Raw genomic sequence first — 288,358 nt, 5'->3', positions numbered from 1 at the left:
TCCTAAACCCATATTGATGGTCATTTTAAAGATCAAACTTGTTAACAAATGCTTCAAGTCTTACTACAAAAAAGTTTCTCTAGCATCTTTGAGAACTGTGGTTGTAAAGAAATGGGCCCATAGTTGCAAGCTACTTGTTTATCACCACTTTTATAAATAGGAATAACTCTGGCTACTTTCATTTGTTCAGGAACTGAACCGCTCAAAAAGGATTAGTTGCAAATGTAAGGAACAGGTTCAATGATGCAGTGGATAACCTCCTTGATAAGAGACATGTCTAACCCATGAAAATCCAAGGACTTTTTATTTTTAAAGCTATTTGCAACTTGCAACACATCACATTGGTTTACACCACTCAGAAACATTGTATTATTATTATCAATTATTTCATGGTTAATGTCAACTTTTGGCAACTTAGCCAGTATTGCTCCACTAAAAATGAAGGGATGCAAATATACAGTAGATCCAAGCCTTATGAGACCATTTTCTTGTTAATCTGGTGAACGGTGCTACCATTAAGGCCTCATCGGCAGTGTGTGAAAATCGTTTTTGTGAATAGGATTTCAGACATTAGAGCCCTTATTAGCTCTCCATCTGCTGGTCAGTCAAATGCTGTCACATGCACAACTTTATTTTTCCCATTTGTTTCCTGTGATACTTTCTCGTTTGAAGAAGTGGTTGGTTGGTTCACTGAAACATTCCATCTTTTCAGACCTGTTCAAAGAATCGTTTTCCACCCTAGCCCCCTGCATTTATCATAGTGTAAATGAGAGCTTGGTAAATGGGGTGGTGCAGGCACGTTATAAACATACCGTTTTTCAGCCAGTTATAAAGTCCGGCCTTGATTCAACTCACCTTTCAAACTTCCTCCTGGTTTCTAAGCTTCCCTTGCTGCCTAAAATCCTGGAAAGAACTGTTTTTGTCAACTGAAAGCACTCCTGAATGAGCATAAGATTCCTGAGGTTTTCCAGTCTGGTGTTTAGAATCGTCACGGCACAGAGTCGGAGTTGCTGAGGGTTGGATTTGGATCTTTTCAAAGTGAAGGACAAACTTCCCAAAATCCAAAGGGGTTCAAATGAAGGCAACTGGGCCTCTTTGGTTTCTTGAAGAAGTTTTGCTCCTCACCTGAGGAGCTTTGTCAATTCTGGCTAGAACAGAAATCCCCAAACAGCGCTCTTTCAAACATCTTCTCATGTAAAAGTCCCAAATATTCTCTTTAGGGAACGAAAGGAGGTACATTAGTTTTGTAAGGTTAAATGAAAAAACACAAACTGTTTCAACTTTCAAATGGATTCACATCTTAAGTACTATTCTACTCATGTTATTATTTATAGTGACAATTTAATAATCCTATAGAAGGCAAGGGCGTCAGTTTGTTTTCAGAATTGCTGGGGACAATCACCATACACTTGAGTGGGGTTTAAAAATTGCTGGGGACAATATAGGCTAGCACAGGGGTCGGCGGCTCTGGAGCCGCATGCGGCTCTTCCATCCATCTGATGCGGCTCTCTGTGCTTGTAAAATAATGAATGGATATTTAAATAAAATGCTTTATATTTTACTGCATTAATTTTACATCTGTATGCTAATTCTAAATGTAAAGATTGTCTGCGTAAACCTGAACAGTTCCAACCCGGTCTTACTGTGAGACCGGGTTGACGCGTCACGCTTGTGCGTAATTATAGGCGCTTTCTGAGCTGGAGGATGTGAGATTCTGGGCTTCTCCTCAGACGGCTCCTGGATGCGTCGCCACATTGGAGACAGGAACAAGCGCTATTCAGCCAAAGTTTCATAATCAAGGAACATTTTCTAAGTGACAAGTCTCTGAGAGACAGGGTTTGGAAAACACTCGCTTCAGTGGGAGGAACCTTCCCGCATGCGCTCTGGTTCTGAGAGCCTGGATTTGTATTCTGAACAGTCTAAACATGTTTTTAAAAGAAACGTATGACAAAAGTGGCACCTGCTCAGTAAAACCACCAACAGGGTGAAAAATATCAAAATATTGAAGGCAGAGACGGGCTACAACTTCTGGATCATTTTTATATAAATCGTTTTATTGATTATCGTCTTATGAAAGATAACTTTGACGTACACGAGCGACCAGGCGCGTTGCAAGATTTTCAAAAGTGTGGGAGATGTTGTCTGTGCCTAAAATTATTTGATGTCTTGTTATTTTAATTTCCATAATAGCGCAGCAGGTGCGAATTTTAGACGTGTCACGCATGTCTCCGTTTTAAACATGTTTAAACTGTTCAGAATACAAATCCAGGCTCTGTCTCGTTAGATGGGTGTAACTAAAGTTTGTACTGAATGAAACTTTACATTAAACCATGTTGAAAAGAAAAGGATCCGATTAAATTGTTTCCCCTCATTTTACAGTCAGTACATGGCTCTGGGGTTAATCAAGTTTAGTTGTTTCTCTTTGCAACAATCTTCACAAGAAGGCAAAACAGTTAAATGGCAGGTTACAGATATTTCCATTTGACTGTATTTTGATGGATAAACTCAAGGATGCTGGCTGTTTTGAAAGAATTACCCCGACGCACACTGATGCACATGGATGAGCTTGGAAAAATGTTCTTTTTATGAAATTATTAAACTTTGGCTGAACAGCGCTTTTTCCCGTCTCTAATATGGAGACGCATGACGCATCCAGTCTGAGGCAGAATAGCAGCGCAGAAAGCACCTGTAGAGACATTTGATCACGCACAAAGTTTATGTGGAGCAGAAGCGGTCGGGCCACGGCAGGTGGAACGTTCCTAGCCTACATGAAGTGAAACTGTTTAATTGTAACATTAATATGTTACTGGACACGCTGGTCTGGTTGGTTAGACCAGTGTTGGAAGTGGAAAACACACACACACACACACACACACACACACACACACACACACACACACACACACACACACACACACACACACACACACACACACACACACACACACACACACCCACACACACACACACACCAATTAAAATAATGCTGATAGCATGGACTACAAGACAGGTGATGGTTTATGTATTTAAATGATGATCAGGCTGTTGTAAAATGTAATCTCCATCCACATCCAGACACAATTATCCTCTATTCTAGTTGCTCTGCTCTTGTCTGGGCTGATGTAGCTGATGGTGCACGCGGCGCGCCTAACGGCTGTGGTGCACATTTTACACATTTGGAGAGATGGGCTGGATGCTTTGCTTTCACTGGAAGATGGTCCACTTAACGCACGGGTGTAGACTACATATTAATGACAAATGAATGAAAATTAAATTGGGAGTTTTTACTTCATATTTTATAAATAAAAATGACGGGGTAAAACATTTATGACGTATTTTTAAACGAAATTTTCTAGCGCGACCTGCCTGCTTCACTAAGTCGCTGCTTATTAAGGTCCGTCCAAAATTACCGTGGCTCACCCAAAAATGAAAACCTGGCGCCGCGCCTATTATAAACCTCTGCAAATTGTTGTTCTTCACGTTATCAAACTCAGACTTTGTACAGCTAATGTCAAGATGTAAAATGATGAATTCAGTCGAGCTCTTCCATCCCTCCCTCTCCTGCTCTCCTGGAAACCCGACATTGGCTGCCAGAAGTGGGAAGTGAAGAAGGAGATGAGGCAAACAGAGTGAGTGCGACGTAGAGAAACCAGACTGGTGTGGAGGTGAGCAAAACAGCTGGAAAAGTGTGGGTGTTGAATCCCCCACGGGTGTGATGCCCATGCGAGCGACCGGTACCTGCTGCTGTCACCTGGTTGTGAGCAGCTCTCTGCTATCTGAGGCTAGGCTCCGCCCACAACGCTGCGCTGCTGTGGCTCCCAGTGTTTTCTTTACTGTGGGAAATGGGTAATAATGGCTCTTTGATGGGAACAGGTTGCCGACCCCTGGTAAAAGATCTGAGCTGGTAAAACAAAAATCCTCATCAGCAGGATTTTTTGAAAGTGGGGGGGACACAGCTGCCAATCACAAATTTTGCCGGGGACATGTCCCCGGCGTCCCCGGTTAAAATGACGCCTATGATAGAAGGTAAGGGTTAACACGAGTACAGCTGAACAAAAATCTAGTTTAAACAGCGACTAACTTTAGATTGCTATAAAAGGAAGCAATGGCAAATCTTGTCTGTAACACTCTGCAGCAGCTGAAAACATGAAGCTTGGTAGAGAAAAGACTGTTGAGGTTACACATGTAAAACAAAGAAGATGTACAAAGTTCCATCAGGACAGTTGGGGCTTGACTGATTGGACTCAACTGGTCAACATGAACACCAGCAGGGAGACACATCAGCTTCACGGTCTTTATATATTTATTGCCTTTTAGTCGTCGTGACAGGAGACGTAAGCTGACGCTGTAACTGTATTCCAAATGGAAACTGTGCAGACCACTGTGCTCATCTATCTTGGTACTGACATATGAGTGGAGAGAGAGAGGCAGCATCCAGGGCTTGTCTCCGCTTCGCCAGTCACGTTGACACCTGGAACTACTCAATCTCCTTACCTGGCAGAGGACAGAGCGTGAGGGAGGCTGAATGTGTGTGTGTGTGTGTGTGTGTGTGTGTGTGTGTGTGTGTGTGCGTGCGTGCGTGCGCGTGTGTGTGATTAGAAAGAGAGGAGGATAGGAAGCTTAAGAAATGGATGAGAAGGATGAGTATGAGTGGCAGACAGAGGTAGGAGGAGAGTGAAGGCACCATGGAAGCTGTTTGAGATAACATGAGGATGCAGACATGATATAAATGCACATGAATACATACACGACACATGGATTTTAGGGACTGTAATAATTTTCTCTTTGTTTTATCCCAATCACCCTCCTTCCTGCAGTATAGCCACAGCTTCTTGTACATGAATTAGAGTTTAACTCCAGCAGCTCACAGGCTGTTGGCCGTTGAGTCCACCAGAGCAAGCTCTTCTGAAAAATAAATAGAAATAGGAAAGATTCCATTTAAATCCATAGCAAAGGGTGCAGCACTGAAAGCACTCTCCTAAAAGAAGCCTTCTGTTTCATCCAGGCAGGTCTATTTTTTGCCCAAGTGAAAGCTCACCTGCGATCGAAAGAAAATGCAGCAGACGTGATTTCTCTCTTCATTATTTATTACTAGAATGTCTATTTTTGAAGAAGCAAATACTACTTTATCCACTCTAAGGAAACCTTCCCCTCAAGCGTATGTATTGCCGAGTGTGATGAAATCAAATCAGAAAGTGTGATGACCAAAATGCATTCCTTGAAGAAACGACTGTTACTCATTATCATTGATGCCAGGATCTAACACTGAATTATGATGATCTAGTTGTATCTTTATTAAATATCAACACAATTGACTGAATAGTAAACATGTTTCTGTTTAATTTTTAATCAGCCGTGGCTCGATGGGGTTGACTCCCAAACTCAGTCAGTTGAAGATAACCAGAGAATTTCTGAAAAGTTCATAACAATCTTTTTAGTGGTTTATTAGGTACGTCGCCCAAGAGAAGATTTACTCAAAATGAGAAAAACTGAAGAGGTGTTTCCTTTGCATGGAATGGGACTTCTTTAATGATGGACATATGAGCTACAGACATTTCTTTGTTGACAATAAACAAAAAATGAATAAATTGTTGATTCAATTAATAAAATCATAGACTGCCTTAAAAGGAAACCAGTGCATTATGTAGATTAAATCAGAATAAGAACAATTTAAATCGAGCCACATAGGAACACAATTAAACATTATTCCAGCACAATGAATTCTAAAATCCATATTTTACCTGAGAATCCATAAATTACTGTGCTAATTACCTTGTGTAAGCTGTAATTTGTCATGACGGATGTACTGTAGCGTAGGGTTTGGTCATTTTTAGGGCAAAACAATGTTGAGGGTTGCAAAACATTTTCCATCAAACAGAAGCGCTGTACATCACATCAAACTTTACAACATGGATGAAGCCTGAACGGGCTAACAGAGATCTACATAAAAACCAAGAACAGAAGAAATGGATAAAACTGATAAAAAAAAAGGGGATGAAAGACAGTCAAATACTTAAAATCAAACAAACGTGATGAGGAAACGCCAAAGAATAAAAATGAGTCTTCATCTGACTCTTAACAAAGCTTACAAAGATTACAACAAAGATGCTTGTGTGACCTCCAGCACAAGTTCAGTCCACAGTTTAGGGGTCAGGACCATCGACGTATAAATATTGGACAATGGGTTTCCATAGCCTCCAATAACACGTTTTTGTGCTAAAATGGGAGGTGGCCACCACCGCCATTTTGACCGTGTCACAGGTTCCGTCAAGCCCAGACATTTCCACAAAAGGGAAGAGAGGTGGGACTGAGGGTGGGGCTGTAAGGCTGGGATCAACTGACGACGCCCGGTCGAACTAGCTACAAGCTAACCCAAAGCTAACGCAGAGGTGGGAGCTAAGCTAACGGAGGTAGCAACCTAGCTACAACCGGAGTTCACTGTGCACAATACCAGAGCTTCTGAGTCAGAGATACGCCGGGCTGACCGCTGGGGAGAACCAGGTGGAAAACATCGGTCTCCCGAGAGCTCCACAAGCCGATAGTGGGAACCCAGCTCCACCAACATGTTATATTTCAACCCATTTTCTAAAGTGCAGCATTGTGTTAAATGCACTGGGTTTTACCCTATAACATTTAAATTTCATGGTTAAACAGTACATGTTAAAATCTAAGCTCAGCTCGGCAGTGACCTAAAATACATAAATATAATTTTACTTACCAAACAAAATGAAGTGGAGACTCCTTGGGCGCTCTTTTAGTGCAATTAATGCCACAGCAAGTCATTTTGTCCAACAATTGCACTAAAAATATCCCAAAAAGAATACACAAACACAGAGACTCAAAATCCCGGATCAGTTTCCAGGCCAGACCGAGGCTCTACCGAGGCTTTTCCACGGAGCTAGCTCTGTGGTCACGTGGGTCTGATGCTCATTAATTATACAGAATTTTAGGCTTTTAATACACTTAAATAGAAGAGTGAGAAAAATATCCACCCCCCTCAGAGTTGTCATGAGTGTAAACTAGATCATTTAAACCAAAAACATGTTTTGGTACCAGGCTGTAAACATGTTTATTTCTGCTGTGAAATTGATATTTTTAACATGGGAGTCAATGAGGATTTGCTCGCTTCTGACACCAGCCCCTAGTGGAAGAGAGTGGAGCTGCAATTTTTGGTACTTCCGGGTTGGACTCAATTTTTGAGCCGCATTGTGGGGGCTTGGTCAGGACCAACAAAGCCCTGCCTCTTCTGCATTTCCCATGTGGATACAACTAACTGGTGACTAACCTTCATCACCACCCTCTCCTTATTCTGCCTTCCCCAGAATCCACTGATTTCCCTCTTTCCTATACACTCGCTCTCTCTTTCTTTGCATTTTCTAATCACAATTGCCTATTTTTGCTTATTTTAAACATATTTTAAATCATTTTCTAAATCCCTTTTTATATTTTAAATGTTTTGCTTTTGTAAAGCGCCTCGTGATTTTTATCTTGAGAGGTGCTATTGAAAAGACTGTTTTCTTTCTTTCTTTAAGGTCATGTGAGGAGATTAGGTGAATAGGTCAGAAAACAGGTAGGAGCACTACCACACAGGGAGGTAAAAACGAGCAGCTCAAAATTCACTCTAAAATAAACTCTTAACCAGTGTAAAGACAAAAGTGCCGTGACTTGATCCCAAATTAGGCTGGTGAAGGTTCTCAGTCATCCAGGTCACAGGAATCAAAAAGGGATTGAATGAAGGCAGCTGGACTTATTTGGCCTCATGAAGACGTTTTGCCTCTCATTCGAGGAGCGTTGTCCGTTCTGACTGGATATGGGAGAGTCAAGCTAATAACCTGTAGCTGTCTATTGTTGCTTAACGAGCAGAAACTATAAACCCTGGGAGTCATTGGTCTCGTTATGCCCTAATGAGTTGGAATGGTTGTTTGGATTAGATGCAGGAGAGTGTGCCCTACTGTTCTGGAATTAGACCAAAGGTGAAACCTGAGGCCTGCTCCTTTGTTTAACTCATTTGCTGCCAGCCGTTTCCTGATTAGTAAAGCCCGTCGCTGCCAGTGTTTCTCACCATTTTTACTGTTTTTTTAAGAGTCACAGAACGTTGCGCGCTAGGATGATGTCGACGCCAAAACAACCAAAACAAAGCGGAGACTCACCTCTTACATCAGAAAGAATCTGCACGTTTTGAGGTTTATCCATTCTTTCCTAATCCGTTGTTGAATTGTGATCGGCAAAAGCTTTTCCAGTTTTCGCCTCACTTTTGTTACAGCAGCAGCCCAAAACGATCTCCTAACACATGGATTTTCTGCTTCCTGATCACGTGATGTGTGACGTACGCAGATGAAGATCGGCTGTAGAGCTGAGATGTTTGTTCTCACGGTGCGGGGGCTCGATCCGATGCCCACACAGTAAAAAAAATGTAAATGCAGTGAACGGTTGGATTTAAAATGACGACTTTAGTCGTCAATGGCAGTGAATGAGTTAATGTGATCCCGCATTCTGGTACCGGTCAGGAATCTAGCTTTTATTTTTTGACAAGCTGAAGCCAGGCTAGTGGGGCCTGACTAACTCCTGAATAAAGGGAGCTACAAAAGTCCAAGCGTGAAGCAAATGCATTAAACATCTCCAAGTTTTCTCGCAACACTACACTAGCGGCATGATCCTGGATAGCTCGTGAAGTTGAAAAAACAAGCGCACCCTCCCCATTTTTTTTTACTCTAACTTAAATGTTGAATCTAGCTTCACAACTAGATCGGTAATGAGATCCTTCTGCCAGAGCAGACAGGTTGAACCTTTGGGACTTCGGACTCTGAACTTTGCCCGGCTTTTAAACCGTACTGAGACTTTTCAGCATCCTAACCCAGAGTTCTAGCTTGTTCTCAGCTTGTGTGATGAGAAGGTTCATTAACTGTAAAAGTCCCTGAGTTGTAGCCATTCATGTGTTTGCTGGTGTTGATTAGCTAGTTGAGTTGATTCCAAATGTTGATTACTAAGATGCATACGGTAAATGAGTTAAATGGGTGTAAAACTCCTCTAAACCGTTATAGGACACAGGTGGACTATTGTTGATAGAAAATATTTATTTATTAATTTGTTGATGAGTAGAACTTAAATTTATCGGCAGTTTTGAAGTCATTTTCCATGAAGGCCTTCATATTTTTGAGGTTGCTGAACCCACTGGTGAATTCATTTTCCGTGATAAAAATGTGGTACTTTTGGTGTGTTTTAGTCAGATTTTTAGGACTTTATCGCATTCCTTGCTCTGAAGTTGAAACGGTCTCCTGAAGGTTTCTGGCCATCTGAGAGAAACGTCTGATTACTGGCAGCCTAAATGCTGCCTTACAGATGTGCTGACATGACTCATGTCCCTCTAGTTTTCCAGCTGACAAGTGGGAATTAAAAACTCCTCCAGAGACGTTGTCCGTTAGATCGCGGTGCCGTCAGACAGGTCGTCTCAGAAACTGCTGAAAACCATCTCTTTTTGCTGTCATTAAGTAAGAGTTTTAAAAAGAAAATATGCCAAGCTGGTCTTCATGAAACACACAACAAAAAGCTGCCATACAGAATCAAAAACAAGCACCATTTCACACACAAACAGGCACAGAATGCCTAAAAGGCATCTAAGCTGCATGACTGTCTCATGTTTCTCTGTGTGTGTGTGTGTGTGCAAGTGTGTGTGTGTGTGTGTCACTATTGGCTGCCAACTACCTTATTTTTCACATTTTCCCAGAAAATATTGCTGTAATAAATAATCACTTGACATGATTATTTGTTTCTGTGTTGCACTCTGGTTTTATTAGCTGTGCATTTCCTGGTTTCCACTCTCTGTCAGTGTCTAGACAGACGTGAAAATGTTCATATACCAGGACAGCTAGACAGGTGAACTGGTCCTGCACACAGTTGGTAGCCCAGTGAGGGATCAAACACACAAAAAAGGGTCAGCTTCTTACCACTAACCCAGGCAACCTGGAGAAGAGGTCAGAAGCCGCCACGGATGCAGCAGCAACCTCACTCTGCGTTTTCTCCTCCTTTCTGCAGCGATGAACTCTCTCCAGACTCACCTATGGGGAAGGAAGGGCAGGGAGGTGAGGGGGAGCTGCAGGGTGAGATCCAGTCACAGCTACAACCAGAACCTCAACCACAGGCCCAACAACAGGAGCAGCAAGAAACGCAGCCACATTTTCCACCATCAGAGCCTCAATCTGAACCCGAACCTGAACCACAGATTCTTCCCCAGCAGCAGCCTGAAGTCAAACCCCAGTCAGAGCCGGAACCTCAGCTGGAGCCAGAAGTGGAGCCTGTGAGCGAAGTGCTGCCTCAGGACCCCCCAGAAACCCCTTCGCCGTGCAGTGAGGAGCAGACAGGAGCGGAGAAGGAGAATCAAAAGTCAGAAGAAGTTGTCGAGGCAGAGGCAAAGCAAGAAGAGAGGGGTGAGTTGCAGGGGAAGAGCTGCAAGGGCAAGGCAGCACAGGAGGAAGAGGATGAAGAGGAGGGAGCAGCGAAAGGAGGTGGTGCAGGGAGGAGGGCCAGCCTACATCACACAGCCTCGCCCTTGAGGGTGCAGCGCAACGGCGCCGGCTCGCACTCCGCCTCCTCTGACTATGAGCTCTCGCTTGACCTCAAAAACAAGCAGGTAGGGTTGACTTTGGGATGGGGGAGGGAGGGAGGCAGTTGGTGTGTGGCTTGTGTGAGGGGGAGAGCAGAGAATGTAGAAAGCTGTTCTGTACTGTGTTTCTGATGGTTTGAAATGTCTGTGGCGTGGTTCAGTTGCTGCCCGAGGAGAAGGCATCTGGGTGCACACTGTGGATTTTTTTCTGTTGGTTTGACTTGGTGATCCTGTGGATGATCAAAAGTGTCTGATTACATGTCTTCATTATCACAAACAACCATCATCATGATTGCTTCATCAGCATCCTCATCTAGTCCTTCCACCTTTCAAATCTGTTTCAGAAACTAGTTTGTAAGTTTACGTGTGCATGCTCAGACTCCAGGGGAAAGTTTACAAGTTGTACATCAAACTCTTTCATTTGGACTTTTCCTTAATTGTGTTTCCATGGTAAAGCTGGCAACTGTTATCTAACAAAAACAAGTTAAATCGTCTTTTCTGAGCTGCCTTAAACCTGACAGTGTGTCCATAATGTTTCACGCTCATGTGTCTGTGTTTTATGTCAGGTTTCCCATCAGATTTGCAGAAGTCTTCTGTTTAACATCTTCATTTCAAACATCATCAAGCATTCACAATCTCAATTCATCATCCATCTAAACAGCATTCCTCAGTCCAGGGATCTTCAAGCAGGTAAGGCTGCAGGGATTAGAGTCCAACTCATCTTTAACAGACCGGACTGCTTTCAAACTGATTTATGGGCCATTCCCATCTGTACCGGGTCGGCCCGGGCCGGGTAGCCCCAGTCGGCCCCAGCCTGGCCCGGTTGATTCCACACATCCTTGCCTTAAGCCCATGTGGGCTGATTCTACCCACCAATCAGAGGCTTGCTCTAATGGAAGGTGTGAATTTGCTGTCAGCAGTGGGTGTGTTGGCCCTGGTCGGCCTGAAGCAGACCCCCTCGAGAAGAGGGCTGAGAATGAGCCTTGGTTGGCCCGGAAAAATACCAGGCCACCCAGATATGTAAACAACCTACGCTACCCGGCCCGGGTCGACCCGGTACAGATGGGAATGGCCCATTAGTCTTTCAAGATTTCCTTTCCTGAAGAATATGCCATTTATTGATCTTAATAACTTTCTGAGCAGAGCTACTAGTTTTCTGGACTGCATCTTCTCGAAAGCATCATGTTTTTTTTTATAATTATAGTTGAGGAAAACATCTTAAATAAAACATATGCTTTTTTTTCTCCCCAGAATTTCAAATTTTCACACTTTTCTAACATTTATTATGTCGAAACAATCATCCCAGGAGTTTGCACACCTTTTACCACAATGCAATACTTTTCTCTCAGATGTTTTAGAGCTCAAAAAGTTGCTGAACTCAGTCTCAGGTCTTAATTTTCATTATTGTCTCTGTAGGTGTGGTGCGCCACACTTGGCCACACCTAATCAATAACCGAAAGCAATCAATAAACATTAGCTCTTGGCATTGGGGGTTTTTCAGCCCCGCTGCAATACGCAACCATTTCTTTCTTCCCTATAGGAAGAGAGTGTAATTTAGTTTGCATCCATCTTCTTCTATTGGTAAATTCTACGAATGAAAGTAAAACCTGCAAAAACAACTTGCAGGATAAAATAATACTTATTTTAGCAAGGATACAAAATTAGCTGAAGTCATTTGCCACTAACCACCAGTGTTTTTAGGTGAGATGAGTTTGTTATTTCACCCCTTATCAGCTTCACTTTTGTTCCCGTTTGACTCGATTCGCTCTCATCGCTTCCCTAATCGAGGATCCGAGTTCTTTAACCTCAGGTCCCGACCTCTTTTTCTCTCTTTTCTCCCCTCGCTCTTTAATCTCACATCTAAAGAGTCCCTCTTTTGCACCATCTCCCTGTCAACGATGCTTGAGATAGGCAATCAGCTGGATTAATCTCCTGTCCATCCAGGTGGGGGTTGTAGGGGGCTGATGGATCTCCAGATCAATGTCAATGTAATTGGATCTGCTGAGAGATCCTTTTTTTGCTGAGGAAAGAACTTCCTGATGGATTACTCAACTAACTTAAATTTGAGTTTTTAACCCTGAGAGCCATAGGTCACCCGTGTAAACAGATTTGTTTATACGTTTTGGGAGACCTGCATTCAGCAGTTACCCTTTTAGCTAATTAAATAACATCAGAAGAATTATTGGGGTAAAACTTTAAAAGGTTTCCAGTAAAATAAAAGTGCAAGACCTAAATCAGATACTTTAAGACAATTGCAAAATATATTTAAAAATAATAAGGAATGGCTTGTTACATGAAAACCAATTCTTAGGTTCATGTTTTGATGCTATTTAACAATAAAACAGCAATCAAGGCATTAATATAACTGAAGGTTTGTCAGCACGTTCTCTTTATTTAGGATGATTAAAACTGTCTGCCTCAAGAAAACCGTTTTACCCCTTAATTTATGAAACTCCATCAGAAACTTTCCTGAAACGCATGAAGTCATTAAATGTCCACCAAAAGGAGCAGGAGGTGGTTTTTATTTTTGTTTTTTTGTTTTTTACTTTGGGAGGGAGACTTGGGTCACATGGTGCATTCAGGACATAGACTATCACTGAATAGAAGGTGGGTGAGAAAAGCATCGTTTTATTTTATGCATAAATGTGAGTTATGTAATGTGCTGATTTTCAGTTTCTTCTCTTTTTCTCTACAAACGCTGCTGATCTCTGCTTGAGCAGCTGAAGTTTTCATTTAAAAGCTTTTCATCTCCACACAACAAAAAAACTCCTAGAAGAAAATTAAAAACACTCATAGGGACACATACATCTGCAGGTTTATGTAACTGCTTAAACAGCCTTTTTCTGTTGCTTTTCAGTCTAATCATGACAGAAAAACTAAAAATAGGAAAAGTTCTTCTTTTACATTCATTTGTGGAAATTTTGCATAAAACTCTGCAAAACAAAGTTTGAACTGAATGTGTCTGGTTTAATTTTCCCAGTTCGAACACAGCTTCAGCCTCTGATAACATCTGACCTTTTCCATTGTCATTCTCACTTTGCAACACAGTCAGCATAAAAACATCCCACTTTTGCTGTTATGTAATTATCTCATTAATCATGTAAATGTTTCTGGGCTGTCGGACAGCTTGCATGAGCTTGGAAGCCGACAATCCTGGCTTTGCATCTTGCTCTTTGTTTCTACAGCGTGTGCAGTTCTGATTATCGGCTGTTTCCTCCCACATATTCAGGGTGATGTTTTCTTTGTCAAGTTGAATTTAAATCAGCTCACTCTTTTTCTAAAACACTCATTCCTCATTAAGGGTGTGGGGAGCTGGTGGCTGTCTCCGGCAGTCACTGGTAGAGGCGGCGGACGCCCTGGACAGATGCAGTCCATCACAGAGCCAGATAAAGATAAACAAGAGGACACACTTAGGGACTCACTCACACCCAGGGACAAACTAGGGCCTCTGATGAAAATAAATTGCATATTTTTGACTTGTGTGCTAATATCCTTGGCTAAAATAGTTTCACTAAAGGTGTGTGACACACACAAAACAATTACTTATTGTTTCTGATTATGATCGTTCACTTTGAGTTTTTCATGCAACACCTGTTTCCTGTGTTAGCTTCTGCTCAAAAATAGCTGGTGAAGTACTTGGATTTGAAAATGTCCACACTGTGATGTCACATTGTGTGCTTGCTATCATGGCCTTGCCCATTTCGGCCCGCGTCTGCCTGCCGGAAGGCTTTTTAAAGGGTATTTGCAGCGAGGAGAGAGAGCGGAGAGCGTGTTGGTGATAGTGACTTTGCAACATGGCTGAATGCGTTCTGTTAGCCAGTCAGAAGTGAGGTGTGTGCATATCATTAATAATATTGAGCAACCCTGTTGTTTTCAACTCACCTCTGCACCAGCAAGCTTTTGCATCTCAGAACAGGAGCATCGTAACTTAAAAAATACAAATTATTGATTTACACTAGAGAACATTGCAAATGTATTGAATAGACGAGTAAAGCATGCCTTTAAAACAATCCAAAGCTCTAAATCTGGTTGTGATTCAAATGATCTAATTAGATCTGAATATGCTTCTACATAACTGCCCTCAGCTTTCTAAAATTACGTTTTTAATATGTTCTTTGGTCATTTTATTTATTTTGGCTTTTAATTTCTAGCCAAGACAAATTTATTTACAAAGCACTGTCTCCTCTGCGCTAATTCCTTGGTACATCCAGGACCATTGGGCTTTGTGTTCATGTTTCAGAGCTGATGTTACACCTCATCCGACCATATTTTTTGCACTCTCATGCTCATATCACTTAGCGCTGTGTCGTGCAACACTTTCTCCCTCCCTCCTTCAGAGGGGAGCATGAGGTCAGCTCGGTGCTGATCTGCATGTGAAACTCCACTCAAACACAGCGGTGCAAAACAACACAGGACTTTCTAACCGCTGTGCCTCAGTATATTTTCATCACCAGAACTTAGTGACATAATCAAAAATAAAAGTGACAACGGGATAATTACCAGTCTCCATCTAGGTGTGCTCATCGCTCTCTCAACACCTTATTTTTTCCCTTTTGTGTCCTCTTCCCCTAACGCCCTTGTTTTTGTGTCCTCTTGTGTGCTATTCCTCCATCTCTTTGATGCTTTGACCTTTTCCTTCGCAACATGCTTTATACACGCTACAGCGGACATGCAGTCTGTGATCGCATTTTATACTGGCTGTGGCCATGAATAGTGCAGACATGAGCACATTTTTGATCAAAGTAGCCAGAGACATTTGTGACATTACTAGTGTTAGCTTGCTAATGGTGCCAAAATGCTCCTTGCATTGTCATGCTGCACATATTTAAACCAGAGCATCACATGTTCTCTGAACGCTCCTTCCTTCCATCCGTAGTCTTTGCTTGCCCCGCGGGCTGTAATTCTATCTGAATAGTTAAGTGTATCAGATGCATGAGAAAGCAATGTGACCCAAATACTTTATGTATCTTCCCCCAGTTTGCACAGAAGGCAAAACAAACAAGCTCAACCGCCAAATCTAATCAAACGCAGCTATGCTAATGTCCCGTTCTTGTATTCAAGGGCACCTCTGCAGGATTTGTTTCGACGAGATACACTCGTCTGAATGTTGTCTGTCATATTACCGCTCTGTATTAAAAAAAGACTACAATATCTGTAGAGTAGGGTTATGGTGATGAGGTGCTCTCAGTTCAGATAACAAGAAAAAAAAAGAATAAAAGTGATGAAAATTCAGGCTGAGTTTGAGCCTACAACTTTCTGATTGCTGGACATCGGCTCTACCTCCTGAGCTACCGCTGCCCCATTTTTGTTCTTCTAGATGAAGGCTGCATCTTGTGTAGCTAGCCACTTGACCTGCAAACCCTAAAGTCACTTTAGCAAATGCATGTTTATTTTAACCCGCCCACTGTCCTACTGGGTGTGACCCCGCCAGGAAAGTTAACCATTGAGCAGGATTGATGGTTTATCCCTTGGGTCCATGTGGCAGGGGTGAGGAGTGAGCACCACCTCACCCCTGCCACATGGACCTCAGTCAGTGTCAGTCCACCTGCATTGGTGAATTTTCCTGCGACTGAAGAAAAAATAGATATAAGTCAGAATTTTGTTCCTTTTTGGTTGCAATTCAAATTGGCAGGTGTACATTTAAATGTGAACTAAACTAATCCTCATTAGCACAATACTCTAAAATCTAAAGAGAAAGATGCATTCAAATCCAGGTTATTTAGATTTATCTAAGCTTGGCTCCTGTCAGAGCTGAAATCTCTACATTCTCATCCTCGATTGAAGTTACAACAGAAGAAAATTCATCGATTAGAGTCTGAATAGGACAATGCTCAGAGACGTGGGCAGATAAGCACTCATTCCGGGCACTTCCACAGAGTCCAACGTCATCAGTTGTTTAGGGACATTTAAAGAGGTTTCATCTGGTGACTGAGCTGCCGCCAGATGAGAACGACTATATTACATCTCTATCCGTTTCCCACAGCTTCTCAGCAATATTTCACAGGCGAGATTAATAGCTTGTTCGGCTTCACAAGTTGAGTGAGGCACTTCTCAGTGGGATTCACAGATTGTGAACTGTATTTGTTATGCATGATGTGAACTGTTTGCTCAAATATCAGCTGTTTGTGTTTTTACATGTGTGGCTTTTGTTAAGACAAAACACAGGAGAGTAAGATTGTTGCATGTGCTGAATGTGACCTTCCAAAAAGGTGATTCCATAATGGCCACTGTCTCTTTGTCCCCATCATAATAAGAGAAACTTTCTTTTTTAGTTTATTTTTAATTGTTTTAAAAAGTGTGGTGAACTTGCATGTTTCAACTTCTACATGGGAAGGATTTCTTGTTTGCTGAAAAACAGAAAGAGCAGCAAAAAATCCCAAAACTGTTGGGATCAGCGACTGGGATTTGGCAAACAATTTGTCAGCTGGGTGGACAATGGAAAGTAGTACAAATGTTGGTGTTGTTGTTTCATAAGAATTCAACATTTTCTGTCTGTATCTGTCTTTTATTCTCAGATCGAAATGTTAGAGCACAAATACGGCGGCCACCTCATCTCCCGCCGTGCTGCCTGCAAGATCCAGACTGCCTTCCGCCAGTACCAGCTCAGCAAGAACTTTGAGAAGATCCGCAATTCGCTTCTGGAGAGCCGCCTGCCACGACGAATCTCCCTGCGCAAGGTCCGTGTGCAAAATACCGAGGGTTTCTCTGCTGAACGGGCACTGGCAGAAGGCTGTAACCTGGCAGGAATCCCACTGGTGCGTTCACCATCTCTGCCTGCCACGGTCGGGAGCTCCCTGACCGACCTGGAAGACTCGTTCACCGAACAGGTCCAGTCACTTGCAAAGTCCATAGATGACGCACTCAGCAATTGGAGTTTCAAGACCATGTGTTCGCTGCAAGAAGGCGGCACGTATCAGTTCAGTGCTGACTCGTTCAATGCAGCAGCAACAGCTGGAGTCGGAGTTGGAGGAGGTGGAGAAGGAGGCGGTGTGGGACAGGGGACGATTCAACAAGGCCAGGTGGATCCAAGTGACCTGTCAAGGAGTGCGAGTAAGCTGATGATGGCGTTTCGGGATGTGACGGTGCAGATTGACAGCCAGAACTTCAGAGTTTCATCCTCAGTCATGGAATCATCTTCAGTCACCCTCGGAAGCTGCAGCCAACCAGAAGGGGCCTCTTCTACTGTAACAACCACTTCCACAACATCTAACTCCTCACCAGCCTCTGTCTCACATCAACAACCTCCTCCTCTACCTCCAGAGGCCCTGAGTGAACCCATAGCTTCACTGCCACCACCGCCACAAGCACCTCCACCACAGCCAGAGGGAGAATTATCAGAAGGTGAGCAGGACATTGAATTTCCTGCTCCACCTCCAAGTGAAGAGGAGCTGCTGGATGAGGAACAACCTCCTCTGACACCTCTGGATAAAATGGCCAACTCTCAAAATCTGGAGCGACCTCCTCCTCCTCCTCCTTCAGCAGAACCCATTCACATCCCACCGCCAAAGGAAGCTGTACTGTTGGGGAGCTCACCGGTGGTGGAACCTCTAGATGTGAAGAGATGTGGTTCAGAGACGGTGGACAACAGCTCCGAACAGATGAGCAGCAGCAGTGCATCGACGGAGGCACGCTCGACTTCTGAAGCCTCATCCAAGGAGGCACTGCAGGCCATGATCCTCAGCCTTCCACGCTACCACTGTGAGAACCCAGCCAGCTGTAAGTCACCAACGCTGTCCACGGACGTCATGCGAAAACGCCTTTACCGGATTGGCCTCAACCTCTTCAATCTGTAAGTAACCATCATCCTTTTTTAAATTTGGATGAAGTAAAAATCAAACAAAGCTACATTTCTTTTCTCTCACATTTACAAAAAAGAATTGAACTGAACAAAAACAAGATGGATTTAGTGTTATTCGCGATGGCGTCTAAGTTCAAATTCAGCTTCATATTAATGTACGGTGGGATTTATTGGATAAACTTTTGCTCCTCCATGTGTTTCTGAACTTTGAGTAGAGGTCAGCAGCACACCGTCCCCACTATAGATAGTGTTGGTAGCGCACTGTTTCTCCTCTCTTCACCCGAGTGTCCAAGACATGCGGCCGCAGGTCAGATGAAACAACAACAAAGTCTATCATTGAGCTGCAGCCTAAGGTATCCTGGTGCCAAGAGCACATATAGACACCTTTATGTCTGAACATGGTGTTCATTATGGACAATCCATAACTGGCACAGAAGTCCAATAACAAAACACCACTCAAATTCAGATCGGGGGGCTGTTCCTCCCAACCACACCTCTCCAGGTCTCACTGTCGTTGCCCACGTGAGAGTTGAAGTCCCCCAGGAGAATGAGGGAGTCACCGGAAGGAGCACTTTCCAGCACCCCCTCCAAGGTCTCCAAAACGGGTGGGTAGCCTGAACTGTAGTTTGGTGCATAAGCACAGACCACAGTCAGAACCCGTCCCCCCACACGTAAGCAGAGGGAGGCTACCCTTTCATTTACCGGGGTAAACCCCAACATACAGGCACCAAGATGGGGGGCAACTAGTATGCCCACCCCTGCTCGGCGCCTCTCAGTGGGAGCAACTCCAGAGTGATAGAAAGTCCAACCCCTCTCAAGGAAACTGGTTCCAGAGCCAGAACCATGCGTTGAGGTGAGTCCGACTATATCTAGTTGGAACCTCTCAACCTCACACACCAACTCAGGCTCCTTCCCCACCAGAGAGGTGACATTCCATGTGCCAAGAGCCAGCTTCTGTAGCCAAGGATCAGACCGCCAAGGTCCCCGCCCTCGACTACCACCCATCACACACTGCACCCAACCCCTTTGGACCCTCCCACGAGTGGTGAGCCCATGGGAAGGGGGACCCACGTTTCATCTTCGGGCTGTGCCCGGCCGGGCTCCATGGGTAAAAGCCCGACCACCAGGCGCTCGCCAACGTGCCCCACCTTCAGGCCTGGCTGCAGAGGGGAGCCTCGGTGACCCACGTCCGGGCGAGGGAACATGGTTTCCATTTATATAATTCATCATAAGAGGTCTTCGGGCTGCTCTTTGTCTGATCCCTCACCTAGGACCTGTTTGCCATGGGTGACCCTACCAGAGGCATAAAGCCACAGGTAACTTAGCTCCTAGGATCATTGAGACACTCAAACCCCTCCACCACGGTAAGGTGGCAGCCCAGGGAGAGGGAAGTTAAAGTCCCATTAGTTGTCACACACACTGATGTGTGTGCGAAATTTGTTCTCCACATTTGACCCATCCCCTGGGGGAATGGTGAGCTGCAGACACAGCCGCGCTCAGGAACCATTTGGTGGTTTAACCCCCTAATCTAACCCTTTAATGCTGAGTGTCAAGCAGGAAGGAGTTGGGTCCCATTTTTTCAAAGTCTTTGGTATGACCCGACCAGGAATCGAACCCTCCCATTCTCAGGGCGGACACTCTACCACTAGGTCACTGAGCTGGTCAATTGATTAGTTCAGATCAAATGGCTAATTGCAAGGAAACGCGACATGTTTTAGAAATAATCACATGTGAAGAACAAATTCAGAATACGTTGCAATGGAAGCTCAGAATATTTCATGAAAGCCATCACAGTCCATCAAGTTTTTTGGGCTTAAATAATTATAATAATCATTTTCTGGAAAGTGCCTTTCTTTTTTTGACCCTCTGGAGGCAGGCGTTGCAGATTTGCAACAGTTAAAACTTACCTACCTGGTTACTCCACATATGTATTTCACGAGCATGTTTTCACTCACCCCCGAAGGACTTAGTTGTTCACCCTTTTATCAAAACATATTTTGAGCCTGAGAGGATTAAAAAGCAAGTGACTGCACCATATTTGGTAAAACCACAATTGAATGTCAGCATCATTGCACATAACTGATTCTGGCTACAGTGCCGACCAATATTCTCTCTTTTTTCTTTTATTTTGTGCCTATTTCAACATATAAAATAGACATAAATGATAGCTGCATCAACCATTAGCTTACTAGCTTTTGTTTAAATCTAGGTTGAATCTGATTTTTCACAGATCTGGAGGAGATGACCACACACATCCCGACTTTTAACAAACATTTTCAATTCAGTCCTTTTAAAAATAATATTTTACGAGTATTTTTCCTTTTCTTTCGCCCTTCAATCAAACCTCATCTCATTGCTCTTATCAAATACCAAAGATAAGCTGACTTGTAATAAACTGGCAAAGAGAGCAGAAAGCGATAGAGAAGTGTAAAAAGAGAGAAAGCAATTGAGCTTAAGGCTTATTAGTTCCACCAGCTCAAATCCCCTCACCATACCTGCACAGTGATGTCCTTTGCATCTTAAACAGGGCTGTTTGCTTTGGGCTAAAATGCTACTATTGCTTAATCATGCAGACAAAAATGAATAAAGAAATGTCTCACATGCATAAGTTGGGTCATGCAAACTCCAAATGTGCATGCCCAGTGCATCTACAGTGTTATGACGATTATGGTAGAAAGTCATATTTAGAGATAAACTGGGTGATTTAGTTAAACGTCTGGTGTCTGCATGCCTGAAAAACAGACAGGTGAGAGATGGAAATGAAGTGCTGAAGCAACTGGAGGGCACACATAAGGTTGAGATAAAGTCCACTTGTTAAAGTTTTACTCTGAGTGTGGACAGAATGACAATAACTCTTTTGTATGAGGAGGGTGTGTGTCAAGGACGCAGGAGAGCTGCACTGCTAAAGCAGAGATTAGGCCTAGAGAGAAGGGAGGATGTGTGACATTAACAGCAGGCTCTTATCCAGATTTATCTTTTTGCATGCATGACGTTCTCCATCATTTTGGCATATATGAAATTCCTCCTTTTTTAATGCTAATGTGGCAAACACACTGATTGGCCATTAGAGCCCAGTGTGGCACATCCCGATCAGTTCCCCATCATGCATGGAAATGAAGCATCATCAGAGCTCCCCAAATTAAAGAAATGTCAGTGTGGAGAGAGCGTGCGAAAGAGACATCTAAATACACATGTCAAGCAGGGCTGATTAACACAGCAAAGCATGCCAAACTCCTCTGGAGAAAAGTCGCCCATCAGGAGGCACGAGCTTCATAAAAATCTCACGGTATGTACGTATTTATTTCAAAGTGGTGGGTGTTTGTTTCGGCACACACAATTCAGTCCTATATTAGTATTCTGCTCTCAGTGCTGAACAACCCAGCACTTAATTATAAAGTCTAAAATCCAGATGGCAAGCAGAGGGAGGATTTCTAATACTTTCCCCCAGAATGCAGCACCATTTCATCTTCATTTGATAAGGATTTCTGAAAAAAAAGTTTATTAGTTGTATTTTTGAAATATTTTTAACTCTGGCTTATGTAAAAAAAAATAAAAGCAGGAGATAGATGACTTTTTGTTGTATCTGTGCTGCATTCTCTCTGAATTTGTGCATTTCATAAAATCACACGTTCTAGCGAATCCTTGTATTTACTAGTAAGAAAACACACAGCAGTACTTCCACTCTGAGAAATGCAAGGCACACATCAGTCTGTTGCTGGTTGATAATGAAGCAGAACTTTTGGAGAAACAGGCAACATTTAGTGCTGACAGTCAGGCTCTGGTGAGTCATGAAACACGGTTCAGATGTTCTGCCACGGCACATCTGTTCATTAGTAATAAAACAGAGAAGCAATAAAATGTCATTGGAAAGAAGGTCAGGGAATTACTTATTTACAACACTGCATCTAGATGATGCAAAGTGAAAAAAATGGTGGTAAAAATGTAGGAGATGGGAGATGGTGGGCGTCACTCAACTGATTTAGGAGGTTTTCACTTCAGCATGATGTTGAGGTTCCCGCATGGTGGTGTCAGGCATATCCAGTAACCTCTGTTATCTGATAAAAACACACTTCTTTAGAGCTCCGTCCAGTTTTCTAATTTTCACTCATTTACTCCCCCCTGATTACAAGTAATAATCACCATGTGCGATCCATCTGTTGTTGGGCAAACGTCATATGAGTGATATCTGCCAAAGAGACATCACCTTCAGCTGAGAGAGCGAGCTAACAGCTGAGAGAGCACTGAGGCGTTCATGGTGGGTGCTGTCAGGCCAGCCTGCGTCCCTCACTGTCGTTACCACACATCTGCTTTTGCCCGCTTGTTTTCCGGCCTCCTCCTCCCATCCTGCACCTTACTAAACCCGTCAGCTATGCCACATGCTCACACGTGCCGATTTCTTTTGTGCTAAATCTTGAACTTAAACATGGGATAAAGACTAGAATAGAAAAGCTGTAATAATAAGCATTAGCCTCCCCTGCAGCTAACCTTCTTTGCATTTAATGTGTTTCTAAAAGTCAGGAAAATCACTCCTCTGAGTACATGCATGTGACTTCTACCATGCATTCATCTGACTTGTAATAATTTTAAAGTATCAATGTGTAGATATTTCATTTGTCTGTGTTTCTAACCATGTAGGTCAGTAAACCAAGCATTTTGAACTTCTTACATAGAACTGGTAGCCTAGTGAACTAGACCAAATTCTTTAGTCTGGCTTGCCAGGCTATAGAACTGGTGCTCATGTGGAAAAAGGAAATTGATGCTGCAGACAGACGAACAGATGGACGGACAGATAGAGATCCCTATCACAATCTTCTTTCAATCCCTCTGTTCTTCTTTTGTCTGTTACAGAAACCCAGACAAAGGCCTTCAGTTCCTGATCTCACGTGGCTTCATCCCAGACACGCCCATCGGTGTGGCACACTTCCTGCTTCAGAGGAAGGGCCTGAGCCGACAGATGATTGGAGAATTCCTGGGAAACAGCAAAAAGCCTTTCAACAGAGACGTCCTAGAGTGAGTGACACACGTTATTGACCGGGATCATTTTATGTGAGTTTCACACACAACTGTGGATGCAATAAGAGGTTCTGTAAACACAAAAACAACAAGACAGTTGAAAGTTGACATGCATGATCCTATTTAGCATGAATATTTAGTTTACAGATCCTTTTTTCATTACACAGAATAATGCTGCCACTTGAAACTTTAACTAGTGTTGAACCTCTGCAACGTTGCTGTTTTCTCACAAACCATCTTCCCGATGGTCAGATCTGACCTTTAATGATTCCTGGGGCTTATTCCAACTTTATTTACTCCTCTGAAAAAAAGACATTCTGAATTAGCCTAAAAATACAGTCACACAAATAAATAAATGACACGTGTCAGACCATTTTACCTGTCATTTTGAAAATTCAATGAATATTTGAAACAAAGAAAAGGGAATTACAATAAATCCCTCACCACCTTTAATGCAGGTTGGGGACAACGGTGGCTAAGGGGTTAGGAAATCACCCTGAATTCGGTGGGTTGCCGGTTTGAACACAGGCTGAATCCGTACCGGTCACTGTGTCACTGGGCAAGACACTCCACCATTCTTGACTGCATGTGGTGGTCAGAGCTGTGTAGCCATGCCTCTGCCAGTGTTGACGTAGCTCATCACCACCCGCTTATGGATCATCGACATATAAATATTAGACAATGGGTTTCCATAGGCTCCAATAACACATTTTTGAAGATAAATGGGAGGTGGCCACCACCGCCATTTTGATCGTGTCACAGGTTCCGTCAAGCCCAGACATTTCCACAAAAGGGAAGAGAGGTGGAGCTGAGGGTGGGGCTGTAAGGCTGGGATCAACTGACGACACCCGGTCGAGCTAGCTACAAGCTAACCTGATGCTAACGCGGAGGTGGGAGCTAAGCTAACTGAGGTAGCAACCTAGCTACAACCGGAGTTAACTGTGCACAACACCAGAGCTTCTGAGTCAGAGATATGCCGGGCTGACCGCTGGATAAAACCGGGTGGAACACAGAGGTCTCCCGAAAGCTGCTGAAAGCCGGCAGCCGCGCAGCAGACAGAAGCCGCGACCAGACAGATGCGCCGAGCTGCGGGGAGGGGAGAACGGGTGGAAAACATTGGTCTCCCGAGAGTTCCACAAGCCGATAGTCGGAACCGAGCTCCACCAACATGTTATATTTCAACCCATTTTCTAAAGTGCAGCATTATGTTAAATGCACTGGGTTTTACCCTATTACATTTAAATTTAATGGTTAAACAGTACATGTTAAAATCTAAGCTCAGCTCGGCAGTGACCTAAAATACATAAATATAATTTTACTTACCGAAAAAAATGAAGTGGAGACTCCTCGGACGCTCTATTAGTGCAATTAATGCCCCAGCAAGTCATTTTGTCCAACAATTGCACTAAAAATATCCCAAAAAGAATACACAAACGCAGAGACTCAAAATCCCAGAGCAGTTTCCAAGCCAGACCGAGGCTCTACTGAGGCCTTTCCACGGAGCTAGCTCTGTGGTCACGTGGGTCTGATGCTCATTAATTATACAGAATTTTAGGCTTTTAATACACTTAAACAGAAGAGTGAGAAAAAAATTTACCCCCCTCAGAGTTGTCATGAGTGTAAACTAGATAATTTAGACAAAAAACATGTTTTGGTACCAGGCTTTAAACATGTTTATTTCTGCTGTGAAACTGGTATTTTTAACATGGGAGTCAATGAGGATTTGCTCGCTTCTGACACCAGCCCCCAGTGGATGAGGGTGGAACTGCAATTTTTGGTACTTCCGGGATTGCTTCAATTTTTGAGCCGCATTGTGGGGGCTTGGTATGGATGGATGAATGATTCACTGTGGTGTAAAGCACTTTGGAGTCCTCTGAGTTAGAGAGGTGCTATAATGTAGGTCACCATCACTTATGCATGTGAATCAGAGTCGAAGGGACTCTTTTTTTAAAGACAAGTACGTTTTCTTGCTAATTTGAGGATTCATTACACTGCCACTGCTTTAATTGTATTTATTTTTTTAGCCTTTATTTAACCAGATGAGTGGATTGAGAACTCTCATTTAGGACAAGCTGGCCAAGAGGCAGCAGCAACAGAGACACAAGCAGCTTTGCACCAAAGAACAAACAAATGATAAAAACAAACAATTTTAAAAGATAAAAACAGTTAGACATCCTAGAGGAAAACTTACAGGCTTGGAATCTTTACTCTAGAAATAAAGATGTAGAATAGAGTCCCTTTGGAGTCTGTTTGATTTTCTAATTTAAGATTATTTAATCTTAAGAAATGATGGCTTTTCAGACGGTGTGGTGAATCCTTATGCACTGTTTAATAATGCAACCAGTTAGCACTGAGTTATGAAGTTATCAGTTGTAAATATAGTTTAGATAAATATTGTACAATTGACTGAGTTAAAGCCATTGCTGTGAACCAGCTTCATGGCTGTCTATAGGGTTGACTCCAAGAGCTGCACATCCATCAATTACTTTCTAAGTATTTCAGTAAAATCCTTCCAGCGTCCGTGGGGCAGTTTGATAACAAAAACATAAAAACAATATTCTATTTTGAACAATTAAATATGTACAAAACAAATGCGAAAGTTGGTTTGAAAATAAGTAACAAGCACCCTTTTAGCCTTTCCTAGTCTCCATAATCACTGAGATGACCCGGAGTTTGAGTTAGGCAAGGACAGATGTCTCTCTGTAGTATTAGTCATCAAATAAATGTGAAGATACTGTTAACACACACGCACACGCACACACACACACACACACACACACACACACACACACACACACACACACACACACACACACACACACACACACACACACACACACACACACACACACACACACGCACACATGCACACAGGACTCACAGCATTCCGTGTGTGTGCATGTAATTCCAGGTCATTAACCTGATTGCTTCTGTAACCACCCCAACCACCCACTCACCCTCTTCCTCTCCACAGTTCCTACTCACTGATTGTCCTTTTTGTTCAATAACATTCTCCTTTCCACTAATAGCTTTAAATTCACGCATCAGTTCACTAAGACTGTAACTTTTATTGTTTTATTACTCATTTAGCCACTGAAACAGAACCAGTATTAGCAAGGAAACAAAATATGGCAAAGCACTCCACTGAGTGGTAATTTCCCTCATCTGATATCCATACGTTCTAATAAGGACTCTATTAGAGTTCAAAACAGGCTTGTTAACAAGGTTGTGCTCTTAAAGCTTCATGCATCTATTCATAGTGCTGATATGGTCTCGCGGAGGTAAGGATATATGGACATATGGAGTGTTCTTCCTGTTTCCTTTATGGCCTTCAAACAGCAGCCTGAGGACGGAGAAGTGATGCTGAAGTGGAGTGTGATAGGAGAGTGCAAAATGTGCGTGAGAGCACTTTCCATAAAGTGTTGTCACAGTGATGGATTGCAATCTAATGTGAAAATCCCTCATAGTGATTTGTTGAGCCTGAATGTGTGTGTGTGTGTGTGTGTGTGTGTGTGTGTGTGTGTGTGTGTGTGTGTGTGTGAGTGTGTGTGTGTGTGTCATGTGTGTGTGTTTGTAGCTCTGCGACTGTGTACGTGTTGCTTATCATAGTCTCTTTTCTCCTTACATATCATTCTTTTTATTTCTCTTCCAGACAAACAAAGGTTAAAACATCTAAAGCTGATTAAAGTGCAGATTAACTGGAAAACCATCTTTTATTTATTTATTTATTTAAATAATCACTCAGAGTTTAACACACAGGCTGTACTGAAAACAGTCTTCTAATCTTACTTCCTGCATTGGCTTCAGATGGAAAACGCTGGGATCAGAAAAGCCGGACAGATCTACGTCACTCTGTCACTTAAAGTTCATGGGCTCACCCGTCTTCCGACGAGGAAGGCTGCTGTTGGTTTAGCGTCCAGCAAATAGCAGAGAACATCTTAACTAGCAGAAGCTAACTGTTAGCATTTGCAACTCCCCCACAGAGCGGAACTCCTCCAGCTGACTTCTACATCCTCAAACAGGCGCACCAGAGCTTTTTTTCCACAGAAAAGGACTTACAGAGCATTCAGTCATACCAGAGGCCACTGCAACTGTGTTATAAATATGAGTAAAGTTGATCTTTAACAGTTATTTCCTGGAAATGCGTGACTCCTAGGAAGATTTGCTCCTATGTAGCCACTTGGGTCAGCAAGAAGTAACATCCAAATGTGGTTGTACATATTTCCCATCTTGGCTTTGTGCAGTCTTGCAATATAGATTTTTGTGTCTGTGAGTCTTATTTTTGTTTGCAAATCAGCCAAGCGTGTGATGGTAACAATGTGAGCTCGTCTATGTTCCAACAATAGAGTGCCGAGCTCCGTTCAGCATTGAGCACGCATGGAGGAGAAGGAAAGGCTGGTGCACTTGGGCTGGAGAGCATGCTGTCTGACATCACATAAACAAGGAGTGACAGGCCGGAGAGAAGGGAGAGAGGAAGTGAGTCATGACAAGGCCCACAGGAAAGGCTGAAGAGTTGAGAGTCAATCAAGAGGATGATCAAGTCATGCTAAATGCGCTGCCTAACCTTTGTGAAAGTGGTGGCATGGTCTTTTTCATCCAAAACCACACATGCAGTTTAACTCTCTGTTTCCTGGATTTGCGTTGGTTAAACAGACTGAAATTTGACTTGTCCTGTAAAAGAAACATGCTGATGTCTTTTGGAGCCTGCATTGACTTAAGATGGATGGAAACAAATTTGGAAACTGCCTGATGGGCTCATGTCCTTGTTATCAGCTTGCATGTGAACAGCCAGCATCTATGCTGGCATAAGGGGCACAAATTAGTGCATGTGTCACAGTAACTTGTTCTTCTGAGGAAGGCAACGTTCATTTCAGACAACGGGGATGTAGGCTTTGGGTGCAACATTAGCTGTTGTCAGCCAGACTGTCATTTACTGACAAACACTGTGTGTGTTCTACTGCAAGGATCCACAGTTATTTAAAAAATGTTTATTTTGACTGGTTCAGGTTTTAGACAGTCGGAAAATAGCAGCTGAAATGTTACATAAGTAAAATTAGGAAAATGTCATCCATTAAAGATTAATGTTTAGGTTTGTAAATCTGACTCCATTCTCAGCTTGGTGCTGAGCATTTTGGAAGTTCTTATATAATGCATTGCTCTTTGGACCATAGGGTTTTGTTTCTGCAAAGTAACATAAGATTCATCTCCTGAAGTGTTGATTTTGAAAACTTGTCCAGGGGTTGCAGTATGCCGTGTCTTTCTGTGTACAGCAGTGCTGTAAAATCAGCTGTTTTACTTCTTTCTGCTGGAACAGCACATGCCATACTCAGCTACTCAGCTCATAAACTCTGTTCACACTTTCCTATTATAATTCATTGTGTGCGTGTGAGTGTGTGTGTGTGTGTGTGTGTGTGTGTGTGTGTGTGTGTGTGTGTGTGTGTGTGTGTGTGTGTGTGTGCTGCAGGGTTTTTTTTGTACAACAAGCAGAAAAGATCAGAGACAAAGGCCAAAGTCTTTACGCAGCTTTATGCTGAACCTAACCAGATTTTCAGTTTTACTCCATAACCTCCTTTTGGAAATGCCGTTTGAGGTAAATGACGAAAAATACATTTTTATTTCATGGTTTTATTATCACCACGGATACAATAAAACAAGGGAATCTTTTAGAGCCTCAATCCTTTTTCCAAACTTAGTTTAGAATTAAAACTTTAACCTGCCCAAATGATGTTTGTCCTATCTGACTTCATTATAGCCAACGTTTTGACTTTTAAGTAATTAAAGGACCATTTCAGCTGAGAGGTATTGTGTGTATTTTGCATGCATTAGCAACTGTGGTGCAGAAATGATTGCTGGGGTTGGTCTAATCCCTGGTGTGCATTCGTGGCTATAATACCTGCAGTAAGAGCCTGCCCTGCCCATATGTTGTCTCGTCCTCAGGTTTATGCAGCCCACTAGGGAAGGGGCAGCCGCTGTTCTTCTGCCAGTTTCTCACTCCCCCCATTCTGTGCTCCACAGCTGTGTCGTGGATGAGATGGACTTCTCAGGTATGGAGCTGGATGAAGCACTCAGGAAGTTTCAGGCTCACATACGTGTCCAGGGAGAAGCCCAGAAGGTGGAACGTCTTATTGAGGCCTTCAGGTACTAAAATCAGATTATTAAACGATAGCTGTTAAATCAAATGAAGCTCACACATTTTTTCCAAATTGTTCCTTTTTCTGCAGATTCCCACTAATTTGGTTTCTGCTTCATTTTGACAGAGTGAAAATTGTGTCTCTGCTGCCACAAACTTGTAAAAGAAAAATTCTTATCATGACTTAACAGTGTATTTTTTTGTTTTTTTGTTTAAAGGGGACATTTTATGCAAAACACACGTTTTGCATCATTTTAGCTGGAATGGGTCTTTATAGAAGGTTCTGAAAATATCAGGAATCAATTTGCTGAAATTGCCTAATGTTAGACTGATTTTAAGCAAATAACTTGTTTTGTATATCAGAAAACTATATGTCATAATGTATCCCCTATAAGCATATTTTGATGCAGAACTAATGCTTTTTGTATCAAACCTAAAATATTTTGAAAGCATGAAATATGGTGCACAGAGATATAAATCATATTTTATTTTACATTAAATTCATAGTCTTGTGTTAAACCTACAAAAATTAAATATACGTGTATATTACTATTTAACTAGATTACATCAATATTCACATACACTAAAGAGGATGCATGAACATGAACACAAAAGTCATTCTTATTTTTCTGGTTCTGAAATCTAACCTCCTTCTGAATAACCAAGCAGCAAGAACATCTCTGGTCACAGTTTGCAAAGAGGGACAATCTGCAGTGCAGCGGCGACATGGAGTGCTATTGCTGCATGTTTGCCATAACCCCTCTCTAATAACCGCCACCTGTCAAAGTTGTCAAGGTGCCCAATGAGGAGAAAAGCGGCTGCATTGTGAAAGTGGGGAGAACGCTTGGCAGTGGTGATGTTTACACATCACGCTGGATCTGCGTGCTATTAGGAGCAAGAAGAGGGGGGGGGAGGGGGGGGGGGCTGGGAAGGAAGAAGAGAAGGGGAGAAAAGGGAAAGAGGGAGGATGGTTTATAAATAACCAGCGTTGCATAACAGCTACTGCCTCTGTGTGCCTGCCTCCCCTGCTCCCGGGCTTTGAAATGTCTACACACACACACACACACGCACACACACACACACGCACGCACGCACACACACACACGCACGCACGCACACACACACACACACACACACGCACGCACACACACACACACACACACACACACACACACACATGTGCATGCACACACACTCACACACACACACACACACACACACACACACACACACACACACACACACACACACACACACACACACGTGCATGCACACACACTCACACACACATGTGCATGCACACACACACAGAGAGAGGGAGAGAGAGAGAGAAACCTCCAAAGAGGGTGAAGGGGATTTGAAGAAGCAATGTGCAAGAATCTGAAGGAAACAGGGAAAAGGAAGGCAGCCAGCAGCGTTGGTATCTGCTGCGTCAGAGTACTAATGAGTGAGCAAATATGAACCTGCTCCTAGTGCGGCTGATACATTCAATTCCTTTTTTCCCTTCTGCATTACAGCTAGCAATCCTGTAATCCTGTCATCACCAACTGTCTCTCTGTTTGGCACAGAGATGATAATTATTATAGATAAAGACCACAATTTAGTCCTTGAATCCAACCAAAGGGCACATAACGACTCAACGATCTGGTTTGCTAGTTTGGAGAACAGCAGGAAAAGTTAAATTAGAGGAAGACTTTTCAGTGAAAAACTTGTGTTCAAGGTCAACTTCAGAGACAGCAAGTTGTCCAAGTCATCAGCCCTCCACCTCCGTGCTGACATGAGACATTTGTGTTGTTTGACTCTCACCAAACATGGCACTGTGCATTTTGGCTCTGCATGCCATCTTTGGTGTGATTTATCCAAAGAGCATTTTCCAGAGGATTTGTGCTTCATCTAGATAAACATTTGCAAAGCTCAGTTGAGTTATTTTATAGAGTAAAGGATTTCTTCTGCAACCCTTCCGAACAAGCTAAACTTTTTCAGTTTGTTCTTTTATCTTTCTCGGTCTTTACTTTCAGTTATCACCCACTAAATGAATCCTGTAACATTTGAGAGTCAGCCCATGGCATTTTTGCTAATTCTTTTTAGTGCTCTGACCTCAGAGTGAAATTGGTGTGATGTTTAAGATTGTCAGTATTCACAATTTATTTATTTTTCCTGTAGGGAATAATCTTCCTCTCGGTTGGAACAATTGACTTCTAATTGTTTGGAAATGGCTTTTTAAAGCCCTTCCCAGCTATGCTTCTCTGAGGGTATTGCTAATGTCTTTCCTTCTTGGTATTAATACACACCTGTGACCTATCAACAAAATGCTAAAACTCCTGTTTTATACGGGGTCTCCTTTGGGGATGATTGGATGATCAAATGCATCTGATTAGTAACACCAGGCTCTTGTCATCACTCATAAACCCCAGGAAAGCAGGAATGGTGGACTATGTTTATCCAGGAGCTCATTAGATTACCGTTTTGTTTAAAGATTCAAATAAAATCTTTAGATAAATGCTATAAAAAACGTGTTAAAGGAGTAATTATTTTTTAGAAATCCAAAGGGTTCAAATGAAGGCAACTGGACTTCTTTGGTTTCTTGAAGATGTTTTGCTTCTCCTCTGAGGAGATTTGTCAATTCTGATTGGATTTTGGGAGAGTCAAGCTTATAAACTGTAGTTGTCTATGTTGCTTAATGGGCAGAAACTACCTACCTATTTATTTATTTATTCAACCAGGAAGGTCCCATTGAGATTAAAAACCTAATTTTCAAGGGAGTCCTGGCCATGAGGCAGCAAAAGTTACAGTTACAAATTTTCAGCTCCACAGACATGTTATACAAAATTGCAGAAGGCAGTTACACAGGGATTCCGTCTCAATGGGTCGTAGTCTGGTTTTAAATGTATTCAAGGAGATAAACTCAGTTAATTTCCAGTTTTCCTGCAGCCTGTTTCATGCAGATGGAGCAGGGTGAACAAAAGCCCTTTTGCCCAGTTCGGTACGAGCGAATGGAACACAAAATAACAATTGATCATTTACACACTGACTGTGAGAAGTTACACTTCTCCGTGAGATTAATTTACAGATGTACAGTACACAGTGGCAGCTTCTGCAGGTGCTATGAAGGAGCTAGTCTTTTTATTGAGGGTGCTATGAAGGAAGTGGTTCTGCGTACCTATTGTTCTTTAAAACACCTTCAACACTAGCAGATACACATGCGTGCACAAAACCTCAACAACACCTGAAACAATCATTAATATACATCATAAACATGTGAACAATCACTGACTTTTCCATGAAATCATAAACACATACAGCCACACAGAAAACCATCTATAGAGTTGCAAGGTTAGCTAACGTTAGCGTTAGCATTTCCAGCTGCAAAACCCTCGACTGCTGCGGCGGTTGAGGGTTGACTCTCTTCATCCAGATCCGTAGGTTTTTGTGGGTCTGAGATCACTACCAAAGATTCATTTGTTTCTGACTGAACCTGTGGAAATTTGGGCAACAAAAACCGATCCACTAGCTCTACCTTTCACTCGTTCACAGGTGGAACATGAGGTCAAAGGTTAACATCAATTTCCTGTTTTGGTAAAAGTTTTTACTATCTATATGATAATTTACTGATTGTTTTTGTTTTGTATGTTAAATATTATCACATCCACACGTGAAATTAAAATTCAATCGGAAAAAAAAAATCTAATATTTATATGTTACGATATATAATATTATAATGAATAGTAAGCTGAAATGTTTGCTACACATACTGCATTCTGTCAATCAAACGAACAAATCAAACATTTTTTAACACATCAAATAGAGCTCTTCACCCATTTGGCCAACTGGGTGGGTTCCCATAGGTTAGAAGCCCGCCACTGAGGAGGACGACACTTAATTTTGATGGTTAGCAAACACCAGAGTTAGCTTAGTTCTGCTCTTTTTGCTGATTCTGCTTTTCCCGGGATCCCCTGATTGACTTTTCTTGCCTATTTTCTTTTTCCCTTTCCTCACATCTTTTGCTTTTCTCTTTTTTATGAATTTTTTTATTTCTTTGTTTTTGATTATTTTAGTTTCTGGGTTAAGTTTTTATTTATTGCAAGTAATATCGTCATCACAATATTAATCACTGTTATCGAGTTCTCCTTACATCATGCAGCCCTATATTCCTGAACATATAATTTATCAAGCTTCAATATACAGTAGGTGGGTAGTAATCCAAGCATGGCCTTATACATGAAGGTGGACCAATGACCCAACCTCCTGGTGGATAAAGCAGGCCATCCCACTCAAGAATACAATTCACGTTGATGGGTCAGTGGTCTACAGTTAGTAATAAACCTCAGCGAGGTCTGATAAACCACATCAATCTTACCAAGACACTGTGCTGAGGCATTCATATACAAAAGGTCTCCATAATCCAGATTAGACAGAAATGTTGCAGTAACTAGTAATTTTTTTGACTCAGCTCAACTCAACGCAAGCTTTATTTCTAAAGCGCCTTACAGGCACAAGGGTGACACCAGAGCGCTGTACAGACATGTGTTAGTAATAACAGGACAAGGATTAAAATAAGAATAAAAACACATACTAAAAAACCATTAAAACAGCATACAAATTGCATTATTAAAAGAAAATAAAAATGGCCAAGGGTAAAGGCCAGATCAAATAAAAAAGTCTTTAGCCTGACCTTAAAAACTGTCACTGATGGTGAAGAACTCATTCCAGAGTTTTGGGCCTGCCACGGAAAAAGCCTAAAACATTAATTGATTGTGTCATCAGCATAAAAGTGCATGTACAGGTCTATGAATACCCCTCCTCCCTACCCCAACGAGTCAGTGATGTCATTAGGTCCTGTTGTGTTAGAATGGTTGTTCTGATGCATGTTAGATGCAGGAGGGTGTGACCTAAACTCAAATTGTTTTGTAATTAGGTTTAGAGCATTACTGTAGGTGCTGGGAAGGTGAAACCTGAGGCCGCCTCCTCAGTTTGTTGTGGGTATTTCCCATTTGCTACAGTTTATAAGCTTGACCCGCCCATATTCCAGCTAGAATTGACAAAGCTCTTCACATGAGAAGCAAAACATCTTCAAGAAACTAAAGAAGTCCAGTTTCCGTCATTTGAACCCTTCAGATTGCCATCACCAGGATGACTGAGAATCTTCACCAAAGCGTTTTTTTAATGCATTTTGTAAATGCAAGTATCATCAGGTAGAGAAGACCGAACATCTGGGATTCATTTGAAGAAATGTTGCTTTATTTTCAAAAATTACGTCCCTTCCAGTTTTCTGTGTTGGATCCAGTGGGAATAAATGTGTTCACACATGCACACACACACACACTGATACAGCAGCACATCCTCGACCTCAGCTACTGTGAAAATCATTGCTGCTGCAGATGAAGTCATGGGTCAAATTAAAGCCATAACTCTTGTTTGTGCGTGACACTCTAATGCTCAGCTTGTAATGATTTTCAGGAGCATGTTGTGGGCTGAGACCTGTTTTATGTGTGATATTATATTATCTTCCATTTCTGTCCTTCACATTTATTCATTCATCTGTAAACTTTTCATCCTCGTGTCCTCACATCACTTTCTACCAAAGTAAATGGGATATTTTTCTTGTTGTCTCGCTACAACTAAACTGTCTCTAAATTTCTTTCAAACTCGGTTCCTTTTCTCTACCCACAGCCAGCGCTACTGCATGTGCAACCCCGATGTGGTGCAGCAGTTTCACAATCCAGATACCATCTTCATCCTGGCATTCGCCATCATCCTGCTCAACACCGACATGTACAGCCCCAACATCAAGCCAGACCGCAAGATGATGCTGGAGGACTTCATACGCAACCTGCGAGGTAAGGGGCCTCAGCATTATGCATAAGCTGTTTGTAAAGAAGCACACCGGGGGAGTTCAATGACAGTAATTAATTTGTATAATCCCCTAAAGCAGGTAAGTGTTGGTGTGTGTCACATGAAAAGGGCCAAAATAATTGTATTTGAGCTGAATATTTCATGCTGTGGGTGGAATGAAGCACGTTTTACATCACATTTTGAAGTGTAATTATTTTGTGGTGCAAAGCATGAGACTTTATTTTACAGTTAAGCTTGGATTATGCTTGACGCATTTACTTTCCGCTTGGTGATGCGGCTCGTGGATGGAACGCGCTTCACAACTCACAGCGTTTATGGTTCAAGCGGCTCATCTCTGCGGTGAGCCAATATTCCCCCAAACTGAACGGGGCAGCATGGAGCTCTACGGCATGCATCCAACACTACACCATAGTAGATGTAAAAATTACTGTTTACAACATGGCATTCCAGCATTTTTAACAGCGTTCTTGTCTTTTCCGACAGTGCGAGCTATTTCTCTCCAATAATTATTAACAACATGTTGATCACGGTGATCTCTGAGAGCTGAATCATACAAATGTCTGTAATTACGAACCTCTGCCATATCTAGTTCTTGCCGGTCCGCCATGTTTTTCCGCGTCCGACCGTCCGCGTGGTTAAGAAATTTTCCTAGGTGCACGTGCGGAAATTTTGGGCCGTGCGGAGGCGCGGTGGAGGGCCGTGGTTGTTAAAATGACGCAATTTTGCCGCGCAGAGCCATGCGGACCTCACGGACGCGTCAAGCATAAAACAACCTTAGGATTGCTAAGTGCATAGGAAAGAACACCCGTACTGGTTTTGTCTGGGATTTGAAACTTTTGGGTGATCTATCCACAGACGTCTGTCAAGTTTAGTAGAAATATATATATTTTTTGTTTCGATTTGAACAGAAAAATGGTTCAGAATTAGTTTTTCCCAAATCCTCTCTGGATTCATCTCTTCCTGCACCACCAAGCAGCAAATCTCCAGATAAGCAGAAGCATAAGTCAAAGTCCAACTGGTTTCAAATTTGCAGTCAGTTAAACCTGCCAACATAAATTCTAGAGATAAAGATAAGGTTACATTTTTCTCCCTGTATACAAACATGCTTGAAAAACCCTCTCACTGTGACACAGGCCAAAGACGCTTGTACATTTTCTCTTCAGCATGCAGACCATGGTAATTCACTGTGAGTAGAGGGAGAGACACGAGACCGTAGCTTGTTTTTCCCCATCTGTGTAATCAATCAGAGACTGCTGAGGTCGATGCAGAACAACTTTACTGCATTCATCCAATCTGTTCCTCACAATTAAATTATGTTGGAGAATCAATTTCAGCATCTTATGCAAATGAAGGTATGCTACTCTTGTTTTGCCTATCTATTAATCTCTGTTCATTTTCTTCCTCTCATATCAAACAAATCTATTATTTTGCAGTTAAACTTTTGATCTTTTGCCCATTTATAATTTTTTTGATTGCATCCTGTTTTTTAATATTCTGTCCACAGTTGACTGTCCCACACACTGACAGAAGAACAGTTCACTTGACTAGCTGAGGTTGGGTGCAATTAAGCACCTGAACCCAGCGGTAATGACAAACAGTGGCACATTCATTAACTCGACTGAAACAGACTGACGGTGTCAAAGCCCTCTCTTAATGAGGCGCATTAATTTAATCCAGTTTCTGCGATGAATGATTCTAGTGCACTTATGAGATCGTGTTATTTGCTCATTGTGATATTTTTTAATTCATTGTTTTTGGAGGCTGATTATAGCAGAAATTTTCATTAATATTTCTCCTTTTGTTTGCTAGAAGACATGTTGATTCCCTGATTTATTTACACCGAGATGAGGTGTACTTCTGAAAGCTTCAAATTAGATGGAATAAAACTGTAAATAACGTGCTTCCCACCCTTAAGAGGTCACTTGTTTAATGGTTGCAGGGCATATTTCTGGCAGAAAAAACACTTTTGGTCCCATATGAAATGTGTTTCCATGGAAAAGTTGTGCATGAATTCCAAACGTTGATAAGCATAAACCCAAACTCTGACCAAATCTCTCTTAGGGTCAGCAGTAGCTCAGGGGGTTGTCCAGTAATCTGAAGGTTGCAGGTTCAATCCTGGCTCTGACCAGAGAATTCTGCTGTTGTGTCCTTGGGCAAGACACTCAACCTGCCTTGCCTGCTGGTGGTGGTCAGAGGGACCAGTGGTGTCAGTGCTCAGCAGCCTCGCCTCTGTCAGTGCATCCCAGGGCAGCTGTGGCTACATCGTAGCTCATCCATCTGGTAACGTTGGGATCTCTCAACTCGTGCAACACACCAGCATCGATGTGGAATGCACGGGAAGTTATTGGCAAAGAAACTGAGACTGAACAAACAGAAATCCATCAGGAAAAAAAAGTTCTTATTAAACTCTTGAACACTTTCCTCTGCGGCCATCTCCTCCTGACTCTAATGTGCAGTGATGTCCCAGGGTGCCTCAATGACATCCCATCATTAGTGGCCGCTTCGTTTATTTTATTTTATTTTATTTTTTCACACACATCCTGCCCCATTGAAAAGTCAATGTACCACACAGTGCAGTATAGCTGTGTTGATATAATGGGGAGCAATTTGAGGGCAACCTTTTGGCCTAATGACATGCAGCTTTACCTGCTTCGAAGTGAACTGGCTTTGAGCTGCTTCGTGTTTCTAGACAGAAAATCTTCCATGTGCAAGGTGGGAATGTTAATCTCCTATTTGCCAATTAACCTCCTCTCACTCATCGCCCTTAGTCATTACTTAACAGAGACAGTGAACGACAGAAAATCAAAACAGAGCAAACACAAGGACAGAAAGTCGGAGCTTTCTTTGCACTACTTGCACAGAATATGTTGCATTCATTTTGTCCTTAAAGCAACACAGATCCAGGTGGACTGCTGTAACTCCATAGCCGTTCAGAGTCCAGGTTGTCAAATATAATCAGCTTGTTTCCATCTCAGGTGTGGACGATGGTGCAGACATACCCAAAGACATGGTGGTGGGCATCTACGAAAGAATACAACAGAGAGAGTTGCGCTCCAATGAAGACCATGTCACTTACGTCTCCAAGGTTGAGCAGTCCATCGTCGGCATGAAAACGGTGAGGACACACTCTTGGTTTTTTTACTCTACAGCCACAAATATTTTAAACAAGCTAGCGTTAACAGACAAAAATTCTTTGATTTTATTGAATTGTTTGGCTCCTAGAAAATAATTTTATTCCACAGAATTAAAAACTCAGATGCTATTCCAGCCCTAATCATAATCACCTTGCATACTTATTATTCATTAAACGTCTCATTAACAGCTCAACCATTACCTCAGGTCATTACTCCTAGAGACATCATTAACTACTGACATCATTACACTCATCTCAACATTTTCAAATCAACTTTATGACCTTTTTTGTAGATGAATTGAAACAGCGCCCTCTGTGGCCATCTTCCACATGTTGAATGGGATAGAAATGAACGTATTATTCTGTTAAAGTTAAAGGCGTTTACCACTCATTTAGTCAATGAATTTGTCTCTGGTAGGAATGAATACCTTGTAAGTCGTACTCTGGGGAAATAAAGCCCAGAAGCACCTCCAGCATGGAGAATTCAGCTGGAGAACAAAGTAGCTCCAGACAAGATTTGGAGTCTTACTTCCTGATATTTGGACATATACACCGTAAATCCTCTAATATTAACCTGTATTTAATTAACTGCCGGGTATCATATTTTGGTTGGTGTCTGAGTCGGTGGAGGTGAATAATGGCCGTTTTTTTTTATTGTGGCCGGGTAGAATGTGGTAACAAGCAAGTACGGGGGGCAGTTGTGTCATCCGTCTCACTTTTGATTTGCCAGTGATAGACCGCGAGGGTAACTTTAACCGTGCGGAGATGAAGAAGGGGTGAAAATTTGATATCAAGTTCAAAGAGAACGTGCTGATTATGCTGCAGAACACTCTGGGGAGCAGTAGCAGGGGTTGTATGAACTAGTCACTAGTCGACTTCACTGCTCTATAGTGACTTTGTCATCGACTAGTCGCTGTCACGTGATAATGACCGGCAAGATGCAGTCCTCTTAGGTGTCAGCAGGTGACAAGCTCCTGCACGTTGGGAGGCAACGCGCTGTGCCAGAGCGTCGGTACTGACACCCGCCGTAAAACGGACATTTAACCAAATTGTGACGTTTACCCTCTTGCAATTTAACCTTCCCCTCACTCCCATCCTAACCTTAACCAGCTTGCGCATGCAAAGCTCTGATTGTTGACGCGCTCCAGACATCTGCGTCCTGAACACGGCCACAGTAACATTATCAAATCAGGTGTCGCCGCCTCAAAAACTAATTTAACACGCGATCGTTCATGTCGGCTCATTTCCTTTTATGTTTTCTGTCTTTTATTTGTTCCTGATGCTTTTCGCTGCTGTGGATCGGGGCGCATCACCTGTTTTGTCCTCGGTGACGTACTTAACTGATGTGGCCGGCAAGCACTCCGCTGTTTTTGCGGTCGGTAGATCTTTTAGAAGTGCAGTTCAAAGGTAACTCATGAGGTGAACATATATGAACCCAGGTAGCAGTTTTTCTTTAGGATTGAGAGGAGATGCAGGAAGATAATAAACAGACAGGACAGAAAAATAGTCAAATAAAAACAAGTTAGTTTTTGTACCTGGTGGTTGCAACAAACAGACACCATTGAAGGTAATCAGAAGTGAGGAACAGAAAATGAAATAATTATTTTAATATTTAGAGCAGCAGGAACTCCGAGAGGCTGCAGGCGCATCAGTGAGTTTGCGGCCGCTGCACAGGGGGAGGGGGGAGAGGGCTGAAGCAGAAACTACCGTTGTTAAAAGAAATGTGTTTAACTTTGAAAATGTGGGAGCAATTTTACTTGTCAAAAACTCCAGCGAACCATTAGTTCATTTTGCTCAAATAGAAATTGAGGCCTGCCTCTAATTCTGGTCCTCCTTCCAATAAAGGCCTGGAGCTTGATGAGCTTGAGTCAAAAGCAGACCCGGGCCTGTATTAGAGGATTTACGGTATATATATATATATATATATATATATATATATATATATATATATATATATATGGCTAATAGCAACGCAACTCTATCACTGTCTGTTTACTCTGCAACATTGATGTTTTATCTCCACACAACACAAGCCTGAAGGAGCTTTGCTGTGTGGAGGAGTTTCTAATGCTAACAGTTAGCTTCTACTAGCAGAGACATATGCTGCTGTTTCCTTGACGCTAAACCAACAACAGCCTTCCCCGTCGTGAGTCAAGATGGGTGAGTCCATGACTGTTAGTGACAGTGTGACGTAGAACTGTCAGACTTCAAATCCAAAATTTTCATCGTCTATTTTCTATCAGAAGCGAAAGAAAGAGATAGGTGTAGGAGACTATTTTCATGTTCAGTTTTGTTTTGGTATTCACTCAAACTGTCAGGTCTCCTCACCTTGGCTCGACAAAGACCCAAATGCGGAAGTGATAGCGATGGGTGACGTCTAACACGCAGTTAATGTAGGAAAGCCGACACGAGCCTCGAAGGGAAACGAGGACGTGGCGATGATCCAGACGGTAAAAGGAACAGGCTTACTGAGGTTGAAGATGGTGCTGAGGAGCGTGGGAGCTCTTGAATTGCCCGGCGTGAATGACGGGCCGGGGCAATGCAACGGGTTGAGCTGTGGCTGTCCGACTTGAACTGGAGCGTCGGCTAGGACAAGGGAGCCACTGAGCGATGTGAGCACGGAAGCTCCGGGCGCAACGGCGTGGCGGATTGAGCCAACTCGCTGGAAACAAAGGCGAAATAAGTTGAATACATGCTACCGAGCGAGTCGCCACTACTTCGGTAATGAGCGGCAAGCGCCTATGTCACGGACAGAACTAAGGAGCTTTGATGACTGAGCACAGACTATTGGGAAGAACTTCCTAAAATAGGGTGTGCGTTATGTTTGTTTATGCTTATTTATTTGGCAGATGCTTTCATCCAAAGCAACTTACAATTTATAACCTATAGGGCATGTTGTGATTTGTGGGGGAAACTGGAATACCCAGAGGAAACCCACGCATGCATCGGGAGAACACGCAACTCCACACAGAAAGGCCGCAGCCGAGTTTCGAACCTGCAACCTTCGTGCTGCGAGGCAACAGTGCTAACCACTGCGCCACCATGCAGCCAGTGAAATACAGAAATGCATCTATCGATCTGTGATGTGGAGAGGCTGAAACCGGTGTGGGGAATGTTGGGAAGTGGAGTTCATTTGGTGTCTGGTGTGAAGTGAATGGTTGAAGGGCTGGAGTCATGACAAACTTGTTCTGTGGCCTCCTGATTTTATTCTGTTAGCATTTTATTTTCCAGTCTTATTTAGATGCTTCTTTTACTGTCTGGAACAACTTGCACAAAATTGTCCCTACAAGTATTTCTGACTTGGATTCTGACACCTTTTTTAACCAGTTCAATACTTTTTATTTTGTTCTTTGCACCAAGACCGAGTGATAGATTTCTGTACATTTATGGACACACTAGAAAATCAGTGCATTTGTGTTTAAACAGATTTGTGAGGGGGAAACCTGACAGACCTGCACAGAGAGCTTACCGGAACTCCTGAAAACACAACAGTGAGCCAACATCATGTAGACAAGGAGCGTAACATCAAAACACCTTATTTAGTTACATCATTTTTGCTCATTTTCAGGTATTTCCAAAAGTTAAGTTAGTCAGGAATGCTTAATCTGTAGCTTTTGATTTCACCAATTCTACTGGGAAAGTCCAGCTTGAGCTCACTCTTAAAACTGAGTGACTTTTAAGTTTCAAGAGTTCAGGTGATTTGGTTTGGACATCATTCATGCAGTGGGTCCCTGCAATCTCTGTGAAAGATTTCATAAACACCTAGTTTTCCTCATTTGAACTCTCAGCAGAGTAAAACACATTATTTCAAATGTTAACACCATCGTGTGAAATCTGGTGATATCTTTCCTAGTTGTGATTTTCAAGTCAGTTTAATAATTCTGTACTTCTGGATCAGTCCCTTACCCGCTGTTCAGACGTGATGTCTAGGGGTCGTAGATGAGACATGGTCAGGGGGATACGTCTAACCCAACACATGCAAAATCACAACCAACTCACAGAATGATGGAGAGGTTATATTTTAAAACGGGGATAGAAGGCGCACTGGTCAGTCCAGTGGGGATCGAGAAACGGGAGCGGTGCGTCTGAAGGGGGGGGGGGGGGGGATACAGGCGAGTCCAGGGAGGTAAGTCTTAACTTGGTGGGTGCAGAGAAAAGACTGGGAGTTGGGGAAGCACAGGAATGAGGGAGAGCAGGTTGACAGCCAGGGTGTATCCGAGTAAGGGGGTCCAGGAGAGGGAGCGGGAGGTGAGCAGGAGAGCGGGTCTGTCAGGAGGAATGGAGAACTGTTCAGAGCTGTGTCTAGAAATCCTATGGGGCACGGGTGAGTAATCCTGAGGCGTCGCTGAATCCAGAGACATTCCAAAAACCTGGAGGCATGTGATCACAAAATCCAAAAATTCACAGAAGTCCAAAAACACTAGAGCATCCAAAATCACAAGAACCACTAGGAGGCTGGAAACTACCAAGCTGTAGCTAATCATCCAGCGTCGAGGTGTGTTCATCCTCCTTAAGTAGCCGGGCCCGCTGATTGCAAACCAGGTGCAGCTGGGAACCTCCCTCTCCTGCAACACACCACTCAAAGATGGAATATTGAGAGGAGTACTCACCCCGCTCATGACATTAGAAAGTATTTAAAACTTGCGGAGCAACATTCTATGTCCCCCTTGATGTAATATTCTGTGTGATCAGAAATAAATTAACATAACTATGACTTTACATCTTAATGAACTGAAAAAAATTAATTTCAGTGACATCCTAACTTTCCAAATGACATTGAGGTGCTGACATTAAATGATTGCACTCGTCTTTTTCCTCCTCCTTTTGGCTTGTTCCTCTCTTTGTTTCTCAGTGATAGATGAGTAGCCATAAGATTACAGAGGGAGTGCTGTCACAGCCAAACAATGATGGATTATTATGATACGAAGTGCCTTTTTGTGCTAATGGCAGCTGTCTTTCATTAAAAGGAAAGATAAAGTTTCTACCATCTTCAGCCGGGTTAGAAGGGCCTTTTATCTTTTATAGGAAGTTCTACACTTGAAATTCATTTGTTTTATGTGGCTGCCAGGCAAATACTTGATTTTCATTCTGACTTGGTATAAATATATACCACTATTAAACGTGGATTAGTCGTGTAAATTATAATTGGCAAACATGATCCTTTCAGGACATTTTCCTTTTAATTTGCAGATTAACAGCAAGAGGCATTTCAGGCTAACGACGTCTTCACGTGATTCCAACATTAGTTTAATGAAAGGCTGACATATTGGAGCTACTGTGTGTGTACCCTGCAGGGATAAGATACTGGGGCGATGCAGAGATTGTGAAGAGGGTAAGAACGCGATCAGATCATTCTCCGAAGGCATTTCCTCCAACATAATCTTCATAAACTTGGAAATCCACTCGAGGAGCAGAGGAAGAGCCTAGCCTTGGGGAGGAAACAGCAGGATTTTGGAAGGGAGGGGGGTGTCCTATCAAACCTTCAAGCAAGATGTCTCCCTGCCTGCACCTTCACTAATCTCCTGTCTCCTATAGGAGTCTGAGAAGTTAATGTGATGTGACGACTTACACAAGTTTTGTATTGCTGATCTGTGTGTCTGTTCTTGAAGTCTGCTGCTGCTGGAGGCAATTACAAGATCACAAATTAAAGAGCAGGCCGTGTTATAGTTAAAAAAAGCTAAGTGACATTTTGATCCCAATTCAAAAAAATGTTGCAAATGTAAAAGCTTGTAGTTTTTCACCAAAAACTGTTATTTTGGTTCTCAAAGCCAACAGCAAATTTTATCCTGATGCTCTCTTGCTGCAAGATTGAAAAGGGAAAATGATGCACAAACATGCAAACCTGATCAATATGAGTTAAAATCTTAATGAATCTAAACTCTTCTTCCTTTCTCTGAGAAATCCAATTTAGTTTGTCCTCAGTAAAACCACTTTTGTTCAATGTTCAGTAGATTAAGTGACAGGCTCGGTGCTCAAAGATGCAATGAAATACACACTATTTATTTCTTTATTTATTTATTTACAGGTAGGATCAAACATCTCATTCTCAAGGGGGTCCTCCACTATTTTCAAATCAAGAAGTATCTGGCTTCCTGGTGACTTTACATGTCTGAGCTGCAGTGCCGCTCTCTCTCTACCAGGCTAACAGGAAGTTAAATTGCTTCCTGTTCAGCCTGAAGCAGACCTGGGAGCGGTGGCTGTACAGGTGCAGTTCCTGGATGAACCAAAACTTCAGATTCCTGTTGTGTCCCGTGGATATTATGAACCTTTCCCCTCTTAGCTGCAACTCTTCTCCTGCTCGTCGTTATCAGTGCTGCCAGGGTTTACATCTGTCAGCGCGAAGGGCACAACCTGCATTCACTTCTGCAGCTGGACAGACCAGCTGCACATTTTTGTGGTTGCCAGTCATGACACAGTTAAAGGGCTCTGAAGTCAACCCTTGTGGCATCTGGAGCAACCATCAAATATCTTTTATCCCTTTTATCCCTTTCTCTGTTTGTTGACGATCTAATTTCTTCCCAAAAATGTCAGCCCTACAAAGCGAGACAAGATTGTCTATTTTTTCAATAAAAAGTTTGTAAATGAGTCTCTTTTGTGTCTCCAGGTCCTCTCTGTCCCTCACAGAAGACTGGTGTGCTGCAGTCGACTTTTTGAAGTGACAGATGTCAATAAGGCCCAAAAACAAGCAGCACACCAGAGAGAAGTCTTCCTGTTCAACGATCTACTCGTGGTGAGATTACTAAAAGTCTTACACTTTCAGGATTTCCACAATTATTTGCTGGACTGTTCTTAAACAATGATTTCAAATAATCCATGCGCGCCTTCACAGAGAATTTTCCTTAAAAAAAGGTAAGCAATTGCAAAAGTTGAGAGAAAGCTGTTGAAACAATGTGCTTCTGTCATCTAGAGGCATAGTCCCTCACTGATCTGTGTTTGTTTTAATACATTTTAAAATGTTTTTCATTTTCAAAGGAATACAGATGGCATCAGTTTTAGAATTAGAATGAAATTACTTGTCCTGACAGATGTAAAATTAAACATCTGAAATCATTTCCATTAAACACAGAATCACGATGGAATATTTGGAGCATCAATTCTTGTTTCCTCCCCTGAAAAACTCATGTCTGCGGCACACAGTGAAGCTTTAAAGCACCTTATTTTGTTGTGACAGCTGCAGTGCCTGCTTCCACTGTGAGCCATTTCTGAAAGCTCCTCATCTTTTGTGTTTTATAACTCAGGGCTTTCCAGCCATTTCTTCTAATAATACAAGGTAGTAAAGGCAGTGCAGCAGCCTAGCTTTAGGCAAAGGTCTTTCGCCTATAGAGCTGTTTATTATAAAATTGCATTTCACTTGAGATGAAGTTTTGTAGAATGTTGAGTTATCGAAGGGTTGATGCTGGGCATAATTAAAGTGTTGATTAAGCGCCACGCAGGAGTTGTGTATTCAAAGTACTTGACTTCACTCATAACTAAAGGGTGTCAGTAGTTGGCATCGGTCCAGGAGAAAAAAGCATTTTTGTTCACCTTGTAGCATAAAAGTAATTGGGAGCTGCAGGGAGGATGGTTAAAAGGCCAGTATGGAATAAAGGTGAGACAAGTTAACCTGCAACAACAAAGGTCATGCATCTGAGTCGTTTTTCCCAGAGTCATTTTCTGGTGCTAGTGGAAGGAATTTTACAAAACTGGGGGAAATGTTGAGACTTAACTTTGAATTTGGCCCATGTTCCTGCAGCTTAAGGGGATACTATCCAACTTTTCATACTTTTGAGCCAGAATGTGCTAAAATTACCCTTTACAGGCTAATGAAAAGTCACTCGAAGCCCTACCGTCCTCTGTGGACAGCAGTGGCTCAGGAGGTTGAGCATCGAAGGCTGCAGGTTTGATCCCGGCTCTGGACAGATAATTCTGCTGTTGTGTCCTTGGGCAAGACATTTAACTCGCCTTGCCTGCTGGTGGTGTTCGGAGGGACCGGTGACGCCTGTGCTCGGCAGCCTCACCTCTGTCAATGTGCCCCAGGGCAGCTGTGGCTACATGGTAGCTCATTACCACCAGTTTGAGAATGTGAGTGTGAATGGGTGAATTGCACTGTAGTGTAAAGCACTTTTGAGACTCTGAAAGGCGCTATACAAGTGCGGGTCATTTATCATTTATCAATATCATTGTCATTACATTGTAACTGTTTGTATTTTTTGCTGTCTCTTGGCCAGGACACCCTTGTAAAAGAGGTTCTTAACCTCAATGGGTCTCTATCCTGGTTAAATAAAGGTTAAAAGAAAAAAAAATATCACACTTGTAACTTCAGTGTGCCGGGCCGTTACCTGTTGGACTTAGAACAATGTAGCTGACCTACCAGGCACTGCAATCTGCGTCCTGCACGTTTCATGCATGTTTTAGATCATGAACACGGCTTTTAATTTTTTTATTTAGTGATGAATCACTCCTGCAGTAACTAATAAAGGCTGAGGAGACATTTCATTTTCATTAAGGTGTTTAAAAGAGGAACGCAAAGCACGAAGATAAGTTGAATTTTCATTTCAACCACAGATAATTAATAACGGAAACTAAGGGGTGCTAAAAATAGTAAGCAAAACAGCCGTTTCCTGCTCCTCCGCCCTACGTGTTTAAAGTGGAATAACTGTCGTAAACAATCCTAGTGCAGCCAGCTGTACGCTAATGCTAACATTAAGCTAACACTAACATTAGCCAACTAATACTAAAATAAACCACAAAGTAAAAAGATCCACAATGTTGGATCAAAAATATTATTATGTACAAGTCCAGGAGCAACAAAGCCAGGTCACAATCGGTCCGTGATTTTTTGTCAAACTTGTGTGGGCAATGCCAATGAACATTCTGGTTTTAGCTCTTTGTTTCACCTTCAAATACATCACTCTCTTACTTTTATTTCCAGGCTCCACCTAGCCTGACCACCCAGCCCCATGCTTCTTTATGGGATGCATTGGGTCTGGGAACTTTCCTATTCAAATAATCCCAACCCCCGAGAATTCTCACTGAGCCAATCAGCACTGTGCAGCGTACATCACACACCGCAACACTCAGTTTTTAATAAACAACAAAGATGGCACCTGAAGCAGAATTTGCTGCGGCTCTTTCCTTTGTTCTAAATGACTTGGACATGGCTTTAAAACAACAACAAGAAGAAGCACTAAAAGCCTTTGCCACATGCCATTTTTGATTACAATTAAAAAACTACAGCATGGTGCAGTACAGTCTGCATTTTTGCCTTATTTTTTTTGATTGGTTATTTTTTATCTGGCTAGTACCACCCCTCATGTGCCTCTCTGCCTGTGAGTAACCAGACTAGTGTACAAATAAACAGCACACGAGTCTGGCAGGCCAGGCTAGGCTCCACCATGAGGCCAACACAAAAGCAAACTTCTTTTTCTTTTTCATGTGCTATCATTGATGACCAGTGAACCAGGGCGGCCAACTTTTGAACATTTAAATGTGTGAGAGGCTTTGTGAACTGTTTCACCCTGTTCACTGACCGTCACAGTGGGGGAGAGGGGTTGGCAACCTGTTCACTGAGGATTGATCAGCGTGAGATATTGGAGGTGTGGCGCGAGAGCATGTGAAGAGGGTCAAATGCGTGTGTCTCCCGCTCAGTGCGTGAGTCGGCAGCCCTGAGTGAACTAGTGATGGGAATTCTAGCTCTTTTTAGAGAGCCGTTTTTTTTGGCTCAGCTCACCAAAAATCAGTCAAATCAATCAAATCAAAGATACTTTATTAATCCCAGAGGGAAATTAGAGTTTCAGTACATACAATTCAGAGATCAGACATACATGGGCAAGACACATGACAAGAATTGGTGACTGTGGTCATTCGCAACCCTGAGTCGCGCTACCTTAATAGAGATAAGAGGGTTACATGAAGGTTGGTTCAGGTGGAGGGAAAAAAGGCACTTCAGAGCTATCCTCCATAGGGAGGGCAGCTTTGCTCTGCAAAAAAAAATAAAATTAAATAAATCTCAGACGGATATGCAACAGACTTCAGACAACACAACATAAGTGTCCACTAGGTGGTGGGTTGGGACTATCCCCACTTCAGTTCCCGCAGCCACGATAAGCGGTGCATGTCACCTCAGTGTGGATAGGGGGAGGAGCATTGAGGGTTGGAGGGTTGCAGTGACCCTGCAACGTTTCAGCGGCCTTCCCGCAGTCCCGCCCAGGCTGGGATAGGAGATAGATTTGAGTTGCCATAGCGACGGCACATTCCACATATCTTCTGAGGGAGGAGTTTTCGTTGGAGCCTTGCAGGCTCAAGGACGCCAGATTCCGATTAGAAATTGTTTTGGGGCCAGACAGAGATAATTTCCTCTCTGTCTTACAGTTTGTTGGTCCTCAACCTCTCAAAATCCCAATAATGGACATTAAACTATCCCAATCCGTGCTGATTCGTCCACTCTCCCCTTGATGGCATCCGTCTTTGTGCCAATAATGAATCTCGGCCAAAGTCCCAAGCTTACGGTTCATCTCGACAATTATGTGAGTCTGTGAATTCACAGCGTGGTGCAATCCATCTCTGAGCTCCGGGATCAGGCCAATATTCCTCGACAGCTCGTTGATTTTCCGGTAAGCCAGGTAGCCTCCAATGCCGATCAGCAGGAAACCCAACACCAACACCACGAATATCCACACATCTTCAGAGTCCTCCACAGACAGCTGGTCTGTCCCGGAGGGGCATCCGGGAGCCCCTTCTCCTGTTTTCATCGTTGAAAAAATGTTATCAACCGCATTGAGTGACCAACTGACGAGATCCATTTTAGTGAATTTCAGTTTCCAGTTTCCAGAAAAAATGCAGAAGCAGCCGTGCACCCAGCACACACAGACTGACAAAAGCCTTGAGGATAAGATATGGAGGAGAGGAGAAGAAAAGCCTCTGCACCCTCCAAGAGCTGGAAGAAAAGAGCTCCCAAGTGGCTCGTCAGATTTTCTGTTGTGTAAAGTATATTTATCACCAAAAAAAATGCAAAACTATTTGTAAAATGATTTACAAATGTAGAAAAAAATGCAATGTATTAAATATTTATCATTTATATGGATTTATTTACTGAACACTAAGAAATTTCAACTTTCCAACTGCTGTCGCTCATATTCTCACCGTCTTCGTCGCACTTTCCTCTCTCTCACTCGCCTTTTTCCTCCTCCTTATTCCCTCTCATCTCCCTCTGCCCGCATGTGCTCTGCTGTGTGTCTGTCTGAGTCTGATCCTCCCTCTTCCCGTGTGTGGATAGTCTGGACACGCAGTTACACATGTTGACCAATCGCCTGTGGCTTTCACCAAAGCAGGAGGGGGAAGGGAGGGAGGGTGACGGCTCCCAATGACGAGCCGGCTCGCGTCGTTCTCTTCATAGAGCCGGCTGTTAGAGCCGGTTCGTTCGCAACCGACACATCACTAGTGAACTGAAAACACTAACTGCTAGCATAACAGCTAACAGCTGTAAAGCAGGTAATGAGCTCCTGCTATAGAGCTCCAATCTGCACCACAAAACTTCTAAGTGCATCATCGCCGAGTAGAGGGCTGCGGATTGGTGCCAAATATGAAACTGGTCTTTTCTAACTGAACTGTCACTGAGATCACTGTTACAGCTCTAGGTTCAAGTTCAAAAATGATTTGGTGTTACTTTAAAGTGCCTGGAATGCATTTGACTCTGACTTCTTTATTGGAATCTTTAACCAAACAGTATCAGTTCAAAGCTGATTTGCCTCAAGTTTCTCTATCAGGAACGTCATTTGATGAAAAAGGTCTGAAATGTATTTAATGCATCTAGGTATGTTTTCTTATTTCACTTCTGTTCATTTCATTTTTTCCAAGGCTAAATAAACAACTGAAGGTCATCCTGCACATTAATACAGATTTATAATAAATGTGGTAGGATTAAATAGTTTGTGTGTGTCTGAGCTGAGTTTCATGTCTGCAGATCTTGAAGCTTTGTCCAAAGAAGAAGAGTTCTGCAGCCTACACTTTCTGCAAAGCCATGGGGTTGCTTGGCATGCAGTTCCACCTTTATGAAAATGAATGTAAGTTGCTGCTGCTACTGCTGTGATAAGTGAAGCGCAAAAAGTCCACAAAAATGACAGACCTTGTGCCATAATTCAACCAAACAGTGTCATTTGGGAAGCTGCAGGTATACACACAGGCCTCGGCAGGAGAGACTCCAGCATTAATCTTCACAATGTGAAGTCAATGTGATACTTAAACAAATAAATCTTTTGTCTAACATTTTTAGTTCAGAAATTAAATCTGGTGTGATTCAGGAGCCTTGAGATGAATTTAGATGAAAGGAACCCTAATGTGGTCATTCGTAAAGGCAGCAACATGCTTGAGATGGAAAAAAAACAAAGTTAAATGGGCTTTAACTTTATTGTGAAGGTCTTTCTGCAGACATATGGTGCGTGAGGGCTGGCTGTTAGGAGGATTCTAGTTCTGCCTGCTCTTTTGAAGGTCATTCATGATAGTCACAGCAGGAAGTGGCACCTGTTGCCAGGTAATTAGCTTTTTCTCCCACCTTTGAGACCACTCAAATCTTCTTTTAACTCCACAGACTACCCTCACGGAATCACAATCCTCTCCCCGTATGGCTCAGAGAAGAAGCAGGTTCTCCACTTCTGTGCCCAAAGTTCTGAGGAACTGCTGAAGTTTGTAGAAGACCTGAAGGAATCCATTGCAGAGGTGTCGGAGATGGAGCAGATACGCATCGAGTGTGAGTGTGTCTGCATTATGAGACGGTTCTTTAGTTTTTACCAAGAGATTCAAGCATTCTCGATAACTATACACTGTTTTAATCCCATCCAGTTTCATTCTACTACCTGTAACAATACACGCTTTCTCATTATAAATTATGCTAACTAAAATGAATAGGAGATGCATTTTAGTCTACGTACATAACTTCATAGGGGGAGTGCACATTGGTGTGCACTTTGCAGCCAAAGCTGGGTCAAGATTGATTTATACATACATAAAGTCAAATATTTTGTTACAGGTTCATGAAACATTTCAGAAAATGCCTCCAAGAAAACCTCTGATTAGACACAAATCATGTGACATCATTGGCCTTCTTGTATTCTCTAGTTGATTCAACAGGCTGCAGGAGGGATTAGCTCAAATTCTCCTGATTATAATGCAATTCACCTTGCATGTACTTTCACACTTTTGGAAAAAAAAACCTGCACAATCAAAGCCTGAGACCCAACAGTTTGCACTGAGAACGGCCCACCTGCTGGGATTTGAAGCAACAGATTTAACTTCCAAAACAGAAAATCAAGGAGGGAGATGGGAGAGACCAAGTACGATGGGAAGACAATAATTGGTGTTTCACTTCTCAAAGCTTGGATTTTTTTTTACACACACAAATGTATGTACACTCGCACAGGCACACACACACTGATCTCATTATTATTTAGTAAAGTTGCAAAATTTCCAAAAAGCACGTTGTTTTTTTTCTTTTGTTGGTTTTCAATAGTAAAATAGGGTAAACATGTGGTTTAGGGATTTGTGTTGCTTTATAATTATAATGCGTTATATTGCAAACCTTGATTTCTATTTATTTTTAAGCTATAATTAAAATAGTGTTTGTCAAACACTTGGTTTATTTCCTATTTTGTACCGGTTGGGATGCATGTGAAATGTTTTTATAACTTCCTACTGCTCTGTGATCATTTAAATTCATAACTTTCTGCAGCTGGCTCCTGTAAAATGTCTGTAAATCCTAGAAAATGACAACAAAATATGTTCAAATGTAACTTAGCTAAGTCCTAACTACCCACATGTTGAGTACTTGATGCAAAATGTGTTTGTCTCAATTAGAACCAGAAGTCTGAAGGTAATTCCAGGACACTGTATGTAAATGAAAGTGATGCTGCTTTTGCGTCTCAATATATTGGCTAAATGCTCCGTACATTTTGCGTAAATGAAAAAGAAATCATTTTATAGGCAGCACCTGTCTGTTTTGTGGTTTAGAATCTGAATTTAGATGCTGCAGGAAACAAAGCATTTATTCACCAAGATGAGAACCAACACGCAAGTCTGACGTTTAATTAAAAAGATGAAGAGCTGTCATTTGAATTTTTAAATGTGTGTGAAAGAGAACCCCACCAATAACATAAACAGATTTGACTTTATGTGCAATCACGTTTTGGTTATAGCTTTTAATGTCTTGTGTTCCCACTACTACATTACTAGTCGGTACATTTATTTATTTATTTATTTTTTTGCTGTGTCATGGTGATTATGAGGATGACCGTCTTTGTTCTTTGCAGGGGAGCTGGAAAAGCAGCAAGGAGCCAAAACGCACTCAGTTAAGAGCAACGGCACACAGCTAGAGCAGCGCAGCAAACAGGGCTCCCTACCAGGTGTGTGAGAGCAAAATGCTGCTTTTTTTAAACAAACATGAAGTTCTGCTGCACCGCCGGTGCTTTTATGATCTGAATAACTAAAGAACAACCATATTTAAGTAGTTACTTGCTGAATTGCATCCTCAGCAACACTGGACTATGTAAGACTGCTGTAGTGGTTGTAATGTTTACTGTAGGGAGACCCCTAAAACATCCCATTCCTGCATGATATAAGATTCATGCAGTTCCTTCTTCCAATTTAAACCTTAAAACACCATTTCTGAATATAATGCCGTTCTATCTAAAATGATGAATAACTACTATTTGACTAGTTGCAGATTGCTTTCTGAATAGCCTCAGTTTGAAAAAACGGCTGTTATCCACGATACTTTGTCATTCTAGACATATGTTATCCATTCAGAATAAAGCAGGTTTCCAAATAAAACTAAAATAAAATAAAATCTCCAGCGGTCAATGGGCAATAAGGCGGGGTACACCCTGGACAGAGAGCCAGTCATCGCAGGGCAACACAGACACACAGGACAAACAATCATTCACACTCACACCTAAGGACAATTTAGACAGACCAATTAACCTAACAGTCATGTTTTTGGACTGTGGGAGGAAGCCGGAGTACCAGGAGAGAACCCACGCATGCACTGGGAGAACATGCAAACTCCATGCAGAAAGATCCCAGGCCGGGAGGCGAACCCAGGACCTTCTTGCTGCAAGGCAACAGCTCTAACCACTGCACAGCCCCAGTTCAATTCAATTCAAGTTTATTTATAAAGCACCAAATCATGACAAGAGTCGTCTTAAGGCACTTCACATAGTAAACATTCCAATACAGGTCAGTTCATTAAGCCAGTCAGTAAAACGTTTCCTATATAAGGAACCCAGCAATCCTCATACTAAGCAATCATTTAGCGACAGTGGAGAGGAAAACTCCCTTTTAACAGGAAGAAACCTCCAGAGGATCCTGGCTCAGTTCCAGTCACCTTTTTGATCCTGTATGTTTTTCACACCTCCAGGAAATCAGGAGGTAAATGACGGAAGTGGACACAATGCAGCAGAGGTGAGTGCACACAGACAGGTCCATGTCCCCAACACCAGGTAAGTCAGAGGGCAGGATGAGACAGGACAAAGGCTCAGGACTAGTCATTTCTCTGGGACTAAAGGCGTCAAGCAGGCATGGGTGAGGAGTGCATGAGTGAATGAATGCTGCTGGGTAAAGTGCTGCGGGCATGTTTATAACTCAATCTAATTAGAAAAAGCCTGTTTTGGGTACGTCATGCAAGGCGTCAGACTCATGAGTTTCTGCCCAAAAAGGAGCAAGTTGTAGTTTCACGAGCTTACGTTCAATCTGGGACTCCTTTTAGAGGTTTTCAAGGAAACAAAAGAACCCAGGATGTGTGCAGAATGTATGCACCAAGCAGTGAGAGTTTATTTAACTCAGTAACATGTAGTCAGAGAAATCTGACACTTATTTGATCTCCAGTTGCTTCCATTCCACCCCAAGCCAGAAGCTCGGGGGGGGGGGGGGGGATCCTCAGGCGAGATTTTTGTGTGAGCAAGAGAGCTGGCCAACTACTCTACTGGCACTTCACAATTACCATTCCCCGTGACCTTCCTGAGTACTCCATGTGGCTGTGGAGTGGCTTGGTGCAAAAAGCCAAATACATAGGCGGCCATCCTGACATTATGTGGCTGTTGAATTCCACACTGCTCTTTGGAGACTGGAAATCTCACTTTAAGCAGAAGTGTGCTTCATGATTTGAGATTTCTTAAACCATTTCTTCAACATGTTGACTCCTGGGGCTTTCTTAACATCCTGTCATTTTTCTAGGGGCTTTTTCGCTTGCAGTCAGCCTTCATGGCATCCTTCCTTCTGCCATGCAGCCAGTAGTAAAAATCAGAGGTAGCCTGTTAACTGTTGAGATATTTTGGAAGCTAGGACTCTTCGCTCCCACAGAGCCTTCTGAAACCACAGGATTACCACATCTCATGGCAAGCTTTTATTTGTGAAGAAATGTTAATGCTGAGATTATGTTACCATCTGCCTTCGGGGTGCTGATAATAAACCAGTCTGTGCCAAGATTATGAAAAGGAGATGATGATTTTACATGATTTCATCTTGATGCAGTAATCTGTTTGTGTCTCCATCTGTTCATCAGCTTAATTACCCACAAGAAGGACCCGTTAGAACCTTAAGGCAGCACCAAATGATCAAACAACTGGATGTTAACTATTTGAAAAAAAATCAATCATTTTTGTGAATTGCTTGTTTATTTTCTATTAATTAGATTATAAAGAAAAGTGGTCCACAGTTTGGATACAGAAATAAAACATGTAGCTTTAATCTGGACTTTTCACGATGAAAAACCACTAGAATACCAGTATGCCATTGTGCACAGCAAAGCCTAGAATGACAATAATCAATTACTGGGTCTTCAGAACCCTTTTTGTTACATTTTTAATGTTCATCCCAGTTTTTTTGTTCACATACAAGAAGAATATTTTTTATTTGGATGCTATCTCCAAAATCACCATTAGATGTCACTAAATTCCACAAAGTCTTAATGGAAATGCACTCATGTGGGGAAAAAGATTTAAGTGTTTTCAACAACTGATGTTTTGACCATGTTCAAGAAAATAATCCAAATGAAATTTGGTACATTCTAATCATGCAGAAGTTCCAGTGAGCTAATTTTGTCTGAGGAGCAAATCTTTTCTGCATACTTCGGACATAAAATTTTAAAGGCAAGCTAAAATATTTGATGGAAAGGAGCTCAATTCTTTATTTAAAAACAGAGATCTGTGAAGACTGAGACAATAACGATGGAGATTCCTCACAGCTGCATCACATCAGATCCTGCACATAGTGCCTGGTCTGCAGAGTTTTAAGGGAAAGTTATATGTAGGCAAGCACACTATTCCGTGGTTGATTAAATGCTGATTGGAAAAATGAAACCTTTAAGGAGCACTTTCAATCAAATCCAATATTTTAGTTGTAGAAGCAGGAATTTGACAACTTTAAGTAGAGTTTGCGCTGTTCGGTGTGATATTTCTAAAATAGGCTCGGTGAGAATAATTCAAGGAGAGGCAAAGAGAAGGAAAATAGACAGAAATGTGACATTTTAAATTAATGTTGCCTGTGGACATCTGTGGTTGTCAGCTCACTTCCTCTCCTCTTCCTCCACCTCCCTCTCTTCTTCGTTTGACCCTTGTCTCACCTCAACCTTGATGTTTCCTCGTTTCCACTGCTACCATAGTGCCACATGGTGGTTTGGAAGGGAGACACAGGGGCCCACAGTGGCCCGCTTGGAACCACGGGCCCCTTCTGTAGCTTTGTTCTTTCCCTCACTGCTCTCCACCCGACCCCCGTCACTCACTGGTGTTCCCAGCATCCGATCTGCACTGTTCCCAGCATCTGTGGGGGTGGAGGGAGGGGTGGTTTGCAGTAGTTCACAACGATTCTACACCTCCACTGATCCTTAACACCTATGCCTCCACGCATGCCCTGTCTGACTGTGTGTGTGTGTGTGTGTGTGTGTGTGTGTGTGTGTGTGTGTGTGTGTGTGTGTGTGTGTGTGTGTGTGTGTGTGTGTGTGTGTGTGTGTGTGTGTGTGTGTGTGTGTGTGTGTGTGTGTGCGTGCTGTGCCTTACCACCCCCACAGGGAAAAAAAAGAGGGCTTGACGGACTGTAGAGGAGGAACCAGTTTTATAACATTTGATGCTGTTCTCTTGGCTGTTTTCTAAACTAGGTGTCAATTCACAACAGGCTTCAGACGTGCCAGCTCAGCAACAGCAACACGGCTCGGAGCGCAAAGAGCGTGGCCCTTCTTAACAACCGTGGGGAGCTGCTGATCCAGCAGGGGCCCCAGGGGTTAGCACAGGGGCCAGCACCTCCTCTTCCTCAGCACCCGCAGCTGCAGTCAGCAGCCAGCACCCCCGCCCACCATGTCCCCCTCCTGCAACCCGCTGCCAGCATGGTCGATCTGCGGCCCGAGACGCTCATCCAGTGTCAGCAGATTGTCAAAGTCTTCATGCTTGACAATGGCAGCCATGGAAGAATGGAGGCCTTCCTCAGCCAAACGCCCACCCACCACCATTACCAGCACCACCACCACCACAGTCTCCAGCAGCTCAGTCAGTCTGCCATGTCCACGCCTGTCCGCTCACCAGACGGCTCCCATGATGGCCACCAGCCCCCGCTGCCTCCCCCACCCCCACCCTACAACCACCCGCACCAGTATATACCTCCGGACCCGCGTCTCGCATTGCACCGGACTGCGAGCGGCTCACGGAGCATGGTGTAAATAAATCACAGCTCAAACTTTCACGTTAGCTTCCCTTCAAAACCTTTTACATCATGTAAATATGATATATAAACACAGATGAAAGAGCTATAATGGAAAAAATCCACTTGTATGCATATATTTAAAGAAAAGATCAACTAAAAGCATAAAGGTTTTAAAAGAAGTTAGAAGAAATAAAGTGCAAATATAAGGTTTTACTTGACTCCTCATGTATTTTGAAATATTATGTAGTTTTAACAAATTTCTATAACTTGTTCTCAGTTTTATCTCTCGCTAGAGAAAAACTACAGATACAGTTTTCAGTTCTTGAACTCCCTGAGACTTTTTAGAAAATTTCCAGTGGTGGATGGATGAATGCGCTCCAACGACCCTTCGCTTCTGTTTGATTTTCTTATCCGAAACCTCTTGCCTCCTGTGCTGTCTGTTCACCTGTGTCTATCCGACACTCAACGGAAAACGTGCCAAAAATACTTATGTCGCCACTGAACAATGACTTATTTGCACTTGACTGAAAGCTAGGGCTGAAAAAAAAACCACAACCATTTGTTTTGAGATAGTCATTCTTTCAGGACTTTCCCTTCAGGGGCTGAAAAAATAAATAGCAAAAGAAAGCTATCTAGCTATTTGCGCAGTTGATGATTTATTTATGTGGTAGAGGGTCTTCTTTCCTCTCCTCTGCTCCTCTAGATGAAAAAATAAATAAAAACAAGGAAAATGGCTTCCTGCAGTCAGCTATGTTTTCTACCCACTCTTCTTTTGTGTTGTGGCTCTGTATCATCTGAGAAAGCACTCACTCAGCTGTCACCCGGGTTTTATTCTACAGGGAAGAACAACAGATGCCAAACTCACTCCAACTCTTCATATAAACGATTAAGGATGTTTTCTACTGACTGAGAGGAATGTGCTTCTTGCATTGAAGTTGCTTGACTGTTGTAACTGTTTGATCCCATTCAGCATTCACGTGTAATAAATGTACAACTCACTGTGCTGACATCTGCACTTTGTCAAATGTGACTTTCAGGAAATCCCAGACGAATTCACTCAAACGCTTCCGCTGCAGCTGCTTAATGTTAAACTCTGTTTGTCTAGATTTTCCTGTGTGTGTGTGTGTGTGTGTGTGTGTGTGTGTGTGTGTGTGTGTGTGTGTGTGTGTGTGTGTGTGTGTTCCTTTGGTGGATTCCTACAAGTCCACTTCAAAACTCCCTTTTTGTTTTGGATCTTTGTGACTGTTTTCTCCGTTCTACCCTTTCACACTGACATTTTCAAAAAGACAAAGTCAAAATAAAAAACCTACACATGGCTTTTATTGCAAATGCTGACATTAATGGTATTCTTTGTGCTGTCGGCTATCCTGCTATTTAAAGAATGGGACAAAAAATGCACTATCTGATCTCTTTCTGTTGCACCTGAGCTGAGATTGTAAATACCAAACGCGAACCGCGTCAGAAAGGACGAGCAAATTGCTACCACCCTGTCAGATGTCCATGCTGAAATAGGTCAGCATCTACCCCACCTGGTACTTTGGAAAAAGTCATCAGTTAACCCCACTTCCTTCTGACCTCCATATATCTGATTTGTTGATTTATTATCACACAGCCAATGAGGGAAGCTCTCTATCTTATCATTCTATTCTTTAAGCTTGGTTTATGCTTGACGCGTCCGCGAGGTTCGCACATCTCCGCACGGCAAAATTGCGTCGTTTTAACAACCACGCCCCTCCACCGTGCCTCCGCACGGCCCAAACTTTCCGCACCGCTCACCTAGGAAATGTTCTAACCACGCGGACGGTCGGACGTGGAAAAGCATGGCGGACTGGCAAGAACTAGTATGGCAGAGGTTCGTAAATACAGACATTTGTATGATTCAGCTCTCAAAGATCACCGTGATCAACATGTAGTTAATAAATCTTGGAGAGAAATAGCTCGCACTGTCGGAAAAGACGAGGACGCTGTTAAAAAAATGCTGGAATGCCATGTTGTAAACAACAGTAATTTTTACTTCTACCATGGTGTAGTGTTGGATGCATGCCATAGAGCTCCATGCTGCCCCCTACAGTTTGGGAGAATATTGGCTCACCGCAGAGAAGAGCCGCATGAACCATAAACGCTGCGAGTTGTGAAGCGCGTTCCATCCGCGAGCCGCATCACCAAGCGGAAAGTAAATGCGTCAAGCATAAACCAAGCTTTACCTGCCACCTGTGAAGAAGCAGGCTTGTGTCATGGTAGGCAGAGATGAACGTATACGACCTGCTCACAAATCAACATCCTCCCAGCCATGTTCATTCCACTGATTACATTTGTTGTTGCGTAACACAATGAAAGGATTTAACGGTTTTAAAAGGGTTAGGGTTAGGGTTAGGGTGATTAGTTTAATATTTATGCTAGCTAGGAACATACTTTTAGGGTTATTTAATCAATTTTAGCAGATGAAATTGAGTTATAATATCATGGATGATGCATTAATTGATGATTGTAATGTTGCTCACTTGTTTTTCTTGTTTTTTAAACAACTTTAAAATATGTTGTGATGAATAATTTTTTTCATGCATGACATCAGTTTGAAAATGTATGGAATGTTTGGGCATGGATGATACGTCTGAGAAAATGAAGATTTGTTTTTCTTTCTTTCTTTTTTTTATTATCTCAAATTTCTGTTTTGCAAGTGTTTCAGTGCCTCGTTTCCACGCACTCACATTATTTTGTCTCTCTGTTTATCGTAGCACAGTTTGAACAATGTGTTTTTAAAGAGGACATATGTGATGCGCGTGCAGGGAACATGAGACACACCAATCGGATGGATTTGGGAGGAAATCGATGTAGCATTTTGGAAGTGTAGCTAAATGTTAAAGAAACTTTCATGAAGAAATGAACAAAAAGGGCTCTGCCGTACCAGCCCCATCATCTCGTTGGGTTTTCCAACACTGTGCTTGCTCATACTCGTACAGAAAGATAATGAAATAGTCGACACGTTTAAGGATAAACAGGTGGAAACTGAGTGTCACCATCTCTTTTCCTCGGTTGGCTTTCAACCCCTCTCTACTTCTCTTTATAGTATATCAACATGCAATTAAAGATGATTTAAGGGAAAACACTGAATTTTCTGCCTGAGTTATTGGACACAACTGTTTTTCAGCTTTTTGACTGGGTCGTACAGAAAGATGTGTCAAAATCATCATAGTGGAATTCAAAGGAATAAAGAGAACAGTTTAAATAAATTATTTATTGGATTATTTTTCTTTCATCCTGACATGAAATCTGAGGTACAGCCAGCATCTATGTGCAATGCATGTCATAACATAAAGCTAAGCAGCAGCTGATGGATTCAAATTGACATCGGAACAGCGCCGGGCCGAGCTGAAGAATTTAAAAGCACTGGTATGACACGACAGTACGCATTTACATTTAATCCCGCCCACTAAGTGAGAGTCCAAACTGCGACTGAAACTCTTTCCTGAAATTGCAGATGCATACCGGTCCATACCAGCTAACAATGACCCACCCTGACCCGTCCCGAGTCCCCGTAATGGAACCGAGTTATAAGATGTCATGTTATGAGCATCACATGTGTCCATCATCTTGTAATAAGTATTTTGCCTGATTAACAGGTGGTAGGTAGTCATGGTGCTGTTTGGTGTCGGGGTGTGTGCAACACTGACCATAGAGAAGTAGAAGTGGATTATTTTTGAGCATGTTAGAGGAAAAGGGCAGAAGACCATGTTACTGTAATTACAGTAGAAGTTTGTGGTCCCCGTGCCTGTAGAAGGCCACCCTGGGTGGAAACACAGAAGGACAATTGATAGCCAACTGGAAGAACATAGAAGTGAACTTCAAGGCCATACTCTAAGGTTGCACCAAACATCTATTTGAACCAAATTAGAATATAATGATCAAGGACATCAATGTAAACAGCAAGTCATGAAAAGGGTAGATTAGGATTTGACTAAATTCATGTCAACCCTCCACAAACCTTCTGGGTGAATGTCCAGAATGGCAGATGGGACAAAACTCAAGGTATTTTTTTCTTTCTTTTTTTTTCAATCTCATCAGCTCTTTGTTAACAGATGCAGCCGAGCTTGGTCTCAGTCACAGGGCACTGGTCCCCCAGCAGTTTAATGAGCCAAAACATACAAGAATGTCTAAGAACAAAGCATTGGACCGTCCTGGTAAGGTTTTCTCTGAGCTTTGAGCATGTTGAACATTGGTGGAAGGAGCTCAAACCCTCACACCTAAGAAGTGGGCCAAAATACTTGTCAAGTAAACAAGTGCAGAAATCTCATTGAGTCACAGAAATCACTTGACTGCCTCAAAACCTTGTGCAGAAAATGGGACAGAAGTTTAAGGTGTGGAACACTGAAAACCCATTTTTTAATGATTATTCCTGATTTTAATTGGTCACTCTGAGTTTTTCATGCAGGCTGAACATGTAAACCGTCTCCTACACCTATCTCCTGCATTAGCTTCTGATAGAAAATAGATGGTGACACTAGGAATAGAAAAGCCTGACAGATCTACGTCACACTGTCATTTGACATTCATGGACTCACCCATTTTGACTCACGACGGGGAAGGCTGTTGTTGGTTTAGTGTCCAGGAAACAGGAGTGGACGTCCTGACTAGTAGAAGCTAACTGTTAGCGTTAGCAAGTTCACCACATAGCAGAAGCTCCTCCAGGCTTGTGTTATTTGTGGAGATAAAAGATCTATATTGCAAGTCAGTGGTGGAGTTGTGTTGTTGACGTCCAATCAGAAGTGAGATGTCTAGATATCAGGAAATGAGACTCCATATCCTGCCGTGTTAAGCTCTCCTCTGATGTGGCATTCCACTTGTTCCTGAAACAGGCATATCTGAGCTTTTCCCCCCCACCGAGTACGGCTTGTGAGGCATTCATTTCTACTAAAGACCATTGCAAATGTAGTGATTAAACAAGTGAACCACACATTTTAGAGTCCAGAGCAGTTTCATATTTTCCTCTTTCAATTATTTTTGTTGAAGAGTGTCTGATTTTTTTTTTTTACTGTTGTTATTTTCAGTCATTTCATCATTGCTTTTGCCAGTTATTTCAATGACCTTTCATTAAAATAGTGACTTTGGAAAAGCATGTTTTCTTCATGTTTAATTTTTTTAACCCACCATCTTTCAGCATCCTTTTTTCTTCGCAGTTTTCTAATGTCCTAGAAAAATATTATTTTACACGATTTAAAGCTAAAATTATGTCTGTAAAAATAAATATAAAAAAATTAAGGTAAATTGCATGTAAAACATTCATTAAGAAACAAATGGTTACCTATTTTTAACTTTTTATAACCAAAACATTAAATGCAACATGAAGCTTAAAATAATCAAAATATTTTATCTTAATCATTCATATTAAGTTTTACCAGAAAAAATCCCTGCAACAACCTTCAGTGAAAGCAAAGAGCAAACATGATAATTGATAGTCCAAATATACAACAATAATGAGAATTTACTTTAATAACAGGCTCATTTTAACTACAATGATGATCTGTTTCTTTACCAATAAAAGGAACATTTTTATACATTTATCAAAAGTTTTTAACCCCACTGTCAGCTGGAATCAAACTAGTAAAGTGATTTTCCTCAAATAATTTCATTCTCCCATTTGTTATATTTTCCACCCACATTAAGTCCAGCCAGTCAGATCATTTAAACCTGAGCAGTCCTGGCTAGACGGGAGCTTCACCCACGCTTCCTGTGTGTGTTAAATCTTCATGCTCTGATGGCTTCTCATCCTCCTGAGTGGATGTCATCCTCTGCCAACGCTAGTCATGTAACAGAGATATTCAGCAGCTTTAGAAAACAAGCAGTTTTGAAGGTCCTTGTAGATCATTTTAAACTTTCAATAAGTCAGATGAAGCAAAACACCTAAAATAAGACTACTATAATAATATGAAAGGACATTTATCACTTGAAGGGCAAACAGAGAATATTTTTTAGTAAAAAACAATTGTTCTATAACAGGATGTACCTGTTTGATGTTGCCCTTTGTGGTGCAGAACATGTAGATGACATATCCTGGGATGAGTATCATTGACGACAATGCCATGCACCATCCAATCACTTGGCCCCACATAGGAAAAACGTACTTTCCCAGGGTCAGAGGGGTCATCTCAATGGCACTAAAAGTAAACACCCCCTACAAATGAAAATTTCAAGTTATTACACACACACACACACACAAAATACTAATAGTTAAAAAATAAAAATAAAAGTAATGCTAAAAACATATATATATATATATATATATATATATATATTAGGGTTGTCACGGTAACCGGTATAGCGGTAAACCCCGGTAAAAAAGTTGACAATAAAAATAACCGTCCAGTTTTTAAAAAACGAAATTATCTCGGTGGGTTTACCGTGGCCGCGGTTTTGGCGCGGTGACCCTTACCAGCCACCGTCGCTTCAGCTGAAGTTCCCGCGGCGCGCACTTTTTAGTTTGCAACGGCACCAAAACTTTGACGCTGAAATAATGGCCGAAGGAGGAGACGGCAGCGCCCAGGACATCCATCAGCCCTCAAAGAAGACTAAATCGGAAGTATGGGCATATTTTGGATTTCTGAAAAATGCTGAGGGACAGTTAATAGAAGACTGCTATCCCGTTTGCAGAACATGCAGGAAACAAGTGTCTGCAAAAGGCAGCAACACTTCGAATCTAATGGCACATCTGCGTGACCATCACCCACGTCTCTACAGCCACTGCAAGGTAAGTTAACATTAGCATTTTAGCTTAAATGCATGACGTGAGGACTTTTGGTTGAGGGAGAATGCAACGAGTCACTATATACTGCAGCCGCAGCGTCCTCTGCCAGCATTTAAACCGTGTCACGGACACCCTGTTGCTGGATGAAGCATCTTATTTGTTGATGATGAAGAGAAATATACAATTAGTTCCTTGTCATTGATTTGTTTACTTATTCATGCCATTTATACTTGAACATTTGGATTTGATTACATAGTGTAGTAGTTATTTTAGTAATTTGTTTAAAGTGGCTATTTATTTTAAATACATATTTTTTAAGGTTGACTTGTACAGTGCTCAAGTCAAGTGTGGACTGGAGTTTTAGATTTTCATTTTGATAATGAAGAAAACAAGTATATGATAAAACAAGTGGTGTTTCTTTGATTTGTTTACATATTGTTTATGTTTTGAATGTTTGGATTTGTATAATTTAAACCTGCACTGACTACTGTAACACGTTCCAGAAAAATAAGCTATTTGTTCCTTTACTTGTGAAAAGCTGCACTTTTGCTAAGGCTTTGTGTTATTTTAGGTTTAATAAACACTGTTAAACCTTTTCAGAACTATTTCAGTTTGTGTAGAACAGGACTATCAATGCTTTCTGAACATATGCAACACCGTTTAAAAAATACCACGATAATACCGAAAACGTGATAATTTTGGTCACAATAACCGTGAGGTTAAATTTTCATACCGTGACAACCCTAATATATATATATATATACATATATATATATATATATATATATATATATATATATATATATATATATCAATGTTTGATTATTTGAGCTCAAAAATCTGGATTTAATTTGTTCAATTCAATTCAAGTTTATTTATATAGCACCACCAAATCATGACAAGAGTCGTCTCAAGGCACTTCACACAGTAACCGCTCCAATGCAGGTCAGTTCATTAAGCCAGTCAGTAAAAAGTTTCCTAAATAAGAAACCCAGCAAATTGCACACAGGCCACACCGGTCTCATTGACCACAGCCATAGGCAGGACGGTGAAGTGCCTTGCCCAACAATTGACATGACCGATGGAGCCAGGGTTCGAACAAGTAACCCACGGGACAAACGCCTCACCCCTGAACCGCCCAAACAGTGACATTGTCACCCTGCAGCCACTGTTTTCTCTCAGTTGTAGCTCCTCTCTTCATGTACTTTCATGCTCTTTCATGTTTTGAGCAGCCTCATCAGCCTTTTGGTTTATTGTTATGTCTTTTTTCATCCAGTCATTCCATGCTTGTGCCTGAACCTTGGTTAGGTCCTCCATAACATGATTTGATAACCCTCTTCAGGGTCTGATGTGCTGTGCTTTCAGAGCATAGAGGCCTACAATTCATTGAGTTGCAGCTATGTGATTGTTTGATGTGCCATTTGTGTCGATAGACAAAGATGTAGCAAAATAAAACTTTTGTAGTGTAATGATCTTCCTGTAAAATGTGCTAGATCTGTGGTCTGGAGCTTGGAGCATCATGTGTTTGGGTGAAATTTCAGTTATTCACTTTTTGCAGTTGATATTTTTGTTACAACAGACAAAAGAAAAGGGAGGCATCAGTATTGTCAGGTCCTGATACTTAAAGGGACTTTACGGAGTTTTGAATTTTTATGCTCGTGATTGCCCCCTCAGGCCAAAAGCGTAACAGCAGCATCAATAGTAGGCTTGTGCATTAAGCGCACATGCTGTACGAGCACACTCCTTAACGAAAATAACAGCTGAGACAGTCCTGTGTGTGTGTGTGTGTGTGTGTGTGTGTGTGTGTGTGTGTGTGTGTGTGTGTGTGTGTGTGTGTGTGTGTGTGTGTGTGTGTGTGTGTGTGTGTGTGTGTGTGTGTGTGGCCCAGAGGACAGAGGACAGGAGAACGCACAGCTAATTAATTAAATAATTTGGTTCTGTACCTTTCTCTTCAGCACAGCCGACAAAGGTTTATGATGGGTCAGTCCTCCTGCATGCTCAAATCATTCCCTTCCCTTGCTTGAAAAATTGTTCCAAAATGAAAGTTGAATCCACATCTTTTAATCTGTGAATTCAATGCCGTTCAGCGAGTCTCAAATAGAAATTTGGGCATCTTACTGTAAAAATAATATACCATTAATGTAAAAAAGAAATTCTAAATGAACTCTGTTCACACCCAGAACTGAACCCAGGTTGTCTGCACGAGAGTCTGACGTCTTACTAGGTGAGCTAAAGCGCCAATGATGTCTTTTGTATCTGTAACATATATATCCTTGATAATAGCTGAAAGAACGGTTCAGAGCGAAAATGGCTATTTTGTTGCTAATTTGCAGGAAATATCTAGAAGAAAGTTCTACAGAAAGTAGCTAAGGGTCCTCAGAAATGTAGCTAGCTTTGAGTGTGTTTACATGCAGCCAGTAACCCTTTTAAAACCCAAATATTCACAATAACCCGGTTCCGCAGGTCCAATGTACACACCGCCAAAAACCCGGACATGCTCACAACCAGGTTTTTTAAAACCCGGTTACTACACCTGGGGTAACCCTTTTCTAACCCGAATGTTTGGTCGTGTAAACGCACACCGGGATATCCCCATCAAAGCGTGTGTTCTGCACATGCTCTGTTCGAAAGGAATCTTGGTCTTTTGAGTAGCGAGACGTCTTGTATGCGCCAGAACACCGGAAGTAAACAACAAGTTGGGAGCAACATGGCGAGTCGCGGCACAGCACCACACTTTTGGAGTGACGAGGTAACGAAAGCACAAACAAACGCGGTCGCTATCTCTTCTGAACTGGGAAACATGTTGTTGTTTTCATGGATACCGGAACAAGAAGAACCGAAAATGACGAATATTGCGTCTGGGCGTAGTCCCTACGTCCTGACGCTACCCCAACGTCCGCATTTAAATCGGGTTATGCAAGTTAGGGGTAACTCTTTCTATTTATGCTTGTAAACGGGTTATTCTGATCAACTAAGAAACCCGAATACCGACCTTAACCCAATCATAACCCGGATATTGGCTGCATGTAAACGTAGTCATTGTCACTAGGCGTTAGGAACAGTGACAAAGTGGAACTGCCTCTCTCTCTCTGCTGCTAAAGCTACTGATAGCAAATGCTACGGGCTACGCCTGAGCGTGAACGTGCATGAAGCAGCCTGCTCGACCCGAGCGTCTCTCTTTTTCTGTGATTTTACAGAAAAACAGTCAATCACAGTAAAAATGCCAGGACTAATTCTACAGGACCAGGGCATTGCAGGAGAATGTATGAAGAAGACATTTATTATTTCTATACATGTTTTGGCTGTCAAACTTCCATAATGTCCCTTTAATAAGATGAGTCAGTAGCAAGAAAAAAATGACCTCATCACAGTAGGAGGAAGTTTTCTAAGAAGAATAACATTAATTTGGCTTTAGAGGTTAATAAACCTCCTACCAGGCAGATCAGCGGCGTGAAGAAAAGCCAACAAAGCTTCCACCAAACACACGGCCGATAGCCAATCATATCCTCGATGTTCTTGTAGAATCTCTCAGCTCCTGTGGACAAAGAGGACTTGTGTAAGTGTGTGAATGCTGGGATAAAAGGAGAGGGGGAGAAGGAATGTGTGATGGTATCTGAGATGTAATTTCCTGTTGGATGGCTGCAACATGCTAAGAGCTTATTCACATGATTTTCTCAAATAGTTTAAGCTGCAGTTACGTTTAATATCTGAAAGCATCTGCACAAAACAAACAAGCCTCCTACCATAAAACCAGGATATGGAAATGGTTTCAAAGAAGACAAGGAAGAGGAGACACATCCCACTGGCAGAATAGTAATCAAACAGCTTGAAGACATAGAGACCACCCTGAGAGGTTTCAACAGACACAGAGATGGAGGCTGAATATTAACTTGCCTTTTTTAAACTAATACACCTTAACAGCAGGACGTTGCTCTAGTTTGTGGAGAGGTGTTATTCTGAAAAAATGTTTCCAAACATCATCGTAAGACAAAACCACCTGTGTAATATTGGAGAAGCCAATGGTGAAGGAGATGAAGCAAATAATGAGGATGAAGACCTTCTTCCTCCTCCTCAGCACCAAAGGATACTCGTCCACCAGAGCTGTGATGAAACCTTCGACTGTGCAAAACTGTAATAATGAAATAAAGAAATGACGGAATGCGACATCACCATTACGTAATCCTTCAATTAAAGAGAGATGAAGTTGGATGATTTCATGGAGCAGATTGCATTATAGTGCGTTCGATTTGTCCTCGGAACTCGGAAATCCCCACCTCCGAGTAGGAAAAATCAATTGAAATGCCCCCCTACGTCGGATCTCCAAGTCGGAAACTCGGAAAATTTTCACAACCCCGACTTCGAGATCCAAAATGGCAGCTCTCCGTATCAACAACAATAGTTTTGATTGAAGTGTTTATTTTACAAGACACACTTATAAGAGTGTGTCTAAAATCAATGTTATATGTAGCGCCTGCAACTCCAAGCTGATCAATTTAAAAGTGTTGTTTTACATCGTCTTTGTCTCTCTTCGAATATTTTTTGAAGATGAGCTTTATGTGTGTTCATGAGTCGTCTGTGTTCGTTGAGAGCTAACAAAACAGCAGTTTTCGAGGGTGTCGCCATATTGGAATCCCGACTCCTCCGTCTCCGGCAAACAGAACGCTATTAACTCGGGTGAGACGTCATTCCTAATTCCGAGTTCTGACTTCCGAAGAAAATCGAACGCACCCTTAGGACCAGTTATCGTGCAGTACTGATCTTTGAGCATTGGGTTGCGTTAGACAGATTTAATACACAATTTGTTTTTCGCACCATAGTCAGTTTTTTTTAACCATGAAGAATGTATTTTAACACCAGAGAAACATGCTGCGTGGGTGTGCAGTCAGACTTGTGTTTTAGTATTGAAATTAAATTTCAGAAAACCTGTTTAAACCAACAATGCATCTTCAGCTGAGACAATGACCTTACTTCATAGTAAAGCTCAGAGTGAAACCACCATGTTAACAACACATCTTTTATCTCGTGTGGTACCTGGCTGTCCAGGCCGAGCATCATGAGCATTGAGAAAAAGAGGATGGCCCATAGAGAGGACATGGGAAGCTGGGTGACAGCCTGAGGATAGGCTAAAAATGCCAAACCTGGACCTGAAAATGAAAGTTAGAGAAGAAATGACTTCCGAGATGCATTGTTAAAGTTATAAACAAAATCACTCAAAAGTTGGGGATTCTTTGTGAATGATGTGAGTTATCTGAAGCATCAGCAATGGTTTGTCCACAAAAAATAATTAAAAACATGTGTTTCATCAATCATCAATCTAATAATGGACACCACATATCTAGCCTAGCCTGCCAGACTCCTCCTCTGTTTGATTCTGCACAGAGAAAGGGTCTGGGAACTCTCCTATTCAAATAACCCCACCCCCTGAGAATTCTAATCGAGTCAATCAGCGCTGAGTAGCGTGCGTCACACACCATAACGCTGAGGTTGTCATAAACATGGCGACTGAAGCAGAGTTCGCTGCGGCTCTTTCCTCTGTTCTAAAGGACTTTTGACTAAACAACTACAGTGTCGTGCGGTGTCGGTACAAGATCTGCTCGGGTGCAAGATCGGCTCGGGGTCCGTCGACTGCCGATGACGTCTAAGTAGTTGATTGGCTGAACATGAACCTTACGGGAGTTACGTAATCACGTTACTTTGTTATCACGTTAAGTTGGTCCAGGCAAATTTTTCTGTTGGAAAGATGGACAACTTTTACAAAGAAATCCATCATTACCTCTTTGAAAATACACTTTTAGCATAGAGCTGCATGTATATTAGGGCTGAACGATTAACTGCATGTGCAATGAAATTGCGAGGTGACAAAATGAGATTTTCTAATCGCAAAGGCTGCAATTTGGCAGCGAGTGGTTAGCTCAACGCTAATATACATGGAAAAACCCATAGGAATGCTAATGCTAATATCACCAATCACATTCTTACAAATTATGAATTAGAAACGTGCCAAATGATTACATTTGGAGTCTAATAGAAAGTAAAACTAACATCAATCAAATAAGTACAGACAGGTATTTTAGTAAAGCCAGGAAACATTTAACTCCAGAGTTTTGGCCAGCAGCTATGAGCATAACTGAACTACGCATGGACAAGACGTCAAAAACTCTAAACACAAAATACTTCAATAAACGGGACACACTTCTTTCCTGCAAATACAATTTCGCAGGTGTTGCTAATACCTATGATCCTTCAAGGGATGTGCTCAAAGAGGAGTTCAACATTATGAATTCAATAGTGTTTTATTTTACAAATACCATTATAAACGCAAACTTACGTCGTAAGAAACATTATTTTAATAACAAGACTGTTAAATTCTTTCCAACAGTATAGATGTGTAGTGTATTTTGTCCGAGTGGGTTTGCCGTTTGACGTCATCGGCAGTCGAAGGACCCCGAGCCAGTCTTGCACCCGAACAGATCTTGTACCGACACCGGTATAGTCAGCATTTCCGTCTTTTTTCTGATTGGTTATTTCTGAGCTGCCTAATCCCACCCCTCATGTGCCTCTCTGCCTGTGAGACTCTTTATCTGAGCAGAATTAAACAGAGGAGTATGGCAGGCCAGGCTACCACATATCTGCCAGGCTGGAAATTATTCAGTGAAATAAAAATCCTGATTTCTATCTTTGAATATGTGTTTCCATGGAATAAAAAAATAAAAAAATAAACTCATGATGTTGTTGTCACGTGGGAGGCAGGGGCAGACCGTGACAGTTGTAGTATGAATTTTCATCTTCATCACTGCAGAATTGTTTTGGTCTGGATAGATCTGTTATTCCCTGCTTCCCAGCTCCCCCTTGTTGTGTTCAGTTTCAGTTTTTTCACGTGTCTGAGCAGAACCTCCCTGAACCGTCTACAGGTGGTTCAGAATGCCTGTGCTCGGCTTCTGACCAAGTCCTCCAAACACACCCACATCACCCTGCTTCTCCTCCAGCTTCACTGGCTGCCAGTCAACTTCAGGGTTAATTTCAAGATCCTGGTTCTGGTCTATAGGGCCTTACATGGACAAGCACCATCTTACATTGGTGATCTTCTTAGTCCCTACACCCCCAGCAGGTCCCTGAGGTCCAGTGATCAAAGCCTACTGGTTGTGCAGCACCAGGCTAAAGACCAAAGGTGACAGATCATTTGCTGCTGTGGCCCCCAGACTCTGGAACTCTCTCCCCCTGAGCCTGAGATCAGTGGACTCAGTGGTCTCCTTCAAAAAGCAGCTGAAGACTCACTTGTTCAAGCTGGCTTTTGTGTGACCTTCTTCACCACTCTCTCTTTATTCTGCTCTCCCCACCTATTCCACCTTCCTCAGATCCACTGATTTCCCTCTTTCCTATTCACTCTCTCTCTTTCTTAACATTTTTTAATCACAATTGTCTATTTTTGCTCATTTAAAATATATTTTTAAACCATTTTCTAAATGCTTTTTAATATTTTTACATTTTTTTGTTTTTGTGAAGCGCCTTGTGATTTTAATCTTGAGAGGCAATATAGAAATATTTTCTTCTTCTTCTTCATTTGTCTCATTCAGCTGTTTTCTACCAGTTAATCAGTCCAGCTTCATTCACTTAGTTATCATCTACTTCAACATATTTATTTATTTCCCTCCTACATGCATTTGCTTTGTGCGTTAGAAAGCTTTCTTTTTTCTTTCTTGCAAGTATTTTTGTTTTTGATTTTTTTACCTATCCAGTTCTCTGCCTTCCTAGTCTGCATCTTGTCTGCTACAAGCAATCCCACATTTTTGAGTGGAAGTTCAACAACAAAACATAAATTATTCCTCTGTAAGCATCCAATAAGCTAACATGTCCAACGCAGTTATTCACAGTTTTCATTCTACCAATATAACTCTCTCAGTATGTTTCACAGCCAACAACACAAAGTATACCTGATGCTGCCAATTCCTGCACAGGTTTCTTAGTAATGTGGGACATAAAGCCCACAATGGAGAAGATGACAAATCCAGCAAACATGCTGGTGCAGGAGTTGATGCAGCACACAATTATAGAGTCCCTGAAGTGGTGAGATCAAATCAAGCAATTAGAAGCAACGAAAGATAAAAAAGAACAAGATAAAAGCCATTAAGGAGGGCGCTAAAAGCTTAGATCTCTTGTCACTACTTGTAGACATCATTGTTAAAGGTGTTGTAGCTTCCCAGTGCAATAAGCGAACCCAGGCCCAATCCGTAGGAAAAAAAGATCTGAGTCGCTGCATCCAGCCACACCTGGAAACAGAAACTCCTCATTAGAAATTTAAGTTCTTATTTTTAAAGTTACGTGTAGATTCAGGGACACTGTACCTCAGATCGCATGAGCTTATTGAAGTCGGGGGTGATATAGAAAAGGATACCATCGATAGCTCCTGGAAGAGTGACCCCACGGAAGAACAGGATGAACAGCATAAAGTAAGGGTAGGTGGCTGAAAAATAAACCACCTCAAAGAGAAAAAAAAGTCATTTTAGTATATTTATCCAGCCCAAAAATCTAGACAAACTGTAGCAGTAGCAAACACTTTTTGCTCTGCAGGCTAAACAGTAATTGGCTTGAATTTGATATAACAACCTCTAGGGTTCTACAACCTCCCCCAAGGCACTTTACAACACACTCAGTCATTTACCCACACACACATATTCACACTCTGGTGTTGATCAGCTACAAAGTAGCCACAGCTGCCCTGGGACGCGCTGACAAGCGAAGCCACCAAACACTGGCGCTACCGGTCCCTCCAACCACCACCAGCCTGGTCTAGCTACAATCCATTGTACCTTCAGCAAGTCTAGCAGGTTAACTAAGTTTAGGCCAATCACAGTGCTCCATGTGTGTAGAGGGAAGTTTGGTGGGCATAGCACCGTTATGGCAGACATATGATGACGGTGGAGCTGCGATGGGGCAAAACAACAATGACGGCGGAGCTCAGGAACAAGACTCGTTTGAAAAATCGCTTTGTATGATTTAGACTTGATCTCTGTCTCTGAGTCATGGCCAGACTAAATATTTGCATATATAGGATGGCTTGCCTGGCTAATATTAACTAATTAAAAACTTTTCAACAGCTTTGATGTCTGCATATTTATTCATCATCACAACCGTAAATAAGTCATCTTTTTAATCTGGAATCAGCTTCTAAAATAGATTAATAGTTTTTTTTTGCATGAGAATCGGTATGTAGCTCACAGTTGTGTAACTTAATGCTTATTATTAATTGGTAATGTCCATCAAGACCCCAGCCTGGAGGGAACTCGTTTTTCTCACTTTTCTCAGATGCCTCACATTAAAATCCAATTATCCCGAGCAGTAAATGTGTAAATGTGTTTCTGCTTGTATATTTTGCTTCAACATGCTGTAATTAAAATTTCCAGGCAGAAGGCAGGGTGATGTTCTTATCTTGTTCTGTTTTTCTACTCATACATTCAAATCAACAAGCTATTTGGCATCTAAAATCCTTTAAAATAGCTTTGCTTAAAGTGATGAAGTGATTGGGTTTTGCACATCGTGCAGGTCAGAGTTGAACTACTTATAAAAGAGGGTCTCCAGTACTGGGATCCATTACCACACTCGATGCCAGCAATAAGCAACAATTAACCGCTAAGTGAAACAGCTGTAAAAACACGCTAACTGCACCGATCGAGAAAAACACACATTAGGGACAATGCAATATGATCCTATCCACAGCAGACTTTATAAAGTGACAGTTTTAAAACATAAATTCTTTTATACAAATTTCTTACTTGAAACTTGGTGAATTATTAGTAAAATTCCTATTTTCATAATTCAATTTTTTTCTTGTTTTTCACAGAAAAGCATTGAAGACCAAGTCGTCTGAAATGGTAGAAATAGAAATTTGAAAGGTCTGACCTTTCCTGTCCACTCCACTCCTTTCCAGATTGAGAAGTAGACAAGGATCCACGCCAGAGCTAAAGTGCCCACCAAGGGCCACCGAAGCTCTCCCGGCTCCTCCAGTCCACCTGACAGCTGATGCATGTTACGCCTGCAGAAACACGCCTACATGCTGAATACGGAGCATTTGACGCTGAAATGTGCATGCAGTTTTAGTGGTTTTACTGGCTTACTCCCAGAACTCTGTGACAGCGCTGGTCAGGTTGGTGGTGTCTGGCAGGCTGTAGTTGGAGAAACACTTTTCTGTGTTCCAGGAGTTGTTGCAGCTCTGCCAAGGCAGCTCCTGCACACAGAAAACAAAACACAATGACATCAGGGGTGCCTCCAGAAAATTATGATGGGGTGGCCAGATAGCGCCAAAAACATTTTTAGGGTGGCACACCAAATTGGTCCTTGTGGTGGCTCTGGGAGAATTTAGCCTGTGGCGATGTACTGCATTGCGCCTTTATTCGTTTTGATTAAAATAACAGTACATATCCAAAACATTTACTTTAAATTTTACAAACACAAACATTTCAGAAACATACATTTCAGTTATATAAAATGTTATCCCTAAATTAATTTAAAAACATATTTTTTAGGTAAATTCATCTGTTGCAGTGTTAAAAAAAATTATGGAGATAAAAAAAATTTAAATGATGAGCAGCAGAAACATGTTTTTTTATTCGGATTATGTCTTTACTCATTAATTGTAATATTTTTATTTTGTTTTACAATTATGCCTTGAATAAACAAGATCAATATATGGTTTGACTGAACATTAATATGACTTGTTAACAGTGGCTTTTCCTGGGAGGGGGCAGCAATTTACTAGGGGTGGCCATGGCCACCCCTGGCCACCCCTTGGGGGTGCCCTTGAATGACATGTGGCTGTTTTGCATTTAGTCAAACTCAGTGAGGTGGAAAAAATGGTTTTCCTAAAAACAAAGACAAACCGAGGATTTGCATCAGATACACGCTTACTTTTTTACTCTGCTGAAAAACAAAACGTAACATTTCTGTCCTTGATTATTCACTCACCTGTTCCGTTTGGCTCAGTAGCATCAAACGTTACAAAGAGTTCCCAGAACACAGGAGACAGATGAGTAAATGGGAACTATTCAACAATGAAAATGACATTTTAAGAACTGACCTTCATCTCAGTGCATTACACATGAATGAAAGCAGTTTTTACTTGCTCCGTTTCCCTAACAACCTCATGCCTTTAAAAGCTTTTGGACCATTTTTATGCATCAAATAACTTCAGAAATATTTTGATAAACAAATAAAGCAATATCTGTTGTGAAGGGCGACGAACACACCGAACCAAAGGAGTTGAAAAAGTAATAGAGAGCCCAAGCAATGATGATGATGTAGTAGATGTTTAGCCAGAAAGACAGGACGACTGCAGCCAGACCAACACCTGGAAAAAAGAACAGAACAGATGTGAGTGTTGCGCAAAGGGAGTAAATGATAACTAGTACTTGAAAATCTTGTCACTTTTGAATCTATCCATCCATTTTTTGCTACTTATCCATCAGGTTGCAAAGGTAACCGATCTAGGAGAAAACTCCAGACATCCCTCTCCCCCAGTAACACTTCAACTGTGTAATCTCCCCACTGAATTCTGGATCTACCCCAAGATAATCTCAACGGAATATCCTTTGTAAACATCCAGAGAGAGAAAACCAGGAGGCCTCCAAAACAGATGCATAAACCATCTTACACCACTCTTTTAGATGTGGAGGGGCAATGGGTCTACAACAAGATACTTGAAGTGTTCCAGTTGAGGCAGAAACTAACACCCAACATGGACGGAGGCCAAAAGTCATGTTTCAGGTTTAAAGGAAGACTCTCATCTTGGCTGATTTAAGCTCACCTGCAAAAATCCCCATTGCACAGAGAAGATCAAGATTTGAAAAGACCAATGGATCGAACAAGAAAACCAAACTCCCTCAATACTTACAGCAACTCTGCATGAGCAACAATCAAGAGCAGGAGGCTCAGGACTCCAATCAGCAGAGGTGTGACCAAGTCATGGCTTTGCAAGTCACAAGTAAGCCACAAGTCTTTCTACTCAAGTCTCGAGTCAATTCCAAGTCAAAGACAACCGAGTCCAAGTCGAGTCCAAAGTCAGTGGTGTGGAAGTCCAAGTCAAGTCCAAGTCCTTAACTTTGAATTTTCAAGCCGTATTCAAGTCATCTGTCTGACTTCAATTTAATAACAACGATAATAAATAAATTCCAGAAATAAAGCTTCTTAAGGCTTGATTTATTTGCTCAAACAAGCAGGAAGTGCAATAGAAATTGATTATAAACAAAGTGCTGCTGTAGTTAGCAAAATCAAACCCAGAACAAAGAATGATTTATGATTTTTATCCGTGTCGTGCCACTTTTGTGCTAAAATATCAAATATCCTCAAGTCATCATCAAGTCAACAGACGCAAGTCAATTCAAGTCACAAGTCATTGGCGTTCAGTCCGAGTCAAGTCGTAAGTCTTAATAGATTTGATCAAGTCAAGTCAGAAGTCATTAAAATAATGACTCAAGTCTGACTCAAGTCCAAGCCATTTGGCTCGAGTCCACACCCCTGACAAACAGCACTTCCTCCTGTTTCCTGGAGTCTTCCACGCTGCCTCCTCCTCCTCCTCCTCCTCCTCCTCCCTCTCCTGTCTGCACAAATGCTCCTGATCTGCTGATCACCACCTGAGCACATCAATGGCAGAGCTGCCAGAAGCAGGGCAGGGTGCAGATCTGTGCTGCTGCCCCTAATTGCTCCACATTAGATGTGCTGACTATTTATGGTTTTAATAGAGGCGCTTGAGTGAGCTCTGTACATCTTAGATGTGTTCTTGCTGTGTCTTTGTAAATCCATGCTTTCGTTCTTTTTTAAACACAGAAACAGTTTTGTTTACCTGTTTGTAGCTACGGTTTCGCCGACAGCTGCCGGCTTCTTCAGGCTGACGCTGATGGTGGCGCGTCACTTCCTTCTCCGTCCTCTGCTGCCCGCAGATAAACGGAGAAGGAAGTGACGCGCCACCATCAGCGTCAGCCTGAAGAAGCCGGCAGCTGTCGGCGAAACCGTAGCTACAAACAGGTAAACAAAACTGTTTCTGTGTTTAAAAAAGAACGAAAGCATGGAGCTCTGTACAGAAAATAGCCATAATAGTAATAAAAATATTAGCTTAATATTAGAAAATGCTGAACCAAGGACTGGATCTGTGCTGGACTTTTGTAAAGGAGTTTGCATTAATTCAGCTTTGTTTTCAAGATAAAAACCATGAGTCAGACTATTTGATTGTTTTTTTAAACTGAGAGTGGAGCATTGTGTGTTTAAAATCCTTTAAAAAACATACGATTTTTATCAGCATGTACACGTCTCTTTAAGTTACCCCTTTCCTCCACCTAGACCAGCCACAAGGGTCATTATACTTGTCTCTAAACCTAAAGTACTCGATATTTACCTTTCATCATGGGGATAAGTCTCCACACTCCTAATCCGCCCACTGAGGTGAACTGTCCTAGAGCAGTCTCCAGGAAAAAGAGCGGTATCCCAGCAAACACCAAGGTCATGAAATATGGGATCAAGAAGGCACCTGAAAGGTAAACACAGAAAAATATCACAATGTGCTCTTAGAGTCATAAAGAGTGTAGCGACATGAATGGCCTCATTTTGTGACCCAAAGGTCACACTTCCCCAGCCAGGTCACGCTGTCCTGGCTGAACTTCTGTCCCACAGATTATCCATCACAGGAGACATAAAGTCTGCTGAAAACCATCTTTAATCTGAATGCCTTTTATCTGTCTGCTGTTCCTCTGCAAGATGAAGGACACTTCAAGATGTAAAATAATCATTTTTAATAAACTCTTTTTACTGTTTATTACAAGGTTCATAATAATTCAATTCAATTCAAGTTTATAGCGCCAAATCACGACAAGAAACGTCTCAAGGCACTTCACATAATAAACATTACAATTCAGGTCGGTTCATTAAGCCAATCAGAAATAATGTTTCCTATATAAGGAACCCAGCAAATTGCATCAAGTCACTGACTAGTGTCAGTGACTTTACAGCAATCCTCATACAAAGCAAGCATAAAGCGACAATGGAGAGGAAAACTCCCTTTTAACAGGAAGAAACCTCCAGAGCATCCTGGCTCAGTATAAGCAGCCATCCTCCACGACTCACTGGGGATCGAGAAGACAGAGCAGACACACACACACACACACACACACACACACACACACACACACACACACACACACACACACACACACACACAGACAAAGTAATGTGTCTATAGATATATTGTGATTTCTTAGTAAATATTCTATTTGGTGAGAGATAAACTTTATTGTATTTATCCTAGTGGATCTATAATTAAATGGATAAACTAGTAGTAGCACATTCAACGTCAAGGAAAGCAAAAAGTTATTATCAGGAGAGGGAGATTGTTTAAGTGGTTAGCAGCAGTGTGCTAGACGATGGCCCCCTCCATGAGGCCACCACAGCTCAGCAGAACATCATTGTAGCTTCTTCTGGGGAGAAAAACAGAGAGAAAATAAAGTTAACAGATGAAATTGCAGAAAATAATACAGTTAAAGAGCAGATTGTAAAAGAAAGTAGTAGAGTGTGAAAAGTGGTCAGTGTGTCCTCCAGCAGTCTAAGCCTATAGCACCATAACTACAGAGATAACTCTGGATAATCTATCCTATTTAGATGGGAGGCATGTTGGAGGCAGGGCAAGGGAGAGCCGTCTTTACCGAATGTTCACTCCACCTCCCTCTACTCCCCCACTTGTCCAGATTTAGGCTAACATCAGATTTTAACCATAGGCCCTATCAAATAAAAATGTTTTAAGCCTAGTCTTAAAAGTAGACAAGGTGTCTGCCTCACGGACTAAAGCTGGGAGCTGGTTCTACAGGAGAGGAGCCTGATAACTAAAAGATCTGCCTCCCATACTAATTTTAGATATCCTGGGAACCACCAGTAAACCTGCAGTCTGAGAGCGAAGTGCTCGGTTAGGAACGTATGGAACAATCAGATCACTGATGTATGATGGAGCTTGATTATTAAGAGCTTTATATGTGAGAAGAAGGTTCTTAAAATCTATTCTGAATTTAACAGGTAGCCAATGTAGGGAGGCTAAGACAGGAGAGATATGATCTCTCGTTTTAATTCTCATCAGAACTCTAGTTGCAGCATTTTGGACAAGCTGAAGACTTTTAACTACATTCTGTGGACTTCCTGAGAGTAATGAATTACAGTAATCCAGTCTTGATGTAATAAATGCATGAACTAGTTTTTCAGCATCACTCCTGGAAAGGATGCTTCTAATCTTAGCAATATTCCGAAGGTGGAAAAAGGAAATCCTACAAACCTGTTTAACTTGGGATTTGAATGATATGTCCTGGTCAAAGATAACACCAAGGTTCCTTACTTTGTTCTCGGAGATTAATGTAATGCCATTCAGGTCAGGTGATTGACTAAGCAATTTCCTTTTCTGGATTTCTGGTCCAAAGATGAGAACTTCCATCTTGTCTTGATTTAAAAGCAAAAAGTTTAGAGTCATCCAATTTTTTATGTCCTCAAGACAAGCCTGTAATCTACCCAACCAATTAGGTTCATCAGGGTAATGGATAAATATAACTGAGTATTGTCAGCATAACAGTGGAAGTTTATCCCATGCTGTCTAATGATTTTACCTTTTGGAAGCATATATATAGTAAAAAAAATTGGTCCAAGCACTGAACCCTGTGGTACTCCACAAGTAACCCTGGAGTATGAAGACGATTTGTCATGTACATTTACAAAATGAAATCTGTCAGACAGGTAGGATTTAAACCAGACTAACACTGTTCCTTTGATCCCTACAACATGTTCAAGTCTTTCTAAAAGAACATTGTGATCTACTGTGTCAAAGGCAGCACTGAGATCTAACAAGACTAGAACAGACACAAGATTATTATCTGAGGCCATGAGAATATCATTTGTAACTCTCACTAACGCAAGTTCAGTGCTGTGAGACTCTCTAAAACCAGACTGAAATTCCTCAAACAGAGCATTAGTGTTTAAATGCTCACATACTTGGATGGCCACTATTTTCTCCAGGACTTTGGATAAAAATGGAAGGTTAGATTTTGGTCTATAATTCATTGGGTCATCTGGATCCAGAGAAGGCTTCTTAAGTGAAGGTTTGATTACAGCAACCTTAAAATCCTGTGGTACATATCCATTTACTAAGGATAGATTGATTATATCTAGAATGGGGGCAGTAACCACAGGAAATGCTTCTTTAAATAATTTGGTTGGGATTGGATCCAAAATGCAAGTTGAAGGTTTAGATGAAGCTAATATTTTTGATAAATCTGAAAGCTCAAATGGATCAAAACGGTTCAAGCACAGATGAGGTTCTACAGTCACCTCTGATGCTGCCTCACTTACTGAGGAAGAAGAAATCGCATTCGGGAGGATGCTAAAGATTTGTTTCTAATAGAATTAATTTTACTTGTAAAAAAACCCATAAAGTCATTGCTGCTGAGGGCTAAGGTAATATATGGCTCAGAGCTATGATTCTGTGTAAGTTTAGCAACTGTACTGAAAAGAAATTTAGGATTATGCTTATTCTCCTCAATTAATGTTGAGAAATAAGCAGTTCTAGTTTGTCGAAGCTTATTTTTATAAAGCACAAGACTATTTTTCCAGGATAGGTAGGCCTCCTCATGGTGCATAGAGCGCCATGTTCTCTCCAATTTCCAAAGGTTTTGTTTTAAGGCTCGTAAATGAGAATTAAACCAGGGAGCCAACTTCCTGTCCCTAATTACCTTCTTTTTTAAACGGGCAACATCATCTAATGCCACATGTAAAGAGGAATTAACATGATGAACTAAGGCATCAATGTGTGAGGGGCTAGAACTGAAAATATTGCCCTCTGCTACATGCCTCTGAGATGCTGAGGACAGTAAAGATGGAACAGTTGACTTAAAAGATGCAACTGCGTTGTCAGATAGAGACCGACTATAGTGAAATTTACTTTCATGTCTCGAGAACTCAGTTATAAAAAACTCAAAGGTTATCAGAACGTGGTCAGAGAGGACTGGATTATGTGGAAAGATTGTTATTTCCTCACACTCTATGCCATAAGTCAGCAATCATTTTCAATGTCCACATGAATATTAAAATCCCCCACTACAATGACCTTATCAGTATTTAGCAACAAATCAGATAAAAAATCAGAGATCTGATCCAAAAACTCAGAGTAAGGGCCTGGTGGACGATATAAAAGTACAAACAAGAGTGGTTTTACAGTTTTGCAATCTGGAGTAGGAAAACTAAGAATAAGATGTTCGAACGAACTGTAGCTATTAATCTGTAAGGGACATATTAATAAGTCAGAACGAAAAATGGTTGCTGCTCCTCCTCCTCGCCCTTTACTTCGAGCAATATGATGATTTAAATAATTTGAAGGAGTCGACTCGTTTAAACTAACATAGTCCTCTTGCTGCAGCCAGGATTCTGAGAGAGAGAACAAAGAAATCTGATTATCACAAATCAAGTCATTAACTAACAAAGTCTTAGAAAAAATGGATCTAATGTTCAACAACCCACATTTAATTTTTCTAGTTTTCTGCTCAGTTGAATTTATTTTAATATTTATGAGATTTCCATGATTTACTTTATTAAGCCTGATATTTAATCTGTGTGATTTTGGCCGTGGGCGTAGCTGCAGAGGGGTGTGTTAAACTACGACTCTGCTTCCTGGTCTGGACTCTGGGTTGTCATGGAGGACTAATAAAACTGGCCATGTTCGTAGAAAGAAGAGCTGCTCCATCCAAAGGACGGACGCCGTCTCTCCGCATCAGACCAGGTTTTCCCCAAAAAGTTTTCCAATTATCAATGTAGCCCACGTTGTTTTCAGGACACCACCTAGACAACCAGCGGTTGAAGGACAGCATGCAGCTAAACATGTCATCACTGGTCTGATCAGGCAGGGGGCCAGAGAAAATTACGGAGTCCGACATTGTTTTGGCAAACTTATACACCGAAGCAACATTAATTTTAGTGACCTCCGATTGGCGTAACCTGGTGCCGTTACCGCCAGCGTGAATAACAATCTTACTGTATTTACGCTTATCCTTAGCCAGCAGTTTCAGATAAGATTTAATGTCGCCCACTCTGGCCCCAGGTAAACATTTAACTATGGTTGCTGGAGTCTCTAATGCCATGTTTCTGACTATGGACCCAATGATCAGAGTCGGCTTTTCAGTGGGTGAGTCACTGAGCGGGGAAAATCTATTAGAAACGTGGACGGGTTGGTGGTGGCCCACGGGCTGGGTTCTATGCTTCCAGCATACCGTCACCCAGCTGGCCTGAGGTCCCGGCTGCTCGGATTCTGCTGGAGGATCACTACAGGGTTGTTCTGAGCTAGTTAGCCCTGCGCTAGCTAAGTGGCTACGGCTGTTTACGGGTTTTACAACAGCGCGGAGCCGGGACTCCAGTTCCAACACCCTCGCCTCCAAAGCTACAAAAATGCTACATTTATTACACGTACCATTATCGCTAAAGGAGGCAGAGGAGTAACTAAACATCTGACACAGAGAGCAAGAGATAGGAGACGGAGAAGCAGAGACAGAAGTAGCCATAGCCGTGCTGAGGCTAAGTTAACTGGACGAGCAAACTGTTCAACACCAAATAAACTGTGTGCGAACTCAAATGGTTCCCTAAAAGCTAGGTGGAAGAACAGAAAATGTGTGTTTTAGCGTGCTTATGTGCTACAATAACTCAGAGATATCCTAGTACAGAGACATTAAATCAGCTTTAGCGAGCCCCAAACACCAAACAGCTACACGTAGTGCAACACTGAAAACAGGAAACAGGAAACGCCTTACCGCCAGGTGCAGCCTGGCGGTAAGGCTGAGGCGTCAATACACAGAATGGTGTATATTTGGTTATTAAATAAGAAAAGATTCCATTAAGTCATTAAATGATACCATGATGATAATAATCATCATAATAATCATCATCATAAATAAGCATCATGGTTCATTATAAAAGTATTTAAATACTGAAATCACTTATTGTTCTTTGGGTAATAATTATTATTATTTATGATAATCAGTAATGTTTAACAGTGTGACACAGGTTTGCGTTTGACACCAAGTTTAATATCAAAGTTGTTATAAATTGTCATTTATAAATTGCCATTTATAAGTTGTCATCTTTAAATTGTTAGTAAGAAATTCTTAACTTTATAAACCTGACTCTTCTTTGAAATGAAACACAGAATGGTGTATATTTGGTTATTGAATGAGCAAAGATTCCATTAAGTCTTCTGTTTAATAAATAAACTTCTGCTATTAATTACATTTCTTAAATTAAATATTAATCTTTGGATTAAATATAGACCAAGCCCATTGGTGTATGAACTTCTATCAATTATATAAATATCCTGGATATTTATATATGATATAAGCTTCGTTTGCTAACTTGTTTGATCTTCTTCAGAATCTAGCAAAGCCGATAGCAAACAGCATTAATTCTAGTATGTAGATTATCTACGCTACAAGAGCGAGCGAAAATTCTCTTTTGCTACTTCAACTTCAACCCGCCAAAATAAGAAGCTTTTCCTGTAATAGAAGACCAACAAATGTTCAACCTTCCTTCCTGCCTGAGGATTTTCCGCACAATTGGTTTTTCGTGACTAAAGCTGTAGAGTTGATTCAGTTATTAGATCATCCAAATGAAGAAGATTCATCTTCCAGTTGCCACTGGGAAGGTTTTCATTTTGATGGAGAGAAAAGCCCTAGTTTAAAAAGCAAATGCATTCATAAAATACTCTATTTCTACAATATGCATCATTAAATTATCTATGAAACATTGTTTTTGTTAAACTGGTTGTGTAGCTGAAAGGAAAATGGGTTCTCTCAGCTTTACTACTGAGGCGACGGTTGTTATGGCTAAAACCCATCATATTCATTGCATAATTCTCCACACTTACCTCCACCATTCTTGCCACACAAATAAGGGAACCTCCAGACATTCCCTAAACCAATGGCATATCCCACACATGACAGCAGGAAATCAAACTTCCCCTTCCAGCTTCCCCTGTCGGGCAGGACCACATCTTTCTCTGTCTCGTCTGGATGAGGGGCCGTGGGATCCAGTTCCTCAGATGGGACAGCTTCTTTGACCTCTGATGGGGAGTTTAAGTCTACTGTGCTCTGCCCAGTCTTCCCCATAGTGGGACCACTTTGGTCCAAAGAGGTCAGTGACCTTTAGTGTCCTCACAACCTGGGTTTGTTGGAGCTGCTGCCTTGCTGAGTGCAACACACTGAAATCGTGAGTGGACAGACCCAGACTGATGTGCTGGCCACAGATGTTCAGGAGGTCTGCAGAGAAAATCAAAACAGTTAGATTTTATTTTATTTTTTCTTTACAATAGTTGGTGTAGTTATGAAAAATTGAAGGGCATCCAGATAACAAATATTGATGTTCAGGGCTGTGATTGCACATTAATTCATATACATATAAATAGGGATGAGTACCGAATTCGGTACTTTTTAAGGTACCGTCCGAATTCCATAGTACCGACCAACACCGATTCACGTCATTTCAAACGGTGCCTCGTTTCGGTACTGCCAAGACAGTTGCGCATGCGCAAAAGCGTTATGTTGCCGGTCCCTGCGAGCCCGTTGTAAACAGAGCAAGCATGGTAGAAAGAACGCACGCTAAAGCTTGGGTCCACTTCACTAAATGTGATGGGTAACTGAGTGATGAAACTAGCGACAGACAACGATCTAAGTGAGACAGCCTCATCTTAATCTGCTCCAGTAGGTAAATAAAATGTTTAAGATAACGTTACCTTGATTTGTTAGCTTCCGTTTCGCTAATGGTGCGTTCGCTTTCTCCTCGGAACTCCGAATTTCCGACTAGAAGAACATGAACGCGCTCTAAAGTTTGGCTTTACTTTACTAAATGCGACGGGTGAATGGATGAAGGTAAAACCAGCGACAACGATCTAAGTTTGAGGCATCATCGTTTTAATCTGCTCCAGCAGCTAAATAAACTGTTAAAGATAACGTTAGCTTGATATGTTAGCTTCCATTGCCACCGTTACCAGCTAATGGTGCGTTCGCTTTCTCCTCGGAAATTCTAACTTCCCAGTAGGAAAAATCAAATGAAAAAGGACGGCAAAAGGAAGGAAGATACACAGTAAATTTAGTTCACAGTAAAGATGTTTGCTTCAGTTTAATTATCAGCTTATAAAACTACAAGGACGATGTTAAAATACAAACTTGTATGTTATTTATCGTGATATTTATCAAATATGGTTATATATTGAGAAAAATATATATTTAATTATAAAAGAGAATTAAAATAATAAACACTCAAAAGTATCGAAAATTGGTACCGTTAAGTACCGGTATCGACTCGTAGGTACCGGGAATTAGTACCGGATCGATTCAAATGTCAAAGGTACCCATCCCTACATATAAAGAGCCTAACAGAAAATTAAATAATCACCAGATGGTTGGTGATGGTATTGATGAATACATATAGTGGACTTTAGCTCCCCACATGAGAGAGCAGCCAACACCTGCACGAACATGATTAATCAACTTAAACCACAAACAACAAGAAGGAAACCTCTAGCACCAAACGTCTTTAATGTTCCTCAGACTACTCTTATTCATTCAGCCTTTGATAGGGAGGCAAACTTAGATTTCTGAAATCTGTTCTCAGCATAAACATGAAAATAAATGTGGAGAATGTGGTTCCAAACTTCTACAGGTTCCTAGCAGTCACTCTTAAGATCTGACCACCTTGTACTTAATTAGCAAACATCCAAAAGAAACTAGTTGGTCAACCAGAGTGTGCTTACTGAAGTGTGGATCCTTAAAAGGTCACACAAATATAATGGGGCGTGACCATCTCAAACTTTAACAGGAAGCAGTAAAATCTTAAAACTAAATCTAAAACTGACTAGGAATCAGTTGAAAGCCCGGGTCAGATGCTCATGTTTTAGTTTATAGCCATAAAAGGATGTGACAAGTACACCAGGAGTTAAAGCTGGCTGTATTTCTATAGTGCTTTTTTCTCTTTAAGATTTTTGGTCATGCTCAACCAGTAATATTTGAGGCTGCCCAGTCCATGGTGTTCGGTCAGAAAATGTTTGAAGACCATTGATCTAAACCAAGATACAGAGAGTTACTGTGGCCTGAGGGGGAATGGCAAATGGACTGTATTGACAGAGTGCTATTCTTGTTTGCCAGACCAATCAAAACACATGAAGTTACATGTAACATTCACCCTACCACATCGCCGAATGCCTTTTATGAGATCCTCGCTGGGGAGACACAGCTTCATAATAGCTCTTAATATCTGTTTTATACATTTGTGTCTTCCTTACATCTTCCAAGTTAAAACACAAACACTTTCAAGGGATTGTATTTTCTAAGCTGCTGTGTGGGTGTGTCATCTCAAGGGAGAGGATTGCTGCTGTGCAGTTGATCTGAAATGAGTAGGCAGATCGCTCAAAGGAAGCAATCCTGGGAAACCGTCACGTTGAGCGCTGGAGGAGTTGGACCCAATGTGCAGACACCCAGAACGACACGAGGCAGGAGAGGAAGTAAAAGTAAACATTCTTTATTTAGAATGAAAAAATAAATAACCTAAAGAGGCACCAAGCCCAAAAAGAAACCTAAAGACCTAGTAGCCATTTTTTAATGACTGCAGTGTTTAATTTTTAAGTGAACTGTATGTTTGCAAATATTGATTGACCCAAAAAATCTCCAGGTTGCTTCAGTCGAGGTTAATTACAGATCTGTCACGATATGCTGGAGGTTGGTAGGACCCAAAATGCAGGAACCCAAGATGACACGAGGCAGGTGATAATATAAAGGAAAATCTTTTATTTTGAAGGATGAACCAAAGAATAAATCCAAGGCAGGGAGCCAAAAGTCCAAGTCCAAATCCAAATCCAAAATCCAAAATCAAAACTAGAGACAAAAAACACTGGAGACTAGAGAAGACTGACAGAATAACCACAATGGACCGACACAACACAGAGACAAGACAGGGCTTAAATACACTGGGAGGAGTAATTAGGGAAAATGGCAGCAGGTGTGTGGAGTGAGGGCTGGAGGGAAGACAGGTGAATATAATTATCTAACTGGGAAAACAGAAACAGAGGAGGGAAAATAAACCTAAAACACAAAACTAAACAACAATATCTAAAGACAGAGGGAAGGGCTCACACACACACATACACACACTGACACACACATAAAACTCACACACACATACACACACTAACACACACACATATACTGAACTGGGGAACAAGAGGCTGGAGCTACAGGAGGCTGAGGATGACTATGAACACCGGACCTGAGGGGATGATATGAAGGCCTACAAACAGAGGACACACAAATGAGACACAGACAAAGGACACCTGAGGGCGCTATGAGACACAGAAGGGAATCTAGAGAGGGATGGAGAAACATGAAGGGAAGACGCAGACGCAGACCATGACAAGATCACTTGCTGATTTATGTGTCAGGCTCTGCTGAGCTGATCTTTGCCCAGTCGTCGCTGCTTATTATCACCCAAATGAGGGTTTTAAATGCAGCATAATCAATGTAATCATCAAAAGTTTGACACCGACTTGAAAGGGACAGCTTTCAGCTGTCATTTTCAAAGCATCTGGTTATTATGAGGTTTAGCTGTAATTTATCATTTTGATGAGACTTTGTATAGCTTAGATGCTAAAGATCTGCTAAAAAGCCTTTAATAATGAACTGAACAGGTTCTTAGCAGAGTAATAAGCATAGTATTTGATGTATGTAGCCTATGTTTTGTGTAAATACACTGATCAAAATGGTTTAGGCACACATTCCTGTGTCAAACAACGTTGTGTTTAAAGCAGAGTACCAAGTAACCATCCTGTCATGTTAGGCCCTGATGATGAAATGATCAGATGTACGCTTTAAAACAGCCTGCACATCAAAAGCAAACACATCAGGCACTCTCTTTGCGCAAGTCAGAGTTTATAGCTTTTGACAAGTATGAGTTTTAGGCTTTCATTAGCAGAAAAGTTTTCTCCAACACTTCGATAAACTAATAAAACAAGAGGACAATTTGTGTCTCCTGACACAAAGTTGAATGTCATTTTCATCGTGACTCAATGACAGACGTGGTAAATTAGAGTGTGCTGAAGGAGAGACTATTGATCTTACCTGAAAGATTCCAAGTCCTTTGTCAAGTCATCAGATTCAGTTCTGTACACTAGTAGCAGTCCCAAGTCTTCAAATTCAAATCCAAATATTAAGCCTAAAGAGCTTCCTGTTAATCCTTAAGAGCCAGCTGAAGTCACAGCATGCCTGGCACCATGTTTGGACATTAAAACTCTCCCTCATGCGTGCTGTCCTTTGGAGGCGGCTGATCCTGCAGCTGGTATTGAGTGTTTGATAATAAAGTTCGACCTGCCTACTTTGATTACAGCTCAGATCTGACTACTGAGGCCTTAAGGGGATGTGGCACGACTATTGCCCGACTCTGGTGGGGAACTCTCGCAGCAGGGGCAGTGAGTGTGCAAGTGTGTGTTGGTGTTTGTTATGATGGGCGCAGTAAACTCTTGCCAGCAGTGTTACCATGGTGTTTCTTTAAGCAGAATGGTCCGAATAGTGAAAGAGCTCATGGGAAAATGAAGTGATGGATGCTGGCAGAGGCCCTGGAAATGTATGAGCTCAAATGAGGTTGAGTCAGTATCAGACTCTGAGAAAATCAACACAGAAACTGACCTAATGTTCGCCTGCAATGACTCGCAAATGAGCTTATGCAACAAGAAGAATAGATTCAAGTTCAAGAAGAGCAAAAATATTTTAACAACACAAAGATTTACGACTTTTTTTGAGGATTGTTATAATTTAAGACATCGTTTAGATGTTTTGCATTGCTTTTGCGTTTGACTTCCTGTCTGGCCCGATCTAAACAGCAGAACTGGTCGTGTTATGGAAGCGTAGCTTGTAAAAAATGGACTCAAAACATAATGATAACATCTCATCTGTTCTGGTCACACTTTGCTGCCAGAGGAAACAAAACCGTCTACCATAACGGCGGCCGTTTTACAACACTTTCACATCTGGAGGAAAGAAGGGGTAATAAACATTGAGCTCTAATCTGATTTGATAGTAACTGTTCGTTACATATTTAGAGCTCCACTGGTTGGTCATGAACTCTCAGATTCACCAGATGTACTAAAGCTGGTTAGCCTTTGTATTCAAACACACTCAGGGTGGCTGCCTGAACCAATTAACCTTTGAAAATACCAAAGTGGAACAGTTTTACAGATATGGAGCTAAAAGTCCATGTGCTAGAGACCAAGGATCATTTACAAGCATACTTGGAGTGATAACAGACATTTCTATTATGAGATCATGCAAAATGGTGTTTGCAAGATTTCAAAAAGCCAACAGTCAATGAAATAACATTCTAAGTGGTATTCCCAGTGTGAAATATGATACTTTAATTTCTCCAGGCACGTAAACTAATGACTATCACTATCTACAGATATTCTATTACCATCTAATTAAAAAAGCTAATGAACATTACTACATTATTCACAGTTTTCCTGGGGAAGAGGATCGTCACTTGGGTTTTAAAAGTGAACAATTTAAATCATTTAAAGTCATAATTACAGCTCCCATCAAAGGGAGGTTCAGCGTAATCTCTGACAAGGTTTGTTTTCCATCTGGACCCAAGTGAGGATAACTGGGCAGGATTGGAGTTGTCAGAGCTGGTTTTCATCAACTTGTTTACAGCATCACACAATCAATGCAGCCTGATTGTGTTTCCAGAGCATCCACAGCCAAGAATAATAGGGAGCAATTATGTGGGCGACAAAGGCTAGATGGTGGACAGAATGTCATGAAAACTAACGTTTGGTTTGTGTCAGAGTAATGGAAATAATATGATAACTTTACAAATTTGCTTACAAGTCTTTCTTAGAAAAAGTGGCATGTGTAGTTTTTTTTTTACAAGACAGAGTAAACAACATATGTCTTTTAATTAAGACTAGAAAATAGACTAGAGGAAACGACTTCACATAACCAACTAACATGAGATGAAACTCCTCTAATTGGTCATTATTTAACATTTTTGGAAACACCATTAACACTTGTGAGAAAGCGATTTTCTGAGTCTGCAAACGCAGAGATACACTTAGAGTAATCTGCATGCACAAGCACCAGTCCACTCTCTGCATAACGATTGCTTGAAGTAACAATTTGCAGAATAATGGCTGATTTCCATCATAAATCATGAGTGTAGGTTAGAAAAGTTGAAACTTTTTGAATTCTTTGGGACAACGTCCCATAAAAGTACACTTTTTTCTGTACATTGATTTTTGCTGAAAGGTATGAATGCTGGAAATGAAAAGCAATAATTCTTCAGCTAGAACCATAAAAATGCTGACTCATCTATGGTTTATAGAATAAATAATATGTGCAAGAGTTTTTGGACAAAGTCATTCATTGTCATCTGGTGACGTAAGCCTAAGGTGTAAAACATTGTTGGCATGTTATTGGTAGAATCTGAAAAACTGACTGTCAACAGACCTTTTCTAACAATATATACTAGGGATGTGTATTGGAGAAATTTTGGTGATACGATATGTATCATGATACAGGGGAGACGAAGCAGTTTATCACAATATATTGCCATATCGATATTTTCTTACATCCTAATATACACGGTTGGTACTGAAAATATTCAGACACCTGTCAAATTTTCACTCTTTGTTATTTTGCAGCCATTTGCTAAAATCAATTAAATTACTTTTTTTCCTCATTAATGTATACACAGCACCCCATATTGACAGAAAAACACAGAATTTTTTAAATGTTGCAGAGTTATTAAAAAAAGAAAAACTGAACTGTTGGAGTTTGTTTAACTCGGGGTAAAGTCTAAGTATCAGTCACTGTAACTGATGAATATGTGGGTTACAGTGGCAGAGGAGTTAAGTGCTTGCCCTTTAATTAGAGGGTTGCAGGTTCAAGCCCCCACTGTCGCAGTAGTCGTGTCCCTTCCTTGCCTCCTGGTGATGATCAGAGGGACTGGCGGCGCCAGTGTTCGGCAGCTTTGCCTCTGTCAGTGTGCCCCAGGGCAGCTGTGGCTATAATGTAGATCATCATCGCCAGTGTGTGAATGTGTGTGGGTAAATGACTGGTTCTCTTCTGGCTCTTGAAGGGTGCAGACGCTTCTTTTCCTCCTCTCCTCCATATCTTATCCTCCAGGCCTTTGTCTGTCTCTGGGTGCTGGGTGCACGGCTGCTTCTGCATTCTTCTGGAAACTGGAAACTGAAATACATTTAAATGGATCTCATTAGCTGGTTTCTCAATGCGATTGATAAAAAATTTTCAACGATGAGAACTGGAGAAGGGGCTCCGGGATGCCGTGCCAGTACAGACCCAGTTGGACACATCTTGGACTCCTGGAAACAGTGGAACTTGATTTGTGTAACTCAGCTGTCTGTGGAGGACTCTGAAGACGTGTGGATATTCGTGGTGTTGGTGTCAGGTTTCCTGCTCATTGGCCTTGGAGGCTACCTGGCTTACTGGAAAATCAACGAGCTGTCGAGGAATATTGGCCTGATCCCGGAGCTCAGAGATGGTTTGCACCGCGCTGTGAATTCACAGACTCAAATAATTGTCGAGATTAACCGTAAGCTTGGAACTATGGCAGAGATTCGTTCTTTGGCACAAAAGATGGATGCCATCAAGGAGAGAGTGGACGAATCAGCACGGATTGGGAGAGATTAACGTCCATTACTATTGGGATTCGGAGAGGTTGAGGACCAACAAACTGTAAGACAGAGAGGAAATGATCTCTGTCTGGCCCCAAAACAATTTCTAATAGGAATCTGGCGTCCTTGAGCCTGCAAGGCTCCAACGAAAACTCCCTCCTCAGAAGATATGTGGAATGTGCCATCGTTATGGCAACTCAACTCTGCCTCCTATCACAGCCTGGGCGGGACAGCGGGAAGGCCGCTGAAACGTTCCAGGGTCACTGCAACCCTCCAACCCTCAATGCCCCCCCCCATCCACACTGAGGTGACATGCGCTGCTTCGTCGTGGCTGCAGGAACTGAAGTGGGGATAGTCCCAACCCACAACCCCACCTAGTGGACACTTATGTTGTGTTGTCTGAAGTCTGTTGCATATCCTTCTGAGGTGTTTTTTTTTTCAGAGCAAAGCTGCTCTCCTGCTGGAGCATAACTCTGAAGTGCCTCTTTTTTCCCTCCACCTGAACCAATCCTCATGTAACCCTATTATCTCTATTAAGGTAGCGCGACTCAAGGTTGCGAATGACCACAGTCACCAATTCTTGTCATGTGTCTTGCCCATGTATGTGTGATCTCTGAATTGTGTGGACTGAAACTCTAATTTCCCACTGGGATTAATAAAATATCTTTGATTGATTGATTGATTGATTGATTGATTGATTGATTGATTGATTGATTGATTGATTGTGTTGTTAAGTATCGTGGGGCATTGTAGAATCCTAGAGGGTGCTATCATCATTTTTATTCAGGTAAAAACACACATTTTGCATTAGCTTCTGAAAAACTGAGAATAAAAGGAGATTAGTTGGGAAGACTAAAACAAAAACATTGCTCTCTTTGAGGTCTCTTTACAAGCTGCGTTTAATTCACTGCTAACGTTTTGGTTCATGGATCAGTTTGGGAGCTATTATAAAGCAAGAGACACAAAGGAGCAAAAGGCATGCATAGGGAGGCTATTATTACTAACATTTTCCTTTGTATTGCAGTAGGATGGTGCATGCTGAAAAAGCGTATACAAGTTGAGGACAAACAAAGGGGTGAGATGCACGTCGGAGAGAGAATTGTGTTAACGAGATGGAAAAATGAAAGATGAGAAAAAAGCATTTGTGGAGAGGAGGAGATAGAAATTGGTTGAGAGGCAAAATAAAAAGATTACGAGTTAAAAACTGGAGAAGTTACACTGCTGCCGTTCCTGAGAAGATAAGCCGAGAAACAGATGTGAAGATATAAGGAAATGGGGAGATGGCAATGAGACACAGAGAATGGCCGATCTATTGCTGCAGATAAAGGAAGAAAACTGGAAAGGAGAGAAAATCTGATAAAGGAAGTGACATTGAGCATAGAGCTGTCTGCATGCAGTCCCCCTGATATTTCTATCTAAAGTTTCACTTCATATTGTGAAAGTCAAACCCTGGAGATCAGTCAACACTCTGCTTCAGAAACAGAAGTCTCCATCTCCTTTCATTGCCTCTGAGTCACATTTTATAATTGCAAATGTCTGAAATGTGTTATTCTAATAAGCCGTTTTTATCTTTTATGTGAACAGAAATTCATTGAAACATTTTTATAAAAGTCTCAAAGTAATGGATTTAGCTTTTAACTGTATTTAAAATGTCCTTCATGGATATCGGCTGTATCCAGAAGGACACATTCTAAAAATATATATGTTTTAATTTTTAATGCATGCTAATACACAGGTGCAGCCACTTAGTGCAATCAAGGTTTGCACAACAGCTTGGCTAGTGAGGATGCTGAAGGCCAAACACCGTGCATCCAAATCATTAAAAACGATCTCTTTTATAGTGTATTTTTTTTATATTCACTGTTTTGAAGAAAAACGAACAAAAACATGTAGGTGTATATAATGATTAAAAATACTTCAAGAGAGAAACGTAAATAAGAGAAGTGTTGTAGATTTGCTACAGTGGATTTAGGCGGGACTTGGCTCTTTGTGGTGTTTCAATCAGGTGATGCACAAAACCGACGCCTAGCACTAGGCCCAATCCCTATACTTGCACTTGCACCCTTGCGCCCTTCAATTGCGCATACCTGGCCAGGGGTGCGAGTGCGTAGGGTGTCCCAATTCTCAAGTGCAGAAGTTGACCACGCCGCCATTGCACCTTAATCTGCACTTCTCAACTCAACTCAGCCTTTATTTAAAAAGCATCTTAGAGGCATGAGCATGCCACCAAGGTGCTGTACAACAAAAGAATAACACAATAAAACATATAGCGCTACAGACATAATTAAAACCACAAATAAGAACTACAAAATAAAACATCAACAATTGCTAACCCACAGAATAAAAAGCCAGATCATAAAAATAGGTTTTCAGCCTCATTTTAAAAACTGGTACTGATGGAGAGCCCCTAATAGTTAGGGGCAGTGCGTTCCACAGTTTCGGACCCGCAACAGAGAACGCCCTGTCCCCTCTCAACTTCAACCTAGCCTTAGGAGCCACATGCAGCAGCTGGTTCTTAGAGCGGAGTGACTGGGTCGGAACATATGGCTGCAGCAACTCTGTCAAATAAGTTGGAGCCACACCATTCAGCGCCTTAAACACCATTAAAAGAGGTTTAAAACGAATTCTAAAATCAACAGGCAACCAGTGGAGAGCAGCCAAAATTGGTGTCACGCGTTTATGCTTCCTTATGTTGTCACCCAAGTCTGCAGTGATGCGGACCTCAGACAAGAGTATTAGCCACAAGTCATTGCTGCGGGAGAAATGGCTCAAGCTTCTTTTATGAAAATATGCATTTTCTAATGAAAATAGTTAATTTTAGGACGATTAGTTGATGCTCTGAATGTTTTAGACAAAACAGCAATGAAGTGAAATGTATTTAAAAAAAATTATTCTTTGTTTGTTTGTAAGTTGTTAATAAAGGTTTTTGAAAAAAGTTTCACAGCGACCAGCATCTCGGCATGCATTGTGATCGATGACGCAATGCTCCCCTGTCGCAATTGTGCAATTATTTGCACACTTGTGTACGCACTTGAACCCTACTGCGCACTTCCTCCAAGTGCACTTTGCTGAAGTCCGCAGGGCGCAGTGCGAGTATTGATATTGGGCCCTTCAATCTGTTCAGTGACTCATGAAATGTTCTGCTGTTATGTTACAGACACTCCCCTTTCTGACCACCAGATGGCCTCAGTGGCACCGTTCTCACCCGCTCCTTTCTCTAGTTGGATGTAAAAGGATGTCACGCGGGCTGAGAAGGGAAGAAGCAACAGGGAAGTGTGGACACAGAGGTGTTTTTGCTTCTCTCTTCTCCTCGCGTGCTCGACTGATCGTCAGCTTTGTTTAGTAAACTCGTTCTGTGAGATACTTTTAAATTCGGACTAGTCAGAGTCTCTGTTAAACAGGACTGCTTCATCTAAGTTTTGGGTTTTTTGTGGACTATTTCCGTTAGTGTGCCCAGCCCCTTCTGGGCTGGCGTTTTCTGTTAACCCATATGTGTTTATTCTTATGTAAATATCCCATTTACACTTCTGTCCAGTTGAGTTTTGTAATAAAATCCTTGTTTATAGCGACACACAACTTTGTTTTTACATAAGCCTCACACGTTTTCATTACTCTCTCCACCTCTTCACTCCTAGCGAGCTGGGAGATATAATAGATTGGACAGATACACACATAAAACTTAGCTTTTGATAGTGGATGATGACATTTTATTGTTATTTCCTTACATCTCTTAAAGGTGTGGGAAACTTATTTAATCAATACATTTGCGGTGGTCTCTGGTCAAAACGAATGCCTTACAAACCATACTCGGGGCAAAAAAGGCCCAGAATTGCTTGCATCTGCATGGATAAGTCTGCTGTCGTAGAGAGTGGCAGCAGACGGCAGGATTTGGAGTCTTTTTCCTGATATTTGGACATCTTGCCTTGGACTGGATTACAGCTACACAACTCTACCATTGACTTGCAACGTGGATGTTTTAGCTCCACAGATAAATCAAGCCTGGAGGAGCTTTTCTGTGTGGTGGTGTTGTTAATGCTAACCGTTAGCTTTTACTAGTCAGGGCGTGGTCTGCTGTTTCCTGGATGCTAGAAAAAACAGCCTTCCCCATCACAAGTAAAGAATGAGGAGTCCATGAATGTTATGTGATGTAGATCTGTCAGGATTTTCAAATCCTGGCATTTTACCATCTATTTTCTCTTAGAAGCTAATGTTGGAGGTAGGTGTAGGAGACTATTTTCATGTTCAGCCTGAATGAAAAACTCAAAGACCGATTATAATCTGAAATAATCATTAAAAAAGTTATTTTTTTTCAGTGAACCACACCTGTAATGCCCTACCACATACCCTAGTAGCCTTTATTTTTTCCAGTTTATTGTGCTCTATATTTAGATGACATTGTGATCTCATTAATCACTGGCACCCATGCCAAGTCCTGGGGTTTTCCATTGCTGTGGTTGCCAGGTTATGTAAAGTAGTAGATGTGCTCATTTCAACACAGGATGTGACACTATTTTAAATCAAGCCCTAGGCAATCTCAGATCTGAGCATAAACAAATCAATATACAAATGGAGACATGACCGTATTTTTTATTGCTATTCTTGGCCATCGATGCTTCAACTGCTTCCTGTTCATTTAAATTTCAGCTCATCAGTTTGTGTCATCTGGGGCAGAATAGTGGGGCCAAGGTGACAACAGATGAGAGACAAGTGAGAGGAATATCAAACACCAGTTTAAACATGGAGCAGTAGCATTAACACAAATTTGGGGGATTTCCTGTTTTGTTGAAAGAATCTAAAACACATCTTCGAGTGCTTGGTGTATTCTCTTTTCACAGAAGTACAGTAGAAGAAAGGTAAATGACTAATCACAAAAAACTGAAAGGCAAAAGACCAAAAGAAAGTATTGACTCAGGAAGTTTGACTTATTTCATTTTCTGCATCATACAACAACTAATGATTTCATTCTTCCGGCTCTTGGAGGGTGCAGACACGTTTTTCCTCCTCTCCTCCATATCTTATCCTCAAGGTATTTGTCTGTCTCTGTGTGCTGGGTGCACGGCTGCTTCTGGATTTTTCTGGAAACTGGAAACTGAAACACATTTAAATGGATCTCGTCAGTTGGTCTCTCAACGCGATTGATAAAATTCTTTCCACGATGAAAACGGGAGAAGGGGCTCCCGGACGCTCTGCCGGTACAGACCCAGTTGGACACATCATGGACTCCTGGAAACAGTGGAATTTGGTCTGTCTTTCTCAGCTGTCTGTGGAGGACTCTGAAGATGTGTGGATATTCGTGGTGTTGGTGTCGAGTTTCCTGCTCATTGGCCTTGGAGACTACCTGGCTTACTGGAAAATTAATGAGCTGTCGAGGAATATTGGCCAGATCCAGGAGCTCAGAGATGGTTTGCACTGCACTGTGAATTCACAGACTCAAATAATTGTCGAGATGAATCGTAAGCTTGGGACTTTGGCGGAGATTCATTCTTTGGCACAAAAGATGGATGCATCAACGAGAGAGTGGACGAATCAGCACGGATTGGGATAGATTAAAGTCCATTATTGGGATTCTGAGAGGTTGAGGACCAACAAACTGTAAAACAGAGAGCAAATTATCTCTCTCTGGCCCCAAAACAATTTCTAATCGGAATCTGGCGTCCTTGAGCCAGCAAGGCTCCAGCGAAAACTCCCCCCTCAGAAGATATGTGGAGTCAAAAATCAATTTCCCTCTGGGATTAATAAAGTATTTTTGAATTGAATTGAATTGAATGTGCCGTCGCTATGGCAACTTGTGTCTCCTTTCCCAGCCTGGGCGGGAATGCGGGAAGGCTGCTGAAGTGCCCAGGGTCACTGCAACCATCCAACCCTCAATGCTCCTCCCCCTATCCACACTGAGGTGACATGCGCTGCTTCATTGTGGCTGCAGGAACTGAAGTAGGGATAGTCCCAACCCACCACCCCACCTAGTGGACACTCATGTTGTGTTGTCTGAAGTCTGTTGCATATCTGTCTGAGGTGTTTTTTTTTTTTTTTTTTTTTTTTGCAGAGCAAAGCTGCCCTCCTGGTGGGAGGGTAGCTCTGAAGTGCCTTTTTTTCCCTCCACCTGAACCAATCCTCATGTAACCCTCTTATCTCTATTAAGGTAGCGCGACTCAGGGTTGCGAATGACCACAGTCACCAATTCTTGTCATGTGTCTTGCCCATGGATGTGTGATCTCTGAATTGTGTGTACTGAAACTCTAATTTCCCTCTGGTATTAATAAAGTATCTTTGATTTGATTGATTGATTGATTGATTGATTGATTGATTGATTGATTGATTTTGTTTACAGAAAGTACAAACTCAAATAATGCTCAAAAAAGTTAGAGCTAAGTGTTTTCATCAAATAATGAAATGAATCATCTTTTAACCAAATGTGACCATCATTATTGTAATGGGCCTGTATTTGTATAGCGCCTTCTTAAGGTTCTACAACCCCCCAAGGCGTTTTACAACACAATCAGTCATTCACACATTCACACGCTGGGGATGATGATCTACAGTGTAGCCACAGCTGCCCTGGGGCGCACTGACAGAGGCGAGGCCTGCCGACCACCACCAGCAAGCAAGCTGGGTTAACTGCCTTGCTCAAGGACACCACAGCAGCATTCTCTGGCAGGAGCCAGGATTGAACCTACAACCTAGGGTTGGGCGATATGGCCTAAAATCAATATCACGATATATTGAGGATTTCACCTCGATAACTATAAATGGACGATAACTACAGGTATGCACAGAAACAAAGGTTGTCCACTAGATGGCGCTGTCGCGTGTATTACATTGAGTCACATTTTTATGTGACCACGTGGTACAGCTTCTTAAAGGGACATGAATGTTGCCAACCTACACACATCTTTTCATTTTTTTATTATCAAATTTATTGGCATGGGAAAAATTATCACGACAAGAGTCACAAATTTCGATAACAATAAATTGTCGATATATCGCTCAGCCCTACTACAACCTTCCGATTACAGGACAACCCGCTCTGCCTCCTGAGCTACTGCAGCATATAACGCAACAACAAATGATTTTTGATTGATATCACTAAAAATAACAGCATGTGTCTGGGAGCACATTGCATTTTCATCTTCATAGTGAGGGAGCATATTTCTCTGTTTTAGTCTCACTGCAATGTTTTCATAAGAAATGTTTCCAGAGTCACATTCTGGTCATTTCATTGTAGGTATTTTGTGTGATTCACAAAGACAACATCATCCTCTTAGTTTTGAGGAGCTTCTGTTGAACACAAACGTTCCATAATTGCGTAATCAAAAGCCAAACTAATCTCCCTGAAGACTTATAAACATGTAAACATGTGACTAACAAAGAATTTGTTTTACAAAATTGAGATTAAATGTCATTAAACACTGTTGTGATCCTCCATCATCATCTTCTCGTTCCTTTCGTCCACTCTCCTCTCCGGCTGGTCCCGTGCTTTAAAGATGACGTGGTCACACAGAGTGAGCACCGGCTTGTCGGGGCGAATCTGTCGCAGGTCTCTGGATGATGTAATCAAGTTTCTGGGATTCTTGTGTTGCATAAAGAACAAGATTAGATGTGTTGGAATAGAAATCACTGTGTGATCGCTATGAATTAGCTTGATCTTTCCTGTTCAGCAAGAACCAGTTTGAAATAAAATGCTGATTACTTACTCTGTACAGTGAGATCAAGATGAAGGCTGGGATGCATATTATTGGTGCAGAGATGAGCAGAACAGCTACAGCGGGGGCCCAGGACCCAGGGACATCATCCGTCACTCTTATAGGGTTTTCTTGCACCAGATTATAAAGCATAGTCAGCTGGAAAATAAACAAGTTAAGCTAGTGATAGAAATGATCACACTTGGATGGAATTTTTTAAACAAAAATTATCTTAAAAAAACTGCTATGAAGAATAATTTGAATAACCAGTTTAAATTATTTCTGTTGGTAGTTTCTAACTGTGCCTGACGGCCAGTGAACAGGAGGCTTGTAAAACATTTGCACTGAGAAACAGAAACGTGTTTGCTCAAATGGGATCACTGGCTTGGTGAAATGAAACACTTCGTAATGGATGAAAGAGCAAAAGCAGCTGATGGTGACTATTTAGAAATAAAAGAGGGTGGAGAATGTGTTTGAGGGGAAGAAAAGAGGCAGAAAGAAAGTATGTTAACACTTTCTATGACGGGTCCCTTTATTATTATAACATAGTGCATTATTAAGCATTAATAAATCCCTTATTTTAATGTTCCTGACGTTGTTAACTATCAAGTGTCCTTCAGGTTAGGACAATGGGTTGGGGGGGGTCTGCATAGCAGTTGTCAATACTTTATTTAATAGTTTATTAATGCTTAATAATGCGCAAAGTAATGTTAATAAAGAGGCCCTTATTGTAAAGTGTTACTCGAGTATCAGATAACAGACAAGCGGGCAAAACACACCACACAAATGATCGGGGTGACAAACATCCAGCAGTACTTCAGCACAGGTGATGGTCTGTATCCAATCATGTCCTCGATGTTGTCATAGAAACGATCTGCACCTGGAAGGTGGAAAGTCAAAAACTGGAAATGAGTGTGTGTGTGTGTGTGTGTGTGTGTGTGTGTGTGTGTGTGTGTGTGTGTGTGTGTGTGTGTGTGTGTGTGTGTGTGTGTGTGTGTGTGTGTGTGTGTGTACATTTAGAAAAATACATAAAGTAGTTTACTTATAATTGTTCTATAAGTTTTTCTGTTGATGATGATTAATAATAATAATAATACTAATAGCAATAATAATAGATAGATAGATAGATAGATAGATAGATAGATAGATAGATAGATAGATAGATAGATAGATAGATAGATAGATAGATAGATAGATAGATAGATAGATAGATAGATAGATAGATAGATAGATAGATAGATAGATAGATAGATAGATAGATAGATAGATAGATAGATAGATAGAAAGATAATATAAAATGTCAGTTTGAAGAAAAAAAAATCCTTTTTGATTTATTTGTTGTTTTGGTTTAATGTTTTTTTCTCCTGATAATCATCATCAGTGGTTCTTCCACCTTTCAGTTTATTAGAAAATAGTAAACTATCATAACCTTTTGTGTATTTTTTTTCCATTTAGGTCCTGTAACCTGATTACTTTTTACAGCAACACAAAATTTTGTGCTGCAGCAGCAAAAACAAGTTATTTATCATTTGTGGAGAAAAGACTGCAAATCCAAATAGTTTTTTTTAGGAAGAAAACCACCTATGAGACAATAATCCTGTGAAAACAAGCTGTGAAAGAAGTCCAGTCAGTCAAGTGAGTTAGAGATATGAGCGAGACTCACAGGAAGGCCAGAGGAAATTCATATAACAGCAGATGTTGTTTATTAGACGAGGCGGTAATCAACACTCAGACTTTACATCTTTATAAATGACCGTCCTTATTTAAACTAAAAAGAGAAAGTGTTTCATCTCTTGTCATGAAAAGTAGAAGAGACAAAACCGATTGAGGGGAAGGAAGCTCTGCTGATATGAAGCGTTGTTTGAAATGTTACTAAACTCTGAGATATTTATGCATTGCTTCATAGTCATCAGGAAAATGACCTTAATTCATGCAAAAGCTAAGAACTCTCCACCCTTAAACCAGTACCTGAAGTGATCAGAGCTCACAGACCCGTTCACTCTGACATTTATGGGAAGTTAGAAGTGACTGTTTCACTATTAAAGTGGTTGTTTTGTTGTCGTGTGTCTGAGAGAAGACAATGCAGCAAAAACACCAGAAAGGTCAAAGCTATCTGATGTTTCTGATTCCGTTCCAGGTCTGGCATGGTGTGATGATTCCCGGTTGTTACCACCAGGAAGAGCAGTCACCTCTTTGATCCTCCTTCATTAGGTGAGAGATCAAATCCAGACAAAGGCAGCTGTGTTTGTTATCCTCGAGAAGGATTTAAAAGAACATCGAGGATTTTTAATGTTTGGAGTGGGGCGACGGTGGCACAGGAGTTAAGTGCTCGCCCCAAAATCTGAAGGTTGCAGGTTCGAGCCCCGCACAGTCTGTCGCTGTCGTTGTGTCCTTGGGCAAGACACTTAACCCACGTTGCCTGCTGGTGGTGGTCGGAGGGACCAGTGGTGCCTGTGCTCGGCAGCCCCGCCTCTGTCAGTGCGCCCCAGGGCAGCTGTGGCTACATTGTAGCTCATCACCACCAGTGTGTGAATGTGTGTGTGAATGGGTGAATGACTGGTTGTGTTGTAAAGCGCCTTGGGGGGTTCCAGGACTCTAGAAGGCGCTATATCAAATACAGGCCATTTACCATTTAACCAACAAAAAACTGATTCTGTCTGAATTAAATCAATGCTGGATGGCAATAATATAAAACAGTCAAAACCAGAAATGTTTTAATATTTTAATGAAAAGTAAATAAATATAGTTCAAAGTAGTCCATAAAAAATAAGAATACAAGTAAGATGAAATATAATGTTGTTATATTTGATTTCATCTATACTTAACATCAAATCTTTGCATGGTAGTTTGTTTTTCATGTTGAAAAAACCTCCACATGTACACACAGAGCATAAAAACAGGAAGTGACCTACCATATATCCAGGAAACCACTATGGTCTCTACACAAGCGATCAGGAGGAGGCTGTTTCCACTGGGACCAAAGGTGTCAACCAGCCCGAAAATGGTTATCCCTCCCTGAAAGATGGAGAACAGACATAAAAGGTGCAGACAACATGGTCTAGTCATCTCAGAAAGACTTCCATCAAGATTTGATTTTTAACATTAACACCCAGCTTACTTCAGTAACAAAAGGCAGACCCAACAGGAAGCAAACAACAGCAATGACCAGAACCAGGATCTCCCTGACACCAGGTCTCCTCAGGCGATGAGGGAACAGATCTGTGAGGGCTGTGGCCAGGCTCTCCACGCACACAAACTGTGACAATTGTGTTGATTGTTGTATTCAGAAGATACCAACAAAAGGCTGTGCAGTATGCAGGATAGTCAGCGTAATACCTGACTGTCGAGGCCCAAGAAGAGGATCATCAGGAAGAAGAGCACCGCCCAGAAGGATGAGCCGGGAAGTAAGGACAGAGCTCTGGGGTAGGCTATAAAGGCCAGACCAGGACCTGCAGGAGTTGTGTGAGTGCATCGTTATGAGCAGCCCTGCACACTAGAAAATAACATTATTTATAGCAGTGGCTGCATGGCTGGTTTCTTGTTTAAAAAATGGGAACAAATCTTTAAAACACATTCAAAACAACGAGAGAGAATTATTAAAAAATAAAAATAAAAGGTAGCAGATGAAAAGTACTCATTTTTAATGTGAGCATCAAATGCCATCTAGTGGACACTGTTGGTTAGGATTTCCATCATGCTCACATCAGGAAGACAAAAGACAATCTGGTTTCAGATGTGTTGTCAAAATTTTCAGCAAAATGAACCAAAATGAAGAAAATATCAACATCAGACTGTGTATTAGCTGTGTCATCAACTCACCGCTGGCAGTGACTTCACTGATGGGAATGTTGAGGTCATGAGCCATGAATCCAATCACTGAAAAGACGGCGAAGCCAGCGAAGATGCTGGTGGCACTGTTCAGACAACACAGGGCCAAGCAATCCCTGAAACGGGAAAAGGAAGTTAGGCCGGGTACTGCTGGGGCTCACAGCTCTAAGTCGGATCACGTTTAGGGCGTGAGGACGCTGACTTGTAACAGTTGTTGTTGTATTTGTTGTAGCTTCCCAGAGCCGTGAGGACTCCCTGACACACGGCGTAGGAAAAGAACACCTGAGTCCCTGCATCGCGCCACACCTGCAGAGGACGAGAGCAACTTCTGAAACAGCCATTTTTGTGTGTCACAGAGCAAATTACAAAAGGATGTTTGCTTCTTTTGCCCGTCTAACATCATATCTCAAAACTGTAAACAGGAGTGTTTATTTTTGTGTAATATTTATTTATGGGACTGTCTTTCTTTAGCCCTCTAAAGCATCTGTTTAACACAAAAAAAGCACCAAAGCCCAGTCCTGCACATTTAACTCCACTCTTAGCAAAAATCCAAAGGCCCTTTCTCTGGCGCCTGTAGAAGGCTCGGTATTCCCCTGCCTTGGGTCAAGGAGGAAAATCTAAATCTGTGTCAAAATATCTTCAGATCTTCTGCCGGACAAAGTACAAACTGTTCCGCTTCTATTAGGAAACACTGCCTCGTATACAGATGTGGCAGCAGATGTCACAAACAGACACCAGATGGAAGCCAGAACTCAGTCATGACTTTCTGCTCAAACCAATCAGAAACACGTTTGCAGGCAAAGGCATGACTCAGGGACGAGCGCTAGTTCTGAGAGTGTCTGGTGTTGCACAAGTGTCCTCTCTTACACGTCCATTTTCACACATCTTTTTTTAAGTTTTCAAGCAATCACCAGATGTGGATTAGATTGGTACAAGAGTCCGATTTGACATATTTACAGTGATGGATGGGTTTTATATGAAAAGTGGTCAGATGTTTAAGGTGAGAAGCATGTTCAAACCTAATGAAGCCACACGTGAAGCAGCACTTCATATTCCATATGAAGACGATCTGAAATATTTTCAGATTTTCTCTAAAGATGTAAAGGTTTCCAGCTGTTGATGTTTTATCTCCACAAATAAGACAAGCCTGGAGGAGCTTTGATGTGTGGTGAAGCTGCTAATGCTAACGGTAATCCAAGATGTCCCGCTGCCGAATGCAGGACAGTAAAACAACAATAACCGTCCCTTTTGTGAGTCAACTTCGGTGAGTGCGTGAATGTTAGTTCACACTGTGACATAGATCTGTCAGGCTTTTCAAATCCTAGAGTTTCATTGTCTATTTTTCAGAAGCTAATGCAGGAGATAGGTGTAGGAGACTATTTTCATGTTCAGCCTGCATGAAAAACTCAGAGGGACCCATTATAATCAGAAATAATCATTAAAAATGTTTTCTCAGTCAACCACATAAAGGAAATCTAATTCAGACAAATGTATTGATATTTAACATCCTCTCAGAGGATGAGGAGTCATCACTGAGGATTTGAAATTGTACGGTAAAAAAAAGTGCTCAAGGATCAGAGTTCATGCAATCTAAAGGAGCAAGCAGTTCCTTAGACTCGTCCAGGGTTTGGAGCAGCTCAGCCTTCCACGTGAGGGAAGGAGCGTGTGAAGCTCACCGTCTGGGTGGTTGAGGTCTGCCAGTGTGTTGTCTTTGCTGTGGTTTTGCATCAACATGGTGTAAATGTTCTCAAGAGATCGGAAAGCTGCAGCTTTTTTTGTTTTGTTTTGTTCTTTTGAGTAGGCGCTTACTGCAGCTTCTTGGTGTCAGAGCAGTTCCCAGACCAGATTATTACCATCTGGATGCTCTCCACTACCTGTCAGTCTCCTCATAAATTAGTGTTTGGTGATTCTTTTAAACGATGTTGGCTGTGTTTAGAGGTCCATGTTTGGTTGGTAGTAGACACGTGTAGGCTGTTTTCACCAGGAGTGTACGGTATCCTTCTGAACTCTACCACCATCCCCTTTGTTTTCTCCACACTGATGCTATGGTTGTTTGTTTTACACCAATGCACCTCTCTCTTATAGACTCATCATTGTTGGAGATGAAACCAATGGCGGTTTTAAACGGGGGCCCACAGGGGCCTGGGCCCCTGTAGAACCGGCCCTGGCCCCTGTTATGGCCCCTGTGCTGAAGAGATCGGATTTTTTTTTTTCGCGCGCTGCCTCGGAGACGGGAACTAATGCGCTGCAGCGTTTCACACGGAGCCTTTAGAGCGCAGCACACTCTGTGGACAGAACTGTTTACCCGGTGGATTTTTGAATAAAAGATTAAAAATAGTTTAAATGGGACCCGAAGAAGTTCTTGAGGACGCCAAACGGAAAAGACGCTAAGAGAAGAAGGTAAGCAATACAGTTTATTTTCCTGACATCAGTGTTTTGATCGTGGTCGCGCGTTTCTGTCATTTACTTTTAAGTTCCTAACTGAGTCTATCCACAGTTAATACTGATTTGTTGTTCCTTTGTAACATTAACTGTAAAATAAAAATGAAGTTGCTGCATTTTAAGCCTTAGACACGTTGAGATTAGGTCACAGTATTCACTTATCTATGACTTTCTCGCAGCACTGACTGGAAGCATCAGCGGGACGTTTTGTCCTTTTTTTACCGCTGTTAATAAAGAACAGCATAGACAGAGAGAGGATGAAAGTCACGAGGGAGCTGAGAAGCAGGATGAAAGAGAGAAGGAGGAGTTGGTTGGAAAGGAAACAGAGAGGTCAGAGGCTGTCCAACCTGAGAGTGAGGAGGAAGATGTAGGCTGTGAGGGAGAGAGTGAGGAGCAAAAAGAGGGACATCTTCTGTCATGTGCACCGTGTACACTACCGTCAGGTTTGTGGGTGTTCAACAACCCCTCTGTGATTGCAGCTCATATTGTGTGTAAAATGCATTTGAGGCATGCTGACTCTGGACCAACATTTCTGTTGTTTATATTTAATAAATATATAAAATAAGACTCTGAATTAACTAATTATGACTTTTATCCTCATGCTAACATTTATTTTCTTTCAGATATCAGCAAGTGCAAGGATGACCCACCTACTCAGCATCATTTGAGGACATTTCCAGTGACATTAATAGGAGACAGAAGACGCAGCTTTCAGCCAAGCTGGTATGAAAGTCATCCTTGGGTTGAATATTCTGTTACTATGGACTCTACTTATTGTCATGCATGCAGACATTTTAGCCCACCAAGTAGCGCAGGAAGTGTGTTTGACTCTCAGTGTGGATTTAGGAACTGGAAAAAAGCAACAGAGAGGAGGGGGTTTTCAGTACATGCAAAGTCTGAAAGGCATAAGGATTCAATGATAGCGTGGAGGGACTACCAGAGGGCTGTGAAAGCTAACACAACACTGGCTAATATACTCGACAAGGAACACAGTAAAAAGGTTAAAGAAAATCGTGAGTATATCAAAACAATTGGTGAAGTGATTATGCTTACGTGTGTGTGTGTGTGTGTGTGTGTGTGTGTGTGTGTGTGTGTGTGTGTGTGTGTGTGTGTGTGTGTGTGTGTGTGTGTGTGTGTGTGTGTGTGTGTGTGTGTGTGTGTGTGTGTGTGTGTGTGTGTGTGTGTTGACTACAAAAAGCAAATTGTATTGTGCAGATATTTAATTTGTTTGAATGTTTATTTTTCATATGTACATTTCATATAATCTTCAAATAAAGTCACAAACTATAATAATCAACTAGAATTTTTTTTTATAATTTATTTAAGTCTCGTGTTGTGGTGAAGCATTCAGAATTGTTATCTGAGTACCATAAAAACATGCCAGTTTTACTTTCACAAGTAAACCATTACTGCATTCACTGTAATAGTTTACTTGTTCATTGTCTTTAATTATGATTTTTTTTTCTTGCGCCCCCATGAAAAAATACTGGCCCCACTGTGGCCCCCCTGGAAAATTTGGTCTAGAACCGCCCCTGGATCAAACCAACAAAAGCAGCAGCAAACTTCACAGCACATCTACCAGCATAAGGACGGAATAAAAGACAAATGACCTGCACTTGTACAGGACCTTTCAGTGTCAGAGGACTCTACAGTGTATCATTCATCCATTCGCACACACGTTCACACACTGATAGTGATGAGCAGCAGCACAGCCAGAGCTGCCCTGGGTGCACTGACAGAGGTGAGGCTGCTGAGCACGGGCACCACAAGTCCCTCCAACCACCACCAGCAGGCAAAGTTAAGGGTCTTGCCCAGGGACACAACGGCAGGGTTCTCTGTCGGGGGCTGGGATCAATCCCACAACCCCTCCGATTGCTGGACAACCCGCTCCACCTCCTGAGTGAGAGCTTCCCCAACTTAACTGTTTGAGTTTGGAGAGCTGGAAAACAAGCCCTACCCCCACCATGCCTTCTCATGTGAGACGCATGTGCAGACATGCATGTTGTTTGGGAAAGGCTCCATTTTGGGCTCGTACATCTATTCAATTCAAGTTCAATTCAATTCAAGTTTATTTATATAGCGCCAAATCACGACAAGAGTCGTCTCAAGGCACTTCACATAATAAACATTCCAATTCACTGTTCATTAAGCCAATCAGAAATAATGTTTCCTATATAAGGAACCCAGCAAATTGCATCAAGTCACTGACTAGTGTCAGTGGCTATACAGCAATCCTCATACTAAGCAAGCATGCAGCGACAGTGGAGAGGAAAACTCCCTTTTAACAGGAAGAAACCTCCAGAGAATCCTGGCTCAGTATAAGCAGCCATCCACCACGGCTCACTGGGGATCGAGAAGACAGAGCAGACACACACACACACACACACACACACACACACACACACACACACACACACACACACACACACACACACACACACACACACACACACAAAGAAAAGTAATGTGTCTATAGTTATATTGTGATGTCTTAGTAAATATTGTATTTGGTGAAAGATAAACTTTATTGTATTTATCTTAGTGGATCTATAATTAAACGGATAAACTAGTATTAGCACATCCAACGTCAAGGAAAGCAAAAAGTTATTATCAGGAGAGAGAGAATGTATTAGTGGTTAGCAGCAGTGTGCTAGTCGATGGCCCCCTCCATGAGGCCACCACAGCTCAGCCGAACGGGTACTGCTGGGGCTCACAGCTCTAAGTCGGATCACGTTTACGTTCTGACAGAGACCGTTTAAAAGAGCTAGGGTGGTTACTCATGACCTCACTGGTGATGGTTTTGTTCATTCTTCCAGATTCCTGTTCTTTAAACACGCTCAGACCCCCTTGTCCCTGATTGGGATTCATTTGGTGAGAAAAAATACAATCCCAATTTCTCCTTCAAATTCCCAGCCAATCCCAGATGTCCACATCATTTTTCTCCTCTAGCAGAACAGAGCTTTTACTGTCTGAGAACTGTATTGAGACTGTTTGCTGATGGCATCTAATTTGTCACAGGTTGACTCTGAGAGGAAAAGAGCAAAGCTGAGGAGGAAACGGGAGGCAAAGTGAGGGTAAAATGTCTCAGAATTTCCAACTGGCAGCAGTGTTTTAACTCCGCAAAGAAAGAGAAATATTCCTGCATGCAAGATTATTTACTGGGACTGGAAACAAGAGTCAGGAAGAAGATAAAAAAGGGGAGTTTGGAATAACAAGACACTGAACTGTCCCATTAAACCGAGAAGACCTTCACAAAGAGAGATGTTCAGAATGTGGGCTTTCTGGGTACCTTCCTAATGACCGCGCTGTGATTTTGTGTTTCACAAAACTAAACATTGTTATTTAAGTAATTAACTGAATTCTTACATCAGGATCGCTCAGCTTGCTGAAGTCAGGGCTGAGATAATACTTCAGGCCTTCGGCAGCTCCCGGGAGCGTCACTCCACGGATGAAGAGGATGAACAACATCAGGTACGGAAAAGTAGCTGTGAAGTACACAACCTGTACCAAACAACACACACAGTTGGGCAGTTAGGAACACACACACACACACAGTATGTTGTAAGTTTGCCACACACACACACACTTCTCTATAACTATGCTCTTTATCATTGCTAAGCTAAAGGAAAGGCTTGTGTGCTTTAAAAGAAATACCAAAAAGTTCAGAGCTGAACAAGATCAGCATCAGTTTTTATTTTCTGGAACTTTCAATGAAACTCTTTGACTTCCACAATAAACCCAATAAAATGCCCTTTTATACATTTCCCAGTGTGCAACAGAGACCCTGACTAAACCAGTGAAATCTTTTCAGAAGCAGACTTTTGTATTTATATTGTAATTATTTTAACATCATTCACCATGTTATTGTTCCTGCTTCGTCTTTTGTCTTGCACTCAAACCCAGAGTTGACTAATGAGTGATCGAACATTTAACACATTGGGTTTGTTTTTGGATTTGTGGTTTATCTTCAGTTTAGTTCTGTGCATTTAATGTAAAAACATCATCTCACAAAAATCAGAGGTTAACTTACAAGCTGCTGAACGCCTCGGTGTGAAAATGTGCTTGCTTTTAGTTTTTCTTCTTCCAAGTCAGCAGGTTTATTCATGTTTTTAATGGGATTGGTTGTAAATGTATTTTTGTAACAGTAATCAACCAAAGTAAAGCCAGTTTTGAAGGTGAATCTATAAACATCCTCTAACTTGCCTTTCCAGTGGTTTTGATTCCCTTCCAGATGCAGAAGTAGCAGATCACCCAGGCACACAGGAGACACAGAGAAAGGTCCCAGTGCACCTCACCCAAGATCACATCAGAAGACACCCTCAACACTCGATTTCTGTGTGAAACAGACGCACAAACATCTCAAATGCATGCTCAGACCTGCAGTTAGTCAAATAACTCTTCCACATAGTGTACAGACAAGTTTATCCTGTTTGGAGGAAATTTGCTTATTATTTATGATCCCTTCAGTAAAACATAAGAGCACATTTTGAAGCATCTCAGCATGAATGTAATTTAAAGAGCAAGTCACCCCCAAATCACATTTTTTTTTGCTGATAAACTATATAAACGAGTGTCTAATTATGCTAGAGACACGTGTAGTCAATAATTTGGCAGTTCAGTGCATCTTGGTTAAAATTCAAATATTCTGTCTAAAACTGTCAGTGTTGCGCTGTCGTCAGGGAAAAATTGTGCACTGTATTTGAATTTAAATCTGCCACCGCTATTGGCTAAGAGGTATGCTATGATGTCATCTGATACATTATGATGTCATAATGCCATTGTGAGCCTGTGTGTGTGTATTTGTTAGCTGCTCTCGGTCTGCCAAGCAGCAGCATTTGTTACATTTTTCAAACATGAAGTGGGAGTAAAGTAAGTTTCTTGTAGGGGGTGACTTGCTCTTTAAAGCATTTGTGTTGGAAGACTTTGGTTTGTTCTGTAAACCAGCAGAGAAAAAGCAACAAATCTTAGCAGCAGGATTTTAACTATGTGCTCTAATGCCAAGTCAGAAGATCATCATGTGAAGAGCAGCCGCTAGCCAACTAAAAGTTACAGTAAAAAATTAGGAATGCAAAAAATCTGAATCAAAGTTAAAGATGCTGATTAAAGAAGTAGAAGTAGCAACACGCTCCTTTTGCTTGTTGTGTTTGGATGACGTTCTGTCACCTTCTGTCAGCATCACTGTCTTAATTCAGCAGCACTGAGTTCATTTAGCCTGCTAATATCTGGAAAGCATTAGGAGCTGTTTCTAAGGAATGTTCTACACCCAGACCCTTTCATTAGGGAGGATGTCAAGACCTCAGGGCTTTTCTCATGCTTTAAAATGATTGAATCAATTCAAGACTTCTGGAGCAGAACACAAAGCACACAACAAAGGGTCCTCCATTTGGCTCAAAGAAAGAAAATAAATGAGATATTTTAAGTTTTTCTCATAACCCTTTAATACCAAATATGTCATATTTGATGCATCAAGTCCCTCAGAGCTCCGCCTCCTAACAGGATTAGTGCATTCTTCAAAAACCTGCTAAGTTTTCTCTCCTGTGCCCTCTGGAGGAAGAGCTAAGAACTGCAGATGAAAAACACCAGTTTTATTGATTTTTCTTAAACTGTTAAATAAGTCATGCAACACCTGTTGTTAAATTAACTTGAGCTAACAAATGTTTCAGTTATAATTTAATTTTTGTTATTTCCATTCGTGCACCAGGCACTTTTAATTAGTAGCTGATTAAAAATAACAATTTGAATAATATCAAAAATAATCTAGTAAAAATATTTGATCGAGATAGACTGTTAAAAATTACTAAATAAAAAAAGTCTATTGTTTTCCTTGGAAACTAGAGACAACGCTATCACAAACAATGGGGCGACAAACACAGAAAGACAGGACAGGGTTTTACACTCAGGGGCTGGGTGATTAGGAGGATTGGGCACAGGTGATATTAATAAACAAGAGGAGGAGCAAAACAGGGCAGGTGAGGAAAGCCCCAACTAAAAAGCTACTGAACTAAATAACGTAACACTGTAGAAATAAGACACTGGAGAACTAAAGATAATAAAACTAATGACCTAGGAGTAATAGAACCAAAAACACTGGAAGACAGGGGAAGATGATACCTAAAGGGAAAAACTAACTAGACAATCTACAATAACAGAAAACTAATGATCAGAAAAGTGACTAAGGGAAACATGAGGGAAACCTGGAGAGAACCTGGAGGGGGCTGGGGACCACAGGGAGGCACCTGAGGGGGGATGCAGACAAGGAGACACACGAGGAACACAAGGAGACACATAAGGGAGACGCAGAACGCAGACCATGACAAAATGGTATTTTAAAAGAAGATTTTCAAGGTTGTGTGTGTGTGTGTGTGTGTGTGTGTGTGTGTGTGTGTGTGTGTGTGTGTGTGTGTGTGTGTGTGTGTGTGTGTGTGTGTGTGTGTGTGTATCACTCACTCCCAGAACTCCTCTTCAGGTGAGCTGACTATCAGTACTGTTTCATTGCTGGAAATATAAAAATATAAAAGAGAGAGGGCACTTAGATATTAAACAGTCATTTTGAACTACACAGCAGAAGTAATGGGCATCTTTGAATGGTTTGGTATACTTTTACATTTTCGTTCAAATAATCAACCCATCAATGAAAATAATGTATATTCTTATGTATATAAATCTTTTTTTTTTGTTGCACTTTCAGATGATGATGTTTTGTTCTTTGGTCTTCAGCTCTAGTAACTATAACTGCAGCTGTTTTTACCCGTTATGTTTTTAAATTGTTTCAAATAGTTACATGGAGAAGGAAAGACGACAGATTTAGTTTCTATCTTTTTATCAGCAAGTTGTTTTGATGTGATGTGTAAGGATAATATGAGTTTAAAGTCCTATAAAGCACATGAGCAGTCTGCCAAGGCTGAGTGCATTATCTAATCATTTAAAAACTGATTTCTATCTGCTTCAGCTCTTCCGTTAAATGAAACTCTGAAGCCTTTGGCAAAGCTTTTATTTACATTCATTTATCATACGATTTTAGTTACTGAAGAAATTTATAAATAGATCATTTTGAAGCCTTGTCCCACAGTAGATGCCAAAAAAATCACAATCCTTGGGGTTTTAAAGTATCTCATAAATTAAATACAATCAATGTCTTTTAATCCTTCTGAACAAGTGAAGAACCTGGGTGTGACTTTCTACTCTGTGCTGGATTTTATCCCACACATAAAAACATTACTAAAATAGGTTTTAATCATTTAAAGAACATTGCCAGAGTCCGCCCCATTCTCCCTCGTGCCAATACTGAGACGCTGATGCATGCTTTTATCACCAGTAGAATAGACTACTGTCACGCCCTGCTTTCTGCTCTTCCCAAAAAGAGCATTTCAGGCTTACAACTTTTACAAAACTCAGCAGCACGTGTCCTGATGAAGACCAGAAGGCGGGTGCACATTACACCAGTTTTAGAATCGCTGCATTGGCTCCCTGTATGTTTCAGGATCGATTTTAGGGGTCTCTTAATGGTTTTTAAGTGTCTTAACGGTCTTGGGGCTTCTTATGTTTCGGAACTGCTTTTACCTTACGAACCCTCGCGACCTCTGCGCTCCTCTGGCAGCCGTCTCCTTGTGAGTCCAAAAAGCAGGACACATACCCGTGGCGAGGCTTCCTTCCAATTTTATGGCCCTCGTCTCTGGAACAGACTGCCAGAGGACCTCAGGGTCGTAGAGAACGCTCATGTTTTTAAGAGCAGGCTTAAGACTCACCTTTTTACCGTAGCTTTTAATTGATATCTGTTTTTAGCTGCGTTGCTTGTTTTATTTTTATTTTATTATTTATATTTTAGTTTTATTAGACATTTATGTGTTAGTGTTTTACTATCTTTTAATCACTTTTTTAGTTATTTTACTGTCCATATTAGCTCTTATTATTTTTTATGTTACTTATTTGTTCGTGCCAGTGTTTTCCTCTGTGGGGCCCTCTGCCTCAGGGGTGGTGGTCAACTGTGGCGGCCGGGGCGCACTTCGGGGAGTGCTTAAGGGGTGGTGGGAGTTTTCGCCCTACCTCCCTGGGAGCCCTGGGTTGGTGCCTTTGCTGCTGCCGTTGATCGACTACTACCAAGGCAGATGGCTCACCTGATGGCGTGTCTTTTGTTACCTAACCCATCTGAACTCGGCCTAGTGTTTACTTATGAATTATATATATATATTTTTATTTTTATTTTTTAAGTTTTGTGTGTGCATGTGTGTATTGGTTGTTTGTGTGTGTGTGTGTGTGTGTGGGGGGGGGGGGGGGCGTGTTCCTTAGGAAATGGGTTGTGGGATTTTGGGGGGGGTGCAACTGTCATAATTATTTTAATATTTCTGGGGTAATGATGGGATTATGGGTTATATGAGGTGATTTTATCCTGTAAAGAACTTTGAGCTGTATTTTTTGTATGAAAAGTGCTATACAAATAAAGTTATTGATTGATTGATTGATTGATTGATTGATTGATTGATTGAAAAATTTGGTGTCTGACCAAAACAATGTTCCTCAAATTAACCTAAATTCCACTTTATGTGGTGTTACCTTCACATTTGCTGGTAAACTGCACATTTAAATTATGCCCCAACAAGCTCTGCAGGCCCATTATGAATATGTTAAAGCCTCTTCCTTTCAAGGTTACAATAATTAGTTAACTTAACAGAACAGATGCTGGCACTCCCCACACAGAACACATAAAAGAACGGATGAGACTAATTCCACCCTTCTAAAAATCATGTTTACATTTCCCATCGGCAGAAAAAAGCATTCTTCACCTGTCACGGGGTTATTTAACACAAAGTTTCACCAGGATTCAACTTACAAGGAAGCATAAGTGATGATATCTTCCAGTGAGGTGGTGTTGTGTAGAAAGGACCAGTTGGTCCCGGGCCGAAACAACTCGGGGTTGGCAAAGAGGCTGACACGGCCAAAGCATGAATCTGGTGGGTTGAACAAAGGTGAAATGACAGCTGCACACTTTAAACAAGAAAAATAAAGGTTTCATGAGCACTTGCCCTGTCTTGTTAATAACATGCAGACATATTTATTTCTCACAAAGAGAGGCTTACCAGTGTTCCACAAGTTGTCACACGTGGACCAAGGCAGAGGGTTCTTGAAGGAGTTTATTAGATAGAAGATAGCCCAAGCCAAAACCACGATGTAATAAACGTTCAGGTAGACCACAATCACTTGGGACGCAATCCCCACCCCTGCAGGAGAAGTTTCACACAGCTTTACTCAGCAGCTGGATTGCCCGAGATTCACGTTTTCTAGCATTTGCAAGCATTTCCTATGTATATGAAGAAAATAAATCATGTTAAATGGCTATTTATGACATTTCCATTCCAGCTCAAGTGTGTATTTCATTGCATCATTCTCTATTGATAAAATCAAAACAAGCCTGACAGTGGGTGTACAAAGCAGCTATTGTGGAGGGTTTGCTTCTCTAGCTGAGCCTTGTTTTTTACCCTCAAACATGGGGCAAATCTTCCTCCAGGCAGTCACCCCACCCTCACTGGTGTATTGGCCCAGTGCGGTCTCAAGGAAAAACACAGGGATGCCACAGAAGAAGAGGAACACGCAGTAGGGGATAAGGAAGACCCCTAAATACGAAATAATTCATGAGAAAATCTAATAATTTTCAATTTTCATTGATTGAAATCTCCCACAGATGCAGCATCTTACCTCCTCCATTCTTGTAGCACAGATAGGGGAAACGCCAAACATTTCCAAGGCCAATAATTTCTCCTGCCATGGAGAGAATAAACTCCATGTTGTTGGCCCATTTTTCCCTTGGCTGAGCCCCCTCTTCTGGATCCTGTTTATCCTGGCCAGGCTCACCAACAGTGGTTTCCTCAGTCATAATCAGGCTAATAAAGACGCTCGAAATGTAACATCTGGTGCATTTTATAACACTTCATGATTCTCATATGCAGACATGGGTTAAAAGCTTTTACATTACAGGATGTTCATGCTCATCATCACTAAGCAATAAAACAAGCCTGACAGTTTTCAGGCTCCTCACATAAACTTTAAATAGACATATGTACATTTTGTGTGCAGAGTCTGCAAAAGTAAATCTTCCCACGAGTTTGTTACTTACCCGTGTGCTTTGTGTGATCCCGTCAATGCAATTCTTTAAATGCCTGGCAGAAGTTTCAAGAGAAGTCTTCACTCTAAAATAGGGGAGTGTCTTGCAGCACATACTGGGGCTGTCCCATGCTAAATAGAAAATGTCTAGTATAGTCAACTATCAACAACAAAAAAATAGCATAATCAAAAAAATGTAGTTAAAAAATGTGCTTCTCCAACATGTTTGTCCAATGTGTGAAATGTTGTGATTTTTTTACAAAGTTGCTTTTAATTTAAACTACTAATGAAGCTACTCAGCATGAAAAGTCTGTGAATTCTGAACAGTCAAGAATTTCTTGTACTTCTAAAACATATTTCTGAAGCGGATTATGTGCCTGTCAGGACAAAGCCCGGGTTCTTGTGCTCCACAAAACTAAGTAGGCGGTCCTTCTTTGAGTTACGCACTGTCGTTTGTCGAATGACGTAAGCACAAACCAGGAAACAAAAGTAAACAACGCATTGGGAAAGAAAAAAAATAATAGTTAGTGAGCCAGATTCAGTCTCTTTCTTTGATGTTGTCGGTGTTTTATGATCGGTTTTTAGGTCTGTTTATTTCAACAAAGAAGACCCGGTTAGAATCAGGCGTAAAGCCGGAAACACCCGCGGAGCTAAGAGGAAACGGCTGCAGCAACAGCTAATGAGAGCTAGCTGGATAAGAGATGATTCTTTTGTTTTCTTTATTCACAAGATGAAATGCACCCTAAACTATGTTGTAAACATGACTCGTCAACGTTAGGTTTGTCTGAAATCAGCATATAAGATCCCCTAATTGCGTCCCATGTTTGCCCTTCAGTGAGTTTGTTTGCTTTGTCTGTGTTTATATCAGTTTTGGCAATGTTAGCCATCAGGTCATCAGAGGAGGAGTCCACGGAGCTGGAGGAGATGGACATCTCTGAACCAAACTGGTGCTGGTTCTACTTGGCTGAGTGCGGGGTGTGGCATATGTTTGAGGTATTTTGCATCATACTACAACTCTAAATGGTGTTATTAGAAAATGTTTAAGTACACCGCCCAATTATTTTGCTTGAAAACTGTCAGGGTGTACCATATTAAATGCACCCAAAAGCCTAGAAGGCATTATTTTTTGCTTGAAATGAGCCAAACTTCCTTTTGATCTTTTTAAGTTGTATTGAGTAACTTTTCTTTAGACTTTATAAAAGTATTTTAAAGTTGTACGCTCAGACATTGTGTCCAATACAGATAAATTATGTTATTGTTTATTTGTTTACCCACTTCACTTCAATTCAAAGTATTTTTTTACAGTTTTGTCAATCAGAATTGTTCAGCTCCTCGCTTGTTTTCTTGATGTCCATCAGATTGATCCCAGTGCAGCCTGCTCAGTAACAAGCGCCCAGATTGAGCAGTGCTACAACAGGAACCAGCGTGGGGTCATGGAGTTCTACACAGCCAAGTACACCTACAGATTGGACTTCTCAGGTAAACTATAATGTTTGATAAACAACATTAGGTTTGTCCATTTCATTTTTAAACTGCAGTGTTAAGAAAGGTTAAGTAGAAATACTGAAGCATCTCAAAATCAACACAAAAACTCAGTTCTGATTGGATTTTTTTTTTTTACGTTTGCTCTGCGTTTTGTTTTTGAGCGCCTGTTCTAATGCTTGAAAACTTCCTCTCCAGTTATGCGACAGATAAATGTAACAACGGGCAAACAGCGACCAATCAAACGCTCCCTGCACTCTGCAACTGGTTTCAGGTGAGATTTTGCTGTTCAAATTGAAATAAGACATTAGGAATACTTTTGGTGCATCGGGAAACCTCTGCTCTGGACTTAATTGTCAGCACTGAAAGACATGTTGGCTTCTGTTTAAGAATCAGATACCTGTTTCTTCTGCGAGCTAGTACTCACCAACTTTGCTCTTCCAGGTTTATTTGTGATAATTTGGCCTTGCCTGTTCCCTGTCACTGGGAGAGAATCAATACAGATGAAACCTATCAGGTAAGTAATAATGTGAGAATGGAGGGCTTGAAACAAAACATGCTGTTAAGTTATTTGGCAAAGATACATAACAAATTTCATGCCAGAGAATAGCAAGGATGTGATGAAAATTAAGGCTTTCTTCTGTATTTTAGATTAACAAATATTCTACAAATTTTAAAGCATTATCAGTTCATGTTACTCCACAGCTCCCAGAAATCTCACTTTTAAATGTGGTCATCAATCGTCAATCAAAGCCAAAGGTAACCTAGATCTACTCATGAACAAAATGATTTTGTATCATCTTCAAAAAGAAAGAAAACAATATTTTATATAGTGCCTTTCAAGATAAAAGTCACGAGGTGCTTCACAAGAACTAAAATAAAAAAAAAATAAAAACAATTTAAAAAAATCATATGATAAATAAATAAGAAATAAGTGCCGGTGGCTCCTGGGAAACAGAATAAGGATAGAGTAGAGATGAAGGTCACCAAAGCCAGCCTGAACAAATGAGTTTTCAGCTGCTAACATTCAAACATCATAGGTTTAAAGACCCGTGCTATGCTATTTTACACCTTCCAGAGCAACAGCAGGCATAGTACTGTATGTGATCAAATATTTCAGATGACCCCCCCCCCCCCCCCCCCCCCCCAGTACACAGCAGCAAACCCAGAGACCGGAGACTGACGCTTGCTGCAGAATCACAGTAAGACAATCTGGCTCAGTTTTTGAAGTTCCTAAAGAATACATCCAACCCTTTCTGCTGATTTAACTCTTCAGGAAGACTGGACAGGGATCCTGTATCTCTCGCAGGCAAAAGTCCATGTTTGGGTTCTAGGCATTATTTAAAGTGCAGACTAAATAAGAAAGAAAATCACTTCTTCATAACTGTGGAACTTAAACTGACTAGCTACACGTAGAGACTGGGCGTTAGTGTTTACAGTCCAAGGGAGGAGCAATCCGGACTCGAGAGACTACCTGGATAGAGAGGAGCGAGTAGTGATAATTCAGCAGCAATCCCGTCTAGCTGAATTCAATAACTTAGCAAAGATTTGCAGGGCTTAAAGGTAGAAGCAGCTGAAGCCATGTGTAAAGCCAAAAACCACTTTGGGGGAGTTTTTGAGGAAATAACAATAAAACATCATCACAAGCTAAAAAAAAAGGATTTTGTAATGTGTAGAATTTTACTTTTGCATTTAGAAATCTTTTCCTTTCATGTGATTTTGTTTTTACAGCTCATCCAGCTCAGCAGAGACACTTATGAGTTTAAGGAGGTAGCCAGACTGTACGAGAGGACAATGGATCATCCATTAAAGTCCATCCAGAGGATTCAAAACTTGGATTTATGGGAGTTCTTCTGTCGGTAGGCAGCTTTGTTTTAGTTTAAATTGGTGTTGGCCCTGCAGCGTTGTCATCAGGGCCGTGTGTGAGTAAAAGGTTCCTCTGTGGCTGTAATTCCATTCCAGTCATTTTGTTATTTGGTTTCATACACCCGCTAAATTCACTTAGACTTGACTTTAGCCTGTGGACATTGGAGGCAATACATCTCCTGAGCATCAGTGTAGTGGGTCTTTCTTCTGTTAGACACTTATTTGATTTCAGTTGGTCTTTACTCATCAGAAGCAGTCATATGCTGGTATCTGGCAGCTTTTTGGGATCTGTAAATACAAAATGATACTCTGTGTTGTGCTCTCCCCTAAGGAAAAAAACACAGTTGCGAAAGGTCAAGCGAACACTGGATATTGAGGAGCGAATGCTGTTTCACGGTACAGGACACAGCAACATACAAGCTATATGCACCTTTAACTTTGACTGGAGGCTGACAGGAAGTCATGGCGATGTTTATGGCAAAGGTACACCCCTTTGTATCGTGGTGGGAAAAGGAAGCCATCGTTTCTTTATCTGTTCGACTTTTAACACAAGATTTAAATTTTCTGATACAGGAAGCTACTTTGCCCGAGATGCAAAATACTCCAGTAAGTTTTGCCACACTACAGGGAAACACAACACCACCCTCCAGAGACACGGACTGGCCCCGCCCATATTTGCTAACGAGCCGCACCATAAGACCATGTTCCTGGCCAGAGTGCTTGTCGGAGAGTACACTGTCGGACGTCCCATGTACTGCAGACCACCCTCAAAGGACGCCAGCTTCACCAACTTTTATGACAGCTGTGTGGACGATATGGCCAATCCAAAGATATATGTCATTTTTGACAGCAATCAGATCTACCCAGAGTATCTGATTGAGTTCTACTGATGCCTGACTGGACAGTGTATGCTTTTCGTAAATTTAAGTTGGATCCTGAATGAAATGAGAAAAGAGACGCCTAAGATTAATATGCTTTTATTTATTTCTTAGATCCGGTGGCTGACTGGAGAATAATTTGTCCTCAGTGCCTTCGGAGAAGCTTAAAAATCCTGACTACGATGGACACGTTACACTGCACAGACGCTAGAGGGCTGGACCTTTTGGTTAGAAAAGTCACTCTGGTAGTAAAAATACATCGAATACTGACTTATGTGCAGTATTTGGATATTTCTTTCTTGATTTTTCAGTCAGAACTTGCTTGTCCCTTAGGACTGAAACAGTTATTTCAGCTGAAAGTGGCACCTGCACCTTGTAGATTTAAAAACAGCATTTCATGTATCCACAGTGCCACCCATAAAGCCTTTTTATTCAACCAAAAACATGTTCTGGTCACTTTTTTCGTATCATATGCTGTCAGTGACAGAATCTGTTTTGCAGAAGGATGACAAAATAAAAGGAAAATCCAAGATGAGTGGACCAAAACTGTTCCAATGCACTAGTGTTTTCTTTAGTGCAGTGAAAATGCCCAAAACGGTCACCAAGCCTCTTCAGAGAGTAAAAGGTTTGGGTTTTTCTTTGTCGCCCATCTGTATATAAGCTTGAACTTTTCTTGATGTGTGTCATAAAACAACTTCTACCTCCATGTTTAACCACAAATCAGAGCACTTTTCACCCTTTCTGAGAAAGGATTTATAATCGTGTCATGTTGACATAAAAGTGTCATGTTTAGTTATTATTGTCTCAAGTTTCAGCTGACCTTTGATTTTTATCTTGTCAATAAGCAGTCACAGCTTTGTTAATCTCTACTGTAAACAATGGCATCATGTTAAAAAAAGAAAAGATGTGATTGTGATGTCGGCACCATCTGATAGCTTGCACTTTTTTCTCCAAAGAGAAAAAACGAGTTATTTTTGCGCCTGGTGTACATTTACTCCGTCAGTAAAAAAAGGCCAGCACATGTGTAGTACTGTAACAACAGTTACCACTAAATAAAACAGCTTTTCTGTGTGCTTTTGTTGGACTCACTGTTTGGCTGTTTTTTTTTTTCTGAATAAAGAATATTGTGATCACCAACTGGACTTAGTTGTGTTTTCTGTGAGAAAATCACCCTGTTTGATTATTAAATGAATTCTGTGAAGATTTATTTATAACAGCATTTACAGTCATTCGCTAAAGTCCACACCCTGATGTCCTCATTTTCCTGTTTGGGTCACAGATAAAGGCCAGCTTACCTCACTGGGTGTGGTCATGATGTAGGGAAACCAGCACAGGTTCTAGAGCTGAGAGAAGAACTTCTGACTCTTTTTTTTATTTTATTGTTGCCCTTTTGGTTTGGGGAGATAAAGGATTTAAACAATGTGGACCAATGATGAAACACCAATGGACTTCTCAAACATCTCATGGTATTACCTGGCAGATTGTGGGAGGCGGCACCGGTTTGAGGTAAACTGCTGTAAAATATTTAAGATATTTAGCTGATTGAAATGATCATCTGTAAGATGTAATGTATGTTTGACTGCGTAACTCATTCTCAGGATGACCCTGATAACCCCGTCAGGAGTGAGGACATAGAAAATCATTGCCAGATAGCTTTGGATACCTTACATGATTTTAAAGAGCAAAATAGATTTTTCTGGTATTTTTTTTACACTCATGTCTACTTATATGGTTTCTGTATTTTAAATAAAAATCTGAATTCATTAACCGTTTGTTTTTTCTGATATCTGACATCCCATATTTCTCTTTTCTTGTCTCTAAGTCAATACAAAGTGTTTGAATAAAATTCCCTGTGGTAAAAACAACCTCTTCTGATTCTAAGGTAAGATTAACCTCTGTACCTTAATAAGTGTGAGAATGTACCAACTATATTCCGCTACACAGTGATGTTGCAGACTGATCTAATCACAGGACGGCAAAGAAGAGTCAGCCATAGCCTCCGCATTGAAAAAAGGTCAAATAAAACATGCAACTCAGTAAAAGTGATGCCTGTCATGGATGCATGATGAATTAGACCTGTTGAGTTTGGTTTTTAACTAAATGAAAGTGAAACCAGTCAGCACAATGGCAGCCTGTTCCTGTTTTAGTTCCCCACCTGTCTTCTGGGATAGCTTTGATCCTGCACTTCCATACCAGGTGATAGTGAGGAAAATATTTAAAAAAGGATTTTTGCAATCAGCTTCATGTAAATTTACAAAACTAAAGATTTTTTTTTTTTTTTTTAGTTTTTTCAAACATGATAGTGGGATTCAAAGCTAGTGTATACTCTAGGGGAGATGTTTTGGCTGGATGCACATCACATTAAATGGATAATGGGAACGGATGCTTTAAATTCTAACAAATCTCAGATTCACAGAATGATCCAGCATGTTTTTATTTTTGATATTTCTAAAAAGGTTTGAGAAAATGGAACCACTATGTTAATATATTGTGCAGCGTGGAAGTTTTTACATCCAGTCTGAAAATATTTGCATTCGTTGTTCTGCATGTTTAATATTTTAAAGACAGTTCCACTGAGTCCCTTCACCCCAGAGTTTAAGACCGTAACAAATTATGTGATAACGGAGGGGCTTCTGAACCAATCCATTGTGTCAATAAGCCGGATCCAGAACATAGACCTCTGGGAAATGTTTTGCAGGTATGAAAGTTATTTTTTTTTTATCTTTGTCCATTTTATTGTTTCCCCTTAAATCCCTTTGTATTTTTGCGTTTGTGAGGAAAAAGAAACAGCTGATGAGGATCAAAGGTGTCCGTGACATTTCTAATGGGCCATTCCCATCTGTACCGGGTCGGCCCGGGCCGGGTAGCGTAGGTTGTTTACATATCTGGGTGGCCTGGTATTTTTCCGGGCCAACCAAGGCTGGGGCCGACTGGGGCTACCCGGCCCGGGCCGACCTGGTACAGATGGGAATGGCCCAAGAGAGACGGCTTTTCCATGGGACGGATGTGAGAAATATAGACAGCATCTGCAAATATAACTTTGATTTACGGTTAGCTGGAAAACACGGCAAAGCATACGTAAACGGTGAGTAAACCAGTGTGATTATAATGCTTGTGTAAATAATTACAAAGTAAAATTTCTGTTGGTATTCCAGCTGGTCTGATTTTCCTTATTTGTGTGTGCAGGAATATGTTTTTCCACTTATGCATCAATTGCACACACACACACACACACACACACACACACACACACACACACACACACACACACACACACACACACACACACAGTTTGGGCATTGCTGCATCTTGGACACATGGAGCCAACGCCAAAACAATAATTTTAGCTCGTGTGATAGTTGGGAAGCCTACTCTTGGACATTGTCATTTAGAAAGACCAGATGGTGGAGATCTTGAAAATTCTCACGACTGCTGTGTAGATAACATTACTCATCCAAACATATGTCATATTTGATCCAAATCAAATATATCCTGAATATCTAATTTGCTACAACTGAGCTAAAACGTGTGCAGGATACCTACCTCCATCTGTGTGGATTGTGTTTTTACAGCAGATATTTATGTAGATGTGGACAAAAACTAATGTTTTAGAAGAGCATGTTAACATGTAATAGAAGAAGAAGAAAAAAAGAAAATATCATTTATTTGGCGCCTCTCAAGATAAAAATCACGAGGCGCTTAAATCAATGCGTAATAAATCAATGAACAACTTTATGAAAACACACACAGGGTGAACCCTGTAAAGAAATGTTTCATGCAGTTTCAGGGAAGCTACTGTGGTGCTTATTCTACAAACACAACTATTTAAAATGATAACTTCATGGGAAGTTGGCTAATTGAGTTTACCTGTGATGTTGCCTCGGAGCTTTAGTTTTCTACAGAAAATAAATAATCAACCAAACACAAATATCTTCATTTTTTGAGTTGAGTGCAGTGAATCAAGATTATAGCTTCAAATTCTGTCAGAATATATTATTTTATAAAGGTTTTCCCTTTTATTTATAGTGATTAATCCAAATTCAAATGATTAAAATCCATAAATAAACTCAGACGAAGCCAATGATGAATGTGTGTTTTAGTTCAAATGATGTGTGAGAAAATTCATGCTGTGCCTGATAAAGCTGTCTGCATTTTTTTCCGGTGGTTTGAGTATTTTTTTTTTCTGGCAACACATCAGAGTGATTCTGGCAGCTGGAGCTTATCCCAGCTGAGAGGAGGATGTGTGCTGATGGTGCAGCTCCATGCAACATGCAGCTCTGTACATCTTTTGGGGCCCGCTGAACCAAAAAGCTGTTCAACATCAACTTCATTACTAAAAGAACATTTTTATTACAATAAATGTTGCGAATGGACACAAAGAGGCATCGATGTTACCACCAAGGTGCAGTTTTTATCATTTTGATAAACATCAAAAAGAAAACTGGGAGTGGTTTCCAGGTCGTTTAAAACACCAGTCTTCATGTAGACTTTAGAGTTTATCGGCAGACCTGAAGGAAGGAGTAGAATTATTGTTGGGTCAGCTGGAGGTCATGATGGGAAAGATGCTAGAGCTCCCAGCTGAGGGATTATTTACCAAAGCTACACACGAAACAAAAGGTTTCCCGTTAACAAGGATGTTGTGTGTTTACACAGTGCACAATGTTTTTTTTATCCGAACAGAACTAAAAGTTCATGTATTAATAATGATCTATAAATGAAAACTTTTATTCCAGGAAATCAACCCTCTCAATAGGAGACGTCAAACATTGTTCCCAATGCAAATGCGGTGCCTGAGAAGCCATCGAGCAGCATCCCTCATCACTCCTGTTACAGTTTACACTCAGTCAAAGCAGAAGATCTTTTCCTACAAGTCAATTCACTTTCTCAGAAGAGCTTCTGAATGAGATGTCAGAAATCAGATGAACTTAACGAAAGTGCCAGCAGAGGTCGCTGTTGTCTCGTGCAATTTTTTTTTTCAAGGACCATACAGCAGGGGTGGCCACCACCCAGATCCTAGTGACACTATTCTGCCTGTTTTAGTTTTTTTTTTCTTTTTTTCTTTTGCTCCAACACACCTAATCCAGTAGCTGAATCTCATCAAGCTCTGCAGAAAGCTGTTCATCACTTACTTATTCAAATCAGATCAGTCTGATATGTTGCATTTGATGACCAGGGTTGACTACCCCTGATTTACAGACACTTAAATATAGGTACACATAGAAAAATTGCAAAATCTCAGAATTTCTCCAGAATTCTGAAATGAATTTTGCTGCTATAGTTTTTGCATACATTCTGTTTCTAGTGACCCTTTTATTTTATTTTTTTGGTTTAAATAGAGAATGACAGCATTCACATGAACTGACAGAGTCACCTTTATGCAATTGTTTTTAAAAATCAGTGCTGCCTTATTCAGCTTCTATACCAATGCTTAGTCTGGATCCAATGTGAGGAAATCAGAGGCTGTAGCAGGTGTCAATCAAACTTTAGCTCCACCCACCAACTGGAATCTGAATATAAAAGTTTGTGTTTTAATCACATCTTTGTTTCTTAGACATTTTAGCAATGTCTGTATAGGTCAACCATGTATGTGCTATATTTAGTTTTAAGTGTTTTAAAAAAAGTTTGTAATACTTATCAAGTGAGTTTTAAAGATTTAGTCATTTATTATATCTCAACGCGTTGACCTACACCAAGTCTGAATTCACATCACTTTAGGGCCTGATAACCCTACCCTTCATCTTTAGTTGTATCTTAGAACACTGAAAATATTTAGTAAAGAATCATTAGATAACTTTTTGATTACGTAAATTTAAAAGGTCTCACATTTATCTTGCAGTCTTAAACAGCTTTTATTAAATGATGAGCTTTTATTCTGGAATACTGCACATTCAGCCTGTGTTTTTATAAACTAACCCCAGAGATTTATAATGCATCATAATATGCTAAATGAAAACCATTAGTTTACCTTTTGATTAATGTAAATGTGCTATTTGTGTTTTTGCACCAGCTGTATGACATTTTAGTCCGCTTTTATTCAGATATTCCAATGTTTTTTTTCATTGGTGACCTAATTTCTGCTAGTTTTTTGTAACAATTGCAACAATATCATTTGACATTAAATAATGAGGCATATTAATATTTATCATTAAGTAACTAAGACAGCATCAGTAGAGCAGCCATGTGACTTTTAAATTCCAGGGTTTTTTTTGTGTGTACATTTTTCTTAGTCATTGATGTAAACTTGCCTTGCAGAGATACGAAGGGCAATAATTTGAGCAACCCCCCCTCCCCCCCCCCCCCCCCCCCCCCCCCACACGTGGATGCAATGATTAGCACTAATACTGTGACATGTTCTCTTGTGGATTTTCATGGTGTTGTAGTGTCAACTATGGGTTGTTGTATTTTAAACATAAAGATCTCCTATGCCTGCCCTGGTTACATCTCATCTGGACTACTGTACTGCCTTACTCGCTGGCCAACCACAGAAACTTCTTCCCAAACTTCAGTTGGTACAGAACGCAGCAGCACGTACCGTTGCTCGGGCAACCTCCTCTCAACATATCACTCCTATTCTTGAGGAGCTTCAGTGGCACCCAGTAAGTTACCGCATTGAAGCCAAAATATTACTTTTAATATTTAAAACTACATAACATGGGCCCCGGTTATTTACTCAGTCTGTACACACCACCTCGTACACTTCGCTCATCTTCCAGTAATCTGCTTGTTACACCTCAAGTCCGACTATCCTCTATGGGCCTCAGGTCTTTTGTCTCGCAGGCTCCGCGGTTATGGAATAGTATCCCTTCAGACATCCGTATGGCCACTTCTATCATCCAGTTTAAATCACTACTGAAATCGCATCTATTCAGGCAGGCTTTCTTCCTAATATTACATTATGTAGATTTTAACTAATGTGTTACTTTGCAATGTATATCTTTATAATAATCGTCGTCGTCTTCCTCCGCTTATTCGGGTCCGGGTTGCGGGGGCCGCATCCCAACTAGGGAGCTCCAGACCATACTCTCCCAGGCCACCTCAACCACCTCCACCAGCAGGATCCAGGAGGCATCCTGACCAGATGCCCAAACCACCTCAACTGACTCCTTTCGATCCGGAGGAGCAGCGGTTCTACTCCGAGTCCCTCCCGAATGTCCGAGCTCCTCACCCTATCTTTAAGGCTGAGCCCGGCCACCCTACGGAGGAAACTCATTTCGGCCGCTTGTATCCACAATCTCGTTCTTTCGGTCATTACCCAAAGCTCATGACCATAGGTGAGGATTGGGACGTAGATCGACCGGTAAATCGAGAGCCTGGCTTTCTGGCTCAGCTCCCTCTTCACCACGATAGATCGGCTCAGCGTCCGCATCACTGCAGACGCTGAACCAATCCGCCTGTCGATCTCCCGATCCCTCCTACCCTTTATAATAATGATCTATTAATTGATTATTCATGACTTATCTGTGGATAATTTAAACTTGAATAGTTAATTAAGTATTTTAGCATTTTACTGTTTCCATTTTTAACTTGTGTTTTTTTAATTGTGTGTATTTTAACTTAAGAGTGTTTTAACCTTTATTATATCATGGGCTGCATGGTAGCAAGTTGTTAGCACTGTTGCCTTGCAGCACGAAGGTTGCAGGTTCAAAACTCGACTGCGGCCTTTCTGCGTGGAGTTGCGTGTTCTCCCCATGCATGCGTGGGTTTCCTCCGGGTACTCCCACAGATCACAACATGCCCTATAGGTTATAAATTGTAAGTCACTTTGGATAAAAGTGTCTGCTAAATAAACAAAAAATAAACATTTCTGTTAAAGTGACCCTGAGAGATCTAGGCGCTTACATTAAAATGTATTATTATTAATATAAGCCTTCCTCTCACCATATTGTTGTGTTTCTGTCACTGGTTCTTGTGAACCATTGTCTGCAGACTGGATATTCTCCAGAGGAGATATAAAATTCAGTGGGAGACCTAAAAAGTCCTCAGCTGTACACAATCAGCTGGACTCCTTATTTTTGCTTGGGAGTGCCCAAAATTCTGCTGTGCACAACTTGACGTACGGCTGCAGTCTGACAAAAGCCCAGCCAAACACTGAAGTCTTGTGTTCACATAAATTTCAAAGTGCTTCCAGTGCATAAACCGACACAGGTGTTGCTGCTTAAATGTTCAGCTGCTTTCTGGAAAAGAAACACTCAGCAGGACAAAAGAAACAACATTTTTTCTCTTAATCGTTCAAAAAGGCTTCACTGTTCTTTTACAAAACAACATTTTCAGCTACATATTTTCTAGAATCAGGGGTGGACATTAACTTCTAAACCAACCGGCCAGCCGGGCCGGTAACTCTGAATATTTACCGGCCCCACCAAGAATCTACCGGCCCCACTGGTCAGCTGCCAAAACGAGTCAAAATAATAACAGAACTGTTTTAAATGTAATAAACCTTTATTTTGTACACATTCACAAACATAATAACGTATTCAAGTTTGAATTTGTTTGTTCCCTCAACAAAACACGATTTTGTCGTCGCATACTTCCGGCATACAACGCAGTACATCACCAACTCCGCTTTGCTGTACTCGAGCCATCGGCTGTGTTCGAGATGAGCCAGTTCTGCGCAGACTAGACCAAGCAGTGCATGCCGGTTAGATTTGTGTCCGAATTGCCATCGTCACCCCCGCCATCCAAGAGATTCAACTGGCAGAAACAACTGGTTCACAGCATAGTCTTTTTCTCTCTCTCTCTCTCTCTCTCTCTCTCTCTCTCTCTCTCTCTCTCTCTCTCTCTCTCTCTCTCTCTCTCTCTCTCTCTCTCTCTCTCTCTCTCTCTCTCTCTCTCTCTCTCTCTCTCTCTCTCTCTCTCTCTCTCTCTCTCTCTCTCTCTCTCTCTCTCTCTCTCTCTCTCTCTCTCTCACTCACTCACACACGTAGAGGAAAAGAGCTGAGAAAAGATAGAGAGGAAATGGAGGACAAGTAGTTAAAAGAAAAACTACAGCTGAGCCGAGGCGCGCCTCGAATGGGGCGCGTCTGATCTGAACTGAGGAGCGGCGAGCAGCGGCCGAATTTCGTGAGCAATTCGCTTCTCGGCGCTTCGGGCGCTTCCGCGGCCGGTGTGTCCCCGGCGAAACGCCGGCTTTTAGCCACTCCCCCCGCTGCTTCCGTCTTCTCTCGCCTGTTTTCCAGGCGATGCGCTGCTCAACTCGAACACGGCCATCCTCTGCGCCTCCCGTCTTCTTTAAACCGCCAAGAATCATTCCACCTACGCACATGCTTCTCTGCTTCAGACGTTTAGAACTGTCTCGCTTCTCCTCACCAGTTTTAAAGCGTTTTGCCGGAGATTTCATCAAGAAATCCCATCCCTGTGGTGGCGCCATCTTCCTGCGTGCTTGTGTGTTTCTAGCGTGGTTCCACTTCGTCTTTAACAGTGAACTTATAGTTCACGTGACTATAACTAGAATGTGCAGTACGTGCACGAATCGTACAAGTGCAGAACGTGGCTAGAGGCGCGCAGGTTCACACGCGCGAAACGAAAACGGAGGCTTCCTACAGGGCGGGGCCATGATGCAGGTGAAAGCCGGTGTGTAAATGACAAATAAGGCTTGGGCGCCACCCGGGCGGTAAGTCGTCAAGTATTTAACGCCCGACGAGAAAATTTAGCGCCATTGGCGCTCGGGCGCTTTAAAGGTCCACCCCTGCTAGAATCCAAAATCATTTCAAGAAGCTCTCTCAGTGGCAGAGATGTGAAACAGGAATCCCAGCCTGATGTCCCTGAGCAGAGAGGAAACCAAACACACACAGGTATGAAATCGTTCTCAGAGGACTGTCATGTCGCCCGTTTACAGGAATGAGGGAAGATGACAGTACAATGGCACAGTGTTGGCATTTTATGTAAAAACAAACAAAAAACAAATCATATATTAATAAATTAATGAAGCATTTTCATCAGGCACAACAAACATGAGTGAAAACAGTTCTTGGTTGGCACAAAAGGTGCGAAGACTCCAACTTTGGCTCCGCTGTGGAGTTTTCTCATGGGCTGTTTTTTAGATTTAGCTGCAGATTCATAAATGTGTTCTTTTTGTTTAAACTATCCCAGTTTGAGTTACTAAACACCATAAAAACAAGATGTAGTCAAATAAAAAATCTGCCAATTTTTGGAAATGTTCTTTTAACAAAAACCATAAATCTGAACGTCGGAGTCGAGCCACAGATTGGCACTGGTGGTGTCGGGCAGAACCTTGAAGCTTCCATCAGTCACCAGGCTGGACCCATCACTATCAAGAGGGTTTGGGCCTCCTCTTGTTCTGGTCCTAACGTCTTCTTTAAGAGCAAAACGCAACAAGGCAGCTTTCTCAGTTCAAGCATCGCCTTGCTTAGTCCTGAGGTCCTGCCTCTCCATGATGTTCCACAGCTTGCGCAGATTGGACTGGGTGATGACGTCGTCTGGCTTGAGCTGGAGGGCACGCAGGTAGTTCGCCTCCGCCTCTGGGAGTTTTCCGTTCAGGTGGAGGATGGCGCCGAGGTTCATCAGGGCTGCTGGGTACTGGGAGCAGAAGCGGAAGGGGAGAAGAGACAATGCAGGGTTACAGGATCGCTAAACTTTTTTACTCTACATTTAACAGAACATCTTTAAAGAACATTTCAGAAGATGTTTGAGACAAATATGACCTGATGTAGACTTGATTTGATGGTTTTCAGACCAAAACATAAGCTGTTATAGTATTTGGAAAATATTGGCCAATGCAAATGGTTCATATATTCTTTATTTAATGTTTCTTGCTATTTTTATTTTTATTTACCCAAAAATACAATCGTATTTCACTAAAGCCTAAAAAAAATCTAACATTTATTTCGACAAGTGCCACCCTACCCCACCAAAAAACACAAACACATTATATTCGGGCCAGCGCTGGTTTTTCATCGTGAGGATGAAGAAAACAATTTTAAGGAGTGTTCCCTGAAATCCCATTTATCAAAGAGCTACAGCGGTAAAGTAAGACCATCTGGTCTGGAGTGATCGAGGGAATCTACAAATCCCAGCACAGCAAGTAACTAACAAACACACCTAAACCTCCCCTCCCTTAACTCACGACAGTCCCAGCACGATGCATGCTTCTGATTTTCTCTAAACACGTATTTGAGTCTTTTCTCAAACAGATTTGTTTGGTTAACATTCGTTTTTTCACAATGGCTGAACACGATTGCTTGTTTTTCCACAATTAGTAGGACAAATGAATGATTAAAGAGTTTAATTTTCTCATTGTCTGCAACAGACCATGAAAGGTTTTATAAACTGAATGTTCTGTACAGAAACCTTGCACAAAGCTGAGACGAATGACAGTTAGAGAAAAACAATAAAACTAATTTATTCTAAACTGACGGATAATCTGGCACACTTCAGGTTTGGAGCTTGGTTTAATCTAATTATACGCAGCTTTAACCCCTGAAGCTGCCCTCGATTCAGCTGGACTAACTGCCTAGGAGTTCGATTCATTCTTGCCATTTTTTTAAGCGATGCTATTTTGAGCAATGGTTCCCCGGTTCAACGGCGTTCTGAAGGTCTCTGCTTAGAACTTTGCTTGTTTTTCTACATATTTCCTTGTTCTTATTTCAATTTTTAAAGGAATGGTTTTTATTTTTCAAGCAATGATCAATGATCTCTGCGTCTGTGGCTCCTAAAGAAGAGCCATTTTCTGTTGGTTTTGTCTTTATTTTGCCAACCCACATATCAAATAATGGATATCTGTTGCATGTGTCATTTATTAACACTGCACAGGTAATCTAATTTGTAATTTGGTAATCATAAAGATGTGTTTTTAAAATGATTTAGTCATATTTTACCCTGTCATTTTGTTGTGCCTTTAAAATGTCATGGAGATCCTCCAGTTGAGGCTAAACTCACATGAATTTTTTGGTGTTTTGAAAAGTCGAGACTTGTAAAGATGGCAGAATGAGGGCAAAACACACGGGCAATGTCATGACCCATGTCAAATAATACGCCAAAATCTTTTATCACATTCTCCAGATGGCATCTGGTGAATCTTTCTTGTTTGCTTCTATTTGCAAACATCAGTGCTCCTAAAAAAAAGTCCTGCTTCTTGTTTTGGACATCTAGGCAATTGCAGCAGTTTTGTTTGTCTACAGTTTCCCTTTTTGACTGATCCATCAAACAGAAAAAGAGTTTAATTACCCGGGGTCTCATTTATCAAACATTGCGTAGAGTCCTTACTAAAACCGTACTTAAGCTCAGCAAAAAAAAAGTACTTACGCCAAGTAGGTTTGTGATCTATCAAACATGGAGTATGCACAGCTGCACGCAATCTCCGCTTCATAAATCAGAGACTAACGAGAAAGGTTCTCAGCTGCTTTTTTGTCACATCCCGCCCTCACCACGCCCACTTACTGCCATAAATGGTCAGTGCCTTGTGGATCTCATGCATGTACATAAGCCGGCTTGTTGCAGCATTTCGATCCCGATCGCAGATCAAGGCAGATCAAGGAAGCGCTATTTCACAAGCAGAAATTGAGGTACTTGTGGGTGAGGTGGAGAAATGAAAGGAAGTGCTTTTGCAAAACAAATAAGAAAATCCACGGAGTGGCACAGCGTTGCTGAAGCCGTCAATGTTGTGAATTCTTCAGAGAGATCTGTGGTGGATATAAAAAAAAAAGGTCCTATTGGGATTTGATCCCCAGACTCCCAGGTGAAAGTCACACGCGCTAACCAGTCAGCCAAATGGGCATCTCTCTTTGACCAAGTAGCCAGGGCGCATGATCAATCGGGTCACAGTGACAGGACACACACTGTCACAGATGCATGACATTCTGTCTCTATCTGCCCCCCTGCTGATATTCAGCATTCTCTATTCTGCGCTTCAGGCTGTGTGTGCGCGTGCGCGCGCGCATGTGTGTGTGTGAGTGTGCACACGCATGTGTGCGTGTGGGGGGGGTCTTGTTCTGTGTGTACAAATCGGTACAAGTGATAATGCTGCAGGATTTCATAATTGCATCCTTCTCAGCAGCAGCACTGCAGGTGCTCTCCATGTCCATAGTCAACTTAAAGTTGCGCACATTTTTACGCTACGTTTTCTTTTATAAGTCCCAAAGTTTGCGTGGAAAGTTGCTCACGCAGTTTTTGACCCCGTTTTGTGCGTAAGCAAGCTTGAGAAATGAGGCCCCCGGTGTCTACATGTCTTTTAAACTTATATTTTTCATATACGCTAAACAAAAATTTCTTAATGTTAGGGCATTTTAGGTTTTATTTGATTTTATTCAGATTAAATCAAATTTGAGCTCCAATAAATGATAATCACCAAACAGAGCCACCTGCTGATGTAAATTAGTAACTGCAGTTTTCTCAATATGTGAACTGAGTATATATGATGCTTAAGGGCAAGTAAAAATGTACATGTATATAACTACAGCTTATGAAATGTGAAATGGTTGTTGAGGAGAACACAGAACATACTAGAGTATATAATGCACCCTGCAGAGTGATGCTGCGGATGCTCGGATTATTCAAAATTGTGTTTTTAACTGAATGGGTTGTTTTATAAATGTTCTTTTAACAAGACTTTAGCTTGTGAAAGAGGTAAAGGAAATTTCATAGGTTGATTAAGTTTGTTCATTATGTTGTTTTATGATTGATTTGCAGACTGAGTCCAGCTTTGTTTATTGAAAATTCTTTATTGAAAATTAATCTGATGATGTTTTCATTTAGTAAAAAAGAGGCAGAGTTTTATGTTTGTTGATTTTATTCTGATCTTGTTTTTTTCCCCTTTGAATTAAATAAATAAAACAACAAGAACAAAAACCTAGAGCTTATCGGCTTAGTTCTGCAGGGACCAGGTGACGGGCTCGACCTGCTCCAGACTACTGCGTCTTATTTTCAAATGAATCTCTGAGTAGGTAAATAAAATATAAGAGAAAAAAAACCTCCTTCACACATTCACAGACTTTTCTCAGCATGGAAATATAATGGTGAATCTTTCATGAGCTAAAATCTTTTGGATTAAGCTGATATTTGGTAGAAAGTCATCCACCCAGCACAAGGGACGCATCAGAGCTCAATCAAAAATAAAGTTTTTGCATTTTTATTGGTTTTAATGAACATATTTGGCGCAAAATGTACCATAAAATATGTTGAACTAATCTGACGGATGAGAAAAGTGTGGAGACTCTGTTTAAAAGAGTGCAGCAGAATTAATGCAGCAGAGACACGAAGGTCAAACCCTTTTTTCAGCATGATGGTGCAAAAGTCACAGAGCCGACTTCTACAAAGCAGACCACCATAACAAATTGCTGCAGGGACCCCCCCCACCCACCCACCACCCGTTTTTTCTCTAAATGAATTCTCCTCCAGCGCAGCCTTTGAAGTGACTGATGCTAACAAGGCAGAAACAGGATATAATGGCTCCAAACTTCCTTATCCGTGTGTGCTGACATCAGGAGACATGATATCCCCCAAGGCTCCGTCTGTTTAACTACACTGAGATGATCGAGTGTTTACTCTGCAGCCGAGTGCGTGACTTGTATCAGAATACAACGACCACTAAACTCATTCTCTCTCTCTCTCTCTCTCTGTGTGTGTGTGTGTGTGTGTGTGTGTGTGTGTGTGTGTTTGCAGCTTCTTGTACAAGCTTTACTGGCTCAACAGTGCTAAAACACACAGTGGCAGGATGAGATTGCTGAGTGTGTAGGAAAATTAAATTTACACAGTAGCCCAGTGTGTGAGTGTGTGCGGTGCTTTAATAAGTGCAAACTGGCGCAGGTACTTACATCTGGTCTGAGACTGGCTGCCCGCTTATACTGCCTCTCTGCTGCCTCGTTTAGATTGGCCTGTCTGAGGAGGAGGAGGACACATAAGAAAGGGTGAAAAGTGAGCCTGTGACAACATTTACAACAAGAGTAATGTTGTACTAATAAAACGGATGATTGTAATCGTCTTTAAAACTGATAAGTGAAATAAATCCACATGATTCATGTCAATCATTTACAATAGCATCTTATTGTGAGCCATCTATAGGTCTTTGTACATAAGGCCATTCAAAGAATGAATCAGACCCAAACTCTCTCACACGGTCAAGCTAAACGCAAGCTAGCATGTCCATTTATGGGATGTTATTCAACGAGTACATGAACTGGATGATTTGCCAAAGCCAATAAAGTCTAAGGGTCCTCTCTGACATGTTCATTCATATTTATAAGGCTGTGGCTTGAGTAGATAGGGATTCCTGATGGAAGGTTCACTCATTGTGGGAGCTATCTGAAAGTGGTTTGAGAAAACTTCAGAAAGCTGCTAACTAGCAGGTAAAGATTCAGGAAGTGTGTTTAAAGCAAGCCTCAACTTTATTTTTTCATAATGAATGTGAAAAACCACCCATCAGTAAGAATACAAGAGAGCAATCTGCCAATAAGAGTTAATGTCAAGTTTTTAAAGGAATCCACGGCCAAGTCCTGAGACTTTTAAACCTTTTACAAATCCTCTGTGGCGGCGCGTTGAGGGGGATGCCTGCGCTAACGACTTTAGCAGATACCTAGATTAAAAAAAGAATTAAAGGTCGTCATTCCAGTCTTCCTTTCGGAGGAGTCCCTTCTGACACTTTTTAGGATTTATAAGCTGTCTGAAAATGTGTTTGCCAAACTCTGAAGAAAAAAATCTACAGTGTGTTCTTCATGAGCTGTTTGTGGTCTAAACCCATGCTGATATTTCTGTTTACACAATCGGTTGTTTTGTTGTGCAGCTGGGCCAACCTCAGCATGTGAGCAGCGTTGAAGACAACATCAAACTCGGAGGTGTCCAGCTCCGCAGCTCTCTCTGCCATCTCTGCTGCTTCGCCAAGACGAGACTGCTCCAACAGGAACTGACCTGGACACGAAGGGACGAAGAGTTTAACTCCAAGGTGGCTCTGGGTTTCAGGCTACATCTGAGCTGGAAGATCGACTCGGATTACATTTCATGTCTTCACTTTGTTCCTCTGAGACGAGCAAAAAGCTCGACATCTTTACCGTCTCATAATCGTTCGGGCCAAGCATAGATTTCAGGGATATTTTGTTGAATCTGGATTACCACTTAGAATTCCTAGATGATGAAAGACTTGATGACTCAGTTTCAGGCTGACATTTATGATTTGAGGAGAAATAAAAGACAACACGCTTTTCTAACTTTGCACTTCATATGTGAGACACATGCAAAACAAAGTTATTTCACAATGACATACGTGGTTTTGGAAAAGACCACATGGAATTCCTACAAGGATAATCACATTTCCACACAAAAAATGTGGTTTTGCAGGATTTTATGCCACTAAAACAGCATGAATGATCTATTTGGCTGGTAAAATGACCATTTATGTTTGCTGTTTAAACAACTGAGAGAAAAGCCCAGCATGGCTCTTAGTTCGACCCCTAATCCAGGGCGATGGTGGCTCAGGGGTTAGCAGGGGACTGTGGCTTAAATAAACAGTAGCTGGGAGACAACGTGAAACTATCTGGGCGATGGTGGCAGAGGAGTTAAGTGTCTGCCTTGTAACCACAAGGTTGCAGGTTTGATCCTTGCTTAGCCTGTTGTTGTGTCCTTGAGGAAGACTTTACTTTCTGATGGTGGTCAGAGGGACTGGTGGCGCTAGCGTTTGGCAGCCTTGCTTCTGTCAGTGCGCACCAGGGCGTGTAATTTGGAATTCTAGGATGTCCAAGGAAGATCCCGCCTTTCTCGTCTCTGATTGGCTAGAAAGGCTCTACTACGATTGGCTATTTCATTTAACAGCTAACTGGCTGTCGTTGCTAAGTGCTGACTGTGTCCTTCTGCCACCAGCAGAAAGCTGTTTTGGGGAGTTTAGTAAAGAAAATGTGAACTTAGCGCTAGAATAAACATTCTGTCCTGGTTTGCACAATATTTCATGTTTTATGTTTCATAAAAAAACCAGAAAAACATAAAATGTGACTTTTAAATCTTGTTGCATTTATCAAACTGTTGGACTTACTTTATATCTCTTGGCTCTGAAGCATTAGAGTACATAGGATAAAAATATGTGCCTTGCCTGGGTATGACATTTAATAAAACTGCCCTATTCAGCCAAGCTGTGTACATCAAGTCTGTTTCTTCTCTAGAATGATGAAAACTGGTGAAAAATAGGCCTAAATCATAATTAGCTTTAACTTAGCTTTTGATTAAATGACACACATTTAACCTATTAAAGCAGGATAGCCTAATAATGAAATAATAAGATAACCCCAATAGAGCCAACATATATAGTCAGTCTACAGTGTGATAAAATGCTACAATAATTATTAGAAGTTCACATTTGATGTTGTTCAGGTTATTTTATGAAAGAAACTGAACCTGGTTTGTTGCTAAACAGGAAAGGATGTTTATTATAGCGATGAGTTCACTTTTTCTTCAAAAAACTCCTCAAGATCTGGCTGCAAACATAAAAGCCTGCAGCGAGGGAAAACTGTTTCCTCTTACACGAAGAAGCCAATCGTAGTAGAGCCCTTCCAGCCATTCAGAGGAGAGAAAGGCGGGCCCTTCCTTGGACATCCTAGAATTCCAAATGATGCCCCCAGGGCAGCTGTGGCTACACTGTAGCTCATCAGCACCAGGGCGTAAATGAATGTTTGTGTTGTAAAGTGCCTCGGGGGGTTCTAGGACTCTTGAAGGCCCTATATCAAATACGGGCCGTTTACCATCTACAGAAAATGTTTCTCAAATGCCTGAAGAAATGTGTTAAAAGGACTACTTAATAAAAACCCACTTTTGGAGCGGTTGACCATGTTACACTGTTTTTGTTAGAGTGGGCGACGGTGGCAGAGGAGCTAAGTGCCCGCCCTGTACCCGGAGGGTGGGACGTTCGAGCCCCGCTCAGTCTGTCGTAGTCGTTGTATCCTTGGACAAGACACTTCACCCACCTTGCCTAGTGGTGGCGCCAGAGCTCAGCAGCCTCTCTGTCAGTGCCCCCCAGGGCAGCTGTGGCAACAAGTGGCTCATCACCATCAGCATGTGAATGTGTTTGTGTTGTAAAGCACCCTGGGGAGTTGTACCATTTACCATTTATTTCCCCACTATATAAAATACCCCCAGAGCTTTTTTTTTTGGCTTTATGCACACGTTCTGCTTTCTGAGCTGCAGCTTCTCTTTGGCTCTGCTAAGCTACTGCAAACAGCTGGATGGTTTATTTGATCATATATTGTGCCTTTTGTTACTGTGGCAGGTGTAAATGATCATGATACAGACTCTAATGTATTTTCTTACCATAGTGCATGTAGCAGTTTCCTTTAGATGGATCCAGCTGAATGGCTCTCAGATAGTATTTCTCTGCTTCGGTCTTCTGTCCCTAAAAATTCAAGTCATTCATTATCCTTTATAGTTCAAATTAGTAAACAGATGAGCTTAGGTGTGCATTTCTGTGGTAAAGAACTTATTTAGTTAAAAAAAATTAACTTGTAACACTTTTATCAGTTAAAATTTTACATTGTTTCTGTAAAATGTGCAACTTTTAAAACTGCATTAGTTTATTTAATACCTGTGAACTATTGTTCCTTATGTGAACAGTAGCAAATGAATGCTAATATTGGCCCTTTGCACGTGACGTCACGCCTCTCATGTGACCGCCCCCTTCACCATGATGGACGGCAAAAAGACAGTTTATACCTGTAGAAACTCCAGTGAAGCTAGCCAAAACAAGCCAGTTTGTAGCCTTTTATCGCTTTTATTTAGTTGATTCGACAGTAAAATGGTTTTAGCTTGCTGCGTGGTCGGCTGCACTAACAGACAAGGATGTAAACTCAACTCGTTTTGTTTTTTTATAACTTTGACGGAAACTGAGGACGGAGATGAACTGTAGCAATCAGTCAAGCTGACTAGCAGCCCTCAGATTTGCAGTGAACATGTTTTTACCGGGTAAGATTAACGTTCATTTATTTCACGAGGAAGACAGGGACAGGGATAAATGTGATGTGTTTATACTAGTTACTGATAATCCTGATGGATCGGTATTTCACCACGGAGGCTGCGCTCCGTCCACTGTAGTGCAAAGCGCGACAATGATTAACAATATTAAAGCTCCGATGTATGATTACGTGTGTTAAAATTATATTATTTATTTATATGAGCGTCGGCGTTCAGAGATCTCCTCATTCCGGTGTGAGAGCAGCAGCTGAACCCGGTAACACCACCAGCAACAGAAGCTGGTAGAGATCCGGACTTTTTAACAATCAGCTTTGGTGTAAAGTGAAACACTGTTTATAACAATGTTATAAATCCAGAGGGGTGAATTTAGGCAAAGTCAGCAACATGTTTACATCGGTGAACAGCTGCAGAGAGAACGTAAGCTAACGTTGGTAAGCTAGTTAGCATACCGCTCTCTATGAGCCCCGCTAGATGCGCTACTTCTTCTGATAACTGAACTGGGCATGAACTAGTTGAAGGAATGCTGGAGGAGTTTTGTTTTTGTTTTGATCGCAAAAACAATTTCAGGCGCTACTTTTCCCTTTGTTTAGTAATCGTGTCGCTCACTGTTTACATGCTTTTGCCGTCCACCATGGTGGACCCACGTGATTAGGTGACGTTGGTGCAAAGGGCCAATAGAAGCATTTTCAAGACAAATGTTTAGTGTGTGTGTGTGTGTGTGTGTGTGTGTGTGTGTGTGTGTGTGTGTGTGTGTGTGTGTGTGTGTGTGTGTGTGTGTGTGTGAATATCTTCATCACTTATGTTTCATGCTCCAGCACTGATTGCTTCCACATTGCTGATGGACTTGCCATTCAATAAGAAGCGAGAAGGCTGAGCGTATTCGAGTTGCCTCATTAGCTTTTTTCCGTGTCAACAGTTGCTCTACATGAATGGAGGGCCCATCGGGACCCAATAGCATATTTTACAATCTCTCTGGCTTCTTTGCATCCAATTAAACTTCTTAGCCAATTGCTCCTCCAAACTTAGTGTGTTTATGAAAGGTTGCAGGCCAGTTTTTAAAGCGGTCAGAAGGATGTTTCTTTATCTGCTCTTCATGTTAAAGGTTACAGCAGTAATATAGCTCTGTTTATTAACTAGTGCACATAGGCTCAGATTCACAAAAGAGTAGATCTTCCTTTTTCAGTCCAACGTTGTCTAATTTAAAAAGTCCACACATTAACAATCAATGTGGGCTGCATGGTGGCGCAGTTTGTCAGCACTGTTGCCTCGCAGCACAAAGGTTGCAGGTTCGAAACTCGGCTGCGGCCTTTCTGCGCGGAGTTCCGTGTTCTCCCCATGCATGCGTGGGTTTCCTCCGGGGACTCCGGTTTCCCCCACAGATCACGACATGCCCTATAGGTTATAAATTGTAAGTCGCTTTGGATAAAAGCGTCCGCTAAATAACTAAACATAAACATTAGTGCCCCAGGCTGCTCTGTGGACCAAGCAGCACTTTTCTACTCTGGTGCAGTCTGCTCACATCCTAATTAGGCTCTCTGCACTCCCGTATTCTTTTAAGTTCCTGTTGTTCCAACAATCATCTGATTCTTGAAGACTGCACTGTTTGCTGAATGCATTTAGTGGGAACTCTTTACTGTACTTCAAATGGTGAGGAGAGTTTCAAAGAAGGTCCAATTTGCTATAAAAGATCAGAGGATAGAATTTGTTGACACATACAAAATACCTTGGTACAGTTTTTACTAGAGGTGTGAATCTTCACTAGTCTCACGGTCTGATTCCATTACAGTGATCCACCCATCCCCCGCTTATCCAGGGTCATGCTGCGGGGGCAGCAGCCTAAGCAGGGAGGCCCAGACTTCCCTCTCCCCAGCCACATGGGCCAGCTCCTCCGGGGCATCCTAAAGTACCCCCTGGCCAGCCGAGAGACATAGTCCCTCCAGCGTGTCCTGGATTTTGGGTAGGAACGTAGATCAACCGGTAAATCAAGAGCTTCACTTTCCGGCTCAGCTCTCTCTTCACCGCGACAGACCGGTACAACGCCGGCATCACTGCAGACGCAGACCAATCCACCTGTCTATCTCACGCTCCGTTTCTATGTTTTATTAATATTTTGTTGAATTGGTTTGATTTATCCGATGGTGTCTCTTAAAAAGAACTGTCTGAACCAAACGGTTCAGTAAGCTGAAGAGAGAATACAACTGGATCCTGTCTGGCTTTTAAAGGGCCCACCAGTTCCACCCTTCCTACCACAAGCCTCCTAAATAACCTATGGCTTTTATGTTGTGATAATGTTCACATGACAAAGTTTCTAATGTTTTGACTCACCTTACTGCAAAGCAAGTTTGCCTTTGTGTATGAATAATGTCTCTAAACTTTTGAACTTGCTGAACTTTGGGCATTTGAGCTCTTTGTTTCGTGATTACGATGCTGAGAAGGAGCAGAAATGCAGCAAATAAAATAAAAACCCCAAAACAAGTGAAATGCATTGTTTTTGAAACTTGACTCTGGCTGTTAATGTTAGTGGGACTCAGGATAAACCCACAGATTAGCTAAACGCTGAGCGAGAATACTCTATTTGAACTCCAGCAAGACTGGAGAAGGAGATATTACACTGAGCCAAATGACTGCCTCTCACATCCGTTAGTGTTGGAGGAAAGAGGATAAGATCCCATCTAGGCTGAAGGCAATCCAGATCTCACAGCATGGCAGCACATGTTGGGGTTAACCAAAGTACTAGAATTAATTTTGACCTTTCCCTTCCTGGTCTGTGTTGTTAATTGACTGGGGTGGGACAGCCAAAAGTGAAGTGATTCAATAAGGAAGCAGAGTAATTGCATTATAAGCCTGTCCCCTGGCCTATTGTCCAGAGTCCATCCAATCTCCTGTTTGTTAAGCCCTGATGCAGTGGAGGTAGCTGTGTGTCGGGGTGCTGCAATAGTCTGGAGCCCCCTTAGCTAGAGGCAGAAGAGCACTTTATGTGTCTCTGCAAGTGTGTGTGTGTGTGTGTGTGTTCAGATCTGTCTACCAAAAGAGGAACTATGGTTTTAGATCCTGAAAGATAACAGCTGCAGCCTGTGCACCGGCCGGTTGTCTCTTAGCTTGGTACTAGAGGCTGAGGAAGGAAAAGGGTCAAACATCTCCAGGAGGGGTGCAAAGGGCGCGCAGTTCATGTCCACAGTCTAAACTTGAGTCAGCTGTGAACACACGAGTCACTGTGTGCTTTTGTTTTCACAGAACGGCAGAAATCTGAGGAATTAAGAGGATTTTTTTGAGCAGGGGAAAATCCTTAAAGGTGTGAGACGTTATTTCGGAGAAGATTAGTGACACTCCGCAGTTTGCCTTGCTTTGCTGTGTCTTAACTTATCCATTCCCTCTGACACAAAGCTAATCACCACAGTTATTCCTGTGATGGTCAGCTTTCATGTTTTGCGTGATGGTACGTACGGTGATGGACAAGAGTTTGCCGTAGGTGAGGTGGGCGGGGATGTGGTCAGGCTTGACTCTCAGGGACTCTTTGTACCAGTAGGCAGCTTCCTCCAGCCTGTCAAGCCTCATGTAGGCCTCTCCTGAACCGACACACACAAAAAGACAGGATTCATTTTTACAGATTTACATTCCTTCTAAATCCCAAAGAAATAAAACTGCATGAAATAATAATCTGTGAAGATAAATGCGACAGCTCTATTATTCTAGATGATTCTACATTTACATAATGAAACAGTTTATTTCATTGGGATATTTGCACATTTTGAAAATCATTTCCTAATTATGAAACAATTATGTGAACGGGCAAGCCGGTATTTAACAAAAGAAGAAAAGACACTTAAAAAGTTTAATTTTAATTAAAACCACAGTAAAATATTAGAGATTATTATATTTATTGTCTGTTTACTAGCATAATTATCCTCCTATACCTTATTTTATATGTGCTTAATAATTATTTTTCATCTTCATTCATCATATTCATTTTCTCTTTCCCTTTCCTCACAACTTTTTCCGATTTTATAATCATTTTTAATCATTTTTAATCTTCTTTTTTATTTTGATTTATTGAAGCTCTTCCTGATTATTGTCATGAGATGTGTTTTATAAAAGATTATTTCTCTTTCTTCAGTTTAATCATGAATACTTAAAGAGTTGCTAAAATATATAAAAGTTTAACATCATTACCACACATGATCATTATTGTAATGGTAATAATAATGTTAGCATTATTATCTTATTGCCACAAAGGATTAAAAAGGATTAGCATTTTTCTTTGGTTAATATACATTTTAAATGTATGGGGCGACGGTGGCACAGGAGTTAAGTGTTCGCCCCGCAATCAGAAGGTTGCAGGTTCGAGCCCCGCTCAGTCTGTCGCTGTCGTTGTGTCCTTGGGCAAGACACTTAACCCACGTTGCCTGCTGGTGGTGGTCGGAGGGACCGGTGGTACCTGTGCTCGGCAGCCTCGCCTCTGTCAGTGCGCCCCAGGGCAGCTTTGGCTACATCGTAGCTCATCCCCACCAGTGTGTGAATGTGTGTGTGAATGGGTGAATGACTGATTGTGTTGTAAAGCGCCTTAGGGGGTTCCAGGACTCTAGAAGGCGCTATATCAAATACAGGCCATTTACCATTTAAATATCTTGTGAATAAAAATGTAAAAACTTCACAGCTGAAGCAAATTACAAAATGGGGTTAGCAGACTTTACTGATGTAGGTCGGCCGCAACTTTTGCAAAGATCAACACATTTTTAACATGTTTTATTGGATTTGATGACAGAATAATAAGATGTCATCAGACTATCCTGTTATCCTCTGGGCTACCAGGAATAACGGGATAGCCGAATGACATCAGTTTGTAAAAAGTATTCTTTAGCCTTCGTCGCGTTAATAAAACCTCTGTTACTCCTCGTCGACACCTGACAAAACATCTTCTTATTTTCATTCTTTCCCTCTTTATTATTCCAACGCCACTCGGTCCGTCTCAGGAATTCATGCTGACATTTGCCTGCTATGTGATCAGGATGAGCCTCCAATAACGTAATTAGTGCTATAATAACAAAGAGGGGGAAGTGATGTATGACACGGATTAGCTTTAACTCTCCTCTAACTCTAAAGGGTCAAACCCAACAGGTGGCTCGAGTCCTGCCTTAAAAAAAACTGTTTTACTCAATTTAAAGCTCATAAAAACTAACAGACAGAATATGGAAATGGAAACAAAGATATCAAATCATCACTAGTCCCAGACTCCTGCAGAGTTGATGCTCATCTAATAACAGTAATTACATCTAACTGCTTTATTATATCATCAAACACTTATTAACATTGGAGAAGTTGCCACCATGATTAAACATCTGGGCTTTTCAGCTGCTGCAGTTCAAACAAAAGTCCGACATTAACTCACCCATCATGTTAAAAAGGCTGTGAGGCGCAAACTGTCTCGGCATTTTCTGCACGGCTTCTTTATAAACCAGCAGGGCGTCCTGCAGCAGGTGAAGGTTCGTTTGAGTTCAGATCATAAATGCATAAAGATGCCATCCTTATCTTTAGATTATGCACACTAACCTCCTGCTGGCCCTGTTCATGGAGCAGCTTTCCCAGGTTGTACAGGCAGCTGGTTACGGAGCTCTTATGGGCATGTGGGTCCTTTAAGTTCTCATCTGGGATCTCTGCGCAAGTGAGGAAGGTGCGTTTGGCTTCTTCCAGGTTGCCCTGATTCATCAAGATTATTCCTGTGTTCAAGTAGGCCGCTGTGAGTCCAGAAAGGAGACCCAAGTTAATAAAACCACCATCAGTCTACAGGTAAAATCAATCTAAACCCTTCTGACTGCTACACCTGTCCTGAGGTTTCTTGTTCCTTTTATTCAAGCTACTATGTTTATGAAGGAAATAAATATTTGGAAGAATAAAAACACAGAATAATACTAGAAAGGTAAGAAGTCAAAAGTAGATCAAATAATAATTTAGAACAAAGTAGGAAGTATAAATAAATCTGGTTAGAACCAAAAAGAGAAAGCTCAAGAGATTTAAAGCCACAGTGTGTAATATGTTTACCTGTCTACTCTCAATGTCTGTGTATCCCGCTCACAAAAGTGCCCTTTTTCATTAATACTTCTCACCAACATCTATTCTAAATGATCCTCTCAGCTTGAAATTTTTAAATAAATAACATATGGTCGACGCTTCACGGCCATGTGCCATATTGACATATGGCAGTTGTTAAGGGACATATACAAACTCTGCGTTTGCACTTTGACTAACTTGAAAGAAACAGCGGAGGGCAGCAGTTTGCCCTGGAAGCATGGACTCTGCCAAACTAACTAAGAAGAATGAGTACACCGCTGCTTTACTCGGTTAGTTTGAAAAACAATGATTGGAAAACAAGTCAAATTTGTCAAGAGCTCATTGTGTCCAAATCTGCAGCCGCATTTGATGAGATCCCCGTCCGCTATTAGCTGGACACCGGCCTCCAAAGGGTGTCCCTAACTCCCTAACTCACCTCAGGTTGCTCATTTGTCTTTACTTCATACTAGATCAATCAATCAAAGCGCCTTCCGCAACCCTGTCAGGAAGCCCAAGGCGCTGAACATTGTACAGTACAAGAGAGCCCCTTGAGTACTAGAGCCCCCAATCTGGTCCAAACCTATCAAATTCCTTCTTCAAGATGCCTCCTGAAGTTCTTTCTCCTCCCACAGCCTGTCATGTCTCTCCCAACACGCTCCAGTGCTTGTCCACTAGCCATTGGCTAAGCTAGCATTATTTACTTTATCTCCCCAACGTCTCCCAAGCTCACTGCAGCGTTCATCCCTTAGCTGGTTGTTAAGCAGCAGCCAGCTTGTTTACTCCACCGCTGATCCATGAGATCATGTGACACCAGACTCCCTGGCTGACGCAGCCCATCCTCTGTGTGTGAATCGGCGATAGCTGTGCCCTTCAAGCGGTCTGACCATGTTTTATTTGCTCAATCGTAGTTTTTTGCTCTGTTTGGATTAGGCTAGAGAAATTGGCAATTATCAAGCTCATGTTATTTATAAAGAGTGAACCTGATGGCTGGAGTGAATGCTGGAGGCTGTTGACATTTTCCCTTATTGATGAGTGGGCGACCGTAGCTGCACGGCGCTAAAGAGTCACTTTTTTTTTTTTACACACAGGGCACACATATTACACACTGCCCCTTTAAAGGGAATTTATGGTGACCAACCATGAGGCATTGAGAACTTTGTCCTTTAAGGTTGGTTTATGCTTGACGCGTCCGCGAGGTCTGCACGGCTCCGCGCGGAAAAGTTGCGTCATTTTGCGTCATTTTAACAACCACGCCCCTCCACCGCGCCTCCGCACGGGCCCAGAATTTCCGCAACGCGCACCTCAGAAAATGTCTAACCACGCGGACGGACGGACGCGGAAAAACATGGCGGACCGGCAAGAACTAGTACGGCAGAGGTTCGTAAATACAGACATTTGTATGATTCAGCTCTCAGAGATCACCGTGATCAACACGTTGTTAATAATTCTTGGAGAGAAATAGCTCGCACTGTCGGAAAAGACGAGAACGCTGTTAAAAATGCTGGAATGTCATGTTGTAAACAGTAATTTCTACTTCTACTATGGTGTAGTGTTGGATGCATGCTGTAGAGCTCCATGCTGCCCCGTTCAGTTTGGGAGAATATTGGCTCACCGCAGAGACGAGCCGCACAAACCATAAACGCTGCGAGTTGTGAAGCGCGTTCCATCCGCGAGCCGCATCACCGCGCGGAAAGTGAATGCGTCAAGCATAAACCAAGCTTTAGACAAGAGTCTTTGACTCGGTGAAAGACGAACCCTCATCTCAAATGCAATCGCTCAGGTGTGAGATTGAATGTTGTCATTCCTCTGTCAAGCTAGTCCTTCAAATGACCGTGCGATAAAAAGAAAATCCAGTTCGGCAATAACACTGGTAGCAATCCAAAGCTCTATCTGGATCTTAAAATGCTAACTAAAACCCCATCATACATTAGTGACAAAACAGAAGTCTACCTACATGCCAGAGTCGGCCGACTCCCAATGGCCATTTTGTAATAATGCAGCGCTTCAGTGAAACGTTCGCCCTCCTGCAGCAGCAACCCCCTGCCAAGAAGGGACACTGTTAACATTTGACATCACTGCAGTTTTAGAGTTTCACTCAAAACTACAGAGGCAAGGTAATGAATTAGCAGCGAATCAGAGTGATGAGGGGGTCATTTAGATGGTAACATCCACCACACTCAAAAGAACAATAAACCCTATTTGGCTCTTTATTATCTGCAAGATGGAGAGGAGGAGCGAGATTTAGAAAATGGGTCCATTTTTAGGCTTCGGCACCTTTAACACCTTTTTCTCAGGAACAGAAATAGTTTTGTGTCCCCCCAAAGGCTCCGCAGACATGACTAATCAAATCAGTCACAGAAAAAGCATCAAGGAGACGTGTTTCATTAGAGCTATTTTTGTTTGTAAGTTATTCCACTCCAGCGCTCGGTCTGTTCTCTCCTGTCTGCCTTTCTCGGTCCTCTGCTGCTGCCGTTCTCTTATATGATGGATGAGAGGAATCAGAAGGAGCTCGTGTCAGGACTGTGCAAACAAGGGAGGTGGAATAAGCATCTGAAACACTCACAGATTGTAAAGCATGTCAGCCATGTTCCCTCTGTAGTGCAGAGCATTCCGGTAAGCTGTCTCTGCCTCGGCCATCTTGCCCTGATTCTTCAGGACGTTCCCTAAATTTCCCCAGGCTACAACAGACACATGTTAGTAAATGGATGCAAAATAATAATAATAATAATAATAATAATAATAATAATAATAATAACCCACTTTTTAATATTTAAGGCTTGGGGCCTAATGATTACTGATGGCATTCTCACCTTTTGCAGGGTTCACATTGATTCCAGACTTGTAAAGATTTTCCTCGTTGCTCCAGTCTTTGTTCCTTTGAACAGTTCTGAGTCCGTTCAGCAGCACCAGTCCAATGCAAAAACACAACATCAAAGTCTTGCAGCCTCTGGTCCTCAGCCTGATGTACAATGTTCTTGCACCAGCTGCAACCAGTAAGCAAAACCCTACACTGGGGATGTAAAGTACCCTCTCTGCTATTACAAAACCAACATAAAAGAATAAGTTGGTGGCTGGAATGAAAGGCAATGCCAAGATGCCTAATGAAAACACTAAAAGGCTTTCTGTAGGGGGCAGGGGCATCTGCGGGGAGCAGTGGTAGGGTGAGGCTGATCCATTCAGGCCAGTTTTTGGCAAACCCAGATCTGTGTTTTGGTTTGTGTCAGGGACATGGTAACCATTCCCATTAGTAATAGACTTCCCATTTGTCATATGGGCTTTCCCAATGCTCTCCTTAGCTGTGGAAATCAGACCTCGAAGGCCAAAGAAAGCCAGAAGGATAAATCCCCCGTAAAAGGCAATGGTGTAAAGGTTCCTCCAGTCAGTCAAAGATCTGACCAAGGGTACAGCATCCATAGACCAATCAAAACTGAGCTTGTCTGGGCAAAGCAGGAGCCAGGCATTGGCAGCGGGCAAGTAAAGGAATGTCAGCATTCGGGTGAGAAGATGTGACGAATCAGCAGCCGGGTTGTCAGAGTTGGAGAAGTTCGGAGGTTTATTTCCCATCCAGTAGACACGAGCTGACAGCAAAATCACTCCCCAGGAAGCCAGCGTGCAGAGGCTCAGCAAAACACTGATGTTCCTTTTCTGGAAAGGAGAGGGGGAAAGCATCTGCATCAGTATTCAAATCAACACTGCAGCATCTTGTGTGTCTTTGAAGAATACACGTGAATCACAACTGATGAATGTGGAAAGCAGCGGCAAAGATTTTTTACATTCATCACTTTGTTGCAAAAGAAAATAAAACTGATGCTAAATCAATTAGATGCAAATTTACAGAACAGAAAAATAGTCATACTGGTGGTATTATTGATTAAATGATATCAAAGCCAGAAATAATACTTCTGGTGGGGAAATTATGACAAACTCAAGCCACACTCTTGGATGTCCATGCACTGTAATGATCAGTTAGCAGCATTATCACTCATTGTTTAATGAATGGCATAATCATTTCTAATTATGTTTGCACGTACAACGGGTGGGGGTTTGCACATAGTGAAAGATCAATATTGAGTTTCACATTTGGTTTGCCAGAAAATTCTTCACTGCCAGAGAAGTTTTCTTAAGGATAATGGGGGGAAATCCCAATGTCCCTGATCAAAAAGTAGAAAAAAATCAAAGCAATAATCTTGCAAATAATATGAGAAATCCACAATCCCCTCAGCTGTGGTCACAGTGTTGCCCGAAAGAACTCCAGTAAATGTGACTGGTAATCAGCTTAGCATGCTAGTATGTACATGCTAACTTCACATTACTTTGCATGATCACAATCAGGCCCTCAGTCACGCAGCACTTTCATTCATCATCCTCAAAACAGAATTAATTCTCAAACTTTAACATTATACTAATTAAATGAGAGTACTTATATATCACATGACTGGCATTTTAGCTACAAAAATGTTAAAAACAAACATTTTCACAGACATGATGCAGATTTGACCCAGAAGTGTTTGTTATCCTTCCCTACGTGGGTATAGTAACCATCTGCCCTCTGTACAACCCATTCAAAAATGCATGAAGGGCAGTTCAATGGTCTCTTTTACAGCGCACAAACTTAAGCAAGCGTATCCTCAAACAGGGTTAGGGTTAGGGTAACTGGGATTCGGGTAAGAGGCTTACACCTGACTGGTTCATGCTTAATTGTTTTATTTCTAACAGATCTGATATGGAAAAGTATGCTCTGTGGAGAAGTTAGTTTAGACAGGAAATGAATTGCATGCTAGTTCCAGAATACTTCATTAGTAACAGTCAATAGTCAGATGGAAAAGACCCAGTTCCTGCAGTTCAGAAACAAAAAGAATATTGACTTTAAATCTTAAAGAAGAGAAGAGTGTTCATTCCATACAAAATAACAGTGTGATTATTGATGGATGAGCCTGATTTTCTCAATCAGTGAAGGAACCCATCTGAGAAATCCAATTCAGCTTGAAACTGGAAGATAAGCTAAATCCAACAAGAGTCATTTGTGGTATTTAGTTAAATGAGCTTCATTTTGCTCCTCGCTGCCTCGTCAATCCCTAAATCGTTTCTTAATTGACTCTGAAATCAATCAGATGAAAGTCAAGATGCAAGCTGGAGTGCAGGCATGCTTTTCAGTGATTTATGGCCAGAAACGTCCAAAAGCTCAACTCAGCTATAGACAAGATTTATTTTCATGTTTTTGCAGCAACATTTTGGTTAGCATGAGAAGAAAGCTTTTAGTTGGAAAGCTTGGTTTTGACTTCATTCTAACCCCATTTAGACTCATCTGTTTAAACCATCCTTCTCTTCTCAGTCAGAAAAAATGGATGTCCCCTCCCCCCAAAAATGACAGATCATTTGCTGCTGTGGCCCCCAGACTCTGGAACTCTCTCCCCCTGAGACTGAGATCAGTGGACTCAGTGGTCTCCTTTAAAAAACAGCTGAAGACTCACTTGTTCAAGTTGGCTTCTGTATGACCTTCTTCACCACTCTCTCTTTATTCTGCTCTCCCCACCTATTCCACCTTCCTCAGGATCCACTGATTTCCCTCTTTCCTTTTCACTCTCTCTCTTTCTTAACATTTTTCAATCACACTGGTCTATTTTTTGCTCATTTTAAATATATTTTTAATCATTATCTAAATTATTTTCTATATTTTTACATTTTTGGTTTTTGTGAAGCGCCTCATGATTTTTATCTTGAGAGGCGCTATAGAAAAGATATTTTCTTCTTCAAAAATAAAAATAAATTAAAAAGCAAGTAAAAATGCATTAATCAAATTGGTTTTTAAAGTGTAGATGATTTCTGTATTTTTTAACTATAACTTTCAGCCTCACTACTGTTTTTATGTAATCTTGGTTAAGTGGATCCATGTTGTCTCAGTTAAAGCCTTTGAGCCTATAAAACTGCCCAAAATCAAACGATATTTTTGCTGTCAAATTATTGATAAGAGTTGGTTCCCTGCCATACCCACTTACAAAACGTTACATAGAAGTAGCCATACATGCCGGTAACACAATTCACGTCCAAAAGCAGAAATTGTCCGTGGCTGTGAGGAAAGGCATCTGAAGTCTTTGATAAGTACACATCCAGGGTCTCAAACGTTACAATGGTAGCAGCGAGCTGGGGAAGGAGACGAGTGGGATGTGGGACACGAACCGAACGCACATGTGGTTGTTTCTTGTTTTCGTGGTGCGTCTATAGCCGTAACATTATCAGCATTCGGTGTTCTATCTTTGTTTTTGTGAGGAAAAACATTCAGGCAGCCCATAAAAGCGTTCAGGCAGCTCACTTTGGTTTTAGGCAAAAGGTAAGCTAATAAATACACTTGAAAACAATTCTGACCATTGGCAGCATTTTGCATGCTTTTATTTTACAGCACACTGAGAGTGTTTAAATAAGACAGAAATGTGTGAAAATATCTAAGAAAAGTGGTGAGGGATTTTACAGCCTTAAAACATTTATGATGATTTTTAGAGCGTAGTCACCGCGGTAAACGAGGGATGACGGTAACAAACGAGGTCTAAAACGTGAAGTTTTTTCATCCACAAATGAGTTTAGTTCTATTTATTTTTTGCCACCAGGAAACCCAACGTGATGTGAACAGGAATGCCATGGGCTTGTTATCTTTGCAAATGAGACTCGTTTTGTTTTCTCAACTGACTACAGGGCTTAACGCCTCTCCTTCCTTTGTCTCCATCCATCACTTTCTAACTTCCTCTCCATTTTGTCTTGTCGTGTTTGAGATCTCATCTCAATTTGATTAGGGAGTTAATAGAATACGAAATTGAGGTTGTGGTGGGAGCACATCTGTCCTCTCGGCTACACACCAGAACATTTGCATTTTGTGTGGTTGCAGCACAGCAGCAACCAAATGATGTCATGTCTAGGATTCTTTTTTTTTGTTTTGTTCCATGAATATGGTAAAAACTTCATTGACTAGAAGATATTTTACATTGAAATTACAAAAAAGCTTTGGTGTTTCTCCTTCTAAAAAACAATTCAGTCTGAATGTTTGTGTTTTGTTGGTAGAATAGAAAACAGGTGAAACCAAGTCCTTCATCCCCAGCATGCTGCTCAGGGGATCAAGGGTGGGACAGACAGAAGAGATAAAGAAAAGGAAGTGAGAGCATAGTTTCCCTCCTTTTTGTTCAACCTCGTCTCAGTATCCATCTCCCCGTTGTTTTCCTATGCACCCTGAGACATCTGGCTCATAATCAAAAAGTGATTGCCCCCAAGACCAGCCCCAGCATGTAACTAGTTCCCTGCCAAGACAACCACAACCAGGACAAGTAGAGAGGGCACCGCCAAAGTGAAAAAGGAGACAGATGTGGTGACAGAGGTGGGAGGTACTGGAGGGGGTTGACACCAATGTCTGGCAGGCTATCGTGTATGCTAGCCTGTGCATCTGTGTCTGGGTAAAAGATGGAGGCTGCAGACTCGCAGAGGTGTGGACTCGAGTCACATGACTTGGAATCGAGTCAGACTTGAGTCATTATTTTTAATGACTTCTGACTTCACTTGATGAAATCTATAAAGACTTACGACTTGACTCGGACTTGAACGTCAATGAATTGCGAGTTGCATCGACTTGAATCTGTTGACTTGATGATAACTTGAGCATTTTTGAAATTTTAGCACAAAAGTGGCACGACATGGACAAAAATCATAAATCATTCTTAGTTCTGGGCTTGATCTTGTACAGCTAAATGCAGCAGCACTTTGTTTCTAATCAGTTTCAGTTGCACTTTCTGCTTGTTTGAGGAAATAAACGAAGCTTTAAGAAGCTTTATTTCTGGAATTTATTTATTATCACTGTCGTTAAATTGAAGTTGGACAGATGACTTGATTATGACTTGAAAATTCAAAGTTAAGGACTTGCACTTGACTTGGACTTCCAGATCATTGACTTTGGACTCGACTTGGACTTGGACCTGGACTTGACTGGAAAGACTTGACTTACTTGTAAAGCAGTGGCTTGGTCACACCTCTGCAGACTCGTGCTGAACAGTCAAAAATGTACCGTCATCACCAAATCAATATTGCTCAATATCAATTTCGCAAATGACTAAAATTATAATAGCTATAATCAGGATTATTTAACATAATAGCTCAAAAAGCTGGTTAACACTGTCCAGAAACTAATTGGTCAGCAGGAGGTAAAAATCCACTAAAATAAAATATAAAAGCATTACCCATTACCACAAAACTGCTTTTGTTAGACAATGCTGCTTTAAAAGCAGGGAAGAGTTTCTGTGGTGATGCAGGGATTATGTTTGCATTGATGTTAGGAAAAATAATTGTACCTCAGGACCCTGCATCAGAGAGCAATGGCCATTTTTGAAGTAAGAAGCCATTTTTACATTTTTGCCGTCAATTTGCTGCAATGCCATGGCAGCATTAGGTAGCCTTAGGTCGTTTATAAGTGGCCAGACCGTGAAGGTAATGTGGCGCAATTGTGTCCTTTTTAGAAAAGTTTAGGTGATGGCGGTATGATGGGGGTATGGGAGCGGTCCTGCTGCCACTGACTTCTATTTATTTTGGAAACAACTTGCTTTTTATTGCGACTGAATCCACGATTCTTACGTTTTTTTTAACAAGCTGCTCCTAAAGGTGTCTGAACTTGAGACTGTTCTCCACACCTTCATCTCCTCACACTTAGACTACTGCAACTCTCTTTTCACGTGTCTGAGCGAAACCTCCCTGAACCGTCTACAGGTGGTTCAGAATGCCTGTGTGTGCTCGGCTTCTGACAAAGTCCTCCAAACTCACCCACATCACCCCGCTTCTCCTCCAGCTTCACTGGTTGCCAGTTAGTTAACTTTGGGGTCTATAGGGCCTTACATGGACAAGCACCATCTTACATTGGTGATCTTCTTAGTCCCTACACCCCCAGCAGGTCCCTGAGGTCCAGTGATCAAAGCCTACTGGTTGTGCAGCACCAGGCTAAAGACCAAAGGTGACAGATCATTTGCTGCTGTGGCCCCCAGACTCTGGAACTCTCTCCCCCTGAGACTGAGATCAGTGGACTCAGTGGTCTCCTTTAAAAAACAACTGAAAACTCACCTGTTCAGGCTTTGGTGTGACCTTCATCACCACCCTCTCCTTATTCAGCTCTTTCTAACTATTCCGCCTTTCCCCAGATTCACTGAGTTCCTTCTTTCCCATTCATATTCTCTCTCCCTTTCCTTTTATTTTTAAATCAAAATATTTATTTTTTTGTCATTTTAAACATGTTTTTAATCTTTTTTTATATTTCAAGTTTTTTATGTTTGTGAAGCACCTTGTGATTTTTACCTTGAGAGGCGCTATATAAAAGATTGTTTTCTTTCTTTCACAGTTCCCGACCCATGCGGTCTCTGGTGATCTGAGCTCCAGCTTTAACGGAGAGAAGCTCCTGGAACTTTGCAGCGCTCCAGTTTGCCATCTCGGCTGGTTCTGTTTACAAAAGCAAATCTTATGGTACGTGTTTACTTTCATTTTCAATGTAGTTGCTGGGCGGAGCTCGGCGGTAACTCCCAACATGAACATGACACCTCCCACTATTGCGCCAAGGTTCAATTGGAGTACAGGAATAAAAACAAGAGTTTAGTACTTACTGATTTATTCATACCCGAATTTTCATAGCATTGTTCAATATTATCTCAATCAAACATTTTTTCAATATTGTGCAGCCTTACTTTTCCAATTTACTGAGTAATGAGCGAGTGGGTTGATGAAACAAACTTTCAGGCAGGAGTAAACTCCAATGTCTGTCAGCTTGATTCATTCATTCATTCATTAAATCTGTGTTTTGTGATAAGTTTAATTTGACATGAACACAACAAACACACTTTCTTGACAATCTTTGTGAGTAAAAAAACGTGTAGAAATAAAAACAAAAAACGTGTTATTAGGGAAATAGCGGGCGAGCGGTGTTTATGCATGATTTTGCATGCGCCGTGAGCAGTTCTGGTACATTTTGGGTCACAGCTGCTCGCAGCGGCGCTTCAACAGCGCGATACCCTCACGAGGGACGAGCAAAATGTCAAACACGCCAGAAGTCCGTGCGAGCTCACGATTGCTGATCGGTAGTTGGTCACGTGGTGTTAATCGCCTCTCGTAACCCCTGTACACTACACGACGCTCAGCGCAAAACTCGCCCCGATCTTGTGGATTCTCGCACGAGTGGAAAATCGGCTCAAAAAAGTGAAAAAGTCGCACAGTGTACACCCGGCTTAATGCCTAAAAGTTTAAATGTAATTAACACCTTCCTTTATCTGATCCAAGCACAATATGGCCTGACGAGATCAACAACTCCTTCAGTGGGTAGGGAAGAGGGTAATTCAAATGAAGTTTCAGACAATTAAACGGCTCTATAGAGCTCCAGACCCCACGTGACTCTCAGTTAGTAGACGCCATATTGGCAGGTAAAAGAATCTAAACAAACACGGATGTAAACATGAACGTGAACGGGATCGGCTTGGATTTTACTTCGTTGGAGTTTACTTCACTCTTTAAAACCGAAGAAATCGTTTCATATAGTCAGAAATTAAATAGACTAAACATCTCCGACCCTTACCGTGACCCTGGGGTACTTTTTAAAAACGCCAGAAGCTGTCGGAGCGGACTTCTTACCGGACCTGGCTGGGGAACCCCTTGGGATTCCCCCGGAGGAGCTGGCTAAACCAAGCTTTAGGCAGCTGGGGAGAGGGAAGTCTGGGACTCTCGACGCTACTGCCCGCTCCGACGCCAGAAGCTGTCGGAGCGGACTTCTTACCGGACCTGGTCGGGGAACCCCTTGGGATTTACCCGGAGGAGTTGGCTCAGGTGGCTGGGGAGAGGGAAGTCTGGGCCTCTCAACGCTACAGCCCCCGCAACCCGACTCCGGATACGCGGATGAAAATGGATGGATGGACAAATAACAGATTTACACGTAAGTAGTTTAAATAGAGTGCTGTGCTGTTTGAATGTATAAACTGAACGCCAAGAGAAATCACTAGTTTGATTTTTTTCCGTGAATAAAATAAATGTGTCAGGCAGGAGCGTCTCAGGATCTGTCTGAGATCTGTCTCGGTGAGACAGATAATAGCAATCCAAAGTGATTTTTATGTGTGATCTGAGAATTGATCAACCATTGCTTAAAAATTAAATACAGCTTAGCCGGTTAATTGCTGTGATCATAAAACAGGTAAACGGCAGCACGCAGAACTCACGAGGCAACGTTTTACGTGATGTTTACTTGTTGCTGTGAGTAATAAGACAGAAAAAGCCACGCCAAAATAAGTTTAGGAAGCCCACTAAGAATCATAATAAAAGCATTTAAAATAAATACCATACACAGTTGAGGAAACGTTGGTTTAAGTACCTGATATGAAGTGGTCGCTGCATAAGTGAAAACCTTTACTCTCGGGATCCCACAGTTTCATTTTAGTGCGGTCACTAGCGCGTTTTATTACAATGATCCAACGTTGGCGCTAGAGCTGAAACAACTAATCGATTTAATCGATTATAATCGATTATTAAAATAGTTAACAACTTTTTTAGTCATCGATTAGTTGTTTAATAATCATATTTTACCGCATAAAGTCTATTTTTTACCACAATCTGACATCGGTTACAATCTGTTAAATTTGCCGCCAGTGTGTGGCAGTAATAAGCCACTGATCTACCAGTGGGGCCGTAGAAGAAGAAATTAGCCAATAAGTGCCCTCGGTTTTCATGACGTATCACGTTACTGACGCGCATCTTGCTGTGAGAGATGGCGGATCAACAACAAATACGGAAGAAAAATAGAAGCGACAAAACAAGAGAAACCCCGGACAAAAACCTCACGAGTATGGGAGCACTTCACTAGATGCCTTGAAAAGACCGGTGACCTACAAAATATGCAAAAACCATGGCACGACGGAAGCACGACGTCCCTAAGTGAACATTTGAGATGAAAACATGGGGGCTGATGCAGCAGAGGAAAGTCCGGTAAGTAACAGAAAATAAACAAGCTAACGCAGATCACATTTGGGACTTAGTGTTAGCTGAGTTCGTTATAGTGGATGTTAAACATGTTTTTTTTTTTTTTTTTTGCCGCGTCAGTTTACGGTGTTCTACTTCTGATTGACTAGATGCAATCGTGAATCTCCTCCGTGTTGTGGCGCTTGCCAAATTTAGCACGTCTGTTTATAAGAATGTTCTCGTTAAGAGAAAAACGGCACAAACCCATAACTGTGTTCCTCATTCAAAAAAGGACAACTCCGCGGAGAAAAATATACAGACGAGCTGTGTCCAGGTGAATATAACGCGGCATAGTTGTACGCTTTCAATTTTTAAATACAGGAGAAATTCAGAAAGTCCTTTTTTTAACTATTAAAAGGCTGTTTTACTATCTAACGCTGTAAAACGCCTCACAACACATTTTTGTCAAAATAAATGATCACTGTATATTGTTAATTAATTCAAATAATGTAATATTGATTTAGTGTTGTAGTGTGTGTGCTGCTTTATTTTATATGTGTACTTAATTCAGTTTATTTGTTTCTTATGCAGAAAAAACAAGCAACGATGGACAACTACATGGGGAACAAGACACTCACCCCCCAGCAATGCATACCACTTACAAACTCTATTCTAGATTCTACATTATTTTTTATGGAATTTACCTCTTATATTTTGATGCCAAAAAATTATTCTGGACTGATATTTTGCACTGTTTAGCTCATTTTACACTGCTGACTGTGGTCATGTGCAATAAAATAGATTGCAGTCAACTGCACAATTCTCTTATGTTTTTCTTTTTCTTAACTGAAATGTATTCATCACTTGTATAGGTTAAATAGCTAAACAATAACAAACCGATTAATCGATTAATCGAAAAAATAATCGACAGATTAATCGATTATGAAAATAATCGTTAGTTGCAGCCCTAGTTGGCGCTCCGGATCTTGGGAAATCCTGTAGATGACTCATTCCTTAGGTCGTCCATGTCTGTTCTGCATCCTGGGGCACAACAGGAATCTACCATATTTCCCGTTTGATTGCGTTTTCTGACAATAACAAATAGTCCAGCTGCCGGCTTCTACCTGCCAAGATGGCGCCGTTTCGATTTGAACTGTTGCATGCCGGGAGAAGTGACGTCAACTCCCGGAGCTCTATAAAGTATCCAAGCTAGAACATTCCAGTTTGATCTGACAAAGGTGAGAACTGAAATGTTTTCAAGGTTCAACGGACTAATGTTGTGTAGTTGTTTTAGTTCAGCTAAGGTAAAACCAAGCTCCTCTTACTCTGTGTTCAACGGAGTATGAAAAAAAGAATTCTAGGCTACTCAAGTATGCATACTGTAGTTCTTTCACATAATTCTAAAACAATTACTTTTTTCTGATTTTTCAGATGAGTCAAGAGAAATCGAGGAGGAAAGAGCACACCAAACTACAACAGTCTCGTGGCTGAAGGCTTCAAAATGAAAACGATCAGAGTCAGAGGTGGACTCCCAGGATCATAACTCCCACAGCCAGCATAATATTGCAGCCGGTCAGAGTGAGACCAGACGCAAGCTTATGAATGCAGCAGCAGTGACAGTGCTGAGGTTTCCACGACTACTGTTGAGTATGCTAATGACACATCCGCTGACAAGAACAATGACATTGAACAATAGTGGCCAGAATGTTGGTCCCAAGCACAGATACCCTATTTCTCCACAACGTATAGGTGGCTAATCAGCAAAAATAAAAAGTTGTAGTACTTGTAGCCACATAAATGCACACATGGATATGCAGCAAGGACAGAGTGTCACTGGAGTGGAGTCGGTGCTTAGTTTCTTCATTTGGAAAGGACAAGGCTGCACAAAACAACTCGCTGCGAAAGAAAATTAAAGAACACAAAGACTCAAATTTTCCACAAGAAAGCAGTTGAAAGACACATTGAGGACATGCAAAAGGCTGATTATAATTTCACTTGTAATGTGTTTAGAACAGCATACAAGATTGGCAAGCATAGGCGTCCCTTCACAGATATGCCAGTTGATGTCCAACTGCAAGTTTTAAATGGGGTGAACATGGGCCGAGTTTTGCACTCAAAAAACACATGTGCAAACATACTGGATCACATTGCAGCTGAAATGAAAGAGAAAATAGTTAATGGCATTGTGATGAATCGTAGAAAACTGTGTGCTCATTGATGAATCCACTACAATAAGTGGAAAGTCTGTGTTAGTTGTGTGCCTTCGCTCAGCTATAGCAGGTAAAGAGCCAGATACTATATTTTTTGAACTGATTGAGCTGCAGGGGACCTCAGCAAAGGAAATAACTGATGCACTGTTAGAATGTCTTCAAAAAATGGCTCTGACCCTTATTTTTTACAGGACCATTTGTTGGCCTTCGCTTGTGACGGAGCATCAGTGATGCTTGGGAGGAAAGCAGGAGTAGCTGCACAGCTTTGTTGCAAATTTCCTAACTTGTTTGTCTGGCATTGCTCTAACCACAGACTGGAACCGGCAGTATGTGATGTTTTGAAGGAGGTTGGGGGAATCAATCACTTCAATTTTTTTTCAGATCAGCTGTACTCCCTCTACCATGCATCCCCAAAAAATCAAAGAGAATTAACTGAGAGTGCTCATTGTGTTGCACAGCGTCTTCTTGTGTTAGGACGTGTTTTATCAGTGCGTTGGCTTGCTTCAAGTGAGAGAACAGTGAAAGCAGTATGGGAAAACTATCAAGCTCTGCAGATGCACTTCACAAGTGCTGCTGCTGATACCAACAGGGATTCAAGAGAGAGAGCAAAATACAAAGGACTTAATGACGTTCTTACTTCTATCTCCTTTGTGGCCAATCGTAAGCCCCCGTCAGACAGGCCATGAAAAACGGAAAAGTTCGGGACTCTGTCCGTAAGACCTTTGTGTCTGAATACAAACATCCGGATAACCTTTTCCGTAATTAAACCGGACGAAACCCCTGGTAACAGGACTGGACTTGTCACGGACAGGATGGCTGCTTCAGACTGGTGAGGTCAAGTTCCGTACAGGGAGGAGGGGGAGGAGGAGGGGACCGGGGGACGCTGTGCGCACCTACATAGCTCGCTCCTGTAGCATGCGGCGAACCATGGCAGCTCGCCTCCTACGGTACCGTCTCCTAGACGCGCGACGGAGCGCATCACACCGCTTCCGTGATTCCTTTAACCATTGAGCGTCATCATCCTGGTCTCTTATGCGTCTTCGTGTGCGCAGAATTATGCTTAACATAAGTCAGATCAGTGAGAGGAATTATCTCTTCGTCTGCCATGTTTGACTGAATGGCTTTGTTTGGGTAAATGACACATGTACGCCCGCCGCACTATGTTTACGCAATATCTGGGTACAGCCTTCCCACCCCCTCCCTCTCAGACATCTGGAACTTTTCCCTGCTGTGTGAAGGCAGCCGAAAGGACAAGTTCAGGTACAAAAGTGGTGTGTCTGAAAACACAGTTCTGGTTAAAAACCAGACTGAATTGTCCACACATATTCCAGAATGTCAATCTGAAAAGGGCTCAAGTGCCATGTATGATGCTCTCACAGAACTCAGTGGCCTCTCAAGAATGCTCCAGAGACGAGACGTGACATTGGACCAAGCCGACAGGTTGCTAGCCTGGCAAATCCGTGTCTTTGAGTCAATGGTATCCACACCTGGCCCACAAACACAAGTGGCAATCGAAGCAGAAGAGAAGAAAATCTTCAGAAATGTAAAGCTGCCCAAAAATCTCTCCTGCACAGTTTTTCCGTAGCCTGGCTGTAAATGTGGAGTGCAGGATGACTCCAACATCTTCCTCACATGCCAGCAGAACCTCATCTGTAAAGTCAGCCCGGGCCGGGTAGCCCCAGTCGGCCCCAGCCTGGCCCGGTTGATTCCACACATCCTTGCCTTAAGCCCATGTGGGCTGATTCTACCCACCAATCAGAGGCTTGCTCTAATGGAAGGTGTGAATTTGCTGTCAGCAGTGGGTGTGTTGGCCCTGGTCGGCCTGAAGCAGACCCCCTCGAGAAGAGGGCTGAGAATGAGCCTTGGTTGGCCCGGAAAAATACCAGGCCACCCAGATATGTAAACAACCTACGCTACCCGGCCCGGGCCGACCCGGTACAGATGGGAATGGCCCAAAAGATATCCAGGTCCTCCAGTCTGACTCCTGGCCTGCAAAACCAGATATTCAGCACGGCGATGCAGAGGTCAGACGTTTATGTGAGAGATTCAAAATTGAGGAAAGGGAAAGTGTCTTAGGACTTAGGGAGTATAAAGACCTAAAAGCTTCCAAGATACCAGCAGCCCTGAAGCCTCTTCTTAAAGCTGTCCACACCATTGCAGTATCAACAAGTGAATGTGAACGAGCTTTCAGTTCAATGAATGGCACTCTCATTGATAAAAGAAACTCACTTCACATCAAAAGGCTTTCAAATCTGATTTTCCTCAAATGCAACGGACCTCCAATGGATCAATTTAATGCACAAAGTTATGTGAGGTCGTGGCTGGCAACAGGGAGGAGTGCAACATGTACATCCTGTGAAGCCCCAAGTGCTAACAAAGTGGACCCCAAGGCCTGCTGGAGCCTTTTCTGACATGACTTGGACAATGGTTGTTATTGTATGTGCAATTTGTTATTTTGACACGGCACAGTCTGGTTGCATTTTTTAAACTAGTTTTGAAGATCTGAAGATTTTAACTTGATATTATGCTTGAAAAATGTTCTATGTAGTTTCAACAAGTTACATATAAGCTAAAGTCATTGGCTTAGTGTTTTTATTAGTTAGTTTATGTATATTTTAACATTATTTTGATCTCCTGCATATTTTATTTAATTATGCATAAGTCACTTTGATTCACTATTTCAAGAATTTCTGTTACGCTGTTGTTGGTTGCCTGATTGCTAATTAATAAAGCAATGGAAATGGTACACTCTCGCTTTAACTTGTTTTATGTGCCCCCCCCCCCCAATATTCTTCTAAGGGGAGTACGGCACTTATTTTCTTCCACTTAAAGCACTGGTAATATCACTTGATCAAGCCTTTCATACATTCCACACTACAAAATAGGCTTACGTTTGTATGATTTGTGCTGATATTGTAGCAGATTGATATCGGTATCGGTCAATGCTGAAGGCTGCAATATCGGTATCATATCGGAAGTGAAAAAGTTGTAACGGGACATCCCTTTTTAAAGGAAAATGAAGATGTTTAGAAGCAGTGATGTATCCGAAATAGCTACTCTTTAAGTGGTTTCGGAGCAGACTCCGTAAGGACAGGTGTTATCACTGCTAAGGGCCATTGACGAGGAACACACACCTGCCAAGAACACAAACGCTGCAGCTGTGGATAATGATTACGTAAAACAAATACCGGAAAAGTTGCCTAAAAGGTTCCGTAAAATCTTTAGTAGAAGGTTTTCAAGATGTTTGTGATGGGCTGCAAATCCTGACACTCCAAACAGAAGTATTTATAGATGTTTTGAATAAAAGATAAAAATGCAGTAAAAAGGTTCCTTTGCATGCTCAGAGCCAGACTGTCCTTGCTCTGTAAACCCAAGGGGACTTTTTAATCACACTATTCATGCATTTTATGAAGGCCATGATGTTGGCTGTGGAGACTAATCAGATGAGGAGTCCTTGAGTGAGGACGCTTTCCAGCAAAACCCAAAGTCCTCTCACCACATGAGTCACTGCATCAAAGTTGTCCTCTCATAACTTCATTTTGGAAGGGGAAAAGGAATTTACCCACAGCAGAAGCACATTCATGTGCTTCTATACGTGAGTATTTTTAGATATGTTGCCTGACAAATGAGCCAAACGCTGTAGCTGAAAGGCAAATGCCGTTTGTCTGCACATACCTTTCGTCACCTTAAAACGAGAAAACAACTCAACTTAATAATAGATTTTCCTGCTCAAGCTGCTTCCATGACAGAAAAAAAACTAAACACTCACATAAAGAAGGATTTCCTTGCCTAAATCTGCATCTGTTTGCTGCAGCAAACGGAAGTTAATGGCAGCAGCTCAAAGAACTGGAACATTTTTTCATACATTCTTCCTGTTTTGTTCATTTAACCCTCCCACTGTCCCATCGGGAGACCTCTCCAGGAAAGGTGACCATTGAACAGGGTTGATGGTTTATCCCTTGAGGTCCATGTTGCAGGGGTGAGGAGTGAGCACCACCTCACCCCTGCAACATGGACCTCAAGGAATAAACCATCAACCCTACTTAAAGGTCAACTTTACTGGAGGGGTCACCCGATAAGACAGTGAGAGGGTTAAATTAGATGTTTATTGTTACTTATTCCACCAACTAAAAGCTTCCACAAGCACTTTTTTGAATCAAATCCAACAAAAACGTACAGAGAAGTGCAGAGTAGCATGCATTTGCTTACCTTTCCGGCCATGAGGCGCAGTGCCTGGTGAAAGTGGAGTCTCTGGAACACAAAAAGGTCGTACACAGCCGACACAGCAAGCACAGTCACCCCCTGCTCCTTCCACAACATGCTGGCAGCTGCACACCACAGGCTGCTCAGCATCCAACCCCAACATCTGGTGACTGAGCTGCCAATGCATCTCCGGCTCCGAAAGGCCTCATGCAGATCTCTTCGAAGCCCACAGTGTCTCACATAACAGAAGAGAGACAGCAAGAAAAATAAAGCAGCACCAACGTCCGCCCTCCCGACCACACCAGCCACTGCTTCAGTGTGCACCGGATGAGAGGCGAAGAGGAGGCCTGCTAAAAGACTCCATAGTCCTCCACCAAGCAACGAGCGGCTGAGAGTGGTGACCAGGGCGGTGACCAGGCCGTGAAGCACGATGTTTAGCAGGTGGTATCCCCACGGGTGCAGGCCATTCAGGGTGTAGTTGAGACGAAAGGAGAGGGTGCAGAGTGGGCGGAAGGATTTGTGGCTGCCGCTGTGAGTCAGCAGGGTGCCCCAGAAGTCATCATACAGGATATTAGTCCACGGAGTATCAGGGAGAAGGTCAGGGTTCGTCTTGATGGCTCGACTGAAAGATGAAAATGAGAAAATTTCTTTGACTATGTCATCAGTTATTATTCTTTCCTTCCTTTTGGCTTGTCCTGTATTTTCAAATGTAATATAATTAGGGCTGCACAATAGGAAAACCTACGATATGCGATCACAGTGATTAATATGGCGATGACGATATTACTTGCGATAAATAAAAACTTAACTCAGGAACAAAAATAATCAAAAACAAAAAAAATTTAAAATGACAAAAAAAAATCGTAAAAATGAGAAAAGCAAAAAATGTGAGGAAAGGGGAAAAGAAAAGGCAATCAGTGGATCCCAGGAAAAGCAGAATCAGCAGAAAGAGCAGAACAAAGCTAACTCAGGTGTTTGCTAAGCATCAAAATTAAATGCTGTCCGCCTTGGATGCGGGCATCTAACCTATGAGAACCTACCCGATTGGCCAAATGGCTGAAGAGCTCTATTTGATTTGTTAAAAAAAACATAATGCTTCCGCTTGATTGACAGAATGCATTATGTGTAGCAAACATTAGAGCTGACCATTCATTGCGATATTTATCTGTTCTTTGCGATATGCATATTGCGCATGCTGATATCGCGATAACGATATATTTGTGATATATTGTGCAGCCGTAAATATAATGATGATACATTTTTATTTAGAAACAAGTCAAAAAGACGTGCAATATAGCAGAATATACACACATCACTGGTACCTAAACACACACACTGACAGGTGGTTCCACTCCCAGGGGCTCTATGGAGTCACACAATCGACGGATCATTAGCAAATATTTGTGTACACTCACAGTCTACAACAAATGACTCTCACCGGGGGGGGGGGGGGGGGGGGGGGGTAAGAGTGATGAATGGGATGGTTGTGCGCTTTTTGTTGAAAATTCTCCTTTAAACAAGGGTATTACAGTAGATTTGGAAAGAAAAACAGGCCCCCCACCCACCCCCCACCTTCCTATTGGAGTCTCATGTTATGTTGTGTTGTCTGAAGTCTGTAGCATATCTGTTGAGGTGTTTTTTTGCAGAGCAAATCTGCCCTCCTGGTGGGAGGGTAGCTGTGAAGTGCCTTTTTTCCCTCCACCCGAATCCATTCCTCATGTTACCCTCTTATCTCTATTAAGGTAGCGCGGCTCAGGGTTGCGAATGACCACAGTCACCGATTCTTGTCATGTGTCTTGCCCATGTATGTCTGATCTCTGAATTGTGTGTACTGAAACTCTAATTTCCCTCTGGGATTAATAAATTATTGACTGATTCATTTATATCTATTTAATGAACCATAAAATGTGAAATTTCATATTTAATATGAAATATCACATCTGATGGATCTTTGGGTAATTTTAACCAGAAGATTGGAACTTTTTATTGCAGGGATTATGTAACCACTTCGTATTAACTGAGAGACAAGAGAAGACAGAGTCACCTTTAAAAAGTTTAAGAAGATTTATTTCTAAACAATTTTAAACAAGACTAACTCTAAACTCTGGGTGATGAATGGATCTAGGTGTGAATGAGACGTGAGATGGATGGTGTATGTGTGAGTGGTGATGTCATCAGAACTCTCGTATCCAGAGAAGCAAGTCTGAGTGGGAAGTGATGTTTTGCTCTGAGCTATGATCAGAGTTTCATAAACCAATGAGACGGCATTTTGTCGCTCCACACATACCCTTAGGATGAGACCTCCGTACAGATCCAGAATGCTAGGTCCTCGGACCCCCCTTTCGGTACCGGAGCCGATGAAACAGCGTCAGCAGATTAGTCTTTGGATTGTCTCCAGGTAAAAAGCGAATTGGTTGACAGCATCAGATGGACCCAGAGGGTCAGTGAGTTCAGCTTTTATTCTGAAAGGAACCGTTGCTTGGTTGTTAAGTGCAACAGATGTTATCCAGCTTGTTGGTTCTTTGCTCAAAAAGGAAGTCCAGGTGGCTGGTCCAATAATTCTCTTAGAATGCGGTGAACTGGCTTAAGATGGCGTGGGAACTGGTTTTATTAATCTGGATGTTTTGATTTATGGTCAAATCAGAGTTTGACGGATTTATAAACACCCCAGAGAGCATGCCACGCTTCAGAAAGGAAGGTTCCGATTGGATGAGAAAGATAAAATGTGTCATGTGACTTTTATGCATTACGTGGATCAGGATGTGTAGTGCAGCTAGATTAAAGTCATATTACTTATTAATATTAAAATACCACTGATCCTAAACATTGTCATTTCACAGATTGGTTCACATTTTATTATTGGACTAACACCTTGTTTGATTAGCTTTATTAAAATAGAGTTCTTTGATTTATTAAAAAGAAAGAGTTTGTCTTCTTTCTTCTCTTGAGCTGGAAAGGAAACAGTTTTAGAAGCAAATGCATGACCTTGAAGCAGTCTCAAGCAGATTAGTACTTCCCGAGGAGAGAGGGTAAATAACCTTTGGTGGAATAGCTCCTTCATCCCGTTACACTATCAAGAGCCCCGAAAAGAAAAACACCATTTGAAGTTGCGGACAACAAAAGACTTTTGGTGCATGGCGACTGGTGTTTAGAGCTCTCTCTCGTTTCTGCTGGCAACACTGGTTCTCGGTTCTGGCAGAAGCACTTCTGGTAAGATACCCAAGTGGAGGTGTGAGTGTTCCATGACCGTGCTTGCTTTCAAAACCTAGCTTGATCTGTAGATTCGCTATAGCAGCTTTAAATGCCTTAGCCTCCACTTCTCTCAACCTACTGAAGGATTATTTTTAAAGAGATCCTTCATTAGTATTTTAATAAATTTGGTCTATAGTAGGAATGAATGCTTTGTAAGTCAGACTCTGGTAAAAAAAAAAAAAAGCTCAGATGTGTCTGTTTCAGCACAAATAATTCAGCCAGAGGAGAAAGTAGCTTCAGACGATGAGGATTTGAAGTCCTGATATTTGGACATTTCACCTCAGATTGGCCAACAGCAGTGCGACTCCAACACTGACTCTGTTTGCTTTGTAAAGTTGATGTTTTATATCGATAAATAACATAAGCCTGGAGGAGTTCTGCGGTGTGGTGGAGTTGCTAATGCTAACAGTTATGTTCTTCTAGTCGAGACATTCTCTGCTGTTTCCTGGACGCTAAACTAACAACAGCCTTCCCCGTCGTGAGTCAAGATGGGTGAGTCCATGAATGTTAGGTGACAGTGTGATGTACATCCGTCAGACTTCAATTCCTAGAGTTTCACCGTCTATTTTCTATTAGAAGTTAATGCAGGAAATAGGTGTAGGGGACTATTTTCACTTTCAGCCTGAATGTTAAACTCTGATTTTCAAAAAATTATATAAAAAAAGGTTTCTCAGTGAAAAACCTCTTTAGATGACGAAAGACAGCGTGAAAAGACCACTGATGTGTTCGCCAATTAAATAAAAAGCATCAGAGGATGAGACAAAGAGCAGCACGCCTCTGAGAACACAACGGGGGGCTTCTTTTTCTATTATTGTTTATTTTTTAATCTATGCATTTGCACATTGTGAGAAGAATCATAAACCTGTGTTTCTACAATCACAAAATGCTTCTTCGTTCTGTTTTCAGGATTTGATCTCACCGACCAATCAAACTCTCTCAGGATTTGATTAACATTAGCAGCTCTTTTGTTTGTGCTTGCGACAACAGGGATGGGAAAGCACAGCAGAAAAAGGGGGCCGGTTAGAGACTTCCTTTGTCTGAAGACTGTAAATCAGAGCCGAGTGTAGAATGAGAGAGGACAAAGCAAGTCTGAGCTGCCAGTCTGTGGAAGCAGATAAAGTAAAAAAAATAGATAAAATAAAGCTTCACTTCAGCTGGTAGATTCTGTGTGGAAGCTGGAATTCACAGGTTTTTTTCCTCTACAAGCCCCGTCATCGTGTCAGCCCGGTTCCCAGGATTGTTCTGCTGGGAGAAAAGTAAATACGTGTTTCTCAGGCTACAGAAACCTAAAGTTCTGATATTTCTAAGCACCCACAGAATTACATCATCTGGTTTGTGCTATTATTTATATTAAAAAAAAGAATATTTTACTGTGTGGAAAATGATGTGAGACTGGGAAGACATGGGATACAGGCTCAGTAATCAGCAGTGAAAGGTTTATTTACTCTGGACGCAGTTGGACTTTATTGGCCTTAAAGTGTAAAATGGTCTCCTCGTTAAAACGGGCATATTTACAGCCCAGACCGCACCTGTCGTGTTGTACAGAATCTTGTCCCTGAAGGTACTAATTTAGCACACGTTTAAACCCAAACACAGCTTGATTCACCCTCACCCTGTTCTCTTGTGGGTTGCATCTCAGCTCTCCCTTGCACTAAATAATTAAAATATTCAAATCAGAACTCTCATCTCCCAACCCTGCTGCCGCTCAGCACTGGGGGGATGAAAAGGACCCATTAGCCGAAAGGAGCTTTGGAACGCGTCCGTGCATGTGCCTGGAAAGACTGAAGGAATAAACTGTTTCATGCAACACATCCATCTTTGTGTTTGCATGCACATTCGTGTGTGAGAAAGTGCTTGACGATGCAGGCTGTGCTGATGGCTTCATTGTGGTTGGTGGCTGCAGCAGTGCGGACAGAGAGGCCTCCTGTAGTGATTGCTCTTACAGAAGGAGGTCTTTTGTATTCAACCACCATGGGGCAGGCAGGCTGCAGGGCACTCTATTCACAATCCGTTAAGTACAGGACGTCTTTGGTCTTTCCCTTAGGGTGGGGGACGTAAAATCTGAAACATTTCATTGTGTTTTAAAAGGCTGATTTTTATGTTTGAATGTCTATTTATGAAGGAGTGAGGCCTTTCTTCACCTGTCTGATGGTGTAAATGGAAGGTAAATTATCTGTCTTTCAGTGTTTGGGTATGGGTCTTTTCAGTATGCAAATGAACCGCTCCACTGCCTCCCAGGCAGTAATCTCAGTGCCAGTGATTTGCATCTCCATGTGCTGTGGTGGCACACACACACACACACACACACACACACACACACACACACACACACACACACACACACACACACACACACACACACACAAAATCAGGAAAAAAATAAAATTAAATGAAAAACAAATGTTTTAACTAAACAATAAACACTCAAAACGTTGTAGGAATAACATTAAGGGTGACATGACAAGTATAGATTAATGTTTGGCGCAAACTAAATCCTGACGTATGCATTTGTCATGAATTCGGAAAATTCTGGAAGTTCATAAAGCACTTGTCACAGCCACGAATCACCAGCGCTCAAAGCCTTTCCAGGTTCCAGAGAGAAACAGGAAGGTCTTCAAGCTCCTGAGTCGCCTGAACTTACAGTCATGCTTGACTTTCAGTTTAGAGTGTCTCAGGTAACATATTTCTATACTCATTTGTTATTGCAGTTGATAAAAAAGAAAAAGGAAAAAGATGTTTTGGACTTTAAAAAATAGTTTCCATGCAAGGCTGAAGCAATGGAGAGCAACAAACGTCCATATTTACAGAAAACTTGTTCTTTGTGGCCACTGGCCAGGATACAGGTTCAGATCCAGCCTGTCTTGCTGCAGCATGTGCATTGACAGCCTTGCTCTACAAAATAATCATCTCCAGTTCAGACTGCCATCATTTAACATAATCAGAACAGACATCCTCCCGCTCCCTGATGGCAGTGATGAGATGGATTAGCTAATCATCCTAAAACTGCCCCCATAATGGAAACTGGCCTGGACATTATTTCATGGATATCATCACCTCTTGGTTCATTTTTCTTTTCATTTCTCACCGATTAGCTTCCATTATGTCCTGCAGTCACCCATTCACCCATCTCCATTCATCTTTTATCTTCATTTCTGCTTTTCATAAAGTGGGACGGACATCCTCCACCTCTGCCAGAGATTTTTACTTTCATCATCATCATGAACCACATTTAAACTGGTGGTCTGTTTCAGCTTTTTACAAAGCCCCCTGCCTGGCAGGATCTAATACACTTCCATTTCCTTAACGAGAAAAATTGAGTTCTGATTAACCACAGAGCTGTAAAAACGGCCGCAGAATGCTTGAATCACACAATGCAAACCTTATGCTGGTGTAAGAATTTAAACCACAGCACTGACAGAGCAGGTTTGTGCAGCAGCATGATGATGATTTCAGAAAGGCTGAATGACATAAATGAAATGATAAATCTGGATTAGCGATAATACGTTTGTGCATCCTTTGTAATGATTTAAATTACATGTTATTTAATAAGCCATAAGGCGTAGGATTCCGTAGTAAATATGAAATCCACCTTATGGACCTGTTGGGTTATTTTAAACCAGAAGATTGGAACTTTTTAATGCAGGGATTAGATAACAGCTTCGTATTCACTCAGAGACAACAGAAGAGAGAGAGTCAAGTTTAAAGGTTTAAAGATTTATTACTAAACAAATTAAATTAGACTAACTTTAACACTAAATGTATGGTGTAACTAAAGTGAATGAGACGGAGAATGGTGTAATGTGGAATGTTGCTCAGAACCAGCAAATCCAAAGAAGCGATTAGTTCTGATGGGAACTGAAGTTGATGTCTTCGCGTTAAGCTTTAGTTAGGAGATTCATAAACACATTAAACGCCATTTGCCGGTCTACACACCCTAAGCGGAAGTCCCCTTCTAGATCAGGAGGTGTAAAGGTCCAGCTTGACCTTATGGAGCCAAAGCCTGTAGAAGCAGCCACGGCAGCCGACCACCAGTCTTGAGATACTCCCGGGTCACGACGGTTTTGTTGGCATCTAGTGAGACCCAAACCTGGGTCTTGATGGTTCAGCTTTTATTCTGAAAGGAACCGTTGCAGCAGTTGGAACAGCAACAGATCTTATCCATCTTGTCGTTAGTTCTTTCAGTTGAAGAGGAAAGTTACGGATTGGCCACTCCGACACTTCTCTGGAATGCTTTGAACTGGCGTTAGAGATGACATGGGCTTATTTTTATACTTCGGATGTTTTGGTTTATGGTCAAATGAAAAGATGACAGAATTACCAAACACCATCAAAACACGCCTCCGTCAGATCTGGCAGATTCTGATTGGATCAGTGAAAGCAATGTGTCATGTCTTTTAACGCTACGTGAGATCAGTCCTAGTGGAAACATTTAAAGTCATATTACTTTTATATTCTATAGGATTATAATAAAGTAATTAATATTTTAATTTCACAGATTGGTCACATCTTATTTTTGACTAACACTTTGTTTGATTAGCTTTATTAAAAGAGAGTTATTTGATTGATTAAAAGGAGAGAGTCCATTCTTCATTCTTCTCTTGAGCTGGAAATTAGCAGGTTATAAGCAAATGCACGAGACCTTGAGGCCATATCTTATGCAGATTAGTTCTGTGTCAGAGGAGAGGGGGGAAAATGACTTTTGGTGGAAAACAGTCATTTCATTCTGTTACATTACACATTATGCAAATAGACTTAATTGTTGCATGGAGGAAAAAATAAATTGTGGGCAGTAAAGTATATTATTTTGTCTTATTTTGTGAACTGAAACACCATCATCATCACAAATCAGAGGAAATCAGCAAGAACTAAAGGATTTCTCTTCAAAAGTAAAATGTAAGGCCCTGACTAAATGCTTAAATGATGATATTTCCATTGAAATGTGCAATTAGTTCAAACAAAAGGTCACTTTTACAGTGTGCATTGTTTTAAAGAATTTTATCCAGTAAGATAAGCTTCCTCTGAAACATCAGAATGAGGAACAATGAAGTAAATAAACACAACAGCAAACAGAACAGAACCTCGTGGTTTGTGGTAGTAAATGTGTTTTCAGCTCTGTGTGCAGTTAGATTCTGCTTAAAGCAGCTCCTCCTGTCCGAACACGTTTCTAGATAGGAAAACTGGGAATTAGAAATAAAACATTTTCCAAATTGAAGACTTTTGAAAACTCTCTCTTCCCTTCTGCACCTGGAGGTTTTCACAAGCGCGTGGTATAACTGAAACAATGTTTTACCAGCGTGTTTATTTTTGTCTTCACCCCTTACCACCACACTATGTGCTGAAATGCTCAATGATTAGGATTAAATTGAAGAGTGTATCAAAGAAAAAAAGATTTGGGGAGAAACTTAAGCAAAGCTAAGACTGTGTTTCTTTGTATTTTGATTTGCTGCTAATTTGGACTTTTTTTTTTTTTTGCAAATTTGTTGTTTAACCCCTGAACGAGAATCTGAATTAGCTGTAATGTTCTTCAATACTAAACATTTCAATATGAAAATAAAATAGCAATGAAAAGATTTAAAAAAAAATCTTGACAATGTATTTGTTGTTGCAATAATGTATGTTGTAGTTGGAAGAATTAATGAAACACACTTTTCTACACATCCCTGCTTACTTTTTCAATAAACATGTAAAGTACAGTAAATGTACAGTAAATGAGTGTTGCAGACAGCAAAGTCCTTTGAGAATCCGGTCTCGTGCACCAGCCTGCATATAGTGGGAAATGATTTGGTCGGCATTGTAGTGTCCCATTGCAAAGGCCTTTTGGGAATTAGGTGGAGAAACTGTCCATGCAGTAAACACACCTTCTGTTGACGACTTTGGTATTGGAGTCCTAAAACCAATTAACAATGTAAAATTTCAGTATCTAATGACTGAAGTCATGTTTTTTTAAGATTCAGTGTCGCATGCTAGGAGATATGGGTCAGTGAAAGTGTGTGTGTGTGTGTGTGTGTGTGTGTGTGTGTGTGTGTGTGTGTGTGTGTGTGTGTGTGTGTGTGTGTGTGTGTGTGTGTGTGTGTGTGTGTGTGTGTGTGTGTGTGTGTGTGTTGGTGGCTGACTTAATCCTTTGCTAAAGTGATTAAACAGTGATCATACCATTTAGAGGTTTTCAGTCATAAACAGGGGTCAGAGGTTGATCTGAGGGGGCTTTTTTGTGTGCACGTGTAGAATTTCTAATGCATTCAGATTAGTATCATGACCCAACATGGTGATTCAAATGGAAAACACTTACCCACCAATCACAGTTGTGGTAAAAAATAATGCATTGCGTCGTTATTCCTGCTGACTGAGCTCGAGTGATTCATTCACTGGCTGATAATCAGCAGCTATGATCCTGTCAGCATGTAGCCGCGGTGTGATGACAGCCAGCGACAAGGAGATGGAGCGAGACACACAGAGTTATGATTAGAAATTTCTCATCATTGTTTTTACCGTTCCTAACAAACCCTTATTTCCTCATTTTTCTTCAACTCACTAAATAAATGCACTACAAACACACCAAAGTCAGATCAGCACTTCCTATCTGCTTAGTTCGTGTGGCTGTAGGCTGGAAAGGGCCAGGAAGTGATCATTAAGGGTGTGTTCAAACATCTAACGTCATCTGCACACCACCGGCAGAACAATACCCCCAAAGCAGAAGTGGCGCTTTCCCACACTCAGTCCCATGCCACACGAGCATGGAAGGAGAGTGAAAACACACGAGTGTCCACATAACATTCATAAAACCATGTCATGCTGCCAGCTGCCTGGTTGTGAAAGATTTACGCTTTATGGAGGCTCCTCTTCCTTTTGGTAGCACGAGACACAATTAGACATCAGCTCAGCAGATTGTTTGCCCTGCTAAAATGCAATGACTTGATTTTTCTCCCATCGTTACAAACGTGTGAACGGAGATAAACTGTTATTGGATGACATCCTATGTAGCCGAGCACTGATGACAACAAAATGAGAGAGAGCTGGAAACAGTTGTGTCTAGTTTTATAATTATTTTCCCTTAAAGGGGACAAAATGAAACATTTGTCATGTTTATTGCACTAAATAACCTTTATTTCTCACGTTTTCTGCTCCATTTACTACATCTGTGTTTTTATTGCTCAGAAGGAGCTCATTCTGCAGATTTGTGTGGAAAAAACTGTGGGAAGTAGGAAAAGAAATAAGCTGAATTACGTATAAGTGCAAGTTGCATATTTACACTTATTAATGCATAACTGTCACAAATCTATGTGTATTTGACACTGATATGGAAATGACTAAACTCCATATGTGTTGATTTTATCAACATCTATTGAGTAGTCTTTTGCAAAACGCATCATTTCTCAGCCGTGTGTCTAAATTAGATGAACATTTGGGTGAAACTGTTTTAAATTAGCTGTAATTTTCATCAAATTAGTAAATCAAGGTGAAGGTTTAGAAATACAAACCAATTCTAAAACAGGCATACACTGAAAAAAATGGAGGGTGGTTATATAATGTTTGTCTCTCTAATGAGTGTTTATGGATTTAACTGGAGTAATCAGAAGAACAAACTTTGTTACTTCTCGTCGCTGGACAACAGCTGCTTTGGCTTCACCACCATCAGGAGGTCAGTTCAAGCTGATTGAGATAAAGTCTCCTCCACATTCTCCGTTAGCCAGACGGTCAGGGCGTACTGATTTCTTCCGGTGGCTCTTGGCTTCAAAGGAGATGAAATGGTCAGGAAGTTGGCTGGCTCGCTTTTGTTAGGCAACAGACTTGCTTTTAGAAGTCGTTTCCTGATCAACAGAAGAAATGATTCTACAACAGCAGGTGATGACTCACTAGAAATCTGCACCTAATAAGACCTCACATATAAATAGACGGTATAAAAATGAGAATAAACGACCTTAAAACTGATTTTTTTTTTTTACATTGTGCAAGCAGAAACAAACAACTCCGGCTGAGAACAGCCCCCAGAACTACACTCATGGGAAAAACGCTAAAACAAAAACACAACACTATAAAAGAACAAGTCATCCAAAACAGGAATTCTACTAAATAAAGAAAACTCCAATAAAATTACAAGTCTGGATCAGGGCCAGTAGATGCGTCTAGAACAGGGGTGTCGAACTCACTTTAGCTCACGGGCCACACTGAGGGAAATATACTGTAGTCCCAAGTGGGCCGGACCGGGAAATTAAAAACAACTTCAGATTGTTTTCTTTGTTTTAATACAATCAATATAAAACAAGGCTGGAGCCTGAGGACAGTGTATCCAAAATAGTACAAGTACAACACCTGAAGTGTACTTGAAAATTTGAAATAAATAAAAAATCAATAAATAAAAAAAACATTCCTTAGTGATTCAAAGAGCTTACAGATCACATGGCTAGATCAGTTTCATGTGGCACTTAAAATATATTTGACTCACTTTACTTTACATCTTTTAGCTTTCACCAGCACATCAATATCAGAAATCACATCCTGAGTGGCAGCCAACTTCAGGATGTGATTCAAGTTCTTGTGTGAGCCTTGAGCGCAGCTTTGTTTTATTTATACTCATTACAGAGAAAACTTGCTCACACTGATAAGTTTATTTTCACTCTACATTGTAAAGTATGAAAAGAAAGTTTACACAACCATCTCGCGGGCCGGATTCAACCTGCTTGCGGGCCAGATCCGGCCCGCGGGCCGCATAGTTGACACCCCTGGTTTAGAATCTTATGCACACATGTCAGTGGAGTCAAAGAATAATGAAAGTTTAAGACCTAACTAGAGCTGCACGATATTAGGAAAACCTGCGATATTCGATAACAATGTTTAATATTGCGATGACGATATTACTTGCGATAAATAAAAACTTAACTCAGGAACAAAAATAATCAAAACAAAGAAATAAAAAAATCATAAAAATGAGAAAAGCAAAAGATGTGAGGAAAGGGAAAAAGAAAATGAACCAGAAAAGGGAATCAGTGGATCCCAGGAAAAGCAGAATCAGCAGAAAGAGCTGAACAAAGCTAACTCAGGTGTTTGCTAACCATCAAAATGAAGTGCCGTCCGCCTCGGGGGCGGGCATCTGACCCATGAGAACCCACCCAATTGGCCAAATGGGTGAAGAGCTTTATTTGATTTGTTAAAAAAAACATCTTGCTTCTGTTTGATTGACAGAATGCATTATGTGTAGCAAACATTTAAGCTAACCATTCATTACGATATTTATCTGTTCTTTGCGATATGCATATTGTGCATGCTGATATCGTGATAATGATATATTTACGATATATTGTGCAGCCCTAGGCCTAACCCAGAAGTTAATAAAAATGATAAAACAAGTTATTAACTAGCATTTTGTTTTAAGAACAGAAGTCTCTGAGAGTGTATAATCACTCTGAACAACCCCCCTGCTTGGATAATGAGAAGCAAACCATCTTTATTGGGGTTACCATGGCAACAGGTTAAAAACGCCCAGAAAGACATCTTTAATTTAATCCATTGACACTAGAGGACTGTGGGGAAGTGCAGACGTTATAAATCCTTTTTTTATTAGAAGCAATAAACACAAATATTTTGTCATTTATGATTTCATTCAATCATTTTTCAACTGTTTTTGAAAATTCTTTGTTCTGAAAGAAACAACATATTTACATTTCTTTAAGCTGCATCAATTCTGGTTTTGAGGGCTGATACTGATTTAGGGATTTTTACATGACTCTTGCCAGCGAAGGTTTTGGCTGATTTGGATTCACACACGAGAACAAAAATTAAAGGATATTTTTTATAGCATGAAAACTATAGTTATGGAAGTATTATTGTCATACAGATGATCTGTTTTTGCATTAACTAGTGGAAAAAAATCATCAAATTTATAGCTGCAGCAATTAACTTTATCATAAACTGAGACTTTGTGCATGAGCAGCATCACATATTTATCATGAGCAGGTTACTGTGGGTTACCATAGTAACCACTAACTATAGGGCTCACTGGTTCTGTTGTTTTAAATGCAGTCGCTGCAACTACCTTCCTACTTAGTAGCCAGACAGGAGGGACCATTTACTAAATATGCGTACTTTCTTTCAGATTCAATCAAAGTTGACAAAAAAAGAAAGAAAAGAAAATGACATTCCGCCTTTTCCACTGGATAAGAAATCCCAAAGTGATAGAGTGTGCCCCTGGATCGATTCTAGCAGGCTGTTTGCAGAGCCTTTATGTCCATTTAAATGAGCGACTGCTTTGCTTTAATTGTTTGCACAAAATTCAAGGTGATCTAACAGCAATCCTGACACTGCAGTCTCAGCTAAAAAAACAAGACAACCCACACACTGCCTGGCCTGCCGCAGCATTTCCTGACTGATTTTTGTCAATCAGAGACTTTGATGTATCTTCAGCCTAGTAATCAATCGCTAATAAAGCTAATGGTTACTGCTGCTTCCCCATCCAGCCTACAGGGGTGGACAACGTAATGTTCAAAATCCATCCTTCCTGTTAGATCCAGCCAGAATACCTTACAGCATTTTAAAAAAAAAGAAACAAAACAAACAAGAAGCCAATTCGTTCTCAATTTGCCATCTAGCAAAGCCCTGACAGTTAATTATGTCTGACTGTAGACGGGTAATTATGGTGGCCTCCGCGAGTCGCCTGCAGACACGGTGATAAATGTGACACTTGATTGATTAAACATGTAGAGAGAAACAATAAATATATAAATAAATCATGGCTGGTCAATGGGTTGGGGATATTTTTGAAAATGCTAGCCGAGCGCTGATAAAAACGTGTGTCCTGTAATGGAATTTATGCAGAACACTCTATTTCTGTTTACATGTGCACTCTAAACCCTCTGCTATATGCTATCTTAATTTACAAAGAGTAGCTACATGGTGGCCATTTTTATTCAAACAAAAAGACAACAATGCATTTTAAATTACACATTTTATTACATAGAGAAAAATAGTACAGTATTTTTCCACAAACGTGCAACAGCTCTTTGAATAATAGTATAAGGAAGCAGTTTGGAGTTCTCTAGATGTAATTCTTACTAGACTGTCAACCATTTCCTCCCTTCTTACCGTTTTAATTAATGCTAACATCTTTCGACATTCAAAATGCACTGGCCTTGTTTCAAATGGCAGCAAGTGCTGGCACAGTGACCTATTAATGTGTTCCAGCCCCCAAAACCCACACACAGGAGAATTAAAATCAGGCCCTCCAACACCATGGAAACGGAGTATCTGAATGTGTTCGTGGGTCACTGAGTGTCCTGGCTCAGAAAGGGGTGGCAATTTGCAGCTGTTTTCATTTGCATGCACTTATTTTATCATTTTACATCTGCACAAGCTGGGCACCAGGTGGACACAAAGCATAAGTGACAGGCTCCCCAGAAGACTTTTCAGGCCACCTTCATGACAGGTTTGATTCAAAAACACAACTTTGTGTAATTTGAACACATATTTTAAACTATGCAGCTATTTAGAGAATTCAATGAATCTGTTATGCATGCAAACTAGCTGCGACTTAGCCTGCAGTGTCACAATCTGGGAGGTTTTCTGTTTTGACAGGTTTCATGGCTCTGATTAATATGCAGCATTTGAAACGGCTAAGTAAGCCACGCTAACAGAGCATAAGGAACTGTATCTAATCCGAAATAGACCTTCCTTTCTTCTGCCGTGACCAGTTGTCACATTCCAGCATTAGCCAGGGAGATGCAGTATCTAAAGAGGGGCTCCTGAGGGGCCAACTCAAACTAAATCTGTCTTCTTTTCAAAGAACCTGTGCTAATTATCTGGGATCTATTCAAATTCTGATCTGTGATCTGTTAGACATGGTCAGAACAACAAAACCATTCGCCTTAATGGAACCTTAACACTGGACCAAACCCCATCTATTTGACCTTTGACTTTGGACAGAGTCAAAGTAGACCAAAGTAGTTTAGGAGTACATTGACGAGCTCCCAAAAAAATCTAACTATAGAAAATTCTATCATCTGCATATATGAAAACTTGGAATTAATCTACTTGTGGAACGAAAAGAACTGAAATGTTTGAATGTTCTTATTTTCATAGTCAACACACTGCCATCTGGACCCTGTCTGCACACTAATCCATGTCAGCTAGTGAAAGGTTTTAGGTTTATATTTCTTGCAAAGCCTTTGTTGGAATCTCACACGTAATCGATGTTCTGACAAGAAGGCAAATAGCTGTATTTCTCAAACTGTCAACATTTATTTTTCCATTTCACTTTTCATTATCAAGCTAGACGGCTAACCAGAGCACAAATCTCTGCCAAGGAGTGGTCTCCTGTTACGTACAGTGCCCCTTTTCAGCCACAAGATGGCCTCAGTGGCTTTACCTCGCCTGTCTCCCGGTATAACAGGTGTTTGTAATTGCTCCTAATCAGGGAGCAGCCGTTAAAGGCTGCTCTCCTCCCTCAGTCAGGGAGAAGGTGCAGGGAAGTGTGGGCACGGAAGTGTTCATACTGCGCTCTTCTCCTCGTGTGCTTGTGTGTGTGTCAGCTAGGGATGGGTACCTTTGACATTTGAATCAATCCGGTACTAATTCCCGGTACCTACGAATGGATACCGGTACTTAACGGTACCAATTTTCGATACTTTTGAGTGTTTATTATTTTAATTCTCTTTTATAATTAAATATATATTTGTCTCAATATATAACAATATTTGATATATCACGATAAATAACTGTTTGTATTTTAACATCGTCCTTGTAGTTTTATAAGCTGATAATTAAACTGAAGCAAACATCTTTACTGTGAACTAGCTGATAATAATGGTAGCAATGGAAGCTAACATACCAAGCTAACGTTATCTTAAACAGTTTATTTAGCTGCTGGAGCAGATTAAAACGATTATGCCTCACACTTAGATCATTGTCACTGGTTTCGTCTTCACCCGTCACATTTAGTAAAGTGAAGCCAAACTTTAGAGCGCGTTCGTGTTGTTCTAGTCGGGAATTCGGAATTCCGAGGAGAAAGCGAACGCACCATTAGCAAAACGGAAGCTAACATATCAAGCTAATTATATTTACCTACCGGAGCAGATTAAGATGAGGATGTCTCACTTCGATCGTTGTCACTGGTTTCATCATCACCCAGTTACCCATCACATTTAGTGAAGTGGACGCAAGCTTTAGCCTGCATTCTTTCTACCATGCTGCTCTGTTTACAACTGGTTCGCAGCGAGCAACGACATAACGCTCTTGCGCATGCGCAGCTGTCTTGGCAAGTTCTCTTTATGATGGACGGGTACCGAAACGAGGCACCGTTTGAAATGACGTGATTCGATGCTCGGTCGGTACTATGGAGTTCGGTCGGTACCTTAAAAAGTATCGAATTTGGTACCCATCCCTAGTGTCAGCTTCGTGGTACTTCAGTGACTTAGAGATTTAAACTCGTGTTCGTTAGGATTTATGGTACTTTGACTTTAGACTGGCCTTTGACTCCTCCTTTTGGATTTCCCCCGAGCATCTCTGCTTATCAGGACGCCTCTTGTTTGGTTTATATATATATTGAATATTTTAGTTATATACTTTTCCTCCTCCCAGCCCTTTTGGCCAGGCGCTTTCTGTTAATCCTTTTTTCCCTTTTGTAGGCTCTTTATGTTTAATAAAATCCTTTGTTGGCGACACATTTACTTTGTTATTATTAAAACTACACACAACATCTTTTACTCCCTCCAACACATCACTCCTAGCGAGCTGAGGGAAGTAACAGCTCCCTTCAGATGACACTTCAGTGCTTTAATGGTCCATTTGTGACCAATCTGCAGCATTAGTGAGATGTCATTATAGCTTGACAGATAACTTCTGTAGGCATTTGTATTGGCTGTGTTGATCAAGCACCTCTCAGAAGCAGAAACATTAAACTGTAAAGTTTGATAGAGAAATCTTTTGGATAGATTTGACTTCGTAGACATTTTCTTTGTCTGAAACTACATGACTGAGTGTCTCCTCTGCTGATATGGTTAAATTGGCAATGTCAGCCACCTCTGTAATGGACTGATGGGATGCTGTTTCACGGAAATGAGTCAACCTTGGAGGGGATCTGAGTAAATCACAATCTTGATGAAATGCACAGTGTTGTGGATCAGCTGGCACAGAAACATTCAGAGGTCACCTCTAAACTGACTCTTCTACACACCAGAGATAGAAATAACACTTTACAATACGGGTCCCTTTATTAATGTTTCTTAGTGCATTATTAAGCATTAATAAACCAATAAAAACTGTTAACAACTGCTTTTATGCAATACATAGCATACTAAACATATTATTTAATGAATTATTATTATTATTAACTACTGTCTATTACTGAACCTTAGTTAATGCAGTACTAAGGTTTCTTGACCCTTATTATAAAGTAAACATTTATCTATTTATAAACACTTTCTTAATGCTTAATAGATACATTAGCATTACTTAAGTGTTACTTATCCATAATTGATCATTACTGAATGAATTTTGGACCCTTAGGTTCAGTAATAGACATTAGTTAACTGCTTGAAATTGCATTAAATAATATGTTTTGTAATGCCATGTAATGCATAAAAGCAGTTAACACTTTATGTAATGGTTTATTAACGCTTAATAATGCACTCAGTAACGTTAAGAAAGGGACTCTTACTGTAAAGTGCTATCGAAAAGTATAATAGCGTAGATTCTTTGACTTCTTCTTTAATGCTCTTGAAAAATAATTATTGAATATTTTTATAGTGAATTTATTTTAGATGGGGGCAACCATTTATAGCGAAAGACCACCATAAAAAGCCGGCTATGTTCTGATCAAAAGAAAAACATCAACAATTGAGATTCTCAAATGCACCAGATAAAAAGTCAATAATACTTGCACATGAGGAATAAAAAAGCTTGTTAAAATTAAAAATCTCTTTTTTAATAGTCAACATTGTGCATTTTTCTGCAAAGCTACTTTTAAATAAGCAAAAATTTTAACCACAAGGAAAATAAAGGGCCTATTATTTCAAACTACCAACAACTATCACTCCACCACACCTCCTAATCCACCTTTTGTTGTCACTTTTCCTAATAGCCATCTGTTGTACCACAATGAGAGAACAACTAAACAGCACCACTGACCCGAGGCCTTCACACTTCCTCTATCTGTGTTATCTTGGCCGCTTTTCCAGTTTCAGTCACTGATCAGTGAGAAGCAGGAAACAGAGAAAGGTTATCCGTATCTTCAGACTACATCAAGTGGACGGTAATAACGTGTTGTATTACTGCTAAACATTTGCAAATCTGGCAACTGAGAACAAAATGTAGACAGATGGCAAAGCCTCAAGATTAACCGCTTCACTTCATCCCAGGACCAAACACTACAACTGTACCTTTGAGTAAAGGTAGTAGGGCTGTCATGTGACCCCCCAGAGTCTTCACGCTTCACACCAGCTCTCCCCCTCTCAGGTTTTTATGAAGTGAAAATCACTAAATGATTTTGCCCCCAGCACAAATGCCAGATACTCTGCAGTTGGTCCTGCTCCGACCCAGAATTTTTTGTGCATATTTTATATTTTACAAGATGTAGCCCAGCGTTTGTGTGGTGCTTAGCTACCCTTCAGAGCCAAAGTTGCCAAATTAATGAATCTCTGAAAGTTTTGTGAGAGGTTTGGCACTTAAAATTATAATCCCACACTGAGATGAAGGGGAGCTTCAGTACAGCCTGAATTGTAATAAGATTTTTACCTCATTGAATAACAGGTCTGTTTGAAAACATTTATTTCTGCAGGAATTTCTCACAGCCCAGCTTAAAGCGTGAGGCACTTGGCAAAAACGTCATTCTTCAGCCTAAAATATTTGCCTCAGTCTTTATTTGTTCCAAACTGCTTTACTGTAGGTGGGTTTTTTTTATCAGTTGATATGATAATGATGAGCTTTATTCTTCTGGATGAGTGTGTTGTAGTGGTTAGTGTTAGGTTGCCATATCTTAGAAAGCCTGATTTGAATTTTGCCCGAGAGCTTTCTACTTGAAGTTTGCATATTGTGTAACATGTTCACTCTGTTGGTGAGTTGGTGGTAAGTTGAAACTCACTTTAGCTTGTTGATGAATCTGTGACCTGACCTGGGTCAGCTCTGCGCTGCCATTGGTAAAATGGTGGAGAATGCAGAGCTCTTGCCACTCGAAGAAAGCAGTTAGAAATGCTGAAAATGTGTCAAGTGGAGTGCCATTTATAGTTTAAAATAAATTACAAAATTCACATTGTGGTTTCCCACAGTATCCCCCTTGATGCCTTTCCAGTGAATTTGCAGGCTGTTCACTGGTTTGCTTGCTGGACATTCCGTAAAGAAAGGTTGTTTTTTTTCTGCAATGATTTATTGTGAGGTAAGGAGGGCTGGAAAACTCAAGTCAAAGGAGAATATTTGATCTGTGTGGATAAAAACTAACTTTTTGACAATGGTGTCTGTCTACATCAGAGTTAATTTAATATTGATAACTTTAGGTTAAAGTGACAGTGTGTATTTTTCCTGGGGACAGGGGGCAGTAGATTGACCCTTTGCACCAACGTCACCTAATCACGTGGGCCCACCATGGTGGACGGCAAAAGCATGTAAACAGTGAGCGACATGAGTACTAAACAACGGGAAAAGTAGAGCCTGAAATTGTTTTTTTGATCAAAACAAAAACAAAACTCCTCCAACTAGTTCATGCCCAGTTCAGTTATCAGAAGAAGTAGCGCATCTAGCCGGGGCTTATAGAGAGCGGTATGTTAACTAGCTTACCAACGTTAGCTTACGTTCTCTCTGCAGCTGTTCACCGATGTAAACATGTTGCTGACTTTGCCTAAATTCACCCCTCTGGATTTATAACTTTATGTTATAAACAGCGTTTCACTTTACACCAAAGCTGATTTTTAAAAAGTCCAGATCCCTACCGGCTTCTGTTGCTGCTGGTGTTACCGGGTTCAGCTGCTGCTCTCACACTGGAATGAGAAGATCTCTGAATGCCGATGCTCATATAAATAAATAATGTAATTTTATCACACGTAATCATACATCGGAGCTTTAATATTGTTAATAATTGTCTCGCTTTACACTAGCCTGCTAGTCAGCTTGACTGACGAAAGGCTACAAACTGGCTTCTTCTGACTAGCTTCACTGGAGTTTCAACGGGTGTAAACTGCCTTTTAGCCGTCCATCATGGCGAAGGGGGCGGTCACATGAGTGGCGTGATGTCACGTGCAAAGGGCCAGTACCTAAATCATTGCAAGCAAGCAGTCTTTTTGTGTTGGAGTAAGACCTTACCAACAGATGCCCATTAGGGTCAAAGAGCCCTGGGGAGTGCAAACTTTAGCAAAATAACGAGCAAATCAGATTCCCTTTCACCACTGGCGCCAAGTGAAGAGGTAAACGTGTAAAACAACAACATTTAAGAATGACAAAAGTTTTGTAACTGTTTGTTACAAATCAGTAAATGCATATTGTCCTCACGGGCTCCCGTAGAAGGAAACATGGCATCTAATATAGCGTCGCCCTGAGACTTACACCGGGTTTCCACGGGAGCTGTCAGCAGCACGTTACTGCAGCAGCACGTCTTGCTCGCGTAAGCTGCTGCTTGGCCCTTCCCACGAGACGCGAAGCAGCAGGGGAGCAGCTGTCACCGACAGAGCACGAAGTCACACGAGTGACTTCGTCAGTAAACACAACAACAAGCAGGAGAAAACTACCACATGGCTCCAAAATGTTTGTGTTTTATGTTCTGTCCGTTTTATAATCGCCAATACGGACCTGAAAAACAAAGGAGACCGCTAGCTAGGTGATAACTTCTCACGGGGCCGCACAGTTAGTAACTTTTTTTAAAGTAAAGCAACCGGAAGGCAGTACGTTTCTTTATTCTGAAAATCTCGATAGATTCTCTCCATTTCCGCGTCCGATTTCCTGTCTTTCCTTCCCCAAAAATGTCGAACTTGACCCGTTTCAGAGGCGTCGCGCATAGAAAATAGAACCGTTCGTTGTTAGGTTCGCTGGAGTTTTTGACAATTAAAATTGCGTCCACATTTTCTAAGTTAACACATCTCTTTTAACAACGGTAGTTTCTGCATCCTACTTCAGTCCTCTCCCCCTCCCCCTGCAGCCTCTCGGAGTTCCTGCTGCTCTTAACATTAAAATAATTATTTCATTTTCTGTTCCTCACTTCTGCTTACCTTCAATGGTGTCTGTTTGTTGCAACCAGCAGGTACAAAAACAAACTTGTTTTTATTTGACTATTTTTCTGTCCTGTCTGTTTATTATCTTCCTGCATCTCCTCTCAATCCTAAAGAAAAACTGCTACCTGGGTTCATATATGTTCACCTTATGAGTTACCTTTGAACTGCAGTTCTAAAAGATCTACCGACCGCAAAAACGGCGGAGTGCCGCTGCTCGCCGGCCGACTACAACAGGACTGTTTTTGCTGCGGAATTCGTTTCCTGGAGCGGAGCGTAGATAGTGGAATCTTGGGGGTGCATCACCGGAGAACAAAACAGGTGAAGAGCCTCGCTCAGCAGCAGCGAAACGCATCAGGCACAAATAACAGACAGAAAACATGAAAGGAAATGAGCCGACATGAACGATCGCATGTTTAATTTGTTTTTGAGGTGGTGACACCTGATTTGGCGGTGCTCAGGATGCAGATGTCTGGAGCGTGTCAACGATCAGAGCTTTGCATGCGGAAACTGGTTAAGATTAGGATGGGGGTGAGGGGAAGGTAAAATTGCAAGAGAGAAAAGGTCACAGTTTGGTTAAATGTCCGTTTTACCGCCGGTGTCAGTACCGACGCTCTGGCACAGCGCGTTGCCTCCGCCTCCCGACGCAGGGGCTCATCACCTGCTGGAGGACTGCATCTTGTCAGTCATTATCACGTGACAGCGACTAGTCGATGACAGGCATAAAAAGTCACTACAGAGCCGTGAAGTCGACTAGTTCATACAACCCCTAGTAGGTATACTTATAAAACAAATTGTGGTATAATATGCAGAATATGCACGAGATCAATATTCCCCTCCGTATAAACATCATTGGAGCTTTCTTTTTATACATCAATGGGGTTAATTTAACAAGTTCCATATGAAGCACATAATCAGCGCAGCGTTCAAGACTCAGCATTCATCTCGTCACAAACACTCACACATGCATCACTCATGTAAGATGCCCCCTTGCAATCTCACCTAATAAAAAAAAAAAAATAACTTCATACTAAGCTCACATATCATACGGACCACAAGCCTGAAGATGGAAACTAATCTATGAACCTGATCATTCACACCATTAACCACGGACATCTTCACCAGGGAAAAGCTGTCAGTGGTCAGCAGCACACATGGAAAACACTTCCATATCCAGAAACCAATCCCTCCAGTCTGAAGAAACTGGCTGCTCAGCGTCAGAACTCACTTTTGAAAGTCACAACTGATGCTGCGTAATGAAACATAAGTACTTTCTGCAAGCATGACATGTTTGAGTTTCTGTTCTGACAGCTGTCCTCAGCTTAAAAACAACTAGCCATTGAAAACTGATCTTCAAAAGCTACTGATTACAAAAGTTGGATCTGACGATTTGAGTAATCCTCAGCTTGGGTTGAGTTTTATGTTACGCCTCAAGTGCTATAAGCTGTTTTAGATTCCACTTTGTTGTTTAAAAACAGAAATGGATGCCAGCTTCAAAGTGTAATCCAATGCCACAAAAAGCATTTTGCTTTCTATGCCACATTTAGTGCACTGTGGTAGAAATTCAACCCCATGCTCCTGGACACAATAAAGGGTCTCAGTTAAGTAAGAACATGACCAACAAGGGTACAGCAGGCCAGAATAAAATGCTGTGATTGTTTACAATACTTCATCTGTGGTTTTGGGGGTTTCATCCTCCTAAATCTGCATGATCAATCTATGCCTTTGGAATGTGAATGCTAGGGAGAACTGGTAGGTTTGTAAGTCTTGTTGTCTGCGGATACTACTGTTTAGGAATACGCACAAGTCATGTATACAGGGAGGGTGATGGGATTGAGGTCTGGGGGTTGTGTTTTGGCAGCTGGTTGGGGTGACTGCGGCCTGCGAAGCACAGAGGCCAGCCAAGGGTTAGCTGCAACCTCAACCAACCTCAAATGGAGAAAATGAGAGACAACCTAAAAATAAATGAACTCAAAGTCAGTGTCTCCAAAGTGAGACGAGAAGCAAGAGTGGTAGTCCACCGATGGATTCAACTTCCCTCATCTTCTTCAAAACACATTTCTGGAATGCTTGAAAAGGGAAATAAAAACTTTAAATATTATCACAAAATCACATTGTACCTTGATGCTAGTGACTCTTTAAACCCATCCCAACCAAAACTTGACTAGACCCAGACACATTTTGGAAAAACTCAATTAAACAAGGTGCCACTGATGCCTCCTGAGGGAGGTGTTGTGTGCATCTTCCTGTTGGGAAAGAGACCCCTGGGCAGACCCAGGGAACTATGGAGACATTAAATCTCTAGGCTGGAGAGGACATGCTTTAAGTTTCCATCAGAGGAGCTGGTGGAAGGGGTTGGAGAGAGGACAAGATGAGCTTTCCTGTACAAGCAGAAGAGTTCGTCAATGTGAAGACAATCACAGTGCTGCAATGATCTTAATACTTCTTCTACTTTGTCTTTACTCTCCTGCACCTTTACCACTCTCTACCAGCAACAGGAAGATGTAGGGATTACCGTATCACAGCATAACCCAAGTGTTGCATTGGCAGGACCCTCTTGGACCATGAAGGAGACAAATCATACTAAGATGATATGAAAACAACACATGTTGGAGTCTAGACTTTTTTACACCATAGCAAGGCCCTCTTCCAGTGTAACAGCAACTCTTTTACTAAAAAGGAGCACTTCATGAGTCAAGAATAGTCCAGTTCAATATATTGAATAGCAGTTTGCAAAACCAGCAGTGGCTAGATTCAGACATTTGTTGCATCTGTGCATCAAGAATGATAACAGCAAAGCAGAAAAGGGAAGACAATCATATTTAAAAGAGTTTGGTGGTTTAACTAAACCAGTTCTCATTTAAATGGACACTAACAGACTCGTCTTTGCTGCTTAATTATTAAGAACAAGCAACTCCAAGCCCGTATTTAACTGTTTCCTCTTTCATTCTGTGGTATTGGTCCAATATCTTTTCCTAAAACACACATTTAAGAAATCCAAATCCATCCATTCAACGTGCACTCAGAACCCTACAGTTTAGTTTGCTGCTAATCTTTGTTCTCGTCATATATTTTCACTGATGTTTTTGCCTCCCACCCAAATCTATGTTATATTTTATTGGGAGATATGACAAGAGATGAATAGCAATACTTTCCTATACTAGGACGTAAAAACATCATGTTGATAATTCCTAAATACAGTGGTAGTACGTATGAGGCGTGTTTGCATTGTCGGAACTTCAGGGTAAATTCTGGGTTGGGCAGGGGGATCTGAGCGGGAGAAACTACAGCCCAGTCCTCCCAGTTATTGTGTGTAAATACAAATTCAGCCCTTTCAGGACAGATATCAGCATATCGCGGCCTCTTCTGCAGTGAGTGATGTCACTGATCAGTGCCAAAAAGGGTCCACAGTAACATTAATAGCATTCAAAGTTTTTTTTTTTCAATGACCAAATGAGGCACCATTTTTACTGTGTTCTATGAGACAACAAAGCCCAGTGAAATACGTCATTTGGGGGGATTTGTGCTGCATTTTCCGATGTTGGGAGTTCCGCAGCGCGATCGGTGCTTGTGCTTCCATTCTGCATCCCCAACAACTCTATTTACTAATGCTGGTTGTTTTAGATGATGTCTGCTAATGAGTTAACTAAATGTTCCACTCAGCTACTCCGCCTGGCCTTCACAAGTACCTGTTCAGGTACTTGATTAGTTCCTGAAAATAGCCCAGAAAACACGTCTATAGAGCTCTGGACGTCACGTGACTCTCAGAGAGTAGACGCCATTTTGGCAGGCAACAAAGGTAAACAAAATGAATGGGATCGACTTGGATTTTACTCCGTCGGAGTTTACTTCACACTTTAAAACCGAAGAAATCATTTTATATAGTCAGAAATGAAATAGACTAAACATCTCCGACCCTTACCGTGCTCCTGGGATACTTTTTAAAATGCCAGAAGCTGTCAGAGCGGACCTCTTACCGGATTTAAGATACCCTGACATTTATAATTTCCTTGTTAATTTTCCCTCGTCCTACTCCGGAGCATCGCTAAGAGCATATAAAAGCCTGGAGGGATACAAATGGACTTAATCAGAGTTTGTTGTCATCTGGATTCTTCCTGCAAAGGACAGCGCTGTTGTCACCGGGAGGGTAAGTGGAGATTTTTGTTACCATTAGCAACAGCAAGGTTATGTCTGTGTGAAACGGTGTGTGCTTTTTATGTGTGATCTGACAATTGATCAACCATTGCTTAAAAATTAAATACAGCTTAGCCGGTTAATTGCTGTGATCATAAAACACGTAAACGGCAGCACGCAGAAATCACGAGGCAACGTTTTACGTGATGTTTACTTGTTGCTATGAGTAATAAGACAGAAAAAGCCACGCCAAAATAAGTTTAGGAAGCCCACTAAGAATCATAACAAAAGCATTTAAAATAAACACCACACACAGTTGAGGAAACGTTGGTTTAAGTACCTGCTATGAAGTGGTCGCTGCATAAGCGAAAACCTTTACTCTCAGGATCCCACAGCTTCATTTTAGCCTGGAGGCTAGCACGTTTCATTGCGATGATCCAACGTTTGCGGCGTTCTGGATCTTGAGGAACCCTGTAGAAGGCTCTTCCCTTATCTCGTCCGTGTCTGTTCTGGCATCCTGGGGCACAACAGGAATCTACCATATTTCCCATCTGATTGAGTTTTCTGACAATAACAAATAGCCTAGCTGCGGGCTTCTGCCTGCCAAGATGGCGCCGTTCGATTTGAACTGTTGCATGCCGGGAGAAGTGACGTCAACTCCTGGAGCTCTATTGGCACATAACCAGAAAAGGTTTTGCTCCACCAAGCCACATTTTCATGAGGTTTGCATCTTTCTCCTCAAAGACAATCTTTTCTTCACACTAATCTGATCCAACCCTCTTCAAAAGAATCTCAACTTACAACCGATAAACAGTTTTCTCATTGGTCGTCCAGACCAGACTGCTCAGTCTAAAACCCTACATGCTGACAGTCCCCTGCTGTTCTCGCCTAAATTTTACCGAGCACACACTTTTTTTTAGCTAAGAACTTTCATGAAACTACTTCTTCCCTCAATATGTGTCTGTTCTGATCACACAATAATGCAATCCAAACACCCTCAACACAACTGCGGCACATGTTTTAGATAACTGTTCCTCCACAGGCAGAAATCCTGGCAGCATTTACCACATCGGAGTGAAACTGATCACAATGAGCCTTGTGAGCATCAGCCCAGTAGAGATGAGGATAGAACTTAGTTGTTATAAGAAAACCTGGTTTAGAGGAGGAATCTGTCCTTTTGTTGGAACATTAATAATATTACAAGCTGTGTATTACAGTTATTACAGTTGCAGTCACTGGAGCTGCAGTCCTGCAGCTGTAGAGTCGTCTAACTATGAACACAGACTAGAGGCAAATATCCAAAACTCTGATTTTCTCAGAACATGCAGCTACAAACACACGGGCATTCCTCGATGCTCCTCTCAAATGAGCATCAATTCAGGAAGTTGCTGCACCAGTGTTGCCAGATCCAAAATCCCACAATATCGCAGAGAGGCTTAAATTATCGTTTTCCAGTACAAATTATCGTACATTATAAATTTAATAATAACGTTCTATAAACGACTTCTCACTCCAATATAATATAACAAAGAAGGTGTTTTATATTGCCCTGTTTAAATAAACATCTTTAAAACCAGTAATATAATGCTTATAAACGTGCAGAGTGTGTCGGCACCACACCGACCTCCACGCAATGACACAATATGCACATTTGCGCAGTCCTATTCATTTCATTTCTACATAGGTTAAAAGCACGTGACAAAACATCACAGCAGTGGAAAAACTGACCCAATAAATGACAAAGCAGCCTACTCACCTAGTTGCTGACCTCGATCTCCTCATCTGATTCACTGTATGTTGCAGCAGAATGCCTTTAATCACCTGTACTAAGTGGTCTGTGCTTCTCATTGCAATGTTGTGCTCGGCTAAAAAGCCACAAAGCCGTGTTACTAGATGCAATGTGAAATTATCGTACATTTGAGGATTTTTGAAACTATTGATCGTACATCGTACAGAGCCCAAAATTATGGTACAAATATGATAATTATCGTACATCTGGCAACACTGTGCTGCACATAGATTTGTTTGTGGGTCTGCTGAAGGGACGGGGAATAAAGAAGGCAATCAGAGCAAGCTCTTCCTGGCTTTCTCTGTTTTTGCTAGAACACACAGCAGTGGTCTTTCCTTTTGTGAACATTCCAGGGTGCTAGGCAATGTGTGCACAATTAGCATGCATAAAGGCAATCCATTAGCACTCGAAGTCAAAGCCCGGTGGTTTGAACTGTGATGAAAGAGCACTTCTCTGAAACAATTACATCTTGATGCATTTACTGGTCAACCGCAAACACTGAGCTGGAAAGGCAGCAGCTGCTGCCCAGAGATTCTCCGTTTTCATTTTCCCCTTAAGTCAACTATCACTGTTATTTGTGTGGTGCAGATTTAAATGTTTTAATACTTCTTACGACAGTCCTCATCAAACTCCTCCGAAGCTTGTTTTGCTCGCCTGAGACAAAGAGGGGAGCTATTTCGCTGAAACCCCTGGGGAGCCATAATGCGTTTCTAAGTTGAACCATGACTGTGATGTTAGAGGGGGTCACAGATGTTTCTGGAGGCACAGTTGTGAATGCTGAAAGCCACTTACAGGATGCATTTCATTTACAGAATAGGCTCCTTTATGTCTTTTTAGCTTCTCTTTGTCTCTTAAATTGCGGTGCCCATTCATCGGCCAAGTGAGCTAGCCAAAGGCAAAAAGACAACCGCGTCTGTTGACCTGTCAAATACTTTAACAAGACGGTTTAAGAGTCACAGCTTTCCCAGTACATCACAACTCTCAAACAAACTATTAAACAACTGCACTGGTGTTTGAATAGCAGGTTAATTCTGATTAGAGACCCAAGAAATCCAGTCTCCCTAAACATGTGGCAAAACCAAAGCTATGCCATAAACCAGCAGACGTCCTTTTTTTATTTCTCAGATCAAAAATGGCTTGGCCCCAGTCCTCTCCCAGCTCCCGTAAAACACAGTCATTTCACACGCAGGGGCTTTTCATTTGGATTACAGCTGGCCAGGGGAGCACATGGCCAAACCCACAGCCGTGCCCAGGAAAAACACTTGACATGATTGAATAAGCAGAGACCAGCCAGAACATCCCCACAACTCTGACCGCCTGGATAAAGATTTATCTGCTCCGCCGTCTCGTCTAGGACGCATGTGACATGTAAAGGGGATTTGATTATGGCAGCGAAAGGTCAGATACGATCGTTTCTGACTAACCGCAAGAGGAAAAATCTAGAAAAACAAGTTGGTTCAGTCAGTCATCTCCGACAACTCCCAAGCAGGATGATCAGCTGGACCCTCTTCCATTTCAATCTGTCTCTTGTGTTAACCTTTCACTCGTAACTCTCTTCAATCCCAGAGGGAGGAGACGAGGAGCGCACAAGGCTGGATCCCGAGAGAGGACACTGTTTGATGGACGACCAGGGCCAGGCCTTTCATTGGTATTCAGCTTCCTCCATCTGGGGGGTGCTGAACCAAAACACCAGTGTCTGTCCCCCAGAGAGTAGATCGCTATGGTGACTATGATAGATACTTAGCGTTGGCGGAACTTCCACCGAGGAGAATTTGCGCAGGCGCTGACAAAATTGGGCCGAGGAGTGCCCCAGGTAATCTGTCACCAAGCAGCGTTTTGATAACCTCACAGCGTTGTGTAGATGACGTGGATGGATGAACGATCTCTGGGTGAAGACTTGCTAAGGACAGCATACAGTCGTCTCTACTCTCCTCCTCTTCACATTAGCAAACCATCGACCTCACTGCCCAAGAGTAAAGTCAGGAAATTTTGACCTTTAAAGGGTGTCTGGGGTGCTAACCAGAGGACTTCTGCTAACTGAGAAAAAAAGAAAGTAGAGATGGTCAGCTCGTACTGCTAAACCACAGAGATCTGTAGTTTCACCCCAAGAGAAATCAGTATCTGTCAGGGTCCTGGAGTTTGTGGGTTTTTTTTTTTCTTTTTTCATCTGTAGGCTCGTTGGAGGGCATGCAGAGATGCTGGAGCCAGCTCCACCCAGACGCCACACTCACCTGCAGCTCATCTAGTCGTTAGATGGGAGGACTAAAATGAGCCAGGAACCAGTCTCTCATTGCCAGATTGTTTGCCTAAGTGGATAACCTGTTCCTGTTATGGTTGCTATGACTTTGCTTCAGCTAATCTACTCAACCCTGCTACCTAAACAAATCAAATCAACTTTATTTATAGAGCGCTTTCACATGGCCAAAATGGACAAACAAAGCGCTGTACACCAATAAAATGCAACACAAAAGGACAGAGATAAGACCATTAAAATATATTAATAAATCCATTAAAATACACAAAGAAATCCCTGTAAAATACCGTAATAAATCCTATGAAAATACAATAAGAAATCCATTTTAAAATACAGTACAAAAACCTGAGTGCCAGTTCACAGTCCATATCCGGCCTACTTCCCCCAACTTCAAAGTCCAAAAGCCAGCGAGAACAGATGTGTTTTCAGTCTTCCTTTAAAAGTTTCTAATGACGTGGCCTGTTTTAACAAAGGCACATCTATACCTCCCGGCTCCTGCAACTCCATCCATCTACATCCTCACCTCCTCTTCCCGTGTGTCTCCTGTCCACCGTCCAATGAAATACCATAATATCCTCTTCATCCTCACCATAATTCCTTGACTACCAACATACTCGCACCCTAGTAATCACAGTACCTGCTCTCCCTCAGATATCCACCTGCCTGCAGCTCTGGGTCCTCACCACCTTCCTCCACTCCTGTAAGAAATGTCTCTGGTTCGTAGTTCTGCTGTATCTAAATTCCAACTCCACTCATTTAAATCCCTCCCAGTAATCCAGTCCTTTTTCTCGACCCTGGCTCATTCCTGAATTCCTCATTTATTCCTGTCAAATGCTTTTTATTGATCCAGTTGTTTCACAAGCATGTGGGTCCATTTCCTTCCAAAAACCATGGCAGATGCAGCTTGAGCTAAGCTGCTCTTGCCCCGTATTCGACATACCTGTTCAAATGCTCTTTGGAACCAAAATCAGCTTTGGATGTGAGACATCGGACTTCATCACTGAAATCAGTTGGATTTTGCACTTTTTAAAATTATTTTAACGTGGCTCCTACGCTTTACTTCCATTAAGAAGTTAATCTGATTATCTCCCCAAATAGTGTAAATTGAAATATATATAGAAGGCAAAAATTATAATCTCTGAAAGAAATGAGTTCAAAATATGAAAAAAATAAAAATAAACATTAACGGCAGATTAGTGGATTTTTTAAAGGCTATAAATGTTGCCCAGGATTTTAATAGTCTGGTTTTGAAGGCTGAAAATTCTCAGTTCTAACTTCTCATCTGCTGAAACTGAACTAATATGTATTTCTGTTTATTTACACATTTACAGTTGTGATTCTGAAAGAAACACCTTCAACATTTAAGAACTGCTATAGATGGTAGAATAAGTCATTTCCAAAGAGTTCATTCAGACTGGGTACTGTTTAAGCTCAATATTTGGCCGATCCAATCACCATCTGTTTTACAATAAACACACTGGTGATTTTGCATGCAGTAACACATTTGAGCTGATAAAGTTATTAATTCCATTATTTTAGCCATGCTCCGTTTAAGTGATTTATGTGATCTAATCTAATCACCAAATGTTGATTTTATGCAACTATTTCAAATCCACTCTTGACTGAAGTGAGAGGCATTGTTAGAACAGGCATGGTCACCACAAGAGCATCACTTCATGTGAATAAGGAGAGTAAAACGTTCTATTTTCCGGACACAATTATTATCATTTGTATTTCTCGCTCATTTGCATATCTAATAACGACTATTATAGGATCAAACGTTAATTAATGTGGAGCAGACAAATGAGCTCTGATGTGCTACTCTCGCCTAACAAAAGCACATGTGAGAGAAGGGCAGGGTCGTTTCTGAGCGAGAGCAGCACGGACATGGTGAGATGTTGAGACCGACCTGTCATCGTAGCAGAAGTCTGCGTCCAGCGTGTTCAGATAGAGACCCACAGCCACGGCGGTGCACACCAGCTCCGTGATCATCTCTCAAGCTGGGAGAGGAACCGGTAAAGAAAACGGAACAGGTCCTCCTCCCCCGTTTCTCTCTCAGATCTGTGCTCGGCTGCTGCACGGCTCTCTGCGCGTCAGATGAAGTGTGTCAAACTTTGCCATGGTGTCTCCTCTAACCCATCTCGGTCCGGGCTGCTGCGGCGGAGGTGAAGCTATCACCAGAACAGACGCAGAGCTGTGCGCATTTCTGTGCTGCTTCGTCCCTGGTGTGCGCATCGCATCTCCCTGCTGTGGAACAGGAGAGACTGCTGGCGGAGAGGGGAGACGCATGTGCTTTTCAGCTGCTGTGCGCATGCGCACTGGCTTTCCTCTCCGGTGAGGAAAAGGGGAAAAAAACGTGGACGCTGTTGGAGGTTCACATTGTCCATGTGGTTTTATTCTGGCAAGAGAAAGAATGGGCTATCTGTGGACGGTTGCCATGGCAACAGTTTATCTTATCCTCCCAGTAGGCAAATAAAATGTGGACTGCATAATTAAAACTAGAAAACCTCCAGTTGGCTTGGACATATTTGGTTTTATAGGAAAAAATCTGTAAATTATTGCAATTTTTGTTCATGATTTGAGGCATTTTATTCATGAACAGCCAGTTTAAATGTAATAAATTAGTTTATTTAACTTCAGAAATTTGTCTGTGTGTAACATCTTATTTCTCATTTGTCTTTCTGTCAAACAGGCCAGTCCCTCTGAAGTGTTTGGATTAACTGTAGCCTGAATCTGAAGTAAGTGAAGTTATTTTGCAGCTCTTTGTTTCTCCTTGTGCATTTTTATGAACACATTTGCATCATCTGTGGTGTTTAAAGATTCTCCCACAAGTTTGCCGGTATGTAGCATTCAGTAATTGTGTTTACATCTGAACAAAGTCTGACTGTATTCTAATAATGTCTCGCTAATTTTTTATTTGTAATCTAGAAACATTTCTTCTGACTTCTTTATGCTCACTTCAGACCTTTTGGACCAAATCAGTACAATCCTGTAAATTACAAAAAGCCACGGGCACTTTTCTGCCTCGTGATCAATTTAAATTAAATACTGAAATGCCTGACATGTGCATGCATCCTGCTGCAGGCCTCACACTACCACATTCTTATGCTGAATTTAAAATACTGATTGATTTTGCCTCACCAACCCCCGCTGCCTCTGCTGGGAAGCCAAACTGAGGGAGCAGAGCAATGATTGTGATGGATGAACTGCTGCACCTCACCCTATGGCCAGCATGCATGTGGGCATTGGTTTGGAAACAGGCAGCCTGGTCCTGCTGACTTCCAGCTGGAGCGCTGCCTGTCCCACAGTCAGGGATCCAGTGGGATAAATGCTGTGCTGAACTGTGGAAAAAGAAAACCAGATGGTTGGAGAAGAATGTCTAGAGCGTGAGGGCCCACAATGGCTGGGACAATGACAGAGCACTGAAGCTAGAGGTTAGAGCTATTTGTAACAGGGACCCTGGTTCTGAACAGAACTTGACCCCGGCCTTGTGAGACCTGTTGGATCATTCATTGAAGGAAGGGTCTGTTCTGGAGCTAATGTTTCCTCTTCAGCATTTATCAGCATCAAGAAAAACAACCTGGTCTTCAATCTTTAAATTAACCTCAAAATATTGGTTTTTAATTATATTTGAAGAAATGCTTGAAAATGTCAGACTGACCCAAATCTGTACTGATAAAATAAGGGGAAACTGCTGTAACTTCAGTCTGATTAAAACATCTGAGAAGAGAAATCAAGCCAGCCTATGAAGGAACAAAAACATTACAAGTTTGGTTAAATGACGGCTCTTCTCACTCGACAGGATTCCAACATCAAGTCTGAATTCATGCCACATTTGATAATATGATGTAATGGTTTGTTTGCCATTTGTGTTATGTTGCTTTAGAAAGTGACAATCATCTGTACAGCATATAATTTAAAACTCATGACATCCCTCATTGAAAGCACATTTTATTTTGCTCATAAAAAAACATTCAGCATGTTGGACTATAATTTTTTTTGGGGGGGGGGGGTGATGTTTTAAACATGCATACATGCTTTAACTGTTATTTTGCTCATTTAAATGGACAACATGGTCCAATATATCAAAAACAACAATTGTGTGCAACATCAATATTGCAGAAAATCTGAATTCATACCATATAATATACAGAAAACAACAGTAGAGTTTACTGAAACATCAGAGGAACTTAAAGCTTCAGGTTGCACACGACTGTTTCTGTGAGTGAGGCTTCTGGTTCCAGAGTGACGGAGCTATGACTGAGAAAGCCCGGTCCCCACGAGTCCAACACCTAGAATGAGGGGCAGCGAGCTGGAGCGCAGGATTAATGTCTGTTCAGGACTGTGGCTAGATAGGGGGGGGGACCAAATGCGAGCTGCCTTGTTTTGGGCTGCCTAACAATTTGAGTTCATCACAGTTGATGATATCACAATATTCAACAATGCTGTTGCAAATGAATGTTCTCCAGGAAATTGTGCAGCTTTACTGTTCAGCAAAAAAAAGTTGACATTTTAGCACCTCCGATGGACAAGTCACTGCACAAGTCAGTCAGACAGACGTGCAGGAGCTCCAGGAGTTGCTGAACTTTGGTCCTATTCCAGAAGGGAAGATATTTGTCCTCCAGTCAGAAAAATAAACTAATGTAAATGAGCTGCAGAGGAGACGCAAGTGAAATCTGTTACACAAATGAGGGTAAAGTAAAATCTAAAAGTTGACTCGGAAGAAACGCAAAAACAAAACTAACGATACAATAAAGATGACGAAAGAGGTGTGACATGGCCAAATTGTTCTACAGCTAAACATTCCCCAAAAGTGTTAATATCCGAAATCGACAGTTAACAGAACAAATGAATAGTCTGGTTTGTGTTTCTAATATTTAGGGAGTGTTCCATTATTTCTTTAAAACATCAGCTTTCTTCAGAGCTTTCATTAAGAGATGTGTCTTCACCATTTCAGCTGCTCTAAGAGGGTAATGGTGATTTCCCCGTTGTTCACTCCGGAACGGCCGTATCTCCACCCAGCAGATACACATCAGAGGAAACAATCAGAGCTGGAGGTCTAGGCTAACTAAAATAGATGCCATGGTGTTGAAGTTCCGCTATCTCTAATCAACATCCAAATCTATTTCTATCTTTAAGGGAACATTCTGCCCGGAAAATCAGAAGTCTGACTTTGTTTTGAGTAAAAGGGAGCATGGTGGTTGTTCAGGGTCTAATCAGGCTATGCTTTATACACTAATGATGTTTCAGATCCAAGTGGTCATTTTACCACGTGGAGTATTTTTCTCAGACGTTCCAAAGCTGCTGAATAAAGTATAAAAAAATACACGACAGAAAAAAAGATCCCATCAATTTTTCATCTGAGCTGCCTTTGCTCCAGCTCTGAACATCAAAGACAAACAAATACATTCTTCTGATCTCATTTCTAGTTATTTATTTAGGACGTAAACCTGGTGGCCTTCACCTAGTCCTGTCCCATCCATCTGGGCCTGTCCCAACAGGATATTCTCCAAACGGATCATCAAACCAGGCAAATCATTCCTCAAAGCATTTTTGATCTTGTCTTTTCAATTGTCTCCAGTTCTGTTTGAGTTTAAAGTTGTTTCTGTTCAGATGTTTCAGAGTGATTTAATACGATCGGATGAAATTTAAAGGGAACTGGGCAGGGGTGATGGAAAATAATAAGAGGGACGAGAAGTGTGACAGAAATGTTTCATACTGGAAACGGCAGCTGCTTGAGGCCCAGACTAAAACGTTTGAACTTCCTGACAAGCCCGTTTGCACTCCTACGATGCATCCGTGGCAGGTGTGAAAGACATTTTGTCCCTGTGCATCCTCAGAGGGTAAATGTGCACGAAGTGAGAGATGATGACTTTAACCTGAAATGAGCTCACCTCTGTCCGGCTGAGCGGTAGAGTTGCACAAAGGTGCTGCTTTGGGGTTTCTTTGGTCTAAAAGGTTCCAGTTCAGATGAATCAGGACATCGTGATTCATTTTCAGCAGACATGTTTTAACGATGACATCCCACACCAGGACACGTGTTCCTCCTGATTCTTCTGCTGCTTTAGTTACAAGCTCAACAAATCTCCAACTTTCCTCCCATTAAGTCAGCTTAGTCAAGGTTGTTTGTTTTTAAAATCAAAGCTTATGAATGTCAAATCTGACGGTAGTCAACGGTGCATGTTTGATCCAGAACTCACATCAAAGCTAAAAGTCAAAGTGTTGACTCACTCCCCTCACATCCTCTCATTCCTACCTTGCAGGGAAAAGTCATCAGAGGTGGGAATTCCTCCTTCACATCCTGGATGCCTTTTTCCTGCCCTCTTTTGGGTGCAATGTCAGGAAACTGAAGCTTACCGACCCATACTCGGGATCTTTTTCCTGTCGTCTGTGCAGATGCTTTCAGCAGGCTGGATGAGTGTTTATCTATAAACACGTATATGCACAGACTGCGTGCGAGCCTCTGAGGATAAGCAGGTTGACAGGACATGACTCACTTGGCTGCGACAAAACCTGGAAGTGTTCGATTCCCAAAAAAAGTTCTATTCCCATCTCTGACTTGTGTTTGCTTCAGCACAGACAGCCGAACACGCCGCTGGACCCAGATACAGCCCAGCGCCTCACCGTTTGTCCTCGCCAAGATAAAAAACACCGTTTCACCACAGCAGCTCTGACAGATGTGCAGGCCGCTGCTGCTGTGGCTACAACAGTGGAGCACAGAGGTGGTGATCAGAGGGAATGTTTTGTCACATAGTGAGAAAGAGCATTCTGTCCTGATATTTTAGATTCCCTATCATGTTGTAAAAAATCACAAATGAGTCAAAGGAAATCACACAAACAGCTGCTGAACATCTTCGAAGCTCCTCGTTCCTTCTTTTAGTTTATTTCTGGTGAAATCTGGACCTCTTTCAGTACATGCCCTGAGTTAATGTTAAAAACAGAATCTATAAATCTGTAAATATTTTAGTGATGCGTGAAACTTGCATCCATGCAGGATTTAAAAATAACAGTTCATTTGCAACTTTTTCCAACAAGCACACATCAAGTTAAGCTAATTTTATGTCTCATCTGTCATTCCTGGCCAAACATATTAAGTCATAAAAGCATTTACTCTAAATTTACTTTAAGAAAAATAAAGATTTGTCTTTACATTTTTATTAGAACGGGAAAACGGGGTTTCTAAATGTCATCCAGTAAAATCCAGCAAGACCTTTGAAGGCCTTGGTGTTCCCTAAAATCAAATGTTTTCACAAAATCACAAAGAAAATAACCAGAAAGCCTATAATTCAATAAATTACAGGTGGCATGTGTGTGTGTGTGTGTGTGTGTGTGTGTGTGTGTGTGTGTCTCCGTTCCTCAGCTTGTTGCGTTTGCAAGACTCTTAAGTCCGATGAGTGCGTAGCACCTTGGGGACAGCAGGGGGTTAAACAGTTGCACCAGAGCAGAGGATACGCCGTCCTGCAGCACAGAAAGAAACTTTACCACATCATCGTGTTCAGGCGCGCATACATCATCTCTACGTTCATGTGCAGAGTTTTTCTTTGTTGGAAGCCGTTTCCTTGTACACACATGGCCAAACAACTCCCCACCTGACCAGTCTGTGTTTGTGTGATTAAACCTTCAGCTCACTTATCACATGGATCATCTTACCGCAGATCCATCCCCGTTCCCCTCCTCCTCCGTACGGTGGAGCTGACCATTGCTGTGTGTTACAACGTTTGATTACAGGACTCTTTACTTCAAAGCGCTCTGATAGCTCCTCGCAGTGACTTAGAGTAAAGATTAGCATGTTGTGCTTGGCTGCAGAAGCACGGGAGGACAAACTGCAGGCTTGACTCGATTTAGCTGACACCTTTGTTAATGTCAGAAGTCCTGATTTTATCTGACATTTCCACGAGTTCTCTTTAATCACCTGGGACACAAAAACTCAAGTCCCAATCAGTGAGCTGCTCCAGTCAGTCAGAATAAAACTCCAGCTGAAACATGAGAGTTACAATGGCAAAGGATTCTTTCAAAGTTGTTTTTTTCTGACTATTCGCTTCAGTTCCAAGTTTCTCAGTATAAATTTTAGACCTTATTTTCGTGAACGTGGCCACTGAACAGGACGTCCAGCAAACTGAACTGAATGAGCATGAACATGTTTAGGCACTTCTTTTTCCACATATAATGAGGATTCCACCACCGTGCTTCACTCTTCCATCTTGCTTAAAATAATTTCCTTCAGACAGAAATAGTTTTATCAGAGTTGGATGTTACCTGTTCTTTAAGGTAGCAGAGGCGATCCAGAAGAATCAGACCTTCAATACACGGCGCGAGGGTCACCTTCAACTAAATATAAAAAAACAAGTTCTATATGTAAAAGTGTTTGACTCAAGTTGGTAATTGTTGTAACAGCGCTCAACGACTTGGGCAGTCCCTCCCGGAAAAAAAGCATCTTCATGTTTTATTTCAGGAAAAATGACATTTGAATTCTGGCTGACAATATAATTAGTGACCACGAGGCTGGTTTTCCTCTGCCTCTGTACAGCCATGGTATTCCCAACAGGTCTGTCTTTTTTGGGGGGGGGGGGGGGGGGGGGGGCAGTTTGCAGGAATGAAAATATTTCACACGGATATCAAAAAGATGATTGAGGAGGAAATAGTTCTGAGTAAAAAACAAAACAACGGCAGGTTGTCAGGTTTTATAAAGGCGAGTTGAGAACGTACCATGTTAAAGGCGTGCATCTCCTCCATCCGAGCTCGGTACGCGTCCTGGTAGCTTTGAATTTCTCCGTCTGAGAGCTGAAGCACAACCAGGATGAGGCGTCACATAAAGAGGGCAAATCATCCCGGGGATAAAAGGGACTAAAAAGTCTGTAGCTTTTGAGAGTTGTGAGAAACTTATAACAGATAGAAATACATCAGCCTATTCTCTTGGTTGCCCGGGGCAACCAGACAAGCAATCGGCTCAAGGTGACTCCTTCTGGCTACATTATGACCCCAAGAAGGAATGAGCTAAACAAACTGAAACTCTGATTTGGAGCTTTTGAGTACAGATCGAATCTAAACCCAGACTTGGTGTTTTAGTTAAACCGGCGTTTAGGGAACGTTTCCGACGGTTGGCTCTGGAAGGTGCAAGACGAGAACGGCTTTCTCCAACTGACCTTTGAGTCATCCAACTCCAGCCTGCGCAGCGCCCGACGGACGTAGTCCACAAAGGATTTTGTCTTGGAATAAACATTCCCAACTCGTTTTTCACTGTGGAACAAACACGTTTTATTATTTCTCAGATTTTGGCACCATGAAGTAAACAACCTGTCACTCCTTCAGTCTCATGATGTGTGTCTACATTTAAACTGGAACCTGCCCAACTTCTAAAGCACTAAATGACGATGGAAATGTTCTGTTTGGAGCAAATAATAGAAAGTAAACAGCAATGTCAGCAGATAAACTGATGTTCGGGAGATCTTCTGGGACATTTGATCCTCGGGTCTGAATTTTTGATAAGAACTGAACTGAGATCTGCTAAAACTCCCAGCATTGTTCTCCTAAGCCGAGCAGTAAAAACCACCGACTTCCTGAATTCCAGGACTTTTGTAAAGTGCACATATTTGGAAAGCTTTGATGAATTCCTGTCAGAGTTGTCTGTTCTTATCTTTTGGGTGAAACTGTCACATTTCCTCTGATGTTGCACCAAGCTCAAAGCGACACAATCGGCATGTTCTCATATTCCAGCCGCAGCTGCCCTAACGACTAAAGCCGGCGGTCAACACGCTGAAGATAATCTCTGAACTAATCTTAGCCTCCAGAGTTTATAATTCATTAGGCGTGACCTGATCATTCACCGGAGCCTGGCTTGCGTCTCAGTCCACGTGGCTCTGGTTTGCAGGTTTCAGTTCATTTGGAATCCAAACAAACCAGAAACAAAACCTCTTTTTTGGTTCAGAACACTGAAAACAAACCCAAACGCAAGCTCCACATCCTTTCTGTTCTCCGTCATCCAGACAAATGTAACCGCTGCTGATGGAGGCAAAACGTCAGAAAGGGAAATTATTACCTTTTATAGGAGCTGTAGTGGTCCCTCAGAAGAACATGCAGCACGGCTCTGAAGAACAAAGACTCCATCTGAATCTGTAGCAGAAAGAAAAAACCAAATCTGCTTCCCATCATGCAGCTCGTGTGCAAACTCCTCGATGAATAATTCTGACAATTTCCAAGCTTAATGCAACACTAGTGAGCAATCAAGCTTCATACCTCCATTCCAGCAAGTAATCAATCTTTCCGTGATTGCATTAATATTTATAAACATTCCATATTAATGGCGATGAGTTTCGTGTCTCAGAATGGGCCTGCAGCCTCGGAACACTTCAGATAAATACACCAAAGTCAATCAGAGGCTTAAGACGACAGAATTAATGGGCTGACTGTTTAAAAGCACAAACGGATCTATGGTGAAGATAACGCGGTTGGAAACTAGATGAATGCAACAAACGATTAGATAAAAATGCTTCCAGTCTGGTGCGATGGATAATTATCAGTGGATGATATCGATAATAATTAGCACACAGGCCTTACTCACCCCCTGGCCAAGTGAAACCCTCTCCAGAGCCTGTTTTGTGAAAAGAAATGAAACTGTTGAGGGTGAAACGTTTCGTGGAAAGCAAAATAAAATATTCTAGATAAAAAAAAAAAGATGGATGAGTTGGTTTAAAAGTTAACGGGAAACATCAAACGGCATCAATTCATTGATTATTTGACTGACAGAGTAGGCAGGTCCAACTCATTAGCCCCGCCCCCAACGCTGTCTCAAGAATGTTCCAACCTCACTGTCAGACCATGATGGTTTAGACCACAGGAACCGGCGCAACAAGATAATCAAAGGTATGAGCCTCGGCTGTAGGTGCTGAAAACATCTTGGCTCGTCAGCCCTCTTCACTGTCAGTCGCAGTGTGTTATTTTTATTTTTTTTTACTCGTCCAGCCTGACACACACACTTTTTACATCAACAGACTCACCAAACATGCTGACATCCTGGCATTTCTGCCGCAGAAGCAGGACTGACGGCGGAGGTACTGACTGAGGGGGAAACCACACGCCGTCTGCGAACACTCTGTGAGAACAGACAGATAAACTCTGAGCGAGTGCTGACTGAACACTTGGGCTTCCTCTAACTGTTTCCACGAGTGCAGCTCCTGCTCAGAACGTGCCTATGTCGCCGCGCAGCCGTGTGCATTTTTGTTGCCTGAAGGGATTCTTAGCAGTAGACATAAATATGTAATGTTGGGATATTAAATCATTGATGTGAATCATTCCATGATGATGGCCTACTGGCCCAAAAGAAGGTGCTAGGTATGGATGATGCACTTGAAGAATCACCAGAATTCCAGATGAGCAGTTTAAACGAACGCCTTTAATTCCTTCTTTGGGTGAGGCGGGCCACCATGGCAGCTGGCCTGCAGCCCAGACTGAGCGTGTGTGCGTGAGCTGAAGTCTTTGTTCACCGACTGTCATGATATAATGTTCCACTCCTAGCTGGCATGGAGGCGAGCTCTGAGGGCTGAACACGAGATGATGTGATGCCGCATCAGCTGCAGAGAGACGTCTTCCCTCACAAACCAGGGGCCGGGAGCATATAAACCAGATTATGTGGTGAAACATCCTCAACCCTTCTAATTGATTTGTTTTCTAAATAAAGTTTGGCAAAATCCAATGTAAACCTTTAAATCTATAAATAAGATGTAATGATTCCAACAATGACTCCCTGAGGCCAGCTTGATCTGCAGATTGGCTTCTGACTCTCAGAAGTTTTCATTTTTATTTATTTTTTATTAGATTGTTTGGCTGTGCAGTGGTTAGAGCTGTTGCCTTGCAGCAAGAAGGTCCTGGGTTCGCTTCCCGGCCTGGGATCTTTCTGCATGGAGTTAGCATGTTCTCCCAGTGCATGCGTGGGTTCTCTCCGGGTACTCCGGCTTCCTCCCACAGTCCAAAAACATGACTGTTAGGTTGAGTGGTCTGTCTAAATTGTCCTTAGGTGTGTGTGTGTGTGGTTGTTTGTCCTGTGTGTCTCTGTGTTGCCCTGCGATGGACCGGCTCTCTGTCCAGGGTGTACCCCGCCTGATTGCCTGTTGACCGCTGGAGATAGGCACCAGGCACAACCCCCCCCCCCCCCCCCCCCCCCCCCCGCATGGACAAGCGGGTTCAGAAAATAGATGGATGGATGGATTGTTTTTTCCCCAGAGGTGCCAAGCTGCAGCCAACTACAAGCAAATGTTTTAATGAACAACAAGAAAATGTTATAGTTTTATCTTTTATTGTTAGCATGTGTTTGGTGAAGCAAATGTGAGTAAAAGCATTATTTTGTTGTGTTTTCACAGATTATGATGCCGTTTTCCCCACTAAGTTCTCCTAAAAGTAGATTTTCCTGCCTTTGATGTGTTTGATATTTTATTTTTATTTTTGTTGTTTTCTGGTGCAAAAAAATGGTAAGAAAAAAAAACGTATTCCCAATATTGTGTTGATTTACCTTTTCATGTGTTTTTCTGACAGCAGATGTTTGCTTTTTTGTCTTTATTGACCCTTTGCACGTGACGTCACGCCACTCATGGGACCGCCGCCTTCGCCATGATGGACGGCAAAAAGACCGTTTACACCCGTCGAAACTCAAGTGAAGTTAGTCAAAACAAGCCAGTTTGTAGCCTTTTATCGCTTTTCTTTAGTTGACTTGACAGTAAAATGGTTTTAGCTTGCTGCGTGATCGGCTGCACTAACAGACAAGGATGTAAACTCAACTCGTTTTGTTTTTTTTAATAACTTTGATGGAGACTGAGGATGGAGATGAACTGCAGCAACCAATCAAGCGGACTAGCAGCCCTCAGATTTGCAGCGGACATGTTTTTACCAGGTAAGATCACAACAACGTGGGCTATAATTGGAAAACTTTTTGGGGAAAACCTGGTCTGATGCGGAGAGATGGCATCCATCCCCCTTTGGATGGAGCAGCTCTTCTTTCTAGGAACATGGCCAGTTTTATTAGTCCTCCATGACAACCCAGGGTCCAGACCAGGAAGCAGAGTCGTAGTTTAACCCACCCCTCTGCAGCTTCTGTACTGTTACCCACCCACTACCCCATAGAGACAGTGTCCTGCCCACGGCCAAAATCACACAGATTCAATATCAGGCTTAATAAAGCAAATCATGGAAATCTCATAAATATTAGAACAAATTCAACTGAGCTGAAAACTAGAAAAATTAAATGTGAGTTATTCAACATTAGGTCTATTTTTTCTAAGACTTTGTTAGTTAATGACTTAATTTGTGATAAGCAGATTTCTTTGCTCTCTCTCACAGAATCCTGGCTGCAGCAAGAGGACTATGTTAGCTTAAATGAGTCGACTCCTTCAAATTATTTAAATCATCACATTGCTCGAAGTACAGGGCGAGGAGGAGGAGTAGCAACCATTTTTCATTCAGACTTATTAATCAGTCCCTTACCAATTAATAGCTACAGTTCGTTCGAACATCTTATTCTTAGTTCAGTTCGTTCGAACATCTTATTCTTAGTTTTCCTAATCCAGATTGCAAAACTGTAAAACCACTCTTGTTTGTAGTTTTATATCGTCCACCAGGCCCTTACTCTGAGTTTTTGGATCAGATCTCTGATTTTTTATCTGATTTGGTGCTAAATACTGATAAGGTCATTGTAGTGGGGGATTTTAACTAGGGATGCACCGATAGCGATACTGGTATCGGAGCCGATACCAATATCAGTATCGGTATCGGTAAAAGTTAACCGATACCAGGAACCGATACCAATGCAGTTGCTTGAAAATGGCTTCACTGTAACTTGTCATTTCTGTTCACCTAATATTTTAGTTTTGTGATGATTTCCATTCATATATTTTACTTTTTATCTACCTCGCAGTCTTTTCCTGTTGAAAGCAGAAAATAAAATAAAATCTGTATTCCAAATCATTGCATTTTTATTGTGTGGTGGAAGTATTGGTATCGGTAATCGGCATCGGCAAGTACTCAGATCCAAGTATCGGTATCGTATTGGTTTGGAAAAAAGAGGTATCGGTGCATCCCTAATTTTAACATTCATGTGGACATTGAAAATGATAGCCTCAATGTAGCCTTTAGTAATATCTTAGACTCAATTGGTTTTACTCAAAGAATACATAGCTCCACCCACTCCTGCCATCATACATTAGACCTTGTGCTGACTTATGGCATAGAGTCTGAGGAAATAACGATCTTTCCACATAATCCAGTCCTCTCGGACCACTTTCTGATAACCTTTGAGTTTTTTATAACTGAGTTCTCGAGACATGAAAGTAAATTTCACTATAGTCGGTCTCTATCTGACAACGCAGTTGCATCTTTTAAATCAACTGTTCCATCTTTACTGTCCTCAGCATCTCAGAGGCATGTAGCAGAGGGCAATATTTTCAGTTCTAGCCCCTCACAAATTGATGCCTTAGTTCATCATGTTACTTCCTCTTTACGTGTGGCATTAGATGATGTTGCCCCTTTAAAAAAGAAGGTAATTAGGGACAGGAAGTTGGCTCCCTGGTTTAATTCTCATTTACGAGCCTTAAAACAAAACTCTAGAAAATTGGAGAGAACATGGCGCTCTACGTACCATGAGGAGGCCTACCTATCCTGGAAAAATAGTCTTGTGCTTTATAAAAATAAGCTTCGACAAACTAGAACTGCTTATTTCTCAGCGTTAATTGAGGAGAATAAGAATAATCCTAAATTTCTCTTCAGTACAGTTGCTAAACTTACACAGAATCATAGCTCTGAGCCATCTATTCCCTTAGCCCTCAGCAGCAATGACTTCATGGGATTTTTTACAAGTAAAATTAATTCTATTAGAAACAAAATCTTTAGCATCCTCCCTAATGCGATTTCTTCTTCCTCAGTAAGTGAGGCAGCATCAGAGGTAACTGTAGAACCTCATCTGTGCTTGAACCGTTTTGATCCAGTTGAGCTTTCAGAGTTATCAAAAATATTAGCTTAATCTAAACCTTCAACTTGCATTTTGGATCCAATCCCAACCAAATTATTTAAAGAAGCATTTCCTTCGGTTACTGCCCCCATTCTAGATACAATCAATCTATCCTTAGTAAATGGGTATGTACCACAAGATTTTAAGGTTGCTGTAATCAAACCTTCACTTAAGAAGCCTTCTCTGGATCCAGATGACCCAATGAATTATAGACCAATATCTAACCTTCCATTTTTATCCAAAGTCCTGGAGAAAATAGTTGCCATCCAAGTATGTGAGCATTTAAACACTAATGATCTGTTTGAGGAATTTCAGTCTGGTTTTAGAGAGTATCACAGCACTGAAACTGTGTTAGTGAGAGTTACAAATGATATTCTCATGGCCTCAGATAAGAATCTTGTGTCTGTTCTAGTCTTGTTAGATCTCAGTGCTGCCTTTGGCACAGTTGATCACAATGTTCTTTTAGAAAGACTTGAACATGTTGTAGGGATCAAAGAAACAGCGTTAGGCTGGTTTAAACTCTACCTGTCTGATAGATTTCATTTTGTAAATGTACATGACAAATCTTCTTCATACTCCAGGGTTACTTGTGGAGTACCACAGGGTTCAGTGTTTGGACCAATTCTTTTTACTATATATATGCTCCCAAATGGTAAAATCATTAGACAGCATGGGATAAACTTCCACTGTTATGCTGACAATACTCAGTTATATTTATCCATTAACCCTGATTAACCTAATCGGTTAGGTAGATTACAGGCTTGTCTTGAGGACATAAAAAATTGGATGACTCTAAACTTTTTGCTTTTAAATCAAGACAAGACGGAAGTTCTCATCTTTGAGCTATCCAGAAAAGGAAATTGCTTAGCCAATCACCTGACCTGAATGGCATTACATTAATCTCAGAGAACAAAGTAAGGAACCTTGGTGTTATCTTTGACCAGGACATATCATTCAAATCCCAAGTTAAACAGGTTTGTAGGATTTTCTTTTTCCACCTTCGGAATATTGCTAAGATTAGAAGCATCCTTTCCAGGAGTGATCCTGAAAAACGAGTTCATACATTTATTACATCAAGACTGGATTACTGTAATTCATTACTCTCAGGAAGTCCACAGAATGTAGTTAAAAGTCTTCAGCTTGTCCAAAATGCTGCAGCTAGAGATCTGATGAGAATTAAAAAGAGAGATCATATCTCTCCTGTCTTAGCTTCCCTACATTGGCTACCTGTTAAATTCAGAATAGATTTTAAGATCCTTCTTCTCACATATAAAGCTCTTAATAATCAGGCTCCATCATACATCAGTGATCTGATTGTTCCATACGTTCCTAACCGAGCACTTTGCTCTCAGACTGCAGGTTTACTGGTGGTTCCCAGAATATCTAAAATTAGGATGGGAGGCAGATCTTTTAGTTATCAGGCTCCTCTCCTGTGGAACCAGCTCCCAGCCTTAGTCCGTGAGGCAGACGCCTTGTCTACTTTTAAGACTAGGCTTAAAACATTTTTATTTGATGGTCAGATGGTTAAAATTTGATGTTAGCCTAGATCTGGACAAGTGGGGGAGTAGAGGGAGGTGGAGTGTACAGTCGGTAAAGACGGCTCTCCCTTGCCCTGCCTCCAACGTGCCTCCATCTAAAAAGGCTAGGTTATCCAGAGTTATCTCTGTAATTATGCTGCTATAGGCTTAGACTGCTGGAGGACACACTGACCACTTTTCACACTCTACTACTTTCTTCTACAATCTGCTCTTTAACTGTATTATTTTCTGCAATTTCAGCTGTTAACTTTATTTTCTCTCTAAGTGTTTTTCTCCCCAGAAGAAGCTACAATGACGTTCTGCTGAGCTGTGGTAGCCTCATGGAGGGGGCCATCGTCTAGCACACTGCTGCTAACCACTTAAACAATCTCCCTCTCCTGATAATAACTTTTTGCTTTTCTTGACGTTGGATGTGTTACTGCTAGTTTACCCGTTTAATTAGAGATCCACTAGGATAAATACAATAAAGTTTATCTCTCGCCAAATAGAATATTTACTAAGAAATCACAATATAACTATAGACACATTGCTTGGTGTATGTGTGTGTGTGTGTACCATGTTCAGAATATGTGTGTGTGAGTGTGTGTGTGTGTGTCTGTACCATGTTCAGAATGTGTGTGTGTGTGTGTGTGTGTGTGTGTGTGTGTGTGTGTGTGTGTGTGTGTGTGTGTGTGTGTGTGTGTGTGTGTGTGTGTACCATGTTCAGAATGTGTGTGTGTGTGTGTCTGTACCATGTTCAGAATATGTGTGAGTGTGTGTGTGTGTGTGTGTGTGTGTGTGTGTGTGTGTGTGTGTGTGTGTGTGTGTGTGTGAGTGTGTGTGTGTGTGTACCATGTTCAGAATGTGTGTGTGTGTGTGTGTCTGTACCATGTTCAGAATATGTGTGTGTGTGTGTGTGTGTGTGTGTGTGTGTGTGTGAGTGTGTGTGTGTGTGTGTACCATGTTCAGAATGTGTGTGTGTGTGTGTGTCTGTACCATGTTCAGAATATGTGTGTGTGTGTGTGTGTGTGTGTGTGTGTGTGTGTGTGTGTGTGTGTGTGTGTGTGTGTGTGTGTGTGTGTGTGTGTGTGTGTGTGTGTATACCATGGCCAGAAGGGTCAAACTCCTCAGACAGAAGGTGATAACAGCAGCCAACGCCGCAGACTGCAGCCAGCTCTGGTTTATCCACAAACATCTTCAGTGTGCTGGGAGCCAGGTCTCCACACGTGTGCAGGCCGACCACGACAGCATCCTAGATTCCAGAGAAATCCCGCAGAGGAGGGAGAGAAAAGAGGATGAAGTATAGGGTAAGGGTGACGATGGATGGAGGGGTTTATTGATGATGACGTGCTGCAGATGTAGCACTGCAGACACACCCTACGTTTGCTTCAGACATGCTAACTCCTGCAGATGTTACAGTAATTCTAGAAGCTGCTATGGGAACTGAGCTCTGCTCTGCTCTGCTCTTCCTCCACCTGACACACAGTAAATTCATTCCCAACAACCACTTTTTGTTTTTTTCGTTTCTCCTCACCTTCAGCTCAGAGATGAGCTCTCGCAGCTCCGTTTGTGCCGTGACAAATGATGTGAGAGGTGAAAACACACCGCTGGTGCCATCTTTTCTGCTTTGAGCTTTCCTCTCCAGGTTCTCCCTCTTCCTCCTCTCCTTCTCTTCAGAGCTGAGCTGACTCGGGGGAACTCTGGGGGGTGACGAGTCCATCACATCTGCTGACAGGACGCTAAAGAAAGGCTCTCCTGTTTCTGATATTAGCTCAGACTGCGTTTCCACAGCAGGGTTGATGTGCAAAGAGCTGATTGACACCTTCTCCTCCTCCTGTGACCCACTTCCTGCCAAACGATCACATAAAGCATCTTTGTCCTCATTCGGCTCAGGTTTTATTTTTACTTTCTCCTCTTGACGTGAGTGTGCAGCCTCTGTTCGGCTCCTTGTTGCTTTTGTATGCTTCTGGTATGCTCGGGAGAACTTCTTCAGCTTCCTGTTCCTCTCCTGAGCACCGTGGGTGTTGGTGCTGGATGAGTCAATGCCAAACACTTGAAGGCCATACTGCAGGGACAAGAAAGAGCTCAAGTAGCCCTTCCCTGATCCTACATCGATCACCTGGAAGTTAAAATATGTTGGTTGGCATGGAAAATAAGTCGTAAATCAAATAATCTCAGGAAAAAAAAAGTATCTTCTTTGCAAGAATGCCACATACTAACTCTACCTGCTTGACTCCACAATGCTGGGCCAAACAGGCCACTACCTCAGACATGCACTGGACTTCATGGGATTTCTTAGAGTTCATGAACTCATCTGCTTCCAGCTCTGCTCCTGCATCACAAAAACAAACGTTCACCCCTACAATAGAATAGATCACTGGTTTTCTGTTTCACAAAGCAACGCTGACAACCTCCCATACCAGTCTCTGCAGACTGTGATGTGTTGCCTCTCAGATCCTTCAGTAGCTCATCCCTGCTCATACACACCCCTAGACCGGAGAGAGAATGGGTCTTTGCTGCCAGCAACAGTTTGTGGATATCAACCAGCTGCTTAGAATCGATACAAAACCCAAACATGATCCTTGAATTTTCTGTATTAGAAGACAGGAAAATTATGTTAATTTACTTTTTTCAGACAATCTAAATGATTTTAGCTTGGCTTCATCTTTAAAACTAAAGGTTAATTGTTGTCTGTTTTAACACTTTCATGTGATTTAAATTTGAATGACAAAGGACAATAAAGACTTAAAATAAAAGTAAGCTAATAAAATCAGTTATGGTAAAGATGAAGGTGTTTGTCAGAAAAAATATTTTTGATCATAAAATAGGAAACTGAAACTCTAAAAAACAATAAGCTCAAACAAAATTTAAATGAACAGTTATTTCGTATTTGTCAGAGATAAAAGGGGGCAGAATTGAATTTCTTGTTTTGTCATAAAGACAAAAACGCCATGATTATTTCAGGTGACAGGGTGAAGAAAATCAACAGCTCCTTCATTTGAAAACTATAGAAAAAAAACTTTAATGAAGCAACAAAATTGCTTTTATTCGTTAACGTAAATAGTCAAAGATCAAAGTCATTCCATTTAAAAAGGTATTAAAATTCTGTTTGAGTTTACCCGTTTCATTCAACTTTGGCTCCATCTGCTGGTCAAGATCAGAAATGACAGCTGACAGGACCTCCTCCGGAGACACCGCCATGAACCGTTTCCACACGTCGTGAGTGTAAAACTCCACAGTGTGCGCATTAGCGATGCCAAGCGTTACAGATAGAAACCGATTGACTTCATCTATCCGCTGCTGAATTTCTGCAAGGCTGTAAGTAGAGGAATTCATTTTAAAATCCCCTATAAAGAGGACCACAGAGGTATGTGTACCGCTTCCTACTGATGATGTAAACCAAGACATTAGGAATCGAAAATACTACTCGATTTTTTTTCTTTATTGCTTTTTTCCTCATTCTATTTAGATTTTTATTTATAAATATTGTCGTTTAAGTCTTTAATAGTGTTTGTTGTGCGGCCAAAAACGTGATAAGACATGTTTTTCATTGAAAGAACCGTATCTTCGGTAATTGATTCGTCAAGCCTGTTAACTACGTCATTAAGCAGCGTCTAAAGAGGAACAGCATGCTTGAACATTACAAGAGTTTTTCTTGACAAAATTATGTTGAAATGGCTCCGACACGCCAAAAAGTTAAGAATACAAAAGTTTCAGGGAAAGATGTACATTTTAATAAAGCAAAACTGCCGACAGCGGCAGTTAAAAAGAAGAGAAAATGGATCCCTGAGCACAAATTCAAAGGCAGCGTGAAGGAAGGTAGGTTCTCCGAAAAGACAGACAAAAGTAACATCTGTTGGAGTAAATCGTTAGTGTTTGTCAAATGTGGTAAATTCTCAGTGAACGTTGTCGGTCTGAAACTAAACCTTAACCTTTTCTCCACAGGACGAGGATTTGCGTTCGATAAAAAACAGAAAGTCAGACATGAATACAACAAGCTGCTACGAAAAGAGAGAAAAAAGCAGACCACTGAGTCCAAAGTTCTGTATAAAGAAGAGTATCCAGAACATCTGAAACATCTGTATCTGGCAGAGGAAGAAAAACTGAGGAATGAAGCCTGGACCAACAGGATGAACAGGAGCAAGCTGAGAATAAAGGGACAACTCAAGGATAAACAAAGTGCTGCTGTTGATGATGATGATGAGGAGGAGGAGGAGGAATTCATTGGAGGATCAGAACAGATGGATTCAGTTTCTGAGAACCCCAAACCAATGATGGCCTTAGAGAAGGAGAGGTGACCGATTAGCAGAAATATATCCTTATGTTGAGTTATGTGCGCAGTTTCCAAAACCTATATGTAGTTTTATCTGTTATCCTTTTGTTAACCCACAAATACAGAAATTCACATTTCATGTCCTGTTTTGCGCTAATTCTTTAGATGTTCTTTTAGTCATTTTCTTTTTGTGGTCTCCCCATAACGGATTCTACCATTACAGACGATTTTATTGGCATAATGCTTCTATTGAAATAGAAAAATAAATTTTTCTAAAGTAAATGTTTTTTCTTACAGTTTGATTGGATCTGTTTCCACTCTTCAGATCGGTTTGAAGTTTGATTAGTTTGAAAATAATTACGTTCTTTTATTCTTGCAAATTTAAACGATAATTTTTGAAACTTTATTTTTTTGCTGGCAACCTTTGATTTTCTTTTTACCAGTGTAGAGTAAATGTTGAATGTTATCCTATCATATCAGTCATTTTTTCAGGTCAACCCTTTTTTGATGCTTTTCATAAATTAAATAAGAAACTGTTTTTATTTGTTTTTGTTTGCAGTCTTCCAATAAGCAACCGCATGAAGAAGAAAATGGAGAAGAAGACATCCTACCAGCGGACAAAGGAGGAATTTGAGAGAGTCAGAGAGAACCAGAGGAAAAAGAAAGAGGTGAAATGTTGCCTCTTTCTTCTCAGCTATCAAATTGTAATAATGGCTTTGTTCTTTGTGTTGAACTCGTTATTTATTTGCATTTTGATTCCAGGAGTACCTGAAGAACAAACAGCAGAGAGAAGAAGCCCTGCAGAGATACAAGCAGAAAAAATCAGAGACGTTTCAAATGCTGAGCAAAAAGACTAAGAAAGGACAGCCAAATCTGAACCTGCAGATGGAGTATTTACTCCAGAAGATCCAAGGAGCGAATAAATGAACTCATCAGGAAAAGGGAGTGGAATTTATCTGCCATTTAAACCTGCTTCCTGATTTATCACAGCTTGCAAATATTCTGTGAGGTGATTTTATAGTGTTTTGTTCCAGATAAGAGCCAAGCCAGGGCTACTTATAATCATAAACCACAAGATGGCATCGTTAGATGTGGACATGTTTTGTGATGAAATGCATTGCTTCCTCCTGTGCAGTTATTTCATTTAAATGTCATGACATGTTTATTAAACTGGCTCAAAATAACTATGGCCTTACTAATAATACATCACCACTATTTTAGTATTATCTTTGGATCAATTTAGATTGTTTATCTGTTGCACAATGCTCAAGTCCATAGGTGTCGGTTCTGCTGTTGTCATACAGAATGTAGCGTTAGCTTGCATAGAGAGAATTTTCTGCAGCCTCCCCCCCCCCCCTCCATCAGTGAGCTACTGTGCACCCAAACTGAAAAGCCTCAGGCGACTTCCTCATGACATCACATGGTTGCAGAATGACTTGTTGAGCGTTCATCTGTGAGGCAGGACTTCCTAAGTACAGAAAACGGTCAGCACTGTTGAAACTTGATTTCGAAGGAAGGCTCTGGGTTATTTTGCTCGTAAGGAGGTGAGACGTTGACATTTTGTTTCTGATTTGTTCTAGTTTGCTGAAAGGTTTCACATGTTAAAACGTATTTTCCTTATTATGTAACATATTGAGTGTAAATATGGAGTTTATTGTCCTGAAAGTTTGATATTATGAAAGAAAAACAAATTTTTTGACATTTAAAGACGATTAATCTCACCTATAATCTGCAAGTTTCAGATTTTCACAAACAAAACAAGAAGCATTCACACATTTAACAGCTCATACATCAGGTTCTTTTCCATCAGAGATGTGTTAAAAATGGCTTTTAGCGAGCAGAGGTAATACATCTGCTTCTCAGGATCTGGCAGTGCAGTCATTACGCTGTCATGTGTTCCTTACAGCAAGGCATTAAGATAATCCTTCAGTGCTTTTGCACCACTTGTTCCTGCTCAGTTGGAAAGGGGAAGTGGTTTAAAGTTGTAATAAGTCTGCTACTGTGGAGCCCTTTTCAGATAGACATTCTGGAACATTTGTTTAGTTGTTGTTTATTTTGTTTCTTTTGACAGAGAAACCTCCATTATCAGCAAAAGCCACGGATCTCCTCGGCTGCTGCTTCTCATCGCCGCCATGCTGACTCCAAAGGCCCCCAAGGGTTGAACGGAGCACTTAAAGTGCTCTCTCCTAAATACACCAGTGTCCCTTTTTGAAGAGCATGGAGGAAGACGAGTGCAAGGTGAATGGATTGAGACCAAGCCCGGAGAGGAGAGGCTCAGACTGGGATCACACCGCCCTTCTGGACAAGACCAAGGAGTTCTTTCAGACCTGCGATGTGGAGGGGAAAGGCTTCATCCACCGCACTGATATGAGGGTTAGAGATGATGGCGTTACGTCCCAGCAGAGGAATATGTTTTTGTTAGACAGCCTCATCCTTTTGTGTTTAGCTTCTCTGATTCCCGGACAACCTGTGAAAGCATTAAGAGTTTGTGAAGCAGAACAACAGGTCATGCCTGTGTGACCTGCATGCTTTTACTTGTGTCCTCCCGTTAGACGTTAATAACAGTGAATAACAAGCAGGAAACACTTAGTGTCACCGCTCTGGCTTTGTGCTGGAGTTTCCTATTTCTCATTTTATCATATTAAAAAAAGCACCGTGCCCTCTCAGTGCCCCCGAACAGGCTGACGAGCGCTGCTGATGACAACGTGCACCGGTATAAGTCTGCTTACCTGCACACGTTATTCTGCAGGCAGGAACGATAAACAGAAGCCGCTTTAAAGCGTTGTGCTGCATCGACAGTTAATTGGGCCTGAGTTCAGGAGCCTCGTGCCGTCATTATTGTTGCATGTAAGCTTTCTGTGAAAATCGCTGTTGGGTGACACATGAAGCAGGCCATGGACGTAATTTTGGGGGGGACAGGGAGGACATGCCCCCCCCCCACTTTTTCCAAAGTCAAGTTTTGACCCCTGCACTTTTTACCATCCAAACACAATATTACGCTATAGTAAATTGAAACTGGTTGAGCTCTAGGACCAAGCAGAAAACAACCGTTTGTGTTGAAGCTTGTTTCCCATTAGAACATACTGTAAAGATACCCCCCCCCCGTGTCCCCCCCACTTCTAAAGTGAAAATTATGTCCATGAAGCAGGCACTGATGATAGCAAGCTATTTTTGAGTTTGAAGAATAGAAAAGAGAGTTGTTTAAAAAATAAACTGCTTCTAATCACCCAGCGATCACATTACTGTATTTCATTTAGCCGGTTTGTTGTCCTCCCGACAGCGACTCCACAGAGAGCTGCCTCTTTCTGCTGAAGAGCTGGAGGACGTCTTCGACTCCCTGGACACAGACCACACAGGTCACCTCACGCTGGCGGCGTTTTCCTCTAGATTCAGTAGGTTTCCTGCCTTCAGCGGCCATTAACGCCTTACAGTTTAATCCAAAGCAAAGCAGATGAAACAACTGCATCAAATGGAGACAGAGCTGTGAAATTTATTTTTGATTGACATTTTTTTATGGAGGGAAAAATGCAGAACAATCCATTAGTTTTCCATTTGAAGCATGAAATTACTTATAACCTGAATACGCAACTTTAGCACAATAGAAAGCAGGCTCGCTGCAAGAGATATATACAGTGTGTGTGTGTATGTGTGTGAGAGAGAGATAATGAAACAACTTTAGATAAAGAACAAGCTAAAACATGAAATTAAGTAAAATGCCTTAAAAGAACCAAATGATCAACCAGTAAAAGCTTTAGTAAAAAGGTATATCTTCAGTTTAGATTTTAAAACTTCCACAGAGCATGCTTGTTGTCTGACATCCTGTGGCAGATCATAATTCCAGGGCGATGGAGCACAAAAAGCTAACGCACACCCACCCAGAGTCATCTGCTTTATTTTCGGCATGTAGTTCAAAACAAGACCTTAAAGAGCAAGTCACCCACGACCAGATTCTTACTCAACTCCCACTTCCTGTTTGAAAAAGGCAACAAATGCTGTTGCCTAGCAGACCTAGAGGGTGGAGCCACTAACAAATACACACACAACATTGTGACATCATAATGTACCATCTCACATCATTGTGTACCGTTTAGCCAATAGCGATGGCAGATTTCAATTCAAATGCAGTGCTGAGTTTTTGCCAGACAACGGTGCACCGCTGACAGTTTTAGGCAAAATATTTAAATTTTAACTAAGATGCACTAAAATGCCAAATTATTGACTGCATTTGTCTACAGCACAATCAGACACTCATTTATATAGTTTATCAGCAAAAAAAATGTTGATTTGGAGTGACTTGCTCTTTAAAATCCGCTCCAGCAGGACACAGCAACCGGATTTCAGGACAGGCGTGGTGTGGTCATGTTCTTTTTCTGAAACTGGCAGTGGTGGATGAGACAGACAAGCTGTGAAACGTCAGGTTACGCCGAAAAATAAACCCTGAACACGAACAATCATTTCTTTCTTTTTCTTTAAAAGAAAGTTCTCAAAAAATCCTGATGAATCAAACATTTCCAATCCCTAAAATAATTTGGGAAGATTTCAATTTCATTGTTGGACAGCGTTCTTGCTAATGAAGACCTTTTTTTTAATCATTCACTACATCAGTGGTTACTATAGTGATTAGGTTGCATCTGCGCTTTTTCTTTTGCAAGAACGGGGCTGTGAGGCAGAGCTGGAGCACAGCAGAGAGGGACGGGGACAGAGTAACTATTTTAACATTAAATATAGTAGCAGATTGTTTCGGGAAGTGCGTTTTTTTTATTGAAAACTGATGTCCAGCTTGGAAAAAAAATCACCTGTTTTGATACACTTTAGGTCAGTTCCTGCACGGTCGCAGAATCTCAGTAACTGATGAGCTGAATCAGGGCCTTGTGCCGGTTTCTAAGGCAAAGGAAGCGCTTTACCAGAGCCAGTGGGAAGCCAGACTGTCAGGAATGGAAGATGAGGAGGAGGAGGGACACTTCACCATGCTGCTGGAAAGTCTGGGAGCCAGTAATGTGTTTGAGGAGTGAGCATATTCTCTGTGTTCACATCTTTTTGTGTCGTTTGAGTCTCTTCATTCCCAGATTAATTTAACAAATCTGCCTATTTACATCCTTCTTTTCCCTCTTCTCCAGTCCAGACGAGGTGCGCAGCCTTTGGGCCAAACTCAGGCGGGATGAGCCTCACCTCCTCTCCAACTTTGAAGAGTTTTTGGCCAGGGTTACTCACCAAATTAAAGAGGCCCATCAGGAAAGGACGGAGATGGAGAGTGCCTTGCAGAGGTAACACCACTGAACATTAACACAAACAACACACAAACCCTAACTTCTGCTAGGTGGATGGATGACAAGGAAATGACTGTTTGCAAGTTGGAGATTAAACACGAAAACAGGAATTAAGAGACTTGGCACTAGTGTTTTCACAATGAAAAGTTCAAATTAGTTGTTTTTTTAAACTCTGAAGCTCTGACTTGGAGATTAACAGTACGTTTGTTTGTGTGTATGATTATATTATGGAACCAGGCTGGGATGTTTGCATGGAATTAACAGGAATTCTCTGAAGAACAAATTCCACATTCCTGTTGAATTACCATTAATCTGGACTCACAATGACTAATAGCTGTTTTTACTGCTGTAAGTAAACAAAAAAGCTACTATTGAAGGGAGTTATTTATACTTTTGTGAAATTGGGTAAAGTTGCAAACAGAACAAGCATCAACAGGGAATAGGAATGCCTTGGGACTACATAGATTTATGCTGCTTTATTAGCTGGTTAAGTTCTTTTCAGACGGGATGGGAATTCCAGTGTACAGCTCTGGTATGAACAAGGAGTCCTACTGCTGTTTGCATGTTGGTCCAAGTGTTTTTAATCCCCCTAAAGCACTTAAAAGGACAATGTTATCATCTTGAAACGATTTGATTTGAAAAAAGTTTGTTTCGTGCTTCACAGAGTCACTAATAATTGTTATTTTTCTGACATTCCAGAAAGGCTGCTACTCACAACAGCGAGATTCGTCATTTATACGAAGAGATGGAGGCACAGATCAAGACTGAGAAAGACAGGCTTCTGCTGCAGGTATGGATGCTCGGCTCAGCCACCGAGGAATCAGCTTCCTTCTCAGGTGCAGTTTGACTTAACCCCAGCTGTTTCTTCCGGCTCTCGGAGGGTGCAGATGCTTTTCTTCTCCTCTCCTCCATGTCTTATCCTCAAGGCCTTTGTCTGTCTGTGTGTGTTGGGTGCACGGCTGCTTCTGCATTTTTTCTGGAAACTGGAAACTGAAATTCACTAAAATGGATCTCGTCAGTTGGTCACTCAACGTGGATGATAAAATTTTTTCAATGATAAGAACGGGAGAAGGGGCTCCCGGATGCCCCTCTGGGACAGACCAGCTGTCTGTGGAGGACTCTGAAGACGTGTGGATATTTGTGGTGTTGGTGTCGGGTTTCCTGCTCATTGGCCTTGGAGGCTACCTGGCTTACTGGAAAATTAATGAGCTGTCGAGGAATATTGGCCTGATCCCGGAGCTCAGAGATGGATTGCACCGCGCTGTGAATTCACAGACTCACATAATTGTCGAGATGAACCGTAAGCTTGGAACTTTGGCGGAGATTCATTCTTTGGCACAAAGATGGATGCCATCAAGGGGAGAGTGGACGAAACAGCACGGATTAGGATAGATTAATGTCCATTATTGGGATCTTGAGAGGTTGAGGACCAACAAACTGTAAGACAGAGAGGAAATGATCTCTGTCTGGCCCCAAAACAATTTCTAATCGGAATCTGGCGCCCTTGAGCCTGCAAGGCTCCAACGAAAACTCCCCCCTCAGAAGATATGTGGAATGTGCCGTCGCTATGGCAACTCAACTCTGTCTCCTTTCCCAGCCTGGGCGGGACTGCGGGAAGGCCGCTGAAATGTTCCAGGGTCACTGCAACCCTCAATGCTCCTCCCCCTATCCACACTGGGGTGACATGCGCTGCTTATCGTGGCTGCAGGAACTGAAGTGGGGATAGTCCCAACCCACCACCCCACCTAGTGGACACTTATGCAACAGACTTCAGACAACACAACATATCTGTCTGAGGTGTTTTTTTTTTTTTGCAGAGCAAAGCTGCTCTCCCTCTGAAGTGCCATTTTTCCCTCCACCTGAACCAACCCTCATGTAACCCTATTATCTCTATTAAGGTAGCGCGACTCAGGGTTGCGGATGACCACAGTCACCAATTCTTGTCATGTGTCTTGCCCATGTATGTCTGATCTCTGAATTGTGTGTACTGAAACTCTAATTTCCCTCTGGGATTAATAAAGTATCTTTGAATTTGATTGATTTGAAAAGGTTCAAGAATCCCTGATTTTGACTTTTTGTGAGATGTTAAAAAACCAACATTTTACCAACTTTAAGACGGTTTTTAATTAGATGAGAGATCCAATCTAATGCAGTCCTCCCACACTCTCCCTGGTTTAGCATGGAGACCGGATTTCTGTGGGGGTGTCTTGTGATATCTGCCAGGATTCTTTAGGATGTGGGTTGAGTTTATAGGGTGAAATTAAGTTAACTATTTGCCTTTTTTTTGTTGCAACCTACCTTTTGAAATGTTTTTCTTTAGTGTGTGCGTCTGACGGAGCCTCTATCCTTAGTTGTGTGCCTCTCTGTGAACTTTTATCCTTATCCTTTCTGTTCTGAGCCTTTAGGACTCCGAGCGCATTCAGCTGCACAGTCAGGACCTGGAGCACCAACTTCTGTCAAAGGAGAGGGAGCTGGATCACCTTTTCCAGAAACAGAAACGGGTTTGTTTATATGTATTTGTCAAAAATATCCATATTTGATAGATTTTAGATTTAAAAATGTAAATTCATGCCCGTTTTGTAGGACTTTAAATTTTTTTAACGAAGGTGTTTTTAGTCACAAGTAGCCTACACGACTGAAAAGCTTTATTTTCTGTCCAGCTCAGCTCTGTAAAACTTGTTTTCTAAAAATGCATTCATGCCAAGTTTGGCTCTAAATATAGCAAAGCAAAGCTAGCTGGAATCACCATCTCACAGCCAATCATTAGCTCCATTAAAGCCACCTCTGCTAACGTAAAAACATCCCAACCTCGAGGAAAGTTCGCCAAATGTTGAACTGAGAAGCTGGCGACCCAGTGGGTTGCATTTATTTTAATTGGGTTGTCATCACCACTGCAATTACTGGTAACAAGTCACAGAGGTGTTGGTGTGATTAGTTTGGATTGTACCGAGCAGATTTATTAGAAATGCAATTAAAAGTTTTCTGAAATGCTAATTTCTGCCTCACTGCTACGGACAGAAAACACTGTTTTTGCAGATCCAAAAATAGGTTTATGAACCTGTAAACTTCACAATTAAACACAGCAGATCCATATCACCGATACTGTTACTTATTAAAACTCCATTTGTGGCAGTTAGAGCTCCAGTGCCATGAGCTGAACAACGAGAAGCAGGAGAGCCACGTGGAGAACGTCAAGCTGAAAATGACCAATGACGAGCTGTCCAGAGCGCTGGAGAACACCAGCCAGGAGCTGACGCTGGCCCAGGAGCAGCTGGCCATGCTGCAGGAGCAGGCTGCCCAGCTGCAGTGGGAGAAGGAGATGTAGGTGGAAACTCTGCAAACTCATGGGCCTAAAAATAACTTGTTTGAGTCAGATGGTTTGCTTCTGTTATATGGAATCCTGAAAAATAGGAATAAAGCAACAAATTTGTGATAGTAATAAGCTCTTAAAAATATCTAAATGAAATAAATCCATTAAAGTGCTTCTCTATGCGTACGATGCAAGTACCAGGCTGATTGATGTGGTCTTTGTCACGTTTAAGGGAAATGTACAGAGTCACTGAAGGGCTGCAGCGGGAAAAGCAGAGTCTTATGAAGCAGCTTGATCTCCTCAGGTGAGACGAAAGCACCACATGAAAAATATCCAAATCTGGTTTTGATTTAATTTGTCATGTTGGGCTGAAGTTTTCTAACCCACATGAAAGAATCACGAGGAGAGAGGTGAGTAAAATATGTTTTTATTATAAAGAATTAATGAAAATGAAAAGCGCTGATCCAAACTGGGCCAGGGGGGCGTTCTGATTCTAAAACAGAAGATAGCAAAAAATGAAAACTGAGAACCAAGAAAACACTGGAGTAATGGTGTTGGAGTCTTACTGTATGAAGTGTGGGTCTGAGCTGGAGAGGGAGGCAAGTCAGGTCTGAGCTGGAGATGGTCTGGAGAGGTGTAGCAGGCAAAGGAGTAATCCAGGACAGGTGAGAGGTGGAGAGCGGGAGACCAGAGGAGTTGAGCGGCGTTGGGAAATATATCCACTTCAGACTGCAGGAAGCTGAGGGTAAGAATCCAGGGCTGGTACTGGAGCAGACAAGGAGAGCAAAACTGAGCACACGGGAGAAAAATACAAGACTAGCGTCAAAGAGGAACGAGGAGAGCTAGAGTACCCATCAATAGAGTATCAACCGGCACAGAAGTGTGGCAACACCGCTCCTTATATCCTCTGGCCTGGCTGACTGATAATCAGCTGTAGCTGCGGCTCTCCAACCTGCTCACCTGCAAACACTCAGGAGCACAGCCACAGAGAAAAAGCAGAACCATGACAATTTTAATACTTTTCTTCTACTCATAACCTTGTAGATCTCTTTAACGTGACCAAGAAGCAACTAACAAAAGATGTTTTTCTCTCTTGTTTGTTCCAGAGAAATGAACAAACATTTAAAAGATGAGTGCGACGTTTGCTGTGGTGTAGTGAGTAAAATCTGCTTTATTTATCTACTGAAATGGCGTTTTCAACACCAAAAGATTGAAAATAACATTTTATAACATGTTGTTTTTGTTCTAAAAAGCCGAGAAATTCACTCAGAAGGAAGCAGAAACAGAGAGCGGACCTCGACGACTTGTTTGACGACTCCAGCAAACCAGCAAAAAGGTAATTCCTGGATCATCTCACTCCCCTTTTAACTAAAGTCACCCATCAGATTAAGATTTCTCTGCAAAAATTAAAAAACAAATCAGTAAAGAAGGAAAAACAGAGGATATCTGATTCTAATCATGATTCATAATCAAACAAATTATTATTTCAGTTTAGTTAAAATGAACATTTGAGGGCTCTGGCCTGAGATGATTGCTCTCAGCTAAGTGAATTGATGGGAGTATATCCTCTGTTTGTCATCTGTTCCTAAAGAGCTTCTCTGATGGTGGACAGGTCCTTCCTGTCTTTAGAAGCGTTGCCTGTAGAGCACCTTCAAATCGTGTTTGTTGCTCCATCCTCCTGTAGTGAAGACGAAACTCCACCCACTTCCTCCACCACCACCGCCAGCGCCTCTAAATGTCAACGACCTTCAGTGAAGAGGGTCTCAGGTTTGGCCAACGGTAACGCCAGCGGAGCTCAACCCGAGCTGCATGAAGTCAAGCCAAAAACCAGAAAGAATTCAGGCAAGACCACCATGACAGTGAAAAACAGAGACCGGTCAAAGAAAGTGGAGACTGGGAGGAAGGTGGAGGAAGAGGAGGAAGTTGTGGATGCTCCACCAGATGGGTGGCCCCTGCATCGCATCATCTCCATTGAGGAGGACCATCTACCACACCTGCTTCAAGGTGGACCTCAGATCTTACCGCACCAGCTGAGTGAGGAGGAAGATGAGGTGGATGAGGAAGATGCACTGAGTGAAAATGAACCCGTTGCTGTTAAAGCTACAGATGTTCCCGTAACCCCTCCCTCCAGACTGACACCAAGCACCACTGAAGCTCCTTCTCCTTCTAAGAAGTCCCACCTTCACCGAGTGAAGAAGACTCCAATGTCTTCAAGAGGACAGCCTGTGGGGAAGGAGACCCAGCAGGTAAATCATCTGCTCTGATGTATTCTCACCATCAGAAAGCTTTGAGAAAACATTTCCTTCATCTTCAGGAAGCCAAAGAGAGAGCTCTGTTTGCCCCAGATCGTCTGTTCAAGGTGGTCCTGGTTGGAAACTCCAGCGTAGGGAAGACGTCCTTGCTACGCTCTTTCTGCGAGGGACGTTTCCACCCGTCCACAACCGCTACAGTGGGTGAGAAGACACAATCCGTCATGAGTGTGATTTAGCATCACATGAAAGGGCTTGTGAAGTCACACTGCCCGGCTCACATTCTACAGCAGATTAAGTGTTTAATCTCTCCTGAAACGTTAACGTCAGCCCTTTTATCACCTACTTGTTCCACCCCATGGTGACCATTCTCTCATCTAAGGTTCAGCACCTTTTAAAAGATGAGGGTTTCCTTTTCTAATCTCCCGACCAGGTATTGACTACAGCGTGAAGACACTGACTCTGGGGAACATGCAGGTCGCCATGCAGCTTTGGGACACTGCAGGTCAGGAAAGGTAAGTTGAAAAAAAGGAATTTATAAATGTGTCATTTACTCAATGCTAATTTTAAAATCAGTGAATTTAGAAAGAAAATACAGAAGATAAAATAGTTATCTTTAGTTTAGTTAGAGGTAGCGCTCTATCTCACCAGCCAAGTTGTAAAATTGAAGTACAAATTTTAGTTCACAAAAAGATGGAGACAGCAAACTTTGTGCCTTTGGTCACCGCTGCAGATGACCTTTTTATTGCCCACGACCGAAAGACAATGAAGAGATGGGCGTTGCTCATCTTGGAGTCAACCTAATTCAAGATCAAGTCAAATCAAGTTAACCAAACGCAAACTGGCTACATCTTTATGAGTTTTACATGAATCAAAGCTACGTTTTTGCTGTTGAACTCAAGAGTTTAAGATTGCCATATTTTGCAACATTGTGCGTGCCTTTTAAAGATTTGACTCAAATGTCATGAATTAATTCCAAATCAGTCTAGAATTTAATTGGTGCATCAATTAGAATATTTCTCTGACCAGGTAGTTCAGGCCCGTTTTTACTGTCTTGTTTCCTAGCCGTTGAGCACCTGTGTCCAGATCATGGACGTAATTTTCACTTTAGAAGTGGGGGGGGGGGGGACAGGGGGTGGGGGGTATCTTTACAGTATGATCTAATGGGAAACAGGCTTCAACACAAACGGTTGTTTTCCACTTGGTCCTAGAGCTCAACCAGTGTCAATGTAATATAGCGTAATATTGTTTTTGGATGGTAAAAAGTGCAGGGTTCCCCCCCCCCCCCCCCCCCCCCCCCCCCGCCCAAATTACGTCCATGGTCCAGATGGATGATGCACAGAGTGCCTTGTTCTATTTAGCATCTATACGATGTCGGTTCTTCGTCATGGGAACATGCATTGCCTACAGTTAGTAAACTTTATTTTGTCATTTTTGCAGGTATCGCAGCATTACCAAACAGTTCTTCCGTAAGGCCGACGGTGTGGTTGTGATGTATGACGTCACAGTGGACGAAAGCTTCAAGGCTATACGACCGTGGCTCTCCAGCGTCCAGGTGAAATGGTTAACCCCCAGACAATCTCGATGCTGGTTCTTTCATGAAATCAGACTCGTACAGTTTTTATGTGTTGTTTTCTTTTCTTTCACTGCTAATAAATGTGGAATTTCACACAAATATCTATTAATGAACTGACCTGTATTGGAATGTTTACTGCGTGAAGTGCCTTGAGGTGACTCTTGTCGTGATTTGGCACTTTATAAATAAACTTGAATTGAATTGAATTGAAATTAAGGCCAAGTGATTTTGTGACATGTTAAATATGAGTAAATATAGATGTAACCCTGCTCCTTTACTAGCTTTCAGAGGCATGAACTGTATCTAGAGCTCCTTTATCTCTTAAAAGGGATGCAGTTTGACAAATGAAGAGCTCTGCTCTGTATTTCCTCAGGAAGCAGCAGGTGAAGGGATTCATATTCTCCTGCTAGGCAACAAAATGGACATGGAACGAGAGAGGGAGGTGTCGTTTAGAGATGCTCAACAACTGTCTTTTGTAAGCCTAACTCATGGATTAATACTAAAAATAATAATGCATTTTATTTAAAAGCACCTTTCAAGGGACACAAGGACACTTTACAGCAATAAAATAATAACAAAGAAACCAAGTTAAAAACAGCAAAAATCTCACACAGAAGCCTAAAAATACCAACTAGATAATAAAATCAAAGAAGATGGAAAAGGTGACACTAGCAGTATGCAGTCTGAAATAGGCGGGATTTGAGTCTAGATTTAAAGGAGGAGAGCGAGTCAGAGTTACGGGCGGCTTGAGGGAGAGGATTCCAGAGACGGGCAGCAGAGCTGCTGAAAGCTCTGCTTCCCATAGTGCTGAGACGGAAATGTGGGACAGAGAGAGTGATAGAGGATGATGATCTGAGGGAACGGATGGGAGAGAGAATGTGAATGAGGTCAGACAGGTATGGGGAGAAAGGTTATGGATAGCTTTAAATGTGAGGAGAAGGATTTTGAAATCTATGTGTTGTCTAACAGGAAGCCAGTGAAGCTGTTGCAGGACAGGGCTGAAGTAGTGACTCACAGGGGGTTTGGAAATGATGCGTGCAGCAGAATTCTGGACCCGTTGGAGCTTATGGATGGACTTTTGTGGTAAACCAAATAGGAGTGAATTGCAGTCATCGATTCTTGAGGTGACAAGGCTGTGAACAAGTGTGGAAGCAGAGTGGGGGGTGAGAAAGGGGCGAAGGCGATTAATATTGCGCAGGTGAAAGTAGGCAGACCTAGTGATGTTACTGATGTAGGACAGAAATGAAAGAGTGGTGTCAAGGATGACACCCAGACTCTTAACCTGCATGAAAAGAGAAACAGAGGTGGAATCAACAGTAAGGGACAAACTGGGAGCTTTGGATAAAGTCTGATTTATGCTTCTCCGTCTGCGTTAGTGCGGAGACACGCAACGCCATTATCCGTCCTTGCGTAGGGCACGCAAGTACGTACGGAGTCGAGCCCACTTTTTTAAACATCCGTCGAACGAGACGGATTACGAAAGCTTGTGATTGGTCAGGACGCCGCTGTTGTTTACAGCGCCGCCATTGCAAAGAGAGCCGAGGAAAACTAGCAGCAGACACGGAGAAGCTTGAAGAATACCTCGCGAAAAAACTCTAAAAATATGAACGTTTAATTCTCCCGTGACTGGAGGAGTGAAAAGATGCGCAGCAAGCGTTTTATTTGTGGACGGAAATGACAGGAAACATGGGTTTAGAGGTGGGGAGCGCATGAAGCGGTGGGAGAATGAGAGACAAATATGTCCGTGTTAAAAGTCTCTTATATAGACAAAAACACAATATAAACACACGATCTTGGACCGATACATGACATGATACCACAGAACAGCACTACGCCCTCTGTGGTCCTGCCGGGCAATTGCTTTGCAACACTCTCCAGGAGACGGAGAAGTATGAGAGCAAAACGCTTCCGTCAATCCGTGCGTGTCTGTCCCTTGCGGAGCTGACGGAGAAGCATAAACCAGGCTTTAGGTGGATTTGATTCAACTAAAAGGATTGCTGTTTTGTCGCTGTTGAGTTTGAGAAAGTTTGTGGTGAACCAAGATTTAATTTCAGCAAGGCAGGAATAGAGGGAGGGGGGTGGAAGTGGAGATTGGGGTTTTAAGGAAAAGTAAAGCTAGGTGTCATCGGCATAGCAGTGAAAATGAATGTTAAATTTGCGAAAGATATGACCAAGTGGAAGGAGGTAGATAATGAAGAGAAGGGGCCCCAAGACAGAACCCTGGAGCACACCTTTGACAACTGGGGAGGGGTCTGATCTGAAGGATTTGAGTTGTATGAATTGTGTGCGACTTGAGAGATAAGAGAGGAACCAGTCAAGTATGAGATGGGATACACCAATAGATGAGGGCCTGTCAAGAAGGATTGAATGAGAAATGGGATCAAAAGCTGCGCTCAGATCAAGCAGGATGAGGATGGTAAGAAGGCCTGAATCAGCAGCAGTCAGAAGATGATTAGTGATTTTTAAGAGAGCATTTTCTGTACTGTGACCGGGGCGAAAACCAGATTAAAATAGTTCATGGAGAGTTTTTTGTTCCAATTGAGAGTGGAGTTGGGAGACGACGAATTTCTCCAGATTTTTTTTAATGAAAGGTAGGTTAGAAAATGGGGTGAAGGTTATTAAAGTTGTTTGGGTCTGCACCTGATTTTTTAAGTATGGGTGTGACTGCAGCGGTTTTGAGTTGAGATGGAACAATACCAGTGGTGAGAGAGGAGTGGATAATGGCAGTTATGAATGGAGTGAGAGAAGACGGGCAGGATTCAGCTAGAGAGGTGGGAAGGGGATCAAGCTGACAGGTGGAAGACTTTGGTTTGCAGACAAGATCGGAAATTTCAGAGGCATTAGGGAGTTGGAAAGTGGAGAAAGAAGAACAATGGGGAGAAAAGAGTGGCTGGAGAGAAACAGTAGATAAGTGTTGATGGATCTTACAAATTTTGTCATTGAAAAACAGCAGTTTAGATTGGCAGGTGACAGCAGAGCACATATGTGATGGTAAAGAGTTTGGACAGATCTATTCAATAATGAAAACTAGGCTCTTGGGTTACCAGTGTTGAAAGTTGCAAGTCCAGAGAAATAAACACATTTGGCAGAGGCTATTGAAGTTTTGTAGTTCCGTAAATGGGTCAGATGCATCTCTTTGAGGTCACTGAGGCCAGTTCTTTTGTAAAGATGTTCAAGTTGGCGACCTTTGGATTTTAGTGAACGTAATTCAGCAGTATACCAGGGTGCACTTGTTGAGAAGGAAACCAACCGAGTATTAAGAGGAGCAACAGAGTTATAGGTGCCATTCAGAGCACTGTTGTAATAGAAGACAAGTTAATCAGGCCTGGAGAGGTGATCCGGGATTTTTATGTTGTCAGAATTGGTGCTGAGCGTATCCATGTCAATAGATTTAAGGTTCCGAAAAGAGATGAGATGTGGTGAATGAATTGCAGATAGGCAGAGGGTGACATTAAATGACAAGAGAAAATGGTCTGTTAGAGGGAGTTCATCGGCTGCACAGTTTGTTGGAATGACACCTGAGCAGCAAACTGAGTCCAGAGTGTGTCCTTTGATGTGGGTAGGAACGTCAACAAATTGACTGAGACCAAAACTCTCCAAACAGGACAGGAATTCCCTGGTCATAGGCAGGTGTTTATTGTCTGAATGTTTATTGAAGTCCCCCAAGAGAATAACATTCTGTGATAAAGTAGAAAGCTGGGTGAGTAATAAGGATAAATCATTTATGAAGTCACTGTTTGGCTTAGGCGGGCGATAAACTGAGGCAACAGTAGTGGGAGTTGGAATAGGTAATTTAAAAACCATGCATTCAAAAGAACTGAAGTCAGGCACTGAGACAGGCAGAACTCGCCACTTCTCACGATGAATTGTTGCAACCTCTGCCTCGGCCATTGCCACGGGGATGACTAATGTAAGCATAGCCGGAAGGAGTAGCGTCCTTTACTTGAGAGAAATCGTTTGGCTGCTGCCATGTTTCATTCAGAGTTAAAAAGTCAAACTTACGGTCAGTGATGAGATCTTTGATGAGATCCCCCTTGAGTGTAAACGAGCAGATGTTGAGAAGTCCAAAGTTGACGGTGGAGTTATCCAGTTTGACAGCAGCGCTAGCCGACCTAGATGGGCAGGCAAACACGCTAGGATCGATGGTCCGGTGAGATTTACGGTAGTTGTTGCAGGTAGTGGACCAGAAGAATTTTATGGTTTCGGATGTGTCAAAGGAGAAGATTCTGCGGGACCTTCGGTCGAACGCTGGCAGATTCCAGCGAAGCCAGAGGAGTTCAGTGGCTGTGTAACGGAGTAAACCAGAAGCAGGATGGTAGCAGAAGAACAGAATTGCCCCGAGGAGAGCAGACCAGATGAGAAGCCTGCTGGAGCCCATGTCTGCAGTGCCAAGGCAGGGCAGAGACAGGTGACGAGTCCCAGAAACAGGAGGGCAGGTAAAAGGTCCACTTGCACTCGTAAAACGTTGATGAAAGTTCACTACATGTGGCACATTAAAAACCCAAAAGTACACCGCAGAAACAATACAAACATTTGAAGACAAAGCATTATAAAATGCTTAAAAGTTAAACCGGCGAGCAGCGGCAGCAAACGGCGCCAGCGTCCACGCAGACCAATAGTTGTAGGTAGTCAGATTAAAAATAACTCCTTTAGACTTTTCTAGAAAGTGACATAATGCAATTATCTTAATGTAAAAAACGCACGCTGGTTCAGAACCCTGAACTTTGCACAAAGTAAAACTGTTAGTTTTGTGTGCATGCATGCATGTGTGTGTGTGTGTGTGTGTGTGTGAGACTCATGTTTTTGTGTGTATCTATTATAGGAACACAAGGTAATGTTCTTTGAGGTCAGTGCCTACACAGGAAAAAACGTGACAGAGTCGCTGACGCAACTAGCCAGGTAAGATTCAGGATCTACCCCACTGCACACTCATCATCAGATGTGTTAATGATGTTGGTCCTGACAGAGTACAATCATGCTGTTTTCCTTTTTGTATTTGTCATTCTGTTCTTTTTCAGAGTGTTGATGGAGGCGGAGGACAAAGAACGAGAAACAACAGTCACCCTCGGTGCTCAACCTGTTAAAAAGAAAGCCTGCTGCAAGTGAAGACACGCTGCCTAACAGCAAACAAAACAAGACTAAATTGTCATAGTCTGCATCTGCGGCTCCCTCGTGTGTGTCCTGGTGTTCTCCATCCCCCTCTAGGACCCCCTTATGTGTCTCCTTGTGTTCCTCATGTGTCCCCTTGTCTACAGCCCCCTCCAGGTTCTCCCCTTAAGCTTCCTGTATTTTCTTGTATTATCTAACTAGATTTTTCCTATAGTTCTCATAGGTTCAGGTTTTCTTCTCCTAGGTTCCTTGGTCCTTCCCCACCGGTTTATTAGTTCTCCTTTTCTCCTTAGATCTTTATTTGGTTCTCCCAGTCTTTAGGTTTTGGTTATTATTCATAGGCCATGTTTATTTTACCTTCTCAGCTTAGTTTCCTCTCCCTGATTAGTTAATTGATTTCACTAGGTTCTCTCTCCTCACGCACCTGCAGCTCATCTCTCATTCATCCCGCCCCTGTGCATATAACCTTGTCTGTGTCTCTCTGTGTTGTTGGTCCATTGTTTGTGTCAGCATCTTCTCATCCCCCTCGCTAGGTTTTAGTATCTTTAGGCCTCTTGTGTTCTTGGATTTCTCTAGTTTTTGATATTAGGATTTTTGGACTTTGGTCTTTGGCTCCCTGCCTCCTTTGGATTTACTCCTTAATAAAGGATTTTACGATTTTTCCACCTCCTGCCCCGTGTCTCTGGTTCTGCATCTTGGGTCCTAACCTTCCTCCAAACCCACATTGTGACATAAATTGGATGGGAAATTCAAACTGTATACGAAACGTACTGAGAGTTTGTGATCTCTGACAGGTGTGCACAGATAAAATGTTAAATACATGTTGGATTGGTGTGAAAACCTTGTTTAAAGGTGTTTATTATCACGAATCTTTTATTTCAGCTAAGAAAGAGGCAGTGGGTGAAGAAATAGTGCTCACGTGGGACGAGGTTCATCAATTCCTGTAAAGTAGAGACTATTCAGACTATTGCTAAAACTACTCACCTGAGTAAAGTTGCAACTACTTTATATATTTTTCAACAGTAGAAATCTGTTCACTAATGCATTTGCTAGTGCATTATAATAATCATTATATATATATATATATATATATATATATATATATATATATATATATATAATTTTGGTTTTCAAACAAAAATGATGACAATAATTTCACCCTTTTTTAGACATTTTATTCATCACCACGTTGATCTTTTTAAATATTTTGTTCCATCAAGCTCCAGAATAGAGCTCTTTTACATTTATTGCATCTGTGTTTGCCCTGCTTCAATCTGGTGCCAAAGAACAAAAGAAATGAGCTAAATTACCCTTATGTAGTTTACTGAACTCAAAACGTGTTCCACACATGGAGATAGAAGACGATAAAGCAAAAGTTACCGAGTTTGTTGTTGTTAAACCCACTTAGTTTACATGACTTTAGAGGAAACACACTTAATGACTCATCATACAGATCAATAATTTCCTGTTTCAGTAAAGAAATTTAAGACTCAAATGACCTTAATCTAAATATTTAGATGAAAGATAAACAGATTTTTGTAGTATTTTATATTAAAAGCTCCACTCATCCCTGTGATGAAACTATTGCTGAGAAAAAAAAAACTTGCTTATTCTGATCACATCACTTGATTGCACCCTGTCAGATGCATCGGTTTGCCCTCCCTGGGTCACTGGAGTGCTTCTTTGGGGGCCTTTTGGTCTCCCCGTCTCCAGTTGTGTCCAGCTGAGCTGAGGGCGGGTCCGCACGGGCACCTTGGTTTGTTCCTAACGCATTTTATAGTCGTGGGAAATGGCAGCTTCACATAACTGTCCTTTAAAATCTAGCTCCAGGGTGAACTCCAGGTCACGCTGTAAAAGGTAGATAAGATGTAAGAATGAGAAAATAATAAAAAGAAGTTCAGTTGTCTAAAGAAAGAAATCCGATTCCAGCAGATGATGAATGGAAATTCTTTGAGTCTTACCACATTCTTCTCATTGGGTCTGACAGCGATACTCCCAAAGATCTCCTCCCCCTTCTTGACGGTTAGGTAGTCTTCTAAATAAAACACCGTCTGTTTCCAGTGCGTGCTGGCAGCATCTGGAGCTGATGACAGGATGAGAAGAAAGAAGGAAAAGTGGGAAAGGAAAAGAGGCAAATGGAGGTTAAAAACAGACTAGAAAGTAAGATGCTAATTTGGTGTTAATTAAACAATTTACAGAACATTTCAGATGAACCTGCATCAGGCTTGCAAACATGGAGAAAACGTAGGAGCCAGTGGGAAAAGTACGAATGCAGATGGGAGAGAGCTCCTTCGGTGATGCTCTGCTTCAGCCCCAACAGACACAGCCAAACATAGAACCTCCTCTACACCACATTATGTAAGCAGTGGATACATGAATTTATTACAACGGGCTTACATAACAGCTGCGTTGAGTGGTGAACACCACTTTTACTTGTGTAACATCAGCAGAGAAGCCAAGAACCAGGATGATGAAACACTAGTTTGGATGAATTATTGGGTCCGTTTGTTAGAGTGGGACCTCGTCAGTCAGCTGAGCCACACATCCACGCATTTAAAGCACCTGTGCTCTTCCTTGGGTCTTTTATTTTAGTCTGAATGAACACATCGTCATCACTTATCAGATGAAATCTGTTAAACCCTTGTGTGAATGCAGTCATGGACATGTCCGGGTACCGGAAACCTGTAATCAGTCCAGCCATTAGACATTTTTCTATCTCATTTAGCTTTTTTTAATGATTAGATTTTTTTTACTAGCAATAATGCTGTGTAAATCAATTCTGGGGAAAAGAGCCTCTTATCACCTAAATCCTATAAGGTGTAATGAATCGTCATTATGTAATGAGATCAATAGAGGGTAAATTGGATTGAATAAATTGCTTACGAGCTATTTATTTTTATTATCATTACTTGTGACCCATAGCTGTGATAATCTATTAACTATAGAACATCACCTGCTTGGTCTTTAAGATGATTTGGCAGAAGATTCTAAGACTCTTTGTTTGTTCAGAGATTGTCATCACTTCGTTTAGGATTCAAGGACCAGTCAGGTTTGCAAACAAATAATAATTTATTTTACAAACAATTTGACTTGATAAATGGTTTAAACCTTTGATGCATAATGGTCACTACAGTGGACAGGTACTCAAAATTGTTATTTATTTATTTTTGCCATTAAACACAGCTGTTGAAGACATTATTGCATTTGAGCCCCTCCATTTGGACTTCGGTAAGCCAAGCCAACATATTTCATGTTCAGAATGCACACTGTCCACTGAGGTGGACATGTAATAAATTATTTGTAAATTAAATGTTACAAAAAATATGTAAATATGAAATTTGTTTCATTCACACCTAAAGATGAATGAAAAAAATTGTTAAAAAAATCATGGGTGAAGATTTCATAATTCATGCATCAAATGGTTTAAACAATTTACTGTGAGTGGATGCGAACCAAGAGATGGGTGTCTGGAACTAGGTGTGAATATAGTATTTCAGAGTTGGTATCATGAGAAAGCTGAATCCTGGATGGAGGAAATTTGGTTTGCAAGTAAGCTACAAGCTGTTGTTTATCAAACTGCATACAGATGCTATCTCGCTGTGTTCTACGTACCCAAGTGGAGACGCCCTTGTGGATCCGAAATGTCAGGAGGGTTGGAGACCCCGAGTACAGAAGTCCGTAGACTAACTCCTAGTATGACCAGGTCGGTCCTGGATCGCTTCCAGGTAACACAGGTGGACTGGATGGAACCAAGCATCTCAAAACAACTCTGAAGGAGTGTCGCAAAATCAGCTTTGTTCTGCAGGAAAAATATCTTGCTGTCCCGAGATTTGCAGGTGCAAAAGCTTACGGTTTTAACTATGTCAAAATCCTTCAGGTGAAAGAGGCTTGCTCAGACGGCCGTTCTGAGCTTCTCCCTCTCTGTCTGTCTGGCTTACTGAGACTGAGAGTGAAGCTCTGTTTAAGGCCTGGTGTTATCTCAGAAGTTGCCAAGCATCTCAGAACACAGTCTCTGATTCTGAACTCTGAAATGTGGGACAAGGTTACTTATGTGTCATGTCTTTATCTTAGTCTCACTCTGTCTGCAAGTGTGATGACCTAATCCAGTAAACATACTTAGTATCACTGAAACAGATTAATGAAACATTTAATCATTTATAATTATACATTGCAATATTTAGTGATTATTAATTACAAAATCTTAGTTATACAATCTTTTCTTCAATGATTATTTAGAATTAAATGATTACTTTTAATAATGAAATCTTCTTTTCTTCTGGGAATAAAAGTTTATCTAACAGAGTTCTGTGCAGAACCTTGGGGAAAAGAATGCTACTGTCATCTTTCATTATCTGATGAAGCTTCAGTTCAGCTGATGAAGTCATCTGATTAAAGAGCCTGCGTGCAGACATTCCATCTCCTGTCAGGGTAAAATACAGCACAGCGTGTGTAGCCAGGGTTATTTGCTCTGGCCGTGCATATGAACCATGGGACCTCAAAATCAGTCCATTTGGTGACGTTACACAAGTCTGTGTGGATGCTTTTGTCCCATGGGGACGTCTTTGAAAGGCAAGTTTAAGCCTCAAATCTTTGAGTATCAAGTCACTTCTCAGATTGTTGGGGATCAAGATCAAGTTAAATGTGAAGTCTTTAAGGTTTAAATCCAAGTCACTCATATTTAATACATTTGCAGTGGTCTCTAGCAGGAATGAATGCCTTGTAAGTCCTACTCTGGGGAACAAAGCCTTCGGTGCACAGAGAATTCAGCTGGAGTAGAAAGTAGCTTCTAACAACAAGATGTGAAGACTTGTTTCTTAATATTTTGTTTACTTGCAAGTACAAGTAAACTTTCAAGTCTTTGGGGGACAAGTCCAAGTCAAAGCTTTGAGAGGAAAATCTACCTCGTCTTTGGGCAATGTCAAGTCTCAAAACTTTAAGGGCTAAGTCAATTTTCACATTTTAAAGTTCGCACTTCAAGTGTCAAGCAGCCAAGTCAAGTTGCAGATCTTTAACAAGCAAGTCCAAGACAATTTTTTGGGATTCTAGTGAAAATCAAGTCTCGGGTCTTTCAGAGGTAAGCCCAAGTCAAGTTTCAAGTATTCGAGGGCCAAGTCAAGTGTGAAGTCTTTGTGAGTCCAGTCCAAGTTGGTCTCAAGTCCAAGTCAGGTTTTGAGAAGCCCATTTCTGAATGCAGCTAATGAGCTATGTGACTTTCACCTCTGATTACACGAGTTAAAGATTGTTCATAAGGCTCGTGTCCCAAACCTTGAGTCCAAGTCAAGTCACACGTCTTTGTTTTTGCAACTTAAATTTACAAACTAACTGTCCAAGTTATTCTCAGACACCCTCAAAGTGAATCTTTTCATTCTCTGGATTTTCTCCTTTTCAAAACACAGAAAACGGATCATAGCAAGATGCTTATTTTTCTCTGTGGCACAGCGTCTGCTCAAGGGTCACAACTCCTAATGTGTTGCAGTGAGAAACATGCTCAGAGGAGTGCTTGTCACCGTTCACAGTGACCAGTGTCGACCCGAACATACACAGCATGAAGCTGAGAATGTGGTTTCTAAGGGGACAAGCGCTCAAGGCACAAAAGCAGAAGGAAGAACTGGGAAAAAAATCTGCTTGTGATAGTTGTGATTATGTGCTGCAATTAGTGGTGAGCACGATGGCGCTGACAGCTTTTTTTTTTTTTTTTTTTTTTTACTGTCGATCAGTTTTCTAGCAAATTAAGGAACGTCATGTGAACAACTCAGATTTAGCTGAACTGAGTCTGGTCCAGACTTACCAGTGGAAAAGCCAGTCTTCTTGTGACATTTTGTGAACTCTATGTTGAAATAAGTGACGAGTGCATGGACGTAATCATTGCGTTGGATCTGCAGACAGAAGGCGGATGTAAAGGACAGGTCTCCTGGCTTCACAGTGTAGATGTCCACCTCCTGAGCAAAAGTAATAAAAAAAAATAATATTTCATAAATCCTGCTGAAGGAACATCTGTTCTTCTCAACTCTAATCTGGAATAGCATCAACAGAAATATACATAATACTTGTCACCACTACTCGCTATCTCTGTCACACATGCAGTGCATGTATAAGCCAGAGCTGCTTCATTATTCACCAAGACTGTGTGTGTGTGTGTGTGTGTGTGCGTGCGTGCGTGCGTGTGTGTGTGTGTGTGTGTGTGTGTGTGTGTGTGTGTGTGAAAGCCCACAGGTTGAATCACGGCTGGCAAACCAAGCCTGGTCACAGTAAACATGCTGTGTGGGTGTCCTCTTGGGAGGGAGGTTTTCTAAGTGTGTCTTACATCGTGTCTGTTAGACAAAAAAAAGTTTGGCTTTTTGCTTCCTGGTGGACTTCCCGTACCAATTCGGTACTTTTTAAGGTACCGACCGAATTCCACAGTGCCGACCGAGCACTGATTCACTTCATATGAAACGGTGCCTCGTTTCGGTACCCGTCCTTCACAACGAGAACTTGCCTAGACAGCTGCGCATGCGCAAGAGCGTTATGTCATCAGTCGCTGCGAGCGAGCTGTAAACAGAGCAGCATGGTAGAAAGAACGCACGCTAAAGCTTGGGTCCACTTCACTAAATGTGATGGGGAACTGGGTGATGATGAAACCAGCGACAACGAACTAAGTGAGACATCCTCATCTTAATCTGCTCCGGTATGTAAATAAAATGTTTAAGATAACGTTAGCTTGATTTGTTAGCTTCCGTTTCACTAATGGTGCGTTTGTTTTCTCCTCAGAACTCCGAAATTCTGACTAGAAGAACATGAACACGCTCTAAAGTTTGGCGTCACTTTACTAAATGCGACAGGTGATTGGGTGAAGATGAAACCAGCAACAACGATCTAAGTGTGAGGCATCATCGTTTAAATCTGCTCCAGCAGTTAAATAAACTGTTTAAGATAACGTTAGCTTGATATGTTAGCTTCCTATGCCACCATTGTTATCATCTAATGGTGCGTTCGCTTTCTCCTTGGAAATTCTAACTTCCCAGTAGGAAAAATCAAAAGAAAAAGGACGGCAAAAGGAATGAAGATACACAGTAAATTTATTTCACAGTAAAGATGTTTGCTTCAGTTTAATGATCAGCTTATAAAACTACAAGGATGATGTTAAAATACAAACAGTTGTATGTTATTTATCATGATATTTATCAAATATGGTTATATATTGAGAAAAATATATATTTAATTATAAAAGAGAATTAAAAATATTAAACACTCAAAAGTATCGAAAATTGGTACCGTTAAGTACCGGTATCGATTCCTAGGTACGGGGAATTAGTACTGGATCGATTCAAATGTCAAAGGTACCCATCCCTAGTTCTAAGTATGAGTATGTTTATGTTTATTTATTTGGCAGACGCTTTTATCCAAAGTGACGTACAATTTTTAACCTATAGGGCATGTTGTGATCTGTAGGGGCAACCGGAGTACCCGGAGGAAACCCACGCATGCATGGGGAGAACACGCAACTCCACGCCGAAAGGCCACAGCTGAGTTTCGAACCTACAACCTTCCTGCTGCGAGGCAACAATGCTAACAACTGCGCCACCATGCAGCCCACTACTCACTAGTAATTTACCTGTTCTTTGTACTGATGATGGTGCGTTTGAAGGAAAAGGAAGCTATTTAAAACTGAAACCTGTTTGTTCTGGACAGCCACGAGGCGTCAGCACGACAGATTGTGATTTAGCACCTCTGTCGTTTCCAGTGATATCAGCCCCATATCGTATAGCACAAACCGGAGGATGTGAGAAGAAATATCCATGGGAGGGACTTTGTAATTTAAGCATGCGAGGGATGACTGACAGGAGGAATTAAGATGGGCTGAGGTGACAGGCAGCTGGAGGATTGGCTCCCGATTCACACATGAAGGGTACAGTCAGTGAGAAAAGGAGTCAGTGGTTAACCATGACACTAAATCAGGACTCTTGGCTATTTAAAACCTGTTTGGTTCCTCGTGCTGACTCAGTGCTTGATCTTGTGCGACATTTCACCATCAGACAGAAAGAGAAGGAGACATTTCCCTATTTGCTGAGATTAGTGAGGACTGACGTTCGTTTAATCATAGAAATGATCCCAGAGTGAGTGGGAATTAAGATTAAAAATGATACAAAAGAACTAAATAAAATACCGATTGCATCATGTTCCAAAGTAGCAGAAAGGTAATACAAAGAAGAAAATAATGGCTAGTGAAAGAGAGGAGACGCAAGAGTGGACAAACAAAACAAACAAACAAAAAAAAAGCTTTCACCTCCCTGAATGTTCTAATTCTCTGTTCATTTGTGAGATGAAAGACAAGCAATTGTTGTATCCTCAAGCTTGGAAACGGATCCACGGTCTATTACGACTCGCCAAAAACCTCCATTATGTTCTCAATAATAGCCTCAGCGGATGGTGAATGTTCGGAGGTGCTTGGAAGTGATAGCTGTTCAGGATTGGCTTACACAAAAGATTAAAACCTGCCATGAAGGTTGCTCAACCTATGACACACTCTGACTTCATGAAACACTTTTCATGTCGGGGGAAGTGCACACTAACCTTAATGAGGCAGGCGTTAGTCACCACCTGCTTGGGATCGACCACATCCACTAGAGGCTCTTTAATGGCCACGTTTCGAATGCAGCTCATGTCGAAGCCGTACACGTTTTCCCACCCTGTGCAAACAAAAACACGTCACACATGAGGATGAAATGCAGTTTCTTGAATTTCCTTGTGGCTGCATCTCACTGTTCTCCCTGTTCCTGCCAAGCATTTGGTACAAAAAAGGATATCAGATAGATAAAAAAAAATACAGCGCTTAGTGTTGCCAAGAAGAACTATCTCTTGTTTCTATTCCACCTCCATGGATGCAGACAAATGTTCCTGAAAATAAACCTCCTCCAGTATGTCTAGGAGCCTTTTTTATATTCTAATTTGGACTAAAAAAAAACACCAAACAACCTTTACCTCCCCTGTTCCCAGGGGGCCAAACACAATGTATGATGGAGGAACGTACCACCAACGCATAGATGCTAAAATTAAAGACAAATTGAAGGTTTTGGGCAGATCTTTTGAGAGTTGTCAGAATGAATGTACCTCTATAGTTGTGCTTATGTAAGAAGGCCACCTGTGCAGTAAAAGGATGCTCAGTGGGAGTCATTGAGCAATTTAATGTCGATACTAGACTAAGTGGCACCTTTATATTGGTGCCTTGGTCTGGATCACAAGGTTTAACGCAGAAGCTTGCTCCGGCAGCTGTCTGAACACATGCAGTGGTTTTAAATCAGTGATCTGCAGAAATTCTAGCAAGTGTTTCTTCTGCATGCTGGAACTAACGGGGTTAGGCTCCTGTAAATGGAAAAAGCTGTAAAATTAATTATTTCGATTTTTTTTGTTGCTTAGGCTTTCACGTGCACATAAGGCAACATAAGGCAAGTAAAATTAAAATTATTTGTCCCCAAATATTCCAGAATCTTGCACATTAGCTGCTTGCTTTGCTAAATCTAGTTTTTGCTAGCTTAGCAGTACCACTGTAGATCATATGTATTTACACTAAAGAAGAGAAGAGACCTTACTACTTCTGTTCTGGGACAGACGTTTTCTACGTGATGTTCATTTTTAGGTTGTTGCATGTGAATACCAATAAAGAAAAACAAAATAAAACAGTTAAAAACAATGGAATGGGTTAAATGACAAACCACGGTGCAGTTATCAAATCAAATCAAATCAAACTGTATTTATATAGCACTTTTCATGCATAGGATGCAACAAAAAGTGCTTAACAGAATAAAATAACCCATATAACCCACAATCCCTCTCTTTCCCACACTTAAAACAATTGTGACAGTTTCATCCCCAATCCACAAACCATTCCCAGGCACACACACACACACACACACACACACACACACACACACACACACACACACACACACACACACACACACACACACACACACACACACGCACACGCACACACACACACACACACACACACACACACACACACACACACACACACACACACGTCCACATAACACATTAAACTTCCCATATAAACAGATGATTGTGACGTTTGCCAAGTTCGTTTTCAAAGAGCTGTGCATTAAAGTAATCAATATCTGACCTCAGACTTTAAAGAACAGACAAACACGAGACAATACATCAGTTGTAGATTTGTTAGAAACAGTTTAGTAAAATTAAACGTCATCCCAGTAAAACATAGACATTAGTGTTTTAGCTCTGGGTTGTTTATTATAGTGCTGATTGCTTCTCGCTGCTATGAAGGGGAGTTTTAGTATATGATGCATCTGTAAGCTTTTTTTTTACTTTGCAATGGAATGAATGGGAGCAGAGACTATAGGTCTACTCTGACCATTTCTTTTTTTTTTTTACTCTGACCATTTCTATAAAAACATTCTGAAAGGTTTTGATTAGATTTTCTTTCTAAATGAGACAGAATAATACTGCCTACCTTAGAAATGGCAGAGCTAATAGCTAATTAAGCTGACATCCATGACCTTCCATCAGTGTTTGATTCAGCTCTTTTGCTTTCGGTTCTTGTCTCACATCTAAAAAGCATTTAAAGCAAAAAATAAACTGCTGTTCCTTCAGGTTTTGCATACAGCATTTCTGATTATCTTTCATCTGGTTTCTGTGGATCTCATTTCACTAAATTGTCTTCTGAAAGTGCCAGTGATGCGGCGATCAAAGAGAATGTTCTGATCTAAAGCTGTTGAACCGTACCTCATATTTTGATACTCACTGACACATTATAGGCTGAGACAGTGCGTGGGTAAGTTGGACCATTGTGTTGAAGTAAATTTCTTCAAATGTGTTAGAGATAACCTTTTTAGTGCCTGCTTTAAGTCTTCTATGAATTTTCACAGCTACGGTGTGCCACAAGGCTCTGTTTTAGGACCCATATTTTTTCTGTTGTTCCACAGCATATCTTAACAAACATATTTTATCTCTGCTATGCAGATATAGTTTTGTAGTAAATCTTTCTTAAGTGCCAATATTTATGCTTATGATGTTGTGCAGAAATGTTTGGAAAACTGAAGTCCTTGTTTATGTCCCCTGATAGATAATTTTCCTGAGACGGTGGAAGTTTGGATCCGCTTGCCAAATTTACTATCGATCACAACATTATCTTATTTTGGATTCAGCTTTCACATTGGATGTTTACGTTAAACGTCTGGTCCTGTTTTGTCATGTTTTCACCATCTTAGAAACACTGTCAAGTTCCAATAGGTCTCACTTTAAGCTTGTTCTGTTAGTCTTCTCAGACTCCCCACAGAAGGGGTCTGCAGCCTGAAGCCCTGGAGTCGAATGTTGCACTTCAACCCCATGAAACTAGCTGCTTTAACATGAGTAATGTTTAAATTTAAACAAAATAAAGGGCAGCTTTTGCAATTATTTCATCCAACCCTTTGCAATCTCTGCATAGATTTTCCACAGCAGAATTACTTATAACAAGTTGGTTGCTTTTGTCATTTCCCATCTTTATACCCAAATGAGTCGAAAATGTATTGAGGTTTGGATTGCTATAGCTCTAAATGGTTCTTAACAACAAAAGCGTCATTTTTGGTTAGAAATGATATGGTACATTATCTTCATTTTGGAAAACACTTTAAAAACATATACCAGTGCCAAAAGAATTTTATATATAGAAAGGATAATAACATTTTATAAAACATTTTGTTTCGATAATAATGGTTGAGTAGATTTTATGTCACTCTACAGATTACATTTGGTAGCAAACATGGTAAAAATGTATAGTTTTCAGACAGCTGGCCTACGGGCTTCTACGTCCTCCAAACATTTACAGATCACATGATTTCTTTCTCAGTTGACTTCCTGTCATTTTCAGTCTGCTTGGACTGCGTCAATTACATTTTCTGTTAATTCACATAGATTAAAAGGTAAATAAAAAGGTTTATAGATCAAGTTACTGATTTTATCTGCATAGTAGACGTTCTGCAATGAGAGTGAGAGAAAAAATAAGTGTTACTCACAATGAATCTTAAAGTCCTTGTACTGTCTGTCCTCGATGGCTACCACGTAGAGAGCTGCTCTGTCTGGGAACATCAGACCTCCAGGTTTCTGAATACAAGAAATACTTCAGGCATTCAAAGCATAGACACAAAGACCATCCATCATCTTTATTGTTTGCACACCTGGCATGTAATCTAGAATCACATGTGGTGAGTTTAAAGCCCTCTGGCAGCAAGCGAGGTTAGAAACCAGATCATTCAAGTGTAACCTCAGCATCTGGGCTGCAGACACAATCTAGCAAACAGACAGCAGGTCCTCTCCATTCATCACTGTCGCATCTTTTATGAGTCAATAACTTTGTCTGCCCATTCAGCCCGTCAAACATGCCCACACGTAAAGCCCCAGCCACCATACCAGCCACTTGTCCCTGGCGAAGATGACCGTGTTTAACATGGACTCGTAGAAAAGACAGTAACCCATCCACTCAGAGACGATGATGTCCACTTTCTCCACAGGAAGCTCCACCTCCTCCACTTTACCCTTGAAGATGGTAATGACTGTGTTGTGGAGGGAAACAAACAGCAGGAGACAAATTGCTTTAAATTCTCTTCATTTGAAAAATGCTAATTAGACAAAGATTCACCCTGTTTTTCATGGTTTTGTAGTGTTTTCTTGATTTACCCCTTTAGTCTGATTCATGATGAAGAAAACAAGGATATGGATGTGATGAAGAAGACATTGAAGTAAAGCAGATAATATACATGTCTGCTTTATCAGGTAGGGCAATTTCACCATAACACTGAAAATAATAATATTTATTCTAGTAGTCTTCTTCATTAATAAGTATATATTTCAAGATAAAATGTACAAATTTAGGTAAGATGTTCAGGTAATAAAGACCAATGTCTGTCATCAGCCCAGCAGCTCAGGGTATCGTAACAATCAGAACGAGCTCCAGTGAGCGGAAGTTTGATTGATGCCAGAAATTATGGATATTTGACAAGAGAGATGATAATGATAATAATAATACATTTTATTTAAAAGCGCCTTTCAGAACACCCAAGGTCACTTGACAGAAAGCACTTAATAAAATACAATTAAAACAATAATAAAACCCAGACAAGAAAAATAAATAAATAAATAAATAAAAACTCCTCCTTGAACCGTCACCTTATCGTGGTGGAGGAGTTTGAGTGCCCTAATGATCCTAGGAGCTATGTTGTCTGGGGCACTTAGTGCCCCTGGTAGGGTCTCCCATGACAAATTGGTCTTAGGTGAAGGGTGAGACAAAGAACGGTTCGAAGGATCTTTCATGGCGGTTAAAACGAAGAGTCGGAGTACCCGGCCCGGAGGGTTACCGGGGTCCCACCCTGGAGCCAGGCCTGGGGTTGGGGCCCGTGAGCGAGCGCCTGGTGGCCGGGCTTTCGCCCATGGGGCCCGGCCGGGCCCAGCCCGAACCGGATACATGGGCTCGTCCAACTGTGGACCCACCACCCGCAGGAGGAACATGAAGGGTCCGGTGCAATGCGAATCGGGTGGCAGACCAAGGCGGGAGCCTTGGCGATCCAATCCCCGGACAAGAAAACTAGTTTTTGGGACATGGAACGTCACCTCGCTGGCGGGGAAGGAGCCGGAGCTTGTGGCAGAGGTTGAGCGGTACCGGCTAGATATAGTCGGACTCACCTCGACACATTGCATTGGCTCTGGAACCCGAGATCTGGAGAGGGGTTGGACACTCTACTTTGCTGGAGTTGCTCCGGGTGAGAGGCGGAGGGCTGGGGTTGGCTTTTTGTTAGCCCCGAGACTCTCTGCCTGTGTGTTGGGGTTTACCCCGGGGGACAAGAGGGTAGCTTCCTTGCGCCTTTGGGTCGGGGAACGGGTCCTGACTGTTGTTTGTGCTTATGGGCCAAATATCAGTTCAGAGTACCCACCCTTTTGTGAGTCCCTGGGACGAGTGCTAGATAGTGCTCCATCAGGGGACTCCATTGTCCTGCTGGGGGACTTCAATGCTCACGTGGGCAATGACAGCTTGACCTGGAGGGGTGTGATTGGGAGGAACGGCCCACCTAATCTGAACTCGAGCGGTGTTTTGTTATTGGACTTCTGTGCAAGCTGCAGTTTGGCCATAACGAACACCATGTTCGAACATAAGGATGTCCATCAGTACACTTGGTACCAGGGCAGCCTAGGTCGCAGGTCGATGATAGACTTTGTAGTCGTATCATCTGACCTGCGGCCGTATGTTTTGGACACCCGAGTGAAGAGAGGGGCGGAGCTGTCAACTGATCACCACCTGGTGGTGAGTTGGATCAGATGGCAAGGGAACATGCCGCGTAGACCTGGCAGACCCAAACGCATAGTGAGGGTCTGCTGGGAACGCCTGGCAGAAGAACCTGTCAAGACGGTCTTCAACTCCCACCTCCGGCAGAGCTTTGACCACGTCCCGAGAGCAGTGGGGGACATTGAGTCCGAGTGGGCCTTGTTCCACTCTGCGATTGTCGAGGCGGCTGTTGCTAGCTGTGGTCGTAAGGTGGCCGGTGCCAGTCGTGGTGGCAACCCCCGTACCCGCTGGTGGACACCAGAGGTTCGGGGAGCCGTCAGGCTGAAGAAGGAGGCCTACAGGGCGTGGCTGGTCTGTGGGTCTCCGGAGGCAGCAGACAGGTACCGGATAGCCAAGCGGGGCGCAGCAGTGGCAGTTGCCGAGGCAAAATCTCGGGCGTGGGAGGAGTTTGGTGAGGCCATGGAGAAAGACTATCGATCGGCTTTAAAGAGGTTCTGGCAAACTGTCCGGCGCCTCAGGAGAGGAAGGCAGCAACTCGCTCACACTGTTTACAGTGGGGATGGGGAGCTGCTGACGTCAACTGAGGCTATAGTCGTATGGTGGAAGGAATACTTTGAGGAGCTCCTCAATCCCACCAATGCGCATTCCGAGGAGGAACCAGAGCTGGGAGGCCTGGGGATGGACTGTCCGATCTCGGGGGCAGAAGTTGCTGAGGTAGTCAAACAACTACACAGCGGCGGAGCCCCGGAGGCGGATGAGGTTCGTCCTGGGTATCTCAAGGCTATGGATGTTGTAGGGCTGTCATGGTTGACACATCTCTACAACATTGCATGGTCATCGGGGGCAGTTCCTAGGGAGTGGCAGACCGGGGTGGTGGTCCCCATCTTTAAGAAGGGTGATCTGAGGGTGTGTTCCAACTATAGGGGGATCACACTCCTCAGCCTCCCTGGAAAGGTCTACACCAAGGTACTGGAGAGGAGGGTCTGATCGATAGTTGAATCTCAGATAGAGGAGGAGCAATGTGGTTTTCGTCCTGGCCGTGGAACTGTGGACCAGCTCTATACCCTTGCAAGGGTGATGGAGGGGGCATGGGAGTTTGCCCAACCAATCCACATGTGCTTTGTGGATTTGGAGAAGGCTTATGACCGTGTCCCCAGGGGCACCCTGTGGGGGACGCTCCAGGAGTATGGGGTGGGTGGCTTTCTGTTAAGGGCCATTCAGTCCCTTTACCAGAGGAGCGTGAGTTTGGTCCGCATAGCTGGTAGTAAGTCGGACCTGTTCCCAGTGAGGGTTGGACTCCGCCAGGGCTGCCCTTTGTCACCGGTTCTGTTCATCACTTGTATGGACAGAATTTCTAGACACAGCCGTGGTGTGGAGTGTGTCAAGTTTGGTGGCAGGAGAATCTCGTCTCTGCTTTTTGCGGATGATGTGGTCCTCCTAGCTTCATCCAGCTCTGACCTTCAGCTCTTGCTGGGTAGGTTCGCGGCCGAATGTGAAGCGGCTGGGATGAGGATCAGCACCTCCAAATCTGAGACCATGGTTCTCGACCGGAAAAGGGTGGCTTGCCACCTCCGGGTCGGGGGAGAGGTCCTACCTCAAGTGGAGGAGTTTAAGTATCTCGGGGTCTTGTTCACGAGTGAGGGTAGGAGGGATCGGGAGATCGACAGGCGGATTGGTTCGGCGTCTGCAGTGATGCGGACGCTGAGCCGATCTGTCGTGGGGAAGAGGGAGCTGAGCCAGAAAGCCAGGCTCTCGATTTACCGGTCATCTACGTCCCAATCCTCACCTATGGTCATGAGCTTTGGGTAATGACCGAAAGAACGAGATCGCGGATACAAGCGGCCGAAATGAGTTTCCTCCGTAGGGTGGCCGGGCTCAGCCTTAGAGATAGGGTGAGGAGCTCGGACATTCGGGAGGGACTCGGAGTAGAACCGCTGCTCCTCCGGATCGAAAGGAGCCAGTTGAGGTGGTTTGGGCATCTGGTCAGGATGCCTCCTGGACGCCTCCCCGGGGAGGTGTTTCGGGCATGTCTTGCCGGCAGAAGGCCCCCGGGTCGACCCAGGACACGTTGGAGAGGTTACATCTCCAATCTGGTCCGGGAACGCCTTGGGGTCCTGCCGGAGGAGCTGGTGGACAAGGCCGGGGAGAGGACGGCCTGGAGCTCCCTAATTGGGATGCTGCCCCCGCGACCCGGACCCGGATAAGCGGAGGAAGACGAAGACGAAGGCGAATAAATAAAAATAAAAAAGAGATAAACAGTTCAATAAAATCAGAGGTTGTAGGCAGATTTAAACATATGTGTTTTGAGTTTTGTTTTGAAAAGGGTAAAACTGCAGATGAGCTGCCAGTTAACCATCAGCACTGCAACTAATACTGTCAAGTGTGACTGTAATGATGGAAGTATGCAGATTTTCCATGCTCTGTCCAACCCTGATGATGTTTTATTGCCCTGCATCCAGACAGATGGATATGAAGCACTGGGAAATTGGATAATCGCCTGCAGCTCACCATTGTGTAGATGGTTCGACTTGATGATCTTCTCTGAATATTCCGATATACTTGAGCATTCGATCTGCAGAAACAAGAAAAAGGCCATGCATGTTGGTTTATAAAGTATTAAGATTTCTACATCATGTCAATTTTTATACTTTCTTATAGATAATTTAAATAAATGTATCAAAATAAATAAATATGATCCAGGTTTTTCTTTTGTGCTTTAATTGTAATTTGTTTGTTGTTTAATTAGACTCCTTGAATTTTGTATTGTTTTTGGTTTATTTCCTTTGTTTTTCCTCAGATTACCAGATTACTTCACTCATATGTTATCCATCTGCTAATCAGCAGCTGCACATAGCAGGTAAGTGGTCCTTAGTTTCTCAAGTCAGATCTTCTTGTTTGCAGCTTGTTTCCTTCATTCTGCAGCTCCCAGTATCATTCACCTTTTGTTTCCCTGTTTAAAGTTATCCTTGTTATACTTTTATCAACTTTTGACTTCTTCTTCTTCTTCTTCTTCTTCTTCTTCTTCTTCTTCTTCTTCTTCTTCTGCTTCTTCTTCTTCTTCTTCTTCAGTTAATCCACTGGGGAGTCAGCATTTAGTTTCTTTTTCAACACAATCTCATGAAATTTGGTGGACATTTTTAGTATGAAGCCCCTGGCTTTATTCTGAAAGACTGAAGCAGCAGAAACAAAATATACTTTAGTTTCATGGCAACAGCAATCGCAACAAGAGATGGAAGATTGGTCTTGGTCATAAAGTTAATTTGCGAAAAAATTGTGGGAAACTTGTTTAATCAATACATTTGCAGTGGTCTCTGGTAGGAATGAATGCCTTGCCATTTGTACTCAGGGCAAAAAATAAAATAAAAACAAACAAACCAGAAACGCCTGGATCAGCCTGGACAAGTCTGCCACACCAGAGGAGAGCCAACACAACAGGATTTAGAGTCTTATTTCCTGATATGTTTACATCTTGCCTCTGATTGGATAACAGCAACATGACTCTACCCCTTACTCTGTTCTGTGACGCTGATGTTATCTCTCTACAAAAAATACAAGTTACCTGCTGTTTCTGGATGCCAACAACCTTTCCCATCACGAGCCAATATGGGTAAGTCCACTTGACGTAGATCTGTTAGGTTTTTCAATTCCTAGATTTTCACAGTCTATTCTCCATATTTTCTATCAGAAGCTATTGCAGGAGATAGGTGTAGGAGACTATTTTCATGTTCTGCCTGCATGAAAATCATGAATAACCATTAAAAATTGTTTTTCACTGTTCCACACCTTTAATAGAATGTGCAGTTTGTGGATTCTTCATGGTGGTAGCCAACATTTTCTGTTCTTTTAAAAAAAAAGTTAATTATGATTTATCTTATAATTTTGTATCATATTGCACAATGGTTTAACCAAAAGCTGTGAGGATGGTATTTGTGAACTTTAAGTGCATCTACTCACCCCGTACACGTGTTTGGCACCAGCATTGGCAGCAAACATAGACAGGATCCCTGTGCCGCTGCCAACATCAAGAACGATTTTATCTTTGAACACGTGCTTGTTGTGGTGCATGGCATTTCGATAGGTCAGTGTACGCACTTCATCTTTCAGCATCTCCTGCATCAAAGAAAAAAAAATTATAACAGAGACCTTACACAAAGAAGCATGATTCGTAACAAATACAGACTCAAAGCTGCATGTGAGCACTTTCCCCAAGAAGATGGTGAGATGAAATGAGACCAAAATCCTCTGTGACAATGGCAGAGCTTCTTGAAATAGACAGGAGCACAACACAAAAGCCTTGAGGGGCTGCCTGATATCTATCTCCCTGAACCCATTGACAGATCCTGCTTTTCCTTCTTTCTAGCTTTGAACTCTTTAATCAGGACACAGTCTTTGTCTGCAAGCAGACAAAACGCTGACCCATATGCTAAAAAAAGGACACTATTAAAAAAGGTCCTCAAACTTTTTCTTCTTCTTTCCCTCACATGTGAAGGTCATTAGTTAGGCTACAGCTCCAGCAGTTTGCTGCAGATAATTGCAAGAGGCAGAAAAAGAACACTTTTACTTATGCAGCGCAGATAATGGACTATCACACACACCCTGGGCTCTTTTGTGCTATCTGGTAATAACTGGCATCTTGAAGCATGCTCCATCAAGACTGGCACTTTAGTAACTCAGCATTTGCTTCAAGATTTCAGTCCAAAATATAGTCATATACGTGCTTTTAAGCAGATTTATGCTGCTTGTTGATCTTTTTAGAAAACATAATATTATAAAATAGCAGCTTTATTTGGGCAGTCATCTTCTTCTTTACATTTTGTGTTGCAGTGTAGTCTAAAACTTGATTTTAGTCATTTGGATTCATGCTTTCTTGCATCAATGAATGAATATATATATATATATATATATATATATATATATATATATATATATATATATATATATATATATATATATAAGGATCACAAGTCAAATCAGAGCGTGTCTTTTGTGCAAGTTATGGCATTAAGTCAGCTGTAAAACTCCTTGGCAGAGTTTAACAGGAAGCTTTTGGGGTCATTGGTGTCTAATCATACCAAGTTTCCTGCTGTCAGGCTGGTCTGCCTACCTCATGGATGCCAAAGTGGGCATAGGAATCAAAGTAGTAGTCCCTTGATGTCATTTCCTCTGGGCTTAGGAATTTGGCAATCTTGCCTCTTCCAGGACAGGTGGACAGCGCTGCTACATGAGGTGTGTGAGGGACACAGGGCACATGGTGGGTAGTAGGCACTGGTTTCGACAGAGGGGAGGGCTGGGCAGACTGAGAATGGGGGGACATGACAGTCTGTTGCCGCTGTGAAGCAGGAACAAGGAAGAGGTTGAGTTTATCAGGTTCATGTAACAGATGATCATTTGAATACACATTATGTATAAAATAAAATCGCCTTGCTCGAGACTTGCTGCGATTACTGGATGCCTAAAGTGAAAAGCCGGTTAAAGATGCAGGTTCCGGTTCAGCACCACGGACAGCGAACATCGCATCCAGAACATGCATGCATCATCACCTGCACGTGAGGGTCTTTTATAGGCTGTGAGACATCCTCACTACTCTATGGTATTTCTAAAACACGAGTCTGCTCAGGGTTGCAGACTCATCTGCAGGATACTAGCTGAGGCACTTTGCTTGCAAAATAACAACATCGTTTGAATGATATTGATACATACGTGCATCATTTATAATCAGATGTTGCCTTGTTTAAAAAAGCCAAGCCAGTGAGCGCCCCGGACGCCCTGTAACCGGTCACAGGACACCACAAGGTCCCTACCTCCGAGCTGTCCGCCTCCGCCATCTTCCGCCGTAGCAGCAAACAACGCGACGAATGCCTCAGTCCCATGAGAGCCGGCGAGATTTACGCTACAACTCTTTAAAGTCCTCTAAATGTCAAAAGCAATGTCAAAACGACCCCAAAACATCTGAGAACACACGACCGCAGCAGGACAGATGGAAGTCATAACCAGGCTGTTGAACAAACCGTCCAGAAAAGTTAAGAAGTTGCTTTGTGGATCATTTGCGCGACGTGAAACGCTGGTTTCTCCATAATGCCAGTTTGATACAGGTTGTTTTAAATGGGAGGACGCGGTGTCTTATTGGCTGCCAGGCTGGAAGGATAAGGGTTTGATGCCAGCGGGAGAGTTGATGATCGCTGGTTTCACATCTCCGGCAAGAAGAAAACCCAACTAGATGCCGAAAGTGTGTCACCCTCTTTCTGGTGATTCTTCCTCCCCTGCACTTCTTCAGATTCTGCCCAAATCACACGTGAAAGAACTGGAACTCCGTATGGAAAAGACGCGCCATTCCCATCTCCTTAATGTGTTGGTGGGAGTCCAGATTCGATCAGGCTCGAAGAAACCTAGAAGGAGTTCAGACTGACATGAAGAGAATGATGTCAAAATGCAGCCTGCCTCTCAAAAGATGAAGGAATAAAAAGCCTCCTGACAGAGAAACCGAGCCCACGCGTCTTCAGGAGAGGCTCAGCTGCTGGTGTAAAAGAAAATCCCTCATAGTAACTATACTGATCACATACTCAGTATACAAGTAGACCAGCTGCAGCCCTTGTTGTGAATGCAGCAGCATCATAATTGGTTGATTTATTGGTGCTTGAAAGGCATTTTTATCCGATTTTCATAAAATCTTTCAGAAATCTATAAAACAATAGGAAACAACTTTTTAAATAAACAGTTAACCGCTATTTAGGTTCATTTTCCTGTAAAAATGAAAATCAACCCAAACAACAATGTTTAAAAAAACATTTAGAATTATAAAATGAAATATAAAAAGCTAATCTACACATTTGAAAGGAACAGTCAATATGTAATCATTTTAAAATCAATTTTTAATCAACAAAGTCACTTCTGTCTAAGCATAGTGAGGGTATGAATTAAGGTTTTAGAACATTTCAGCATGCTGCCAAATGGAAATTGACTGACAAATTAAAAGTAGGTAAAGACACTCCCTATAAACACACTCGTGTGTGTGTGTGTGTGTGTGTGTGTGTGTGTGTGTGTGTGTGTGTGTGTGTGTGTGTGTGTGTGTGTGTGTGTGTGTGTGTGTGAGTGTGTGTGTGTGTGTGTGTGTGTGTGTGTGTGTCTGCTCTGTCTTCTCGATCCCCAGTGAGTCGTGGTGGATGGCTGCTTATACTGAGCCAGGATTCTCTGGAGGTTTCTTCCTGTTAAAAGGGAGTTTTCCTCTCCACTGTCGCTGCATGCTTGCTTAGTATGAGGATTGCTGTATAGTCACTGACACTAGTCAGTGACTTGATGCAATTTGCTGGGTTCCTTATATAGGAAACATTATTTCTGATTGGCTTAATGAACTGTGAATTGGAATGTTTATTATGTGAAGTGCCTTGAGACGACTCTTGTCGTGATTTGGCGCTATTTAAATAAAATTGAATTGAATAAAACATCTCAGAGTCCCTTTATTGGTAATTTTGTCTAACAACAACGTTTTATTTTTTTTGTTTTATCATTTATTTATACATTTTTAAGACTAACTCAATTTTCTGAGATCTTTTTTTAAATGGCAGACTTCTTTCGTTTTACAGCAATATTTATTTTAAAACCACCGCATCAGTCTTTAGCTTTCAACATTTAGCTATCACTTTATCTTTTTTAATTAAATTGAAAATTGTATTATTTAAAGCTGGTCAGTATAGCTGTAAATATTTAATGTACTACTTTACAATCAGCACCCCACAGAGACATTGTTATATTTTAATTATACAAGCAGAAATCAATTTTAGACTTAAAAGCAAAGGGGCACTGTTGACCAAGACAAGATCTACTTTTAAATCTGCAAGTCTGAAACATACATTCCTATAACAGACGTTACATTACGCTGCTGTAATGCAATTCAGATATAAACAGAGCACATGAAAGAAACAACATTCGCCACCCTGCTATGAACAGCACATCATACGTTTGTTTATCTCCCCTCATGTTCTCATCATCTCCTCTAACCTTGGCATTGATGAATTCAAGCTTTAATGTGGAAGCAAAAAATAAAAAATAAATAAAACAGCTGTCTTTGGACACCCTCCCCTCTGGTTTCCACTCTGATTATCTTATTAGGTCTTAATGTGTTGTTAGTGATTGCAGGTTTGTCTCGCAGGCATAGCACCGAGAATTTCTCTCCTTTGTGCAAGTCACTGTCTGAGACATTTTCACCTTCAAATCAAAAAATACTGTCAAAACAACAGGATCCTACAGAAAGGTTAATAGGAAATGTATTTTTGATGCAACATAGAGTATTCTAAAACCTCAAGCTGCAGTAAGAACTTTTAATCTGCACAAGTAAAAAAAACACCAATAGTTTCTTAACTGATTTTTGTTTATTTTTACTTCTGTCACAACAAAAATAGCATTTTGATTTTATAGCAAGCTGTGTACTTATTACATCATTTCATGCTTATTTGTGAGCTATCCAGCACTCAGTGCCTTCCCCCGCTGAAGCTTTAGGTCACACGTTTTTCTCTAAAACTGCACCAGTTTCCCTCACATCTCACATCGACCTTTTGTTTGACTGACTCTAAATCATTCTAATTCAATTTTCCACCTGATTACACACGCTGCTCGCCACTGAGAGACACCATAAGCACAAACAGGTACTTCAAACGTTAGAATTGTTGGATCATTTTTATTGGAATTCCCTCACAGCTAGTGTTTAATACAGGTTTAAGTTTCATAAGGTTCCTGCTTCGTTTTGTTCTTTATTCTGAAGACTTTCTCTTGTGATAAGGTGTCATTTTCTTTCTCATACATATTTCTTTTGGAATCTTGAGTCAAGAGTAATTCATTTTGAACAATGTAAGAAAAATAGATTTGTCAGAAGACTAACTGATCTCCTGGCCTGCAAATGAAAGACAAAACACAATGAAACACATCAGGTTTTAGTCACCGTTATGAATGAGCCTCACGATCGGTCGTGTTTGAGAACATTGGCCCACGCGTTTCAGTCCTGCTTCTACTTTATCACACACACACGCACGCACAAACACACACACCAATCTGTGTGGGGGCAGGCTGGTGTCATGAGTGAAAGAGGTGGGCAGGCTACTACTGAGTGATGTACAAGCCTCACGAAGCTGTTAAAAAGCTGGGAGGGTGTATCCTGTCAAGATCCTTCTCAACCCATTATTTTTTTAACTAGCTGTTTTGTTTTTTAGGTTTTCCAATAAAATCTGTAGAGAAGATGCTGATGGGAGCTTGATTACTTCAGATAATAAAGGACTACGCAGCCTGCCGCCGTATCAAAAGGTCCTGCATGATCTTTTAACACTTGTAATATGTGTTGGGGATGACTCTTAACCATAATGACACTAAATTTTTGCTCTAACAGATGACACACAGAGTGGCTTCAGCCCTTTTGTGCACTTCAAGTTGCAGATGTGCATCCGATGATACATTTCTGAGAGTTTTATTGAAATTATCATTTGGTTGATGTGATATTGCCTCTAGCAGGCAGGCTGACGCCAACAGTTGAGGCTAAAGTTCTCATTCTCTGAAAAATTGTGTGATGCTATCTTATTTTTTTTAAACAGTCAGTCACTCTGAGTTGCATTCGCATGCTGAATGTAAAGCATTTTCTTCAACCCTCATTGCCTGCATTAGCTGCAGAAAGCAAACAAACAGGAAAACGATGGAGCAGAAAAGCCGGTCTCCTCTAGGTCAAAGATAGGATTAATACTCATGGCACCGTCCATCTTGGCTTGCGACTGTGGAATGCTGTGTTGATTGTGTGGCCAGGAGAGAGCAGAGTGCATCTCGGCTACTAAAAGCTAACCACTAGCATTAGCTACTCTAATGGTAATATGGTAGTAGTTGAGTAGTGCTCAGATGAGCTTGTTTCAGGAATTTGCAGAGTGTCAGAAGAGAGCTTAACACGACAGGATTTGGAATCATTTGGACATATCTCCTCTGATTGGATAACAGCAATGCGACTCTACCACTGAGTCTGTTTGCTCTGGCACATGGATATTTTATCTCCACAAATAACATAAGCCTGGAGGAGCTCCGGCCGTGTGGTGGAGTTGCTAATGCTAACAGTTAGCTTCTACTAGTCGGGATGTTCTCTGCTGTTTCCTGGATGCTAAAACCTCAACAGTCTTCCTCGTCTTGAGTCAAGATGGGTGAGTCCATGAATGTTAAGTGACAGTGTGATGTAGATCTGTTAGGCTTTTCTTAGAGTTTCACCGTCTATTTTCTATCAGAAGCTAATGCAGGCGATAGGTGTAGGAGACTATTTTCATGTTCAACCTATATGAAAAACTCAGAGTTACCGATTATAATCAGGAATAATCATATAAAAAATGTTTTGTCCGTGTTCCACACCTTATGTGACACTAGCTCAATACACAAGTGTAAGGGGATGTTCTTCGTCGGCACAGACTGAAGAGTGCGGGGGGTTCTAGAGTTGGGTTGCTAAGCCATTTGAGCCAAATCTTGCTGTTGCTTTAGCAACCACAAGCTACTACCTGGCGCCTCCCATGGCTCAATATTTGTAAAATTGACTAAGTTAGTGACTTTTTGTGCTGGTTAGTTGGCCAGTGACTTGTAAGAGACTCTGCTAAAAGAGCAAGTTGATGTTAATCAACCTAATGGCAAACTGACACAGTTGATTGTGGTGGTCATCTTCATGTTTATTTCAAAAGTTATAGGTATACATCCACTGATCACTTTTACAGTTTCGCATTGTAGCATTAAGGATCGACTGCATATATATTAAATGATCAATAAGATGTGATATTTAATATAAATATGAAATACTAATCTGATTGGTTTTTGAATGTTTAATCAGAAGACTTTAGTTTTTTGACTTATTCAGGGAACACACACACTTCACATTAATTCAGACAGAGTCAAGAATATAGTTATAAAAATGAATTTAATTCTATTTTCCCAAACTAAATGATTGTACATGGCAAAATATGAATGAAATGATGGTTGTACAGCTAACAGATGATGAATGGAATGATGGAATGTAAGTTAGATGTTAAAGCAAAACCTTCTAAGTATCTGAGAGATCTTGTGATGTCTGGTTTGTGAAATTAATTTGGCTGTATGGTTTGATAAGCTAGAGATTATTATTAAAAACCATCCAATGCCATTTGTGCCGAGTCTATGCACCCTTGTGTGGAGGTGCCCAAGCGATCCAGTGGGTTGGCAACAGAACTCGTGAGTAGCTCTGATACGACCCATCTGGTCTAAGATACCTCCAGGTGACGGCAGGAAGCTGGAATGCTTATTTTGTGTCTGAGGCTGTTCGGTGGCAGTACATACCTAAATGATTGCAAACAAGCATTACTTTTGTGTTTAAAGAGCAAGTAACGTCTAAATAAACTTTTTTTTTCGCTGATGAGCTGTATAAATGAGTGTCTAATAGTGTTTTAAATGTGTGTATTCATTATTTTAGCATTTTGGTGCATTTTCTTTAAAAATTAGAAATTCTGCCTAAATACCACAGTATAGCGCCACCTTCAGCTTAAAACATAGAGTTTGAGTCATTTTGAATAAATTTTAGCCAATGGCTAAAGAGAAAGATACTACGTAAACCAGTAGAGTACTACGTAGCAGCTCTCTGTCAAAGTTATGAAAGCATCGAGAGTCTCGGCCACGCCTTGTGGCAAGTTGGGAGTTGGATTTGCAAGCGAGTGTAGGACAGTTAGCAGTAGATCAGCATTAGCATATAGCATTAGCATATCCTAATCTTTAGCATAGCTTTTAGTGTTATACATACTTATTTAGTGTTAGCTTGGCTGTTGGATATTGTAGTTTAGTTAGTGTTTGGCTGTTAGTGTAATTAGGAAAGTAGTTCGGGTTTAGTGCTCCATATCGTGTTAGTGTGGTGAGAAGGTGTAGTGTAGTGGGTTCGGTGGCTCTGTGGGGTTGCACTCCTTTCCGCTGGACTTAGAAATTAGGCGCCAGCGGTTGCGCGCAATCGGTGTCTGGAAAACAGTCAGCTCCCGCCTGGTGCTGTAGTTTGCAACCAACATTTTACCCGCGATTCCTTCGCCAACATGATGGAGTTTGAACAGGGTTATTCTGCACGTCTCCGTTTGAAGAGGGAGGCCGTGCCCACCGTGGCTCTTCCGCGATTCAGATGCAGCCTACCGACTCTGCTCCCCCACCATGGCGGGCTCCAGTCTGAGGTGAGTAAGCTAAATAAAATTTTTAACATCTTCTAAAGACAATTCCCTACCTAAATGCAAAGCTTGAGAGACGTGGTTCACTTAATTTAGCTAACATCAGTCTGCACTGCCTTCGGGCTGATTTGTCAAAAATGTGGAACGGGATGTGGCCGACGAAACGGTCCACATGACTATTACTGTCTGGCTCAGAGAAAATTCAGGTTGTTTTTGTGTCAGTCCGCAATTCTGCAACAGTGGCTCTAGCTAACGCAGCACTAGTTGACATACATCATTACAGCGTGAAATCCAGCACAGCGTGACCCGGTTCTGTGAGGAATTCTGTTCAGGAGGTCGCATTTCAGGCTCTCTTCACATCATATGTGACTGACTTTTACGTTATAATAACGATCACACACTAGGAATGTTATAAAGTGCCTATATAGGACAGTTTCTTTTGTATATTATCTGACTTTATAAACTCCAACAACAACGTGCTTCAATTTTTTTTCAGGCTAAATCTATCCAAGACATTGGCTGTCAGACTGATTTAGTAGTCTGCAAGAACGCACTTGTCCAGGCTGACGTGAAGCCTTACCTGTAGCAAAGATGAATTATTTTTAATAATCTTCTAAACATTTTATTATCACGTTCTAGTTTTAATTTGTTTTACAGATTATTGTTACACGTGATTTTATGCTCTTTTAATCATTTATAAATGTGCTGCTTCTTTGTTTTTACATAGCCACCCAGAATAGAGCTCACAGCCGCAGTGTGTCTTGTGACACAGGGACCATGACGGAAATTCATCTTCCAGAAAGTCTGAGAGCAGCGTCCACACCCCTGAAAAGACCAAGATGTGAGGTGTCTGCTGTTGATTCCAGCTTCCACCTCAGTGACAGTGCAAGCTCAGTGAACTGTTCAAGGTAAAAAAAAATTAAAACATTTCAGAATTTTTAAGATATTAACAATTAAATATGTGATTACATCCTGACATCATGAAGGGGGCTACTGATTCTGGCCCTGTGACACTTGGTGGTGACGTGTGAGCTGATTCACCTGGTAAATAACTTTTACATTAAATATTTTGTTCTTTGCTATCAAAAGTAAATTAACTAATAACCTGCATTATTGCAGGACACTCAGCAAAATATCGACTCTACACCATGAGGCAGGCATGCGTTAATACACTATAAGAGCAAATAAGGTGAGCAACACCACATATTATTATTACTGTACACTGTCCTGGATTTGTTTTCTTTCTGTATCTCATCATTAGCCTGGCTGATCACCTGATAACTCCTGTCATCTGGTTATGACAGCATGAGGATGTCCTCACACACCTGTAACCTATCAGCTCATCTGGCAGAATAGAGAGAAGAGACAACACCACATATCCTGTTCCTGGAAAGCCTTCAGCCATCCTTCGATGACTGAGAACCTCCATCAGCTCTGTCTCCTGTCTGCCTACAATTATTATAATAAATATTGTGTTTGACAAGTTTTTTGTGCTGCCAAATGTCTCATTTTGATTCCAGTTTTGATATTTTAATGGATATTTATAAATTACATTGATTATCACATTTTAGTTGCATGTTTAACTAGCTCTATTGTGATGAATTAAACTAGCACCTCACTGTTAAAAGCTCGTTTTAATTTCAAGCATGTTTATGTATTTATGGACATGAACAAAAACAGGAAATATGTAAAATGAGATTTATTTAAATAATATAACAAATAAGGGGGAAAGAGTCATTGAAAGGCACATTCTTCTGGAAGCTCCTGATCCTGACGACGCCAGCAGAGGAGACCACCTGCAGACACCAGAGGATCACCTACAACCAAGAGCAGCTAGTATCAGTAAATAAATAATGAAATCAGGGCAGTATTAGTTGGCTGAACACATTACAGAATAATTTTCTCATGGGGTATTTTCATAACTTTCTATGCAGCAGACTGTAACTTGAGCCCAGGGCTCCTGGAGAGCTGCTATCCAGCACGTTTCAGTGGTTTTCCTGCTTTAACAGGTTAGATTAGCTGTTAACCAGCTCAGCTATTTGTTGCTGATTAAAACCAGGTGTGTTGAAGCAGATAAACCTCTAAAACATGCTGAATACTAGCTCTCTAGGGCCATGGAGCCAAACCCAGCAGCTAATCTAATGCTATGGCTAACGGCTACTTACCATTCAGAGCTTGTTCTGTTCAGTCGGTTCCGGTAGTTTCAGGCAACTCGCAAGCTCAAAACAATAATGCTCAGGTCCGCTTGTCTCCTCCAAATAGACTTGGTTCCTTTCTTCTCGAGTGTCTGGGTAAGGAGGGGGAGAAACTTCCTCCACTTCTAATGACTGCTCAGAGCGATGTGAGCTAGCATAGTCTTGTTACCCATCGTCTTCGTCACTGCCGCGGCTCCGCCCTCTCGGTCCGCCAGGCAACACCTACTAATGTTGCAGTTTTAAAAATTGATACGTGGGTGGAGAAGGACTCTGAGGCACACTTGACCTGCTCTTTAAGTAAGACCGTACCAACGGATGGCCATTAGGGTCAAAAATCCCTGGGAGCACAACCTCCAGCAAAATAACAAGAACATCAGATTCCCTTTCACCACTGGCAACAAGTGAATAGGTACATGTGTAAAGCAACAACGTTTATTAATTGTGAAAGTTTTGTAACCATTTGTTACAAATCAGTAAATGCATTTTGTCCTCATGGGTTTCCGTAGAAGAAAAAATGGTATCCAGTATAGTGTCACCCAGAGACTTAGACCCGTTCCTATGTATTTTAGAACAGGTATTTATGGTTAAATGTTATGAAACCACCACTATTTTTCGTCAACTGGGCATCTTTTAATTCTTTTACAACAACAATTCTATGGACATTTCTAGAGATTAATGGTAAAAACTACACAATGTCACTTTAAAGAGCTGCTGTGTTTGATATCACCTGCAAGCGTTGCAGAGCAATGTTTTGACCTGAGGTCAAAAGAAAGGATGGTTTCAAATGCATGCTCACCGGTTTGGCCGAACCAGGAGGCAGCTGGAGAACTGCTTAGATCAGGAATTGATCCAGCTTATATTAATTCTTGTTTACAAATTTAGCACCTCCAAATCTGAGACCATGGTTCTCGACCGGAAAAGGGTGGCTTGCCAACTCCGGGTCGGGAGAGAGGTCTTACCTCAAGTGGAGGAGTTGAACATCAAATCAACAAATACTAATCTGGTGTAATTTAAGGTCTGAAATGAAACATTACAGCATTTATATTCCTTTGAACACATCACCGATTAATGCACACACCACATATTTATACACTTTGGATTTAAACACATTGTAAGAATGTAATTTATGAATCAAGGAAGATGAACTTTATTCAGAAAGTGGTGGTCTCGTCTTCTGGATGAGACCTTGAGCAAAGATATTATGGCTTCCTTGTTCGGTAACAAGGCCTTGTGCAGTGCTTTCTTGTTTGGAGGCCAGACAGATGGGGTGTTTGGTCTCAAAATTAAAACGTTAATTTCAGGTCATTGGTGATGTAAATAGTGGCCTTTGGGGTATGCTACAGCATAAATCCAGCCAGTGATTCCAGATAGGACCGTAAATATTTGAAAAGAAATATTAAATAGCCTTTTTTTTGTCAGAGAGAAATCCATCCATCCATTTTCTTTACCCGCTGATCCACGTAAGGTCGCGGGAGGCTGGTGCCTACCTCCAGCAGTCTTCGGGCAAGCAGGCGGGGTACACCTTAGACAGGTTGCCAGTCCATCACAGAATCTGAGAGATATTATGAGAAAATTCATGGGAATCCATTCAACAGCTGCTCACTGACAATGATGAATCTTAATGGAAGTGCTAAAATGTCCCTGAGCATCACCAGTCAGTAGTATTCATCCACTGATGATGACAGTTGGTGCAAATTTTTTTTTTTTGATAATCCTCAAAAAAATCCTACCAGGCTATAATTGGAGAATAATCAGTTTTGGTGGAAAGCTTGGCGCTGATCCATTCAGTCATCTGTTTCATCAGCCAAATCGGTCTGGTGCTGTTCCTCCTAGCCCAGTTCCATCTGCTGACAGTGAATTCCCATACACAGATTGCTTTCAACACTAGTGTTTCTCTAATAATTTGTGTGTATCTTCGTACTTTCAGACAGGAAGCTTTGCCCTAAGCTCTCATAGCTTTTCTAATTCATTTTCAATAGCCTCCAAGGAATTCATTTAGTTGCAGTTCACCCTATCCTATCAACAAAATGCAGCAAAGCGGATGCACAGTAGGAACACTTTATTTGATTTTTGTAATCTGCAACACCATTGAGATGTTGACCTGTCCTGCAGAAATAATTGCTATTATCTTCTCTTTTAAATCAAGCTCTGGGGCTTATCTTCAGCTGGAGCGCTGTCTAACTTCCAGGCCATTCTGACCACAAGAGGTCAGTCAATAGAAGAAAAAGCTTCAATGCTATTGGATTGCTAATTTAACACAACATTTTCATAAAATAAATTTGCAAGCATCCATCCATCCATCCATCCATCCATCCATCCATCCATCCATCCATCCGTCCATCCGTCCATCCATCCATCTGTCCATCCGTCCATCCATCCGTCCGTCCGTCCACCCAATAACATTCTTATAAGAGACAAACAAAAATGCACAAGCGTCATTGCATCTTGATTTAGTGTGAAAAGATCTAAAACATTTACACATCAGTCACTTTCAACATTTTTCCTCCTTTTTGAAGTTTCTCTAAAAACATCCATCACCTCAACAAGCAAAGGCACAAATCCAAGCACCCATAATTTGGCTGAGACCTCACAGAACAAGAGAGTCACTGTTTTTGGACACAGTTTTACAAAAATGTTGGTTTCTTCTTGTTACTCATAAAACGGCCCATGCACACACTGAAGAGTATCGTGTTGTCTTTCTGTTTGTGGTTTATACGCATGCTCAGTCATGCACCGCCCCTAACGGTCCCCTTGCAGAAGAAAGCTTAAGAGAGCTCAGCGGAGAACAAAAGCACAAAAGGTTATAAACCTGCTCCAGGAGAAAAACAGTGGACACAAATGCACCAACTTGGCACAGAGAAAGGCCACCCACTATTCAATGGCATGATAAAATTTCACCTTAAGAGAAACTGTCTATTAACTCCTGTTTTATTTGTGGGGGAAAACTAAAATTAATTTCCTAGCCATGAAACCATAGTATCTTTTCTTTTCTTTCTCTGACTAAATTAGATTTATTGAGTGATAGAAGAAGGCCTTCCTTACATAATAACGTTTTAGTGGACCGGTTGCTGCCAGCCCAGGTACAAATGCACAAGCCTGTAGCTATTGCAACCTCCTAATAGTTAGCGTATTGAATTACTGATGTGGAAGACAATGCAAAATTTTACTTAGAGATCTGTTTTGGTTCAAAAGGAAGTCATGTTTCAGTGAAGATTATTGTGTTAAAACCTGAGGCACATGCAGCATTAGATTAGATAAATTAGGTTTTCAATTAGAGTGCATGATTTATTATTTTCGATTACCTTCATTTTCTTTTCCCTCACATTGTCTTTCTATAATTTCTATAATACACAAAGGTGTACTTTTGGATTAGATGCTTTTCTTTGTATGAAACCAAATAAAACCAGTTCATCTGATTTTTAGAATTTCTTTAACATTTGTGTAAAATGATGCAAGAGTTAAGCTTTGTTCACAGTGAATAGCACATTTTCCTTTTTAACTCGTTATCTTTGTTTAGTCATGCACACTTCCTTGGGAAATACTTCAGGGGTGGTATGTAGTTACACTGTAACCAGGGTTGTGCTGAGAACAGCAGAGTGGCATTCAAGGTAGCTTTAGCTCTCACCCCAGTGCTGCGTTCACAGACAATCAGAAAATGACTATCCTGATAGAACGGAATAGTAGCACGTTTTTTAAATACCGGTACGTGAAATACAATTAACCCATTTCATATAATTTATTTAAAACATTCATGTAGACGCCTCCTAATATACGGATATGGATAATATTTTTTATTTCAGCATTCTTGTATCATTGGAGTGAACAAACACAAATAAAAGCGTGAGATTTTCGCTCTTTGCTGCTTTTGCGCTGCCCGAAAGCAGAGTCTCTAAAATACGAGTTACACGCGGATGCACCACACTGGTGACTGGACAGCCTGGAAGCAACAAGCTCAGCTGGACTAACGCCCACCGACGCAGTGGCGCAAAGTTGTCGGTGTTCAGAAGGAAAACAGCAGGAACAGGAGCTGTTTATTCCTACAGCAGCGTAGCGTGGTGAGTATCCTGTTAGCCCTGAGGTTTAGACGTTATCGATGCAACTGGGGAAGATTTGATTGAACTTTCTCCTGCGCATCCACATTGCGCAGGTGGCAATAACATTTTCCAGGATGCTCGGCGTCGTGTTTTTCCATCCTGAGGAAGTGTGGGTGAAAGTCCGTCCGAGATCGTAGAACGTTTTTTTTTTCTTGTTGTATTTGAAGCTTATCTCGGTGAAAAAAGACGCGCAGTGGACAAAGTCCAAAATGTCTGAGACAGGATCATTCTGTAAGGAAACCATGTTGTTTCCAGAAAAAAACAAAACATAACAGAACAGTCAAGGGAGACCTTTTAAAAGAGAAAACCATACAGTATAATTAACTAAATGGTGTTTAATGATAATAATTAAGATTAATGTCATAATAATAGCCCCCATGTGGAACCTGGAACCCCCCATGTGTGCAGGACACACAAACCACCACGGAGCTCAGCAGAAACAGTTTCATTGTGTTTAACAACTTTTAAACACGTGTTGTTTATTGTTTACTGCCTTTCATTTGTCTTGCTGTTTACCAATAGCAGTGTTTTGGTGCATCAGGACCACCGTATGCTCGTGTACTTTTTTATATTGTGACTCAAAACACTACTTCAAAAGTTACTTAAGAAACAAACTGAACTGGAATAAAGTGAACATAGTATGCAAAACTTATTTTCTGCATCCTTCTGTGCTGAAATGGGTCTCCACTCCCTCTACACACCAAAGTGAATAAAAACCATCCATCTGTTTTCTGTCTGGGTTTCATTATAGGAATTATGCCTAAAACAAGCCTTTCTTTATTGAGATGACACATTATGGGAAATTAGCATAGAACCTCCCACTCATCTGTTGATGCTGCAGGAGCAGCAACTGTAGCCTATTCTGTGCTCCTCGTATCTGAACATATAGGGAGCCTAAGTCTCGCCCATCCATGGAGTAATTTTCACTTTAGAAGTGTGTGTGTGTGTGTGTGTGTGTGGGTGGGGGGTGGGGTGGGGGTGGGGTGTCCTTACAGTATGCTAACGGGAAACAGGCTTCAACACAAACGGTTGTTCTCCGCTTGGTCCTAGAGCTCAACCAGTGTCAATTTAATATAGCGTAATATTGTTTTTGGATGGCAAAAAGTGCTAGGGTCAAAACTTGAGTTTGGAAAATGTGGGGAGGGGTCATGTCCCCCCCATTCCCCCCACAAATGATGTCCATGCGCCCACCTACTTCTGGACCATGGGTCCCCGGAAGAACAAAAAAAATGAATGCAAGTCAGTGGAGCTAAAATGTTTTTTTTTCTAATTCTGTTGTTATGTGCCATGGATTTCACATATGATGTCTGTGAATTTCAAAGAAGCATTTTTGATACCAAGAACACACTTAATTTTGCACGGGGGAAAAGCTATTTTAGGTTTTGTGTGAAAAAAGGTCCAGGACTACAAATGCGCTTCACAAAAGTGACGTCATCGAAACAGACACGGAGAAAAACAGAGGGAAAATGTCTGTAAGTTCAACGAACTTCAAAGCCTTCCTTCAGGAGGAAAAAAAAACACCATAAATCCGGCCATTTGGTAAGTAGCAGCTACGCTTAGAGAGAGGAGATTCTGGTGACGTCACATATGTGACATGCCAATGTCTTGTTTGTAGTTGTGCTAATTACGAACTTTTACAAGCTGATAAATCTCTTAAGTACATGACTGGCGTGGTCGAAACACCCACCATAAGTTTTCATTTAAAATTAGTACAACATATGTGATCCAGGGCCTAAAGCAGAGCGGATTAGCAAATTGCTCTTTTAGCCCCATTGACTTGCATTCATTTTTTCGTTCTTCCGAGGATCCATGGTGCGAAAGTGACTTTGGCTCCATATAGCAAATCAGGGTTTGAGTGGGCGGGGCCAGCAACAACTCTGTCAGATACTGAAAAGGTTGAGAAGAAAGCTGCTAAAATCACTTTATGTGAAACTTTTTGAACAGTTGTTATTGACCATAGAACTATTACAACCTAAAGTATTTTGTCCCTTTAATTGGTCAGTTTACCACTTATTTAAAAGTAGACAAAATTACTTGTTTATGTGTTTACAGAGTGTTTGAAGTGGGTTTCACTGGAAAGGTGAATAATTAATTTAAAACTTGTTGTAGATTGCACTTTTAACAACATCAATCTGGAGAAATATGGTTCTTGTGTAACAGACATGGTAGTTTTGATGGGACCTGCTAAAAATGATTCCAGTTTCAAAAATTCCATTTTAGTTTGTGATGCAAATGCTGTTTTCTAACCTTTGCATAGCCATAAGTGTCACAAGTCATGTGTATTTTAGAAAGGCCTTCGGAAGGGCTACAGCGGTTAGCTCTGAAGCTATTTTCCTTTGTGAATAACAGCAGCAACGAACCACTCAGTGTAGTTTGTGGTACTGTTAAAGTTGGTGAAATAGCAGAAGCTGCCATGATGTTTTTGTGATTGCAGTTGTTTTAAAATGTGTGGAAAACCGATTAAACATTTTTAAAATCTTATTTTTGATTATAATTCGGTCATTCTGAGTTTTTCGTGAAACACGAAAATAGTCTCCTACACCTATCTCCTGCATTAGCTTTTGATAGAAAATAGATGATCAAACTCAAATCAAGGATTTGAAATGCCCGACAGATCTACGTCACAGTGACTCTTAACATTCATGGACTCACCCATCTTGACTCGCAACAGGGAAAGTTGTTGGTTTAGCGTCCAGGAAACCGTAGAGAATGTCTTGTCTAGTAGAAGCTAACCATTAGCATTAGCTACTCCACCACACAGCAGAACTCCTTTAAAATTGTGTTTTTTGTGGAGATAAAACATCAACGTTGCAAGTCTGTGGTAGAGTTGTGTTGCTGTTGTCCAATCTGAGGCGAGATGTCCAAATATCAGCTCAGCTGTGATGTGGCTCACTTCTAGTTCCTGGAAATGGTGCATCCGTGTCTCAACCCCCCCATCCACCGGGCACGACATACAAGGCATTCATTCCTATTAGAGGCCACTGCAAATGTATTGATTAAACGAGTGTCCCACAACTTTAGGACAGCAGAAACGCTCTTGGAACTACCTCCAGGCTAGCCATTAGCTTGTCCTCTCAGAACTAATCTCTATTTCTACTAACCAAAGCCATTCAAAGCACTACCTGCAACAGGTAAAGCAATAATTATTTATTATCTTTTTAAAGAAGCACACAAAGATGCTTAATGAAAGAAGGAATGAAGTTTGTTTCAGCACTTCATCCATATTAATCCTTATTAAAAATCAATATTATTCCAATGCTTCCTCTTCCTTCGGAATAGTTCATTACTTCTTTAGGTGCTGCTGCGGATCCTGAGGAGTTTTCAGCACCGTACACTATACACGTACGTTATAGATCCGTTTCATGGACCCAGTCCATGTTCTTGTATTTACAGAACCTGAAACTGCACTTTCACTCAATTAAGTATTCAAAAGGTTCGTATTTATTCTAGACAATTAATAATGTAGGAGCTGCAAGCTTTTTGTTTATATACCACTAGTCGACTGTAATATAAACACTGGGAACGGCAACAAGAGAGGCCACGTATCAGGAGGATATCAGCTGTTCTTTCATGTAAAAAATAGGGCTCGACTGATATGCTTTTTTGTGGCCGATACCGATATAAAACTTCTAACAAAGGCCGATAGCCGATATAATGGCCGATAAATCTCCCTCACAAAAAAAAAGCAATAAAAATTTTCTTAAACTTAAACCCTTCATTCTCTGCATTTTTGGTGCAAACTTATTTCTCTATTACACACCAAAGAACTGTCTCAATGACTCACTAGGGTTTCCAAGTAATGCAAAAAAGATTTATTTAGCAGATCTCAAAAACAACAGAACACACAAACTCAGTCAGAGCATAAATCTATCAGTCAAGTTTTTTCTTGTAAACTGTGGTTTACACAAATACATTTTAACTTAAAGGAATATTCCACCACTCAGTAAAATTGTGTCTTGTTAAGATTCCCCAGAGTTAGACAAGTCAGAAAAAGCATTTTATAACCAGCCCAATACGATCTGGCAGCAGTTGGTTTTCTTAGTTTAGCATAAAACAATGTAAGTGAATTAATATACATTGTAGTGTTAATTTTTTTAATGTAGGTGAATGCAAGCCTTCCCTTCCATTGCTTTATGCTAAAACAACTGGTTACAAAATGTTTTTTCTGACTTGGCTAACTGGGGAATCTAACAACACACACAAGTTTAGGGGCAGAAGATCCCTATAAGAATATTAAAATAATAAAAATGCAGCAGTAAATAAAACGTAATACTTGTGCTTTGTAACAAAGTAACGCTCTGTGGAAGTTAACTTGGTGAACTTATTCACCCTGGACAGGAAATAATTGCACATAAGAAACATAAATAAGAATAAATAAATAAAAATATTCCAAAACAATAATTTGTGTTCAAAGTTCAAAGGGGTGGAGCCACACAACATGAGTTCATAAAGCTGGCGCCATCTGCTGGATAGGGAGCGCAATATCGGCCATATCAGCCGTCTTTTTGGCCGATAGCCGATACTGTTAATGACCCCAAAATCGGCCGATAATATCGGCTGGCCGATAATATCGGTCGGGCCCTAGTAAAAAAAATCCAATGTTGTCATGGTTACTGATCCTATAATATTAAATATATGTGCATAAAGTTACAGCAGAAATAGATCAGGTAGCACATCATTTAAAAATATTGGTTGTTGAAAATAAAGCACAAAATAAAGAAGATTTGCTGCAACTAGTGTGGACACTATTCTTCAGATAACGATGCAAACACAAAAACATTAAAACATCATGCATGTTTCTGTAATATTGCTGCTCTTTTCTGTATTCATTGATTTAATTGCAACAAAACCAAATTAAATCTGTTCTTTCAGAACTGAGCTGGAGGTGAGAAGATGTCCGCGGTATATAAAGAGGATCAGGAGGACTGGTTGACTGTTTGTCTCAAATATCTGCTTTTTGTTTTCAACTTTCTCTTTTGGGTAAGTGACCTTTAGGAAGAAATAATCTCAGCTTTACGCCTAAGACACAGTGTATAACGTTTTGAAACTGCAGCTTGAAAAACAAAAAAGAGAGTTTAGGAGTTGTGGAAGATGGATTCGAGTTTTTAAAATGTGAAAAGGCAGACCTGGACGGCACCATGTCACTGCAGTTTACTGCTATAGTCAGGATAATGTGGAACATTTTCAGAATTCTCCATGGAAAGAAGAGGAGAGGTTAAAAAAAGGAGTCATTTCCTTCTTAGTCCCTGCTGCTTGCTTAAGCATGCACTTATTTTTTAGAGAAGAAACATCAGTCACTGTGTCCTTTGGTCGGTGCCTTCCTGGTTTGGCTCACTTCTCAGTGGATCTAGTTTTAGACGGAAAGGGGGAGGAAAATATTCTCTTCAGGCATTTCCTATTTGCCTGCATGTGAACGTCATGAGATGTGAAGAACAGGTCAGTTTGTGAGGAAGAAGTCATTATGTCCTGGCTTGATCTCTGATGTCCCAACTCTCATGTGGCTGGTTTTTGTGCCATTTTTTCTTCTTTCCTCTCTTCTTTCCGGCCTCTTTTATGCCCTTTCCCTAGTTTGCCGCTGTCCTCTTTTGTCATGTTTTACACCAGTGACTCATGTCACATTGAACTGACCCCTCTCTGAAAAGTGCTTTCTTATTTCATGCTGGGTTTTGTCCTTTTATTTTCGGAGCTCGTTTGTGAACTTTGTGTTTAGTGTGTTTTACATCTCACCTTTTCTTCCGCAGGTGGGTGGAGCTGCCGTCTTGGGAGTAGGAATCTGGACCCTGGTGGAGAAGAGTGACTACTTAAGTCTGCTGGCCTCCAGTACCTTCGCTGTCTCAGCATATATTCTCATCCTGGCTGGCAGCTTGGTTGTAGTTACTGGTTTCTTAGGCTGCTGTGCTGTCATCCGGGAACAGAGAAGCTGTCTGTCAACGGTGAGCTCAGAGTGACAGAGTGGCTGTTTGTGACTTTTTTGTAGTGGTAAAGGTGTCCGCAGTCACCAGATCTCAATCCAGCCCAGAAACTTTAGGATAGGAGATTCACTTCACGGGTATAACTGGGTGACGGTAATACCAAAATAGACCAGAGCCACCTTGTTGATCTTTGACAAAAAAAAAAGGCAGTTCTGTGGGCAATAACAGGTCCAGCATGGTACTAGCAAGGTGCACCTAATGAAGTGACCAGAGCATGCATAGATGACTGAAAAAACATTATTTTAATGGTTATTTCTGATTATAGTCGGTCAATAGGTTTGTCATGCAGGCTACGCCTATCTCCTGCATTAGCTTCTGATAGAAAATAGACAGTGAAACGCTAGGAAACGAAAAGCCTGACATCGTGACATCACACCGTCACTTAACGCTCATGGACTCGCCCATCTTGACTCGCGACGGGGAAAGCTGTTGTTGGTTTAGCATCCAGGAAACAGCAGAATGTCTCGACTAGTAAAAGCTAACCGTTAGCATTAGCAGGCTTGTGTTATATGTGGAGATAAAATAATGTTGCAAAGCAAATGGAGTCCGTGGTAGAGTCACGTTACTGTTGTCCAGTCAGAGGAGAGATGTCCGCATATCATGAAACAAGACTCCAAATCCTGCCTTGATCTTCCACTATCTTCTCCACGCTGATACAGATACTTCTGGGCTTGTTTTTACCTCGAGTACCACTTACAAGGCATTCGTTCCTAGGGACCACTGCAAATGTATTGAATAAACAAGTTCAACACCTTTAATACATGCTAGCTAAAGGGATTAGTCTTTGGGAATCTTGAACAATTGTATGTTTATGGGTGAATAGGAATTTATTTTCTCCATATTTTTCATTTTTTATCACAAAGCAGATAATTAATATTAGAACAGGGAATTTGTGGCTTCTCCAGACAGTTGTCAAGGGTTAGTAGTTCAGTTCATGGTTCCCCAAGAGAATAAAGCACAAATTGCTGCTGCAAAGATCATGAAGTGTTGGATGTGTCTGAACTGAGTGAATGCGGTTTGTGGTGTAAAGTGCTCTGGTAGTCAACAGGACTATTAATCCCATTAGAACTGAAGTCTATTCACTATGTGGTCCATTTAAATGTGCTTCAGGCAGCAAGATTAATGAGGGTCTTTATACTCAGTGACATTTTCACATGTAGTAAAGATGTAGAATGCCTGTTTACTTTATGTTAAATGTCTTTGTTTCATATGTGCTAGTGGGTGTTCTACAAGATGTTTGTTTACAAAAACGTACAGAGACCAGTGTTTTGATGCACATCGGCGTCAGTTTTGGATGCCATCAGCTTGCTCACTAATGCAACATTTGCTGCAGGTGCATAACACCAATCCAGGAATTTAACATGTATCTGATTTGTGCCAAACCTGGTTTTAAGGTGTGTCATGAGACGATGACGGATGACTCCGACGTGGCCGTTACCGTCCTCATTATTTTACAGGGACATGGCTCACTAGGGGAAAAGAGCAGGTGGGAGGTGAATGTTCTCTGCTGCAGGGCTATTTATAGCTCTGCCTATCAACTGTTGGTGGATGCAGGAAGAAAATAAAAGCAAAGGGCTTGCAAGAGCTGAGAGGTGGATGTATGGTGGATTTGGGATCTGCAGTACAGTTAGTAGTGCAAATGGCATTGATGTGGTATTAGATCAGTTCGAGAAATTAATAAGTGCATTTAAAGGCCGTGATTTATGGACCGCGAGACTATTTTTTAGTCTTACGGCAGAGCAGGATGTGTTTCTGCATAACAAAATGACTGAGTAGTGATAGTAGGAATCCACAGATGCACCAAAACCTCGCTCTTTTCCCACTAAGAGAATGAAGTCTTCACTCTTCACATAATCAGTTTAAAGTTCATTTAGATTTTTACAGACGCATGTTGTGGTTATGACTAAAGCAAACCGGTGAAATCTCCATTTTAGTATTTATTTGGTGTTTATTTGCATTGTCCACTCATGCACGTTTTAACTAATGATGAGCTTTATTTGTTGAAAGAGCAGCTGCCAGCCTCCTCCATCCATTTTATTAGTAACACGCTGTAATTTTTAAGATTATACCTCATCAGTGTGCGTTTGGTTGTCCCTCAGGACTTAGACAAACAGTTCTACACCTTGAAAGAAACATTTTTGTGTTTGTTCAATATTCTTTTATTGTAGTCTTCCCCTGCAGCTGTTCCCCGCCAACAGGCATCTCTTTGTTTGTTGTTTATTTGGGGGTAGAAGCATCTGTCTCTCTGGTGGATTTTAAAGCAGCATGATGGTGCTGTGGTCTCACTGTTTTGTCTCACTCTGACATCTGGGTCCAATTAGTTCTGTCTTACAAGGCACACGCCTTGTTTGTGATGGGTGTTGGAACAATTAAATGCAGCAGAAAAACTTATAAAAACTGTTTTCTATTTGGCTCATTAGACTTTTAGAATGAGCAGTCTTTATTCTAACCTTTATTTTAGCATTATGGATGAATCTTAAAACTCTGAGCTGTTTGCTTTTGTGTGTCACATTTGTTTTAGCTCCTTCCTTTAGTGGTTAATTATAGTAACACGACACCTCGTTCTTGTTTTCTTTTTTGACTGACAGCCAAAAATCATCATTTTAATGATTTCAAGTCGACTATAATGAGTTTTAAATTTCACATCGGATTCCTCAGGCTGTCACATTATTTTTCTGGTTGTCTGATTTCTCTGCTGCATTCCCACCTGTGTTAGACGTGATATACGCAGCAGAGGGGCAGATGATGGAAATGTATATTTAGCCATCTCAATTTTAAGCAGCTTGAGGGGCAAGGAGTTAGTTTAAGTGACAACTGCATTGATGATTAAGGAGCTAAAATGTCTAAATGAATCCACGCCTTGATTCTTCTGTCTCATTTCTCCTCTGCAGTATTTCTTCTTCCTGTTGCTGATCTTCCTGATTGAGCTGGTAGCTGGAGTACTGGCTTATGTGTATTATCAGAGGGTAAGTTGTGATTTTTTTGATTGCCCTGAGTGATGTTGTGCAGAAAACACAAAGCTAGCCTGCTAGCATTGACACTGCAGGAGTTTAGCAACTTGTTCTGTTGTGCAAATGCAACATTAAACTTGTGAAATCAGCACATTGCAATGTTTGTTCTTCCAGCTGAGCGAGGAGCTCAAGCTGCATCTGAACCAGACGTTGGCTGAGAATTATGCCCAGCCCGGGAAGGAGGCCATCACAGCAGCAGTGGACAGCCTGCAACAGGATGTATGGGCAAATTGCTTTCCTTAAGCTGGGCGGACACTGTGTGACTTTTTCACTCAAACTTCAGCTCAAACTGTACGACTTCCTCTCAGGGCAGATCTCACGAGTCATGTGCTCACACTGTACGACCCAGTTCTCGGATGCGACCTGACTGCTCACACTGTACGTCTGGTAGCAACACGTCGAACCTAAAAATATGCTAAAAATAGCAGTTTTTACACAACACGTCAGACTTTTTTGTCTTGCCTGTTGTCCTTCGGGAGTGCTGCAGGAGGACACACAGGGATTTATGGGGGTTGGATGAGGAAAACGAAATAAATATAGTAAATCTGTGTTTTGTGATCAGTTTAATTTGACATGAACACGACAAACACGCTTTCTTGACAATCCTTGTGAGTAAAAAACGTGTATAAATAAAAACGAACAACGTGTGTTATTAGGGAAATAGCGAGCGAGCGGTGTTGATGCAGGAATGCGCATGCGCCGTGAGCGGTTCTGGTACTTTTTGGGCCGCAGCTGCACGCAGCGCCGCTTCAACAGTGCGATACCCTCACGAGGGACGAGCAAAATATCAAACACGCCAGAAGTCCGTGCGAGCTCACGATTGCTGATCGGTAGCTGGTCACGTGGTGTTAATCGCCTCTCGTAACCCCCGTACACTACACGACGCTCAGCGCAAAACTCGCCCCGATCTCGTGGATTCTCGCACGAGAGGAAAATCGGCTCAAAAAAAGTGAAAAAGTCGCACAGTGTACGCCCGGCTTTAGCTAGGACCAACATGTGTGGATTTGCATTTTTTATTATTCGGTTTGTAGTTGTTTACTGAAATTTTATTGTGCATATTATTAGGATTCACACAAATGACTTTTCCGAGATTCACATCAAGTAAAGTAGTGTTTCTGAGTGGAAGAACAAGCCTTCAGATAAGAGCCTTTTTGGTGGAAGTGGATGTAACAAAAGTTTTTGCTTTTATTTTTCTGCCTCTCCAGTTCAAATGCTGTGGAAGCAACAACTCCCAGGACTGGATGCTGAGTGTGTACATTCTGTCAGCGCAGGCAGAAAGCAGAGTGGTGCCTGACAGCTGCTGTAAAACAATCACGCCTTTCTGTGGGATGAGGGACCACCCCTCCAACATCTACAAGGTGGAGGTCAGTAAGTGATGCTGAACTATGATGCTTAATAGTTAAAAAAGTCCAATTACCTTGATGCATTTTAAAGCTTAAAGAAAATGTTAGCGCTTGTATTTTTGTCTTCTGTAGTCCGTTGGAATCCGCAGCCTTTTTGTGTGTTTTTGTCTGCAGGGGGGTTGCATCACTAAGCTGGAGGAGTTTCTTACAGAACACCTTCTGGTCATTGGTGCTGTGGGGATTGGAGTGGCCTGTCTTCAGGTAAGTGGAACATGACATGCTACATCAGATAAAGGAGCAGAACTTGTGTCTCCTAGTTTTATGCAGAGTAAACAATTTATTCTTGTCCATTTTCTATGAATGCCTGCTTTTAATTTCATGAAAGACCCGCTGTATTTTGTTAAGTCGAACCTTAAACGACCCAGATGGATGGGTTTCAGTCTTTCCATTACTGGAAGTGTAACACGACACATCGGCAAAACCTCTAAGACGTCATTTTTCCACATTTGTCAACATTATTTGATTTTCTTTATTCTCCATTCCTTTTAGTTAGTTTACCCCAGTATGAGATGCACTCAACCTTTTAAGCTAAGTCGAATGATGCATATGGGCCAAACAGCCGATGAATTACGACCACCTGTCTAGGCTTACAATTATGGGGTTGCAGCCACATGGATCTGGACTTCTAGAATGGTGTTATTTTTTAAAGTAACATGCTTGAGATTACCAGGATGCAGGTCTTCAAAGCAGAACATTGCATTGTGATGGAAATTAGGATTATCATTTAATGTTTCTTTAAAAAATACTTTTCATAACCAGATTTTAGGAAGCTACTATAATGAACAAAGACATTAGAAGCAAATTATGAATAATCTATAACAATCCTGAAAGCATGTTTAAATGTCAAGGAAAGGTTGTTGTCAGAAATCAGATCAGATCAGAAATCAGAAAAACTTTATTTATCCCCGAGGGGCAATTAAAAAAAAATAACAGCAGAGCAGCATGATGTTGGACATACGAACATTGAATAAATAGGCAATAAGGAAGTAATAAAGCAGCAGAAGATGGATAAAACTGAAAAATATGTGCAAAAATCCTTGAGATGGATAAAACAGTAAAGTATGCAAAAATCACTGAGTAAGTGAATAAAGTGACTAAAGTGTCGTCTGTATAAAAGTTAAATATATGGAGAGCCCAAGGAGAGGGTTTATCGGGGGATGGTCTTATCATATCTGCTGGAGTTAAAGAACGTTGTGTTAATTTACCTTGTGTGTGGTCTGTACACTGACTCATTTTATGTCTTTGATTTTGTCCAGTAATTATAATACATCAGTCTGACTTGTGCGTTGGACATGTCTCCGTGTGTGTGTGTGTGTGTGTGTGTGTGTGTGCGTGTGTGCGCGTGGTCTCTCTGTAGCTGGCCGGGGCACTCTTGACAGCCTGCTTTATCTATCTGCTTTATAAAGAAGAGGAAGAGGACTTTGGTGCATTGTAATTTGGCTCTAGAGCTCCTTGGCGTACTAAATCATGTGCATAGACCAGGTTGGAGGCATTGAGGGTATTGGAGTGCATGTGGCCTGTGTTTGCTTGCTACGTGCTAAACATGAGATTTAGAAACATTGTGTTTAAAGGGACATTATGGAAGTTTGACAGCCAAAACATGTATAGAAATAATACATTTCTTCTTCATACATTCTCCTGCAATGCCCTGGTCCTGTAGAATGAGCCCTGGCATTTTTACTGTGATTGCCTGTTTTTCTGTAAAATCACAGAAAAAGAGAGCTGCTCGGGTCGAGCAGGCTGCTTCATGCGCGTTCACGCTCAGGCATCGCCCGTAGCATTTGCTATCAGTAGCTTTAGCAGCAGAGAGAGAGGTAGTGCCACTTTGTCGCTGTTCCTAACGCCTAGTGACAAAGCTAGCTACATTTCTGAGGACCCTTCCTGCAAATTGGCAACAAAATAGCTATTTTCGCTCCGAACCATTCTTTGAATGTTGTTTCAGCTGTCATCAAGGATATAAATCTTACAGATACACAAGATGTCAACGGCACTTTAGCCCACCTAGTAAGACGTCGGACTCTCATGCAGAAGACCTGGCTTCGGTTCTGGGTTTGATCATAGTTCATTTAGAGTTTCTTTCTTACATTAATGATATATATTTTTACAGTAAGATGCCCAAATTTTTATTTGAGACTCGCCAAATGGCATTGAATTCACAAATAAAGATGTGGGTTCAACTTTCATTTTGGAACAATTTTTCAAGCAAGGGAAGGGAATGATCTGAGCATGCAGGAGGACTGAACCATCATAAACCTTTGTTGGCTGTGCTGAAGAGAAAGGTACAGAACCAAATTATTTAATTAATTAGCTGCACGTTCTCCTGTCCTCTGTCCCCCCCCCCCCCCCCCCCCCACACACACACACACGGGACTGTCTCAGCTGTTATTTTCGTTAAGGAGTGTGCACGTACCGCACTCGTGCCTCGTGCACGAGCCTACTGCCGTTACGCTTTTAGCCTGAGGGGGCAATCACAAGCATAAAAATTCAAAAGTCCGTAAAGTCCCTTTAAATGAACTCCGTATTCCATTCTTATGTAATCTCTGTGCAGCGTGATGCATGCATCTGCTTGGCTTTGGCTCTGTATTAAAAAAACGCTGCTAACACATTCAAATAGCAGGCTGCTGCAGAAGTTGTGAACGTGTTAGCTTGAGAAAGGTCACCCACATCTTGAGAATAGCTTAATTAATCACAACTGTGCTGTTCGTGCACGTTCCTGTGCTTCACAAGAACTACCTGTTTTCGCACCTCTTCGTTCTGTGTAGTGTTGGTGTTGACAAGAGGAGAAATTCAATGCTCAGCTGGGAATGTCTAACCCAAATAGGTACAGTTTGCATTGGTTGAATAATCTGATCTTAACTGAATGTTCGCCTTATTTTTTGGCTGTAAGCGGGAGCAGAAAGCTGACTTCAAAGCTTTAGAAATGACTGAATGTTTGTACAATCCTCTAAATAACGCAGAGGGTACGTCCTAGGATCACCTTTTGTGTGCTGTTGCTATAGTTACTTACAATCTAAAATTAAACTTGCAACCAGGAACAATATTTGGGCACAGAATAAAATAAAATACAACTCTTCCTTCCAACTCAACAAACTACATTTTAACTAAGGCGACTGGGATTTATATTATCGCCAGTCTTTTTTCCACTAATGTAATAATAAATGCTTCCACCATCAGAAACAGCACAAACTAGTTTGAACAGAGAGGATGTTGATGAAAAATGCTGAGTCACCTACTAGAACTTTCTCAGAAAGCTTTTGACAGACTGAAGGATGTAATTTGGGCCTGTGCCTGTTCATCCATTAGATCTGATGGGAAACAATATCTGTTCAATCTGTCCTGTTTTCATTTGAAGTGTTTCTAACGTACATCCTGATTCTTTTGCATCCTTTATGCGTATGAGTCTTTAGGCTCCGCCTGCTTCACCTCTTAAGTCCACACACACACACGCTGTCATTGCAGCTTGGCATCCTCATAGATGTGTGCTCTTACTCACTACTTCTTGAACTAAAACAGTGAACGTTATTTCAGCTTTGTGCAATCTTCCATGTTGAACGTTGAAACCAAGCACTTCCTGTTACAGATCTGTGGGATGGTTCTCACCTGCTGCTTGCACAGGAGGATCAAGACGGAGCCTTACTGAGGCTTTAATAGGCAGATGGAACGTAGCCTCCTGACACCCGGCTTCCACCTGTGGATCTTAAATTCTGAGCTAGCCAAGCGCACATATTTTCCACCTTAGAGTCTGTAAACTACAGGAGCATCCCATCCCTTTATCTTGGCTCATGCATGCTGTGATTTGGACAGGACAGGAAACAAAAACCTTTAAAATGTTGCCGTTTACACAATTAATGCTGAACCAACTTCTGAATTTCACCTTTTTCTCCCCTAGCTTGAAATGTATTTACTCTTTCTTTGCTCGGAGTCTGTCTAGAGTTTAGGATTCTGCTGTTTGGCCCAATCCCAATACTCGCACTTACACCCTTGTGCCCTTCATTTGCGCGTTCCCGGCCAGGGGTGCGAGTGCGTAGGGTGTCCCGATTCTCAAGCCCCCATTGCACCCTTAAGCTGCACTTCACCCACAGGCAAGGGTATTACCCACAATTCATTGCTGCGGGAGAAATGGCTCAAGTTTCTTTTCTGAAAATATGTATTTTCTAATAAAATTAGTTCATTTTAGGATGATTAGTCGATGCTCTGAAAGTTTTAGACAAAACAGCAATAAAGTTAAGTTTAATTGCTTTGTTGTTTGCTTGAAAGTTGTTAATAAAGGTTTTTGAAAAAAGTTTCACAGCTACCAGCATCCCAGCATGCGTTGCGATCGATGACGCAATGCTCCTCATCTCAATTCTGCAATTATTTGCACACGTGTGTACCACACACTCGAACACTACTGCGCACTTCCTCCAAGTGCACTTCGCTGAAGTCCGCAGGGCGCAGTGCGAGTATTGAGATTGGGCCTTATTTAGCTTTCTGTTAATCTGTGCCTTAAATTCTTAAACTACCACGATACATTGGGGAATGAAAATTATTGTATTTATTTTCATACTTATTTCTATTTTCCTGCACAAAGATGTCTAAAAAATCATATATTTGTAACGAAAAGGCAAATTGGTCCTTTTCAAAATGACGTATAAGTCTTTGAGTGCTTGGCTCCACCTAGTGACCAGAATTAGTGATGTATTATCAGATGTTTCTGTTGAAATGGTTTAGAAACGTGTAGAATGACCATTCTATTCTTAAATTCCCATTAATTCATTAATCTTATTTCATGACTTTTCTGGACCCAGCTCTGTTTGTTTTCTACATGGACGCTGATGACAAGGGAAGGCTGCTGTAAAACAAAGCAAGATGGGACTTATTAGAAATATTTTCTGCCTATCGTATCATTTTAAGTTTGTTTATGTTATAAATAGCAAATTCTTAGTTTGATTAATTTGCACTCTCTTCATTTGTTTGAGATTTTTTATTTAAGTCTATAACAGGAAAATTAACGTTTGTTCAAAGGCTGCTTTCTCATGTTATTTATATCGACTCTTTCTTGTTTTCCCGATTCACTTCAAACTGAAAATGTGTGTAAATTACAAGATGATCGATCACTGGAATGTGCTTCAACTATTGATTTGTTTTTCCACAGAAGGATTGAATGCTCTTAAATAAATGTCAAAAGTGTGATGCATTTGGATGTTTAATTATGTTCATATAGCAAAAACTCCAAGGATGCATATGTGTAGAAGGAAAAGAGTTCTCCTGCATAATTAAATTCTTGCATAGCTACCCACACTGGATGCCAAAGATTAAGGTGTAAAAAAGATCAAATAAGCATGTTGTTTTGTTGAAACTGAAATTTCATGAGTGGATTTTGTCCAGTTTTGTAACATGACATATTACAAAGTAAAGATTTTTTTTACCTAACCCTATCATAGATGTATATACTACTGAGTCCGTGAGGAATGTACAAAGGCATGTTCAAGGACCTGAAGATTGAGCCACTAGAGGGCGACAGAGACTTTTCTATTTGAGGTTGTAGCGTCATTAAAACCTTATAGTTACTCAGTTAGTGACTTTCCCAAAAGTTAGACATATTATTTAGGGCAAAAGTCAATTATTCTTATTTTTATTATTATTATTATCAGGGCAGCAGTAGCTCAGGAGGTAGAGTGGGCTGTCCAGTAATAGAACTGATCCCGGTTCCCGGCAGAGAACTCTGCTGTTGTGTCCTTGGGCAAGACACTTGACCCTCCCTTCCTACGGCAGCCTCAGTGAGGGTCGGTGAGCCCCAGGCCAGCAGTGGCTACAATGTAGCTCCTCACCACCAGGGTGTGAATGTGTGTGTGAATGGGTGAACGGTACACTGTAGTGTAAAGCGCTTTGTAGTCCTCTGAAAAGGTGCTGTACAAGTGCGGGTCATTTATCTGATAATATTGTTTATTTCTAAAAAGTTTTTAGAACTCAGGAAGTTTTTACTACAGTGTTCCACTTCCTGGGAAGATAGAATTCTGAAACAAAGTACAATATATGTCTTATACTAGCTTATTTTAACGTGTCACATTAATAATCTCTTGGGAACTACTAATTGTCTTTTTTTTTTTGGTTAAAGTTTGCAATATTTTTTATTCATGTTCGTGCGTTTTCCTTAGTGAAGGAAAAGTGTTGGGGTGGAAGAGCCTATAACATGCAGAACATTCTAAGAAAATCTCAGCTGTAGTTGATAAGTAATTATAGTAAAATACTTGTATATGCAAAGTACATGCATGTAATTACACTGCAATATTAATGTAATGTAGTATTAGATTTCCTTAAGGGAAAGTATGTTTAGTAGCTCACACTGAGCTCTTTTTGTTTGCTCTATATTGCTGCCATATGACCCAGCTATTTGTCGTTGACGCACGACTTTTCCTTCCTCCTATTTTTCCCTCCTGCTCTAGATAACTTATGAGACCACGTGTCGGTTCGCAGTGATCCGTCACTGTCACCCATTTAGTAAAAAAGGACCTAAAGATCCTAAAACAGGCGGGACGTTCTGCAGCTCAGTGAGCCTGTCGGGGCCTTATCTATCCTTATCTATAGGAGGATGGCTCTCATTTCCTGTAGATGTCATGCACACCACATTTCAAACACACAGACAAGATAGAAATGCACAACTGAGAGGCTGTAGGCATCAGCATGTGGTTTGCAGCTTGTGCCAAGAGAGAGCCACGAAGAAGAATTAAGAGCAGCTGGAGATTTGATCAGTTTCCAAGCATCTAGGCCTGTCAGCCTCAGAATCATGCATGGAGACAACACACACAGTTTGGTCTTAGCAGCTGAAGGGCTGATATTTCATCAAGACTACGAAAAACAGTACTTTAGAATACTTAATTCTTCTGCTTATGTGTAAAATTATTACTTTTGTGTTTGCACACAAGAATAACTACATGCGTGTCAGCCAGCTGTAACACCTTTGAGTTATGGGATTCTTTTTTCGTCATGATTTTAAACGCTATGCAGGCCTTGGGAAGTGCACCTGTTTTCAATGTTCGCACACGTTTTTAAGGCTCTCACACATGGCGATTGAATGCCTCGGTGCCGTGAGCACGACGGGTCAGAACTTCTGTAAAACCTTTTGTGTCCAACGTGAGGAATTCACAAATCTGCCTAACGGGCTCTGACCAAATGTTCTCAAAAGATGTTTTTGTTTTCATATCTGCAGAAGGAAAAAATCCAAACCACGTCACCAAAGGGGATTCGACCCACAATCACACAGATCACCACCTAACAGGTTTCATGACAAGAAAGAACACGAACAGGTGGTGCTGTGGCTGAATTACGCAGAACAACGTCATTTTATTGTTTACGTTCAACCTTTCACAAGCAAAAGCACCTGTTCCGTGTTTGCTTGTGTTTACCATCTCATCCTGGAAATTCAACAAATTGTGAAACACTCTTGATGTTTCTTCTGAAATTCAGGAAAACATTTGTGCATCTTTAACGTCCTTTTTGGATCAAAACAAAATTTGGTCTCTAAACCCATCCAACCCTAACATGTGAGACATTAGCTGTGGCACAAACATGTTTGACTGATTGCTTTTGGCGTCAAAAAGTTAGTGTGCTAAAGGGACACAACCGGCATGCCAACGGAAAGCCTAAACCAGACCGTGGTTCGTATTTTTCTGACATGGAAAACTTTGTTTAATATCTAGTGGAAGTCTAAGCAGCACGTTACCAATAATAATATTTTCAGTGCCATAAATGATGAGTTAGCACACAATGCATTAATAAATAAGGAGCAAAAACGAGCCCAACAGTATTTGAAGGGATTTATATTGCCCATATTTAAAATGATCATTTTTCTTGCTGAGTAAATATGTAATTAGGCCCGAGCAGCGAAAGCGCTGCGAAGGCCTCTTGTTTTTGCTCTGATTATTATTAGGCCCGAGCAGCGAAAGCGCTGCGAAGGCCTCTTGTTTTTGCTCTGATTATTATTATTTTTTGTTATTCCGTGCCCCCTTTGAACAGCTTTTTGGGGACCTTAACATACCCCAAAACTCACAATATTTTGCACACTTGTCAGGCCTGGTGAAAAATTTGATATTTTAAAGGTCCCAAAAAAATCGCAAAGAAAATGGCTGAACAGCGCCCCCTACAAAGTGAAAAAAAACCCTCTCCATAAAGCTTAGTTTATCGTACAGTTATGAAATTTGGTACACTTGTAGTACTCAACAGTCCGCACAGAAAAGTCTCTTGCAACCATGGTCAATATCAAACAGGAAGTCGGCCATTTTGGGTTGAAATGGCGATTTTTTGCCGTTTTTGCCGTTTTTAGGGTCCGTTTCTGATTGGATTGCTCGATCATTTTTCGCACGATCGTCTCAAAAATTGTGTAAAATTGCTCAGAAGGGATGGGCGAACAAAATGAGATAAGGATTCTGAGTTTTCGTATATGTTGAAGGGGCGGAGCCAGGCCTCGAAGTTTGACTACTCGCCAAAAATATTTAAATTGCTATAACTTCATAACTGAATGGAATAGAGTTACCAAACTTTCTGTGGTCATTCGTCATCCACCCACAAAGTAAATTGAATGGTCGGATGATGACATCACACAAGCCCCGCCCCCTCAGGACCAAAAAGATCAAGTTTTACTGTGAAAGGTCCCAAATTGCCCCATTTCACTTAATCACCACAAATTTGTAGCTGGTAACTCAAGACAAGTGGGGGTTGCTTAGCATCACTTTATGGGAGTTTTCGGCAGAGGGCGGGGCTGTGGCGGCGCGGCGAATTCAGGCGTACCGCCTTGGCCTTACGTTTGCCTCCCATTTCGTCATTTCCAAAGATATCGTCACGAAACTTCTTGTGAGTGATCCTAGTCCGGCCCCCCAAAAGATCTGATGTGAACATCTGGTGGGCGTGGCCTATTTTCTTAAATAGCGCCCCCTAGGACCATTAAAACTGTCAGCCCCAAGCCATGCTTTGACTGAGGATTACGAAATTTGGTACACTAATGTGGTGTCTCAGGACCTACAAAAAAGTCTCTTGAAGCCAAGTGCAAAGTCGCACAGGAAGTCGGCCATTTTGGTCCAAGTGCGCGATTTAGTGGTTTTCACACACGTTGTTTGGAGAGTGATACTCCGTCGCCCTTTTCACCAATCACTTTCAAACTTCTGCTATATAGTCTTAAGACATAGAGGAAAAAATTCAACCGTCGGATTTTAAATAAGTATAAAGGTGTGGGCGTGGCTAAGCCTCAAACTTTGACCTTTCGCCACGCCACTCTTTTTTTCACAGCTCCTTATTGGACTCCTTTTACCCAATCACCAGGAATCTCTGGTAAATAGCAGCAGGCAAGTTGAGGTCACTTGGTCTCCAGTACTGGAAGGTTTTGCAAAAAGGCGGGGCTTTGGGAGCATGGCGAAATTCGCCATCACGCCATGGAAATACGTTTGCCTCTCATTTCTTCATTTATCGTGATATCACCTCGACCATTGTTGTGAGTGATCCTAGTCTGACCCCCAATAGAAAAGGTCAGCTTAAGTTTGTGGGCGTGGCCTATTTTCTGTATTAGCGCCCCCTAGGACCATTAAAACTGTCAGCCCCAAGCCATGCTTTGACTGAGGATTACGAAATTTGGTACACTAATGTGGTGTCTCAGGACCTACAAAAAAGTCTCTTGGAGCCAAGTGCAAAGTCGCACAGGAAGTCGGCCATTTTGGTCCAAGTGCGCGATTTAGTGGTTTTCACACACGTTGTTTGGAGAGTGATGCTCCGTCGCCCTTTTCACCAATCGCCTTCGAGCTTCTGCTATATACTCTTAAGACATAGAGGAAAAAATTCAACCGTCGGATTTTAAATAAGTATAAAGGTGTGGGCGTGGCTAAGCCTCAAACTTTGACCTTTCGCCACGCCACTCTTTTTTTCACAGCTCCCTATTGGACTCCTTTTACCCAATCACCTGGAATCTCTGGTAAATAGCAGCTGACAAGTTGAGGTCACTTGGTCTACAGTACTGGCAGGTTTTGAAAAAAGGCGGGGCTTTGGGAGCATGGCGAAATTCGCCATCACGCCATGGCAATACGTTTGCCTCTCATTTCTTCAATTATCGTGACATCGCCACAAAATGTCTGGTGAGTGATCCTAGTCTGACCCCCAATAGAAATGGGCATCTGAGATTTGTGGGCGTGGCCTATATTCTGAAATAGCGCCCCCTAGGACCATTAAAACTGTCAGCCCCAAGACAAGGTTTGACTGAGGATTACGAAAATTGGTACACTCATGTAGGGTCTCTGGCCCTACAAAAAAGTCTCGGAGCCAAGCGCAATTTCGCACAGGAGGTCGGCCATTTTGGTCCAAGTACTCGATTTAGTGGTTTTCGCACACGTTGTTTGGACATTGATGGCCCGTTGCCCTTTACACCGATCACCTTCAAACTTATGCTATGTACTTTTAAGTCAAAGGGGAAAAAATTCAACCGTCGGATTTTAAATAAGTATAAAGGTGTGGGCGTGGCTAAGCCTCAAACTTTGACCTTTCGCCATGACATTACTTGACTTAATAACTCCCATGTGCATGATCAGATCTAATTCAAACTTTGTCTGTGTGATCACTGACCACATCTCAAGACAACGACAATGTGGACAGCTGACATCACCTAAGCCCCGCCCCCTGACAACAGGAAGTCTATTGTTTTATGGTGAAATGCCCATATTTGTCCCCTCTAATTTAATGAAAATGACACTCAGGTCATACAGTGTCTTCATGATGTTTTAAAGACCATTCAGATCTGATAGCTTTCCAGAAAGGGAGGGGCTTTGATGCCATGGTGAATGCTGGCGTGACGCCATGACCTTACATTTGACTGTAACTTCCACAAACGGCCTCCGATTTGCCCGAAACTGAATATGGCAATGAACAATCATGCCCTTTAGCCAATGAGGCACAAACGGTTGGTGAATGTTATATAATGTCACCAAAGCTGACCTCAATGGGACTTTTCTGTAGTTGGTCACAGCGCCACCTAGATAACGTTATCCTTCGATAACTTTAAAAAACATGGTCAGAATAGCATTAAAGTTGGTCACTGTCATCACACCACCAGTGTGGTAAAGATAGAGGATTCCCTAGTGGTGAGACATAAAATATAATGGTGGGCTCAAAGGGGATGCTGAGTCAGGGTGAGTTGCGGACAAGGTGGCCGTTAGCAGTTTCTGGTGTTGGGGTGGTCGACGTTTGTGTTCTGCGGACGTGCCCTGGTGCCCCGGGCTGCCGGCCAGGCCGGAGCGGCGCGGAGCTGCGAGGGCCGAACGACGCTGCTTGCAGCTTTAATTAGGCCCGAGCAGTGAAGCTGCGAAGGCCTATTGTATCTGCTCCGTTTATTAGGCCCGAGCAGCGAAAGCGCTGCGAAGGCCTCTTGTTTTTGCTCTGATTATTATTATTTTTTGTTATTCCGTGCCCCCTTTGAACAGCTTTTTGGGGACCTTAACATACCCCAAAACTCACAATATTTTGCACACTTGTCAGGCCTGGTGAAAAATTTGATATTTTAAAGGTCCCAAAAAAATCGCAAAGAAAATGGCTGAACAGCGCCCCCTACAAAGTGAAAAAAAACCCTCTCCATAAAGCTTAGTTTATCGTACAGTTATGAAATTTGGTACACTTGTAGTACTCAACAGTCCGCACAGAAAAGTCTCTTGCAACCATGGTCAATATCAAACAGGAAGTCGGCCATTTTGGGTTGAAATGGCGATTTTTTGCCGTTTTTGCCGTTTTTAGGGTCCGTTTCTGATTGGATTGCTCGATCATTTTTCGCACGATCGTCTCAAAAATTGTGTAAAATTGCTCAGAAGGGATGGGCGAACAAAATGAGATAAGGATTCTGAGTTTTCGTATATGTTGAAGGGGCGGAGCCAGGCCTCGAAGTTTGACTACTCGCCAAAAATATTTAAATTGCTATAACTTCATAACTGAATGGAATAGAGTTACCAAACTTTCTGTGGTCATTCGTCATCCACCCACAAAGTAAATTGAAAGGTCGGATGATGACATCACACAAGCCCCGCCCCCTCAGGACCAAAAAGATCAAGTTTTACTGTGAAAGGTCCCAAATTGCCCCATTTCACTTAATCACCACAAATTTGTAGCTGGTAACTCAAGACAAGTGGGGGTTGCTTGGCGTCACTTTATGGGAGTTTTCGGCAGAGGGCGGGGCTGTGGTGGCGCGGCGAATTCAGGCGTACCGCCTTGGCCTTACGTTTGCCTCCCATTTCGTCATTTCCAAAGATATCGTCACGAAACTTCTTGTGAGTGATCCTAGTCCGGCCCCCCAAAAGATCTGATGTGAACATCTGGTGGGCGTGGCCTATTTTCTGAAATAGCGCCCCCTAGGACCATTAAAACTATTAGCCCCAAGCCATGCTTTGACTGAGGATTACGAAATTTGGTACACTAATGTGGTGTCTCAGGACCTACAAAAAAGTCTCTTGGAGTCAAGTTCAAAGTCGCACAGGAAGTCGGCCATTTTGGATCAAGTACGCGATTTAGTGGTTTTCGCACACGTTGTTTGGAGAGTGATGCTCCGTCGCCCTTTTCACCAATCTCCTTCAAACTTCTGCTATATACCCTTAAGACATAGGGGAAAAAATTCAACCGTCGGATTTTTCAAAAGTTGAAAGGTGTGGGCGTGGCTAAGCCTCAAACTTTGACCTGTCGCCACGCTACTCTTTTTTTCACAGCTCCCTACTGGACTCCTTTTACCCAATCACCAGGATTCTGTGGCAAACAGCAGTAGACAAGTTGAGGTTACTTGGTCTCCAGTACTGGCAGGTTTTGAAAAAAGGCGGGGCTTTGGGACCATGGCGAAAATCGCCATCACGCCATGGAAATACGTTTGTCTCTCATTTCTTCAGTTATCGTGATATTGCTACGAAACTTCTGGTGAGTGATCCTAGTCTGAGCTCCAAGAGAAATAGACAGCTGAATTTTGTGGGCGTGGCCTATGTTTTGAAATAGCGCCCCCTAGGACCATTTAAACTATTAGCCCCAAGCCATGCTTTGACTGAGGATTACGAAATTTGGTACACTAATGTGGTGTCTCAGGACCTACAAAAAAGTCTCTTGGAGTCAAGTTCAAAGTCGCACAGGAAGTCGGCCATTTTGGATCAAGTACGCGATTTAGTGGTTTTCGCACACGTTGTTTGGAGAGTGATGCTCCGTCGCCCTTTTCACCAATCTCCTTCAAACTTCTGCTATATACCCTTAAGACATAGGGGAAAAAATTTAACCGTCGGATTTTTCAAAAGTTGAAAGGTGTGGGCGTGGCTAAGCCTCAAACTTTGACCTGTCGCCACGCTACTCTTTTTTTCACAGCTCCCTACTGGACTCCTTTTACCCAATCACCAGGATTCTGTGGCAAACAGCAGTAGACAAGTTGAGGTTACTTGGTCTCCAGTACTGGCAGGTTTTGAAAAAAGGCGGGGCTTTGGGACCATGGCGAAAATCGCCATCACGCCATGGAAATACGTTTGTCTCATTTCTTCAGTTATCGTGATATTGCTACGAAACTTCTGGTGAGTGATCCTAGTCTGAGCTCCAAGAGAAATAGACAGCTGAAGTTTGTGGGCGTGGCCTATATTCTTAAATAGCGCCCCCTAGAGCCATTAAAACTTTCAGCCCCAAGCCATGCTTTGACTGAGGATTACGAAATTTGGTACACTAATGTGGGGTCTCAGGACCTACAAAAAAGTCTCTTGGAGCCAAGCGTAAAGTCGCACAGGAAGTCGGCCATTTTGGTGCAAGTACGTGATTTAGTGGTTTTCGCACACATTGTTTGGAGAGTGATGCTCCGTCGCCCTTTTCACCAATCACCTTCAAACTTCTGCAATACACTCTTAAGACATAGGGGAAAAAATTCAACCGTCGGATTTTTCAAAAGTTGAAAGGTGTGGGCGTGGCTAAGCCTCAAACGTTGACCTTTCGCCATTACTTTACTTGACTTAATAACTCCCATGTGCATGATCAGATCTTTTTCGAACTTTGTCTGTGTGATCATTGACCATATCTGTAAACAATGACAATGTGGACAGCTGACATCACCTAAGCCCCGCCCCCTGACTACAGGAATTTATTTTTTATGCTGAAATGCCCATATTTGTCCCCT

General features: G+C 41.6%; 10 protein-coding genes, 2 long non-coding RNA genes and 1 pseudogene across 22 annotated transcripts in view; 8 read left to right on the top strand and 5 right to left on the bottom strand.

The window, feature by feature from the left end:
* The window catches only part of iqsec3a (IQ motif and Sec7 domain ArfGEF 3a), a 109,739-nt gene extending 49,322 nt beyond the window's left edge, over positions 1-60,417 (top strand). Inside the window, exons 3-14 of one of the 4 annotated variants that reach the window (XM_015959412.3) lie at positions 10,033-10,627; positions 17,116-18,389; positions 23,247-23,408; positions 29,427-29,549; positions 35,212-35,378; positions 38,370-38,509; positions 45,132-45,257; positions 50,469-50,568; positions 51,093-51,251; positions 52,807-52,899; positions 53,913-53,956; positions 56,646-60,417. In XM_015959412.3, coding sequence (XP_015814898.3) covers positions 10,033-10,627; positions 17,116-18,389; positions 23,247-23,408; positions 29,427-29,549; positions 35,212-35,378; positions 38,370-38,509; positions 45,132-45,257; positions 50,469-50,568; positions 51,093-51,251; positions 52,807-52,899; positions 53,913-53,956; positions 56,646-57,200 — 3,538 coding nt within the window. In that variant the 3' untranslated portion in view covers positions 57,201-60,417. Of the gene's footprint in view, positions 1-10,032; positions 10,628-11,163; positions 11,291-17,115; positions 18,390-23,246; positions 23,409-29,426; positions 29,550-35,211; positions 35,379-38,369; positions 38,510-45,131; positions 45,258-50,468; positions 50,569-51,092; positions 51,252-52,806; positions 52,900-53,912; positions 53,957-56,645 lie in introns of those variants that run through there. The other 3 variants (XM_015959422.3, XM_054739726.2, XM_054739727.2) reach the window with 3 other exon arrangements.
* A 2,236-nt stretch (positions 60,418-62,653) lies between these two features.
* LOC107385512 (sodium- and chloride-dependent GABA transporter 1) lies at positions 62,654-88,415 on the bottom strand. 2 transcript variants are annotated; one of them, XM_015959441.3, is made up of 15 exons: positions 88,079-88,415; positions 83,839-84,229; positions 77,305-77,436; positions 75,164-75,264; positions 74,036-74,145; positions 73,821-73,953; positions 72,266-72,400; positions 72,087-72,190; positions 71,855-71,979; positions 68,955-69,067; positions 67,921-68,052; positions 67,667-67,769; positions 67,358-67,458; positions 63,186-63,353; positions 62,654-62,979 (listed from the first exon to the last, which is right to left on the bottom strand). In XM_015959441.3, exons 2-15 carry the CDS (start codon positions 84,077-84,079, stop codon positions 62,884-62,886), a joined length of 1,794 nt encoding a protein of 597 aa, XP_015814927.1. In that variant the 5' UTR covers positions 84,080-84,229; positions 88,079-88,415; the 3' UTR covers positions 62,654-62,883. The 2 variants fall into 2 exon arrangements, with proteins under 2 accessions (XP_015814927.1, XP_070404883.1); XM_070548782.1 differs by lacking the exon at positions 88,079-88,415 and adding an exon at positions 84,703-85,637.
* A 10,479-nt stretch (positions 88,416-98,894) lies between these two features.
* LOC107385521 (sodium- and chloride-dependent GABA transporter 2) lies at positions 98,895-115,790 on the bottom strand. Its single transcript, XM_015959455.3, has 16 exons — positions 115,702-115,790; positions 115,284-115,468; positions 115,067-115,201; positions 114,668-114,808; positions 114,421-114,538; positions 112,041-112,088; positions 109,797-109,926; positions 108,960-109,094; positions 103,354-103,457; positions 103,143-103,267; positions 102,660-102,772; positions 102,442-102,579; positions 102,236-102,338; positions 100,103-100,203; positions 99,336-99,482; positions 98,895-99,211 (listed from the first exon to the last, which is right to left on the bottom strand). Exons 2-16 carry the CDS (start codon positions 115,459-115,461, stop codon positions 99,044-99,046), a joined length of 1,884 nt encoding a protein of 627 aa, XP_015814941.3. The 5' UTR covers positions 115,462-115,468; positions 115,702-115,790; the 3' UTR covers positions 98,895-99,043.
* Positions 105,267-106,722, top strand: LOC139071553 (uncharacterized). Of its 2 annotated transcripts, none has more exons than XR_011521404.1 (2): positions 105,267-105,551; positions 106,217-106,722. It is a non-coding gene; the product is annotated as an uncharacterized lncRNA (long non-coding RNA). The 2 variants fall into 2 exon arrangements; XR_011521403.1 differs by lacking the exon at positions 105,267-105,551 and adding an exon at positions 105,560-106,036.
* A 495-nt stretch (positions 115,791-116,285) lies between the features above and the next one.
* Positions 116,286-120,204, top strand: LOC107385532 (protein mono-ADP-ribosyltransferase PARP11). 2 transcript variants are annotated; one of them, XM_070548769.1, is made up of 9 exons: positions 116,286-116,466; positions 116,557-116,681; positions 117,047-117,167; positions 117,369-117,444; positions 117,615-117,687; positions 118,902-119,029; positions 119,368-119,519; positions 119,610-119,942; positions 120,029-120,204. In XM_070548769.1, the coding sequence occupies exons 1-8, from the start codon at positions 116,424-116,426 to the stop codon at positions 119,924-119,926; spliced, it is 1,035 nt and encodes a 344-aa protein (XP_070404870.1). In that variant the 5' UTR covers positions 116,286-116,423; the 3' UTR covers positions 119,927-119,942; positions 120,029-120,204. The 2 variants fall into 2 exon arrangements, with proteins under 2 accessions (XP_070404870.1, XP_054595704.1); XM_054739729.2 differs by having other exon boundaries at positions 119,368-119,942.
* A 1,684-nt stretch (positions 120,205-121,888) lies between these two features.
* LOC129160742 (protein mono-ADP-ribosyltransferase PARP11-like) lies at positions 121,889-123,650 on the top strand (annotated as a pseudogene).
* A 4,462-nt stretch (positions 123,651-128,112) lies between these two features.
* Positions 128,113-195,142, bottom strand: tmtc2a (transmembrane O-mannosyltransferase targeting cadherins 2a). The gene is made up of 12 exons (XM_015959499.3): positions 194,730-195,142; positions 163,225-163,840; positions 147,667-148,501; positions 147,420-147,534; positions 146,811-146,896; positions 144,359-144,543; positions 144,198-144,276; positions 142,256-142,377; positions 138,155-138,236; positions 135,658-135,772; positions 134,683-134,746; positions 128,113-130,450 (listed from the first exon to the last, which is right to left on the bottom strand). Exons 1-12 carry the CDS (start codon positions 194,810-194,812, stop codon positions 130,265-130,267), a joined length of 2,568 nt encoding a protein of 855 aa, XP_015814985.1. The 5' UTR covers positions 194,813-195,142; the 3' UTR covers positions 128,113-130,264.
* Positions 144,503-156,832, top strand: LOC139066319 (uncharacterized). Its single transcript, XR_011519234.1, has 2 exons — positions 144,503-144,595; positions 154,215-156,832. It is a non-coding gene; the product is annotated as an uncharacterized lncRNA (long non-coding RNA).
* A 4,523-nt stretch (positions 195,143-199,665) lies between the features above and the next one.
* Positions 199,666-212,734, bottom strand: mettl25 (methyltransferase like 25). Its single transcript, XM_015959537.3, has 12 exons — positions 212,446-212,734; positions 211,747-211,917; positions 211,552-211,658; positions 210,861-211,445; positions 210,431-210,578; positions 203,815-203,909; positions 203,379-203,408; positions 202,857-202,930; positions 201,964-202,057; positions 201,527-201,601; positions 201,077-201,148; positions 199,666-200,278 (listed from the first exon to the last, which is right to left on the bottom strand). Exons 1-12 carry the CDS (start codon positions 212,732-212,734, stop codon positions 200,177-200,179), a joined length of 1,842 nt encoding a protein of 613 aa, XP_015815023.3. The 3' UTR covers positions 199,666-200,176.
* A 255-nt stretch (positions 212,735-212,989) lies between these two features.
* Positions 212,990-214,783, top strand: ccdc59 (coiled-coil domain containing 59). Its single transcript, XM_015959550.3, has 4 exons — positions 212,990-213,145; positions 213,272-213,620; positions 214,159-214,267; positions 214,362-214,783. The coding sequence occupies exons 1-4, from the start codon at positions 213,001-213,003 to the stop codon at positions 214,524-214,526; spliced, it is 768 nt and encodes a 255-aa protein (XP_015815036.3). The 5' UTR covers positions 212,990-213,000; the 3' UTR covers positions 214,527-214,783.
* Positions 214,784-214,936: 153 nt separating this feature from the next.
* Positions 214,937-231,775, top strand: cracr2ab (calcium release activated channel regulator 2Ab). 3 transcript variants are annotated; one of them, XM_015959512.3, is made up of 18 exons: positions 214,937-215,143; positions 215,671-215,972; positions 216,880-216,991; positions 218,415-218,607; positions 218,717-218,863; positions 219,566-219,656; positions 221,272-221,367; positions 222,000-222,187; positions 222,409-222,480; positions 223,283-223,331; positions 223,430-223,512; positions 223,768-224,422; positions 224,491-224,629; positions 224,859-224,940; positions 225,866-225,980; positions 226,375-226,476; positions 230,824-230,900; positions 231,020-231,775. In XM_015959512.3, the coding sequence occupies exons 2-18, from the start codon at positions 215,817-215,819 to the stop codon at positions 231,105-231,107; spliced, it is 2,445 nt and encodes an 814-aa protein (XP_015814998.3). In that variant the 5' UTR covers positions 214,937-215,143; positions 215,671-215,816; the 3' UTR covers positions 231,108-231,775. The 3 variants fall into 3 exon arrangements, with proteins under 3 accessions (XP_015814998.3, XP_070404864.1, XP_070404861.1); XM_070548763.1 differs by having other exon boundaries at positions 221,265-221,367; positions 222,004-222,187; positions 223,861-224,422; XM_070548760.1 differs by having other exon boundaries at positions 221,265-221,367; positions 222,004-222,187.
* A 488-nt stretch (positions 231,776-232,263) lies between these two features.
* Positions 232,264-251,932, bottom strand: prmt8b (protein arginine methyltransferase 8b). 2 transcript variants are annotated; one of them, XM_015959561.3, is made up of 10 exons: positions 251,184-251,932; positions 250,487-250,711; positions 249,337-249,492; positions 247,891-247,954; positions 243,516-243,658; positions 243,122-243,209; positions 239,664-239,779; positions 236,899-237,049; positions 233,072-233,193; positions 232,264-232,958 (listed from the first exon to the last, which is right to left on the bottom strand). In XM_015959561.3, exons 1-10 carry the CDS (start codon positions 251,250-251,252, stop codon positions 232,875-232,877), a joined length of 1,218 nt encoding a protein of 405 aa, XP_015815047.3. In that variant the 5' UTR covers positions 251,253-251,932; the 3' UTR covers positions 232,264-232,874. The 2 variants fall into 2 exon arrangements, with proteins under 2 accessions (XP_015815047.3, XP_015815056.1); XM_015959570.3 differs by having other exon boundaries at positions 251,083-251,221.
* An 11,739-nt stretch (positions 251,933-263,671) lies between these two features.
* tspan11 (tetraspanin 11) lies at positions 263,672-278,242 on the top strand. 2 transcript variants are annotated; one of them, XM_015959583.3, is made up of 9 exons: positions 263,672-263,808; positions 268,720-268,827; positions 269,589-269,780; positions 272,711-272,785; positions 272,945-273,049; positions 274,036-274,194; positions 274,348-274,434; positions 275,591-275,715; positions 277,814-277,950. In XM_015959583.3, exons 2-8 carry the CDS (start codon positions 268,741-268,743, stop codon positions 275,666-275,668), a joined length of 783 nt encoding a protein of 260 aa, XP_015815069.1. In that variant the 5' UTR covers positions 263,672-263,808; positions 268,720-268,740; the 3' UTR covers positions 275,669-275,715; positions 277,814-277,950. The 2 variants fall into 2 exon arrangements, with proteins under 2 accessions (XP_015815069.1, XP_015815079.1); XM_015959593.3 differs by lacking the exon at positions 275,591-275,715 and having other exon boundaries at positions 277,814-278,242.
* The last annotated feature ends 10,116 nt before the right edge of the window (positions 278,243-288,358 follow it).

Source organism: Nothobranchius furzeri, chromosome 1 (assembly GCF_043380555.1).
Source record: "Nothobranchius furzeri strain GRZ-AD chromosome 1, NfurGRZ-RIMD1, whole genome shotgun sequence".
NCBI classification, from domain to species: Eukaryota; Metazoa; Chordata; class Actinopteri; order Cyprinodontiformes; family Nothobranchiidae; genus Nothobranchius; species Nothobranchius furzeri.
Note: the sequence above shows the minus strand (reverse complement) of the source record. Positions and strands in the feature narration are given on the sequence as shown.

Coding starts and splice junctions, on each gene's coding strand:
- LOC107385521 (XM_015959455.3), bottom strand. CDS start 115,461: ATGACTGAGGAAACCACTGTTGGTGAGCCTGGCCAGGATAAACAGGAT. Junction 109,095..109,796: donor GAATCAAAACCACTGGAAAG/GCAAGTTAGAGG, acceptor TGTTTGGTACAG/GTTGTGTACTTCACAGCTAC. Junction 102,580..102,659: donor TCTTGGGCCTCGACAGTCAG/GTATTACGCTGA, acceptor CAATTGTCACAG/TTTGTGTGCGTGGAGAGCCT.
- tspan11 (XM_015959583.3), top strand. CDS start 268,741: ATGTCCGCGGTATATAAAGAGGATCAGGAGGACTGGTTGACTGTTTGT. Junction 273,050..274,035: donor TGGACAGCCTGCAACAGGAT/GTATGGGCAAAT, acceptor CTGCCTCTCCAG/TTCAAATGCTGTGGAAGCAA. Junction 274,435..275,590: donor TTGGAGTGGCCTGTCTTCAG/GTAAGTGGAACA, acceptor GTCTCTCTGTAG/CTGGCCGGGGCACTCTTGAC.
- mettl25 (XM_015959537.3), bottom strand. CDS start 212,734: ATGTCTTGGTTTACATCATCAGTAGGAAGCGGTACACATACCTCTGTG. Junction 211,659..211,746: donor ATCACAGTCTGCAGAGACTG/GTATGGGAGGTT, acceptor TTTGTGATGCAG/GAGCAGAGCTGGAAGCAGAT. Junction 201,602..201,963: donor TGGAGTTGGATGACTCAAAG/GTCAGTTGGAGA, acceptor GTTGTGCTTCAG/CTCTCAGACGGAGAAATTCA.
- prmt8b (XM_015959561.3), bottom strand. CDS start 251,252: ATGGGACTGAGGCATTCGTCGCGTTGTTTGCTGCTACGGCGGAAGATG. Junction 249,493..250,486: donor CCCACTTTGGCATCCATGAG/GTAGGCAGACCA, acceptor TCTTTGATGCAG/GAGATGCTGAAAGATGAAGT. Junction 237,050..239,663: donor CTAACGCCTGCCTCATTAAG/GTTAGTGTGCAC, acceptor ACTTTTGCTCAG/GAGGTGGACATCTACACTGT.
- ccdc59 (XM_015959550.3), top strand. CDS start 213,001: ATGGCTCCGACACGCCAAAAAGTTAAGAATACAAAAGTTTCAGGGAAA. Junction 213,621..214,158: donor ATGGCCTTAGAGAAGGAGAG/GTGACCGATTAG, acceptor TTTTGTTTGCAG/TCTTCCAATAAGCAACCGCA. Junction 214,268..214,361: donor ACCAGAGGAAAAAGAAAGAG/GTGAAATGTTGC, acceptor TTTTGATTCCAG/GAGTACCTGAAGAACAAACA.
- LOC107385532 (XM_054739729.2), top strand. CDS start 116,424: ATGCACCCTAAACTATGTTGTAAACATGACTCGTCAACGTTAG. Junction 116,467..116,556: donor ACATGACTCGTCAACGTTAG/GTTTGTCTGAAA, acceptor TGTTTATATCAG/TTTTGGCAATGTTAGCCATC. Junction 117,688..118,901: donor ATACAGATGAAACCTATCAG/GTAAGTAATAAT, acceptor TTGTTTTTACAG/CTCATCCAGCTCAGCAGAGA.
- cracr2ab (XM_070548760.1), top strand. CDS start 215,817: ATGGAGGAAGACGAGTGCAAGGTGAATGGATTGAGACCAAGCCCGGAG. Junction 224,423..224,490: donor TGGGGAAGGAGACCCAGCAG/GTAAATCATCTG, acceptor CTTCATCTTCAG/GAAGCCAAAGAGAGAGCTCT. Junction 225,981..226,374: donor CGTGGCTCTCCAGCGTCCAG/GTGAAATGGTTA, acceptor GTATTTCCTCAG/GAAGCAGCAGGTGAAGGGAT.
- LOC107385512 (XM_015959441.3), bottom strand. CDS start 84,079: ATGGGGAAGACTGGGCAGAGCACAGTAGACTTAAACTCCCCATCAGAG. Junction 77,437..83,838: donor GTGTGGCAAGAATGGTGGAG/GTAAGTGTGGAG, acceptor TTTACCTTTCAG/GTGCCTTCTTGATCCCATAT. Junction 72,401..73,820: donor GAGTGGAGTGGACAGGAAAG/GTCAGACCTTTC, acceptor TTTCTCTTTGAG/GTGGTTTATTTTTCAGCCAC.
- tmtc2a (XM_015959499.3), bottom strand. CDS start 194,812: ATGATCACGGAGCTGGTGTGCACCGCCGTGGCTGTGGGTCTCTATCTG. Junction 163,841..194,729: donor GACTTCTGCTACGATGACAG/GTCGGTCTCAAC, acceptor TTCATCTTTCAG/TCGAGCCATCAAGACGAACC. Junction 142,378..144,197: donor CAGCCTTTTTAACATGATGG/GTGAGTTAATGT, acceptor GTGTCGGTTCAG/GAGAGGCCTACATGAGGCTT.